A 240641-nucleotide genomic window follows, 5' to 3' on the forward strand; every position below is an offset into this window, starting at 1 on the left:
ATGGTACATTGGATGGGTTTGCTGCTTTTGTCGCTATTCTTAATCCATTTCATGTGGAATCCACTCACCAAATACCTTCTTTTTTTATTAGGTTGGGATCATCTTAAATTATTTTTCTTGGTACATTGAAACACACCTTTCTTGATCACACGTTCTTTTGATGTTGATCACACTTTTAATTTATTTTTTAAGGGATTGATCGATAGATAGACAAAATAGCAAAACTAAGTGAATGTGTCGGGGTTTGAAACGCTGGTAATAACGTTTGATCAATTTTTTAAATTCTTTTTATCAATTAAGTTAAGATTTGCGGACTAAATTGATCACACTTTTATAATCATAGTAATATCATACACATAACTATCAAATTGATTACATTTTGATTTGATATTTTTACCATCTTAGAAATAGCAACCATGGCAAATTTGTTTTTTCCTATAAAAAATCATTGTAAATGTGTATATATGGTTTCCATCAATAAAAGTTTGCTCACTTGGTAAGAAGTTGACTAATATTTAACAAGAACGTGAGTTCAATTACCACCACCTCACTTTGACAATGTGAGCCTTCGAAATTCAATTGAGTTAAACTTTTAGTTAGTTTAGCAAAGTATCTATCAATCGGTTGTTAATGAATGAGATAATTTTTTTATGGTGTTACAAAGTAACGAGACATAATGATGGATTAATTACAAGTGCATCAAATTGTAGCAATTAATAAAGTGGTAAGTTATCGTCTTCACACAGACTATCATTTAACTAAGCAATTAATAGAATTTGTTGATTGAAAAACAGTAAAGGATTTATTGATTGCAAGTTTTGAATTGTCTTCCACAATGAGAGATTAGGTATGGTTTATTCAGATAAGTAGCGACGATTAAAGTTTCCTTGAACCCCCTTTATCTTCTTTGTTGGAACCAACTCTGGTCATTATTAGTTATGACTTAGTCTTGATATAGTTTTGATATGACCCCGTGATGAATCGGTGAGAATTTCTAGTATTTGTATCTAGTCAAAGGTTATACTTTTGACTTCCATAAAGATGAATCCTAACCCCTAACATCATACTTTAATTCAATTATTAGATTAAAAGAAATATGAAATTTACTTTTTTGTTTTTGTCCAAACAAAGGAAAGATAGTCAGCTTTATACCTTAATCTAGAGATTAGAATCACTAGTTGAAGAGCATTATACCGTTTGAAATAGATATAAATTATATAAGACTACGATCATAAACTAAATAAAAACTTTTATTAATTGAATCCAACAAATAAATAGAGGTTCCTAGTGGACCTTTAATCTATAGAAGTTTAGTTACACATGGTAACATACCTCATCAAACAAGAAAAGAAAAACATACTCTAGAGAACTAGAGGAAGAAGAAACTCTGTCTTGAAGCTTCAGACACTTGACTCTGGCTTTGTGCGTGCAAGATTCTATATTTATAGGCATCTTTACTTCTATGTTAAGAGATGAGGGCTCGTTTTTTTTTATCCAACTTAGAAAACAAGTTGAAGGTGCATTTTACTGAAAGGCGCGTGGGCTCATGAGGCAGCCCCTCAAAGCTTATCTAACAACCTCTAAGGTGCGAATTCTGTAGCTTTTTTTTGTCATTTTTTTTAGCGTTCATCCTTCTTGAATGCGTTGGAACTTGGGATGAATTTTTTCAACTTGTATTGTCTTCAAAAACCTTCTTAGTACCACTTAATCTTTCATGAGGTGTCTTCTTTTTCGAATTACATGATTTTTCAATAAAAGATTCAAACCAACAATGAAGTTGTATGATTAGGGAAGAAACTGAATTGCAACGACTTGACTGAAAACAATACAAAATGTTGACGAACACATGGACAACTCCTATAAATGATCTCTTATTTGTCTTTAAATACAAAGAAAATAACTAAAAACATATCCTAATATATCAAGTGATGCTTCGTCACAGCATAACAAAAAGGGAAAAGAAAAACATAAATTAAGTTTCAAGCTTACCTTCTAGGATGAGTGACTCGGAGTCAGGCAAGGGCATTCACATTGAGCCATAAAATCCATTCATGCAAAGTATCTATAAAACGAAGGATGTTAATATCATAAGCTTAAACACGACCAGCAATAAATAGTTCAACGACTTTCAAGCAATCACTCTCATAAATAATGTAGTTACTACCTTTATTGTGACAAAAATAAAGACTCATGGATTTCACGCAACTCAAACAACAATGCATCACCTTTAGCTTGATGGTGCGAAAATCCATCTATTCAATCACCCTCGTGGTTGCAAATAACATTACCACACCCAAGCACCCATAGTTTTATAAGAAACTACCATCAACATTGAGTTTAATAGTACCTTCTGGAGGGGGTGGATCCACTGAACCAAGGTACACGATGAGTGTGAATCCATACCAAGATTTGGATAATAATAAAGTATTCATCATGCAAAGAGAAGATCTTCCGCACCACTTCATAAATACAACAACTAAGCATACCAAAATCATGTGACAAACAAAACTGAGGAGGCATCATATGTCATCTCATATAGTCAAAGTTTAACATCGATTTGGGAGATTTTTTTTTATCACGCTGCATAGTCAAGTGTAGTAAAAGATTTCTAAAGTCTGAGCAATCATGTAAGCAATGAAGAATATCCTCCATGGGTGTAGGTCAATGAGTGCATATTGGAGAAGTTGTCATGTTGCAATGAAGTTGACCGACATTAATATGAAGGAGATTATAAAAACAAAGTCAAAAAAAGTGTTGAAGTTTGTCGGTACTTTAAGATGACAGGACAAATTTAAATTACAATTAACATTCTAATTTCTATTTTGCTCAATAAACCAATAGTATCCCCTCAAGCAAGTATAGGCACATGCCTTGACATGCTTCCAAGTTCAAACATCTTGAAGTTGAAAATCCAAGTTATTTGAGTCGTAAAAACGCAGTTGAGGTGCAAAGTTTCTTCAATGTTGATCTCTTGAAGAAAAAAAAATCCTACATAAGGATATCAACCGAAACATTGGCTAAATTCTTGCTTCAGCAATAAGCATAATGTAAAAAGAGCATAAGTAGAAATGTCATTTTTCAAAAAACAATCGACGACGGCTATTACAAATTGTGACATAATATTACAAATAACATGCATTGCAAGAAATTGGAACGAAATTAATATTTTTGTCACAATATATCTTGAAACGACACTTAACAATTATGTCGCAAAATTGGGACGAAAATAAAGAGTTGTGTAAAAACAAATAATTACCTTCCATGATATCCGTAGCAAATTGCGACATCACGATTTGCGATGAAAGTAAATTGTTGCAAATTATGTTCCAAATTTTAGCAGGATGGAAGTTTACACTTTTAATGTTGAGTAGTTTAGTGTGCTTGGATTACTCTCATTATCGCGAAGACAATAACATATATTTTCTTTAGTCATGAATATAAGCAACATATACAGTTTTATTAGAAAATATATGTTATTATTTAACGTTATTATTTTTAAATTATCCTTCAACTAACTTAAGTTTTATTTTTAAATAATCTTTCTAATCTCGTGGACCAAAGTTATCGATAATTTGAAAGATACAACGACTTCTTTATCAATTGAAGAAAATAAATAAGATTCCCTTAAAAAAAAATTAAACCAAGTAAAACAAGTTTTTTCTACTTATATGTCATATAGAACGGAGTGGATGCAACGATAATATATTTATCTATTTATAAATTGAAAAATTATATGGTACACCTAAAAATTTGAGTGTATCGGTACACCAAATTGTTAAATTAATAATTAAATGAGTTTTTTTTTGTAGAAAAATAATTATTTTATCATTATAATAATTAAATCTTATTTATCAAAACCTTCGACGAAATAAACTTTACTTTTTTTGAATTTTTATTACTCATAATAAAGAATATTAATTATTTTTAATGAGAAAATGTTAAAATTTAATATAATTCATATAAACAATGAAATGATGTTTTTTTCTTATGAAATGTAGTTTTCTAAAATATAAATATTGTCAAATAGCTTTTTATTTTATAAAAAAGGTAGTTAATTTATAAATTTATGGAGCAAGAGTACTAGTACACCTCAAGTTCCTTTATAAATTAGAGTCGTTTAGATCAAATTCCAATTTTTTAATCGACCTTTATCCTTTCAAATCAAAACTATTCAGACGCATTTTTACTAAAATATCTATTATTTTAATTATTTTAAAAAGTTATATTATTTTTTATTTTTTAATTTATTTCTCTTTTATGCATGTGTCTAAATGACTTATGTTCTTGTGACAAAAAAAAAAAAGGCTAAAATATGGTTTTGGTCCCTGCAAATATGCCTCGTTTTGGTTTTAGTCCCTGTAAAAAAAAATTGTTGTTTTTGGTCCCTGCAAAATATTATTTTTTTGGAAATAGTCCCTGCGGGGACTATTTCCAAAAACAAAATATTTTGCAGGGACCTTTTACAAAATCAAAAGATTTTGCAAGGACTATTTCTCTAATAAAGGGTTCAGTCATCATGTGCCACGTGTGCAAATTATCACAAAAGTGGAGCCAGGGACCAAAACCAAAATGAGACATATTTGCAGGGACCAAAAACAACAAAAAAAATTTGCAGGGACTAAAACCAAAACGAGGCATATTTGCAGGGACCAAATCCATATTTTAGCCAAAAAAAAATATCTCCTGTGTAATCCTATTTTTACCCCTATTATAAGGTGTCTGTCACTCTCCCTTGTTGGAAAGTTAGGAACAGCAGCAAATGAAAGTATATGTCGTGATAACAACGGATATAAGAGCGGTCAAAATTGAGAGAGTAGGTTGGGAATTTGGCATGTGCATTGAGGGAAAACTACTAACAGTAGAAGTGACTTTTTCTAAATCCAACGGCTTTAATTTTCTTCAAACTTAATGAAATGTGACATCTAAGCACGATTACAACATCAACCTGATTCCAAAGATTAAGAACACGATAAACACAAACAAAGAGCACACAATGTCTGTTAACAAAATTCGACCAATTTCGTCTGCGTCTTCTTCTATTGTAGAGTAGCTGCAGTTCTCTGTATTATTAATGAAATACTAAGGTTGACAATGTACAATTTGTATTTTAATACTATGATCCATATTACAAAAAATGCCTCTATACCATACCATGACCGGTTTCACCCCCTCGTTCACCTCTATCCACTTGTCGGTACTTATGAGCAATATACAACACGCTCCTTATATATATCGAAAGTCTTCCTAACAATATGCTGGTCAGACGACATGTTTTGTTGATGTTATTCCAACCGCGATGCAAGTATATATCGTTTAAAAGACTTCTGCTATTTGAGATGGAACAAACACATAATTTAAGAATAAATGAACTCACACTTGATCTAATCGAGATGGTAGGTATGTCAAGTGTGAGTATGAGCTGCACATTAGATATAAAGATGGATATTTAACGAGATATAAGTGATGAGACTCTTATGCCTAATGTTTTAAGCCTTCGAGTTATGATCTGGTGTACAATCCACTTATTTGATTGTTCAAAGCACAATGAGACAATCCTCTATTACCCCTTATGGTTCAAAAATGAATAAGAGTTAATGTTTCAATCGACCCCTTGTGTTGTAAGTCTTTATCACAATGGTGGTCAGGTGGCGTATCAAGTGAATGTAGATTGAAAAAAGATTGTTGAGAGGGAATGATTGGACTCACAATAAAGAAAGGTATTGTTGGTGTGTCAAGTGAGTTAAAAATCTTATATTACATATAAAAGTAAATGTTAAACAACATATAAGTTCGAAGACTTATATATACTAATAATATTTTAAGGTGTTGAGTGAAGATGCTATTCAATTTATTATTGTGATTGCTCTGAGTATAATGCGATGATTTTTGGATTCTCTCATGACCCAATAGGTTGTTATTAAAATTTTAAATCATGTTTAAGCATCAATTAGTTGTAAATTATACTTTATACGAAACATTTTTCTCATCTTGACGTGGTATCTTCATATGTAATGGATGAGGCATGCATGCTTCTATGACATAGAAATAGAAAGAAATTAGGAGGCAGTCAAGGCGTGCGTGTTGATGAGAGTCATACATTGGGTAGGATTTTTTTGGCTAATTTGCTGCCAAACAAGCATGTTTTGTGGCAGATTACATGGGAATAGAATGGAAATAGGATTAGGATTAGGAAGGAATCAATCAATTGATGGACATGGACAGTAGGGCAGTCCCCACGACATGTGGTGTGTATGAGATGAAAAATTAAATAACACACCAATGTTTTCCACACAATTTTTTCATTTAATAAAAGAAAATACAAATAATAATCTAAACTATATATGAGAAAATTAAAAAAAAAAAAACATGTTTTAACTCAAAATACAAAAAAACTCTTTTGAGTTGATTTTTTTTCTCTTTTTATAATTATCATCAATTTTTACAAATAACATATATAATAAATAATTAAGAGTAAATTTAAATATTAAAATAAAAATATAAGAAACACGATATAATCATATATTAGTTTTACGACGAATTCACGCACCTTGGAATATTTCAGTTCAATTTTATTGGATGTTGCAGAAAAAACACACACCTTAAACCGACACATCAACACGCTAACTCAAAATAACGGTATTTATCAAACAAATCTTTTTCTTCTTGCAAATTATGAGCTACACCATAGTTTTAAAAATCGGGTCGGACCGGACGGTCGGACCGGTCCAACCGGGACTCGGTGGTATGTCCGGTTCGAGCGAGTAGTTGGATCAGGCATGTAATTGGCCCGTAGGAAACCGGTGTGAACCGGACAGTTTCCGGTCAAACCGGTCACTCGGTAGGTATACGAACCGGACCAGTTTTATGAGAGAGAGAGAGAGAGAGAGAGAGAGAGAGAGAGAGAGAGGGTGAGAGAGAGCGATACAGCCTACATCTTATAGAGAAAGAGCTTCACAACATTCAACTATGAAGAGAGAAGATAAAAACTCAAAGAGGAAGAAGCATGAAAGGATAAAACATTGAAACATTTGGTCAAGGGGTACCCTACTAATTTGGTTCTATAGTCTGGCGGGCGGATCACTTTTGATTCGAGATCGGGAATCAAATCTTAAAATTAAGTTGATTTTTGGGCTTTGTGTTGTGCTCTTTCGGTGGATTGGAGGTCGCGAGGTTTGTGATAGCTGCATGATCCTTCGGTTAGGTGCTCTTCGAAATGTGGCTCAGCTTAGGTGTTGGGGTTTGAGAGTTTTTTTTAAGGGTGTTCTTTGTGGGTTAGTAGTGACGATGAACAGTGGTGGATACCATGTTTACATTGCTTTTTTTTGGAGTTTGTTTTAGGCGGTGATGTGTTTTGGTGAGTTTATCTCCAGGGGTGTTTTTAGGTGGTTATGGTGTACCGTCTATATGCAGCACCATTTGTATCTTGTTTTGTTCATACCTTGCGTCTTGTGGGGATGGTGTTTAATAATATTTGCCGATTCAAAAATAAAAATGAAAAAATATGAACTGAAATCGGCAGCTGCTGCTGTAAGTACTACATCTATCAGGGTTTCAGGTTTGTAGAGAGTAGCTGGTGGTATAATGGGCCTCTTAATAAGCCCATATTTTATGTTCAATTTGTTTTACGTTTTCTGGGTATAGGCAGGGGTGAACATATACACATATCAAACATGTCACCTGAATCCATCCCATAGCATCTTCTTATCTTCTTATTCCTAAACAAAGCTTTGTTGCCCTAATTTTAACCTAATATTTTAACCTAATATTTTAGAAACTTTTCCCTCCTTCAAAACCTAACCATATTTCCTAATTCCCCTCCTCCAAACCCTAACCATGATTTCCTAACTTCACTCCTCCTAAAACCTATCTAATTGATTTTCATAAACCATATCTCCTAACTCCCCTCCTCCAAACCCTCACCAATATATTTTAGTCCTTTCTCCTAAACCGAAATCTCTTTTTAAAACCATACATTTCTCTTAAACCGAAATTTCTAGCTATCTAATTGATTTCCATAAACCATATTTCCTAACTCCCCTCCTCCAAACCCTCACCAATATATTTTAATCCTTTCTCCTAAACCGAAATATCTTTTTAAAACCATACCTTTCTCTTAAACCGAAATTTCTTAATCAACATAGCTTCCATACCTTTCAATCCCTTTCAATCTTTTGTAGGTCCGTTGGTGAAAAACCCTCTTTCCGATCTTGACAAAGCAATTAACAAGCTCAGACTGAAATACAGATCATATATCGTTGAATATGACATTGATGTTGTATGTGTTTTTTGCGAAATATACCTATTCTTAATTATTTGCATTCTATTTTATCAACGTTTGTGATGTTTTTGTTTGTTATTTTTTAGGGTGCAGTATGCTTGCCAAACATGTTTGGCGGTGATTTCGGAGATCAAATTGGGCGCTATGCAATATTGACTGATCCTAAGTCCAACAAGTTTGAAGTATTGGTCGACAGAGTAAACGGAGCATTTTTTCTCACAAAGGGATGGAAAGCGATTCGTGACTTTTACGGAATCAATCTTGGTGCCTGGATTACCTTGGTTTTTGTGGGTGACGGACAATTTGATATACAGTTGACTGATAGGTTTCACAAGAGTATCCCCTACCCGGTTTTTGATCCCCCTATGCATTTCCTTCTTGACAAGATGAATTTGCAAGCAACTTTCGATGACTATCTCCCCCCAATAACATCTCTTCTCGCTTATCATCACAATATCACTGACATGGTTCTTGAATTCAAAAAAAAATTAACTGAGTATGATGTTACTAAAGGTTGCATGGTATGATACACTTTTCGTATCCACCTTAACTTCTTTTATTCCTTTTCCGTTTAGTTGATATAAGTTACATGGATTTCTAATTTTGCAGATTCTACTTTACACCGGCAATGTTCCGCAGATGCTTGATACACTCTTAACAACTGTGAATATTATCGATGATTGCGGTAACAGATGGGTTTGTGAGCTAACTTTTGCAACTTTTCCTTATGAACACTTCAAGATAGGACGGCGTTGGAATAGGTTTGTGGAAGCTCGCAGGCTCCGTGAAGGTGTGAAGATCAGAGGGGGTGCTCCGATGGTTGGGTCACATGATACCATCTACCTTGATGTTATTTACAATTAGTCCATGTTTAGATAAATTGTGCAACACCTTTCCACTTTGAATTTTAAGTTTTAGTTTCTTAGAGTTTTAGAACCATCTATTTTTTTGTCTTTGAATTTAGCAAATGTCCCTTCAATTTCATAAATAATTTAGCCTTGCTTGCTTTGGTTTTTGATTTATATATTTGTGTTTGTGCTGCTCAAACAATTTAGTAACGTGAATTTTGATAACAAGGGAAACTTATATGTGTGTATGTTTTTGTGTTGCTGAATCAATTTAGTAGCATAGCTGTGTTACAGAAGCATTTTAGTAGCATAGCTTTTAGTAACATTATTAGTAACAATTACTACCTTTTGGTGACACTTTTAGTAACATTATTACTAACAATTACTAATCCTAATCTCTAAAATATATTTTGGATGGAAACAAACTAAAATCCTAATCCTAATTTCTCTCATTCAAGTAACTAAGAGATTTCATCAACATCTCTAAATTAACTTTTTGGTGCAAACAAATTAAAATCCTTATTTCTCTCATCCAAATAATTAGGGGATTTCATCCACATCTCTAAAATATGTTTTGGGTGGAAACAAACTAAAATCCTAATCCCTAATTTCTCTCATTCAAGTAACTAAGAGATTTCATCCACATCTCTAAAGTAACTTTTTGGTGCAAACAAACTAAAATCGTTGTTTCTCTCATTCAAATAATTAGGGGATTTCATCCACATCTCTAAAATATGTTTTGGGTGGAAACAAACTAAAAATCCTAATTCGTCTCATTCAAGTAACTACTAAAGATTTCATCCACATCTCTAAAATATGTTTTGGGTGGAAACAAACTAAAATCCTAATCCTAATTTCTCTCATTAAAGTAACTAAGAGATTTCATCCACATCTCTAAACTAACTTTTTGGTGGAAACAAACTAAAATCCTTATTTCTCTCATTCAAATAAGTAGGGGATTTCATCCACATCTCTAAAATATGTTTTGGGTAGAAAACAAACTAAAAATCCTAATTTTTCTCATTCAAGTAACTAAGAGATTTCATCCACGTACATCTCTAAAGTAACTTTTTGGTGTAAACAAACTAAAATTCTTATTTCTCTCATTCAAATAAGTAGGGGATTTCATCCCCATCTCTAAAATATGTTTTGGGTGGAAACAAATTAAAAATCCTAATTCCTCTCATTCAAGTAACTACTACACATTTCATCCACATCTCTAAAATATGTTTTGGCGAGTCAACTATGGTAATTCTTAAGTAAAAAAAAATGCCCCATCAAAAATATTAATTTCATTTTATTCATATTAATCTTTATCCAAAAATGTTGGGCATAATTTTATTCCACTTCAACTACATCCCTTTGTTCTGCGCCCCCTCCCTATTTACATGCCAATTCTTAAGTAAAACAAAGTGCCCCATCAACATTATTAATTTCATTTTATTCATATTAATCTTTATCCTAAAATGCTGGCCACTTCCTAATTTTGTTCCACTATTTTGTGCTTATTCTGATAACTAATACTCTTTATTGCTCAACCGACATATCCTACTAACACGTATTGCACCTTTTTCCTATAAATATATCATAAGCTATTAGCCAAACCATCTCAATCTAAATAAGCATCCTCTTTCTTGGAAAGGAAAAAACAAGCCAATGATGTCTTCCAAATACACTCCAATCTCAGCTATTTCTGGAGGAAGAAAGAATCTTAAGATGTGTGTGCGAGTTGCTCACATTTGGCGCCAAAGAATACCATCGTTGAACAGGTTAATGATTATGTGTTAGACTTGATTCATGGTGAAGAAAAAATCTATTTAAGTTACGATACACCTTATCATAAAAACATAGATGGTGACGCAGTAGATGACATCCACACTCCTGAATTCCTCAACACCATTGTGGTGTCTGGATTGCCAAATCATCGGTTGCGACTGAAAGTAGGAGCACGTGTCATGTTACTCAGGAACATGGATCAAAGTTTGGGCTTATGTAACGGTACGAGATTGATCATTACAAAGATGGGAACATTTGTGCTCGAAGGACGGATAATATATGGTTCAAATATCGGTGAGAAGGTGTTTATTTCAAGGTTATCGCTAACACCATCTGATAATATAATTCCTTTCAAATTTAAACGAAGGCAGTTTCCGATATCTGTCTCATTTGCAATGACTATTAACAAGAGTCAGGGTCAGTCGCTAGAACATGTTGGTGTCTACCTACCGTCTCCTATTTTTTCACATGGACAGTTGTACGTCGCAATATCACAGGTTACTTCGAGGGCTGGTTTAAAAATATTGATTAATGACGACGACAGCGATGATACCGATGTTGCATCAAATGTGGTCTATTGAGAAGTTTTCGGTAATGTGTAGGACTTTTTGTGTACTATTCATTTTCTTACTTATTGAAACTATTTGCATGTCAACGAACTTCAATTTCCCTTTCAAAATTATATGTTATTTTAAAGTAACAGGAACTACATACTAGAATTATGGAACAATAACAAAGTCTTTGGTATTGACATTTTGCTTTCATTCACGACAATTTTTAGATTCACGCGAACTACAGTGTCTTATTTTATAGTGAATATTATCTTTTTTAAATGACACGTGCGTTAGCACGGGTCAATGGTCTAGTCTTCTTATATATTAAAGTTAATCCGTAAGCCCTAATTTTAACCTAAACCATATTGCATAATTTTACTGTTTTAACCCTAATGCTCACACCTAATCTCCTATTTTCATGAACAACCCTAATGCTCACACCTAATCTTCTTATATATTAAAGTTAACCCGTAAGCTCTAATTTTAACATAAACCCTATTGCATAATTTTACTGTTTTAACCCTAATGCTCACGCCTAATCTTCTTATATATTAAAGTTAACCCGTAAGCCCTAATTTTAACCTAAACCCTATTGCATAGTTTTACTGTTTTAACCCAAATGCTCACACCTAATCTCCTATTTTCATGAACAACCCTAATGCTCACACCTAATCTCCTATTTTCACGAACAAAGCAAATCGGCATCGCTTTATTTCCCCTATTTCTTCAAAACAAATCGCCCTATTTCTTCAACAAAAAAAATCGCCCTATTGGAATAAAAGGGTTTTGAAAGATTATAGCAACATTTTTTTTGTTAATATTACACTTTTCATCCAAATTAGAACTGAACTCTCTTTGTTAAATATCTACCACAAAATGCACCAGAATTTTTCAATCTATATAAACAGGTGGAAGAAACATTTCAACAAACAGTTAAAGCGTATCATTTACGTTAAAGGCCAAATATTCGATAAAAGGAAAATTATTTAAATAAAACATTTTACATGTTGAGGTTAAGAATGAGCTATTTTTAGGTACATAATATAACATTAACATATAATTTTTACAAAAGAATGAAGTAACATTTTGTCAAAAAAAAAAAAAAAGATGAAGTAACATACCAATAATATAACATTGACATATAATTTTAACAAAAGAATAAAGTAACACACGATTGATAAAAATTAATATTTTTAAGGTGAATAAGTGTGGTGTCTGAGGTTCGAATTCCAACATCTGCATATATTTGGGACAACATATTTCATTCTCTTTGATATGCATTGAGATTTGTTTTTGTCTACTACATCTACAATGTATATAACCCGTGCGGCAGCACGGATGGAAAGTCTAATATTTTTTAATTAGTGTGTTATGAATTATTTGACAATAATTTTAGAGACGATACAAAGTTTATTGTCAACTAATTTAAATCATTTTTTTCTGGTATTCAACTAATTTAATTTAAAAATCATATTTGTGAAATTAAGTTAACTTATGTGTCATGGTTTTTTTAATTTTTTTTAATAACATGGTCATTTGGCTCAAGTAGGATAATATCTATACAATTATCTATTTTTATATAGATCTAGTTGTACATCCAAGTAATCCGATTCAATCTGATTTAGTCATGCAGTTCAACCAATAATTCAATGGTTCGACCATTGATCCAGGGACTCAGTACCTCTATTGAGTCGATGATCGAGCCGATTTTTAAAATTATAAGCTACACTTCCCCTAAAAAAAATGAGCAACACTTATAAAATCTTTTCCTTCCTATCTCGTACATGTTTTTAAAAATACTTAAAAATTGTGAAGATTAATTATGGTATCCTAAAGTCTTTTTAGATATAATCTATGAAGTCCGGGTACGTAGTACAAGTGTAGATGATACGATACGGATACGTGGATATGCGAAATTTTAAAATTCTGGATACAATACGGCTAATACACGTTAACACATTATTTATACTAAAATTAATATGCATGTAAAACACTTGAAAAAAAATAACCATTTAATACTCTTGAATACTATATAATCATAAAAGTCACAATTGTGAAAAAAAATATATATATGTGATCAAAATAAAAAATGTAAAGTTTTCGTATAAATCATATTTTATTTTCATTCATATGTTAAGATATCAGCAAATGCATCAATAAAAGAACTCAAAACAAAATTTGTTTAATGTTGATTGATTAAATCTATTATCTCTCTCTTGTCACCTTCATCCACCAAAAACATAAATTTTAATTGGTTAATCGAAAAACAATCATACTGATTCGTGTCTTAAATTGAATCATATACATTTCATTGAATTTTCACAATACGCTCTCACATTTTTACCCTTCATTTTTTTGCAGGATATGTCTATGTGACGTATCTTACAAGTATTTGTGTGTATCTGTAAAATATCTTATAAGTATATGATAAAATATATATTTTAAATTAAAATAATTAATTTCGAGTACGTATCCGAGAGTATCCATGAAATATTGGTATCTGATACGTATCTAATACGGGTACGTCTCCATTTTAAATCATCCGGGCTTCATAGGATATAATGCTCAATCTTAAATTATAGAATATTGTATAATTGTTTTAAAATAAATTCAAATTTTAAATTATTTTTGTCTTGAGGTATCGATCTCAATAAAGTTCAAGTACACACTCATTTTGAATTAATTTTGCAACGAAGTTACATTCATTTATTTTTGATTCTTGTTTTCTGAAAGAAAAAATCATGAAACAAAATGAATGCAACCTCAAAACAAAATGATTTTTTTTTTTTGTTTCGTGATATCAAGCAATGCATGCGAAATTACATAGTTTATTTATACCAATACTGAGTTCTAATTTATTATGATATTATAATATAAATTAATGTATATTATATTAGAAAAATGTTTGTAAATAGATTACTTTTCTACCTTCGTTTTCATGTTATAGATAAAGCTGAATGTTTGGGCACGAGAGACATCCAACTTGGTCCCATCATGCATATGACCCATAATTATGTTCAAGTGGAGGAATAATATTATTAATATATTCCAGTCTGAGATAAAGATATAGTTTATGAACAAGAATAACCACACACATGAAAAAGATAGAGATGGTATTCTGGATAGGATAGAATTTGCGGCTCGTGTAAATAAATAATATAGTAGGGAGATAAATCAACAAAATTCGAGAAGAAAAAAAGAAGAAGAAGTCATAGGCATGCACTTGCACTTCAAGTTTCGTATTTAGATTTTAGACTCGTAGACTAAACAAATTATTTATTACTAAGAGTGTTTATGTGAGATGAGTGAGTCTTTTCTATTTTAATTAAGATCCAGTTTAGAATATAGTTTTGAGCATACATCAACGTTGAAATTTTTAGAGAGAATTTATCGTCTATTTAGATCCTATAAAATTCAAGAGATCACTCTATTCAGTTGCACGCACAGATAATACTTGTTTCTTGACTATGTCAATATTCATATCAATTCCGTGTAGTTTTAGAATTCCACTCTTGCAAATGATAACGATAATTTTATGCAACTTGAGGATCAATATGTCTCTATCGCATGCTAGAAATGCGTCTTGTTTTCAATCATTTTCTTCCCCGTTGAGCAACATAGATGCAAGATTTTGGAGCATGATCAATTTTATCCTGAAAATGAATTTTTATATTTTTAAAAGTTGATTATACAAATTTTAAGATAATTTTAACAAAAGACACTTATTAACATTTTTATAAAAGGAAATACTACTTCTCCCAAAAAACATAATCACGTAAACATCACGACTGTACAAACTATAATATCATTATCCAGCCATCCATGTATTGTGCGTATGCCATATCTAATGGTTACAATCTGTTCTTGATGGATTCGTTATGTTTCCAATCGCAATCAATAGCACTGCTCTTTTATAAATCCTAATAGTATATTTCACATAAAACTCTTTTTCATGCGTATACTTTCTCCTCTCCTATTTACAAAATTCTTTTTTCCTTTAATAAAACACTTTTTACAATTAAAAAAAAAACTCAATTTTCACAAATTTTCACATGCATTTAATTTATTTATTTTTATAAAAAAGTTTCTATTTAATTTACCATTGAAAAACACAATCTCTCTCTTAAAACTAACACATTTAAGGTTATACAGTAAAAAAGTAAACAATTTAGATAAAGTTATTGCTCCAAAAAATTTCTTTAATACACATGATTTTTGCTATAGAAGTTTCTTTAATAAGGAACTTAAGGAGTAATTTTAGAGCGATAGTTAACTACCGTAGACCAGTGAACGTTATTGGTGGTTTTTTGTCAATTTAAGGTGTCTTAGAACAAATGATGGATGTCTAAAGAGCAATTTTATTATGATGATATGGGTTCTAGCGGTGGGCTTTACATTTGAAGGATGGGCCAACAAATCAAACTTTATCTAACAGGTGACAATTTTACTCCTTACCCCTGCAATTATACCTATACTTCTCCACCTAGGCATCTAGTAAAAAACATTACAAATCAGATATCCCCTTTTGGACTGTAAGATTCAGAAGAAGAAGAAAATGTACGTATAAAAAATCAATAAATTTTCCGAATTGAATATTCAAACCATTAGTTTAGGAAACAACACATCCATATATTGACATATTTGCTACTCATCTGTTTATAAATACATGTTGCAGTCAACCATTACAAATCATCAATACATAACTTTGACCATTAAAAACTTTAAAAATATGTTAACAACATAAATTAAATGTGAATAATTGAAATACCCCCCCCCCCCCCCCCCCCCCCCCCCCCAAAAAAAAAAAAAAACTCATCTAATACAATTTTTTTAGTTTCTCAAAATGAGATGGATTTTGTATTGTGTAGAAAAACTAATCCCATGAGTTCCTCCTCTCCCAATTTCCTCAATTTCTTCCATTTGCTCCTTAATTTTTTTTCCAATACCCTCATTTTGCTTCCTCTCTAAACTCACAGACAAATTTTAAACGTACATCCCTCCTAAACAAGTCTAACCACACTTGCATCGTTGAAAACTTTGTTTGTTAAATTGTGGGTATTGGGGGCTATCGTGCAACATGTGGTGCGTTTAGATTAGACGAGCATGTGAGTATCAAAAGATTCTTCACATTTTCTCGTAGATACCATAGAATTATCCTTTAGTACATATTATATTATTTTTTGTCAAGTAACCATATCGAAACTCACACTATAATTAAATAGAAGCGCAAAATTTGAAGGTTTGAACTCGAACCCATACATATCAATGTATATGGAACTAACAACATGTGATACATTATTTATATTACTTAAATTATTAAGGAATATCGATGTATCTTGTGTAGCAAGGCAATCTTTTTCTTTTTATCAAAATATTTGATCGGTAAACATAGCGAAAGTTTTGCTTCACTTCTAGATCTCCTAGAAGTGTTTTTCAAGTGTAAAAGGCAATTGTAAGTCCATAAAATAATGTTTCACATTTTTTCGAGAAATCAATTCTATTTGAAGCAACTATTTGTAGCTTTTGATTCTAGAATTGATTTAACACACAAATTTATAATTCAATCTATTTTATATTAATGTATCCAAATATAAAGCACTTTACTTACAACTCACTTTTAATTATAATCAACAAAATCAGTTCATTAAAAGTCAATTCTTGTCAAAGCAGTCAAACATAGACATAAACACATGCTATAGTTAGGCTGTTTGATTTTTGGTATTAGGCGAAAGCCTGAATTTAGTATTCTACTAGTAGTGGTATGGCTACAATCATTTTTCTAGAGGATTTTTCACCTAATCATGTGCATCTTTAAAGCTAACTAACATTAGGCCAAAGCCTAAACTCTACTCTACTGTGGAGGATGTTAGTTAGGGTGATGATAAAAAGGCATTAACTTAAGAGAAGAATTTACTCGAGTAAATAGCTAAATGACCTTGGTCTTTGAGGGTAGCTTGTGTGCCAGGTGCATTAGGGTATGTGTAGAATTACCAAACCAAAGTTAGACCATTTTGAGAAGATAGTATAATATTAAGTGTCAGTAAGGAGTACAAAGTAGGTTGACATATTGACGAGTAATGTTGTGGCATTGTCCGGTAAATACTGATTTTTTTAGAAATTGTGTTTTTGCAACTGCATTCCTTTATTTTGTTTTTCCTCTCTTTCACTTGCATTGATTTTGTTGTTTGTTAAATGGTGTTTTTAAAAATCACCAGTTTTTAGAATCATACATGATGTTGGACTTTCAATTCTTAATCGAATGATTCACCGTATTTGAGTTTTTACTTGATTGGTGTGACCATGACTATATTTTCTTCTCTGAATAGCATGTATGAAATTATAAAGATTATGTTTTTAGTGTACAACTACATTTTTAAATAGAGATTGAAATTGATGCATAAGAAGATTAACAAGCCGTAAGTAAGGTGATGAGTATCAAGCTATTAGTTCTTCCAAAATCAATTTTGGATTTTAAATCTCAAATATTTTCATTACATACAATATTTTACCCTCAGGTGCAATATTGGTTGTGTATAATTATTGTTTATGACTGCTACTACTATGATCGTATGGTACTGATAAGGTGTTATCTTAACTTGTTATGTTGTATGTATTTATGCATTAAATTTTATAATTTAAGTGTAGATAGGTAGTGATAGTTTCAATACTTGAGATTGTTGTTTATGGGTTTTTATTTTTTTTTGGTCTTGCTAACTAGTGCTCTAAGGGCAATGATTAAGGAATCTACAATAAATTGTCTTGGAAATATAAGAAGTTAATTTTAATCAAATAATGATTACACAATTTTTTCATAAAAACTTACTTGTTTTGGATGTTTAACCCATATTCCAAGGGCACTGGTTAGCATTCTCCTTTTTTTTTTTAAGCTTGCTAGTTGTATGTACGCAATCTTAGTAATCATGTTAATATCTTAGTAACCAATGTCCTCGGAGTACCGTTTAACATTTTTCTTTTCTTTTTGAAATAGTATCTTATAGATAGTCAAGTATCCGTAACTGTTATTGGTCAATAATATATCCACAAATAACAGCTATCTATATGCCATTTCTTAAAAATAAAAAATAAAAAATAATCTAGCCATTTCAAAGAAAAAAAAAATCTAAATCTATGCGATTCAATCTAAAAAACCATTTAAATATTATTATCTTAAATCTGGAATCATTAGATATTACCAACCAAATTTTTTTCTAACTCAAAACATCTCAAATGAGCACACATTGTGTAAAGCATTATACTATGCAAGTGTATAGAGTGAGTTATCTACCCAAAAATATAAAAAAGTAATCACATAGTATTGGATGATTGATACCATGACTTTCTCTAAGAATTGAAGTTCGATTTATAGAGCAATCTATTATAGATAAAGTCTAATTCCATAAAAAGTTAGAATTTCTCCAATTTATAATGTTATATTCCTCTTTAGATTTCTTAAAAAGTACTTTTAATACTTGTTAGCATTTTCCAAAAACAAATCCTATGGGATGCACAAACTCAAACATCAAATTGCTTTATGGCTAAACTTTCCATCAAAATATCATAATTAGGCAATGTTTTTTCTTTTTGATCAACTTCACCAAGCAACCTAACCATATTCATTCCTTCTCTTTCAGCCCTCATTTGGAAACTCATAACAATACTCTCAAGCCTACTTCTTTCCAATCTATGATTTTCAGCTTTATTTTTCAATTCCAAAATCTCCAACTTTGAATTCTTAAATAAAATCATCACTTCTGTCTTTTCCACCAATCTCCTCCTAATTGGAATCACATTGTATCCCATTCCCTGCAAATCTTCCATTGTCTTCCAAAGCTTTCTTGCATTAATCCAGAAATCCTTGGCCATCAAATCATGAACTTTCTCTGCCGTATCTTCAAATGCTTGATCCCACGCTGCTATCAATTTCTCTCGTGCTAACTCCGAGTAGTTTCTTAGCTGGAAGTAATGAGGACTCTGTGGTATACCCTTAAGAACTCGCGAAATTTTTATCAATGGCAAAGGCGAATTCGATGGTGCATCGGAATTTTCTTGGAGTTTTTTGTTTGTTTTCACCATGACAAGATGATCGGGATGTTCTTGGAGTTTTTCGTTTGTTTTCACCATGACAGGATAATCAGGAACAAGGGTAAAAACAGTGTGAAGAGATTGATATTCGGCAGTATTTTTCAAATCAACTAGTTTAGCTTGAACAGTTTTTTCTACATTGAAAATATCACATATATTATTGGTTATACGCATAAAATACACAAAGAAGGTATATAACGAGATTCAGATAATAACAAATACGCCATGCAACATAATAGACAAGCAAAAAAAAAAACGGCAACCCTAATTTAAAACCATGATTGGTTGAAGAGTGAATATTTTCCATTGTTCAATCAACAAGAATACTAGAAGGTACCTTTGAACTTCCTGGGGATTTTTCTTCTCGTTGAAGAGGAAAAGACAGATGAATTTGTAGAAAATGATGAGTTGAATACAAAGTTTTGTGAGTCTTGCATAGTTTCTGGCATTTGTTTGACGTCTAAAGAATGAGCATTTCTATTTATGGTCATTTTCATGCGTTACTTCTACCAATAACAATAAGTTCTGTGAATTACTTATGGAATGAAAATATTTTTTGAAAGGTCACACCAAGTGGTTTTGGGGAATGAGAACAAATTAACTTTGAGTTAGCGGCATCAGTGGGTAATGAATTATCATCAAAAATAAAAGAAAATGCTTTGAAAAATGTGACATCGGTGGTAATTTTAAAAGATCAAGTTTTTTTAGAGGAATTTTAAAGGATTAGTTGAAAAAACAGTTAAAGGAAATGCTAATTAAGATTATTTCAATGTTCTAAAAAGGATAATTTCACCCTCTAATGCCTTAGCTTAGAGGGATGTAAGTTTGAGCTCAGATGTCTTTCTTATCCTTCAAATGAGATTGGATGGATTTCCTACCATAGAATGAGGCTTTCACCTTGAAAAAAACATCATAATGAAAAAGGTTAAATATGTTTTTGATTATATAAATATTTCAACTTTTTGTTTTTTATTCCTTTTAAAAAAAAATTACGATTATTAGTCCCTCGAAAGTTTTCAATCAACACATTTGATCTTTGTATTTAAGTCAGGTCATGTATTCCCTTCAAATTTTTGAATGAGTTTTTGCTGAAACATTCAAAATAGTATAAGTATCTCTCCCAAAAAAATTAATTAAATATAAATTTTTAAGCGTTAAAAACATAAAATTCATATTTAATTTATGTTTAGTTAAAAAATTCTATTTTTTATGGACATATTCTTATAATATTCTCAATATGACTGTGAAAAAAATTCAAAATTTTGATCTATAAAGCCAGTTAAATTTCATTATAATAGGAACAATTTCACTAAATAAAAAAAAAATTAAGTTCAATTTTCTTTGATTTTAATATATTCCAAAATATTTATAACAAATATGAAAAAACATACAGTTATTAAACACAATGGAAAAACAGACATACTTGCCACTAATAATTATAAAATATATACATGAAAATGACAACATGACCTATAGCTTATTTTCTCGTGAAGATTGTGTATTATTTTATGAAAGTATCTTTCAAAAGAGTTGACATGCGTGACACACGTGAGTCAAATTCAAGCACTCATTCTCTCCTCGTTTTATTTTTTTAACATGAGCAAAAAGAGGCTAAATCAAAATAAAGAATTACTTCCTATAGAAAGAGATGCCTAAATATTCATCAACAATCTTCAACGTCAGCTCTATTATTGAAGATTGTATTAGCTTAAGTGTTTATTTTCGTAGTTTAAATTTTTTGCATGTTAGGCGTGAAGCTAATCAAGCTGCTTATTATTTAGCTAAACATGCTCTTCATAATTTAGATTGCATATAGATCGAAGAGTCTACACCTTGTGTTTCTGCAGTCTTCGCATTTGATTTATTAAACATGACCTCTCGTAAAATTTCGGCTAGCTTCACCACTGACTGTAACAAGAGAACATTTTAAACAGTTAAAACTCTTGTACTTCACGTTATTAAACAAATATAACGTTCACGAAAAAGAGAAGAAGTACGTACAAAATATAAAAGGGGACTAGCTCGGGGACTTTTTCAAAAAGTTATAAATAGATTAGTGTATCATTTTGAAGTTGCTAACTCTATTGTTATCAGTAGCATCTTTAAAAATACCCCCAACAGCTGCTTTGTCTAGATTCTTCACAGCTTCTCCATTTATGTTTACTTTGAACTAGCCCTAAATTGCAGGGGGCTAGATAACTTCCTTGATGTTCATCTTTGCTTCATTTATGATTGGTAGAAACTTTTGGACGATGGATATCAATTTGTAGACTTTCAAAATAATGAATTCATACTTGACACCCCAAATGTTTTTTTAGAAGAGAAATGTAATGTACACTTTCTTTTTAACATTCTCTTAAACACCCACTCTTTTATTGGATGAAATTCATATCAATACACACTTTTTAAATAGATCTCACATAAAGTGGTGAGATCCACATAGGTTTCATCGGAGAAGAGAGAGAGTGTTAGAAAGAAAATGTTTTTAACATTTCTCGTTTTAGAATTGTTACCATATAAGAAGACATTTGAAATGATTGTATTGATAGCAAATTTTTAGAGAATCAATTTGTTCTGAAATCTTGCTTGATTTCTTCTTTACCAAATTACATTAAAAAGGTTAATAATGCAAACTTTAATAACCACCTTACATTGATTACATTGAGGTGTCCAGTTCTATCACACAACAACCAGATCTCATGAATTGTTGTGAATTGGAGTTTAAAATTTTGGTCAAACAGGACCAAAGCTTGAGAGTTGAGAGCAAAAGCACATTCAAAAAATAAATAAAAAGTAGATTTTGTGCACCCTCTTATTATGATATTATCATCTGTTGGCAATTTATCTAGCCTAGCATTAATCTCCACACTAACAAAGATTTTGATGGAGGAATGCTAGAACTCCAAATTGTTTTGTCCCAAATTGGTATGATTCATATTGATTATTATACAAACGTTATGATGCAAGTGGAATCGGTTTGTGGTATACTATAATACTAGCATAAATTATTTTTGTAATTTTGCCATAAATTAGTTTGCTTGATGGCTACATCTGATGTGTTAAATAATTGATGGCTGATATGCTTGATACAGTCCATGATTTTGAACAAATTAGTTTGCTCATGGATGTAACGGATATGCAAAGTTGGCATAATTGATTTTGGTTATGATTTAGAGTTGGTATCAACTGAATAACCAGTATTTTTTGTTTGGATAATTGAATAACTTAGTATAAAGTTGGTATATATGTGAAAAATAAAAACAAGCTTCGATAAGGCCAAGCACAGGTTTGATACATTTCAAAGTGTGTCCGTCCATTCTCATTGTGTCACTGTCAAGTTTGGGATACCACAAAAGAGGCTAAAATCAGTAACCAATTGATGATCACATAAGATGTCCCTAACTAACATTGGTATGGTACCATATAACATTTAACATATACCAAAACAAGTAGCAAAGATTTTATCACAAAAAGAACTTTTTATCAAGTCTATTGGGTAAACTTCTTTTTTTTAAGGGAACCGCCAGAAGATTGACCTCTATCTCCTATCTCAAACCTCTTCTTGAAGAGGTTTTGAACCTCCTTCAACTCTCGGATTGGAATGCATCAGTTTTTTCATTGTTTTCGCAAAGTTATTGTTTTGCGGATTTCTTAACTTATCAAGGTCATAGTGGACCTTGAGGATTTCTTTGTAGTTTCTTTTATTTTATTTTATTTTTTGAAATTGTTTCTTTTAATTTTGTTAGTCCTCTATTTGACATTTTTTTGAAGAATGATTGTAATGGTTCTTTGTTTGTTTGCCTAGTGCGTTATTTATTGCTTTTTTATAATAAAAAAATAAAATAAAATTGTAGTTTAATTCCTTATTTATGTATCGCAATATCTCTATCAATTGAGTTATGATCATCGAGATTAGGGTTAGATTTTTTTTAATTAGAAAAGATCAAAGCTAGAACTTGAAGCATTGATTAGCAAAAAAAAACAGCTACCGAGGTATATATTGTTGTGTTACCTTTTTCGTGGCAGCAAGTTGGTTATTTGTTGGCTTTCCTTGATCAATTGCTTCCATTGGTTTCTTTGGATGCACGGTATGACTGATGAGATTGTAATGGTGACAGAACATCGGTAGTTTTTAATTTTGAACCTCAACATCAAATGCGTAACCATCTCTTTCCACGTAATCTCATAAAAGAGTCATTGTGATAGATCCATATCCACCAAAATACGTGCATAATGCCCAAAAACACGGTTCTTTGTTGAAGCGTCCAATGTTAACAGAGTGCCACCTCACTTGTTATGTCAAGCAAAGTTTTCTCTCGCCAATACTCCTGCGACAATTCCATAATTTTAACCCAAACTCGTGCATGAGTATGTTGTTGCATATACCAGTTAGAATTCTTTGTCCATTTTGAGAGACGAAGGACCCATGGTACCAGATTGACTGTCTCCTTAGCCCACACCATGCACATGTCATCATAATTATCAAAATGAAATGGAAAAAAAAAAACTCAAGGGACATCAATCTCCACCTACCTGACGTGTGCCATAACTTGGTTAATTTCATATTCAAATCTCTTGTTCTGTGTAGGGTTTATCCCTTTTGTTTAACACCAAACGACCCCGAAGGTTTCGCCGACAATCAGTGATACCCTTTTCATACTTCGCTTGTTCAATTTTGATGCATAGTCTATCACCCTTGATGGTTGGAACTGGTAGGTTTGCGTTGTCAATTTTGTTGGAACCACACAAAGCTTGTGCAAATTATTTGTTTTATGGATTGGCTTGCGGTGTTTGTTGCTGAGAGACCGCCACGCAGAGCCATGAACAAGAGAAAGGCATGCGGACAACGAAGACCTTGGACAAAAACACGCTGCAATTCTGATGAAAGAATTGGCACGGTGAAAATTAAAACAATTGGAACAATGGCTTGGCAACTGATAACACGTGAGTGTAATTGAAGTTACTGGATCCAAAATTAAAGTGAAACGTAAAACCAAATGGATTATAATTGAATAAATGGTGCTGAATTTGTGAATTGAAATGGTAAAATTTGGTTAGTGAACGGCGCACATGCTAGGAGCCCTAGCACAACGTTCAAAAAGGAAAAGAATTACACGTTACTAGTGCATGTCTTGATGATTTATGAATACAAGGAGACTAAAGTGTCTTAGCAACAATTTCTTATCAGACTTTACTTACCCCTCGATTGAACTTTAAACTATCAAGGTCGTCTTCCCTTAGAAATTGAATGGTTAACATTTAAAAAAAAAGACTAAATTGCATATTGAGATATGAGAATGGCCAATGGCCATAAGTGTTTATAAAATTTCTTGAAATCACTACTGCGTATGTAGCTGAATTATGGAAAATTTATGAGGGTCTTCGCATTAGGATGACGTCAAAGTATAACGAGAATTGAAATTGAGACGGGCTGTTTAGTTGTTGTTTAGAATTTAAGGCATGAAATTAATGGTAGTGTGATGAGCGTCAATCTTATAAAGAAAATAAGAGAGTTGCTCGAGTTAGACGGGAAGATTCAGATCATTCATATGTTTCGAAAAAGCCAACTTATGTACAAATGTACTAGCCAACATCGAATGTGAAAGTGATGCGTGTGTCGCATATTTTAAACACACTCCTTCAAAGAAGATTTCAGTTGTATTTAAATTTCGAAGGGTGTGTGTTTTTTCCCGATTAATTTCGTTGTAGTTTATTTTTTCTTATTTGGACTTAGACCCCTTACAATATAAAAAAAAAAAAAAAAAAAAAAAGAGTATATATAAAAAAAAAACTAAAAAGTCTTAATTTAGCCATTTAATAAATTTATTCAAAATTCATTGACTCTGGTCTACCCTATCCTATCACATGGATGCGTTAAATAAACAAATAGGGAAAATGAAGATATGGAAAATATTTTACTTTTATTTTTTTTTCTTTAAAACAAAAATCAAAATAAAAAAGGTAAAATAAAAAACATGTAATGTAATAAAAAAAGTGGCAAAAACAACGTATTTTATACTATTTTATCAACATGTAATACTTTACCGTAAAAAAATAATTCTCAAATGCAGACATCATCACCAAAAATGAAAAAAACAAGGTTCAAATGTAACAAAGACAGCTTTTAATGTTTTCTGGTACATTGAAACTTGACACCTTGTTGACACCTTGTAGTAAAACCACCGAACAGAGTTTTACCTATTTATTCTCTCATTCATTCATTTTGTAACATTGCATGAATAAATAACTTCACAAACCATAGAACAAGAAGAACAAGCTACAATGATGATGCTTTCTGCTACTCTTCCCATTTCCCCTGTTACTGCAAAATCATCCTCTTCAATGCAATCCCTGAGTTTTTCCCATCGTGTTATGGTTCCTTCCGGCAGCCGTGTTACTCCGGCGGTGTTCACTGGCGTTTCAAAGGGTGGCTGTAGCTCACTCTCACCTGTCAAAATGAAGGCCTCTTCAATGACAACTGCAGCCATTGGTAAGTTCATGTTTGTTTTAGTTTTTTGTTTTTTTGTCTTGTTTTTTATATTTTTAATGAATTATTGGTGGAATGGGAAAATGGGTATCTCTGTTGAGTTTAAAGTTTTAATTTTGTTCTGTTTTAAATAAACTTTTATTAGTATTTGAAAATGTTGAGTTGTTTTTTGATTTTTTTTTTTTTCAATGATGAGATGAATGTTGTAACTATGGATGCAAGATGATTCATCTGATTAATTTTGAACAAGTGGAGAACTCTCTGGAGAAATTTGAGATTTAAGGCTCTTGCTTTTGTGATTTTGTGCTTGTTTGGATTGACAGTGAGTTTGGCAGAATCACGGTGTATTTTTGGCATGAAATCACGGTGCCAACGTGATTTTGTTAAACCCATTGTGGTTCCCAACATGCATTTTCACTTTTCAATAATTTCAGAGTTTTCATTGAAAAATGAAAAAGAGGGAATTTTTTAACAAGGGTCTATTATTTTTGCAGCTGAAGAGGTTGATGAAAGAAAGAAGTTTATAGAGGCATCAAAGAATGGAAACTTGATTCCTATCTATCAGTGCATATTCTCTGATCAGCTTACTCCTGTACTTGCTTACCGGAGTTTGGTTAATGAAGATGACCGGGAAGCTCCAAGTTTTCTTTTTGAGTCTGCTGAGCCTAATTTTCAAGGTTCCAATGTGGTGAGTGTGCTTTGCTTTTGAAGTTTCATGGTTTTGAATTTAAAGGTTGTTTTTTTTTTTTTTTTGTATATATAAATCTGGTTTGAATGATTGCAGGGGCGCTACAGTGTTGTAGGAGCTCAGCCAATAATGGAAATTGTTGCAAAAGAAAATAAGGTTACAGTAATGAACCATGAATCTGGTCAGTTAACTGAGGAGATTGTTGATGATCCTATGGAGATTCCCAGAAAAATCTCACAGGATTGGAGACCATGTCTTAATGACGAACTTCCAGATGCATTCTGTGGTAAGAGTTCTATGATCATAGTAAATCATGTTTACCGAGATGGGCTCATGCCAAATTAAGATTCAATTAATAAATATTCAGACGGATATAACTGTATCAATTATTTATAAAGCATGGATGACGTGTTGATGACGTATGACACATGATTGTCGCAAGGATTAACAACTTTATGATAATGGAAAATTCTTACGGCTAGGATGTTTTCAGTTTGAGTAATGCAACTATAATTATTGAAAACCAAAAGAAAACATGATATTAATGTCTTTTTCGGGTTTTTCGGATGACTATATAATAAATGAAGTTGAAATCTTTAAAGGCTTAAGATTTTGTCATCCAAATGCTGACACTCTGCATTAGTACATTATTTGTCGTTATGCGACTTCTTGTGTGAGTATACGCGCGCGCGTGTGAGAGAGTAATGTTGATATATTGTTTGTCCGCATCTATCATATTAACTAATTTAAGTTGTTGTTCAAGGTGGCTGGGCAGGTTATTTCTCTTATGACACAGTTCGCTATGTGGAAAAGAAAAAGCTACCTTTTTCAGATTCCCCAAAGGATGACAGGCAGCTCGCGGACATCCATCTGGGTCTTTATGAGACTGTGATTGTGTTTGATCACGTGGAGAAGGTACTTGTTTTTTGTATGCAGAAATTCTGTATCTACTACTAGTACACTGCTTGTGATGTTGATGTGCAGTTCAGCATTTCTGATTTGTACTGCAGTTTATACTCTTGTCTTTCTTAAGAGAAACTCGATTTAGATGCTTTATGAACCAAACGATAATATTTTGAATTTATTACTTTTTTTTTACTTGATTTTTGTTCATTAAACAAGGAAAAGTGTTTCAAATTACGAGTTCTTGTAAATTCCTTTTCTTTACATCTTTGGACATATAATGATATAATCCAGTGTTGTCAAATATCGGCGATGGCGGCGCCATGGCGGATATCGGTGGCGGTTTTTGGGCTCACTGTAGTGGTGAATATTGGCCGATATTGCTGGTGTTTCCGCCATAATCCGCTATGACGGCGCCACAAAGCGGCCGGTATGGATGGATTTCGGCTCTCCACCATCGACCGCCATTGACAACAATGATGTAATCGTCATGTAATGGATAGATATCATGAAATGACTACAACAGAGATGAAATTTTTACTGAGCACTGATATGGAATCCATTGGATATTAAGTCAACATTTTTGTGTCTCAAAATTATCCGTTTATTATTTAGTTGCATTATTATTATTTTTATATGTGATAATGATGGCCTCATTCATTACTTCAATACTTCATTGATGATTCAATTTCTTATTTGTGCTCTGCCCAACAGAAAGCATACGTAATTCTTTGGGTGAGGACTGACCAGTACTCCTCGGTTGAGAGCGCTTACGTGGATGGAACGATAAGATTAAAAAAATTAGTGGCCAAATTACAAGATAACAAGCCGTAAGTTATCTGTTGAATGTTGCTCTATCTAACCGTGCAGTTTTTTTTTAATCAAAATTAATTTTAAGTGCCGTTTCATAGCCCGAGGTTGGCTCCTGGTGCTGTGGATTTACAAACTCGCCAATTCGGTCCGCCTTTAAAGGAATCAAACATGACAGCTGAAGCATATAAGGACGCAGTCCTTCAGGCAAAAGAACACATTAAAGCAGGAGATATTTTCCAGATTGTGTTGAGTCAGAGATTTGAAAGGAGAACCTTCGCTGATCCATTTGAAGTTTATAGAGCATTGAGAGTTGTGAATCCAAGTCCATATATGACTTATTTGCAGGTTTATTTCTATGAAACACGTAAAAATATTTCATGTGGGAAAGTCGTGGTTCATCTTTTTCATCCACTGATGATCATGTCTTTTTCTATACAGGCTAGGGGATGTATTTTGGTTGCTTCAAGTCCAGAGATTCTTGCACGTATAAAGAATGTATGTTTTTGTTCATAGTTAGACTTAATTTTTAAATTAATTGTTGTTACTTCATAATACTTGGTCACTTCAATGTTTATTACAAGTCTTAAATGGGAAAAATATCAGGTTTATTAAATTACTCTACCATTTATTCTAAAGTGAATAGTTATCACGGTCTTGTTATAAACAGAATAAGATTGTGAACCGTCCGTTGGCTGGGACTGCTAAAAGGGGCAACACACCAGAAGAGGATGAAAATTTATCAGCAAAGCTCTTGAAAGATGAAAAGCAATGTGCAGAGCATGTAATGCTGGTTGATTTGGGGCGCAATGATGTTGGAAAGGTTTGTTCTGTATTTTCACTTTAATGGATGTTCCTATTTGTTCAGCCTGTTACGTTATAATCTTATGCAATAGTTTGCGATATTATTTTGTGTATTTAAAGATGTTGCCAGTCTTGTTTCTTATATTATGTTTACTGTAATCTCTATTGGACTTGAAGTTTATGAAAATTCAAAGTTACGTAAATGAATATAAGCTAATAACTGGGTTCGATAGTGCTTTTATTAAAAAAAATATATATGATAAGCAGTGCTAATATTAGGTCCACTCCTTTTTATTTGTTAATTGTGGTTGTCAATCCATATCAACATGTTCAGTTGTTCCTTAAAGGCCAATTTGCCACTGGACTATTTGGTTGTGTTAGGAAAAGTAGGTACATATGTACGGATATGGTTCTTCAAAGTTATTGTTAACTGCTGTATCATGGATTTACAGTCGGAAAGTTTTATTCCTTTGTTTGTAACAACTATGACAATAATATTTATAACCTCAAATATCTCTTTATGCAGACAAAGCTGATTCAATGATTTTATTCTGACTTTTTTACAAGATAGTTTGTATTATGTACTTCAATCTGCTATGGTTAAGCTAACAAAAGTTCTGTTTGTAGGTTGCAAAAAGTGGTTCTGTTAAGGTTGAGAAGCTTATGAATGTTGAACGATATTCCCATGTGATGCACATCAGCTCAACGGTGAGAACATTTCCTTGTTACCTAGTGTTAATTGATGCTTTAAACTATTCTATTGTAGTCTGTTATGCAAAAGGCAACTATGCTGGTTACATCCTTCTAGAAAAACCAATTTTCATTTGATTTTCCCTTTGTCGGTTGAATTGATACACGTGATTCTTGGTAAAATCAGATGGTAACATTGCAGATGTCTGTGTTCCTTGAAAAAAATATGTATTTATATTTATCCATTGCACTATGAAATTGGCGGCTTTTTGTTGTATGTATTTTTCTCTTCTATGTTTTGACAGAAAATTTATTGTAAATAAGTTACCAGCACTAGGCACTATTACTATTATATTGAGGCTGCCAACATCTACCCCTCTCCCAAGAATTACTATTATATTGAGGCTGCCAACATCTACATTCTACCCCTCTCCCACGAATTACTATTATATTGAGGCTGCCAACATCTACCCCTCTCCCTAGAAAAATAGTTTATTTATTAAAATAATTTAGTTTCAACAAAAAATATTTATCATGTGATTCATTATTTATTATTATTTATTAAAAGGTTACGGGAGAGCTGCAAGACAATTTGACCTGCTGGGACGCCCTTCGCGCTGCATTGCCGGTTGGAACTGTCAGCGGAGCACCAAAGGTTCGTAATTTCCTTCACTCCTTTTAGTCCAAATACAATTCCCCACAAATTTGAAAAACCTGTTCATTATGTGGCACTAATGTTAAGCTTTTGCAGTTACCTTGATACATATTATCCTGTCAATTTCAATCTTCAGCTTCATTCTAACCTGATAACTGGTAAATGCAGGTGAGGGCAATGCAGTTAATCGATGAATTGGAGGTGTCAAGGCGAGGACCTTATAGCGGAGGATTTGGATATATATCTTTCTCTGGCGACATGGACATTGCTCTAGCTCTAAGGACAATAGTATTTCCAACTGGGACTAGGTACGACACAATGTACTCGTATAAAGACCTAAACAAACGCCAAGAGTGGATTGCTTACCTTCAAGCTGGTGCCGGTATTGTTGCCGACAGTGACCCTGCCGATGAGCACCAAGAATGTCAAAACAAAGCTGCTGGTCTTGCTCGCTCCATCGACTTGGCTGAGTCTGCTTTCATTCATAAATAAGATCTCTGATACCTCCAAATCGAATCATTGGATATACAATTAGTGGATTACCATTTACTATAACAATATAGTCCTATGCTGGGAAGCTCTTGATTGTGTGATATCTCTTTTGTTTGTTTGAACAAGTCAGAAATGTAGCTTCAAATAGTTATGTTTTAGTGACATTCAATAATTACAGTATCATGGTAATCTTTTATAGAAACATTCTTTCTTCAACGCTCACTTTAAATAAATTATCATGTAAAGTCGGGGCTCCTCTCCCGTCCCTTTCCTCCATCCATCGTTTACAGTAAAAGCTGTCTTTCATGTTCAAATCCCTAAATTCCATTTCCTCTAAAGAAGAAAAATAAACTCATATGCAAGGTTTCGATCCGATAATGAAAATCCAGCTTTGCTCGCATCTTTCTTCTTTGAGAAGTTTTTTTTTTCTCCTTTTGACAGATTCTTCTTTGAGCAGTTAAACTCAGAAGTTATCAAGGTTGGTGTTGCAGCTCAATGTCACAAATTCTGGTTTACAATGGATTATAAGCTGAATAACAAACCAAATTGTCAATTAAGAAAGAAAAAAAAATCCAAATTTGACAAAGAATCCAACTTGAAAATCGAATACACTGAACTAAAGTATGTGGAGCTTTAGTTCGTGCTGTAATTTTTTTTTTTTTATCGAAACAAAAGGTTATGATGAATTCATCATAATTATGTGCAGAGTACAAACTGAAATATTTTAATTTTCTCAGTTAATTTGTCGAATGAGTTTCTTTAACTCAAAGGAAACCGAAGAGCATGGTTAATTAGCCATGGTGCAGATTTCTCCTTACTTATTCTCCCTCAAAATATTTCACATTGCTTCAAAAATATATTAGTATAAGATGCAATATGAAATCAAAATTTATACCATCAAATTATATGACAAGGAATAACCATAAACAGGTCTCTTAAAAGACTTATTTTTTGTCTTTAATATTATTGACAATTAAAATGTTAAGAGCAACTTTTCTTACCCCATATTAACAACCACACATGGTTCCGGAAAGTATACTTCTTGAGGTATAATTTTGCCCAGAAATATAGTTTCTGATGACTAATTTTTTTTTTATACGTTTACATCCAAAGTCATTTTGGGGTGGAAAAGTTCATGCCTTCATAATGAGCACTTCTAATTGATAAATTTTATTCAGTTTAGGGAATTTTGCTAAGTACCTGCACTCATACATGATAAATATGGGTTATGGTTTCCAGATAAAGAGGATAAACCTCGCCGTGTTTCAAAAAATGAGCATGACCATTACACCATATAACCAAACTACCTAAAATCAGAAGACACTGTCGTACATGAGATTACATCAAGCTTTACATCAATACAAGCATGGTTAGCTCCATATGCAAATCCGCAATGGCTGAAATCCAGGATAAGAACATTGGTGCTAATCAAATATATATGCAGGGTTTGCCTAAGTGTGAAAAGTTTACCTCCCCCTAACACTGGCAGGAGATTGAACACATCTCTCACTGCCAACTTCATCATCTATCTCACTACTATCTAAACAAAGACCATTTTGGTTTACACTCATTTCAGAACTAGCATTACTGCTTGTTGCGTGAGGAGAGCCCGATACACTTATTGTTCGACCACGATGAGATCCAGACCTCACACTATACATAGAAGATGCCGGAATATTTGTCATCAATGGCCTTAAGTTACCTGGAATGGTTCTCCTTATATCCTGTTCAAAGAGAAACAAACAAAAATGATTAGAAAAGAACTATAAGTTAATCAGATCTTATCAGTTTAAGTTAACCAATTCCATAATTAAATAAAATTGTTTTCATAGTGTCATTTTAGAGTAAAATAATATGAGAAGACTAAAATTCTCTGCAGGTGAAAGGAGTAGCATTGAAATAGTCAAGTAGACTATTCAATGAAATGAAGATATTACTGGAAAATGTTGATAAATGTTATATAGGCATTCTAAAGTGCATAATTTGACACAAATGTTTCAAACATGACAATTACAATGAGATAGGAGAGAAATAGTTAAGGATCTAAATTTGGTCATTCTTGAGACATTGTGCATCTAAAAAGGTAATTAGCGAATATGGGATTCCATTCATTTTTATATAAAAACAGTGGTGATTTGTATGCAGGTTTGACATTATAAGATTTTCTTAATCTGACAGAAAAAAAATATACAGAATGTAGAAAATAGGTGTACCATATGCCGAATAGCCATATCCAAGGACTTCTTTGAGAGAGTTCTTCCAAACCCTGTGCTATCCGGAGATGAAGATGACTTGCCAGACAGATTACTACGAGGAGAGTTTTTGTTATCCATCATTGGTGGTGCTAGTTTTCGCATGTTTATAACCCTTTCAACCATTTTTGTGCCCATCATACCAGGACTAACATTGTCATTCACTTTAGAGCGCCCACGGCTAACTGCAGGCATTGAGTTTCCACTTATATGAGCAGTGCCATTGGAAGACCGTCCTCTTGAAGGAGAGCATGATTGTCGCTTAGGTCTTCCACTAAAAGAAGGCTCAACAGATGAAGACCGAGAAGTGGGAGCTCCAGGCCTGCCCCTAGTCGCTGACAGTGGCCTATCAGGTAATGTTGTCCTCAAATTAGGTGGAGCATCAAGTGAAAACCCTGGCATCTCAGACGGCTTCCATGTTCTTGACTTCACAGTTGGTGATGTGCCACATGATGGCACTTGCGGCTGTCTAGAGGTCACTGGAGTTTGCTGTCTTGTTTTCGTAGGAGTTGGCTGCCTTATTGTCGTAGGAGTTGGCTGCCTTGCTGTCACAGGAGTTGGCTGCCTTGCTTTCACAGGAGTTGGTTGCCTTGATGACACAGTAGTTGGCTTGGGGCTCGAAGAAATCTTAACTGAAGAAGAAGATATATTGAGCTCATTTGATGGTATAGATGGTCGCCGAGTTGGAGTAGATGCTCTTGATGTGGACCTGGAAGGCGGTAAAGTAGGTCTGCTAGTTGGTGTTGAAGATCTTGCAGTCGATCTTGACAACGGTGTAGAGGATCTTGATTGAGTTGCTGGTTTTGCAGCAGGGGCGGTGCTCCTCGTGGAAGAAGTTGAAGGCTTAGTGGTAGAAACCGTACTGATGGGCTTGGTTGTGGACATTGTGGTCTTTGATGTAGCAACCACGTTTCTAGTTGAAGGTATTGAATTCCGAGTAGGTGTTGAAGATCTTGATGGTTTTGAAGCTGTGGTCAATGAAGGGCGTCCGGTAGGAGTTGAAGGGCGTCCACTAGAAGATGCAGGTCGTGATCCGGGACCCCCTGATGATGAGGGCCTCCTAGTTCCACCGCTTGAAGAGCTCAACACAGGGGAGGAAGTTTGCTGTCTAGATGCCAAGCCAGTCCTCCCAGTAGGCTCCAGTTGATGATTTGACAACTATAACAACAAGAAAACAATTTGAAGAAAAATTAATTTCTGACAATAACAATAACCAAGTAAATTCTCACTAGGTGAGATCAGCTGCATGAATCAATCAATATCAATCGCTCTATCAAAAAAAATCAGTAAAGCACCAACAGGACACCAGTGAATCTTTACCCAATGATGATGAGAGGATCGTCATTTTTCTGACCACTAAAATTTAAAATCCAAGAATAACCTTTACTCAATGAAGCCTATGAATCTCAAATTCTTGATACATATTTAAAGTAACGTGATACTTTAAACAATGGTCTCTTAATAAATAAATAAACCAATTAAAATAGGTGATGGTAAATGAACCGTAAAACATGCAATATGATTAGAAGTTTTTTTTTTAAGAATCTAAATTAGCCCACCTAAATTAGCACCGGGGAGAATCGAACTTTAGACCGTATGGAGGAGCATACTCCCAAGTCCCAAGTCAATACCACCAGACCAACCTAAGTGGGTTAATATGATTAGAAGTTAACTTCAAGCAGTTCAAGGATAGTAGTATTGTTGTTGAGGACTTGAGGGGAAAACTATACCAATTCTAGTCAGGCATCAATGACAACAGAAAATATACAAAAATAACTGACTTATTCTATAGGTAACTCGATGTGCAGATCAATTATAAAGACCAAGTTCATGATGCACACTGCTTGATGACAATGTTATCTAACAAAAGAAGTTGTCAAAATCAGGAGAATTATAATTTCAGCAGTGATTTTAAACTAGACATACAGGCTTGCATCAGCCAATGACAACAAAATGATTGATATGACCGGAAAACTTGAAAGCTTCATAGAAAATGCTTACTCTGGATTTCAATGCTGTTGGACGTGCGGTTGGAGTACCAAGCTGACTCATGACAGTCTTCCGTGTTTCCATTTCCAAAGAAGGAAAAAGAGGAGTACCGGGAGGAGTTAGAAGCCTGAAAAACATTAATCATACTGAATATCAATTTGAACAACAATCATTCGTACTGGCTTTACATCACTTACAAGCATTAACAAAACGATGCCAGTCACGCAAATAGTGTAGGATGACAAAAAACTAAATTATCTGCAATAACTAAAACTAATGTGATGCAGGAACAGCAGAAAGGGAAATATTTGTTTGCCAGGTTATTCTTGTAATTTCAAGAAAAATATTAATGTTGGCATCTTCTGGCTAAATGTGATATTTTAATTTTAGGTATTCATATTACGAGTTCTTTGCATATAAATGAAACATCAAATATTTCCATTTTCTGGCTATCTTTAATAGTTTTATTTAAGGTAATTCATTTCACGGGTTCTTGGCTTATATATGAAACATCAGCTAGTTTAATATGGAAACAGAAGCGAGGGACATGAGGAATGATACGAGTCTGACCAATACGAAAATGGTGCGTGTGTATCAAGTTAGAAAATGAAACCTAGGGAGTTAAGAACCAGAACAAGAGAAAGGAATGCTTTATTCGTATGACAACTTCAATGTTCAATAACCATCTACTACCATCAACAGAAAAATGACTTCTACATGAAAAATTGTTCTAGGAACCGTAACCTATAAATCTACAATTGTTTATCCGGTCAAAAGAGCAAAACCTCCATTAGTCATTGCTCTAATAAACACACTGTTGAGATAAATATGATGAACAAAATATGTATTATGGCAATTGAAAGGTACGACATACCAGTCATAATCATTTTTATTATTTTCCGAATTGAGAAACTCATCAGCACCACTCTTCCGCACAGGAGCCGTTGGCATAGAAGATGAAATGTTAAATAAGGGAGAAGTGCCCGGATTTGACCCTGCAATCATGAAAGATACCACGTCACAAAGGGAAATCCCACCAAAATTAGGAAGACCCCATATTCATAAAAGTGCATTTTGTCAAAATAACACAATCATTTTGCAACTTTTCACCACTTCTTAAAATAAGACAAATTGATGCGATAATTAATCTTAGAGCTGTTTGGATTTGCTTATTTGATGTTATTATATACAGATATAAGCACTTGTGATGATTTTCGGAAGAGCTTATCGAAACAGCTTATGTGATGTATAATCTATAGGCTATTTTCATAAGCTACCCTCTAGAGCTTATGTAAATAAGCTGAAAAAAGACTAATGAACATATTATAAGCTGTTTCCACAAGTTCTCCCAAAGTGTCACAAGTGTTCATGCTAGTAGGTAAGCTCAAACAAGTCAATCCAAACAAGCTCAAAGTCAATTTGACTTATTACATCTTTTTGTCATAGAAATTGCTTATAGCTTAACTAATCTATTTACCCAAACAAGCATAAGTCAACAACTAAACACGAAAACACTGAAAAGAATAAAATCAACAAAAACCCAAGTACCCACACAACTCCAAAAATAGAAACTTTTTGAGAGCGAATTTATACCCAAAGCTGAATCAAACTCCTCCGAGGTATGAAGCAAAAGATCATTCCGTTCCTTCTCACGCTTCCTCATCTCAAGAAACAATGCAAGCTCCTCATCTTTCTCCGTCGTGCCGGAACCCATCAAACCCCCAAATTGCTGCTCCCTCTTGAAACCACCTTGCATTGAAGATTCCTGAGCTCTGAAGCTACGATTCATCCCCAAATTTCAAAATAACACGAACCCTAATTCCCTCAAAAGTCCTAAAAACCAAAACGCTAGCAGAACGAACAAAACGACATTGTAAGAAAGAAAGAAATGAAAGAAGATGTAGAAAATGAAAACGCGTGTGGAGCGTGAGTGTGAGAGGCGCGTGATGAGAGAGAAAGGGATCGGAAAACGGGAAATTTGAAGTGTGACGGTGGAGAGAGTGAGGGAGGAGTTAAGAAGACGGAGTGGTATGGATAGTAATAATTATGGTTATACAGGGTTAAAATGGAAAATTGTGAATGAAAAAGACAACTTTTAGCTCTTGTCGTTCCACTAGTTTGATGCCATGTTGCATGGTTTGATGGATAATCACGAAAATGACCTTTCCCATGTGCATTCCACTTTTTGAATTGTTGCAACGGTGGGCTTTGAAGCACCCAATTTGGAATATTGTATTAATATTAATAAGTGGTAGACTTATTTATTATTCACCTCAACTTTTTTTTACTAAAAATAATATGCTCGTTTAAATTGTTGAAGTGCATCGATGATGCAACATGAATTTAAAATCCTTCAAAAAAAAAGCTTGCAAATAAACTAATTCATGTCAAGTTAACGGTATAAAGTAGTAAAATGTATATAAATATGAAAATTTTAAAAATCTGAAATACCTATGCGTCTAAATATGTAATGTTAACGACATTAAAGGCATGAAGGAATCGAAGTTAATCCTTTTAGTTTGAATCAAACGAACATACAAAAAAAAGTGGTAAAAAAATATCGCATCAAGACGAAAAATTAAAATAAACAATATCGCACTGAAACGACAAAACATAATAAAATATGAAAGAAAAACTCCACGGAAATCACTAATTTAGACAAGAGGATGTATTATTCATCTCACCTAATATGATATAGTATAAACTTTTTTACAGAAAAATGATATTATTAATGGCTAAATTGCATTTTTGGTCCATTAACTATTTAGGTAGTATCGCTTTGATTCTTTAATTAAAATTTGATTTATTTTGGTCCTTTAACTTCTCTATGTTACACATTTTGGTCCTTCCAGTTAGTTTTAATTCAAAAATGTTAGGTTTTCTTCATCTTTTTCTCCTCTTTTTCATCTTCATATCATCTCCATCAACCTTCAACAACAAAAATCCCAGAAAAATTTCAAAAGAAAATGAAGAAAACCTAACGTTTTTGAATTAAAGCTAACGGAAAGACCAAACTGTGTAACGGAGAAAAGTTAAGGGACCAAAATAAATTGAATTTTAATTAAAGGACCAAAGCGATACTACCTAAATAGTTAAGGGACTAAAAATGCAATTTAGCCTATTATTAATTAATATGTGTATATCCTTTCATCCTAAATTTTATTTAAAAGTAAAAGCTTCGTCCTAATGATTTATAAAATAAAATAAAATCGATCTTACCAGTAATAAAAACATGTCTTAAATTTAGATATTTCGTATTTGAGACATATTAGTATCGTTTAAGAGATGTATATATAAATATAATTTTATTTATAAATGTTTTTAAATTTGAGAGTCTTCTCTAATTGAATTAACATCATCTCTCATCCTAAATTTTATTTTTTTGAAAAGACTAAATTATCCCGTATTAATTGATGTCAGGATATCAAAACTGAAATCTTTAAGAATGAATACACTCGTTTATCTCAATTCAATATCACCATACTAATTTAAGTTGTTCAAGATTTTATTGTTACCCTGTAGAATGATTAATGTCTTTTTGAGATATATCATGTGAAATGGTGTTTAGTTTTTTTTTTTTTGAAAGAGAATGGTGTTTAGTTTTTATATCCCGTGATTATTGTCCATTACATTACACAATGATACATACATGTAAAAAAATCAATGAGTAATTTTTTTTTTCCTCCGAGCACTAGTTATGATATGAAAAATAAAATTATATAGTAGTTAATGTATTAAAATTGTGTAATTAATTTATAATAAAATCAAAAACAATTTTTTTTATAGTAATAATTTCCTTTTATAGTATACTTAACCAGTACCCAGAAGTACCGGTTAACAGAACGTTTTTTATTATTCAATGAGTACATTTTTTAAGAGAAATTACAAAGTAGCAAGTCTAGCTAGCTTTCCCTCAAAAAGGTGGCTAGCTAATATGGTATGGCGCCTGCAAGAGGATGACACAGTTACCATTTTTTAGATAGAATTTTACCCTTTCAGACTTACAAGGTACAAAGTATTTATTTACTTCTATTTTTTCCTTTTTTTCTTTTTTTGTTTATTTTGGATGTTTTGGTCCCTCTGGTGCACCCAAAACGCAATGTTTTATTTAGTCTAATTTTTTATGGATAGCATGGATGTCTTAATTACGAAAAAACTTTTAATTAATTCGTTAATTATTTGGTTTGGAGAAGAAAGTTAAAGGAAAGAAAATTAAAGGATAGATAGTAGAAGGAAAGAAAGGTGGAAGAAAGTGAGATGATTTTTTGTTGTTGTTTGGTATAAAAGAAAGTGAATAGATTGTTAAAGGAAAAAAAGATATATATGTTTGCAAAATGAGAATTATAACCTTAAAAAGATTTAGTTAAATGTGTTTATTTTAAATTATCTATGTTATCTACACATTTAAATATATTTTACTAATAAATATTAATTTACATATAACAATTGTTAATTTTTTATTAATGTTTTTTTTTCTTCAAAACATCACGCAAAGAGAAAACATTGCCGAGCATGTTTCAAAATCCTAACTTATTTAGCAATGCTTTTGAACACATTATAGAGGGTATTTTTGACTTTTTCCAAAAAGTAAGGTGCTTCTTTGTGTTTTCCGTCCAAAATAGGGAGGAAAGGTTTTGAGCGTGGGTCCCACCTCAAACTTTCTTTCCTCTTCGTTTTTAAGGGCTGTCAAACTGTGGAAAAACAATCTTTCCACAAACTTTCTTTCCCTTTGCCTTTCTTTCCTTTATCTTTATCTGGATCCGAACGCAACTTTAGTGGTGGAAGTTTTTATGATTTTATAAATATGTATGCTAGCAAAATTATGGAACAAAATTAGACGCATAAGTATACGTTTATTAAACAAAATTGCAATTTTGTACATTTTGCTTGAAAAATTAAAATAAATTGAGTCGTTTTCGAAATTCTATGAAACTTTGCATATCCTTTCAAATACCCATATAAGTATATGATTATTAAACAAAATTGTAATTTTTTCTTGAAGGATGATGTCACTTACGAAAAAAGTATCCTTCGTAGGAAGCCTGTTATGTTATAAGTGTCAAGCTAACAAAGAAACCTTCACATGAACCTCCGTGTCAGAGTAACTATGAACTGTAAGTGTTGATTTGATGATTTGGCGAAGACAAAAAGCGATACACACCTCTAACAGAATAACCTGTGGTCATCAACGTTAACTTATAAAGTGACACTCTGAAGTAATACCATACACTTCACTAACAACTCCACCTCCCACACCAATAACCTACGCCATATCCATGCCTCACTTTCAGGGTCGGTCCTAACATTTAACGGAACTTAAGCATAGTATGAGAAAATGGCCTCGTACATAATACGTCATAATTTTTTTGTGTGATAAATGATGAACAAAACATGCATTAGTTACGACAGTCGACAATATATTATCCATTTTCGATCACTAATCTCATCATTGCGCATGAGAGATGCCTAAAATATCTGTCATTGAGAAAATTAAGATTCATTTTAATAATAGACCTATTTTCAACTAGAATATCTCTTGATTTGTTATCAAGATTCTCCGAATTTCTTGGATCATAAATATTAAAATGAGCAATTTTAATATCAGATGCATTTGGCACATCGTCATCAAGATTGGAGACGAAGAATTTGATACTCTTGATGTGTTTTTCCAATTTTGCATCTGCGTTTCTGTAGAGTTTTTGTTTCTGTTATGTTGTGTTTTAGTTTGTTAAAGTTACAAACCCCTATTTTGAATTGGTATGGGACATTTTGATAAAAAAAAAAAAAAAAAAGTTTAAAGGCTACTGGGCTGAAGCTTTGGTACCGTTGACATTAGGGGCCTTTTGGTGCAATTGCTATAAAGACCCCCTTAATAAGCACGTATTGATATATACATCCCTTATAAAAAACTTTTTTAGGCCCCCTCAGGCATGGACCATAAAGCCCGGGGTCTATGCCTTGGGTCGTCCACGCTCACCTTTCTTTCCCCATCTCAAAGAAAACATACCAACAGTCGTCACCCACCAATTCTCTGACAACTCAAACCACCTCGGGAACCTACACGCACAGGAATCCCCCAACCAAGGGTTCGTCCAAAAAAAATAAATCAACTCCATTACCAACCTCCTCCATAAATTATCCTCAAACCAACTCTCCACCTGTAACCAAACCTCGTTGCGAATCTGAACCAACTCCCTTCACCAAGCTGACTCATCCCTACCTCCCTCCTTCACAAGGCCTCCCTCCACACCATACCACACCGCACGACCTCTCTCCACCGAGCTGACGCATCCCTACCTCCCTCTTTATGGTATTACTTTTAATAAATATTTTGTAGTTTCTGTAATTTAAAAGAAAATATAAGCCCTGCCATATTTTCTCTACTCAAAATAGATGCTTCGAATGTAATTTCAACGTTGAATGCTTCATCAACAATCCTCTTCCTATATTGGCTCTATTATTAAGGACCGTATTAATTTTAATGTTTTTTTTCTCTTTATAATTTATGTTTTTTGTATGTCATGCGCAAAGTCAAATAAGTTACGTATTATTTAGCTAAATATGTTTTCTATAATTCGGATTGCACGAGATACGAAGAGATTTCATTTTATTTTATGAATTTTTTTTTTTGGTCAAGTATGCATTTTTTTTTAATTTACTTTTTGTTATCAAATTCATAGTCTAAATTGAAATTTCAGACCTACATCAATATTTAAGTCCGACAGATTTATTGTTTTTCAAGTTGACACATTCTTGAGTCAAAAAAATAAAATAAAAAAAATTGACAAATTGTTTGCCATATTCCAAAAACAAAAGAATTCAAACAAAAAACTGAACAATGAATTGAAATCGGTTCTGAATCCAATCAAAGATCAAACAATCCTTAAATCGAAGAATGTCGAGTACGAAGAGGAACGAAGCTAGCAGTAGCAGCAGCAAAACCCCAAAGGAAAGCGTCGTTGCTGATTGCGGAAAGCGTCGAAGCTCTTGTGGTTATTGTAGATCTCCCCGTCACAATAGCATCTCTCATGGTTCATTCCTTTTTCTTAAATTCCCCTAAAAAAGTTCTCAATTTCGTTGAATTTTTTCATGGATTATTGTTTTGATGCTTTTGCTGAAAACCCAATAAAAAAGTTTTGATTTTTTAACTGAAACGTGAATTGGGTTGTTGTAGTTGGTGGATTATACTTTGTCTTTATGAGTTTAATTTAAAAAAAAAAAAAAAGCTTATTGGGTTGTTTAGATTTTTGATTGTTATGTTTTTGGTACTTATGTTTATGTGATGAATAATTAGTTATTTGTTTATTTGTTTTTCTTGTTACAGGCATGGTGGCATATAGCCTCACAGTGTATGACTACCAAGGTTGGTGTTGTTTGATATTCTTTGTGCCTGGCACTCTTTTCTATTTGACATTGCTGACATTTATCATTAATTTTATAAAAAAAGTTATCTCTTGATGAAGTTTATAAAAAAAGTGAGTCGAGAGTCGAGAGAAGGTTGTGATAATTCAGTGGATATGTACATGATTCAATTGTAGATGACACTAGACTTGAATAAGTAGAGTTATCTCTTGATGAACCAGAATTAAAATTCTTGTTTTCTATACGGATGAATGGATGATGGTAATGAGAGAGGAGACTCACTCGGTCAACAATAACATTAGACAAAACTTGTTTTGAGTTCTTTTAGTGATGCTTTTGTTGATATTCTAACATAGGGATGAAGAATAGATTGTGGTTTATAACAAAACTCTACACTTTGTTTTTTGATCACAAGTATTATATTTTGTAAATTATGATATTTATAATTATATATTAATGAATGCATATTTCTTTCAAGTATTTTACATGCATTTAAGTTTTATTATAATTTTTTATTAATGTATCTTAACCGTATCGCATCCTATCCTAAATTTCAAAAACTTTTGCGTATCAGCGTATCCGGATCGTTTTACTTTCACACCCGCACCATGTATCCGGGCTTCATAGATTATAGGCCGAGTAGGATGGTTAACGACCGAGTCAGGCTTAATAACTAGATTAGTATGGCTGAGTAACCTCCCATGAACAATGAACTAGTACCTAACTTCCCCTCTACCAAGAAACTTTACTGAGAACCATTTCCCCCAACCTCTTTAAATAGAGAAGGCTTATCTCATCTAAAAAGGGGAACTGATTATTTACTGAATAGCCACTGAGACAAAAACCCTGTTGTGATCCTAGTTATTAACAGGGACAGTAACTTTTCTTGTTTAGCTGATAAGAAAGAGCTTTGATTTAATACTCCAAACTAAATTGATTTGCTGATATGACTGTTCGGATTAACTAATTTCATTTTATTATCTTCTGTTAGCTCTTCTTGACCGGGGCTGGAGAAGATCTGGAAGTTTTCTTTATAAACCGGAGATGGAAAAAACGTGTTGCCCTTCCTATACAATCCGCTTGAAAGCAAGTGACTTTGTTCCCTCTAAGGAACAACTTCGTGTATCTAGACGAATGCAAAGGTATGCTTATTTCATGTGATATTTCTTGAGAGACATACTTTTAATTTTTAAATTAATGGTATTGAAATTAGTAACTGTTGTTGCTTTTTATTTTCAAGTTCAAAAGCTTTGTTGGCATCATTATAGACATGATATGGGAGTATATATTATACAATTATCTCGAATAAAATAGAATCCTCACTCATTTGACTGATATAATTTACCGTCATTCTCTTTCTCACTGTGATACGTAATTTGAACAAATATTTTTTTTTAAGCTCTTATATTAATTACCTTCAGAGTTTCCTTTATATGTTACAATTTTCATTCTCTCGGAATCTTAGATGCTTATGCTTTCAAATTAGTTCCTATCGAATTCATATTTATCTCTAATAGTAAATTAGAGTATATTCTTTTGAGATTGACTTAATCTCATTGTCTGCTCTCCCTTAAATATATTATATCTTTTATATTTTATTGTATATATAAATGCATATCTTTTAAATAAATATTTATGCATACTTATTTTACACATTTTTCTCTTAAATGTTTCCTGTTTTAGTTTTCTTGAATTTGAAAATACTCGTGCAATGCATATGATACTTGCTAGTTATTATACACAAGGAACATTTTTATTTACAGTTAATTTTTATTCACTATCAATAAAAGAATAAACCTTTGGGACATGTGTCACTTCCTGGTGACTGGTGATTTGATTTTTTCAAGCAACACTTTCTTTTATACTAGTGTCTTTTTTATTATGAAAAAGTGTATGTGAGTTGAGACTTGACGGCTAACCAGAGTCAGGGAAAGTCATCAGGTTCATCAATGAAGTCCTCACATAGTCACATGGGCAGTGAGATTCAAATTCACATCCTTTTGGGATACGAGTTGAATACCTACCAACTGGACCAATTTTCGTAGGCTTTGCCACCATTTTTTTTTTTGTTTTGAAAAAGCTAAATTAGCCCACTCAAATTGACACTGGAGAGAATCAAACCTAAGACCTCGAGGAGGAGCACACTCCCAGATCCCAAGCCAATGCCACCAGGCCAACCCAAGTGGGTTTTTATTTTATTTTATAATTAAAAAACACTTTTTTCTATTTTCTCCTTTCCTTTATTTTAGCAAGAACTTTCAAGGAGGTTAAATAGACGGGATTTTTTTTTCCTTCTATTATATGCAATTCACTTCATTTGATATTTGTAGCCCGTAAACGTTCCACTTTTCACCGATGGTTCTTTCTTCCTAGGTTTTTAGATGGAACCTTGGATGTTAAAAGAGTTGATGCCATGGAGGAACCAAATACTTCAAACAATTCAGAAAGCCTTGTCCATAACAACCCATCATGCTCCATGTCAGAAGAATCTCCATCTGTTAGCAATAAAGAGGTGGATGAAGTTGAAAAATCTTTGCACTATTTATCCGATCAGATTGACAATGCAGTACACATGTTCACTGAGAACGGGGAATTTCCATCTGGTATTCAATTACCAAAAGCTTCAGTCAGAATGGTTTCACAGGGGAAAAAGAAGGTATTAGCCAATGGGTCCGAAGACCTCTTATATAGTAGCAATATAGCCTTTCAAGTTGCTGCATCTATAAACCGAGCAAAGTCAAGGGACAAGGATGGGAATGATTCTAAACCATCAAGAGATAGTGACAAGGAGAATGGATTTTCTCCTAAAATTATTGCAGAAAAGCTGGTAGCATCTTTAGATTCAACAGTGAACATTTCTGGTCTGTCTATCAGGGCTTGCAATGGTCATGTCAATTTTTATACTTCTAGTAAGCAAGTTTCCCAAAATGGAACTGTTCAAAAAGCTGCAATTCCAAAGAAGTCTGCAACGAATCGTAATATTGGAGGAAACCGAAAGCTTGAGATTCGTTTGAACAGATCCAGTTTTGATCCAGAAGAATATGCTTTATATAGAAAATATCAGAGAAAAGTACATAATGATAAACCAGAAAATTACACAGAAAGCTCATATCGCAGGTTTTTGGTTGATACTCCATTAATATATGTTTCACATACTGGTGATAACACAGTTCCTCCTTGTGGTTTTGGCTCTTTCCATCAACAGTATTTAGTGGATGGTAAATTAGTGGCAGTTGGGGTTATAGATATCCTTCCTAACTGTTTATCGAGTAAATATTTGTTCTGGGATCCAGACTTTGCCTTTCTATCACTAGGCAAGTACTCAGCTCTTCAAGAAATTGGTTGGGTGAAAGATAACCAGGCTTATTGTCCTAGTCTCCAGCACTATTATCTTGGCTACTATATTCACTCTTGCAACAAGATGAGATACAAAGCTGCATATCGCCCTTCAGAGCTACTATGTCCTCTTCGCTATCAGTAAGTTAATTATTCAGTTGAGAGTGCACATGAAACCACTTCACCATGCTTTTAGTTTATCCAAGAACTTGAAGTGCATTAACATAGTCTCTTGTTTTTTTTTATTTTTTATTTTTTTATTTTTCTATAACAATTATTAGTGCAATCTGTATTTATGAAATCGATAATGTTAACTGATTATCGCCTCTTCATAGTCTTCCACTATATCAGCATGCTGTATAGGTCGTTGCTTGATTTTTTTCTTCTGAATTCTGATAACTTTTTGCCCTCCTCCTATAATATGTGAACCAAGGCTAACATCAATGAATGATCTCCAGGTGGGTTTCATTTGACATTGCAAGGCCTTTGCTTGACAGAAAGCGTTATGTTGTCTTATCAGATGCTTCCATTTTACAAAATGGAGAGTCATCCCCATTTCAAGTTGCTGAAGATCAAGACACAATGTTAAGCCAGGTTGATGAGAGTGGTCAAGAAGATGCAAATGATGTTCCAATGCATGGAGATGAAGATGAAGATGAAGAAATGGTTGAATCTGAATTGGAAAGCTCTGATGATGAACCTGATATAGAAACTACTTCAAATGGTGAACCAGAAAATGGCGATTTCAGCAAAGTTTTGCTAGGGATAAAGGGATCTCGTGTGAGATACAAGGTATGATTAGTTCTCTGTGAATAAATACTCCAGTTACTTCCTGTGCTTTAAGCACCTGGCCATCCTTAGAAAATGTTAGTTGCGAAAAATTGTAGAAAATGTAGTTATCACTAAATAGCGAGTATGTTTCAAAATGGTGAATTTCAGACATGTCGTCGGTTTCTCTATCTCTGCCTTTTCATACTCCTGCCTCCCGAAAAGATATTACCAAGACAAAATTGTAATTTCTCCCTCCCCTACTTACCTGTATTTTATTTGGAGGTAACCGGATTGGGGATAGTGATAGAGGAAAGAGTTTGGATCCATTTGTTTAAGGAAAAACTAATATTCCAATGTAAAACTAGTCATGTTGCATGTTTAGGTAGACATGTATGTTTAACAATAGCAAACTCCTGCATGATTTATTTGTCCCATTCTGGTCTGACTTGTTTGTCTAATTTTACTTTGCATATACTGCGCTATTCATATCTGAAGGATCTGCAAAGTGTGTTTGGTCGTGAGCAGCAAAGATACTTGGAGTCACAGTTGCAGAAATACAGGAGGGTTGTCGGTCCAGTGTTATCTGAGCGAATGGTCTACTCTCTCGGTTAATTTATATCTCGGAACTTGAATCACATAACATGCTACTGCTATTCTCCCCAGCAAATAAGATCCTGTATCCAGCAGCTGGAGCTGAATTTGATCCCCATTTGTCTCTAGGAATGGCATCAGCTGTAACAATTATGTGAACTAAGTTTTTGGTTAATAGTTTGTTTTATTTAACATGTCTGGTTTGTTCATCAAATTTCTTGTGCATTTGCATATACGGAATTTAATTTAATGGTGTATCTATTTGCCAGCATTAGTTGCTGAATGTGGAATGAAATCAATAGATTTGCGGTCTTTAGTTGAAGCATCAAGTTGGAAATTTATGCAAGTTACCTCAATCAATTTTATGTTCTATGAAAGCTTAGGTATATGATGGTTAGATGATAAATCAATGTATATGATTTAATTTACCCTGTTGTTTAAGATCCTCTCCATTTATAAATTTCTCCATTTATTGCAATTTGGAGAGAGATAGACACAAAAAATAAGTGGTGGGTCCTATTACTAAGTGGGTCCCACCATCATTAATTATTTTTTACTTTTTATGTGTCTTTATCTCTCTAAATGGAACAAATGGAGAAATTTATAAATGGAGAGGATATTGACCCGGAAACAATGGATCCATGTTATATACTGGTTCCTGATGGGTTCTTTTTATGCCTCTACTCCTTACTGCTCATTAGATTTGGTAAAGAATCCAAAGGGAATGTCTGAAATATGAAAGGTGAACAGCGCTTATTGGATTGTTTTGCCGGCAAAATTAATTGTTATTTACCCCTATAAAATTTTGAAATTGTTTTTCGTTTCAATAAAAAAAAAAAAATCACAATTTTTAACCTTCAAAAGAGGAATGCTACTAGCAACACACATTTTTAACACATTTTCTTTGATTGGTTAAAATTTACATGGGTCGCACCAAATCAATCATGTGGGGACCATATAAATTTACACAGTTCCTGCTATTCGATACAATGTTGCTTGGTAGATTTGATACAATATTGCTTGGTAGATTTGATAGTGTTTAAAATGTGCCTATAAAAAATTATTTGAAAATTTAAGTCAACCTGACATGAGAGATTAAAACTATTTGCAAGTTAATTTTGCAGTGACTAAAAAAGTAAAAAAAAAAATACATAGACTAAAAACAAAACTTTATAGGGACTAAATATATTTAATCTTTAAAAATATCATATGAGGAGAGAATAAAACTACTTGCAAGATAATTTTGCAGTGACTAAAAACAGAGAAATTAACTTTATAGGAACAGAATTTTATAGGGATTAAATCCTTAAAAATATTATGAGGTTATTTTCAGCCTGAATTCAAGAACTTGAGGATAACCTTTTTGTCTTTTTGAAGAAACGTGAGTATAACCTAATTTGCTTGAATTCCTTCTAGATTGAATTTGGAGATTCGACATTGTTTGCCACCGGATTCTGGTATAAATTGTGTTTGGTGTGAGGTAGGGGTTGAATCAACCTCTCATATTTTCCTTCATTGTGACTTGGCAAGGAATATTTGGTTAAAGCTAATGGAGTGGCTAGATTTTAGCTTTGTAATGCCTCCAAATTTGTTTATCCATTGGGAGTGTTGGAGTGGTGGAACTTCGAATAAGAAAATTCGGAAGGGCTTGAGAATGATATGGCATGCGGCTATTTGGGTGTTGTGGAAAGCGCGTAACAATTGTATTTTTAACAACGAAGTCACTAGGTGGGTTGAGGTAGTGGACGAGATCAAGGTTTTGTCTTGGAGATGGTTGTTGGGTCGCTTTCAAGTTCCGACGTGTCAGCTTTACGAGTGGGAATGGAACCCTCGTGACTGTCTTATGCGCTGACAGGCTGCTGTGTGTGGACAGCAGGTTTGTGCTGCTGGTTGTGGAGGCTTGGATTGAGTTTTGTGTTTTTCTGCACATGCTGGCTGCGACTCTGCCTGCTGCGGGTGAACTGTGGTCTGTACAGCAACTTTGTTTTTGGGCAGCTGTGTTTCCCTTCGGAGCTTTGCGGGTTTGTGAGGTGTGCACTTTGGTTGGGGCAGTAGGTGTTGGCTGCTATGTGGCTGGTCTCGCTGGTATGGGTGCTGACGCGAGGGTATGCTTGTGGTATGTGCCATATGCATATGCCCGCGTCATTATTCTTTAGTTAATCTTTTGTTTTAGGGTGGTTTTTAAGGGGTTTTTGTTCGAGCCGTTGTTTGTGTGGCAACCGATTTCCCCTTGTTTGTTTTTTTTCCACCCAAGCTTATTAGTGCTTCTTGCACAGGCTTGTTGGTTAATAATATTTTGCCGATTCAAAAAAAAAAAAAAACCTAATTTGCTTAATTTGGATCAAATTATAATTGAAGTGAGCGTCTTAATAATTAAATTAAGTTTATGAATTTTTATGAAGAAATTATATGAGAAGTTATAAAAATAAAAACTAATTATAACTTCTTTTTTTTGAGGAACTAATTATAACCAATAAAAATATCTGTTTATAAACGTACGGCCTAGTTTAAGTGTTTATGTCCTGCATTAGACATGAATTCAAATCTTTGCATCTCAATCCTGTTTCAAGAAGAAACCAACATAAAATCAACCAACCAAGTTTTGGTTATAATAATACATAGTTTTCAGCAGTCTTTTATTCAATACATTACAATTACATTTACATTTACTTGACAGAGATACATCACATGACACTGGAAAGGCTTTCTTCATCCAACTATGGTGCTACAAATCGAAAAACACGACCAATTAGAAGTTCGAATATAAACTTAAACTATTTCTTAATAAAACAATAGATTCACCAATTAGATCTACTCAAATTGTGTTACTGATAGAGTATGGCAAATACTGATTTTACAAAATTTCCTGTATAAATCCACATTCATCCGACTAACTTTAGGGTTAAGGAATGTACAATTACGAATGGCGAGATGAATGACTATAAATCATCTGCATCGCTTCCGCCAACATGTGCTCCATTGTTGATCCGATAATTGCTACCATCAGGACCTGATACCTTGTACCTGCCCAATAACACAATTTATCTAATCTAAACCATTACATATTTGGATTTTGTTTGGGTAAACAACTTAATTAAGCACTTATAGTAGTATAAGCATTTATCATATAAGTGCTTATGTATACTATTTCTATATCAAAAGATAAAATAAAACCAATCTGTTTCTATATTACCTATAAGTTGTTTTTATAAACATGGTGGACTTATAGAAATAAACTGAAAACAATTTATGGAAATATCATAAGCTATTTCCATAAGTTCTCTCAAATGGTCTTACAAGTCCTTGTGCCAGTGGATAAATTCAAATAAACCAATTCTAAACAGACTATTGATGCTCAAGAGGACATCGCTTTGATCATATTAGCAATGTTATCTTACAACATTTCTACTGACCTTTCAAGTACAGACTTTCCTTCCTTGTACTTTTGGTCTTTTTCGTGGGCAATCTCCTGAAACAGCACCATTTCTGTAACTAAAAGCTACATAAAAGAAGGAAAAACAATTATATTCGAAGCACTGCCTCATAATCTTACATATTTCCAACCCACAATCGATCCACAACCCACACAGAAAATGTCAGCTACAGTATGTAACCCAGTCATCATCGGTCTCTCCTCTGTTTCGCCAAGAGAAACATTCACGCTGTCAAAGAATACAAAGTTTCAATTTTCAACTATATCCTTAAAAAGAGGCAACTGCAAAAATATATTGTAACAAGCGGCTACAAATTAAAAACTAACATTTTCGGTCAACACTTTGGTTGCACATGTTATAAGATCCACAATGATATGATTTCATATTTGACCATAAGTATCTCTAATTTAAAAGATGTTTTGTACTTGATAGATAAATTTTAGTGGTTAACTTTTTAGGAGGAGAGGGAATTTGTTAGCAGCAACGTCAAACCCTGAACCTCCTTCTTAATACTCTTGTAGTGTCCAAACTCATGCCACTACGATACACCTTCAGGGACTTGATCGACATATCTTATACTTATAGGCAATAATAAGATGATTCACAAGTGGGCATGTGGCATATAAAAACAAGTTCTTGAATAAATAAAATTCTACAGTTGTTTTTTATTTCTTCTTTTTCTCTTTCTTCTTTTTAAACCACACGCGAAGACATTACCATTATTGGGACGGTCTTGATACAACAAGTGAACGTCTTATTTCAATTTCTTAGGAATCACACGATGTCAGAGTAAGCATAACTTACACCTTATTGAAGAGATAAGCTTTCCCATGTCTGGAGTGGAAAGTCTAAAATAACAACATAGGGAAAAAAAATTAAAGTTAGATTAATTGTTCTTATGAAAAACTCAATTAAGAATTAGGGGCCCAACAATAAAATTACCATAAATTTCCAAAAGAAAACAAAAAGACTAAATTTTTCAGAATTGTAACACTAGCATTATTTTCCTTTGGAAGATAATATCCTCCATATCATCCACTAGTATTGAGGGAGAATTTGTTGAGAATCTATGCTGGTTACGATTTACAACTTGGTATCTTCAATTATTTAGCAGCAACAATATTTAATGACAAATCACAGTATCACATTAGACATACATCCCTGTGGTGTATCATTTGTGAAGTACATCTTTTATAAAACTACACAAAACATCAAAACACAAGTAAAAAAGACAACATGAATCGATAATATGTGGCAAGGAAACACTTGAAAATTAAAGTCAATTATGCCATGTAATTAATACTTGATCAATCAAAATAGGCTAAATACGTTATGTTAATTCTAGGTTTCAAGTTGGTCACCTACGTTTAAAAAGTTTCAAGTTGGTTCCTTACATTACTGATGTCAACATAAATTCATCATTTCCGTCAAATTTTGAGTTAACTGTGTCTAAATCATTCACATGGCACCCCGAAAGTTATTCATGCGTGTCTCTGTATCCACATAGACGTTTTAGATGGAAATTTGACAAAAAGGACCAACTTGAAACTTTTTAAACTAGGAAAGCAACTTGAAACTTAATCAGTAAATGTAAGAGATCAAACATCCAATTTAACCTATAATACTACTACTCAATGTGATCAATTTTCTCCAACCAAAGATAATAAACACAATGCAAAAAATTTCTAATAGTGAAGAACAACACTTCTAAATGAAAAGTAATAAACATTTCAATGCTTGTAAATGAACACAAAAATTCTAAAGCGAACACATTAAGCAACCACGTAGCAATCAAGAATAGAAGAACAAAAGAATTGGTAAAGTGATTGTTTCTACCTAACAGATGAATAAACAATGAATGGATTGACAATATATAAAAAACGCATAAACCCAGAAAAATAATTGCAAAAAAAAAAAAAAAAAACAGAGAGAGAAAAAGGAACCTTGGAAACGATGTCTTCATATAAAGCAAGATGGGTGCGACAGTATCTGCAGGAATAAATCTTACCTTCCAAATTGATCACAAACAATCTACCCATGAATCTGCGAAGAAGATGAAGAAGAGGATCAAAGACATTGATTGAGATAAAGAAGAAATGAATGGTTGAAGATTAACGTTACCGGTGTGTGTGTCTGTTGGTACGATGCAGTTGTTGTAAGAAACGTGGACTCACAAGTGAGATCATAAACACTTTCTATTTATTGCTCTTTCATTTTATTTTATTTTTGAATAAAATTGCTTTTTCAGATTAAGACATACTTACTTTTTTTTTTTTTTGGTCAAATAGCCTAGTGGCTAGAGCTCATACAATTTAATTGTGGAGAAGTGGAGTGTCCGGGGTTCGAACCCCGACTCCTGCATATAATATTCAATATCCCTACCAACTGAGCTAAGCTCACGGGGATTAAGACATACTTACTTTATTAGTAAACAAGAGTATTAGAAAAAGCAAATTTTATTATAAAAAATAATCATTGTTTTTCTTTCTTCTTTTTTATATAATAAAGATCATTGACTAAGATGTTTTGACAAAATCTTTTACATTATACTATTTCCTTATATTACAATTTATTTTTTTTGACACAAATTATACTACAATTTATTAAAGATACTCAAATTTATTTGAAGATTAAATAAAATTGTTTCATTATTGTTCTTATATTATACATATATAATCCCATAAATGATATCCAATAATTCATGTATGGAATTTACATTGAATTTGGATGTTTTAAAATTATAGAATAATTTTTAATAAATTAAGGGCTTAATTATTCAAAAACATATATTAACGGATACTGTTATTTCTTATAAGAAATGAAGAGGATCTCACCTCAACATCCAATCGAGTAAATTTATTTTTTTGAGGAAGTCGAGTAAATTTATGGAAAACCAAAAATAAATAAAATAAGGGAAGTGTCTCACTTGAAATTGATAATAACAAATTAGAATTTAGTATCTAGTTGGAGTTTCTTTCTTCTCTTTATTATTTTTATGGTTCTTATAGATTCTTTTATTAGAAAGTCACTTGTTCTTTAAACATTCCAATAGTCAGCTGTTATTAAAAAAAAAATAACAAATAGTCAGCTGGAGTTATTTGAGGGGAGTGAATCATGCCAAATAAATTTTATTTTGGAATCATGCCAGATAATTACACATAATTAAAATATTAGCAGATAATTACACATAATTAATATATGCTTGATAAACTTCGACCTTTTTTCTTCTTTTTCGAAAGCTTTAATCTTAAATTCATCACGAGTAGTGACCGATGATGCTACACATGTACTTGTATCATAGTCAACAACCAACAAAACATGTTATATGATCTTGAAGACTTTCGATACAAGAATGCTCACATGGATCCACCACTAACTTTATTATGTTTTCGTGTATCCGTTTGCGCGATCACCTGGTCGAACCAATGACTTTGAAGTTTGAGTTAGTCACCCCAACCTATTAATTCTGAAATCACTGTGGAGAATAACCCGCACACACTAAGGCTCAATCTAGGATGAGAGATCATGATAGGTTTCCTACTCTGAGCGAGTTAGAGCAAAATTTCTCATCCATTAGTTTATGAAAGTCTATGGACCTCAGTGTATGCTGTCAACATTTAATATTTCCTTTCATTTCATTACTACCACTCTCTCTCAACAACTCAGATCTGTATCAAACAACGAGGGAAGAAGAAAAATGCCCTCTTGAATTGTTAAAAGCATAGTCACCTGGTTCGCAATTCTCTTCGATACGTGATACAGTTGGGTACTCGGTACGCAACTTTCAAAGAATTAGATATGCGGGGATATACATAGTCGGTACACTGTTTCGGTTCGTGATTTCTTATAATATATTAATCGGTGTTCTGGACCGGCCAAAAGAATCTTTGACCCATTTACTTAGACCCAATACACTACAAAGTCCAAACAATATGAGATCATTTTTGCAATATATCTATACGTTTGAGTTAGGAATTTTCTATCTTAGATAATATTGATGAACACAATTTTGCAATATATCTATACTTTATGTTGTTTTAAATAATATTGATGAGAATGTGAAAAGTAAGAAAATAATAATGCATATATGAAAAACCCAGTTGTGTGACCGCACACACACATAATGTAACGCCCTATTTTATTTATTTATTTATTTTGTTAAGTTTAGAGTCTATTTGATAATTTAATTGATTAATTACGAAGTGTGATATTGTTGTGGTATGTGTTGGTAATTATTAGTATATTATTATATTACAACCACCACCACATTCACGACACCGGCAGTCACCTTCTAATCAGGTACGATCAATCGCTATGCTTTGAATAGAAATAAACATTTAGTTAAAATATAACAAAATAAATTACTCCCTCCGTCCCTATATCTAAGCACCCATTTGACTTTATTTTGTCCCTAAATGTAAACTCCTTTTCAAATTACTAGATGCATTTATTATTATTTTTCCTAAACATACCCCTAATTAATACTACTAACTTGTCTTGAAATTTGAAAAGTTAAATTTAATATACTCCCTCCGTCCCTATATATAAGACCCTTTTACCAAAATCACGGGAATTAAGATAGTGAATATTTGTATTAAAGTTGTTTGTAATCACTATTGTTTTTACAATTTTATCCTTTAAGAAAGAAGGTTAGTTTATGTTTTCAACATGTTATTTATTGTTGATTGAAGAAAAAGATGTATAATAAATAGGAGCATGTATGTAAAGAAATAATTAATGTAGTTGGAAATAACAAAAATGTCTTATAAAAAGGGACAATTTTTTTTTCCAAAAGGGTCTTATAATTAGGGACGGAGGGAGTACATACAAACAAAAGACAATTTGATAATATCAACACACAAAACAGACACATTAATTACACTGACAACTTTTCTTAAGAAATGTGAAAAAAGCAAAAAGGGGTTACATATAGGGACGGAAGGATTATCTTTCAACAATTTTTTTTTTTTAAGGATGCAACATGTTCTCTTTTCATTTAGTTAAAAATTTAAAATATACCTTTTTTTTTTTGAAGGAAAGTATTATACTATATATTATTATTAATATTTAATTATTAACTTCTTAATAAAAAATTATTGTTGATTCATTCTCTATATGTCAAAATAAATAAGAAACCGCATGCTTTCTTTTTATGAAGGGAAGCAGCATGTTCTTTACTAGCTAATAGTCCACATCGGAGGATTTGCTAGCATAGACGGGTAAGGTACATTATAAATAAACCTTCAACAAAATTTCAAGGCACAGCTAACCATTCTGCTTAGAATCGATGGATTCAGTGTCATTTCACTATTTCCAATGTGATTTGCACTTTTAAGTGTGATTTACACTTTTAATTTCCTGTTTTCTGCGAACTCTGAGTAAATTCAGAGGGAGCCGGTTCGCAAAAGAACTGCGAATTGGTTTGCACGAACCGGTTTGTGGTTCAGTGAGTTCTGAGCGAATTATGTTACTGTGGTTAAAAGACTTTCTTTTTTGTTGTAGTTTTTATGGGTTGTGTTCTTGGTTGCATATGTATCGTACCTCTTAGATGTAATCTTTTCTCTTCGATAAATATTAAAGTGTGAATTCTGTTCTGTTATTGATTTGTTCATAATTCTGTTTTGTCTAAAATCTCCTCTCATGGATATGAAAATTTGAACACCATTCTTTTTTATGCTCATGCCAAAGCTGGGCATTAATTTTTTGAAAAACACGTGGACAATTAGTTGAATGCAATATTAGATTGAACAAGAATGATGAAGGGAAAAATTAGTTTTTCATGAGTGATAAATATTCTGCCCAAAATTGTGTCGATGTAGTGAAAAATAAAAACAGAGATGGTTGTCTAATCTAACACAATAAGAATAATCAAGTGTATTTAGTTTATAATTTAGTTTGCTTGATCAATCTAACGTTTTAAAAAAATGATGTAACCTAACAAGGTCTCTCATCCTAGAGAGAGCCACACACACCAAAGATTAATCCACATATTTATGAATCTTTGATGAACACACACGAGGACAACACAAAGAGAACAAATGAACAAAGATTTACGTGGTTCGACACTTGTTACGGTACATCCACATATAACATCTCAATATAATGTATTTACTATCTCAAAAAGTATTGCAATGATTGTAACTCAATCTCGGATTGTGTATCAACCTACAATACTCTTACTCAAGAGTTAAAAATAATGATAACACTCATATCTCACACAAGTGATGATCACCCACACATCATCTCCCTAGGACCTTGTTAGGGATGCCTCAACTCTGCACATTATCACAAAAAATGGAGATATTTCACCTCCGCACAAGTATCTCTATTTATGAGAGAAGTAACCACCTTCATTCATTAATATTACAAAGTAGATATTTTTTGTTATATATACAAAGTTTCAACCACTATTTAACAATGATTTATTTTTGTTGGAGAATCTATTGAACATATAAGATGAATTATCTTCTTTCAATCGAATTGTTTCCATATGCAAGAACTGGTGATTAAATCTTTGATCATTTCCTTAAGAGGCTGAAACCCATTGCCTTTGAACTAATCCATTGTCGGTTTCTCGCCTCTCCTTTAATCATAATCATGGGATTTTTCAAGTCTCAACTTACATTCATGCACCTCATGAAAATATACCTCTTAAATTTTACCGTACCGTGACAATTTTTTGTGAATTTATTAGTTGAATTAAAACTAAGCTTTTGATACTTAAATATATTTAATTATTTTCTTATATTACTATGTCCCTAATTATAAGATCTTTTTGAGAATTTTTTTCCCTTTTTATAAGATCCAATTGCTATTTCTAACTATATTAATTATTTCTTTACATACATGTCTCTATTTATTATACATCTTTTTCTTCAATCTGCAATAAATAGCATATAGAAAACATAAACTAACTTTCTCTCCTAAGGATAAAATTGTAAAAATAATAGTGATATAAAAACAACTTTATTACCCATTTTCTTAATTTCCGTAGTTTTAGCAAAAGAGTCTTATAATTGACGGAGGTAGAAAGTAGCGAGATAAATGTGACGGAGGTAGTAAGTAGCGAGATAAATGTTTGTAGAACAGAAAAACATATATACCGTAAGTTGTTGCTATAAGCAGCATTACATAGAAGCATGCAACAGAGTACAAACATACATAAATGGTATACATAGCAGTTTTTAACTTCTGCAGAAGAAAAATAAATTAACTAAATTTAAAGATGGAGTAATTAGTGACACATAGTATTGAAGATTGAGATAAAAGGGCTTCACATGTTATGTCACTGGTTGAAGGTAGCAATGAAACCAATAGGTCCTTTTCCTGTAACAGCAGCTTGAATTGCAAAGATGAGGAAAACCACCATGGCCAAACGAGAATGCTTAATCTCTGCCAATTGAAGTCTTTCTTTCTCTTCAGGATCACTGGCCAAACCAAGAGGATCAAAGAACTTTCCACCTGGGTATAACCTTTTCTCTGGGTCAAGCTCTGCATTCCTTTGAAACTCAATGTAGCCAATTACTAATACTTCAATCCATATCAATGTGCTAATTGAGAATGGAAGAGAAAATCCAAAGTAGGATGATCCTTCCACCAGCTCTACCTGAAAATAGTAGATAGTAGTTATCAAAACAAAAAGAAAATGAAAATATTCTTTCAACTAACTAATTTATGTTTGTCCGTCTTTAATTTCGGCTCTGATTGGTAAAAAGCAACGAATAGCTTATAAACTAGCCTATAATAGATGGATCTATTGGAGATGACTTATAAGTTAGCTGATTAAATTTATAGTATTTGGTAAAATCATCGATTAAAATAATTTATAAAAATGAAATGACATAACAAAAAGTGCATTTAATTAATATTTATTTTTTTAATTAAGATTGTAAGAGTTTGCTCAGCGGTAAAAACTTGACTTTTAATTTTAAAGGACAAAGTTTAAGTTGATAAAAAAGAGGACAAAGTTCAAATCTCTTTAAGAAATAGTTTTAAAAAGTGTCATTAGTGTCATTGTTAATAACAATAATTCCTAACTCGAGATTAAAAGAAAATTATGTTTAGTTGCAAGAATTTGTTTTCAAGAACTTTGTCAAAACAAGTTGTGTGGCCTGTTGGAAAGGGAACAAAAGAAATAATCAAGACACAATCTCCTACAAATCAAATAATAATGTGAATTTTTGTCTTCATCGTTCTTGGTTCATAAGTCATCTTCAGCCATATTAACCACACTAATACAAAAAGCTTAACTAGGAATATTGGCGACAGAATCACATCCATGACCTAGGGACCATATTACATTGTCCGTAGCTAATACACATAAAATGTACAATTTCCTCTGTCTTGTCACATAGTTTCCCCTTCTAATTTCCACACACTCTAGTATCTCATCCCAATGATGTTAATGAAAGATCATTTGAACAAATGAAAGTGTAAAGCCCTATGAAACCGACACATCGCCATCACGGGAACATAGGCATCAATAATAAAGATTATAATCGGTTATATGTTGTGAACATAACTTAATTGATAGAGACAATGTATTATATATATAGGGATTGAGTTCGAATTTAGACACTTCACTTATTCGTCTTAAATGATATTTTTATTAGACCCGGACACATCACATTATTGTAATCCAAAATGTCAATACCATAACAAATTTGGATAAAAAATTAGATGGTTTATGCAGATTAAATATATGATTAATAGATAGTTAATAGTTTTGAGCGTCAAACCATGATTTTAAGTATGACTTGGAAATCATTGTTAATGGTGTTCAAAATTGTGGCTCGTGTTTAGGGAATGTTTTATGATTATCAATCATCTACACCAAAATTAATCCAATATTTGAATTGCATTATCCATATTAATTGGTATGTTTTTTATTTTTAAATCTATGAATTAAAATAATATATATAACTCTGCCAAGTATATTAGTCTAGTTGATAAAGAGTTAACTCATACTCCGAAATAACAAGAGTTGTTCAACTCTCGTTATTAACATTAAAACCTCGTTGGCGTTTGTAAATGCTCTTTCAATCTTAATGTTAGTCTTGACCATAATGAATCCGAAATTCAACTCATCTAAATTTTTTTATTATAAAAAAACAACAATAACATAGCTCTATTGAACAATGACTATAATTGAATAACAACAATGAAAAGGAGTAATAAAAAAGGTACCTTTCCAGCATCTTGCCATGCGACACCAGTGAAAGCTTCAACAGCCAAAGCACCAAGAGCACCAAGCATAGCCCATCTTCCATGAATAACCTCACACTCACGAAACCTCTGAATCCCAAAAACCTCCGTGTAAGGCTGAAACGGTGTAGGGTTAACATCTGTACTCTCAACCCTAGTCCCAATAATATCACCTGCAAGGTTCTTAGCCAAGTTCTGGTCAAGTGAGTCAAGATCAAACTGCAGATACTCAACAGGTTTGGCTAATCCCAATGGATCAAAACCACGGTCACCGATCATCGTCCCATCGAGCCATTCCGGTGGCTGAGCACCAGGAAACCACACTAGCCCATCACTTTCCTGTTTTCTCACTTTTTTCACTTCCTTTTTCTTAGGTGCTGGCTTTAACTTGGTACCTATGTTGAAGAAAGCACGAACTCTTCCCATGTTTGAGGTTGGTTTGCAGAGACTTGTGCCGAAAAAATGTGACATGGTGGCGGCGGTTGCGGTGGTTGCCATGGTGGCTGGCTTTGTTTGGATTTAGGAACAAGGTATGTCGGAGGGACAAAGTGGGAAATGAATTATATATGTGTTTTAGTGATCAAGAAGGGAGTGGTCTATCTTGCTTCTTATCTGCATGGTGTAATTGGATGGTTGGTTTATTGCTGCGTCATATTTATTTATTTTGTGGACCTTATGAAAAAGGAAAAAATATTTTCTTTGTTTTACATTTTCACTTTTTTCTTATATTTGTTATCCAAGCTCCAACCATTGTTTGGCTTATAATATTTTACAAATTTTAGAACTTTGAAACAAAATATTATTTACTTGAATCACACACTTATGTGATAAAAAAATAAAAACTTCATATATGTCGAACAAAGTTTTCTATAGGCAAAACAATGTTTTTTTTTTTTAAGTGCATCTATAGGTAAAACAAAGTATTTTTTTTCTTCTTAAGTTCGTCCAATTAATATTTAATGTTGTTTTGTCAAATGAAGAGAATATTTAATTCAGAATTTCGTCTAGAGGTAAATAAATTTGGATTAAAGAGAGTGAAATTTAGAAATATAAAAACAATAAATAAAACAAAACAAAAACCAATTAAAGATAGTGAAATTTAGAAACACTCTTAAAACGGGTGTCGTAACTACTTCATGTTTGTGCTTTGTTGAATCTTAGGTATATTTTGCTAGCGGAGCTCTCTCCAATCTATCATGGTTTATCTTTGGCTCGTGATCTGCATGTTGCGAAATTAGTGTGCTATACAAACTCTCTTCTCAGCATCGGTCTCATTATCGGTTCAACCATGAATTACTGCATTTATGCTGCTCTCATCCAAGACATAAAGGACATGATATGCCTAAGCATTGTTACTATCGTTCACTTTCGGCGGGAGGGCAACCAATGCGCCGATTTTTTTGGCTAAAATGGTAGCTTCGTCTTATCTTGAATTTACTTGGGAAACCTTCTTCCCTAGGGGCTAATTTTTGTTTGCCTGTTTAGGCTTTTTTATTTGTTCCTTGCCTCTGTTTTCTTTTCCTGGTTTATGTTCTTTTCCCTTTAAAAGCTTGTAAAAGTATTTAGTAAAGTCGGTTTCTTTATCTTTCTTTGATGCCTCCGTTGTACCCTTATCATGCAAGGGTACAAACCCTAGTGCATCACTTTCTTTTCTTCTCTTTTTTTTTTCTCTTTCTAATGATCCACTCTCCATATATTTAGGCAATTTGAAGAAGAAAAAAACCATACTAAAATATTTAACACGTAAACTATTTTAATTTTTTCTAAAGAAAAAAAAAAAGAAGATAAAACGAGTCCAATAGGCCAACTAAATAGGTCTAAAATGACCTGGTTGTTTCCAGCCTTAAAACAAGGAATCCAATATAGTCTCTTAAAATTATTCAATTTTTTTTTTCGTGGCTAGGCATGGAGGTTGCAAAGGCAGTAGTCATTAGACCGAAATGAAGAAAAACTAAGCTCTCCTCTTGAGCAACAATCTTCATTATGCCAGGGGTTTAAATTTTTTTTAAAACTCGATATCCGATCCAAGAATTGACTAATTCGAGGGGACCAATCTCACCGCCCACTTGCAGGGGCTCCGTTTAAAGCCAGAGTAAGCTCTGTATAGACTTAGCCCACCAAAATTGGCACCAGAGGGAATCAAACATGAGACCTCTGGAGGAGCAAACTCCAAGATCCTAAGCCAACCACTAGGCCAACCCCAAATGGGTTTAAATGAGATATAGAATTATATAGAAATGAGTTGTGAAGGCATTGACATCCTCTCCAAACGGATTTCTCATTTAGTATAATATGCTGTAAAAATGGATTTTTAGGATTTCTCATCAATTTCTCATAGTTTAAGATTTAAAATGACATCTTATTTTCTCCCTTCGAAGGAATTGAAATCAAAAACATATTTTCCTCGCTCTTCGATGACAATTTTCTTATTTAGTATGGACCAAATGATTTGGAACACCTTACAATGTCCACCACACATTTGTCACCAAAATACGATCAAGACAACTTTTCGCACTTCTATTGGATAGGATCAAGTAAATTGTCTCCCAAAGAGGGAAAAATCTACGAGTCCTAATAAGAAAAATAAATTTACCAAACTCATAGGTCTCACTCACCTTACGACGATGATGCTAAAAAAAAACACCCTTTTCTTTCAATATTTGAAAGCACCGAATTAAAATATCACAATACACACCACTCATCACCTCAAAAACACCCCTTATACCTAAAAAAATTACTCAACATCATCCTTTGAGTATAAGTTAACACCAAAACAATGCATTCTAAGAGCCCTCGACTCTAGATACACCACAAGAAAACCTGGATTGGAGAAAAAGAACACAAACTCTCCTTTTGATTTGAATTCCTAAAAGATATTAACTAAAGAGCAGCGTAAGTAGCATAATCATCCAAACACAAAGCTAAGTTAATACCATGGACATACCCCACCTCCTTCTTGACAAGGAAACATACAGAGAAATGTGAAGTTGACTTATTAGGACCTGAGAGATGAGCATTGGATAGTAATCATAATACCATTGGTCGATCCCTAATTGCCCCCATTATTGATATAGCTTAGGATCCACCCACCAAGATGGATTAAGGAGATTTTGATAGTATTAATGGTTGCTAGGAGATGCTAACGAAAAGCATCTTCCCACAAGGCGGTGAAACAATTCAACTCCTAAGAATAGACGTGACCCACAAATTGGAAGAAATGGTTGACGAGATAGTGGACAATACAAAACGATCACTAGTACAAACACGGACCCCTAAGCATTGAATAAATTCCAATTCATTGTTATTTCTTCCTTGATTATTGACGTAGAATGCAATTTGAATAAAGAACAATTAGAGAATAGACAAGAGTGGGAAAAGAGAAGTTCTCATTAGTGTTGAATTACATCTCATTACAAGCTTTTTATAAGCTTCGAATCATTAATGCCTCTCAAAATCGGAGGTTACATCCCGTTATAAGTAGATAACATAATAACTACCTAACTAACTTTACAACGCAACAACCATAAAACCTAAGCAAATATTATCAGTCATAGCATTGTGTTTGTCATAAATCATATGCACGGTCACAAAATTCATTGTGATTTTTATGTCTGCAATCTATCTTAATCCCTTCTCCGACCCTGTTTTTTTGATTTCATCTCAAATTCCATAGTACATTCGTTGTCTTTTTATTTTTATATATGTTTTTTGAATTCATCTGACATTCTTGCACTTTATTGCACAAGAAGACAAGTAACTGAAACTGAAAAGTCTATTTTTTTGATAATTTAGATGAACTCTAAAATGTTCTGCACATCACTTTATGCACAATGTTCTATATTTATGGTGATTTGTGAGTGGATTTGAGCCAAGTTATATTCGTATATATGCTCTTTTATATGAGACATTTATACTTGAATAAAATTTGATTACTTTTGAAGTCTAAGCAATTATCTTGATGGTTTTATACTTGAACCTTGGTTTTGAGGATGCTTATTCAAAAGGTTATAAAGGCTATTGTTTTTTCTCACCCTACCATCTTATTTGGCATCCTCTTTTTTTTTTTTTCCCACCTGGGAATTTTAGTCTATACATTGATTTTTTTTTTTTTTGACAAGTAGTCTATATATTGATGTAATTATATATAATGAAGTTTTGTTAACTCTACAAAGACATTGAATCTTTTCATGCAATTTGCTGAATTTTGGGAGTTTTTAGAATCGTAAAAAGATTATATATATAATCTGAACAAATGATATTTTCAAGAAGGAAAAAAAAGAGGGTGCATGAAAAGAGAATAGGGTGGAAAAATTAATAGTAGAAAAGTTTCTTGGATTGGGTCCATGAAGCCCAGTTTTCAAACAAGACTTGTATGGATAAGAATTGGGGATTTCTTTTTAGACCCCCTTGGTATCCCTTTGTGCTGAAAACGGTCATTTGGGAGTTTCCACCGAATGAGTTAAAACTAAAAAAATGTCCTTCGAAAATTATCTCTCGAATTTTTCCAGAAGCTTGGGAGACATTGAGGGGGTCTAAAATGAACTGCTCTAAAAATTTGTGCAACACTAGTGTAGGCCTATCAGCCAGAGCAAATAGAAATTTAACTCGATTTATTATTTATTTACCGTTACGAATAGTGATTGTTAAGGAGAATATAAAGTATGTTAGTTTTATTTAGTTAATTAGTTAATGCACTTGATCTCGACCATTAAATTCATAATTCATATTTCATGAGTATGATCTGTGACCCAATCATCCCATCCCATGTTTTTTCAAATTGTAGCATAACATATCTAAGATATGTTGGATAAAATTCTACCGGGCTATGATAATTGGAGCACTAAGGTTAAACTCTATATGTTCAGCCGTGTGCATGAGCGGGTTTGTTAAGAGTCCTGTATTGGATGACATATGATCACATTATGTGTTTATAATTAAGGATAATTCTCACTTTACAAGCTAATTTTATAAGGTTGATATAAACCTAACCAAAAAGTTTAAAAAGGATTCTCAATATCTACAAATAGGATCATGGTGTAATGATCCTATTGATAGAGATAATTCATAGATGATTTCTAAGTTACTAACCAAAACTAACATAATTCATATCCTTCCAATTATCACATATACAAATTGAGAGGATCCTAACACACACACACACACACACCCCTCCCCCCCCCCCCACAAAAAAAATACTATCTCCGTCCCTAATTATAAGATCATTTTAAAAAAATAATTTGTCCCTTTTTATAAGACCCCTTTGGTGTTTCCAAGTACATTAATTATATCTTTACCAACATACCCTTATTTTGCATTTTTTCTTCAATCAACAATAAATATTATATTGAAAACATAAATTTACTCTTTCTCTTAAGGATAAAATTGTAAAAACAATAGTAATTATATACAAATTTAATACTACAACCAACTTTCTTAATCTCCACAATTTTGGCAAAAGGCTCCTGTATTTAGGGACGGAGGTAGTATACAATATACATACTTTATACTATATAGATATAGATAGATGTCACCAATGGACCAAGGGCAAAGGGAAATGTCAAGCTTAAGCAGGAATTTGATACTATATCATGGCATATACGCCTATTAGACTTTACTTTTGACACACCATGTCATGCACTTATAAAGCTGATGATGGTGGTACCTTAGCTCCCATATTTCCCATGCATTCTTATATATCTAGCACAGTGATAAAAATTCATGTAAATTGTAATTTTTTTTGAAGGAATGTAAATTGCAATTGTAATATGAATAGAGGTGGATCATGGACCAATATATATATAAAAAAAGATGATCTTAAATTAATTATTAACGAGGTTGAACCCCTTTTCAAGCCACTGTTCCCATTAGCATTATTGTTAACACTTAACAGAGTATACCATCAACTATTATAGGCTGTAAAGAGAGAACAACAATATAATGCGATCAAAGATCACTTAATTTGATTGCTTTTCCCATCAAATTTTTCATGAAAAATCTAAGAGAGAAAAACCATCATTCACACGTGTTGATGTCGGATAATGTTACTAGAAAGTCAAGAATGTTTTTTTTTTTTGAAGGAAGAAAGTCAAGAATGTTGATGACTACAAGGTTGTAAGGGACATATGCCTAAGTGGACTACATAAGACATCATAATCAACCAAACAAAAAAGATAAAGTAAATAGGAAAAATTCTCCCACAATGCCTACACATTTCACCTGCTCTTAATTTCTAGGTGTGTTTCTACGCTTCTTCTAATAATCATACTCATGATTTTTTTACCTATAATTTAGTCTTGTCTCAAATCCTATATTCCCCGACATTAATTATTCCTAATGTCACTTCTAAACTTTTACTAATCCTCCCTTTGGGGTTTTGTCGTTCTGATTTGCACGTGTGTTGCTTAGTTCACACTGAGGTAATTAGTCTCAAATGCTATCATCATCCTAAATACTTAAATCTCCTATCTAATTCACACGGAGATTATTTTTTTTTTCTTCTTTTCAAGTCATCATTAAATATATTTGATTTTTATTGTTTAAATTTTCTTAATGAAAAGGAGGAGAAAGCATGCGCAACGGTAAAGTTGTTGTCATATGATTGAAAGGTCACGAATTCAAATCCTAAAAAAAATTTGTGTAAAAAAAAAAGGTAAAGTTGTGTATAATACACCAAATGGTCTTCACCATATATACTGGATATCAACATAGTCGTTTATGTAAAAGCATATAGAGAAAGAGATATGGACATGCCGAGTTGCCTATTTGGTACATTGGACCTCGATACCTTAACCTAAGTGAGTTTTAGGGAACTACATCACTTTGAAGTCACTCATTTTTTTTTACTCTAATGGTGCAAAACTTAAAAACCTTAAAACCACAATTTACTCAATATTGCTAAGGATTAGTTGCTTCAACAAACTATCGTCTTTCTCCTTCAATGGTAAAACTCATTAAAGACACTTTTGAAACTTAAAAACGCTCTATCGTGTATATCGTCTTATAAATTTGTTTTCTTCTAATTTGTTTTCCACTCTTTTACATTTACTCTTTTATTTATCTATTATCAACGACTTTAGTCGAGGTAGATTTACATGACAGAGGATCCAAAAATAACCGATTGATAAAATTTTATAGATTAAATTCATGATTTTTATCTCCAGATTTTATTTTAGATATTTCAACACCGTGTTTAGTAGAGAAGAAATATAGAAGAGAGAGTTAGTATGTTTGTTTCAATGGAAAGAAAGTGACGAGGAAAGAAATGTGAGGGGGAAAAAACACTTTTCATTGTTTGGAAACCCTCTAAAAAGGTGATGGAAAGAAAGAATCTGGTGGGACCCATGTCAAAATCTTTTCCCCTCACATATGGACGGAAAGGTTTAGGCACATGAATATTTTGATTGAAAAGTCAACAATACCCTTACTTTTATTTTTTCTATTTTTTTTCTACTAGTTAAGTGTGTTTTTATCTTTTTCTAATTAACTGCTTTGTTATTTTGTTACGTAGCACTTGACTTACAATTGCACTATACTCACATCTAAGCATACATTTTTTTCCATTGAATTATGTGTACACGTGTTTATATTTTATATGATAATATATGTATGCATTACTATATCTCTACAGGGGTATTTCTGTCAATTAAAAAATACAGATCTTTCTTTCCTTTCACTTTCTAACCCACTTTCTCTTATACCAAACAACCATAACAATCCCTTTATTTTCTACTTACTTTCTTTCCTTACACAATCTTTCCTATCTCTATCTTTTCTTTCACTTTCATTCCCAAACCAAACAAAGCCTTAAGGAGGAGAAAGTTGGGAAGAGGGTTACTTCTCTTGTTTGGTACACAAGATAAATAGCAGAGAGGTTAAATAAAAGCCTATATGTGGGACCCACCTAAAAACCTTTCTCTCTTGACATGCGAAGAAATGTAGGGAGAGATTGAATAACTTTTCTTATTCCTGTGATACCCTCTATCAAAAAGATGACTGGTAAAAAGTTAATCACATTTGAGTTTAACCTTGTGAGATTTCAATACGTTTTTTAACAAGAAGGGTATTGAAATAGTAAAAATTGATGTCTTGTTGGATTGATTCAGGATTAAGAATAATGTGAATGAAAATAAAAAGGATTAACAATAATGTAAAGTCGATTAAAGTTATGATTATTATGTAAGAAGAAAGTTTCAATGCTCATAAGGTTGGATAAGGATTTGACACAAAATGAACAGCAGCACCAATTTTGAGCTGGGGGTTATGTCCAATTAAACATGACATTAATAAGCAATCACATCCTAATTAGCCCGCAATTAAAGTTAATCAAGATAATTGAGTTACCATTAGTTTAGTTTCAAGTATCCCAACATATAATTATTGATGTTTAGGAACATATTTTTCCATTATTTTTGTCTAATCAGAATCCATTGAATGTTTTTACTTGGTTAAAAACACAAATAAAAAATATTATTTGGACACACATAGATAACAAAAATTAAACGATAAAAAAAAGTAATAAAAAAATAAACAGTTATGATAAGTAAACACAAAAAGCCAGACAAATATACGACACCATCGTATAATACTACTTTTTATTTTCTATTTTCTATTTTTTTTCTTTCTTTCTTTTCTTTTCTTCTTTTCTTGTTGTTGCAGCTCTCACCACCATGACCCATCTCTCTCCGTCGAGATCTCGCCGGCGACGACCACCAACGTCATTTTCAGTCACTCTAACTGTGTTTTCTCTCACGTCAAAGGTATCTCCGCTGAGATCTCACCCACCGAATTTCACCGACGACGACAGCTGCCGACATTGTTCTCAATCACTCTCACACCTGACTTCCCACCGGAGACCAGCACCGACATCGGCATCGTCTCCGTTGTTCTCTCTCAGCCAATATACACAAGTCGTTATATTCCACCTACATCGCCGTCACCTGAACTCTCTATGCGACCTTCATTTTTTCGAGACGCCTTGACCTGAACTATGTCGCGCTGCGATATGCGTTTCCCTGGCCACTGTCACTCATCTCAATCACTCTCACACCTGACTTCCCACCGGAGACCAGCACCGACATCGACATCGTCTTTGTTGTTCTCTCTCAGCCAATATACACACGTCGTTATATTCCACCTACACCGCCGTCACCTGAACTCTCTCTGCGACCTTCATTTTTTCGAGACGCCTTGACCTGAACTATGTCGCGCTGCGATATGCGTTTTCCTGGCCACTGTCACTCATCTTCTACAAGACAAGGTTGTGGGTGAAAGAGAGAGTTCTGAGGAAGGATGAAGGGAGATGAAAGGTGCGTGAGATCCAGACTAAAGTGAGAGAGAAAATGTATTCGAAATTACTCCTTTGCCCTTGCTTACATGTGAAAATTATAGAAATACCCTTATAGAGATATGGTGTCTGTATTGTGTCTCATTTTTTGTGTTTGTTTATCATTTCTCATAAAAAAAATGATGTAACTAATTTACTTTTCTTTTAAATTTTTCTATTAATAAGTGTGTGTCTAATTTGTTTGTCTTTGTGACTAAGTAAAATTAGCCGTATGTCAAAAGGTGTTTTTCATTCACTCTTTTCATTAGAATAAAGATTGGTAGACACCTTTAATGTGTATATCCCTTTGTACTACTCTCGAAAATTTCAGTTAATCAAATATGTCACAAGGTGTTTTTCATTCACTCTTTTCATTAGAATAAAGATTGGTGGACACCTTTAATGTGTATTGTACTACTCTCGAAAATTTCAGTTAACCAAATATATCACATTTTTTCAGTTGAGTAACCACTATTTAGAAGCTGAAAAATGTGGTCACACAACTAAAATGTGCATGACCACTATTTTTCTACTTAGTTAACAAAATAAATTCTGGAAAAATAGTGGTCACACAACTAAAAAAATGTGGTCACATAGACCATATATTAGGTTACCTGAAATTTTTCAGAGTGATACAAAAAGATGTACATATTAAAATTGTCTACCTATAATTGATCTTTCATTAATGTTTTGAAAACAATGAAGCGACATGTTTTTCATTCACTCTTGTCATTAATGTTTTGAAAGCATGGAAGTGACAAATAGAACTAAACAGAGATTGGTAATAATGGATGTATAGAGAAAGAAACAACGGAGCGAAAACTTCAAATGTAATAGTAATACAGATGGGCTCTTATAGCTAGTAATCACAAGGCTGCATGTGGAGGAGTTTTTAGAGATGAATCAAGTGCGTGCCTAGATGATTTTGGCCGGAATTTGGGGTATTGTTCGGTGCTCATGTCGGAATTTTGGGGAATACACTCTGCTCTTGAACTTGCTTGGGATAAAGGATATCGAACATTTTTTTCTTGAACCTGACTCGGCTATTGCAGTATCTTTGGTTAATAAGGGGTGTCCCTCGACTCATTCTTGCTTTTCTATTGTCTTCCTCATTAATTGCCTTATGATGAAGGATTGGTAGGTTATAGTTTCTCATATTTATAAACAGACAAACCAGCTGACCGGCTTGCGGATTATGCACTTTCAATACCTATGGGTACTTACTATTTTGATCATCCACCGCCGGGTTGTATTAACCTTTTATGGTAGAATGTAGCCAATGTCTATTTTAATCGTCGTGTTTGTCTGTAGTTTGGTCTAACGGCTTCCCTTGTATAAAAAAAAAACTTCAAAAGACTAACGAAGAATTAATGATGGAAACATTCCCGGATTTCATAAGCTAATTCATGTCAATTTGCTTTCAGCTTCAGTGACAAACATGTCAATTTGCATGTCATATGGAAACATTCCCATATGCACGGGTCGCCCGTTGTTGGTTACCATGTTAAATTGGACTTTTGCAATAACAAGTGTCTCACCCATGTTTCAAATAAAAACTCCTTATGTTAGCTTTAGTGACAAACATTTATTCTACGTGGGTATAATCAATTATAAGCTTACACTTATATCTGGAATATAGTAAAAAATCATTTTTTTTAACAAGCAAAAATGGAATATATATTAGAAACCAAAAGAGGAATTTCAAGCACAAGGTGTGCTAGAAATAACTCAAAAGTAAACAATTACAAGGACAAAATGTAGCCAACAGAACAAGGACAAAAAATAGCCAAAAAACAAGCTAGCCAATACCCAAACAAACAAAAGGGCTTAACCACCACATATGAAAATTATTACGGATAGAAAAATTAGTAGTCTTCATCCACCAAAAAGACTGTAATTTGATTTTCTCTACCAATTGGTGAACGGTATGGTCCTTATTTTTGAAGACCCTGCTGTTTCTTTCACTCCACATAACCCCCACAGAGCACAACCAAATAAGTTGCAAGAAAGAGCAAATAGTACGGGAAGCACTTGCGGAATACACAAACTGATAAAAGTGATCTGACACACAAAGAGGCTCAGCTGTAGCTATCCCTAACCAAGGCCGAATTTGACCCCACAAGGCAGCATAAAACGGGCAAGAGCGAAACAGATGTTGAGCAGTCTCAAGATCACCACAACCTACCACACAAAGCTGGTTGTCATGAGAAAGAACACCACACACACACAAATTATCCTTCGTCGGTAATCTATTTCGTAGGAGTCTCCATGCAAGAATAGAGACCTTCAGAGGAACCTGTTTATGCATAATTAAATCCACTAAAACTTCGGATGTCTGGACCGGTTGACTGGTAAGCATCTGGTAAACACCGCTAACTGAGTAACCGCTCGACGGATCAAGTCTCCACACCCAGTGATCTGTAATATTAAGTTGCAAGGAAACGTCAGACAATAAAATCATACACTCCCCTAACAACTCCTCCTCCCATGCCCACAACCGCCTACGCCACTGCCACGCCTCCCCCCCTTCGGCCCAACCTGACACGTACATATCTGCCACCGAAAAAGATTTATCGACAGCTAAGTCGAACAAACACCCAAAACGAACACACAAAGGCACATCTCCCACCCACAGGTCCAGCCAAAACAGCGTGTCTGCCCCATCTCCATCCTTACGCTCAACATTGTCCCTAAACCACCCTTCACCTACATCACCTAACCCATCTCGAATACCCGCCACCTCCTTCCACCACGAAGAAACACTCCGGCCCCCCAACCACCAACCTCCCATCCTCCTCACCATAACGCGCTACCAACACCCTATAGCCATACCACATACCACCCTTATCAACTAATAACCTCCAACACCATTTTCCTAACAGAGAAACATTAAACTCCCTCATCCTCCTCACCCCCAAGCAAAACATTGATGATAATATATATTTCATACGTCCAAATACATAAATAGAGAGATATATAGATAATAAAAAGTTTAGATGAGTTGGGTTTAAAGGTCTAACAAGAGTTATGGTAGACCTCAATGCTTAGAGAACATTATCTAATGTAATTACATGCCACCCACAAAAAAGATCCTAAATTTGGCAGCTGAAGTTGAATCCACGATCTTTTGTCTGAGTCAACTATTCACTAACCGAGTCAACTATTATATGCTTGTCGTATCTTTAAGTTTTGAGAGATCGCCGTATTATCACCAAGTGTAAAATCATGACATGTTTCATAAAATCTAGCACAATCGGGGAAGTTCCTAAGGCTTATCCTTTAATTGTTTTTATCTCTTAATAAAATTATCATAAAAATATACATGTTTGTCATCATAAAAAATGAGAGATTGTTGAATCAAAATGTTTTGAAAAACAATAACCCATAATTTCAGTTGATGACAGTTCGTCATTTCACATTTTTAGAGTCTTTTTATGATATTTTTGAGTTCACAACCAAGCTTAAGCAGTAAGAAAAGCAAGAAAAATTGAAGAAACTGAAAAAAGGAAATCTTGTCACTATTACTGAAAAACGTGTTACGATTTGGAGCTCTCAAGAAACATGCATTCGACATTGGTGAAAACGTGTCACGATGGCAAAAACGTGACACGATTATGGAAACCCTAATTTTGGTGGTTTGTTACACAAGGCAGAAACGTGTCACGATTTACTTAAATCGTGCCATGATTTTAGGAGCAGCTGTTGTCTATTTAAGCTGAAGACTATTCTCAGAAAACAAGAGTTACGAATTGGACAGAGCAAAGTGCGATTTTGAGACCTAAAGACGGCTAGGAGGGCGAATTCTTCAACCTTTTATCAGTTAATGTATGTTTTGATTCAATTATTGATTATGCTATTTGTAAACTCGATTATAAGTAGTTAAATCTCTTAGAGATTAGGTCTGAGATGATTCTTTGTAACCCTAATTGAACCATGTTGCTATGAAACTCTATTTATTGTGAATGACTACTGACCATAGCTTTCAACTTAGACCTAATTGAATTGTTCTAATAAACATGGTTAGTCTAGAAATGGATAATCGTTTATTAGTGATAATAGGTTAACATTCATAAAACCTTCAAAGATTATTAGACCACCTAAGAAATTAGGGTCTGTAGTTTTAGAAGAGGGTCCTAAGTCAAGGGATTGATTATGACTATTTTGTTAACTATCGTGGAACTAGAAAATTATTCATAAGAATAGGTGCAGTATACCAATTAGGGAAACTTAGATGATTCAAAAGACCTGATCTTATCTCTCTTCATATTTTCTAACAAAATTTATATTTTCTAACCGGATCTTTATTTTATGTTATTTACTTTTATGCAATCAAATCAAATCTACTGCCTAGGGTAAACAAAATAATTTATACATCCTAAATATTTACTTTATTGCTAAATTGAGATTAACACAGTCATCGTGGATACGAACTTATTTTATTACTTCGATAGTTTTTGGTACACTTGCCAATTGTCTATCATCAGTGATTGATGATAACAAAGGATAAGAGAATAACTTACACTCTAATACTTGTTTCATGCGTAGAAGATTTGTTGAAAGGACCTATATTTTGTTTACACTTGAAGAAACCTGAAAAATGTGTGACATATGACTATTGATCAACCTCTATGCGAGACTAAATCGTATTCACAAACATAAACTATGTATTTTACCATTGTCTTTACTCCTCAGACGACGAAGTTGTACGTAGCCATACTTTATGAAGGTAGAGAGACTCGGTTGAGTCGAATCTTTGTAGGTTGATATCTAAGGTATTGTAGGGTAGACAAGGGTATACCTTAACGTTTGTAATCAGTTTTGGTTATAGTGGATTAAGTCATCAAAGGTATTAAGGAAAAATCTATCTAAAAGGGGGCTGGAGGTAGCTGTCAAATTTGGAGTGAGCATGTAATCACTTGTGTTATTCTTCATTTTTTATTTTCTGTCTTAGCGTGGTGTTTATTTGATTTAGGTTGAAAGATTTGAACAAGTGCATATTCAATCAATGACTTTGTCGTCGTCAACTTTGCACATCCGGAGACTTGTGTAATCCAGAGACTTGAATATAGTTATATTTGCAGGCATATGTATGATGTCGTTTTATGCTATTAACATGGATGTGAGTTTGTTCGCAGATTCATCCTATTTGTTTTTAGCGACCTTGAATTTGTACCGTATCAATGTACTCTACTAATTTAAATGAATGAATATCGTTTATTTTTGTAAAAAAAAGAACTAAATTTTAGAGCTCTCATGATTATTTATATGAAATCATTTTGACTTTATTTTTTATTTAATTTGTTATAAAAAAATTATTTATTTTTTCAAGTTTTTATTTATTTTACTGGTTTTATATGTTGTGATAATTTTTTTTACCTATTTTATATTTGTTATAGAAAATTTAATTTATATTATAGATATGTCTAGTAAACTTTTTTTTACTGATTTTATTATTTCTTATATAAATTTGTTTGACTGGTTTTATGTCCTTTTATAGAAAGATATGTCTCTATAACTTTTTTGATTTGCTTTGTGTTGTGTCTCTTAAATTTATTTATAGAAATATTTTTTTGACAGATTTTATGTTTTGTTATAGAAAAAATCATTTATATTGATATGCCTATTGAAATGTAGATTTCCTCTTCTTTTTTATATATATACTTTTTTGACTGATTTTGACAACAAAAAAAAAATATTTTTGATTGATATATATTTTTTTGTATATAACTTTTTGACTGATTTTATGTTTTGTTATAGTAACTTTATTTTTTAGAGGTTATAGAATTTTTTTATTGATTTATTTGATGCTTTTACCATAGAAACATAATTATTTATAAAGCTATGATTGTTTCTTTGATTTTTTTTTTCTTCTATAAATGAAATGACAAAGATCATCAAAACAGTCACTTGGACTAGATCTTATAAACTTTTGACTGGTTATATTACAGTATACATGCTTATAATCAATATGTTTTTCCAGATATAGATATGTATCTTAAAAACAAAAAAGACTTTTTTCATAAAACAAAGAAGGAGGAGAAAAATAAAAACTTTCACATACCTTCCCTTACAAATCTTATATAAAAAGACACAATGATAAAAGAAAAAGTATTCTAGAGATAGAGTGAAAAAAAAAGAGTGACAGATTCCAAAATATCCCAACATTTATTTCTTCCCACACATCCTTTTCTTCATCTAGGCCATAGGGTACCCCCACCCACTCGTGTGCATCTTCTCCCTCCATTAATGCTCCTTCCTTCACAATTCACACTTAAAAAAAATCTCTTTTTTTTTTCTCACCCTCTATATATTTACCATTTTCAATATTCAATATACTATCAAATACATACATAAATTAATATTAATATACCTATACTTTTTTTAGAAGTATATTTCAATGGCTTATTTCCTCTTCTTCATCATCTTCATCTTCTTCCTCTTCCTCCTCCTCCTCAGAAAACTCCGTTACGCGAGACTCCAGCTACCACCGGGGAGTCTCGGTTTACCGTTCATCGGAGAAACTTTACAAATGATATCAGCATACAAGAGTGACAATCCAGAGCCATTCATCGACCAGCGAGTGAACCGGTACGGTTCAATCTTTACTAGTCATGTTTTTGGTGAACCGACAGTTTTCTCTGCTGACCCGGAAACAAACCGATTTATTATTATGAATGAAGGGAAGCTTTTTGAATGTAGCTACCCCGGTTCAATATCAAACCTTCTTGGAAAACATTCATTGCTTCTTATGAAGGGTTCTCTTCACAAGAAAATGCATTCTCTCACTATGAGTTTTGCTAATTCGTCTATTATTAAGGATCATCTTCTCTTTGATATAGACCGGCTCATCCGGCTCAACTTGGATTCTTGGTCCGACCGGGTTCTTCTCATGGAGGAGGCTAAGAAGGTTAGTTAAATTATTCCATTCAATTTCTTTTCTTAAAAGTAAAATATTATATTTTTTTTGTGAAAACATTTTTCTTAGGAGTTTTTTTGGTGAATATTTATGTACCAATCCTCTAATAATTTAATATTATGATATATTTCTATATTAATTTATTTAAAATAAATAAATGAAATTTTGTTAACTTTCTTGACATTGAAATACTAAAATTAAATAAAATTTTGTTAACTTTCTTAAATTGTCAAAGTATTAAATAGTGTCATCATATGTAGTGAGTTTACTCAGCCAAGAATTAGCTCAGTTTATCACTTGCCATCATTATGTCATATGGGTTGTGTGGGGTGGGCAGGTTGTGGACCAGTGACCAGCTTTCTATGTAATTTATTCATTTTTTATCATCTGGATCTTTAATTTTAACTTTTTAGTTATATAACTTAATTGTATGTATACTTTTGTCCAAGTGTCTAACTAGATTTGAATGTTCAAACGATTTAATTAGTATGACAAACTTTTTTATCATAATAAAATGAGTGTAAACCTTTTGGTTTATAAAATGTAGTTTAATGAAAAAAGCTTGAATTTATAATCTAAATGATTGAGTTTAAATTTCATATGAGACGATCTTACAATTGTTTTTTTTTTTTTTTATAAGAGATGATCTTACAATTGTTGTTATTCTATTTGTAGAGATATTTATAAATAATATTGAAAATTAACATTATTATAGTGTAGTTTGATTAAATAAATATGTAAAAAAAAGTTTTATATTTTTTCTCCGTATCAATGGAAATTAGAAAATTACATTCTTACCTAATTAACCTCAAGATTAAAAGTCTCTTTTAATTTGGGTATTTTTTTTTTCTTTTTACAATATTTAATTTAATTTAATTGAGTTGATTAGTGCAAGTTTTAATTAATTATTAATGTATTGATATGTGTTGGCATGTGATTGTGATGTTGATGTAAATGATGACTCAGATTCCATGGTTCAGTACAATGTGTCCAATTCCCTTGCACATAATCCTTGCATCACGTTAACATAACTGAAAAGGTTTTCCTGCTACAAGGGAGAATAATCATTCTGAATATAAAACTTTAGATCATCATCATAGAGGTGTATGGCATGCATATGTATGAATATATGAAAAGACATGTTTAAAAAAGAAGGGGCTTCTTTTGTTTCCTTCTTTAATAATACTGCTCCTATATTTTTTTGTATTCCCTTAATTGCTAAAAATGTTTAGGAATATGAGTTCTCTATACTTTTTATATTTTATTTTTTTAGGGAATGAGTTCTCTATACCTAAAACCCATAGATAAAGACAGTGATATGATAAATATAATAGTTAAATGATATGATAGGAATAAAGATATAAAAAGAAAATGAGTTGTTAAATGAGTGTACGAGAATTGTGGGTGTCTAACTATATATGTGGGTTGAAATGTTTATGTATTGATTGCGATGATGACGATGATGATGGATATTTGTTTTGTTGCAGATAACATTTGAGTTGACAGTTAAACAGCTGATGAGTTTTGATCCAGATGAATGGACTGAGAGTTTAAGGAAAGAGTACATGCTTGTAATTGAAGGGTTTTTCACTCTCCCATTTCCTCTTTTCTCTACCACCTACCGTAGAGCCATCAAGGTGCATGCACCTTTATTTTATTTTTTCCTTTATGAGTTTAATAGATATGTATCATCGTACCAAATTTATCAATATCATATTTGTTCGAGTGGAACTATATTCAAATCTTTAAACGGGTCAAAGTTTCATACCTTGTGTTAATGTGATTGGAAGGAACGACTCATCAAAAAATAGTGTAAAAAATTTTATGCATATATTCAATCACATTTTAACATAGATATGAAATGAAATATTTTAAGAATTTATAGAAATTAAATTATTTAATTATTAGACAAGTAAATTAGTATATGTGTGTAATTTGATATTTTTAGGCAAGAACAAAGGTGGCAGAGGCACTGACACTAGTAGTGAGGCAGAGGAGAAAAGAGAATGAAATAGGCATAGAGAAAAAGAATGACATGCTTGGAGCATTGTTGGCATCTGGTGAACAGTTCTCAAACGAGGAAATAGTTGATTTTATGTTGGCTTTGCTCGTTGCTGGTTATGAAACTACTTCTACAATTATGACTCTTGCCATCAAATTTCTCACTGAAACTCCTTTAGCCTTGGCACAACTCAAGGTACGTAATTAATTACCACAATATAAGTAGAGTGTTCGGGATTCACGGAGACTCCTTTGATTCCATTTTGTTTGTGTTAATAGAATATTTTGTGTTATAAACTCTAACCAAAGACTATTTTAATTGAGGACAAATTAGGGTGATCCTATTCAAGTTCCTTAAGGAACTTAATACCCTACATGGACACTTATAGCTACGATACAAAATTACACGTGCATCTTGTTTACTTTTTTCATGTGGAAGAACAAACATTTTTTTTTTGTCTTTTTTTGGTTGATACATAGTATGATATTTCCATGAAATGGGGTTTAGATTAGTAAGACCGTATGGTTGTGAGTTATAGAAACCCCACCACACATGTCCATATATATCCATGATCCACATTATTCCACTCTTCACCTTGTGTTGTGGTGATTCTTTCCTTGAAACCTCGTTTTCGTTATCTGATCCTCTCCACTCTATGCTCTGCACCTCAACCTCGGATAGACTTTTCTGCTTATGTTCCATGTTTAATATATTTTTTTTTTAAAAATTAATACTAATTCACTACTAGAAAAAGTAAAATTATTTATTTTTTAGTTTATAGGTAATTATCTAAATATTTCTTGTAGTGCTACATCTCTATATGTAAAACCCTATTCACTGATTCACACAAAAAAAGTTTATTAGTTATAGCCATTAAAATTATGGAAAATATTATGAAGGTACTTGTTAAGAAGATTAAAAAAGAAATTTATATTGGAATTAACACATAAACATTTTGAAACTTTAGAAATTGACTTTTTCACGTGAAACTTACTTGTATCGTTTATTTTATTTTTTAACAAATGTCTTAAGATTATTTATTTTCTAAGAGCTATCGTATGATCCTAAAATTATTAATTTGTAGGAACTGTTTAAATTTTTTCAAAAGTGTTTTTTTTTTCAATTTACTTTACAAAATAGTAGAGAAAGAGTATAAGTAAAAAGGCTCCCCCAGAATTGTCGAGTAGAAGATTCGTTTCAAAACTTGTGGTTGAAGCATGTCCACTTAAAATTTTCACTGCAGTTAATTAATACGTTGAAAATTAAATTTGAAACTCATGCATTGGCTTGACTTAGGGGCAGCAGCAGAAGAAGGGGAGGGGTAGATATTAGGTGGTCAGGTTGAGTTGTTTGAGATGGTGATCTTCATCATTTCAATAGTGACTAAACGTTTTTAATTCTTCTAATTCACTATTCTTGCTCAGAGCCACACTCAATTTTTCTTGTCATCATTTTATAACACAACCAATTCCCTTCACTGCATCTGACACATGAAATCATGTATCTGTCGGTGTCAGACACCGAAACACATCCAATCTAAAGAGTGTATGTGCTTTATAGGCAAAGACCTATCGTAAATTTTGACTTTCTTTGTAACTTAAATTGAGCGCAATTTTATTTTTTCTTTGACAATGAAACCATGTATAATTACCAGTACATTAAACGTATATTGTATTTACATATTTTTTGACAAAATGAATATTGACACTTTTTCAGACTGCAAATGAAACATTAATTGTATCTGCATGTGGAAACATGGTGGAAAAGTACACATGCATAAAAATTATAGAGACAGTGGTCGAAGAAAGTGTTGAAATTATTACTTCCATAGCGCACGCTTCATGTTCGGTCTTTTTGACCAGTTCGTTTGTCTGTGTAATGAAAAGACGAAAGTACCCTTGCCACCATGCACTTTGATTGTCCAAAATTTATTCTCTTTGGACCCCTTCCATCAAATCGGTCGTATGACTTAGGGAATCGTGGGGCTCTAATTTCGATGACTATTTTGGATCGCACGGTCATAATTAAAATGAAGGTCAAGGCTATCATGCACCACCTTCATAGCCCATAGATCATTTTGAACCTTTCAATATTATGGTGTACTCTATGTTTTTGGTGCCATTTAATTTGGAAAAGGAGAGTTCTTTCCCACCATGGGAAAGTTGATCATGTTCATTAGATTAAATGATGAACATATTCCTATCATACTCTCTCAACCACTAGTTTATTTTTTTATATTATCTTTCACATGGGTGTGTGGGGATATGAAAGATAGTATAAAAAAATAATATAGTGGTTGAGAGAGTATGATAGGAATATGTTCCTCATTTAATCTAATGGACATGATCAACTTTCCCATGATGGGAAAGAACTCTCCTTTCCCAAATTAAATGGCACCATGTTAAAAAGTCTAACATTGGTTGGAACACGACCTGAACAAGTGTTTATAAATGGGGACATTCATCACTTTTTAAGTCGGTTTTGTGATATTATGTCAAGTCCAAACACAATTTCTAATATAGTATGAGAGCCTCCTCCAATATCTTATGGGTCGACTGCTATCAGGCTTTCGCTAATGAGTCACCCATCGTTTATATCCACATATCAAATCCAATGGTATTGGACGTGAGAGCCTGTGTTAAGGAGTCTCACATCGAATAAGAGATATAGTTGTTTATAAGTGGAGGCAATGTTGACCTCACATGTCGGTTTTGTGAGTTGTGTGAGACCCTACTACGATTTCTAAAACTCTAGGTCATATTAGTTCTCTACAATTACATTATCCAAAACTCAATCATATTTTACAAAAAGTTTGATTTTTTTTTTATACACAATCCTTGTAAAAAGTTTTACAATGTCAACAATTCTCTATCATTCATTTGTGTGATTTTAGAGACTTGAGATTTGAATTGTGTTATTTCATATTTGACAGGAAGAGCATGAGCAGATAAGAGCAAGGAGTGAGCCAGAGGCAGCACTGGAATGGACAGATTACAAGTCAATGACATTTACTCAATGTGTAAGCATATAACACAGACTTAATTTATATGCAGTGACACCACACTTTTAATCAATCATAACCGATTGGGCTATGCAGGTTGTGAATGAGACCTTAAGGGTTGCAAACATAATTGGTGCCATATTTAGGAGAACAACCACAGACATCGACATAAAAGGTACTATAAGAAAATAAAACTGTATTGACTATATAGTCAATAATATTATATCATATAATAGACAAAGCACATGTCAATTTACAATGCCCCACTTTGTAATAATAGGTTACACAATTCCTAAGGGAATGAAGGTGATTGCATCATTTCGTGCTGTGCATTTGAATCCTGAACATTTCAAAGATGCTCGCACCTTCAATCCATGGAGATGGCAGGTACATGATTAGTTTTTTATTATTGCTGATCTAATTAATGTTATGTTGAGTTACACTACACTCTTCAGTTGCTTATAACTTGTGATCAAAATTTATCAGAATAATAACTCAGAAGCTGTAGCAAGCCCTGGGAGCATATTTACACCATTTGGAGGAGGGCCAAGGTTGTGCCCAGGCTATGAGCTTGCCAGAGTTGTTCTTTCCGTCTTCCTTCACCGCATGGTTACTCGCATCAGGTAAAAGCATTTTGCATGTTAAGGTGCACATTTTAGAGTTATATCATCAATATGATCAAACAATAAAGAAGTGTTTCGTTTCTTAAGTCACTAATGTTTGGATTTCAATTCAATGGCAGTTGGGTTCCTGCTGAAGAAGATAAGTTGGTGTTTTTTCCAACCACTAGGACGCAGAAGAGGTATCCTATTTTAGTGAAGCGCAGAGAAGAATCTACAAGATCATGCATTGGATTTGGATACACAACAGACACGGGAAGGAAAAAAGAGAGCTGAGTGTGTAGATCAGTTTAAGCAGTTCAAATTGATTCTATATATAAATAAAATAAACAATAATAATCAATAAAAATTTATCTACCAGTTTAGAAATTTGTAGATGATCAATAAGTTGTCATGGTAAATATTTCACAACCGGTAATGCTTACAAGAATTTTGACATAATTAAAATACATCCAAGGCAGGGTTAACTATTTGATGAAATAGTAAAGATATTCAGTATAATTCTTGTCAACTGTTACAAGTATTTATTTAACGTCTTACATTACAACAATCAAATCCCAAACGAATATGAATCCAACAGTATCTGCAGAGACACGAATTGGAAACAACTCTGTCATAATTTACAATTACCCGTCTGTTTTACTCAAACAGTCTCGAAAGAATAGTCCAATCGGATAGCATAAATTGAGCAAAATAGATTAATTTTCCGGCTCGGCTACTGCTAATAATAATGATTTTGATGTTGCGCTTATTCTCAACTTATAATGTATAGTGAAAAATTGGAAGAAATTGTTCACAACTGTAGAGAAACGTTAGCAGCACATACACGTCAAACGAGCTTATAAGCTATAAGCTCAAAGCTCATTTAGTGGGCTTACCAAACAGACCCTAAACAAATCCAGGTACATTGTTTTGGCAGTTGTAGCCTTCAAGAAGCCAATTGATAAGCATGTGTGAAATGTGCATGTTCCATTTCAAAAAAATAAAAAATAATAATAATTGCCAAGGCATCTTGGAATTTCTTCTCTGATGTTGACAATTGAAAAGGAATTTAACTACAGATACAATACAACATACAAACTTTGCAACCTCTTTTCCTTTTGACATTGACATGAAACTATTTCTAATGTAAATAATTATGTTAACTGTAGTTCCAACTCCTCTTTTCGTGAAACACTCCAACTTCAACGAGGTACATTAGGGTAACAAAAATGGTAAGACTACAAACAAAAGGAGATTAATTCAGAACCACACCGGTGCTACAGATCATAAATACTAACAGTTCTTAAGCCTAGGGAGACTTGATTCTCCGCTGATTTTTTCTGTGTTATTCAATGAGGACTCAACAATCTTAACTTTCTTTGAATTTTCAATATTTACAATTGAAAGTTTTTCAAGCGCAGATTTGAGTATGGATATCTGATCATCCCCAGCACTAATTTTCTTCCCTGATATTTTCTTTTGTTGCTGACTAGCTTTCGAAGTATGCATGTGCCTTCTCAGCCTTGCACTTACCGCCTCAACAGAAGAATGCAAAGCATCCAACTCAACTTCCTTGAAGTGGTCTGGAAAAAATAAGGGTGTGATTAAGTACTTCTAAAAAACTTTCCAGATAGAAATTTCAATGTGATAATGCAGAGAGCCAGAGACGGTAATGGATAATAGGCTAGAAAAAAGAGAGACCGGACTTATCAAGGTCCGGAAGGAGTTCATGTGAAAAGCATATGAGTAGGTGCAAATCATTAAATGATAAAAGTGTTTAAAAAAAATCAAAATTTTATAACAGTCGGGCAGATACTAAAGTAAGGGATCAAGCAACCATTACCAAGTTCAGACTTAAACTGTCGCTCTGCTTTGGACAGTGGTTTTTTGTGAGCACCAGGTAAGTTCCTTAAATGCTGTAAGCGCTCTTCCAAAGAATTGTGCATTTGAATTGCACGATCAACTCTTTTCTGTAATATATGCTCTTTCTCCTCAACTTTCAAAAGTTTCTGATGTGCATCACCTAATCGAGTATGTTGGTCATTAATGATTTTCTTCAATTGTGGTGCATGATGCTTGAGTTCCAGGTGCACCTAGTAGGAAAGAATATGCAATGAAAAGCCAACTGTTATTTTCAAAAGGCGGAACTTTATTCAAATTATGCTTGTATAACACCATTTAGATATAGAACTAATGGATTAAATTTTAATGAATTACGTAATTCACATAATTTGTCAATAATAGAGCGCCTCTAATATGTTCTAAATATATATGTCCTCATCAAAAGATATTGCACAAGTGATGATCAGTAATGTTTTTTTTTCATCAAGAACAAAGTTTTTTCCCACTAGGTGTGATAGACTACTTAATCAATCAATGCTATAAATTTCTATCACATATTGAGTCTAAAGATAGCCTATTTACCTCTAGATCTCTGGTTGTTTGGTCTGTAGTTCTTCTTGGTTTCCCTCTAACTGTTTGACTATACTCCATCTAGTCAACCCCCCTTACAGTGCTTCTACAAGTCTTCACACATGCCCAAACCCTCCAAACCCATATACTCTACCATCATATGTACATTTGGAACTACCCCAATTTTCTCTCCAAATCTTGTATTTCTAATTTTATCTTGTAATGTGTACCCGTTCGTCCACTCTAATGTTCTCATCTCTGCACAACAATATTTAGTCTCTTCTCTCATCAATAAACTTTACCTCATTTGAAAGAAATTATGGCCAATAATGTAAAAACTACAATAAGCCTTCTGTACAGACCATACAATAATTACTCTTTGACCTAAAGATTATTACTTCAAATTAGGCCAAATCATATTAGAGAAAAAATAATATTGAAATGTCAAAAATATAACTAGGAGTATATTCATGCAAAAGCAAATCAAATAAAATGGTGACTTTCATGAGGCCCAGTTTTGGAAAATATAAATATAGATATGCCAGGTCAGAATGAGAAAACAGAACTCAACCAACAGAAAAAGCTGGGATGATATTGTAGTCCTACCTTATGTGCATATTCCACGTAAGTTTCATGAAATAGCTTGAAATACTGATGCAATGTTGACCGGCCTTCAATTGAATCAGCTGCAACTGCACGTAAACTTTGAGAGGCCCAAGGCACAAGTACCTCCTTGGGCCCACTAAGCAGTTCTTTGCTAATTATTGGTTGTATATCTCTCTCATTTGATTGCCCAACTGATTGAATGTTTTTCTTTTCCATATCAATGCTTAATGGAAGCAAGAGGTCCCAAGTTTTCATCTCAAGCACAACACATTCTTGAGAAAGTGTAACAGCTACAATCCAGGAATATCCAAATGAATCTGACAATGACACAAAACCACAAATTGAAGGCTCTGAAGCGGATCCATTCTGGCAAGTATTTAGAACAGGATGCACAGAAGGTGTCCTCATTGTATCATCCTTTCCATTTGTCTGACTTGTAAATGGAAGAAAATGCAACACTATCGAGTCAATCCCTCCATCGTGAAGGGAATATATTCTCTCTGGCATAAGGGTGTCAATGAACAATGAAATATTATAACCGCTTTCTGCTCTTCGTGGCAGAGCCAAATCAACAATAGCCAGTCTCAGCAGAGGAGGCGGATTACCCAACCAGGCGTTATGGTCAAGCTTTTCCATACGGCTGCAGGCAATTGACTCACATATCATAGCAAGGCCAAGAATATCGTCGCGGGAATCAAGACGAAGACGAGGTGGACTGCCAACACTCCAGACAGGTTGGATCTCATCAGCTAGAGCATCTATCTGTAATTGTCCACCACTCCAGGCAGTCACCAAGATAGAGTCTTTGCTGACTGAATTGTAGAGAAAACTAACTGCGCGACCCTCACATTCAGCACTACGACCAACTGAATCTTCATTTCCACTCTGACCTACTCTTCGCAGAGGTCCCTAGAAAACAAAACCATAAAGAAGTATAGTCATATTACTTAGACATGGCAACTACATACTGTCAAAGGGATTTACTTTTTCCATCTATTTATGATGCAGCTAACAAGAGTCTAACTTAGAATATAAGTATACCTGCAAGACCAGAGATGCGTCAAATACAGCATAAGCACGGGCTCTTGAGAAAGATAAGCTGTCTCCTTCAATCTCTTGGTTCTGTAACTCAGGAAATGTTGCTTCTAGCCAGGAGATTGCATACGTTGCATTACTAGTTGCCACAGAGTTGGTTGACATTAGCCCGAATGTATGTGCGTCATTGTATATTTCTAATAAAGATTCACATTGGAAGAGGCTGTCGATAAGCAGAGAAAATAGTCACAAATAGAAGTATCAATAAATGGGTAGCATATGATCAATTGGAAGAAAATAACTGCATGTAACATAAACCCAGTGAGCACTACAAATGGCCGAGACGTCATTGCAGTAAAGCAATCATTCATCAAATAATTGATTCCATGTTATTAATATCAAAGAAGAATGCAGATAGATGAAATAAGATCAGTAAAATACCTTCCAAATGGAACAACAGGGCAAATTACATAGATAGACCCATCACTGAATGCAACAAAAACCTGTTCAATAGCACAAAAAGAAAAATATTAAAACTTAAAATTTAAGCAGCCAGAGACTAAAATGTAATATAAGAATACAATGAAGTTTTTAAACATGAAGATTATTTATTACAACATAAGTCTTTTTCCACTAGGTGGTAGTCAATTATACACAGATCCAATGAGGCTACAGCATGCCATTGTCTCCATGATCAGATCTCTCAAAAGCTTTAGACTGTTAACTGAATGCTCTTAAATGGTTCATAATCAAATTTTGAAATAACTTCAAAAGCATGATACCCGCGTGATCAAAGGTAACAACGCAGCAATCTCTCGGACCAAAAAAAAGAAAACACGAAAATGTATAACAAATGAAAGGACTGGATAAAACTAGATAGATCATAAATGTGCATTTCAAAGGGGAAAATGATAAAATGAAAATATGAAAAATTAAGTTAAACAGAATATCCACAAAACTTACACTAAACCTGTCCCACAAGTGGTCTCCCCCAAACGAAAAACCGACTGGACACATTGAGGAGGCATTTCTGGATCTACCAGGCCCTGCAGGCTGTAAATAATATTCTTGCTCTGGTTCCAAAAGATCCACAGCCAGATTGAAAAGCCTGCAGAGACGAGTTTGAAATTAGAGAGAAACGTGAAAACGTAAGTCTCAATCAAATATCTTCCTATCCAATCAAGAGATGTAAACAAAACAAAAGACATCTGTCTATGGAATGTTGGGGACTTGGGGTTTAAACATTATTTTTGTTAATGGACATTTTATGCATGAGAAAAATCCAATCAAAAGCCAAAAAAATATTATGTTAATATGTCATGATAAAATTTAACTAGTAGATATAAGCATAAAGAATCTTTAGCAGTCAGACATACTGGCTAACTTTTGGGTAGAATATTTTTCAGAATATATTCATATTCATATAATTAGAGAGCATGTCAGGTAGTCTTGTTATCCTCTTATACTAACACATTAAAAGACTTCAAATACATGTGTAGGACAGTAATTTGAATATTTTGTCACATATGAAGTATTACATGAAACTGATCTTTCCTTCCTCGTATGTGTGGTGTCTCAGGTATTAAATTCAGGCATATCTTAACTCCCTATTCGGACCGTCATATTTTTACCAGGGCCCTATTTGGACCGTCATATTTTTACCATGAGTTCAACCAGCTTTATGATATCATCTCGGCCCATGTAGGAGATTAACTCAGCCCACAGATGAGATTATCTCGGCAGTTTTCCCATGAACCCTACCATCTCGGCCACATGCCCTATTAACTAGGCAAATGCATTCCAGAGCTCGGTCTGGGCATCCACTGGGTAGAAGAAGCGGTTTCCTACCTAGAGGCTCCCTACATATTATTAATAGGAGAAGAGGTTACGTTCTTGCCTATATAAATAAGTTCAACTATTCCCCAAGGGGAAGAAGTCTCTCCTTCCAATATACCACCTCGGATCTGAGTCTTGGCACACTGCCAGACTAGGTCACTCAGTTCTTTGCAAGAACATTTGGCTCCCACCGTGGGGTCCGGTAAAACTGACCTAGGCCTCAAGACTCGGTCAGCAACATCATTGGAAGAAAGAAACAGGTGTTTGAGTTCCGCTATTTTCATTCGTTTTTTGGTTATCATGATTTAGTTTTAATTGCTTTTTGGATATGTAGAAATTTGGGGGCTAACTCAACCTTACAAAACCGGCTTCTAAGGTGAGGAGTGCCTCCTCTTTATAAACTCTGATCAAGCTTCCTATCTAACTGATGTGGGACTAAATCCACCCCCTCAAAGACAAGCCAACATAAGGCAACTAGGGGCAGATCGCAATTAAGGTGGAATTACCAACACACCTCCTATCGCAATTAAGGTGGGATTTCCAACACACCCCCTCATGCTCAGACCCAATGGACATGTAGCGTGGCAATGCGGAATCCCGACAACGGTAGATCTTGGATAGGCTCTGATACCATGTAGAAATTTGGGGCCTAACTCAACTTTACAAAACCGGCTTGTAAGGTGAGGAGTGCCTCCTCTTTATAAACTCTGATCAAGCTTCCTATCTAACTGATGTGGGACTAAATCCACCCCCTCAAAGACAAGCCAACATAAGGCAACTAGGGGCAGATCGCAATTAAGGTGGAATTACCAACACACCTCCTATCGCAATTAAGGTGAGATTTCCAACAGGATATATGTGTACAACATTGCGATTTCATTTTCCAATGTTGGTTAAAAGCTCATGGATGATTTATAAGCGGGTGATTGTGTTCTTTTATTCTATTCCTATCATTATATTTAGTATCGCTACTTAATATCAAGCATGCTTTACATGAAATGCCGATCACCTAGATTGCTTTTAATTCATAGGGAAGAGCGAAACCAAATGATGTTATGTAAATGATGTTATACTGATCTACATGCATATAACCCAAAGGAGAATGGCTAAACCTTATGAAACAATTTAGAAACGAAATAACATGTCCAGTTTTAAAAAATATATAATTAAAATCAAGGAACGGTTATTGCAGAAATTGGATCAATGGGATATGCACAAAAATTATTTTATAAATGTGTCCCTTAGCAGAGTATCTACAGCCATCATGTGTTCCTTGTTTTTAAATCTGACGTAGTGTGTTACTTCGATGTATTTTTGAGACTTTTTTGGGAAAACAGTTGTCGAAATTTCATCCATAAACCAGTCAGAGTTATAAGTGTACAAAATGGTTCCATAATTATAGGGGAAGTTACATTAGAATTGAGAATTACCTAACATTCTTAAGTATCAACGAGCAATAGGTCACGCGATCTGACCACTAATTACCAGAGTTCTCATGGTAATTTCTTTTTGAATTATTCCTAGAAAACTCGTATTAGTTTAAGATTCTCGGTTGAGCAGGTTAGTTGAGATTTGAGTGGAATATTTTATTGGCGATAGTAATGCATTATTGCACTAGTGTCACTAAAGCATTAGTTTTTATGGCACTAATACATTAGTTTTTCTCTCATTATTATCAATGTATGTTACCCGGTAAAAAATCATGAAGCTATCTAGTTATTTCTATTTTTATACTTTTTCTTTAGAGTTCAACTTATTGTAGTTTGTTTACAATTATGGAACTTCTAATTCGGTACTTACATAGTTTCACATGTGTTGAGTGATCAGCTTTAAGGACATAGAAGTTTCGTATCTTGTACAAGCAAATTGAATGAATGATTGGCGATGCCTGGTGCCTCCATGAACAAGTATCAGCGTAAGCCTCACCGTGAAGTTTGCTAGTTACAGTGTTGCTCGTTGTTTCCATACATCAATTAAGTAAGAGATATAATTATCATACATGTTCTTATAACTTCGCTGATATTCTACTTTATATACAACTTCTATCTAGCTTTTGAAAACAAGGAGTACTAAGCCTTATTCGTGTGAGACTTAAGTATGGCTACATAGGGCATGGAAGCACAAAGGAAGTCCAATATTGCATTCGTTTAAATATATACCGACTTATTACTCGATGCTTTTATAACTAACCAGAGCATCAAGTTGATCATAGTGCAGGAACTACAAACAGATGACAAGTCAGAATGATCAAATACAACCAAGTTACAACACGAAGAGCCGAGAGCTAATGAATCATCAATAAAAGACAAAATATCAAACCTACACCGACTTGACAACTCGGCAACAATGTGCCTTGAGGAATTAAAGCTACACTCTACACTGACGATGGTCATAATATTGTGATAATATGAAATTTTCTATATACCTTACCCCACTTACTACAAGTTTGTCCTCTCGGGTCTCTACTTTTTCAGGAAAATGCGCGACAGATACAACAACAATAAACTCCCCTAAATTGGGTTGACTGTCTTTTGAGAATGCCCTTGTGCTTGAATAGGTTCCGCCCCTAAACAAGTGTTCCGATGGGTTTCGCCCCCAAAGGAGTGTTCTGCAATCCAATGGACTCCGCCCCTGGAGGAATGCATGTATATAAAACAAAATTGCTCGAATAGGTTCCACCCCTAAACAAGTGTTCCGATGGGTTTTGCCCCCAAAGGAGTGTTCTGCAATCGAATGGGTTCCGCCCTCAAAAGAGTGCATGTATATAAATAAATCGTCAAAATGAGGTTATCTCGCCAGAATACAACAACAACCAAGCCTTATCCCACTAAGTGGGGTCGGCTACATGGATCAAATGACACCATAGTGTTCTATCAAAAACCATACTAATTCGTATTTGGTCCATGTCATAGAGATTCTACAAAGTTCTACGTTGGCTGTCGAGGCCTAACACAACCCTCTCCTTTTACCCGGGCTTGGGACCGGCTTTGGCAGGATTAGGTTATCCCGCCAGAATAAATTGCCAAAACAAGATCAATTCAACATTGATCGTATTAAACCCATCTGAGTCTCAAGAGACTAAATCACTTTGCTACAAGCCATCCAGGAAAATTAACTCGGTATCTTAATTTATGGGGCTATAGGCTACAACATGACTTCTCAAATTGTATGTTTCGAATACAATAGGCGAAAATTCTTCTAGCACAATTGTCTCTTTTTAAGCAACTATGAACAAAGGCAACATAGAGAAACATCAAAATAAAGTTCATTAATGTGGGTTATTATCTCAGCTTATTGTCTTGAGCCCTTGTCCCTTACAGGCCTCGTACTTGAGCAGTTTAGGGGTCATTTGGAGTAGGCCGTTGATTCTACCATATACATCTCAGTTCTTGGTATCGGCATACCGTCGGGAAAGGTATACCTGTTCTAGCAAGAACACTCACAAAAAGGTTTTTGAAAAGTTTTTGAAAAATTTTAAGCACAAAAGGATTTTGAAAAGGCCTCGATATTACTAAAACAGGTCGAAGTAAAACAAACTATAAGTAATTATTTAATGATTTAAGACAAGATCGAATATCACATCGATGCTAAACATACATCATAGTGGTGAAACCAACACAATAATGCAACCATCAGGAAAAGTAGGCAACAAAAGCTCATAAGCCATTACTCTTAAGCATTTCACCCTTACAGGTTTCATGCTTGTGGGGTTGTGAACAGGTTTCATGCTTGTGGGGTTGTGAACTGTCATATTTCTACCGTGAGTTTAGCCCGGTTTATGAGATCATCTCAGCCCATGTAGGAGATTAACTCGGCCCGCAGATGAGATAATCTCGGCCACAGATGAGGTCAACTCGGCCACGTTTCCCATGAACTCTACCATCTCGGGCACGTGCCCTATTAACTCAGCAAATGCATTCCAGAACTCGGTCTGGGCATTGACTGGGTAGGGGAAGCGGTTTCCTAGCTACAGGCTCCCCACATAATAGAAGAAGAGGTTACATGCTTGCCTATACAAGTAAGTTCAACTATTCCCTAAGGGGACGAAGTCTCTCCTTCCACTATACCATCTCGGATCTGAGTCTTGGCACAATGCCAGACTAGGTCACCCAAAGTTCTTAGCAAGAAAACTATTGCTTCTAAACCTATTCCAATATAATTCCTAGTCAAACCCTAACCAACAAGACCCATTGAACAACCAGCATCCATGCTTCACACGTCACGCCATAGGCACACAGTAAATAAACAATATCACGCACCAACATTTGCATAGATAAAAGAATTTAAATATAAAAAACTTACCTAAAAACTGAGTCAGAAGAAAGGATTCCCAAATGGGTATCACTGTAAGGGTGCCACGAGGCTTCTAATACACGAATATCATTGTTTCCAAGCGAATGTGTTTGAGAACCAACACTAATAGTCCTGCAAAAACAAACCCCCAAATAAATGTAAATGCAACTCTCTAAAATGGTAATGGAAAGTTCATAATTCCAGCATCAAAATAATTACACTCACGACAGCCATTTCATTTCTACTAATACAATATTACAATGCACCTCAAAACTAAACTAGAACAATGTGATAATAATAATAATAATAATTTATTCATTTTTAATAAAAAAAAAGACTGAAATCACACACACAACGGTCAGTTCCCAGGTTCGAACCAGGGTGAAGGTGTCTAGACTAGCAATATCGGCATTGCTAGATGTGCTAGGGCTTACAAATAGATATAAACGAATTACTGAAACATAATTAACTGGAGCAAATTCATAAGAAGCTTAGCAGAACAATGATCTTAGAGAAAACATGAGTGATTTAAACTCTATGTAACATAGTTTAAGTTTTTACCTGCAAATCAAGTTAACATCATCCTTCTTGGAAGTACGTCCATAGAGATACATAACACAGAGTCTTTCATTCCCAAAAAGAAGCATCGCAGTTCCATTCCTATTGATAGAGATTCTATTCACCTCAAAATCAAGCACAATATCCGTTTGTAAAACCTATTCAAATCCATCACAAAAATTAATCACATTCACTTCCATTTCTAATATCCCTTACAAAACCCTAATTTCAAAGCGAAGAATCAGAGAAAGAGAGAAGAACCTTAGAAGGGGAAGCAGCGAGAACGGAAGTAGGATCAGGATCACCAAGGCGAAGAGAAAGACGATGGAGGTGGTTGTTTTTGGAGTCCCATAAATAGAGACGGTTGGCACCGTCGTAAGCGAGTAGGTTTCGTGAAACGGAGTTACCGGAGGCGGTGTGTGTGGTGGTGGTGGTAGTGAAGAGAGGGTGTTTTGGTAATTGATGCCATTCGAGTTCTTCTTTAGGAGTTGTTGAACTTGGAGAGTAGCTTGGTTCTACTGTCATCCTCATTGTGAAGTGAATGAAGGTGGTGAAGTTGAACCCTTGCTATGGTGGTGGTTAGTGTTTTCTTCCGGTGGGGTGGGAGTCCAATTTTGAGAGCGGCTATTTGTACTTAAATGAAAATTTGAGAATTGCTCTATGGGGTCCCCTAATTACTTGCGGGCCTCCCAAAATCTCGAAAATACTCATGATTGCGAGTTAGGTTTTGTAACTTCCCATCACTGTTTTGAAGCTTTTTCGTGTAGATCGGAAGTTACAAAGTTCAAAATTTATTCCTATGGATCGGAATTTACCTCCTAATAGTATTTTTTTTTTTTGTTACTGGTCAATGGAAGTTGCAAATTGATTCGATTAGAAACCAAGTTTAGATTCAATCATACGTCAGATTTAAAATGTTTTGAGAATACAAAACATACAAGTTATAAAAAACGGTATAAAATAGTGAAATAGAGTGATTATTTATAGGCAAAAATTATCCCTATTAGACAGACGATGTGACGTACAATGTTTAGCCTCTACTCTTCTGATTTTATAAGTAGCGTGTTAGTTTCCCTTGTTGAGGGGATCATGGTGTCCCACATTCGACTCTCAACTTCCTCCTTTGTAACATGGTTCATTGACATGTTCCTTGGTGCACATCTCCCCATGATTGTGTTTTCTCTCTCATAGCCTTTCATGGTTAGTGGCATTATAAACATGGAGTGTGGGTTTTAAGAATCATTAACTAGCTCTATTAAGCTTTTACTAAGTTTGAGACCTTCAGTCTCGTGTTTTTAGTCAGTAGAGTTGTGAAAAACCAGTTCTCCCTTACTCAACTATCTTAGCCCTCGCCTAACCTTCCCTCGGCTAAGGGGTTTTCTCGCCTAAACCTTGATCACATAATTGTCGATGTCAGTTAAAATGATAATTATTTTTAGGTGTTATCAAAACTGTAAAAAGAAAACTAGAGTTTTTGTGTTTTAGATCTGAAACAAATACATATATCGACCACAACAAAAAGTCGGTGAAATAGTTACCACAAGAAATGTTGATACACTACGAACCGCAAAAAGCATTGTTGCACTATAAAATTATATTATATACATGTCAAATCATATATAGTGACATTAGTTCTTCGTCTTCACGAAACACTTTTCTTAAAATTTTACTTTCTATCCATCGATTTATATCTCATACTCCCACAATTCGCAAATCCCCTTAATTCCTAAGTTTGCTCATGAAATTTAAAAAAAAAAAAAAAAAAAAAAAAAAGTTGTGGTGAATAATAATCACATGTCATAGATACCCAATATAAAGATATTTGATATTACAAATATTAAGTATCAAGTGAGTAGACATGTATCAAAAATTAAGAGTAATATGTATACTAGATTGATCTATTATTCAAATGTTGCATAAGAGTTACGTTAGTGATTTATGTCATAAGTTATTTACGTGGTATTCAAGGGGATACATTGGCTTTAATAGGTAAGACCAATTAAATATTGGGGAAGATGTATCTTTAAGTTGAAAATTAAGAAGTTTTCCATTTCTATCTTCAAAAATGAGTTTTCTTTTTCGTATCAAGTTCTTTGATTTGAAGGTCGCGCCTCTATCCCTCTTGGATGACGGAGTGGACCATCTTGCATGTAATATTTATATGTGAGAGCAAAGTTCTTTTATCAAGAGAAAAATCTCAGAAGTTTATTTAAGATGTGTTTAAAAATAAAAGATCATATTTTATTCGCTCTTGTAAAAATCACACTTAAGAGAATCAATTTATCTCAAAGGGTAAACACAAATACTATGTGACTCTTGCAACATTTAACTTGAACATAGTTTTTAATCTAATTTTTTTTGAAATTATATATGATCTTTAACTTGACTCCCAAAAGGTGCTTATTTAGCTTCAATGTAGATTATACGTCCAAAAAAAAATGCTAAGTGTAGCTATATATTAGTCAATTCATATTTAAGTAGGCCTTTGACCATAACCAACAATCCATTCATTTTTATATATACACAATAAGATATAAGATATACACCAATCAAAGGGAAAATAAAAATAAAAATTGAGACATAAAAAAAAATACATATATACCTATACCTATAAAGCTATAACACCAATCAACAATTTTGTGTCTCATGGTAGCGGTGAAGTGTAAACTAGACTATAATCAGTGTTAGGTGTCAAAGAATACGAGCATTCCTTAGGAAACCTGAAACAAGATTAAAAAGAGTAGCAATTAGATTTTGGTTTCACAAAATCACTATTTCAATTTACAACATAAACAATTCATCTCTCAAAAGATAATTACCGTGGCATTCCTTGACGAACATGAGGACTTAATTAATATATGAATAGCTGATGAAGCTGTTAGATGCAAAATCTATACTTTTTGTTTTATATATTCTTCTAATCTAATATGTTAATCCCACAGTGAGTCACTGATCATTTGATTCTCTCTTCTTGTAGAATCTTAGGATACCTCGGATACCCATTTGTGCAAGCTGAAATCTGCAAAATATCAAAAGTATAACATGGTTAATTTCTTAGTCATTTTCAATATTTTTAGATAAAGATATAAATATGGCATGAAAAGAACATGGGAATAATTTGTTAAGATCTTTATAATTATTAAGTGGGATAAGCCTATTATTAATTGTTGCTAGTGGGTAGCCTCCAACTTGCAGGGTCCCAATTGCGTTGGCAATATTGGCCATTATCTTAAGGCAAAAAAATAAAATACTAAGTCTATACAAGATTTAACATTAACACCATATCTTCGCATGTGGCATAAGATCAGTGTACCTAGATGTTTGTAAATTATATTATGTATAGTCAAAATTTGGTCACCAATTTTGGACGTGTTCCCACCTGCACATATTCTTTGAACAAAAAGTCTTGAATAACAAAGAAAAGATTTACATGTAAGAGTGAGACCAAGTCTTGATTTTATCAAAATCAGGTGTTTCTAGACAAGAATAGTACTTTATCAAAATTACAAATTTGGATTAAAAATTGGAGGGTTGAGTTGAGACTATTTGGAAGAGTAAATTCAATGGGAAAAGTTTACTTTTAGACTAGTATATGAATATGATGTGGAGTCCAATATCCCCTTATGGCCATGTATTTTATTTATACCCTACCCAACTATACAACCACCTCAGATATGCTGTATTCAAAAGTCAACAAATTAATATGTTGCCAAAGCTGAAAAAATTAAATAGCAAATTTGAAATTTGCTTTCAAGCATACAAGTGGAATTGTCATCAAAGTATTGTCAATACCTTCCAGAACACAAAGGAAATTCAACCCCTATTTTGTTCTAATATCAATATGGAAGGAACTTAATGAAGTTTCCTTGATTTTAAATGGTACTTACGATAGGTGGGACCTTATTACCTCACAAAAATTCCCATTAGTTCCTATCGTGAAAGCCACCATACTCCAAGTCATTAAAGCAAACTAGAAACTACTTGGATTTTTCATTAAAAGATTCTTACATTTTAAAAGATGAAATTATCATTTAGATTCTTATTTTTTTTAATGCATTTAGATTCTTACATTGTTTTTTTAGGGGAGATTCTAATATTGTTATTGATTAATTCCTTCAAAAATATTGTTATTAATTAATTAAAATTGAAATGATATTTATAATTATAAATAATTAACGAAACTTCGATTTTACAAATATTTAAATAAGTTCTCACTTATCAATAATTATTAACCTTTATCAAATTCCATAAAAATTTATCTATAGTTTCAGAATAATTATAGCAACTTACTAAATTATAATATATTTCTTAAATATTCTAGTATACTATTTGTAGTTCAAATAAATTATTTTAATATTTGAAAAAAAATACTAGTAAATTTTAATAATTATATAAAAATAACTTATTTATGAAGTTTTTAAAACACAAACATTTTTGTTTTTATCTATTAAGACATACCATAATGTTTATTTTTGACTAAGACACATACCATAATGTTGAAAATATCAATGCTTTTAATATTATTATAGTATCAATTAAAGGGTTCACGCGGTAAAGTAGTGTCCACATTTGCACACAAATTTACGTTTCATTTCAAACAGATAGTATATTGATCAAAGCTAAAAAGAAAACAGTAAATATTGAATGAAATATAAGGCATTTTTTTTTATCAATTGCAAACATCAATAATTGAAAAAATTATCATCATCCACTCCACCAAAGCACAATAAATAATTCAAAAAAAATTATGTAAGAAGACAAGTGGTTGGTAAATGGATTGAAGGGAACACTTACAGATTCAATGTCAATCTTGTAAACCAAAAGCTTTCTTCTCTCTCTACAACTTGTTCTATAGGCCACGACAACATGTCCCACAGCCAACGCACAAGAACACACAAACAAAGCAATTTCTGATCCTCCAACATAGCCACTTCCATTTCCAAACACATAAACAGCTTTAAACGAAACAAATAACAAAGACAAAACAGAACACATCGTTGTTATACACAAATAAGGTCCTCTTGACCGTGAAAGTCTTGGTCCATCACATAAACTGTAAACACCTACATCAAAAAAAAAAAAAACATACCCTTTAATTAATATCCAAAAGGGTCATTGAAAATAAATAAAAAATTGTAAATTTTTGTTTGTACTTACAGAAAATGATGAAGGATCTTATTATTGAAACGAGGGGTATATCAATGAGAGAGTAACGAAAATCGTAGTTGTGGAAATGAGAAGAGAGTGTTGTTAAGGAAAGAGAAACAGGTGAAAGTGTTGAGAGAAGAGCTGAAGGAAGAAGAGCATCAGCAATAACCAATAGAACCGGGGCAGAAAATAGAAGAAGTGAAAGAATCATAGTGATTAAGAAAAACAAAGTTTTCACCACTCTTAATATTCTTTTAGATTTCTCTTCTTTAGATGAAAAACCCATTTCAGCTCCTTTGAATAATAATTTGCTTCCAATTCTCATGATGATGATTTATTATAAGAAAATAAAAAATGAAAGGAAAAACAGCTATATATTGTTGTTGTGTGATTGCTTACAAGGGTTAAGAGGGAGAAGAAAAAGAGAAAGAGAGAAAGGAAGGTGCAGGCCAAGGTGCAACAAAATTGACTAGAATTGTCTACTCTTTTGAGTGATGACAAATGTTTGAGACTTTATGTTTAGAAGTTTGTATGGGTCATATAGAGGTTGGTTGCCTCCAACTTGGTTGATATATACATTCTCTTTCTAATCCAACGGCAATACCTAAAAGCTTAAAAAGACAATTAACTACTATGTTAGTTTTTTAAAAATATTTATTTTATTTGGTGAGGATTATTCTCTATGAAGGTAACATCAACATTGACTTCTAGATCTTTGACACGTATTGTATGCGTTGTTTAATTAATGCTTTATAAGATTATGCACGTCATTTTTTTTTTAAAATAATAGAAAAGGGCTAACCCCAACAAAAACAACTAAAAACTGCTGGGGGAATATATCGTTGAAGCATTAGACACATCATTAGAAATGAATGTTGGGAATGATAAAAATTAGGCAAAATTATATTTTTAATCCCTTAACTTAATTTTAGGTAACAGTTTGGTCCTTTATCTTTTTTTCATTTTAATTTGGTTATTTTTTTTCCATTTTCATTTTGAATTTTTAAGCTTAAAATTCATGATTTTATTTTCTTATGGTCTTTCAGTCTTCAAATCTATGATCAGCGTCTATGTTTGCATAAAAATATTAGATTTGAAACTTGAAAATGTATATGAAAATGGACAAAAATGGCCAAATTGAAATGAAAAAAAGATAAAGGACCAAATTGTTACCTGAAATTAAGTTAAGGGACTAAAAGTGTAATTTTGCCTAAAAATTAAGAGTAGTTTAAATGTGCTTTTGCGACTTTACGGGAACTCTTTTGCTTGGAAAATCAGACTTTTACCACTCATCAACCACAATCTTGGAGGGCGAGTCTCTAGGTTTACTTGATACTATTAAAAGTGGCTATTTCAAATGGGATGCATGTTGTACTATTTGAAATAGATTCTAAAATTCTGTTTGATGCCATCAACTCTAATTTTACTCCAACAATGCATTTGGTGATTTTGTAATCCAATGTAGAAGTCTCTTACTCGATAGATCCGACTTTGCAGTGTCGTATATTAGGAGGCAAGTAAATGGTGTTGCTCGTAGTATTGCTAGGGCATCACTATCTAATCCTAGCCGCCATATTTTTCATCATGTAATGCCTACTTAGTATTCCTTAATTTTGAATGAAATGAAGTAACTTTGCTTTTGCTATAAAAAAATTAAGAGTAGTAACACTTTGACTATCTAACGAGACACCATTTTAGAGCATCTACAATCTGATTTAGTACTATAAAAAAGGTGGACACCGATTAACATTTCCCATTAGATAATTAGGCCTTTAGGTTAATGAAGAGCGTAATAATAACTTTCTCTAAGGATCCTCTCAGGAAAAATATCTCCAAGGGTGTGTATGGTAGCGGAGAAGAAGTGAAAAGAGGTAAATAATTAAAAAAATGTGAGATTTGAAGAAAGATAGGAGAAATAAAGGAGATTTGATATAAGAATACCTCTGAAAAATAGTACTCAATAGTAAGCAATTGACGACACCTGATTAACAAATTACAAAAAAAAAAAAAAATACATATGTCTTCCATGTTTTGAAGAGATTGCAAAAACTAGTGTCTCGCTTCTTTCTCTCCTATATCTCTTTTCTATTATTTATTTCTCCTCAATTTACCCCTTATCTAAATCTCTCTTCCGTATTCCTTTTAAACCAATCACACGACTAACTAGAAGTAGGGACGAGTTTCATTAGATCTTTAGTTTGAAAATCGAGCCATTACTTGTGAGGCTGATTCCACTTGAATTCTAGAAAATCATACTACGACTCAACTTAAAACTTAGGAGTATCGTAATGTCTTAGAATTCCTTATATGATCAGTTAATGAGATCACAATTTCATAAGTCTTTTCCGTATTTTCACCATCACTACACACTTTCTAAACTTTTCTCCATAAGATCACGTGTCACACAAGTGTTACAAATCAAGCTCACTCAACTATAAAATTGGTATGCTTTAGGCTGCCAAAAAGAGTATGCATCTTGTCAAAAGAGTGATGCTAAGTAATTCGTTAAAATCATCCTCGATTAAGTTGTTATAGGCATGCATAGTCTCCAACTAACACCCAAGGTTAAAGTTAGGTTTTAGTTGATAAACAATCTTGACATGCACACGAGATGAACAACTTAACACGAGGTGAAACTTGTAATTTCTAAATAAGACTCCAACACCTAACAACATGAAGTTCGCTTGTGTCAATTAAATGAGTCATAATTAACTCTATATACAATCTTTGTTAAATAAGATCCCACAACCTCAAGATACTAAGCAATCATATCTCTTTTAATTGAGAAAAATATCAGAGTATTGATAATAGAATAATCCATAGGGTTAGAGAGCATATATCTTGGATCATCGGCTCATTCCAAGCTTGAAATGGTTATGCAAAAAGTCTTTGACACGAAGATTTGATCATGCTATTTATAAACATTTTGTCGTGGTATGTTATTAACTTGGATGTCGTGGTTTAATTTGTTCGTAAATTCATCATTTACGTTTTTAGTGATATTGAATATATGGTAATTCAATATACTCTCTCAATTTGAATGAATGAATGAATATTATTTATGTTTTTGCCAAAAATATTCAATTCCGTCTTAAATGTAAATTTTATAAAAATAAAAAAAAAACATTTAATAAGATAAAATGTTTGGCCATCGTGAGCATAGCTCAGTTGGTAGGAACAATGCATTGTTATATGCAGGGGTTGGGGCTCGAACTCCAGACACCCTTTTAAAGTGAATTCTAACCACTAGAATACTTGACAAAAAAAATTGAAAGCAACCTTTTGTGGCTTTGCCTAAAATACCTACCATGAGCCACACTTTTTTTTGTTGCGCCTCATGCACCCTGGGATCAAATTACCTGCATGTATTCTTTAGGGGGTAGAACCGTAGGAGCATTATTATAGTATAATACTATAATGTATTGATTTCAATCAATATGTTTCATTGAGAGGGTCAGAGAGTAGGTGATTACAATATTTCTGCCAATCAACTAATCAAGCGGGTATGGTGGAACCGAAAGGTCGTTAGCATGTGATCACATGCTGTATTTTTGTCTTTTGAGCAATGCATTTTTTTTATATGAAAATGTATATGTATTATACCATTAATCATGAATTCTGTTTTATTCTGTGTATGGTAAGGTATATAAAATATTATATACTAGAAACTAAACTATTTCTCACTGTATAAGGCGACGATGATACTGCTATTTGATATTATTTTCTTGGACGTAATAGTATGGTACTGTTATTTGATTCTTGCAGCCTACTATTAACTAATTGTATCTTCACCAACATATATATTTTTGGAGCTTCCAATTAATCAATTTAGCATGTATTGAGGATCTTATTGGTTAACATTGGATTCTCTTTTACAATACCCACGCAAATTAGTTTAATTTCATTTTATCGTTGCAACTAGTCATTGTTTTTTCCTTTAATTAGGTGAAATCGGATTTAGTACTCAGGGGTTTACGCATCAACCATGATTGGTTAAAAAAAAGTGTTTTTAACCCTTGGAATTCATGAGAAGAGGATGTTCTAATAGTGTGCATTAATTTTAGGTTTAATTGCACTTTTGACCCCTATCTTTTTAAAAATTGCGGTTATGGACCCCTAACTAATTTAAATACAAAACAACCCCCTATGTTTTGATTCTTTGGCAGTTTTGAACCCCCAGTCCAGTGTTGACTCGGTCAACGCTGACGTGGCACCCTAAGTGAGGTGCCACGTGTCAAATTTTTTATTTTTATTTTGCCTTGCGGGGCCAAAACGGCCAAAGAATCAAAACATAGGGGGCTGTTTTGTATTTAAATTAGTTAGAGGTCCATAACCACAACTTTTAAAAAGATAGGGGTCCAAAAGTGCAATTAAGTCTTAGTTTTAACAGTGTGCATTGATAATCAATCATATATATATATATATTTCCGTGAAGATGCAACAATTGTTCTAAATATATATTTTAAGTTTCATAAACCTATGAAATGGTTCCTTAAGTTTTCACCACTGAAGTAATATAGTGACATGTTTGATTATAAAAATCCAACTGTATGTTTGGTTCATTTTAGATGCAAAAATTGATTCTAGGAATGTATAATTGATTTTGGCTTATGTCCATTAGCCAATGAAAATTGATTTTATTAATTTTAATTTGAAGTTAGAATTTGTAACTTTTGACTCTAATTGTGAGTTTTATACTCAAATTTAGTATCCTACTTACTTTTAAATCACTTAAAAAAACTAAAATTAATTTTAAAAATCAATTCTTGTCGCTACACAACCAAACACACTTAACCAAGTGCGTCAAATAAGGATCTATATAATATATAACTAAAAGCTAAAACAGTAATTTGTTTATAAATAAGGAACCATGGCATATATACCTAAAAATCAAATTGTTGTAAATAAGAAACATACATAAAAAATCATTTTGTTTTGGCATAGTAGGGGGTATTGAATTGAAAGTATCTTAAAAATTAAGTGCAATTAAAAAATAAAAGTGGACCGCTTAGAAATTCAATAACATTGCTTTTCTCACTCAAGAAGCTGTCTAAAAACATATGTGAAGCGAGTAGTAGTTAATTACTGTTAAAGTTTTTTTTTTGTCATTTGCATGTGTTTTCAAGCAACTTCTTACATAGAAAAAGCAAACTTCAAATTAAATGTCATGAGCAAAACTAAAAGTGGACCCCTTGCGTGGAAATCACCAAATTAGTTCATGTCTTTATAAACCCCTCTAAAAGTAGCTTATTAATATTTTAAAATAGTCTCTGTTTTTATGAAATGTTTTTCATTTATGTTCTTATCTTTATGTTTTTGTCACACAATGAGAGAGTTAATTGAGAAATTTTTAACAAAGATAAAGACTAGTTTAAAATATTAATAGAGAGATGGATTGATTTGAAAATGACTTGTAAAGTCAAAGATCAATTTGACGGTTTACTTGTACTCCCTCCGATCCTAAATATAAGTAAATTTGATTTTTTAGGTTCATTTAATTAATTATTTCTTTGGACCGGAGGGAGTATTATTTTGCTTATGGCATGACATTTAATAGCGTTGAGCAACCACGATATAATGAACAGATTTTAGGGATGAAAGTGTAACGCTTGTGAAACTTCAAAATCCAAACCAAAAATAATTTTTACTTCAACAATATTTGGAACTAATTCGTCACTGCTTATGACATTTCGTATAAAATATTTTGGATTAAGAAATAGGTGCAGAGCATGTGAAACTGATTGAGAAAGGATACACTTCAGCCCCAAAATAAGACACAAGCAAAGCAATTTGCTCGTGGACTTACTGTGCAGTGAGCAGCCCTGCTTTACATATGCCAAATTCTAAGTCAAATTAGGGAAAATGAATATTAAATCATAAGTTTATCTTGTTTACGGAAACATATATCATTGTTTGTTATTATTGTCTTATTTGTAGTTGATATTCAGGTTGTTTTTGTTGATATGATCAATCTGTCTAATGTTGCAAGATTTTATCGATTCGATGAATTAGTCTCTGCATTTACGCGCATGAATATCCAATTTACACAATAAACTAATGTAAGAATGTGATATCACTGGTGAGAGCTTGCGGTCAAGCATGCCAAATATTGCTGACTCTGGCCGCCACACTACACGGACAATTCATGAATCTTGCATACATACTGTGATGCATAGATTGAAGCGTGCTTCAGGAGAGAGCACATTTTTTTAATTAACTTCTTTTTTCAAGGCAATACATTATACATGTATGTCTTTTTTTCTTTGTTAGCATGTTAAGAACTAAATATTGAATTTCATGTATTTAATTTTTAATAGGTTACAAAAAATTCAACATACAATTTCTGTTTTTATATTTTTAACATGTGCCTAAAAAAATGTTAGGAAGATCCTTTTTTATGATTTCTTTTTTACATCAAAATTTTGATGTTAAATACAACGTACTTTAATTTGTGTCAGCTTTTAAAAGATGTGTAAATTATAAAAGATAAAACCATAAATTTTTTTTTGAGGGAAAGATGAAAACTTGGATATAATCTTCTATAGTGTTTATATTTTGATGTTTAAATAAACGCAACTCATTTTTTTATACCATCACCTTGGCAACCTTCATTTATTGTTGTTTGACCCGATATAGCGAAGTTTATTACTCTTATTAATGTTTGACTTTCACGTAGCAGACTTAATTTGGTATAGTATAGTATTAATAAAGTACTAGAGGATTAGACCTATATAGTTGGTTTTGCAAATATCGTGGGACTTTATATGAAAAGCAATATGATATTCTGTCGATATCAAAATAAACGTTTGTTGATCGAAATTCAATGCTACTTCTAGGTTCGGCTCAAACAAGAACTTAATGTCTCAAAATTTTGGGTAAAAAAAATCCTTTAGACCTTTTAATATATTGTGCCAATCACTAATTACTTTTAGGAAAATGTTAACAAGTGTCCTTAAGGTATTGTATTGTTTAAGGCTTTAAGCATATAAAAGTAGCAATTTTTACATTGACTTATATTTTCAAAACATAATTTTTTTTTGTGGGTTCTTTAAACAATACCCTTAAGACACTTGTTAACAAGACCCTTACTTCTATCACACACAAAAAATAACCAATGTTTTATAAAACTTTATTTTCTAATACATCTTTTTTCTTCTTCTCATAATAATGCGACAACGCTGGAAAGGACAATATACGATAGAGAAAACAAAATGCTGAAACATCATTTCTGCTGGCACAAAACCTAACTTCCTTTTGTATCAAAAGTACTTTAGCTTTATTAAAGTTTTTTAATCCATACCAAACAAATCATCATTTCTCTAATCCTTATCCAAGAGTCGTTGTGTGTTATAAACTTTGTGTTTCCTTGATATTTCTTCGATCGACATGGAGTTATCAACTTTACACCAAATTAACGCATATAAAATCTATGTATAAACACTTTGCTGACATGGGCTTAAGACTCTCTATTTGTCTTACAATCTTTAATTTTGTGAAAAACACAAAGCTTTTAGCTAGCTAGGAAGAAAAAGGATTGTGTGACATCATATATGGAGACAAGGTTGAGGCATTCTTTTTTACGGTGACAAGGTTGAAACCTTAGTGTAAAGGAAATAATCGGGATATCCTCCACTTCCTAAGACATTCTTTTTTATGATTTTTTTTCGTATCTTTTCTATGTTAGTTTGATTTATTTTTGGAGAAGACACGATTGATTTTAGAGATATAGAATTAATTCTGACATGTTTAGATGTTCTTAGGTATGATTGATTTTGCCTCCCGTCTCCCGAGTTAAGCCTAACACAAAATTATAATTTATATCTTTTACGTTTTAAATTGATTTTTAGTGTTGTATTTAATTTTCAACCCAATTTTATATGAAATCCGGTTTACTCAATTAAATCTATATAAAAAATTAGGTATAACATTAAGATCTAAAGAAAATATTTCACCTTTTTCATTCTAATTAATTTTAGGGAAATGATAACGATGCTCCGTGACACTTGTTAAGAGTTTTAAATAGTAACTTCTTTTTTTTTTAATCAAAAATATGTGTATTTAATGCTTTGAAAATTAAATTATTTACCTTTTTAAAGAATCATTTCTTAATTTAGAATAATTTAAAGAGTTTCCACGACATTCGTTAACAAAACCCTTAATTTTAACCGTCTTTTCATGATGAAGCTCAAGTGGTTAAGCTAATAAACTAAGAGCCTTCTTAAAAGGAGATCCAAGATTTATTTTGTGACGACTAAGATAGCTTACTAACCATTATTTTTGTTTATAAAATAAATCCATTTTTGCATAAACTTTGAAGCTCCATATGGTATCTAGCGGGAATACTACTGCTGTAGTACAAAGAAAAGCAACGATAAAACTTAGTAATTTCGTGCCAAGTACAAGGATATGATTGATCCTTATAATTTAAGCTAATAATAATGAACATTGAAGTATAATGAAACTAATCTTTCCGGGAAAATATCCATTGGATTTGAATGCAACAGCTAGTGACGTAACTTTGATAACAATAATTAATGTCTAGACACATAAAGAAAGATCACAAAAAAATACAAAATGTACATTAACCTCCTAAGAATTGAACCTTTGTGGGTTGCGTGGTTGTCGTATTATTAAGGGATAGATATGACCCTTAACACGGATACTACGCGGAGAAGTTAGAGAATTATTGGGACAGACGTAATTGCTTCATATGCTAAAAATATGAATAATGCAATTTTCTAGAAATGTATGTGTAAGATTTATGACATAGACATAAATAACATGAGACTTGGGCCATGTTTTATATTTAAGGTGAACTATATTTTTATTAAAAGTTTGAATAATTTAAAAATATAAAACGATTAATAATATTTGTGATGGCTTTTACATGTCTACTACTATTTAAAAATAATAATACTTCAATAATGCATGAATATGTGTACGTGTATGTGTGTAGTTTAAGTAATATTACAACTTTTTCTCCTAAAATAAAATATTGCAACATTTTATATAAAAGATGTTTTACACTTGTACGCATGTTCAGCATGTTATATTTACATTTGGATTATTCCAGTTCAAACATCTTTCAATCTCTCTCAATTTTTCCTATATGTCTATTTTAATCTTATTTATTTCAGTTTTCGTTGTTTTTTGAGATTAAAAATGCAATGATTGAAAGAAAAAGAATGATTATTTTACCAAATAATCCTTATTAGCTATTGATTAGTTTTAAAAGGAGTAAATAGTCAATTTCCCCTCTGAAATTGTAAGTTTCATCAATTATCCCCCCTGAAGTTAACAAAACTTCAATTACCCCCCGAAATTTCACAACGTTAGTCAATTTACCCCCTCCGTCAAATTTTTCTATTAGTGAACATGACGTTTTGCAAATACCCCCCTGAAGTTTTGCACTTATATGCAAAATGCCCCCCAAACTTAAAAATTTATATTATTTTTTTAAAAAAAACAAACAATTAATAGTTAAATATTAAAACTAACTATTAATTTTAGAATTTGGGAAAACTACATGCATATATACATCAAAATAGGCTCCAAAATGGGGAAAAATATGTATTTTTTAAAGTGACAATAATGGGATGATTTGTGGATTAATATTGGGGGTTGTGTAGTTTAAATGGTTTGAGCAAATTGTTGAAGGAGTTGGAGGAGTTAAAAGACTAAGATGGTGAAGGAGAAAATATAAATTTAAATCTGATTATTAATTTGTTTATAAACCTCTAAAAATAATAATTTGTCTATTAGAAATAATCATTATTGTCATTTTAAAAATACACATTTTTCCCTATTTTGATGTATATATGTATGTAGTTTTTCCAAACTTCAAAATTAATAGTTAGCTTTAATATTTAACTATTAATTGTTTGTTTTTAAGAAAAAAATAATATAAATTTTTAAGTTTGGGGGGCATTTTGTACATAAGTGTAAAACTTCAGGGGGGGTATTTGCAAAACGTCATGTTCACTAACAGAAAAATTTGACGGAGGGGGTAAATTGAGTAACGTTGTGAAATTTCAGGGGGGTAATTGAGGTTTTGTTAATTTCAGACGGGTAATTGATGAAACTTACAATTTCAGGGGGGAAATTGACTATTTACTCGTTTTAAAAGTAATACTTTGGAAGTAGTGTGCAGAGTATTAATTGGAAGGTACAATTGAAAAGAAAAGATTATTATTGCACTGGAAACTGAAAGTGACATTAATTTTAAAACAATTTTTTTTTACTAAAACGACACTCATTTTAAAACGGAATGAGTAGCATAAAAGAAATGCGAGAAAAGAAATGCATAATTTGTTATAAAATAGTCAAGATGTGGTCGCAGTTGATACAAAAGGATATGACACTAGCAACATTTCATATTCCATGTGAAATTGCTAATGCATATTAGCCAAACTCTTATATTCAATAAGACATTACTAAGGACACACTTAGCCTAAATACTACAAGTTAAAGTAATGTAATAACGACTTGATATCGATAATTCACTAGTCAACAATTCCAAAGACATTAACATAAACCTTTTCTTTTTCTTCGGCTATGTTATAAAATCCGAACTAGATACTAAATCAACAAAAACCACAAACCAAATTGCACGGTTGAATGAAAAAGTGATATGAACACATCCAAACCAAACACAATTTTTTACGGTTTTTTGTTTGGACTGGTTCAATATTTTTAGTCTTTAAATTAATATGAAAGTGACATAATAGACATAGAAGTATTGTTTACATATCACGCAAGAATATATCTAAACAATACTTCTATTTATATCTTATCATGCAAGAATATATGTACGTGTATGTGTGTAATTTAAGTAATATTGTAACTTTTTCTCGGAAAAAAATATTGCAAATTTTAAATAGATAACACTTGTACGCATGTTCCATTATCGCCAGCCCAAACATTCAAACTATTTAACATTTGGATCATCCCAATTCGAACATCCTTCATTTTCAATCCCTCAATTTTCCCTATATGTCTCTTTTAATCTTAGTTCTTTCAGTTTTCATTATTTTTTAATTATCTTCTCTCTTTATCAAGAGATATAAAAAGGATTGAAAAGGATTGAAGGATGTTTGAATCAAGAGGGTCCAAATCCGTCGTGCCAAGTAGCAATTGCGCTAGTTTCATCATATTTTTCATAAGGCAAAATATATTAAAAAAAAACTCTTAAGCCAAACATGAAGTAAGCAGGAAAACAAAACAAAGTTACAATGATACAAACTTAAGTCCAAAACTAATACACCCCATCACAACAAAATCAGAGACAGTCTTGTAGTTTCATCATATTGTTAATGATTCATTTATGAGTAAATAGACAATTATCCTCATAAAATTGTAAGTTTCGTCAATTATCTTCTTGAAATTAACAAAACTTCAATTACCCCCCTGAAATTGCACAACGTTAATCAATTTACCCCATCCGTCAAATTTTTCTGTTAGTCAACATGACGTTTTGCAAATACCTCCCCTGAAATTTTGCACTTATGTGCAAAATGCCCCCTGAGCTTGAAAATTTATATTTTTTTTTTCTTATCCTTAAAAGTGACTGCATTGTCACTGATTGTGAAGCATATTAGCTAAGTTTTGTCGGTATACAACCATTCTTTTGTTAAGTTCACTTTTAACTATTAAATTAACACATTTGATTACATTTTTAACGCTTTGCACAAGACCCTTTTGATCCTTTTTTGTTCAGCTTTCACCATTCTATAGTCACTTAGGTTGTTGGATAATATATCAATTTTCATTGGCCAATTACTAAGTCCAAATTTGCATGTTTTGGATAAAAAATAAAAAAATAAATTTTAGGATAAAAAAAAAAAGAATTTTCAAGTTTAGGGGGCATTTTGCACATAACTGCAAAACTGGGGGGATATTTGCAAAACGTCATGTTGACTAACAGAAAAATTTGACGGAGGGGGTAAATTGATTAACGTTGTGCAATTTTAGAGGGGTAATTGACGAAACTTACAATTTCAAGGGGGTAATTGCCTATTTACTCAAAAATTCATACTAGTATGTTATTATATTTTTTTGTCACTATAGTTATTTTCTGTGAAATTTATGTAATCTTGCATAATAGACTTTTTTTTTACTCAAATATATCTAGCCTTACACACATAACTTTCAAATTGTAATGGCACAATCCTTAACTAGAATACATAGCATTGAAAAATAAAGTCAAATTTTTTTATGCAATTTACACAAGAACCTTAACTAGAACATCAATTTATGAGTGTTTGTTGCAATTTCACTCAATTTTTTTACTTATTGTATGCAGTGTTGTTTGCACACTCTCAATCACTACCAACGATTCACTGCTCGTGATATTATCTTGAATTTCTCCTCCTTCCTTTCCATTCTTGTTGTTTCTTATAATTTTGGATGGATATTAACTTTAGATATATCACATAATTTCTTAAATTTCTTGTGTAAATTATATATACGAGTAAATAGAATTTCCCCCCTGAAATTGTAAGTTTCATCAATTATCCTCTTAAAATTAATAAAACTTCAATTACCCCCCTGAAATTTCACAACGTTAGTCAATTTACCCCCTCCGTCAAATTTTTCTGTTAGTGAACATGACGTTTTGCAAATATCCCCCCTGAAGTTTTGCACTTATGTGCAAAATGCCCCCCAAACTTAAAAATTTATATTATTTTTTTTTTCTTAAAAACAAACAATTAATAGTTAAATATTAAAGCTAACTATTAATTTTGGAGTTTGGAAAAACTACATACATATATACATCAAAATAGGGAAAAATGTGTATTTTTAAAATGACAATAATGATTATTTCTAATAGACAAATTATTATTTTTAGAGGTTTATAAACAAATTAATAATCAGATTTAAATTTATATTTTCTCCTTCACCATTTTAGTCTTTTAACTCATCCAACTCCTTCAACAATTTGCTCAAACCATTTAAACTACACAACCCCCAATATTAATCCACAAATCATCCCATTATTGTCACTTTAAAAAATACATATTTTTCCCCATTTTGGAGCATATTTTGATGTATATATGCATGTAGTTTTCCCAAATTCCAAAATTAATAGTTAGTTTTAATATTTAACTATCAATTGTTTGTTTTTAAGAAAAAAATAATATAAATTTTTAAGTTTGGGGGGCATTTTGCACATAAGTGCAAAACTTTAGGGGGGTATTTGCAAAACGTCATGTTCACTAACAGAAAAATTTGACGGAGGGGGTAAATTGACTAACGTTGTGAAATTTCAGGGGGGTAATTGTAGTTTTGTTAATTTCAGGGGAGTAATTGATGAAACTTACAATTTCAAGGGGGAAATTGACTATTTACTCATTCATTTATGTAGTCATGAATATTTTGCATTCATTAAAATGGTTTTGAATTGATCTATAAAATTTATGATTTCGGTCTCTCTAATATCAACCCACTTGGGTTGGTATGCTAGCGCTGGTTTGAGATATTGAAGTGTATTCGTATTCAAAATTTCAAGTTTAATTTTTTCTAATATCAATTTGGGTGAGTTAATTTAACTTCTTAAAAAAAATATCAATTGCATATGAATTAAAAAACATCCCCATGAGCTTAGCTCAGTTGGTAGGGATATTGCATATTATATGCAGGGGTCGGAGTTCGAATCCCGGACACCCCACTTCTCCACAATTAAATTGTGTGAGCTCTAGCCAATACTTGACCAAAAAAAAAAATGACTATGAACAAATTTTGCAAGATTAAAAGAAAACAAGGTTCATACCAAAATGTTATATACTTACAAAAAATAAAATTAAAACGAAATTTTATAGAGACTAAATGTAAAAATAGATAAATTTAAAGCAAATGATTGGTCATCGCGATGATAACTCAATTAATATTGACATCACATATGATATATAAAATTCAAGTTATAGATTGTAAAAAAAGCAAAAGGATTGAATTCAAGTGTTACATTGACTATATGGTGCTTGGACAAGTTAAGGAAATTTTTTATCGTCCCCATACCTCCGTTCAAAAATTTGAAAATGCCCCACAAGGCCACAATATTTTTTATTCCAGAATTTGAATTGAGTTTTTTTATTTGGATTCTATGAAAGGGGAAAATGCCCCATACCTCTTTTCTTCTTCTTCTCCTCCTTCCTGCTCCTCTTCCAGATTTAAACTCATTCATATTCTAGAATCCGAATAAGAGGAGTTCAAAGTATGTCAAATGATGTTCAAATTCTAAAATCTTAATTAATTGTTATGTCCTAGTTATAGAATCTGAATGGATAAATTTTTTGAAAAAACCAATTAGCCATATTTTAAGTGTATTTAGTTTTTAAATCCACCATGGTTGCATGATGATGTTGGCTTGATATCTTGTACTATGCTCCTCCTTAAGGTCTAAGGTTCGATTCTCCGCGATGCCAATTTGGATGAGCTAATTTAGATTCTTAAAAAAAAGTGTGTTTGATTTTTTCACTTTGTTATCGAAGGAAATCATAAGAAAAATCCAATTCAGATTCTAAAATCCAAAATTAAAAGAAAATAAAATTTGAGTTTTCAGAGGTCACGAGAGATATCGGGGAATACAAAATTCCTAGTAGTTAATTAAATGTTGGGCCTTTAGCCTCTTTGGGCTCTTTCCCTTATAGCTCAACAAGAAGGGAATTTCACTTCATACCCCCATTTATTGCCTATGGCCCAAAAATAACAGCGAAACTAGCCAAATTTTTAAGAGGTGGTCAAATATAACAAAATAAAATAAAAGATATTTGTAACCTATAAAAAAACTCAAGTGGCATCATAATTTGGGATAAATTTTTCTTGTGACATCATAATATGTGTGGCTTTAAATTAAAATCCAAAGTTTGTTTTGGTATGTCTAAACGATGGTTGCTTCGATTTGCACTTTAAGGAATTAGGTTTCATTGACGGCAAAATCAAAGTAGATAAGGAAGAGAGAATCGTGTGTGCCGTGTTATTGATTTGTTTTTAAATTAAATTGTGAGTGGGGTCGAAAATGAGTCGAGCTGAGTCAAACTTAGCTGAACTCGGCTTGATTCGATAAAAAATAGATTGGATCGAAACTTGACTCGAGTTCGTTTAAATTGATAGCTCAAGTCAAATGAACCAATAGATAAAAAAAATAACTATTAAAGCTCCAAAACCTCTTTATAATTTTTCTCAAAATCACATAAATAAATGGATAATCGATATGAAATTAGATGCAATGCCACACTATTGGTTACAACTTAATAAACCCATTCCCATTGCATGTTTGCATGCTTCGCTCCACTGTTTTATAGATCATCTCGCTTCCCATTTTACACTAAATTTTCGATTGGGGACTCATTTTACTTGTTTGTTTGCAAGCTTGTATGTTGAATGATATTAACCATTCCAATGAGGGATTACTCTTGTTCTATCCTTTCTATCATGGCAAAATATATTATATATATAAAAACACGGTAACCAAACCACAAGTACAAAAGATTTTATGAATGCCAAATAAGAACCCAGCACCATAAGTACAAAGGATACAAGAAGAGGCACACAAAGAAAACACGAGAAAAATGGGAAAAAAGAACCAAGGCTAACACAAAAAAGATACCACACAAATCAGCCCCCACAAAAACAAACCCCAACCCATCCAGCAAGGAAGACAAGCTGCCAGGCATACGCCGAGCAGGGGCCACCAGCCAAAAACTCCCCACACAACCACCGCCCTACACCCACAACACCTCAAACCCTACCAATATCAGCACAGGACAGGTTGCACCTCCCACTCATATAAGGAGCAGAAACACGTAGAGCTCTTAGATTGGAACCATTTCCAAGAGGCAAGCTTCACCCGATCCACAATCAACTCGAAGTAGGAGCCCTCCAGCAAAGATAATATCGTTGCGAGAAAGATAATATCGTTGCGAGAGCTTCCTATCATGAACATTACATACTCAAAATTAGCACTTGTTGTATTCTTTTTTTATTTCTTTCTCACTATCATATGCAGGTAAAGACTGTGTTTAATTTATCGAATGTATTTAAAAACGTTTATGAGCTTCGCTTATCTAAACAAGCTTTTTATATTGAAAAATATAGCAACAGTAACTCTTTAAATAAGCCTAATTGATTTAGCAATGGTAAAAAAAACTTCAAATTCAGTCCTTTTGTTAATTATATTTTTTTAAGTTTGAAATTTTATCGTAATGGTTTAGTATAACTTTTTTATATCGAGCTTACTCTTGAATCAAATGATCCGAACTCCACATAGCTCAAGTTCAACCCGTTTATTTAACAAACTTAATTTTCAACTCAAGTTTGACTTATTTGGTTTATGAACCAAGTCCAATGAATTGATTACCGAATCAAATTTTGAATTATTTTGGAGTTGGTTCGGTCGTTGTCAGTCCTAATTGTGAGGCATTCGATTGATTAGATCTAATGGTTAAGAGTTGGTGTAAGTTATAAGAGTTGTACATAGTGTCAACGGATCCCGACTCACAACCATTATAGAAATACATCAATTTATTCTTTAAGAGAAATACATTATTTGTTTTTTTGGAAGAAATGAAATATATTTTTTGTTGACATCCTAAAGAATTTTTAAGAGAAATACTATATTTTTTGTTGACAACCTAGATAAAAATCGCACACACTCATAAAATAGCACTCCTTAACCGTAAACTTTGGCTTAACTACTTTTCACCGATTTTCAATAGCATATGGCATCGTTATGGCGCGCAGGGACCAAGCTATCTCTACTAGCAACCGCCATCGGCGGCGGCAGTGCAGCGGCGCTCATTGCCACCTCTGACGATCCTGCAACCGCGCTCAAGCTCTCCACAACCATCCCCCGTCGCCTCTTCGACGACGCCGTCACTGCCGCCAACATCGTTTTCGGTACTGTAGATCTCACAGAATCTTCGTTGTTTCCTAAGTTCATATGAAATTCAACAATTTCCATTAATTCGAATTGTTAAACGCTCCATTGAAGCATTAGAATGAGTATCTAGACCTGATTAAGGGTTTAAGTTGATGAAACTTGATGCGGATTGTGTATAATTTTAGTTAGAGTGTTGAATATGTGCTTGATCATTGTTTTGATTGTGGATTACTATGATTTTTGTGTATTCAGTTATGTGCTACTGCTATGTAGCACTGACACTTCTGATTGAAGGTGTGTAAGGTGTGTCAGCTTAAAAAGAAAAAGGTGTCTGACACGTAGACATGATGCTGAAACATGTGATTAAGTTCAATTAATTTATTTTTAAATTTTTTTACTGGTGTCAACTTGTCCGTGTCATTGTGTGCATGTCTGTGTTAGAGCTTCATAGGTTATTTGAAAATGAATGTTGGATTGATTTTGCTAGTTTTGTTTCTTGTGTTGTGGTTAGATTATGAATATTCACTACATGGAATTCCGGAAGGGAGTATTGAGAGGGAGAAAGTTAAGCATGAAGTTCACCTCCGTTCCGCGGAAAGACTTCGAGACCTGTGTTTTAAGAATGGAGGGATTTATATAAAGCTTGGACAGCATCTTGGGCAATTGGTATATTTCGGTTCAAACTGTGCAGTCAAATTATTATGTACTCAACACGATAGGCAATGCTTAGTTGTTTGTTTGTTTATTGTCAATGACAGGAATACTTAGTTCCTCAAGAGTATGTTCAGACCATGAGGGAGTCCATGCTAAATAGATGTCCGGTTTCTTCGTATGAACAAATATGTGATGTATTCAAGAAAGAGTTTGGAGCAACACCAGATAAAGTATTTACTATCTGTTTCATTCCTCTTAATAATGTCTCATCTTCGCCTAATTAGTTTTGTTATTCATGATTGCGGTTTTTCTTGAAAAATGTTATTGTCGTGGTGGGTGAATTTTTGCTTCTAATATGTAGGTATTTGCCGAGTTTGATCCAGTTCCAATAGCAAGTGCTTCCCTTGCACAAGTTCATGTAGCTCACACACATGATGGCCAAAAAGTTGCTGTTAAGGTTCCAGTTGTTGCTAAATTTTATTGGCTACTTATTAATAAAAACAATTGGATATTTTTCTTCTGCTTGGTTTGAATACGAGCATGTACTTTGTAAGCAACATTTATTGTTCATTCATATGGTATCTGTCAATATACAGGTCCAACATTCTCACATGACTGAAACTGCGGCTGCTGATCAAGCCACTGTGGAGTTGATTGTGAACACTCTGCATAATTTTTTTCCCAGTTTCGATTATAGGTACTGCTATGATGCTATTGGCTGTTAGAAATTCATCAGAAAATTTAGAAGCCATCTATATCAGCAACATACTAACCAGTAACCACAACTAATAAATGTTTTTTCATAACGGAATGATCTTTTTTTTTTATCATTTCATTTTCTGTATGATGTAGTAAGAGCTATTTATTTTCTGTATCCCCCCCAGTTTCTTTGCATGGATGATCTATTCATATCCTGTTTACTTCTGTCTGCAGGTGGTTGATTGATGAGATTAAAGAGAGTTTACCCCAGGTTAGTTGCTATTTACTATATTTATGCCTAAAAATATGTCAATGTTTATTTTTAGGTTCTTGCCTACTGTACTAGACTGATGGTTTATACTTTATATGGCTGGGTTAATGTTATTTTCATTTTGTTAGCTTTCAAAATTGACTTCATTTCAATGTATACTTTAGTATGATTTTCTGATTATTTAATTTTTGGAGCAAAGAAGTTGGCATTTAGTGAAAATTGTATGACCAAATTTTGACGGGAAACTCGAGTCCTCGATTACATGTTAAGTTAAGATACATTTTATTCTGAGTCAATAGTTTAGAAACAAACCTAAATTTGAAAAAGTGTAACTTTTTATGCCTGCCATTTCTCCCCGCTAAATCATGAAAGTTTTAAGAATTACCTATCTGGTTGTATTGAGAAATTTTACTGCGCATTTATGCGGCAATCCTCAAATATATTTCATATCATATATAAAATATTTTTTCTGTTGTGGTAAGGTTTTCATGTCAAGATGGTAGTTTATCTTCATTTTCAATTTCTGCTTGTTTCCATTAACTTCCAATTTGTCTTTTGAGGATTGGAGGTGGGGACTTGATTAGAATTATTTGACTCCGTTATATTCTTGATTAAAACCTTGAACTGTTTTTATGTGAGTGTCATTCTAAAGTTTTGCACAGTAAACTTGTTAACCTTATTGTTTTACGGGCAGGATTACTTTGTTGGTTCTTGATCTTAATTTCCAAATCTAGTCTTTAATGTTTGAAAACGTTAACAATATTGGCCTAATAATCATATTGTTTGGCTTTCTACACCAGCTTTTTGGTTCTGATTTGTGGTGCAATTAATGCAGTGGATTGTACCTGTGGCACACTTGCATCTCCCATTTTCGATGGACCAAAATAGTTTGTCTCGAAATTAACGTTTTAGGACATGCATGACGATATTGAACCGGAAAATGATGAATTAGTAACTTAAAATTAGAATTAAGATAAAGGATCAATGGAGTAATTTTTTTTGTATATTTGAATAATAGAGTACGGGTTCAAGTCCTGGAAACAGCCTCTTGTGTAAAACAGGGTAAGGCTGCGTACAATACACCAAATGGTGGGACTCCTTCCCGGACCCTGCATATGCGGGAGCTCTAGTGCACCGGGTTGCCCTTTGCCCTTTTGAATAATAGAGTAATTTTTCCTGTTGTATATTTGAATGTTTGCAAATCATATATGATATTTACAATTTGGAGTTACATAAGAATGTTTCACTAAGTATATATAGAAGCACCTTCTTTGATTTATGTTGGATTCGGTAATTTTGTGTTTCTCATTCATCATTCTTGGGTTCTGTTTTATTTTCTCTTCATGTTTTTGCCTTCTGCTAGATGATTAGTGATTTGGTTTGTTCATATTATGACTGCCAGGAATTGGACTTCTTAACCGAGGCAAAGAACAGTGAGAGGTGTTTGGAGAACTTCCGCAACTTGTCTCCTCATATTGCAAAATATGTATATGCACCAAAAGTATACTGGGGTCTGAGTTCCTCAAAGTTGCTTACAATGGAATACGTAGATGGTGCTTATGTAAATGATTTGAAGACCATTAAGAAACTAGGGATCCGTCCACACGAGCTTTCAATATTGGTTAGTTCATGCTTATTGTTTCATTGTAGATGCAGTACAATGATCAGTGGTGGTGTTGTAGCGTATAGCCTTTTTTTTTTTTTGAAACAAGCGTATAGCCTTTTTATAACATGTTGCTTGTGTTACGATACCTCTGATGAATTTGATCGCATATATCAAAGAAGTTGCGCAAGTTAATGAGTGTTTTGATTCCCTCATGCAATTGGTACCCTATATAGTTTATCAAAAAAATAAATAGGTAGTTTATTACTATAAAATTCCGCATCCATCGCTATGCGTGTAATCCATAGAAGGTCAGAATCAGACCCACTATGTGGGTCAATAGTAGACAGTCTTGCCTTATATTTTCGGGAGTTTGATTCCATGACTCAAACTGGGAATATGACCTCTTGGTTACATGGCAGCAACTCCAATTATTTAAGTAAGTTGCCCTTTCAGCTGGCCGACAAAATAATTTACTAAATGTGATCATTATTTTGCAGGTTAGTCAAACTTTTGCTGAAATGATGTTCAAGCACGGGTTTGTACACTGCGATCCACATGCTGCTAATATGTTGGTTCGCCCATTGCCTTCCAGCAAAGCTAGCATTCTGGGTAAGGATTCCTTTGCTTGCAAACTTGAACTTTTTCTATAACTCTTTACAATCTAGATATAGCCTTAAAGCCTTTGCTTTGCGTTTTTTAATTTCTCTTGCATTTTTTGTTTGCTAATTCTGCTCTTAAGTAGGAGGGTCTCTCCCCCTATGTAATTGGACGTGAATTGCAAATGGGAGGGGGGAATTTAATTTGGAGGCTTAAGGGAAAATGATGGCAAGTTGGTAACGGTTATCATTAATAAATGCCATGATATGGAACACGAACACATTCAACTAGTATCCGAAAGAAATTGAAAGAGAAAACAATAAAAGATATAAAAATGAAGTTAAATGCTCTGAAATAATATTGGAGTATCCTGTTGGTCTTGATACCTGAGCCGAGGCACTACTTGACTAGGGAAATTCAAATGTCCCTAAGCTCTCCCTTTTAACTGACAAGTCACTCCAGAAATCACTAACCAACTTATACTCCCCTCCCCTGTCCATATAACCACCGTGCAATGACTGACATCTTTTATAGCTAGTTAGTTAGTTATAGTGGAACTTAAACTATTCCCTACTGTTTAACCTATCTCTTCACATAGATCCTCTTTATGAGTGGTCTTCTACTGATACTCATCCAATCCTCTGCAATGCTTTCAGTTTCACCTTGTCCTTTAGGTGATATTGTGGTAAACCGTGTGGCATCTTGGATATTGATTCCCAAGAGTCTTCAAACTCTATTAAGTGTGCTATTTTGAACTAGTTAAAGCGGGATCGATGGTTCAACCTGGGTGGTAATGGCGGGTTCTTCCTCCTCCTTTTGCTGTTTTAGTGTTACAATCCTCCCTCGATATACCCCTTTGACCCGTAGCCTCCAGCACTGTAAGTGACTCCTTGGCTGGCTACTAGTTGCATGAATCCTCCACCCCTTTTATCGAGGATGGTATTTTTTGTCACCATCAACCCAGCTCAGCTAAAGTCTGTACCTCATGGAGACTTGATTTGTGCTTAACCTTATCTGTAAGACACAAATATATATATATATATATATATATATATATATATATATATATATAGAGGGCATATCAAGTGAGAGGAGTTTTTAAATGAGAGGGTGAGAGGAGTAATTAACAACCAACGGTTAAGATGCTTCAGCTTTAAAACCCACTAAAACCATGTGATTAATTTCCCCTTCTTCTCAAGCATCGCTTCCCTTTTTTCTCTGGTTCCAACACAAAAACTGCACTTTCCTTCTTCCAGTGTCAAACGTAAAGAAGATAAACAGATACATTGAGATGTTGCTTTTCTTATTCCCAAATAGTTGTGTATTTCATTTTTGTACCATTTGTGAAGCAATAGAATCGCAGATACAAGAATCATTGTTGTCAATTTCTTCCCAAACAAATATCGAATTAAAGACATAAACTTTTCTTAAAAAATCAACAAAAAAGCTTAGATATTCAACCATGGGTTCTTGCTAGTTCTCTTCTTTGAAATTAAATTAAATTCTCTTCTTTCATAATTTTTTTTTCTTTCGAATTTCATAAATTAATTTAATTCCTTAAAAATTAGGTTGAAAAATTAGAATCCAAAGGTGTAAGCAAAAAGTTTTTTCAAAACTGGAAATTTGAAGAAGAGGAAATTTGTGGGTATCGAAGCAATGGGGTTTGAGGAAATTCATAGGAACTAGGCAAAAGAAATCCAAACGGTACAGAGAAGAAGATGAAAATTAATCACATGGTTTTAGTGGGTTTTAAAGCTGAAGCATCTTAACCGTTGGTTTTAATCAGATGGTTGTTAATTACTCCTCTCACCCTCTCATTTAAAAACTCCTCTCACTTGATATGCCCTCTATATATATATATATATATATATATATATATATATATATATATATATATATATATCTTGCTTGGAATTTTAAAGGGCCCCACATAAACCTCCAATACTCCCCTACACCCTCTTGCTTCAAGCTCAACAGCACCTTGTAGTTTGTATGGGTTCTGCGCCATGTCTCCTAAATATCAGTGATCCTGTTCCATTGAAGTTTTTGGCTTTTTTGCTCACCTACAGTCTTGCTTTCATAATTACTGAAGCATTGATATCCTATTTTTACAATTTTTTATTTGTTAATTTCCCATATTTATTTATGGGAATTGCTAACAAGGGCACTTGATAAGAAGTTTAAAGTGGCAATTTTACCTTGGGAATTGTGTATTCAACACATTGAATTTTGAAACATTAAAAAGTAATTTTTTCAACATAAAATTTATCAATTGTTTCTTATTTTAAATCCTTAACAAAATGACTCTCAATTCTTAACTTTTTCACATGAACAGGCTGGAGAAAACCACAGCTGATTCTTTTAGACCATGGACTCTATAAAGAGCTTGACTTCAATACAAGAAATAATTATGCTGCACTATGGAAGGCATTGATATTTTCTGATGCTAATGCAATCAAGGAATACAGTAAAAAGTTGGGTGCTGGGGAGGATTTATATGCAATTTTTGCTGGAGCTCTAACAATGAGACCTTGGAATAAAGTTGTCGACCCATCCATGGATCATTTAGTTATACAGGGAAGTGAGAGTGACCGTTCAGAACTGCAGGTAAGATCATGATTTTGTACTAGATATTGATCTTCAGTCATAGGTGCATGTTCATTTAGATTAACTTATGGGACCAAAATGGTAACGTTAATAACTTATGGGACCAAAATGTAACCAACAAATAACTTAAGGGACCAAATCATTAATTAAGCCTTTAGATTATAATGCTTGCAGTTTACTTTTTTGCCTTTTAACATGTTGAATTATTTAAATACCACATGTTGATGCTGGATATAGCAAGTAATTGTTCAATTAGAACATGGTTTGCTCTTTGCTAAATATAGATGTCAATACGTTTTAACAAGATATAACGATGTTCTACATTGCTGAATTTACGAGCATGGCATGTTGAGCCTGATGAAAAAGAAGCTTGAAATGACTCTCCTAACTGTTTTGCAGATGTATGCTTCTGAATATTTCCATGAAATCTCCGAGCTTCTAAGGAGATTACCTCGAGTGATTCTTCTAATGATGAAGACAAATGACTGTTTAAGAGCAGTTAATAATACCCTGGTATGTACAATATCATGTTTTTCATCCACTGCCATTACTAAACTTGTTGTCAAATGATTAATACTCTTCAAACGGAAGTAGCTTGTGTCTAACTTTAAAAATTAAAATAGCCGGTCTGTTACATGTAAGTAAAATATTTATCATTTCCAAGTTGCTGTTTCCGTTTATAGTGATTTTTTTTTTTGGACATCATCAGACACAGGGATCATTACTGGAGACATCTCTGAAAACATCTTGTATCATTGGAAAGGTTTCTTCCGAGGCTGTCATTGACGCAAGAAGGTCACAAAGCAAGTCAGTTTTAACTTGGTTTAGCATTAAATGGGACAAGATTTTGCTGGAAATACAGCTTTGGAAAATGCAGATGTTCCTGTGGCTTTTACAAGTGAGAAAGGCATTGCCTTGGTCTCACCGAGCATCATAAAGACATAATCTTCCTAATTTACTTTTTGGTGCATTTTATTCTACTTCTTTACAAAATATGCTCTTGTATTCTTTGTCTCCGTGGTCAGAAATTCCTTCCCAATTTGTGGCTTTGTGTGAGCACGGATTAACAAATTGATTTTTAGTGCGTGGATTTTATGTTTGGAGCCCCAAAATTATGTTTGGACAAAAGATACAAGATTTGGAGGCTATCCAAACCGAGATGAAACATGCACTTTATAGGTTAAACTTAAAAGATACATGTATTCATTGATTCAAAATGCTGTAAATCCCAGTTAAAATGGGAAAAGTGCACTGAAAAGAATATGATTATATCTAACATAAATATAGTACTCTGGTTACAGGTCTAACTATTTGACGATTCAGATTCAGATGCATTCTGATAAAGGTTACTACTACACGTGTCAAAGATATTTAGATTGCTGTATTATTTTTTCAGGACCTTGTATTGAGAAGCTGATTTTGAATTAACTTGCCTAGATTTGATTCCATTGTAAACAGAGGATTGAAGCATTTCCGGCGGTGGGGTTTAGCATGGGAAAGAAAAGTTGTTTCCCACTGTAGGAAAGTTTTTTTGGACGGTTCCACACTATTCATCTTTCCTCTCAATCTTAGTTTTCAACACACAGAAGAACACAAATTCACTACTGAGCTGTGCTTTAGAAAACATCACCACCAAAATTACCAGCAAACTTATAGACATTTGTACCAATAATATAGATGAATCTCTCCCACGGTTGTCTGCCATGGCTCTCCAGCGAAGGTTGTTTAAGGAAACTTTTTCAAATCTGAGTGTTTTTTTTGTTACAAACAGACAGAGATGGAAAGGGAGGAGAGAGAGCAAAGGGTGGGGATGGTGGTTCCTTGATCTACTTATTTATTTGAAGAAAAAATTGCAGATCTTTTTTTTAACTGAATGTTAATAAATAAGTAAGTAATTATTTTGAATAAGTCTTATTTTAGGAACAATTGGGAGAGGAAAAATACTTGGTGTCAATTTGTGTTGTTTCTATGACTGTGAGCAATGAAGAAAATGGGATTCATCCTTCCGTGATAGTGGATGTGGGTGAAATTCAATCTCATGAGGTTGAAGACAGTGTAAAAGATATGGTATGTGTGGTCTATGATTAAATCAGTGTTCCTCTTTAATCTAACTGTTCAAAAAAACTTTCCCATGGTGGGAAACAACTTTTCTTTTCCATGCTAAACTTCACCATTTCCGGCTGTTGATAATTTACCATATCAAAGAGGAAAACTGTTAATGATATAGATACAAATTTGCACAAAAAAAGCAAAACTATTAACTAATTCAAGGCAATCTATTTATCCAAATGGTTAAACCTCTTTCTATTAACCAGCAATTCCTTATAGTCCTCGACAGTTAAAAAAGCTCATAAAAAAAAAGCCAAGAGAGAATGACTTTTTCTTATGCATATACTGTCTGGCAGTGTAGGCTTTTAATTTGACAAACAGTTAATGATCCAAGAATTCACTGAATAATTTGTATCCCAGTGTGAATTTTTGTACGTTTTTAATCCTTGAATGATCCAAGATTCTGTAAACTTTCGCATCATCGTTTGGTTTCATCAAGGAATTTCTACCTGTTCCTTGTCCTAGAATGTAAAAAACATATCCAATTTTGTCCAACTCATTCAACACACGGGGAATATCATCACTAGTATGAACTTCTTTTTCTGAATAACTTATAGAATCTCCATTGTTCACGGCTTTAAGTCTAAAAGTGCTCACATATTCATCATCAAGCTCTCTTTGCTTTTCACATGCTCTATGTGGTGTTTTATCAACTTTTGCAGCTTCTCCTAACAAATGAACTCTCATAACACCTTCTACATTTGATTGTTTGTGAAAAAGAAAGGAGAATCGATGTTGCTTGTTTTTCCTGTGCTACATTGTGTATGTCTAAATGAATGGTTGAATAGGGTTGAAACTGCAGCAAGTGTTTCAACATTAGTGTTTTCATTTTGTTCTTCACAGTCTTTGAAAGTGTGTGTTATGTTTTCCAAGTCTTGTACTGATTTTGTGAGGGCTTGTGAACCACTTAGTGTGTTGATGTGTGCTGCTAAAAGGGATGTCGTTGTTCCTCTTATTTCGGCCAGTTGAAGGAAGAATATGCGTAAAGGAGAGACTAATTTGGCACGCCCAAGGATGTTGATAATTCCCTAGGTGTGACAAAGGTTGTGGACACAAGCTAAAACTCACAGCCTAATTTAGTCTTTGACGAAAATAAAATCTAAATAATCTTTGGTATTTTCATACCGAAAATAAATCAAAGAGACTAATTCATCCCCAATATGAAAATGTTACGCACTAAATTGAGTTTTATTTTGGTGGAACTAAATGAAGGGTAAAAATTAAAGAAAAGATACATTAAAAAGGTGTACCCCCTACATATTTGAGTGTATACAATAAAATATGTATAATTGTAGAATTTTTCTTTTAGTGTGTAAAATATAAGAGAGGTAAGACCACGTGTGTAATGTCTATATTCTATTAGAAGAAAAAAAATAAAATATTATTGCCATGTGACAAAACAGATTCATAATAAGGATAACGGTTTTTTCAACAAAAAAAAAAACAGAAATAAAAAATAATAATTCAGATTCATAAGATTCGTGAAGACAAAGTATTTATATCTTTAACACGCATTGGTTCACATTAAAGTGTAGTATAGTGGTAAGTTTCACGCGGGTGACCCGGGTTCAATCCTCGGCAATGGCGAATTTTGTCTTCTTTTTTACATCCTGGTGCAGAATGATAGATACTCGTGTGTGCGTGTAATTTACCAGTATTGGAGTGATTTATTTTACCAGTATTTTCCAAATGCAATTTAATTTTGTATTATCTCCTTTTATAATTTTCTTTCATATACCACTCATGTCGCGGACATTTTAATATGGTTGTACGCGTGCTATTACAACAAATTTATAACAAACAGCAGAATATAATACTTTCAGGAGAAAGTAAAAGTCCTGAATAAAAATGGTTTTTTCATTAAAACTTGTGCTGATGAGTACATGACTTTACTTCTGGAAGTGTATTCCAAACTCCTCAACCTGTGATAGAAATTCCTACGAGCAAATTTCCAGGTACAGTGTACTTTGCAAAGAAAACCGAGAAAACAGATTTTTCGGTGCAGCCTATAGGAAGGTCTTGGAAATTCACAAGAGGCCACCTGGGGGCATATTTTTCTGTCACTGAACAAAAGGTAGTAGAAGGCTTGCATAGGAAGCTACGCAAAGGGTGAACTGGAATTCAATGATGATGATGATCACGAGGATTCTGAGAACAAGAGTGATATTTTGGATGCATTGGGAAAGGAAGGAAGTATTGTTTCTTTGAAGGATGCTTTTGAAAAATTGTCTGGGCAAGCTCCATTAAATTCCTCAAATGAGATGACGACATTTTCTGTGAATACAGAAGAGGGTTTAGACAAATCAAAAGTTTGCAGTGAGAAGATAGCTAGAGAAAGTCACAGTCCTTCTCCAGGTGCACTCTTCGTTCTAGAGCTTTACGCTGTGCTGCCTGCTGCAGCTCAACTTCGTCTATTTGAAGGAGTTAAGGAGGGAAAGAGGCTTGTTGTTGTTGCTACAAATGTTGTAGAAACATCTTTAACAATTCCAAGTATGTGGTTGATACTGCAAGGGAAAAGGCGGAGAATTATGACTCCTCTAATGGCATGGAGACATATGAAGTGCAATGGATAAGTAAGCCAGTAAGGCATCTGTTTCTCAACATGCAGGCAGAACTGAAGCCTGATACTGTCATCGTCTCCATTCTTCCAGAATTTAATAACGAGTTTCCCGAGTACTCTCCTGCTGAAGTTAAGAAAGTGTCGGCTCTTGGTGCTGTCCCCTTGAAATCCATGCATATTAAGAAGGTAGGTTTGATATTTTCATTTTACTTCTGACTTTTTATTCCATCTACTTGCTTATATTGGGTGCTATCGTTAGCTGGAAAGAAAGGAAGCAGGTCTTCTGCTATATGTAATTAAAAAATTGGTTCAAGGAATTATATGCTACTTATATTCTTAAATTTGCTCCTGAACTTTGAACTTTTTTCTTTACCACATGATTTATTGAGCCTTTCTATTGTCTGGTAACTAGATTTACTCATTTCCTGGTCAAATTGGATTTTTATTTCTAAGATCTTTATGTTGTTATCAGTATCACTGCTCATCCAGGTTGCCATTTCCTACTTCTCTTAAAGTTACTTCTCTGCTTGAAGCTGAGAATTGCTTGAAAGCTCTTGAAGCACTTGATTGCAGAGATGAACTTATAATTTTGGTAAAGGCCATGACTCATTACACTTTGAGTCCTTGTCATTATAGAATGATCCTCACTGTCATTAAAAATACAAGGCATGATCATAAATGTAATCCACGTCTGCCTTTGGCATATGCTATTTCAGCTGCTGCTGCATTGAGTTTGTCAAATCATTTTGTAACGTAAAACGAAGGAAATGGTAAGCAATAGATATTCAGAGATGTGAGAAATATAGCATGGGAGACAATGATGAGGACATTGGTAAAAAAGAAAAAACAACGAGCAACTTCTAAAGTTGCACGAGAAAAATTGAGTTCTCACTAGTGATGCCTTAGCAATAGCATATGTTTTGCCGTGTTTTGGACAAGCACAAAAGTCTGGAATTTTGCGAGGACAGTACGTTAAGTTTGAAAATCATGGATGATATGTCCAAACTAAGACTACGAAACTGGTCTTTTATCAGAGTGAAGGTGGTTTTAAACAAGAATACTCATGGATTTCACAAAACTCTAGATGACGTGGAAAATGCTCAGCAGAATTCTTCTGCGCATTATCGTCTCTCTCCGGTCAAGGAAAGACTCATTTGTCAAGAAATATGTGCTGGTTTGGGAAGATAGGATTGCTAAACGTATTACAACTTCTAGAGCCACTGATGGAGAGATGAATTGTCGTACGTATCCATCATGCATGGTCGAAGAAAGTATTTTCGTTCATCGTTGGTCATCACTTTCTACTGTACACCCTGAGTTTTTGATTTACAATGAAAAATATCCATGTCTAAGAGAGACCATATCTGCATGGAGTAACTAGTATGTCCATGTCTGAAATCTGTTCAAAAATACATGTCATCCCCTCCTGAAAGTATTATGAGGAGAGAAGATTTCGATAAAAAAAGGATTGAAAATCTTATCAGCAAGTTATGATGTACGCTCCACCACTTGGGTAGTAGTTCAAGAGCTAGTTGATCGGTAGCTCTCCGATGTTATGTTCAGAAATTTTGGATTGGTTTCAGCAGGGTTTTCACTAGCACTTTGAAGAAAGAGCTATGGTTACAGATGCTTGGCGAAGTGATTCCGGAGAAACAAGAACACCGTCTGTGTAAAAGTTTTAAAAGAAAGTTGAAAGAAAAGTCCAAATCACTGCATTGATCACTCAACAGTAAAGGTAAAATTGCATATCAAACTCCTACATTTGGTGTTTTCATAGTTTTAAGCCATGTTTAGATTAGTTTCTAGAGCTTCTCATTCCAAACAAGTTTATGATTCTTCAAAGTCGTTATGAAGTTGTAGAAGTTAAATCTTCTAATAAAATTGAGATACTGCACAGACATTATTATTTGATGTTCTAACTCTAACCAAAACAGCTCACTGATAGTTTGAAAAACTAAATCCCAATTCAACTTTAACATAGCCGCATTATTAACGGTTTTGAGGAACAAAGTCCAAGACCACCTTCAGAGAAAGGAGTATAAATTGTGTCCCAAGCAACAGTAGATCAGTCTGGAGTGGACATCTCCCGACCAAACAAAGTTTCGCAGATAATGATCTAGCAATTCAATCAAAGAAATTGACCTCACATTTATTTCAAAACTACAAATAAGCATACCATGAATGACAGACTTGACTAACTGAATCCTTCCCATTATGGATAAATGATAGAGTACCAGCAGTGAATTCCCAGTGTATTCGAGAATAAGATTTTGATTTGTCAAAGCTAATCAATTTGCCAGAGCATTCGCCATGCCCTCCTATAATGGTTCACGGGCTATATCAAACCTCGTTTACCTTTGCAAAAAATCATGATATCGTATACATATTAGACGTGAGTAGGGGTTTGGAGTCCCCTACGACTACCATGCGATGCAGCATACCTTTGAAACCAACTGAGAAATACCTATGCTTAGCACATCCTTAGATATGATTATGGTGTAATATTATTGATCCTAACTTGATGCAAAAGAGTGAGCATCAATATTATTGGAAATTCTGCCCCTAGTCGCCTAATTGCGATATTTGGGTTACCTTTATTGCAGCCTCCAAAACCTTCATTGTGTTACCTTTGAGGGGGCGGATTTAGTCTCGTATCACTTAGAGATATGACATGTGTAGTGTTTCTAAATCATGGCATCGCTCACCTCACAAGCCAGTTTTGTAAGCATGAGTTAGACCCAATATAAAATCTAAGACTATATTTCATAGATAATACTTGTTGATACTAATACAAAACTCTAAATTCTTAATAATTAGGGAATTCATCATAAATCAAAGCGAACTTACTAGTATGTGATAAACTATGAGATAATAATGAAAAATGTTTTCCTATCTTCTAAAGTCACAGCAAATCCAGGGTTCTCCTGCAGTTGGAATTTGTAAGCAATAATAGAAAATCAAGGCTACATTTGGGTTATAAATTCTGTTCTACAACGCAACGTTAAGTTGAGTTTTATTATTGTGGATCTAAACTGAGTCGCGAGAAAATTATGATGGATTAAAATGAGTCTTCGGTTAAAGTTAAAAAAAATTCTATGGTAGATTATTATTTAGTTTAAAATCCACCATTTAAGCTAAAAATTGTTTGGTTTAACCTTTTTTTTTTTCTTCATAAAAACTATTGTGATATTAAAATTCATTATAAAGTAATGATATATCATGAAAAAAGTAAATTGTTTTGAAAAAAGCAGCAAAAAAACATTTCTAAAAAGAGAGTTTTATATTTTATGAGAAACAAAATGTTTTTTCCTTCAAAATAAGTATTATTACTGATCACGCCTATCAGCTGATAACAAAGTCGTTGTAGTATAGTGGTAAGTATTCCCGCCTGTCACGCGGGTGACCCGGGTTCGATCCCCGGCAGCGGCGTTTTTTTGTTTATTTTTTTCCATTATCTTCCGCAGAGTTAAATAACTGCTTGTGAAGCTGCTCGTCCATGGCTCTTTTACCCTTTGAATCGTTGATGTGGAAAATGCTCAGCAGGGTTCTTCTGCATACTATCGTCTCTCTCTGGTTAAGGAAAGACTCATTTGTCAAGCAATACGTGCTGGTTTGGGCAGATAGGATTGCTAAACGTATTACAACTTCTTCTAGGGCCCCTGATGGAGAGATGAATTCTCATACCAATCATGCATGGTCGAAGAAAGTATTTTCCTTCATCGTTGGCCATCAGTTTCTATTCTACACCATGAGTTTTTGATTTACAATGAACTATTAGAGACAAAAAGATCAAACAAAGAAGGGGTGATGAGTGCTAAGAGAACATATCTGCATGGAGTAATGAGTGTGTCCATGTTCAAAATCTGTTCGAAAATACATGTCATCCCCTCCTTAACGTATTTTAAGGAGAGAAGCTTTTGGTCGAAAAGGGGTTGAAAAACTTATCAGCAAGATAAAGATCAAGTTGATTAATAGCTTTGCCATGTTAAGAATGGTGTGGAAGGTGAATCCAAGAGAATTATGTTCAGAAATTTTGGATTGGTTTCACCAGGGTTTTCACAAGCACTTTGAAAAGATATGGTTACAAATGCTTGGCTAAGTGCTTCAGGAGACGCAACTGTCTGTGTAAAAGTTTTAAAAGAAGGTTGAAAGAAAAATCTAAATCGCTGCATTGATCGCTCAACAGTAAAGGTAAAACTGCATATCAAACTCATACATTTGGTGTTTTCATAGTTTTAAGCCATGTTTAGATTAGTTTCTAAAGCTTCTCATTCAAAACAAAATTATGATTCTTCAAAGTCCTTATGAAGTTGTTGAAGTTAAATCTTCTAATAAAATTGTGATACTGCAGAAACATTATTATTGGCTGTCCTAACTCTAACCAAAGCAGCTCACTGATAGTTTGAAAAACTAACTCCCAATTCAACTTTAACGTAGCCACATTATCAACGGTTTTGAGGAACAAAGTCCAAGACCACCTTCAGAGAAAGGAGTATAAATTGTGTCCCAAGCAACAGTGACATCAATCTGGAATTGACATCTCCTGACCAAAATAGGTTTTGCAGGTAATGAACCAGCAATTCAATCAAAGAAATTGGGAAATTGGCTACACATTTATTTTAAAACTACAAATAAGCATACCATGAAGACAGACTTGACTAATCGAGTCCTTCCAGTTATGGATAAATGATAGGGAGAGTACCGGCAGTAAATTCCCAGTGTATTGAAAATGATAGTCAATTTGTTCGAGGGAATGGCTGAAGAATAAGATTTTGATTTGTCAAAGCTAATCAATTAGCCAGAGCATTCACCATGCCTCCTAAAATGGTTCATAAGTAGAGGTTTGGACCCCTACGACTACCATGGGTTGCAGCATACTGCATACCTTTGAAACCAACTGAGAAATACTTCTGCTTAGCACATCCTTAGATATGATTATGGTGTAATATTATTGATCCTAATTTGATACAAAAGATTGAGTATCAACACTTGTTGATGCTTTATGTTGGAAATTCCGCCTTTATTGTGCTCATCCCCTAGTTGCCTAATTGTGGCATTTGGTAACACCTTCATTGTGTTGCCTTTGAGGGGTTAGATTTAGTCTCAAGTCGCTTAGAGATATAGCATGTGTAGTGTTTCTAAATCATGGGCATCCCTCACCTTACAAGCTGGTTTTGTTAGGATGAGTTAGACCAACATAAAATCTAAGACTTTCTTTCATAGATAATACTTGTTGATACTAATACAAAACTCTAAATTCTTAATAATTAGAGAAATCATAAATCAAAGCATAATACTGGTAATATCTACTAGTATGTGATAAAAAAGGTAATACTATGTGATAAACTAAGATACTATGAGATAATGAAAAATGTTTTCCTATCTTCTAAAGTCACAACAAATCCAGGGTTCTCCTGCAGTTGGAATTTGTAAGCAATAATAATAGAAAATCAAGGCTACATTTGGATTATAAATTATGTCCTACAAAAATTTGAAAACAGTTTTTTTACTGTAAGATATCCTTTTCTTTCTCATATCTATCCTTAAGTTTTAACTTTAGTAGTCTAGATAGCATACTTCCAAATTACAATGTCATGCAATCTTTACTGAGTGCCAATTCCTTCCAGTATCAACCATATTCTTTATCCATTGATTTATTATTCATAATGTGCCTTTTTCTTTTCAGCTCCCAACAACAAGAGTAACTCACCTTCAAGTTCCATCATGACAATGACATTCATCCTATTATTTATGTTCTGCACATGGTTTATATATCCACTTAAATTTTGGAAATTTTAGAACTACCAGTATATAATAGCCAAGATCAATTACACATGCACATTTTTGGGACATTGTGATTAGGATTTATCCCCAACCTTTTTGATTTGTCATTAAAGGTAGAGGAGGGTATAATGTTGTTGGTATACTAGAAGAAGCAGCACATGATAGCAAAAATATTATTCCATATGCTGTTATAATATTGTGTGAGACAAGAACTAGGTACCAATTAATTTGTGTTAGGGGACATATTTTGAAAGAGGGACCTCATAAAATTCCGTATAGGTAACATGAAAAATGCATATCACATGTTAAGCGTATGTGATGTGATATTGTTCTGCAAGAGTTCCCTTGACTGCTACATCTACTGAAATTACTACTACTGACAATCTAGCAAAATAATCAAATTTGTCCAACCAACATGATATTGTTCAACCAACGTGATATTGTTCAACTAACATGATACAGTATATAGTTGGTGAACATCGGCTATCGGTTAAAGAAACTTGAGTTCTACACCAAAAAATATATATTAAATCTTTCCAAATGAAAATAGATGAAGTAAAAGAACCGTCCCTGAAGGAATAATTCAGTGGTCTGGGTTGGGATGGATGAGTATTAACAACCAACATTTGTCTAGGATTTTAAAAATGGTGATGCTAACTTATGTCTTTAGGGCACATGTTAAGTAACTCAAAAGTAGAATTTTTTTTTTAAAATTTTGTGCATTCAATTAATAAAAAGTAACAAAGCTAAAATTTTTTAATTTAATCTTAAACTCAATTTAAGCAGGTCATGTAAATTTAATTTAAGTAGATCGTATAAACTGAATTTAAATCTACATACTAAAATCTAAATTTTACTGTAACCTTTTCTACCTTGTTTAATGATTTTACGTAATCTTATCTTATTTTAAATATGTACATGTAAACTTAGTTTAAGTGGGTTATGTAAACTAAGTTTACATGTACCTACCTAAACTGAATTTAAGTTAACCTTAACATTGTTAATTAACGTTAATGTGTGTGTGCTGCACCATCAAATAATTGTATCAACGTTGAACAACAAGAAAAAATAGAAACTCTAGCATCATTGGAAAAGAAGAAGAAATTCACTTACTTATATGCAATAAAGTATGGATGAAAGATGCTTTGATTTATTCTTTAATCTTCTATAGAGATTGATTGAACATCCATGATTGTTCCTGGGTGAAAGATAGTGAAATTTTAGAGCGATAATGAATGAAATCAAGGTTTTAAGAATATTTATACAGCAATTTTGGTATTATTATAAAATTTTAAGTAAATTTGATGTAATGAGAAATACATGTGGTGTGAATAGAAAAACTCTTTAATTAATGTTAATGGCAATTTTTTTTTTTGAAGAAGCTAAATTAGCCCCAGAGAGAATCAAATCTGAGACCTCGAGGAGGAGCACACTCCCAGATCTCAAGCCAACTAGGCCAATCCAAGTGGGTTGTTAATGGCAAAATTATTTACACTTCTATGTCCAATTAAACATATCTCAACAAATAGATAATTGCCAAGAACTCCTAATATATCAATACAACATAAAATAAAATAAAAACAAATAGATTAAAAAATAGGTCGGACTAGGCTGACCCATGATCCACATGCATCGGGTTGAGAACATTAATATGTTTCCCGATAATAAATGTGTCAGATATGTTTGACCCATTTAGGTAGTTGTGCTTCTCAAGCCGGATTGGACTGGGTCGGACCAATCTATTTGACATCTCTACATTTGTTTATGAAAAAAGTAAGCAAATAAACCATCCTTATGTGTTATCAAGCGATTAATTATTTTTCTTTCAACTTCAACATATATATCAACAACAACAATTCATTCTAATTGTGTAAGTTGTAATTCTAATCATGAAGATCTTACGCATGTTGTGTTTGATTGTTCTTTTACTATCCAAGCGTGGCAAATGGCAGAGTTGTGGGATGATGTTAATCATGATGTTCTCACCTCCGATTTGGCTGTTAATGCCATCTTTTCTTTATTGCAAACTCTGACACATGAATATGTCCAACGGATGACTGCCATATTTTGGAGTTTATGGAAGCACCGAAACCTTATGATATGGAAGGATGAAAATGAGATGTGCGCTAATGTTGTTGATAGAGCACGCCATCTAGTAGATGATTGCAGGCCGCAAATCGCGCCTCAAAGGACGATCTACCAACAACAAGAAATGCAAGGCAATGCAACTTGTGTTCAACATATGGAGAAAATAATGTTGTCATCTTCTTCTGGTACGACAGCTCAACCCCGATGGTAGAGACCACAACGTGGTAAGGTTAAGTGTAATATTGACGCCTCATTCTCGACTCAGTGGAACCGTACAAGTATCAATATGTGTTTGCATGATGACGAAAGAGCTTTTGTTTTTGCGAAACCTATGAGCTTTTCAGATGTGTGCCCTGTGGATGTTGGTGAAGTGTTTGGCTTGTTTCACGCTTTGCAATGGTTTAACAACATGCAGTTTGATAATGTCGATTTTGTTGTGGATTAAAAAACAATCAATGATATTTTTCATTCTAAGTGGGATGATGTTACATAATTTGGTCATATTATTACACTTGCATAAGTCTCTTTACTTCTCCGTTTAAAAACTCTCGGGTCAAGAGAGGCCGCATAACAACTAGTCCTAAGACTTTCCTTAAAAAAATTAACAATTCCTTCAAAGAAAATAACAACATCAAATAAAATAATGGGTTAGACTTAGTTGACCCACGATCCACGTGGATCGGATCAGGATATTAATACATTTTCCAATAATAAACGGGTCAAATTGATTTGACCAACTTATATAGTTGTGCTTCTCGGATTGGATTGGACAGGATCGAATCAACTCATTTGACAGCTCCACATTTATCTATTAAAAAAGTAAGCAAATGAAGCATCTTTAAATTTTATCAAGCGATTAATTATTACTACTCCGTTCTTTTATAATTGTCACTTTTTGATATTTTACATAAATCAAGACAATCAATAAATGTTATTACTTCCTTAAAAAAAATGTTACTACTTTTAATACAATTATTTATCATTTTTCAATAATAGCCTCATTTATTTAATATATTGTTTCATATATTTCTCTCTCTATAATAAATAACCATGAGTATATTGGTAAAATAACATTTAATATTGTATTAAACTTTGAAAATGACACTTAAATAGAAAGAAAAAAAAACTGTTTTTATAAAAGAGACACTTAAGAAGAAACAAATGGAGTTTTTTTTTTTTTTTAAGTAATCAAATGATTAATTATGAAAACAATTCCTTAAAAAAAATAACAACATCAAATAAAATAAAATAAATAATCAGTTGCAAGTTGCCACCGCTTGATAACATTTTTCACGTTAGATATGATTTCTAAATCTTAAATCTTAAATGTCAGCAATGTTTGGTGAAGTCCCCGCAAAACCTGTTGAAACTATGTATTGTCATTATGGTAGTGATAAATTTGATAACCTACTCCTATCTGTTTCATTTCTTACATGGATATGTTCATTCATTTATTTCTCTTCCCCACACCTACTATCATTTCTTAGAAAAGTGGTTCTACATGATCTATTCATTTCTCTTCATTGAATATGGTTATGTACTCATAAGGTTGTTGATCAACACTACTGCATTTATGAAGCTTTTTAATATATAGCAGTAATAATCTATAAGTACATGACATTTTATTTTTCTTCTACCTACGTGGTTTCCTAATATCTACATGTTGATCGATGATCCCGATTTGTTTTTGGCTCTATTGCACATAGTGTTGGACAAATTCTGATTCTTCTTTTTTTCCTTTTCACTCTTCTTAATTTGGTTATTTATGACATCATATCAATGTAGGAAAAAATATAATTGTTGATTCCCGGGAATAAAATGATTGGAATGTATATGTCTATGTTTGTTACAAGTTTACTAAATTTTATTCCCGGGTATAAAATGTTCCTGGGAATAGAAAAAATTTCCCATGAAAAAGGGTGGGAATAAAGTTCCTATGGAGATGGGAATAAATTCATAAATAGTTTACCTATTATAATCCCTATTTTTATGGTTCCTAGGAATATTATAAAGCTAACCAAACATATTTTTTCTAAATTCCTTGGAATAAAATTCCCATCTTTATATTCCAAGGAATGTTATTCATAAGAATAAATTTGGTAAACTTGAAACAAACACATCCAAAAGGATGTCATTTGGTTATAAGAGGAAGCGACATTGATATTAATGTATATGGATTCAAAGGAAACGCAAAAAAAAAAAGTAAACACAAATCAAACATTATTCATTTGTTTTCTCCCCGATTATATGCACAAATAATGCAAATGATATATCCAATGCTTACGAATATGTTCAATAAGTACCTTCAACAATAATTAACTACCATTTGAAAAGACTTTTTAAACGGTTAGAGATATAAAAAGTGTCGTTCGCCGCTGAAGTAGCCAACGACACTTAAAAACCGCTCGACAAAGAGAAAAGAGAAATGGTTGAAGCATGAATCACAACTCTATAAAATATTTAAAAGATGAATGAATTTTTTTCCTCTACTTGTCCTTCTTGGTCAAACTAAAATTACTCTTGTCCCTCACAACTCAACCATAAACCGTAAGGGGCCTAACCTAATAATCTCATTTACAAGGCATTACTTGAACATTGACACTCATGGACCAAGATGGTCCGACCAAGAGGAGAAAATTGTCCTTACAACTCTTAAATTTACTTTTGACCCCGCAAATTATTTTGAATTACTTAAATTACCCTTCACCTTAATAAATAAAAATTATAATTTTTGTATACCTGAAAAATTAAAGTTTGAGTTTTTGGATATACATTTGTGGCGAATTAAATATATATTTTACTCAAAATTTTCGTATTTAATATATGGTTGCTAGCTTAGACCAACCTGAAAATATTAAGGTCTAAGTTAACAAGTGTGCCATTTATCGTTTCGACAAAAACACCCACTTGTTACTATTCAAACAAATTTTAAGCAAAAGGTTGTTTTTGTAAATTTAGGAAACAATTTGTGTAAAAATTGAGTGTAATTCACTAAATTGTCCTTTATTTTAAATTGGTTTGAATATGGACAAGTGAATTTTTTTGTCCAAATAAAAAGGTACACATTTGCTAACTTAGACCTTAATGTTTTTAGGTTGGTTTTAATACATTAGGGTTTAAATTAGCAAGTGGACACATTTTCATCTGGACAAAAATACTCATTTGATCACCAACACACTCTCTATCTTATTATATTTGTTTTGCATTTGGTTTATAAATCATTTTTGTTTTTTTAATCGGACATGTTTTACGCACAACTGCAAAGACTAATTTTTTGAATCGCATAAGATCGTAATGGATGACATAACTCTCTCTCAAGAGATTTAACCCTTAGCAAAGACCCAATTACAAGGTAAGGATCAACAAGGAACCAAACCTAACATTCTCCCTTATGCCTATAAAAAGGGGACTCCGCTACAATTTCAAGTAAGTTTATCCTTTCCCTCAAACCTTTCAAACTCCTTGTTTCCCACCTGCCTTGGGTCTCGGAGCGCATGTGTAGGTACAACCCCCTATGTCTCACCTGCAACGAGGCACTTACGTGGATTCCAACGAGATCTTCTACAACAGAACACGCTATAGAAGCATATTCTAAAGTTCTAAGTCAATACAACCAGGGCAACCCAAGTGGATTCTTCTACAAATGTATTTACTTTTAATATTCTCTCTCATAATGAATAAGGACACAGATGAAAAAAAAATTAGAAAAAAAAAAGGACACAGATGAAACTTAACATCTACTAGAGTTGAAAATTGGTCAATGTTTCTTAAAAAAGTTAGAAGAGAGTAAAAGAAGTGTTGAAAAGAACAAACTAACAAGCTCAAGTGATTAACGAATTTTATCAAAAACATTATTATGGAGAATTTGATCATTGAGTAGAAAAATTATTGGTCAGATTTTCTTATTTTTTCAATTGAACTCTGAATTATTATAGATCATTTCTTCTAAAATCCGGATAGTTAAAATTAAAAAAAAAAAAAAAAAAAAAAAAAAAAAAAAGATATACCCTTGAAAAGAGTGCGTGTTCATTTTAAGCGTCAACAAACATTTTGGCAAGCATTAAGGTAAGTTGTGTGATGTCAATGTCATCATTCCTAACAAACCAACCATAATGTTTGATTTGGTATTTCTAATAATTAGCTTAATGCACATAGATTTCGTTGACCCTCCACAAGCTTAGGAAGCGGTTTGGCGCTGCCTGCTTTGGTCTTTTCCTTCTTCTGCCTCTTTGTCTTACGTATCCTTCTTCTTTCTTTTTAACCCTTTAAAACTCTCATTATAGATTTAGAAAACACCACCAGAAACAAAAACATGGTTGCACCTGCAAGACCTCAATTTGTTCTCTTTGGATCTTCCATTGTTCAGCTCAGTTACAGCCATAGCGGCTGGGGTTCTTTTCTTTCTGACATCTATTCTCGTAAGGTAAATTTTCAATGTAAGATTCATTCATATTTGTTTTCATCTCTAACTTATCTATATACCAATTCTTCATTTTGGAATTTTATGTGGTTTCATGTTTTGAGATTCAATGTCACAAAAATACTAGATTAATGTTTTGGGAAATTACTTCATTACATTGTATCTTCTGTCTTTTTAAAATATACAATTATTTTGGGATATGTTTAAGAAAATGGGAAAGAAAAAAAAAAAAGCAAATTTTTATGTAAATTAATACAATTTTGAAAACTTTTGGGGAAAGTAGTGACAGATAGTAAGGTCCCCTCAAGCTACAATAGGCACTTCCCAAGGAAAGAATTGATGTTGGGTGAATTTGAATTTCCAGTAGTGAGTTTCAATGTTGTTCACAACTGACCTTATCTTTTTTGAGTGGGACCAAAAGAGTAATGAACTTGTTCTTTTTTTAAATCTTAGCTTCAGTTTTTGTCTAGTTACTTGTATAAAGTTTTCAAAATACACCATGATTGATTTTCTCAGAGTATTTCTGTTATTGGATATTGATATTCTAGTGTTTAGACGGACATTTGTCTGCTCTTTTTTGTTTTGTTATTCTATTATTTTAAAAAACAAAAAGATGGAATGCTTTTAGTCCTTCTCAAATTGCTAAATATAAGGTTGGTTTTAGTCTTTTTTGTTTGAGATTTAAGGATTGGAGTGATAAGAAAACGACGGTTCGATCCCCACCCCCATTGTGATTTTGTTTTTGTTTTTGTTTGTGGTTTCGCTCTCCGAGTGTGATGCTAACGGTTACTAACAATATTTTTTTTTTGAACAAACCAAAATGGAATATATAGATCACACAAGGTGTTCATCTCGCACAAGACGTGCAAAAGAGAACCACCCACCAAAATACAAAGTTCAAAGTATTAAGCCAATACAAAAACCACAACAGAAGAATGGTAGAAGAAAATTACAAAGTAACACCCATGCAAAGTAAAGGGTGCCGCCAACTAACAATATTAACATTGACCGTTTAAAAAGAACAATTTTTTTTTCTTGTTAACCTCGTTATTGCAACATGTCTTGGTCCATTTCTTCGATTTTATATTATATCCTTCCTCGTATTCTCCTAAGAGATGCTCATAGTGATTGCAGAGTAGGTAGCCTGTACAAATACTCCATTAATAATTTAATACTCTTACATTGGTATGGCAAATATGTGTGTGAAGTGGAATTTAAGTGTATCCTTATCATGATTTTTTTTTCCTTTCTTGCTTCTCGTCATCAAAGTTAATATTATGGAGGATTGTCATCCTTTATGCTTTGCTGATGTAAAATTACTCATTTTAGGCAGACATATTGTTACGAGGCTACTATGGATGGAACTCAAGACGTGCTCTCCAAGTCCTCCATCAAGTTTTCCCAAAGGTACCGTAGCTAATTTGGCAGATATCTGCATCATCATATCTCAGATGAAATGATTTCTTTGAATTAGCTTGTATTCAACATGATTTATGGTGGATGCACGGTCTCTAAATAAACGTAAATGAAAGTCCGCTTAATTTCTAAAGACACAATTTTAAGTAACTTTTCTATAACCAATCAAGTTTTTCTATGCATAGTGGCCGGACAAAAACCCATAATGAACAATTGTCTAATCTTCCTCTAGTAGAGTATATACTATCCTAATAATGTTCAGAAATGTACCATCATATATGATTTTTATTTTAAATATGCATAGGATTACCAGCTCTACATTGGCACCTGTTTTTATAAGTTCGTGCAGGCTAATGTTAGCTCCATGAAAAATGAAATGTTTCTGGTACTGTACAACCCATATATTTTACTTACTATCTCTCTTAGGGTATGTTTGGATTGACTTATTTGAGTTTATCTACGGACATTAATACTTTGTTGAAATAATCTATGGAAATGGCTTATGACATGTCCACAAACTGTTTTCAGCTTATGTAAAAATGTTTGATTTTATTTTATCTTTTGTTATATGAATAGCTTATAGTATTATACATATGCACTTATACGATAAGCGTTTGTTGCACAAATGTAGTTACAAACGGTTAATTAAGCTGTTTATCAAAACAGGGTCTTAGTTTTTCATGTGACTGCATTTGAACAATATCCTGCCTGCACCATACAATAATTTTGTCCCACTTAACAGGATGCTGCTACACAGCCTTCTCTTGTCATAGTTTATTTTGGAGGCAATGATTCCATGGGTCCTCACTCATCTGGTCTAGGCCCTCACGTGCCACTTCAAGAATATATCGCAAATATGAGAAAGATTCTCGTTCATATTCAGGTACTTCTGCTATGTCGATCACATTGTGTCTTTCTCCAATAGTGTCCTCCAAGTATTGGAGATAGATAGATATCTTCTCTTTCAAACGCATCTGACACTACAATGACAAATATTATGTAAATCATTTGATGTTAAACCTTCCAATGTAATGGCATATATCTTGTCTTACATGGGTTCTCCAAAGTTATTTTGTTGCGCACAATACAATTGTGTACTCAGTAGTGAAATATGGTTTTGCTTGAGTTCATTATTTTCATTTATAGTTTATAGTTCTATTAGAAACAAAGCATCCAAAAAAAGTTAATTCATAAAATGAAGACTAAGTTTGAGTAAAATATGTGCATAATAGTTGCTTAATAAGAAACAGTGAAAAATGACATGTTGTAGGATGAATGGCAGCATATTGTAATTCCTTAATAATGATGAAAAGTATATATTAAACATGATGATATTTTGCTTACAATTATGATTGTGTTTTCATTTGAAATGTAAAACTACCATTCATAGTTTAATGAGAATATTGAATGCCAGAGCCTCTCTGAAAAGACACGTATCATTGTTCTCAGCTGTCCTCCTGTCCATGAGGAAAAAGTGCGTGGAAACACCAGGTAGCCTAAAACATATTTTTCTCTTTCATTTTCATCTCTGTACTTGTATTTAGATAACACAATGAAATTCTAATCACATGATTTTCGTTTTCCTTTCTTAATCAGTGCAATTTTTAGTGAGTTGGTAAGAACAAATGAATTATGTCGAAGCTATTCGGACGCTTGTATAAAGCTATGCAAGGAACTTGGTGTGAAAGTTGTTGATCTTTTTAATGCACTACAAAGTATAGATGATTGGGAGAATGCATGTTTTACGTAAGCTTCTTAACCTCTTTCTTAATCAATTTTATTTTTCCAAATACCAAGAAATATCAAGTGACATACTGCAATGTAATTGTTGAATATCCAAATCCTTCACTAGCTTTTCTCAAATATCTTCTTGTTCTTTCTCGATGCTTTCTTTGCTAGATGGTCTAAAGAAATCCATATAAATTTATTTCTTCAAATATAGTGTTGTTTATCTATATAACCAACCCCTTCTGGTGGGAAAACCTTTAGTCTAAGTTATTGTTTGTTCTTAAGTGATAGAAAAATGATATCAATTTTGTCTCTCAAGGTTCAGTTTTACAGTTTGTACCCGGAAAGACGATTTTAAGGTTACTTCAATTATGTTAGGATAATAAATTGATGTCACAGATCTCTTAATATTGTAGCCTTTTCTGTTTTCTTGTGAAATATATTAAAGGACAGCCCTTTTAGTGTCCTATAACCTGACATAACTTGTAAAAAAGAATATGAGAAATGATAAATCCACTAAAGTATCTTTAATTTTGTTCTAAATTTCAATGAATTATGCAGTGATGGTATCCATTTAGCAGCCGAGGGAAGCAAAATTGTGGTGAAAGAGATATTGAAAGTACTTAAGGAGGCTGATTGGAAGCCATGCCTCCACTGGAAGTCTATGCACACTGAATTTTCAGAAGATTCACAATATGATCTTGTTGCTGCTGATGGGAAAAGAACATTGAATCCTTCTGAGTGGACTTTTCACAGAGAGGTTCAGTGGGATTAGGATGTTGGGTCATCAACCTTATATTTTAGCAGTTTCCTCCTTGTTTAAGTTTTGTTTTAAAAATATTGATTTGTTATATGGTGACAAAATAGTCATTCATAAAGTTTATAATTTTGTGATTTCACTAAAAAATAGCTGATATAGTAGAGTGTCAATGTAGTTTTATACTTCCGTAGCTATATGCAAAATTCATCATGTATTTGTTATTCAGGGAGTTTTAAAACCAGTGTAAGTTATATGATGTACGAGACATAAGTCCTTTATAATAACTTAGTTATTGAGATGAATTCAATCTCATAACATTTTCTCCTCCACACTCTCCCCTCATTTACTTCTATGAACATCCTCCCCTTTCTTTTATGATATTCCATTTTCTGTTTTTGTCTTTGGTTGATTCATTTTCTCACTTTCTTTTTAATGAAAGTAAGCATAATATAATCTACTTTTGTTGAATGAATAAAATTACAGCTAGACACCAACGAGAAAGTTTGCATAATATGGATCATCAACATGCATGACAAGTTTATCTACCCGCTGTTATCGAACGGTTACTATTAGGGCTGGACAAGGACCCGTGGCCCGGCCCAACTCGAAAAAAAACCGGAAAAAAAAAAAGAAGAAGAGCTGAATGGGTTAAAGCGGGTCCGCGGGCCAAACGGGTTGTAAATACGGTTACACAAGGGTATAAATGGGCAGAGAGGGGTGAAGGAGCTTCACCCGCGGGTACCCGAACCCGCCCGTATGGGGTTATTGTGAAACGTTGCCGTTTTAGTATCAGAGAGGGAGTACACTACCCTAGATCTCACTCACTCATTCAGTGTGTGTTTGGTATGACGGTGGGAAGAATTGATTTTGATAGAATTGAGTTTGAATGTGTAATGACTAAACTATCCTTTAATTGTATTTCAAACTCATTCTCATTAAAAAATTATTTCAACTTATCATACATGAATTTTATTGGTTCCGAAATTAATTTTAAAATCGTATTAATTTATAAAAGTTATTTTTAATAATTTTTTTTATCAATTAGGTGATTTTAATAAAAAAAATAAATAATGGGCCAGCGAGTTAAACCTAACAAAGAGCCCAATAACATCTTCTTCAACCTATCGTCAGTTTGCACAACAAAAGTAAAGCGGCAGATCTTGAAAAATCAGAAAGCAAGTTACAGAAAGGCAAGGGTGATATAGGTAGATAAACATGTCGCACATCTTTAAAATTCAAAATCGATTCAATCCCACCGTAAAAGCTCCATATTGTAGCTTCAACTGAAACCACGTTTTGGGAGTAAAATCAATTTTCACTCAACCAACCCAAACATCTTAGTGTGTGTTGAGTTTGAGAGAATTGATTTTGCTTTGAATACTCTCACTTAGAAGTGAATTGATTTATGTTTGGATACTCTCACTTAGAAGTGATTCTTATGAGTTGATGTTGTTTGGATAGTTTGAATCAAAATTAATTTTGAATGTATAATGATCAACTTATCCTTTTTTTTTTTTTTTAAGGAACTTATCCTTTTTGTTGTATTTAAAACTAGACCCCTTTCACATTTTAGATAATCATTTATATTTATGTTGAATTATTACAAAAAAAAATATGCAACCGAATTTTTAAATTGCAATATATTTTTATAAAATCCATAAATAAAATATTCAGAGAAATGCATATTATACATTAACTTAAATTTATTTGGTTCAAAAATTCACTTTAAAAATATTAATTTACAAGAGTTGTTTTTAAATACAGTAAACTATAAGCACCGTAAAATATAAGCATGATAATGAAAAGAAAAACCACCATCATCCACCACCACCTCCCCGTCAATTCCTCCTCTTCAACCACTACTTTCCAACTTGAATCCCCACAAATAGAGCACGATCTATAACAAAAACCTTTGTCTCACCTTGTGTTACGCCTTTCTCTGTCAAGACAACGCTAGAGGTTCGTTCTCCTCCTCCTCCTTCACTTGACTCACGACTTTCTTAGTCAAAGGCAAGTTAACATAGCTTTGTTTTTCATTTTCAGTTTACACCATTTCTTCTTCTTCTTCCTGTCGTCACCTCCTGATCTCAGTGCCGTTGGTAGCAACTATTTTCCAAGCATTACCGATTTCCGAAAATTCAAGTCAAATATCAACGATTATACTTCACAGCTTCAAATCCTAGTGAATTAGACCATATTGAGTACAAAGGAAGAGAAAGATCTTTTATTTCGTCACTGTTTGAGGTAAATGACTCTAAACCCACAAACCCGTTTGCTTAATGTTTCATTTTTCCTATTTCCTTCAATCCCATTACTGGAAACATTGAAATTGCTCCGTTGTACCTATTGTTGTGTTAGTAATTGAAGTAAAATTGTGATAACCTGTTAAAAAATTTCATGAAAAAGGGGGCGTAAAAGTAAAAATGGGGGTTTCGTTTGATAGAGTACTAACTGAAGATGATTAGGTCGTGGGTATTTGGTTGTCAGAATTATGTGATTCTCTGATTTCATTTTGTAGAGGCTTATGGAGGTATGCTAACAAGGTGTCTGTGAAAATATTTCTATGTGGATAATTCCTGGGTTGGAAATTTGATGTTAAATTTTTTATTTAGAACTAAATATAATTGTATCTATTTTGCATCGAGTTCATTTTTTAAGTTTTATCATTAATGATATATTGTTAAAAAATTGGGTTCAAATTTGCACTACTCGTTCGCGGAGATTTCTGATCTGTTACATGGTCTAGGTGTTTTATGGGTTTCATTTGGTTTTTCTATTTCAAAATGTAATGGAGTAGTTTTTTTTTTTTTTTTTCTGTTCAAACCGTAGTCACCTGATTTGCAATTCGCTTTGGTATGTGGTACGCAACTCTTGAAGTATTCAGTACGTTGAGGGGTATACATAGTCGGTACGTTTGCGATACGCTGTAATATTTTAACTGGTATGCTATTGATAATTTTATATCTAATCTACCTAAAAACAAAAAATTACATGTTAAAAATATACGATTAACTTAAGAAACTAAGCAATCAATAATAATAATAATAATAGTATAATAAAAATAAATTAGAAATGAACCAATTCAAAATTAGAAACTAAGCAATCAATAGTCTAATCTACCGTGAATTGGTACTTCGAATTGGGAACGCAGTTCTCTACATGGTAGAGCGAATTATGTTACTATGGTTCAAACATGATATGTCATAGTGTTGGTGTGTGTATATCAACTATGTTTGGTGACGGCAATTTCAATTGCAATTTGTTGTGTTATTCTGGAGGTCATTAGGGTTATTGATGTATCTTGATTGATTGGTTGGTTTACAACATTTATTCTTGTATCTGCAGCCGAATTCCATTGGATTTTTTTTGTGCTTAGGCTGACTATGCATCCTGGATTTACCTCATACGGTGAATCTTTAGTGTTCCTTTTAATATAGCACATCTTTCTTTGGTTTATAAAATGAATTTTAGTGTTTCATAATTTATATGTAGAAGAGTACACTTCATTATGTCTTCTTTTTTCCTAACATCATATGTCTGACCTACACAGAAATGCGATACTGTATGTAACCTTGAGGAACAGGCTAGGTAGAAAATAAGGAATTTAGTGTTATTAAGAGCCAGTGAGCCACCAACAAAGAATCAGAATGGGAAATAATAAGATTCTTCAGCTGAATAGTCATATAACACAATAAACATCTTTATTACCTTCAACTAATCAGTTATCATCTTTATGAGCAGTCTTGGAAAATAAATTTTAAGCTATTACAATCCATTGTGATATTACTATCAGAAACCTAGTCATTTTATCTTGCCTATTATAATATGGGTCATGCTAAAAAGTGCCCAAGGATTCAAAGTAGGAAATAATATATAGGTTTTATGTAGAGATAGTTCATTTTTAGTGTTGAATATACAATTCCCAACATAAAGTTTCTTCTTTGGACTTCTTAACAAGTGCCCTTAGGGCACTTGTTGCCATTTCCCCTATAATATATCAATGATAAGTTAGCACGATTCTCCTGAACATCATCCAAATTTTCCAAAAAAATATTAAACAGTTATAGCAAAGAGCATTAAGATAGCAACTGCCAAGTGCCAACGGTAGCCAATCATATGTTCTATATCTTTTTTCAAATGGAATGAAGAACACGCGTTTGCTTATGCTATGTTCCAGTACAACACAGAAAGGTGTAGTATGAAAAAGACTAAAAGAGAGCATCGCATGAGAGGGGGCAATAGGGGTCCTACTTCACAATTGCTTCTAGTAGCCTTTGGACTGACTCTAAGAATTAACAAACCTAAATTTCCTACACTTGCAGGTACCAACTTATGGCTTGAAGGCCCTGAACAAGTAAAATAAACGTAATATCTTGGCGTTCGTTAAAAACACATGTTTCGTAACTCCAGATTTGCAGCAATACCAATATACAAGCAAGTAGGTCAAAAGGACATCTAAATACAAAATATCTGCAGTTATCTTTGGGCTTAGCTGAACAAAATCTAACAAAAAGTGTTCTGAAAATTAAAAACCAAAAATAGAGTGTAGCTAAGCAATGGTGCATATGGCTCAGGAGTTGTTTTGCTGGAATTGTTTGATTATATAGTCGTTTTAGAATATGCGTAGAAACCAATCCTCCCGTGCGAATGCACGGCTACCTTCCTAGTTCTTTCTATATGTTGTAGATTTGTGATTATAAATTCCATCGCAATGGAACTGCTAACAATAGATATAGTGACTGAAGGTTAGATAAAATATTAAGGACAGCGAATGGAGTTCTCTGTGTAGAACAGACTCAAATTTTCTATGCTGATTAATTTTAGGTGTCTTTATTGTTTAATGAAGATTTTTTTTATTTTCAAGTTTATCAATTTAAGCTCGAACTTTCTTTATCTGCATAGTTCCCTTTCAATGAGTTAAAAGAAAGCATAAGAGCAGCAAACTAGAGGATAGGATGGCAAATTACTATGATATGGATGACATTTTGGTGGAGGAAGAGGTAAGCTTCAGACTCTTTAATTTGTTTAACAGTTTGCTTCTAGTTGATAGATGTCATATTTAATGAGGGGTTGTAGGTTAGGAATAGTTGATTTTTGCAACGGAATTTATTTTGCCTTAAGATGATATATCGTTGTTGGTGTTTTCGGCTTTTGCTAGTTTATATCAGAATCGGTTTGCTGTGTCAATCAATAATGACAATATGGAATGCAAAATGAATTTCTTGTCCTAATTGCTAATGTTACTTTTGTCATGATCTTGTCATAGATTGTGTCGGTTATATTTCAGAAGGCAGCATCTGGAGTGGGAATAATAGATCCCAGTTCCGAGACAGACTTTGTAAGAGCCATTCACTCTGTATTTTATGTATTTTAGAGAGGGGGAAATGGCTGGTGGTGCACCAGATCCCTGCATGGTGGAAGTGGAACTTAACGATTTCACCTGACATTTAGAATGTTTGATTTTCAGATTGAAGCGGGTTCAAAAGTTGAACTACCTTTTTGGCTTGCTCATGAGTTACAGTTGAGACAAGCAGTATCAGTCAATGTTCCTCCTTGTTTCAATCAAAAGTAATGACCATTTTATGTGGGTTTTCAACTTATTAAGTTATTAGTTCAATGCACTATATAATATAATTGATCATGTCATAACATTAACAATGGGCAAGGATTTAGTAAGCACTCCTAAGAACACTTTTACTTCTTTTAAAATTTAATGCTTTTGCAGACCAATCTTGTTAAGTGTTAACTCCTGTTTTTTAGGGCCTTAGCTGGAATTGGAGCCATTTTTTCTGTGACCTTATCCTTTCATGTAGATTTAAATTAATTTGTCTCTAAGTGCATGATGTCATATGGAACTGAGGATAGAAAATAGTTATTCAATTATCAATTTACACGGCTTTCATGAAAGTTATAAAACTAAAAATGTGAACCTTCATCAGCACTCACATCCAGATGTACAAGTGGAATGTTGATAGCTTGAGGGTGTTTAGATTGCTTTGATATTTAAGTTTAAAATTCTAATTTAATTATCTTACTGCTGATGATTCTTATTTTCAGAACAAGACTAGAGATCCAAGCTGATTGTGCATGTGTGGATCTGAGGTCGAGATGTCCATACTTTTATGAATTTGGTTGCAAGATAGCACCAATGTAAGTCTATCTGAAATAGTGGTCTGTTCCTGTTTGGCATATATTGGTTTTTTCTTGGAACATAGTACATGGCTGTCATCTCATTCAAACCCTTATTTCCACAAATTCTGGAGTTAACAAAATAAAAGATGTTATACAACAAAATGCTGAAAAAAATTCCAACCTGTGCTTTAGATTAGTCTTTCTTTAAAAGTTTGGCAATCTGTTCAGTTACTCAGTCTCTCCCCCCTCCCAAACCAATGTTCTTCCCAACCTTTATAGTTTACAGCGCTAGCATATATAAAAAAATGAAAAATTTCTGTCAACAAGATTAATATAGACCAGCCTTCCTTAGTTGGCACATCAGCTGAGTTTATTGTATGTTGACTTTGATGAGCAACTCCATAAACTACTTTTGTCATGTATATACTCTGCAAACGCCAATATTATAAATAGCAAAGTGCATATTTGTTTTTACCCCTTTCAATTAGATAAATTTGAAGTCTTCGATTTTATGTTTTATATCATTTTAGTTACAGCACAATTAAAATAAATATTTATGTAGCATGATTAATTTGTCCTCCTTTGACAATTAATTTCTCATTTACGGCAGAGTTGGCGATAGGACCATTGGGTTTCTGTTGTTGTCTGCATTTAAGAATCGGTATAAGGAGGTCCTTACGAAGGCACACACTGCAGCAATTGCAGCTGGTTCCAAATTTTGGACTATTCTAACAAACGAGGAGATCAATTGTGAGACTTGTTAACATGCCTTTTTTCTTCATTTATCTGGTAGCATCTTTTTCCCTCTCCTGTAGGCTGTTCAATTTAACTTGTTTATTCTTTTTGTAGTGTATGAGACAGCTCAATCCGCAATGGCATCCTTCAAGAAGTGGCGTATGGGGGGCCCCAGATTTCAGATAGCTTCTATTCTTGGAAGGAAGAGAAAACCAACTGAATAGTTGGTTTCTAACCTTATTAGAAATCTGTTTATGTCAATGTTGTATTATTTACACCTGAAAATTGCATGATGTTAAGAATAGACAAAAAAATATTAAGTTGCAATCTCATAATTGTTGTAAGGTTATGAGTTCGAGGAATTTGACCTCTGGAAAAAATTACAAACTAACATTGCAAGTTGCAATGGATTTAAAATTTGTTTTTATGAATTGTGCCTTGCCAACTTGCTTATTCTGTCACTTGAGGTATTATATTACATTTATTTTCTTTTGGCTGGATTAATGTATTGCTTTTGAATTGACACAGTATGGTATTTATTTCTCACTCCATAAAATCAAGTTTTTAAACAACAAGCAACCTGAGGTTTTTTTTTTTTGGATAAAGTTCTACCTGGAAATTGTTTTCACTTCGAGTCATTTTGGATTTTTTTTCACCAAAGCAAACTTACCAACCATATTTGTTGTCAAAACATTCCAAAACAAAAATATAATTGTATTTTTTTATACAAAAAAGAATATTTAATAAAATAAACTTTCCCAAACAAAATTTTATTTATAAAAAAGAAAATTTTATCAAAAGATTTCTACCAAAAAACATAAGGAATGAATTAGTAACACGACTTTCAATGCTCGTCAGAAATAGAGTCAATCAACGGTCATTATGGGAAATTACGTTATGGGGAAATGTTAACGAGTGCTCCCGGAGCACTCTTTAAGAGCTTAGAATGATAATTTTTTATGAAAACTTGTGTATTTAATACATTTGACATAGAACAGTTTGACTTTTTTAAAGAATAACTTCCTAATTCTTAAAGAGTGTCCCAGGGGCACTCGTTAACAAGACATTTTTTCTTTAGAAGTTAAAATGAAATTTATTCAAAACGCAAAGAATCATAGCGAGCACAAGGAATACTAGACTAGGAGTTTTAATATAGCAACATACAAAGGAAAAGTGTGTCGTATATATGTGGAACACCCAAACAAACACCCAAACATCAAATACAAACTTCTACCAACAAACCAAAAACACCCTAAAAAAACTAAAGTCTAAACACCCGCACAGTAGCAGAAACAAATCTTGTGCCAAATCATTGCAAAACCTACCAAAAACCCATGTAACCGCACCTTACTTCTCTTTTGCGGTTGAGGCAGTTAAGCACATGTAAACACCCAAAAAAATCACCACTAAAAAACACATACCCCACAAAACCACAATGAACTGATAGCCTAATTCTTGAAACAAGCATTGTCTAACATGTATAATAATTGATCATTACCGTATTTTCCTTATCGAATTGTCATTGCTGCATGCGCCCATAATCGCTAAGATGTTTATGTAATTTATTCCTTGACTCAAACTCCTCCTCACATGTCTCGCAAAAATGGCCAACCTTTCTCTGCTCATTCTCTTTACCACCACCATTATCCTCATTTTCCTTGAAATATTGGGAACTAGACTCTTGTACATAAGAATCGTCATTTCCATTACTGTTTGTATCCTTCTCATATTTGCCATTAGTAGGCAGCACATTAGATTCATCTCCATTTTTCCCAACCTTCTCTTTCTTGGCTCTACGTTTCTTTTTTGTGGGCTTTTGGTTGTTATATTCCATAGCACCAACCCCATCATTCTCATTCTTGCTCTCAATTTGAGTTAGAGTTACCATCAACATCATCATTCTCATCAAATCATGAAATTCACAGATGAAGTTTTTTACACTAACGATTTACATATGTATTTACTCAAATCATGTTAAATAAATATTTTTTGAGATATCTTCCCTAAAAAAAAATATTTTTTGAGATATCTAAAAAAGTTTGTTTCGATTAGATACATTTATAAAAAATAAAAAATAAAACTTTATACCATCCGTATATACTACAAATTAAAACACATAATTTTTTTTTGTTGAGTGAAAACTCTTAAATCCTTAAATATGATTTTTTTTTTTTTTTTTATCTTAAAGTGGGTTCTTGCTCAAAAAATAAAATCTTAAAGTGGATTCAAAATGAATGAGAAATACAGCTAATATTTTGGTTATGTCACGTGATTCTTAGAGATATTTTGGTAGAGCATAAAGAATCCACGAAGGCAAGAGTACGGGTTCTTTTTGTCTTCGTGGCAATGCACTTTTCACTTTTAGCATCTAAATCCCCTTAGATATTTTCCGCTCAATTGTCTATACTACCCTCACCTTCTCTGCATTATTTTCTTTTCCCTACCCAAAGGATATCAATTATCCTCCACAAGAATAAAAAAAAAAAACAATCAAAAACAAAAATAAATCATACATCAATGCTATTCTTTTTTAAATCAATAAATCATGTTCTTTAAATTGAATACTTTCTACGCACAATCGTAGAGACTACTATCTCAAGATAATAGTAAGATCATAAAATTTTCCTCAAAAAATTCAACTCATTATTGCATGTCATCTTGTCTAATCTAACAATTTTGATATTTTTATCGATTAAATTATAACTTTTGGATCATATGATCTCATCCATTCTATTTTTTGTTGGTCAAGCTCATCCATTTTATTTATAGTAAAATAGAAAAAAAATAAAAAATCATGAAAAATAATCAGATTTTTTTCAAAAAGATTTAAAAATATAAAAAAATAAGATTTTTTTCTAAAATAAAAAATAGAATCAGAAAAAAACATTAAGATTTTTTTTTCGAAATTTAAAAAATTAGTTTTTTTACGAAATTATGTCGATTTTTAAAATTTGTGGAATTTAATAGGTTTTTTTTCTTCTGAAAAAACAATTATTACCAAATTTTTTTGTATTTAGATTTTTTTTCAAATTTAAAAGATTATAAAAAAATCTGAAAATATAATCAAATTTTTTTCGAAATTAAAATATTCTGGAATTTAATTTTAAAAATATAATCGGATTTTTTTTCGAAATTTTTTTCGACAAAAAAATAAAATTATTTTTTTAAAATATGGATACAAATTTAAAAAAATATTCAATTTTTTTTTCTTCTAATTTTTACAATTTTCAAAAATTATTATTTTAAATAATTTTTTTATTTTTAAATTAATATAAATGAATTTATATTATTTTTTGGATTTTTAAAAATTTAATTTTACATATTTTAATAATAAAATCTGATGTGGCCAATTAAAAAAAAACAAGTCAGCGCCACATAAGCGAATCTGCTGAGTTGGATGGGTGAAGGGTGTTTTCCGGAAGAAAAAAAATTACGAGGAAGGAGATTGAACCGAAAATTTTATAGGGATGAAAACCGAAAATAACGTATATTACAAGGGTGAAAAACACTATTAACCTTATTTAGAAATGTCTAGAGGGGCTAAACTCCTCTTCTTACAAATTGCATTGCAGCAAGCGAAGGACTTTTCTGTTAATGCATCTGTTTGTTTAAAACATTAAAAACATGATTTTACATAGAAAAGTGAAACTCTAAGAAGGTTAATTCAACAACCATTCATATTTAATTCATTTTTTTAAAAAACATTCTAATTTTTTTTAGAGAATTTTATAATAATATAATCATTTCTGCACCATTTTATTAAAAAATACATGAGATGATTTAAAAATAGGAACTAAAAGTGATGATTAAAAATATTATAGGGACTAAAAGACAAAGGAAAGTTTTAGCGGGATTAAAATGAAAATTTGATATAATCATAAGGACCAAAAACATATTTAATCATATATATATATATATATATATATATATATATATATATATATATATATATGTATGTATAATTTTTTTTGGTAAAGCTTGTAATTTGTTTGACCTATAATTTTTTTTACAAACACGCTACATAAAATTCAGGGATTAATTTTTATGCATCGATAATTTACACATACATTCAATCAAATCATGACCAATAAATATTTTTTGAGGTATCTGATCAAAAAAGGTGGTATCATAAAATGATTTGATTGAGTGCGTATAGAAAAACTTTATGCCATCAGGATATACAAATGAATCTTTTTGTTATAACACTTTTGACAAGATAAACAATATTCATTTATTCAAACTGATAATGTAGATCATACAATACAAATTCGTTAAATACAATAAGGATAAATTTGTGAACAAACTCAACACCATTATGTTAATAGCATAAGACGACATGATACATTAGCCTACAAATATGACTATATTCAAGTATTTGAAATACTCATGTTTCTGGATCTACAACGTTGACGACACAAAAACCATTGATTGGATCTGCATGGGTCGAAACGAATTTGACAATCTTCACCGACCAAAAAAAGACAAGAAAGTTAAACAAAGTCGTACAAAGACGACGATCAAAACACAACACAATGTCGCGCTAAGAAGATGAAATCACAAAAGAAAAAACTAAATAAATGTTAAAATCACTTATTTAATAAAAAGGAAGAAGAAAAATGATTAAGAGAAGTGATTTGGGTTTAAAATTTGTTCGTAAACTATCTCTCATCCCTCTTTAGAAGATGAAGGAGAAGAAACTAGAATTTTAAGCAACTGTTAACATTGATAAAAAGATCAATTTTTTACAATATGATACTCTTTTTGTTAAATAAAACTCTTTGATCTTTGCATATAATAATTTTTTTTAGAGGTGTTATTTAAAGAATCATTTGTGTGACAACTTATTAAACAACCATAAACTTCTAAAAAAAAGTAAGTATTAATATGAAAACTAAAACAATAAAGAGAAAAAATTAAAACATAATTTGGTTATGGGTGAATTTTAAGGTGAGTGTTCAATTAAGTTCCTCACCAGTGGATCATGAACAAAATACCATTGAATTTAATTAATGATTTAAATTTGTTGAACCATCACCCTAAAATCTACCGGTGAGGGACTTGGTTGAACCATCATCCTAGAATCAACCTTGAATATGAAAGTAAAATTTATCATAAACATTGTTATAAAATGATGTATCATTTCTCTAATTTTTATTTATCTCAAAGTGGATTCAAAATGAATGAGAAACAGCTAATATCTTGGTAAAGCTGAGTTGCGACTTATCTTACGTCACGGGATGCTTTGAGATATTTTCGTATAGTATAAGAATCCACGAAGGCAATAATACGGGCTCTTTTTGTCCTCGTGGCATTGCACTTTTCACTTTTAGCATCTAAACCCCCTTAGATATTTTCTGCTCAATTGTCTATATTACCCCCACCTTCTCTACATTATTTTCTTTTCCATACCAAAAGGATATCAATTATCCTTCACACAAAATCTATAAAAAACAAATAAAAATAAAAATAAATCATACTTTAATGCTATTCTTTTTTAATAAATAAAACATTTTCTTTAAATTGGATACCTTGCTAACAATAACTATTGTCTCAAGTTAATAGTAGGTTTATGGAATAAAAAAAAATTTCAAAAAATTTAACCTTAAATGTCTTATTCACGGTGTATTCACAGTATCTACCTAACAATTTTAATATTTTTATAAATTAAATTAAAAAATTTACATCCGATCTCCTCTGTTCTATTCTTTTTTATTTTGTTGGTCAAGCTCATCCATTTTATTCTATGGTATAAAGAATTTATAGCAAAAATATCTTATAAAAATTCGATTATCATCGTAAAATGATTTCTATAAATAGCCCCATCTAGACACATCTTAAAACACACAACAACAAAAAAAAAAAAAAAATCAATGTCAGAACCAAACAACAAGACATGATTTATTTTTGTTGACTATAACAAAACTTGTTTTTCCTTTTCTTGTTCTTCATATGTCCACACTTTATTCACCTTCCTCTGCCATGGAAGACACCAATCACCGTTCCAAGAAGAATCAACGCCGCCGTCGTCCCTCCGCCACACCAACAAACAACGACTACTCCGACGTGGAGGATGCTGAAGACGGAGATCCCGAAGCATGGCAGACCCTTAACAAGAGTTTTAGGCAGGTTCAGTCGGTGCTTGACAGGAACAGAGCAATAATTCAGCAGGTGAATGAGAATCAACAATCTAGAATGCCTGATAACATGGTGAAGAACGTGGGTTTGATTCAAGAGCTTAATGGGAATATTTCAAAGGTTGCTTCTCTTTATTCTGATCTCAATTCTGATTTTACTAATATTTGTCACCAGCAACAACGTTCTTCTCATAACCGTGGCAAATGAAGAAAAAAACAGTGTTGTTGTTGTGTTGAAGTTGAACAATTGTTGTGATGGTAGTTTTGAGGTTTGTTTTGTCATCATTCTGTCATAATAAGGACGATGAAGATGAAACATTGTATCGTCTCTCTTGAACTTCTACTTCTAAGTAACAGTGTCTAAGGTGTTTTTCTTTTTAGTATTGATGGTCTCTTGTGTTGTGTCCTTGTAATTCTTGTTGTTATTGGTGTACTTGAGAATCAATAAAATTAATATTTGGAAATGCTTTTGTGAACTTTGTGCTATTATGATTGCAGAAATTTTAACAATCTTGTTGAGTTGTGAAACGGTTTCCCTGCTGCAGCAGTTGTTGTCACAGACGCCGTTTGATTGATTTCAACCAATAACAAAGATCGTTTAAAACTAGTTTTGTTATTATGTAATTTGAATCGATCAATCTCAAATGAATGGTTTGAGATTGTTTACTACATGTAAATGTGTGCTTTTCTTGCAGCGGGGAATGTCGGTCTGTTACATACCTGTTTTTTGAGACATGTTAGGACTTATGAGTGACTTAGCTAGCAATCGAGTGCAAGGTCACTTACAAAAAACTATTTAACTAAACGTTTCTGAAAAGTTAAATTGATTTTTTTAAGTTCATAAGGACTTGATTGCATAACCATAAAATTTTAGAAACTATTCTACTTCTAATCTGGTCTAAAAGGTGCATAATGCAACACTCTGCAATGCAATATCATATTGTGCACAATCTGGATAATTATGGTCACTTGTTTTTTCACGTGACAGAGAGAAAGAGAATAACCTTTACTACAGTATGCTCTATTTGTACCTGGAGGATTCAAAATGATTAACAGAGGACATGATATGATGCACTTGAATACTATATTCTGGTAACCATTATGAAAGATAAAAAAAAAATAGTCTTCAAATTCAGAGGATAGCATTGTTCACTCTGATTTCTATTGTTAATGATTACAATCTCAAGCAATCCCTCCCCCTTTAGCAAGACCAATTTAGAAAAGAAAAACAATAAATAAAATACAGCTTTAAATTACACGAACACGAGCTTGTAATCCGCAAATTTTGTTCATTTGCTTAATGGTAAAGTATACACAAGGAATTTGTGAATCATAGACTACTGACTACTTACCATAGTAGAATCAGTCTCAACTTATATTAAACCATATATATCATGAAGTTAATTCCCCACTGTCTAATATGACAACCGTACGTTTGGGAGAGCCACTTTCACTTCCTTCTGCTTCAATCTTGTGCAAAACATCCATACCAGAAAGTACCTTGCCGAATACAACATGGCGTCCATCCAGCCTTCCAGGAAACATATGGATGCATGTAAGGTTGTGAGATTAAAGAAAGGCATTGCCGATAAATGATTAAAAATTGAGAACTCGAGATTTTCTTTGGTTAAAAAATGTGTATGTTAATGAAGTATACGTAAAGTTCAGCCTTCACTCATCTGCATTTAAGGTTAAGTTCATTGTTTATAATACTTGAGAGGAAAATGAACCTTTCCAACTATGATTCACCATGTCTGGAATATATCTCAAGTAAACATCTGATCTGTATACAAAACAAGCAGCACAAGTAAATAATAGTTACCAGCTAGTTTTTACTGTTGTTATGAAAAACTGTGAGCCATTGGTATCTTGCCCAGAATTTGCCATTGATAAGTATCCTGGCAATCATTCAAAGGTGAAAGGATGAAAAATGTAAACATACAATACAAACATTATCTTGTTTATGGATGGATACACATGCATGGAATGATATCAGGGACAATAGCACATAATCTCACCTGGACCAGTATGCTTCAGCTTGAAGTTTTCATCGGCAAACTTATCACCATAGATTGATTCTCCACCTCTTCCATCACCACTGGTGAAATCACCACCCTGAACCATGAAGCTTGGTATTATCCTATGGAATGCGCTCCCTTTATAATGAAGAGGATTCCCACTTTTTCCTACCCCTTTCTCTCCTGAAATGTGATTCTGTTCAATTTGTAGTATGTACAACCTAGAAATTTCAAGATTGATCCTAAATTATAGCTGGTTGCTCCAATTCAAAGCAAAGCTACCTGTACAAAGCGCACGGAAGTTTTCTGCACAAAAGGGTTGTTAAGATTAGTAACCAAACTTTCTCATGAAACCAAAACGTGTATAAATAAATATTTTTACTATATATTCATATACTATAGCATGGCATACCTGCAGTTTTCGGTACTGTGGTCCCAAAAAGGCCCATGACTATGCGACCTGGAGCAAGAAGCATCATTTTTTAGTGTTTTGAGTAGCCAGTATCGGAATCATAATACAATGGCATCATAATGTAATGAAATTATATGCACTATTTTCTCAACTTGCTATGAAGTATGAAGAAAGAATGTAGTGGAAATCATGTGACTATGTGAGAGATGCAGCCAAGCTGGCAGGCAAATTTCTCTTTAAAAGGTCATTTTAGTGCCTACACAACCCTAAAAATATTATTTCTACATAACAATTGAGGGTCTGTTTGGGAGGGGATTTATAAGGGTATTGGAGGGCTAGGTCCATATTTTAATATACATTTGAGATTTTTTTTTTTTTTTGAAAGAATAAAATGATATATGATCATATAACAATTCAATCACACCTCATTCATTTTATAAATGTTTTATAGCTTTTTAACAACGGAAAAGAAAAACAAATCCTCCCCTCCAAAATCTCCCTCCCAGACACAAGGGTTTGTTTTGGAGAATCTTTTAGAAAGGAAATGATTATTATAGATCGGTCTATTGTTGGGAGTATTTTATAACAAAATAATGAGTTTGAGGTTCTCCTTTCCCCCCACCCACATTCAAATGGTAGTCTATCATCGATTCTTTCCCTCCCCCTATTGCAAAACAAAGTTTAAAAGAAACATATTAAGATCATGTGCCAGTGCTAGATAAATCATTCTCCAGGGAGATGGCAGCTTGGCTTGACTTAGTGTATGTTCGGATTTGATGGGCGATCACCCATTATCGCTTTGTGATGCATGTGTGCCATGATTTTGTTGGAATTTCAAAGTGTAGCTTTTGCCCTACTGTGATTCTGTCAAAACCATTGTGATTTTGCACTACAATTTGGCCAAAAAGGAATGCAAGGTACACTCTTTTGTCAAATCCACCGCTAATCCAAACATACACTTATGTCGTAAAGGTTTACATTGGTCATTGGAATGCTTTGAAATAGGCACTACTTTAGGAATCTATTTACTACTTCCTACAATCTAGGTTGAAAAATGCTATATTATACACAAATGTCAAAAAAGCACTTACTCAGTCTCAAAATGACACAAATCCATTTGCCACATTTTCAAACCCATTTCAGATTTAAATAACCCTTATTTCCCTTCTATCCAAACTCAAAGTGTAGTTTTTGCGCTACCCTGGTTTTGCACCATGATTTTGCCAAATTCATCAATAATCCAAACATACACCAAGGTTGTAAAAGTTTGCATTAGTCATTAGACTGCTTCAAAATAGGCACCATGCAGGAATATATATATTATCTATATCCCATGATGAAGGTTGGAAAATGCTATCTATTGTTAATACACAAATTGCAAAAAGCACTCACTGAGTCTTAAAATGACACAAATCCCATTGCCATCATGTTCAATTCCATTTCAGAATAACCCTTCTATCAATCTTCATACACTCAAAGAACAAGGATTGCATCATTCCCAAAGGAGTACCTCATGGAACAAATAAACTTCTAAAATCAGTGTGTATGACACCGATGCATCAAGCTAATGCATCTAAAATCCCTTCTTTACACCTTAATTTGAAATCACATTCCAAATCACCATCCAAAAACTAATTCCCAAAACCCAACATAATCAAATCAAAACTTTGTTATAAGAAATGAAAGGAAAAGTGTAATACCCACTGATTTTCCATCAATCTCTACATCAAAATACACCTTGTTGGTCACACCCTCCAAATCATCTTCCAAAAGGGTATCCTTAAAAACATAGAAAAAAGTGGAAAAAACAGAACTTTGTTAAATAATATCTATCAATGATGATTTAGGAAGAAAACCCAGAAATGAATGAATCAATCAATCAACTTACTGAGTGATGATGGTTTTGAATTTTGTCATGAGAAGAAGCTTGATGGGTTCCGTTTTCAACCAATTTGAGCTGAAAGAAAGCAATGGTTGCACAGAGGAAGAAAATCCAAATGAGAGTCGCTAAAATCAGTGTTCCACTTGTTCTGAAAGCCATTTTCTTCTTTGCGATGTTGCAAAAAATCAAAGAACACACTCAACAGTTGTTAAACATGTTCTTCATATGTGTTTTGTTTTAGATCGGATTAATAATTAACTTTGATTGGTCGGTTGGAGGAACAAAAGACACAATTTAGGTTCTTTTTTCGTCACATCGCCAAAAATGAAACCTTTACCTAACAAATATTGAAACTAGACTTCTTCAAATAAAAAATAAATGAAACCTATACTTATTTAACGATAATTGTATTTATAAAAAAAGTTAACAAAAATTTGCTTAATGAGAATAAAAGAGTAACCAAATTTTTGTTAATTTTTTTTAACTATAACCTAACACCTCCTTTAAACAGCACAAAAAACTCTAGTCTAACGAAAAATCCCTTTTTAGTCAATAAACCTAGAAAAATAATTGAAATTCAATTATTATAGAGCTTGTAAAGAAAATTTAATGAATTAATACAAAAGTCCATTTTTCTTAGAAATTGGAGGGTTAACGAAAAAAAATCTCACTTAAAAAAAAATGTTTTGTATAGATGAATTAAAATCTAATATAGTGTTAGATAAAATTGATTAGGTTATCCATCATTTATATTCACTAACAAGTCAACTCAAAAGTGTTTATATAACTACTAACTGAACTCGTTATTGCGCCAACATTTGTAATTTATGAATGGTTCGAGGCGGCTCTGCATGACGACACTATAACTCATGCTCATCAATTTTGTGGCCTTGGAGGACTTTCCAAAAACTCTAGGTGTGCGTTTACAACTATTTGGACTTCTGTACTTTTTGTTATTTGGAAAGATCGCAACAGAAGGATTTTCCACAACAAGTCTGATCATCTTGAGACTCTTGCTGAAAAGATTAAACTTCAAACGTATTGGTGGTTGAAATCGTACTACATTTTGTTTAATTTTGATTACTCTGTTTGGAGGCATAATCCTCTTTGTTGTCTTAAAACGATTGTGTTGTTGCTAGTTTTTGCCTTTTTGGCTCTTTGCGGTTGAACTTTTTGTAACTGTTACTTTGCAGCTACCTTAAGCACTCCTTGTGCTTGCTTTAGGAGTAGTATGTTGCTTTAATATAATTTTTCTTAGTTTCTTCAAAGAAAACAATCAAAAGAAAAATCATGTTTATCTATTTCAATGACACCAACAATAACATAGCAATATAAATTTTTATCTTTTCTTAACAAACACACATTATTAAAAGAAAATTTGTTTAAAAATATAATTGTAATAATGAAAAAGTCATCTCAAAATCTCTATTCCCTTTATATATCACCGGTGTTTAAAAAGAGACTACATGCTCAATTTCATGTTTTTTTATTGTGCTAATTCATGTAAATTATTAACAATTTTTTTAATGAAATTTTGCTTTTGATAAAAGTTATATGTATGAATTTTTGTGATTTTCAAATGGGTTAATAGGCCTTTACTGAATTATTAACAGTTTTTTTTAATGAATTTTTGCTTTTTGTTATAGGTCACTTTTGGTTTTTCCCCTGTAAAATTTTTTTGTCAGATTTCACCGTTGTAATTTTTTTTTGTTTTAGAATACCCCTAGGCATGTTGTTAATATTTTTCAAAAGGTGACATAACTATGGTGAACCATATTTAAAATATTTAACAAATTGAAAAATTTGTCATGAAGAAATATTTAACTATGGTGACATAACTATGGTGAACCATAACTATGGTGAACCATATTCATGTTGCATACAGGAATATTGTTAATAATGATATTGTCATGCTGCAACATAGAGTACCTGGGCATTGGAATTCTATTTGGAATCTTAAACTCCCACCAAAGGTTAAGAACTTCATATGGCGGGTTTGTAGAAATTGTCTTCCAACTCGGATGCGTCTCATTACAAAAGGGGTGAACTGTCCTACCTCCTGTGCTATCTGCGATATTTGCGATGAAGATGCTAAACATCTGTTCTTCGAGTGCTGCAAGAGTGTTGTGTGCTGGCAACAGGTTGGTCTTTGGCATACAATCCAACAGGTACGGTTACCCACATCTTCCTGCGCTGACATGATTTTTACTTTGCTCAAGCATCTTGATATTCCCCAACAACAGTTGTTCGCGGTTATTCTCTGGAGTCTATGGAAACATAGAAATAACAAAGTTTGGAATAACGTCACGGAACGGCTCGACAAATAGGTGAACGCGCCGAGAATTTTTTGAGCAGTTGGAAGAATGCTCAAGACGTGAGGAATCGGAACACCAACAGAAACACACATGGTGTGATTGACACTTGGGAAAAACCGAGTCCAGGGAGGTTCAAGTGTAATGTTGACGCATCCTTTTCCACTACCCTCAACAAAGTTGGATTTGGAGCTTGTATTCGTGATGCCGAAGGAAATTTTGTGATAGCAAGAACTGCTTGGACTACCCCTCTACTTGATGTCGATATGGGGGAGGCTATGGGTCTTTTAGCTGCATTGAAGTGGGTAAAAGAGTTAAACATGGTGCATATGGACTTCGAAACAGACTCAAAAGTTGTGGCTGATAGCATATATGGCAAGGAGGGTGTCTCTGATTTCATGGCAATAATCAATGATTGTAGACACTTGTTGAGTACCGATTTAGTGAACTCTGATGTGAAGTTCATTAGGAGACAAGTCAATGGTGTTGCTCATAGTTTAGCTAAGGAAGCACTACACCACGCTAGTCTCCACATTCATCTTAACATTCCACATTGTATTTCTTCTTTGATCAATAATGAAAAGCTATAAGCTTCTTTCCGTCAAAAAAAAAAAAAAATTGAAAAATTTCCACCTTTTAAATATTTCCAGAATACCCCTAGGCATGCTGTTAATACTTTTCAAATTATGTTTATATTTTTCAATTACTTCAACAATATTGCAAATTATAACATAAATTTCTAATTTTCTAATTTCCCCTAAAAAATGTGATTCTAATTTTATTTTAGTGTAAAATTCTTATCTTTTTCAAAGACACCAATATGGGTATAATTGAAATAACGTAAAAGTCAATCTAAATTCCTCTGTTATCTTTTTATAGTATAGACCATTCAGATAGAACTTGAGATATAGAGTGAGAGGCCAATTCACTCCAAACCTATTTATAGGCTTAATACATCGTTTGGTCCCTTAACTTAATTCTTTTTTTCAAAATGGTCCCCTCACTAAAAAAAACGTCTCAAATTGGTTCCTTATGTCTTCTTATGTTACCTCTTTTGATCCTCTCCGCTAGTTTTTAACATCAAATATATCTAAGGTGAACCATATTTAAAGGTGGTCTACCATACGCCTTACTAAATTTTTTAATTTTACTTTGATTTTTTCTTTAAAAGAAGACAGTTGAATCATGTAGGACCTATTGTGTGAACCACTAACACCTAATAAAATCCATTCATCTTCTTCTTCCTCCTCATCTCTTTATGATCTTCAACAACAATAACTTCATCAATAAAATCCTGAAAATCCCAAAAAATAAACCACGCAACCATCATTGTCTTCTTCATCTATCATCATCAACACCCTTCTTCCTAAATATTATTCTTCATCTTCATATCACTTTTCATTATCTTTATATCACTTTACATTAATCACATACAAGCAATCCAATGGTTAAAAGCATATCAAAAAAATTATATCTTAAGAAACTAACGGAAAGAACCAAAATAGATAACAGAAAAAGACATAAGGATCAATTTGAGACGTTCTTTAATCAGGAGACTAAAATGAGAATAGAAAACTAACCAAATGATGTAATAAGCCCTTATTTATACTCCATATATTTATTGTTTCTCTCATTCTCTATCCCCCACTTCGCATCCATCGAAACCCTAACCGAGACAAACCTGGGATGGGATTTGCTTTTGTAGCAAAATCCCCAAGTTTCACACTGTTATATAAAACTACGTCGTTTTAACTTTTTAAAATAATCTTTTTAAAAAAAGTATTATAAAGTGACTCCAGCTGAGCCAACATGTTGTCTTCTAGTACAGAACAGAGGAAATGCATATTGGGGGTGAAATTTTGGCGCCAATGGGTGCATAGACACACAAGAAAAATTGCTCGATTCCATTCTCAAATCGGTACCTCTTTCCTTTATTCTCTTCACTTTCTATCCTCTTTGCCATTGTTTTGTTGTAATTTCTTGTATTATTTACTTTTATGAAATTTGTACAAAAACCCTTAAAAACCTTTTTTTTTTGACAAATAAACCATTTTTCTTTGTTAAGTTGTTTGTGCTTTAAGAAATTAATATTGATATTCCATTTTGTGTAAATGATTGAGAGTTCTTTTTTTTTCTTAACAGAATGATTGAGAGTTCTTATTTAACATGTATATAGCATCTTTCATGGCATATTTGTTATTTGTAGCTTTGATATGTTTGTAACTTTGATTTACGTTTATATTGTACCTGGTAGATTTGGAAAACAATGGCACTTAATGCGAAACCGAGTGTTGGTTTGGAGTTTGATAGCGTAGATACGACTTGGCAATTTTGGGTTGAATATGGTAAGAAATGTGGTTTGGGAGTTAGAAATGATTACTTGAACAAACGAAAGGTAGATGGCTTGATTACATCCGGCATATTTGTTTGTTCCAAGGAGGGCAGTAGGTTGAAAGACAAAAGATCCTCTTTGGTTAAAAAGCCTAGGGCTGATACAAGATCAAGGTGTCCAGTAAGAATTTCATTCAGTCTAAGAGATGGGAAGTATGTAATACAAGAGTTTGAGGAAACCCACAACCATCTTTTACAACACACAGAAACAACACGCATGCTAGCATCATATCGTAAAATATCAGAAGTTCAAGCCTATGAGATCGAAATGGCAGAGGACTCTGGACTAATGCAAAAGTCTTCATTTTAACTTATGAGCACACAGGCAGGAGGTAGAGCTAATCTCGGATTTACACGATTGGATGTCAAAAACAATCTTAAAGCAAGAAGACAACGTAGCATGGTGTATGGAAAAGTTGGTAGTCTTATGCAGTATTTTCAACACCAGATGTTGGACAATCCATCATTTTACCACGCATATCAAATGGATTGTGATGAACAAATCACAAACATATTTTGGGCTGATGCAAGAATGATATTGGATTATGGATATTTCGGTGATGTAGTTTCTTTGGATACAACATATTGCACCAACCGTGCTAATCGACCACTTGCATTATTTTCAGGCTTTAACCATTATAGAGGCACAATCCTTTTTGGGGCTGCACTACTATATGATGAAACCGCTGACTCATTCAAATGGTTATTTGAAACATTTCTTGAAGCGCATGGAAATAAAAAGCCTCAAACCTTGTTCACTGACCAAGCCCAAGCAATGGCTAAAGCACTAGGTGAGGTGATACCAGAGACTCGACATGGGTTATGTACATGGCATTTGATGCAAAATGGGATCAAACACCTAGGTAGCTTGATGAAAGGGGGAAGTGATTTCCTAACTGACTTTAAGAAGTGCATGTATGAATACGATTCAGAGGTGAAGTTTGAAGCAGCTTGGAGCAAGTTGGTTGCAAAATTTGATCTATTTGGTAACAATTGGGTGAAATCAATGTGTGGTATCAAGCAAAAATGGGCATCATGTCACATGAACAAAGTTATCACTCTTGGAATGCGAAGCACTCAACTTAGTGAGAGTTTAAATTCCAGTTTTAAGGCTTGTATGAGCCCTGGTATCAGTGTCATTCAATTCTTCCAACACTTTGAGAAAGTTGTTGAGGAGAAACGATACAACGAGTTAGTATGTGAGTATGAGTCTCGACATAAACTACCAAGGATGAGATATCAACATTCACCAATTCTAATGCAACTCGCACAAGTGTACACACATAAAATCTTTGATACGTTCAATGATGAGTTTTCCTTATTCTTAGCTGCTAGCAAAAAAACAGAGAATCTGTCTCAACTTCCATTTGAATATGTTATCACCATGTTTAAAGTGGAAGGAGAGTGGACAGTACTATTTGATCCAATAACTTTCTCTATATCATGTACTTGTAAAAAATTTGAGACTTTTGGCATACTCTGTTGTCATGCATTAAAAGTCATTGAGGCAAATGATGTTAAACTGATCCCCAATCAATACATCTTAAAAAGATGGACAAGAGATGCTCGTGATGGTGTTATTTTTGATATTAGAGGAAATGAGGTTGTTGATGATCCTAAACTGTTTAGAACACATCGATATAAGAGATTATGCGCCACTATAATTAGATTGGCAGCCGACGTGTCAACATCTGAATATCTACATAAGCTTGTAGAAAAGGGTTTGTATGACTTGTGTAAGCTGGTGATGGAGGCTCGATTACGAGAAATAGAGAATGCCAATGATGAAGGTGATGTCCCAACAGTAACAAAAGAATATGAGACACAAGCAAAGGGGTTTAAGATTAAGCCTGGATTACAAAATCGTAGACGCCTAAAGAGTTGTGTCGAGCTTATATCTAAGAAAAAAAAGCAAAGCAACAACTGTAAAACCTACACCACCTCAAAGATCAAAGGTGTAGATCCTAATCAATCGCATCTACTTAAACTTTTGCTTACTTCAATTTCATTAACTAGGAGTTAATTTTTCATATTTTTTGAAGGATAAGGATTCTCTAAGTCAAATGGAATCTGGGACATCAACTTTAGCACAATCAGCATGTGAGCTTTCTCAGACAAGTGAGGACAACTTTAGTTTCACTAGATTATTAATGGTGAGATATTTGTGTCTCTTTATTGTAGTTTCACTACCTTAATTTCTTTATTGCAGTTTGTATTCACAATGTATCTTTTACTTGAATAATGTAGGAGCCACTTAATGATGGATGAAAATATTCAACATTGCAGACCTTCCAAGCATAAATGCCTTTTTTTTAGTTGTTTGAAAAATTGGAAGATGTATCTATTTTGAAATTTCTTTTGCAATTCAGTGTTCACACTGATTTACTTCTGTTAAATTAGTTGTTATTTTGTGTAGCTATCATGTAATTATAAGAAGTTGTAATGAATGAAAAAAACTGAGTGTTCATTGAACTAGCTGGTGTAGCAAAATGCAGATATACCTATCATGTTATTTGAAGAATTGAAAGATGTAGTATTTTGCAACTCAATGATCATTTTGATTTAATATTTAGTTAGTTGTTATTTTGTGAAGGCTATTATGTAATTAGATGCAGCTGTAATCCCATCCCGACAAACCTTGCTTTCTCTCTTTTTTCAACGTGATAAAAACAGAACTTCTCATTTGCGGTTGCATTTTTAAGCTTTCATACTGCTATGGTCTAATTGTGGATAAATGTGTCCTTGATGCCTTGATGGTTAGGTTAGATGTAATTTGTTAGTTAATACAACTTAAATAATACAAAGAAAAAGTAATGATATTGTGATTTGTGATGGTAATTGAGATTTGTTTTGCCATCACTCTGTCTCAATAAGGACTACTTCTAATTAACATATAAGTCTCTTTTTATTGATGGTCTTGTGTTGTACGAATAAGTTTTCCTTATTCTATAAGAAGACAAATGCATATATGGTAACATTCATAACTTCCCTTTTCATGTCAAGGACCTCTTGAACAGACAACTAAATCTTAGTGGCAAATGTGCATTAAGGTATCAACGAACTCACAGAAAAACCACTTACTTGATTCTTCATCGGAAAGGTATTAAGGTATTTGAGATCACAATGTGCATATGAAAATAATAAGATGTTCCATACATGTACGTCGCCAAAACAAATTTTGAAGCCAGACATCAAATTTTATAAAAAACAATAAAAACGAGAAAAAAAATATTTCCTAAATAAATTCAGTCCCTAAGATGTTCATTACCTAAAGTTCCTGTAATCCTATAAAACATCACTTAAACAGAAAAACAAGATCACATGGCATAATAATTATAATATTATGCAATAAACAATGAAAGGGCCTCAGAGATCTTGGTGGATAATAAATCATCAAGTGGGTGTTTTTCCCATCAAGAGTAGCAAATATTTTACTGCATCATAGACCCAAAATTTACCAATAAACAATAACAAGTAAAAATTTACAATAAAAAGCATAAATAAAACGAAAACTAAAAATTAAATATGATGTTGTCAGAAGTAGCTGGTTGTAATCTCATCTATGAAAATATCAATGGGAATCCGATTGATTTGTTTCATCATTCAACATCACATAAATAAGTAAAACAGAGTATTTCAAAATTTGAAGTATATAGTGATGAAAGAATGAAAAACAAGTTGAAATAACAATAACAAAAATGAAGAATCAAAATTATTTGTAACATAAAATGAAAAGTTCTAAGCAGTAGAGAAAGAAAGAGAAGAATCGGCTGCTGGAAATATTTAGGGTTTGAGATTGCTGCAGAGCTTAGTGAAACAAATTTATAGGCATGGATTTGCTTAGTGGGCTTTACTTATTTTTGGGTAACGGGCTTAGTGAAACATAATTATACCCATTTTTTCTGATACATTTGCTTTTACCACCCTACTAACGTCTTACGCGCCTCCTAAAATTTTCAAAATACACTCAATCTGATTTTTATGCTAATTTCTTGTAAATATTTGTATCTATTCGTAGTGACTCATTGATAATGGATTAAAGAGATACTATTTCTCCAGGATGGCGGTCATTGTTGGACCAAAATGAGTAAACAAATTTATGGTGTGTTTTTACTCGATCATCTGGTGTTTTGTCTTTGTTTGTTGGTTTGATTGTGATTGTGATTGTGATTATGAATTCCCAACATAAGCTTAATATGAAATTGTTAAAACCTTGTTTATATTGTTTGGAAAATGCATATTATAATAGATGGGAAAAAAAACTCTAAAGACATTTTATATATCGGAACTCAAGTTCAAGTTTGCAATTTTGTATTTTTCTATGTTTAGTATGAGTTTCACGGCTTAGTTAACATCTAGCTCATATGTTTTCGATAAAATAATCTAAGCTTATATATTTTTTTTTAACAAATTAAAATGGATTAAATGCTCAAAAGCAAAATGATTCATCTCGCATAAGGTGTGTTAAAAGTGACAAATCACTCAATGTCAGTTACAAGTCACAAGCACCTAAAGAAGATGCCACCAACAACAAAAATAAAATTACATGACACACATACAAACGAGTGGGTGTCGCCACCAATCATGAAAACCAAACGTTATAGGAACAAAATTCGAAGAAAGCCATAAAAAAGAGTTCAACTTCACTTTTTCAACAATCCTCAAAGGATCAATAACCATGCTTTTGAAGATAAAAATGAGAAGACGCGGTAAACCTACCATGTGAATAAACTGAAAGTAGTGATCCGTTACCGAGCCTTGAAAAACACAAGGGATACGAATCCATATCATATTATATTATACTATGCCTAATAATATTTTTATTTTTTTTGAACAAGCCAAAATGAGATATATTAACAAAGAGTTTTGTTTCCTAGCACAAGGAGCGCCAAAGGAGACAAAACAAGGTTACAAAATAGTTCCAATCAAACCACAAAAGACATGAACGAAAAATACATCAGCTAATCCCTAAACAAACAAGGGGACGCTGCCACCACAAATGATAACCAAAAGGAAAACACACATTTTTTACTTTCAACCATTTGAGAGATGTAATCTTAACCTTCTCAAGAAGTTGCTATGTTGTTTTAGCTGTGTTGACAAACAGTCTTTTATTTCTTTCATTCCAAAGAACCCGAATACCACAAAGCCAAATCAAATGAAGAAAAGACCTTCTTGGAGCATAACCACCTGAAGAATAAACAAACTGATAATAATGGTCCAAAACTTGATGAGGATCCACAGAAAACACGCCAATCCAAGTTTTAATTTGTTGCCAGAGATCACCAAAAATAGGACGATACTCCCTTCGTCTCATACCAAAAACATTGAATCACATATTTGTTTGGTGATTTTTGTGTTGACGATACTCCCTCCATTTCATATTAAGTGAATCGTGTACTCATTTCAAACACATTAAAAAAAAGGCTAAAGTGCACTCCCTCCTTTCAAAAACTTACAATTTTGGCCCCCTAAGTGCAAAAACTACAATTTTAACCTCCTAAGATTTAGCCCATTTGCATCTTTGGTCCTTTTGACCAATTTTGACCGGTCAACGTCTATGTGTCATGTCACGTGTGTTATTATTTAATTAAAAAACTCATATAATCATTTTTTAAATTAAATAAATGAAAAATAAAATTAAAAAATAAATAAATGATTAAAAAAAATAAAAAATAAAACCCAAATATAAACAAAGTAAAGGAAATCAAGATGGAATGACATCTTTTTCCTTCCTTTCTCTAAACAATATGGAATTACATCTTCTTTCTTCCTTCCTCATCATCTAAACAATATGGAAATCTTAAGGGGGTGTATTGGATTAAGATTTTAAAAGACAATTTTAATAAAAAAAGTCTTTAAGATTTTAAAAGACTGTGTGAGATTGTATTGATTCTGTGAGATTTTAAAAGACTTTTTATGTAAAAGACTTTATACACTCAAGATTTTAAAGGATTTATCACACTGACTTTTAAAGATTTCAAAGGATTTTATGTGATTTTAAAATTTCAAAGGATTCAATGAATTTTAGGGAAAAAAGAACAAACTTACAAGCGTGAATGATAAAAATAATGAACAAATAAATTATAGCGTTTGAATAAAGAAAAATAAAATCAATAAAAAATTCTTTTACTATTGATTTTCAAATTTTAAGAATTTTATGGATTTTATAAGATTTTAAGGTTCTAAAAAACACTCTAACACATTATTCTCAATACACATTTTTTATTTGTTAAAAATGTTATTCCCACAAAATTCAATTGTACATATTTAAAATTATGCCAGCACTTACAAATCTTTCAAAAAAAAAAAATATTGTGTCAGCCATTACAAATCGGTCGAGTTACACGAGTTTACCGAGTGTTAACTCAGTCAAACTCTTTAAACCTTCCAATTTTACCAGAAACCGATTTTACCTCAGAGTTAACACGATTTTTGTACCTAAAAACGTAAGCTCGGTAATCTCGGAGAGTTAACACTCGATTTGCGAAACATTGATTACGACATACTCTCTATCATAATATTCTCAGTACAATTTTTTATTTTTTTTATGAGATAGAGAGAGGGAGAGGGGGGGGGGATGAGAGAGAGAGAGAGAGAGAGAGAGAGAGAGAGAGAGAGAGAATGGAGAGATAGAGAAACGAAGAGAGAAAGGAGGGAATAGGGAGCGGGAGGGAATAGGGAGCGGGAGGGATGAGAAGAAAGAGGTAGTAACTTTTAAAAGAATAACAATCTCAAGAAATCTCATTTTCATGAAAGACTTTTTCTTGTTAAAATTACACTACAAAATCCCACAAAATCCATCAAAATCCAATTCATTAAACAATCTTTCGAAATTTGAATGATTTTGAATACCACAAGATTTTTTTTAAATGATGAAAAGTCTTGATTGAATACGTCAAGACTTTTTTAAAATAACAAAGAGTCTTGATTGAATACCATAAGACTTTTTTTAAGTTGCAAAAAGTCTTGATTGAATACCACAAGACTTTTTCATAATTAAAAAGTCTTTTAAAATCCCATAGAATCCTAATTCAATACATCCCCCTTATTCTTTTAACAACATCATCGTCAACAACAATAACAACTTGAAACAAACACAATCTCTCTCACTACCTTCAACCATCACCGTATTTCTGTACCGCTGCCGCAAATCTGATTACGTCACCGTCGGTATTCGTGAAAGACTTGTAACCTGAATTCTAACTCCAGGTCGTTGAAGAAGCGTTTGAGCAAGTTTTGGAAATTCTCGAATTTGTATAGGACTAGATCGGAGAAATTGGAATTGTGAAATATTATTTTTTTGAATGGCTAAATATTATTAAGGCTCCCAACCTCATAAGAAGAGAGGAAGGGGCGAAAAGAACCAACTAAAAACAACAGGGCATCGCCACAACAGGAAATAAACTCCCTAACAGCAAGCAGCCAAAAAACAGCACCTGATACAGAAGCAACAACAACTACATACATAAAATAACACAAGGGAAAAAAAAACCAGCAACAAACTAAACCAACTGAAGGCTAAACCAATGATTGTTTCAATTTATGATGAATTTGTGCTCGTACCTTTCTTTGCATCACATGTTGTTAATTTTTTGGTTGGATTGGGATTGGAATTTGTGCTCCTACCCTTCTCTAAACAATTTTTTTACGAAGGACTCAGTTATATTAGGACGGAGCGAGTAATATTTTTATGGGTCTTGCTAACCATTGTCTCAGAGCAATGGTTAAGGAAGCCAAAAGTAGCATGTTTGCATTGATTTCAATAACATTTTGACTTTTAAAAAGTTAAATTTATCATTTTTCAATGCTATATTTATATTTTTATCCCCTTATTCAATGTCCGAAGGACAATGGTTAGCATTCTTCTATTTTGTTTGCTAATTTTTTTATTGAATTTGTTTGGTGAATTTAATCACGTAATTGTGACTTAGTAGCATTTGTTTGCCTAGATTTTACTACTAAATAACAACAAAATTTAAAGGAGGGTCATTAAAATGACAATTAACATACTGAAATTACGATTGCAATTCATTGAAATTCCTAGAGAAATGTTTCCAAAATCACTCATTCAGTCCAAATGTCCAGACATAAATTATAAGTAAATCTTTTACTGTATAAAACTATTTGTTTGGCAATGCTATTATTATACAAACTCAACAGTTTCCTCCTAAACCTTTGATGCTTTTTTTTTTGGTCAAAAACCTTTGATGCTTTAACTATTATTTTACAAACTCAACAGTTTCCTCCTAAACCTTTGATGCTTTACCACGACCAATGACTTGCTCCTTTCATTATTTATTTATTTATTTTCAAGATTCCATCCCAACATCATCACATGATACATTGTGAATGTGAAAACAATAAATCCACACTACCAGAAGTTACCTGGCACTATAGTACGTATATATTTTATCAATGAAAATGCTAATCGATGCTCTAAAACACTAGTTAAAAGATTAAATATGTAGCATTAGAAGTTGTGCAGCCAATTCTTTAAAAGTTTTAAAAATGTTTTTTCAACTTAAAATTCTTTTTTTAAGTCTCTTAATGAGTGTCTCGAAAACATTAGTTAAGATGATAGTATTTTTTAATTCATATTGTTATTCTCAAGAAATTTAGTGTACCTAACATTTTTTGTTTGGCCGGACATAAAATGCATGCAGCTTGTATTAAAATAATTTTTCTAATAATTGTCAACTGTACATTAGTAGTACATTTTATATTTAGGTCTTCATGACTACATTTTTTTCCAATCACCTAACCCCTAAAAAAGAAAAAAAAAACATTTGTTGTGTGAACTAAGATTACTTTGACCTCGATCTCATGCATAAATATGAGTCTTAAGTATTACTCAATCAAGATCTACCACATAGAACAACACTTTCATAGGTGTTAGCCATTGAAAATCAAAATCATTTTCTTACTCATTTCTTTTCAATTTTCTGTCTATTCAAAACAGAGGAAAACAGAGGATCTCTGTTCTAAGCAAAATTGAGAATGAAAAAAAAGTTCATCAAGTTGTTAAGTTTTTTGACCAACAAGGGTAAAGTGAATAAGGAAGAACCACCTTTAGATCTTAAGGAAGCTTTTTCCAAGTTTGCAAATGGTGAGAATCACATGTCAAAGGAACAACTACTTAGATTCATGGTGGAGTATCAAGGAGAACAAAATTGCACCTTATTGGATTTGGAGCCAATCATTGAAAAGGTTTTGAAAATGGAAAGTTCTAACACTGAAACTAGCAGTATTGCAGGACTCAATTTGGATGACTTCTTAGATTTTCTGCTTCTAGATGATTTCAATGGTCCTTTAAAAGATGAGGTATGCGCTTTCTAGTTAGTATATATTTTATGCTAATGTAGTTCTTGATGATTTTCTGTTTCTTGTGAATTTGAGGCAGAAAAGTTATGCTAATGTGTTATATTATTGTTGATTATAGCTTCTAATTTTGTTTTTATTGATAATTTTTTTAGTTTTTATGTTGAGTTTATTATTAAAAAACCATTTGAGCAAATGTGCCCTGCACTTTCTGGTTAGTATATATTTTTATTTGCCAAATCTGATTGTGTTACACTAGAAAGCAAGTTGAGAAACTCAACATTCATTGGTAGCCAAACATTTGATTACTTGGAACAATGATTAATTAAGTATACAGCACATCTTGCACTTTATTTCATTTTTTTTCTTTCTATAACAACTTCCATGTACCCCACCAAAGTGTGAGAATTGTGATTGGTCAATTGGTAGTTCATGAACCTATTTTCCAAACCATTTTCCATGTACCCCACCAATTTCCCAAATCAATTTGCATGTACCGCGCATGCCCCACGGTTTCTCTGACGTAAATTAGTCTTTAGTTAGTCGCGGGGAAACTTTTTACCAGTGTGACGGTAAGTCGGTAACCAAAAGAAAAATATACTCCCTCAGTTCATATATCTTAGTATCTTTTTGTTTAAAATTTTGTCTTTAAATATGAAATTCCGGAACACCAGCTTCGTAATGTTTTATACGATGTTTCAACATCAGACATAAACAAAATGTTGAGTAAGATGTTTCAACATCGAGCTAGCAGAAAACAAACAGATAAAAAAAGGACAGAAAAGTAAAAAGACACATGAGAATTGTTAATCCAGTTCGGTGACAAACACACCTACTCTGGGTCTACCAAGCCAGGAAGGAAATCCACTCGTGTAGTCCTTATTCTAGTTCTCAGCAAACTCCTCGTTTACAACTCTAGACCTAGGACCTACCCGTCTTGACTTCAACCTAGAAAATCCTATATCTGAGATCCCATCTCACTTCCCTCAATCAATCACAACCCCTGCGATTATCAGATTACAACTCAATATGGTGAAATTACCTTCAAAGACAAACTACCTCCGTGCTTCAAAGCTTAGGAGTAGCAACCGCTTACAACTCAATAAAACAGTCCTATGCTTGCATCAAGGTGATACAAGAAATGCTCACAATTAACAAACACTAAAACTCAGTCCTTATCATATATCAAAGCGATACAAGAAAATGCTCACAAATAATAAAGACTCAAAACCTTAAAAACTCTATTCTTGATATGACGGCTTGAATAATCAATTAAGTCTTGAATATATACTGAAGCAACACGGGCTAATAAGTCTTGTTGGACTTCAGAACAAAACAGATCCAAGCGGTGACCCGCTACAGAAGTTAGTAACAAATATAGCAACTTCTAAAAAGTAAGAACATCTTTAGGAACTACCAAAAACACATCAAGAAATCCTAAAATATTGTCTATACTTTAGGAACAAATCACCCAGCTGATTCTTGACAAAAACATGTTACTTGGTGAACAAGAAATTTGGCGTAGTTTCCTTAAAAAGATAAAACTCGCGAAAACCAAGCCACACAAACAGGGCACACTGAACGGTGCCAAGATGTTGGAACGTCGTATCCAACATCATACAAGAGTATTTGTTTTTGCAACAATGAAGCCAATACTCAAATACCCAACAAAATATAAACTTCTTTTCAAATTAATAGATACATTTATTTTTTTTTTCCTTAAATATAGCTCTAATTAATACTACTAACTTATCTTAAGATATGAAAAGTCAAATTTCATTTTTTTTGAGAGAAAAAAGTCAAAAATATACATACAAATAAATGACAATTTGGTAATATTACCACATAAAATAGACACATTAATTGCATTAACAATTTTTTTTAATAAATGTGAAAAATGCAAAGGGTGCTTACATATAAGGACGAAGAGAGTACTCCATCCGTCCTAAAATAACTTTACCATTTACAAAAAAAAATTGTCCTAAAATAATTTATCGATTTCACTTTTCAATGCAATATTAATGACTTTTTTCTAATTATAACTTTAATTAACTTTTATCACTTTCAATTTAATATATTCTAATTTGTATTTATGATAATGAAAAATGCACAAATACTTGACAAGACACTTAAAATCATTTTTCTCATTCTTAATAAATGTGAAATGAGAAAAAAACCTCGATCATTATGCGACGGAGGAAGGGAGTATTTTAACGTTTCCCTTTTGTAAAAGATAAATTTGATATCATGAAAGAGCCGAAATAATTCTTTTTCATAGCAAAAAACAAGAGTTTTATTGAAATAAAGTCTACTTTTCTTATTTTATATGTCTTATATATTTTACTGTTTCGTAATATTTTGTTTTGTCCTCTAATGAAAATTCTAAGGTTTTGTTTGGGAATTTGAAGGGGAGGAGGAGGGGAGGTTTTGGGGGTTGAAAATATAGGAAAAAATGATAAAACCTTTTAGATTTTTTGAAAGAGTAATTTTTTAGAGAATGTTAAATTAATGCTTATGATTAATATATTTTTAATTTTAAGAATATCATAGCTACATATATTAAATGTGAAGAATTCATTTTAACCCTTCAAAACCCCCTAAAATTCTCATCCAATACAATTTTTAAGTTTTCCAAAATGAGGAGGATTTTGTATTATGAAGAAAAGTAAACTCCAAAAAGCTTTCCATCTCAACGTCTTTTATTTCTTTCACTTACTCATTTTTTTTTTTTTTCCATACCTCTCCCCTCCCGTCCCCTTTGAACTCACAATCAAAGCCTACATGTGTGCATATGTTAAATCAGAGATTCTTCTTAATACAAAATGAGATAATTTTTATTCAGTAAGTTCTCAATGGAGGTTGAAACCTTTGATTAGATTAAATAATACATATTCTAATGAAACAACAAAAAAATTATTAAAACGATGAAGAGGAGAATGTAAAATTTTATTAAAAATTCTAAAACACATTTTTTTTCTTGACAAAAAATCTAACAGCTTAACTTTTAGTCCTAACTAATAATATGAAAAACAATTATGTATCTCATTGCAGGTACATCATGATATGAAAGCTCCTTTGTCACATTATTTCATGTATACAGGACACAATTCCTACCTTACTGGAAATCAATTTACCAGTGAGAGCAGTGATAAACCAATTATAGAGGCATTGAAACAAGGTGTACGAGTAATTGAACTTGATTTATGGCCATCTTCAACTAAAGATGGTGGCATTAAAGTAGTTCATGGAAAGTATGTACTATTAGACCGCTAGAAAAATATAATGCACCATAAAGTTGGATGATTGTTTTCTTGTATCTTATGGTCTTACTTCTTGAAATCAATGCAGGACTCTCACCACTCCAGTTGCACTAACCAAATGTTTGGAAGCCATAAAAGAATATGCTTTTGTCAAATCTGATTTTCCAGTGATTCTAACTTTAGAAGATCACCTAACACCAAAGCTTCAGGATAACTTTGCAAAAGTAAGCATTTTTTTTTGTCAACAATCACTCTCAACCTATAAGCATTGATACATGACACAGACACCTGACACAACACTGTCACATAGTCACCGATAATAATTTAAGAAAATAGAAGTGATTGAATGTAATATACTTTTCGTTGTCAGACACCATCACGTGTCGGACAATATGCATGTTTTCAATCTAAAGCGTCAGTTCTACAAAGCTTAACCATCTCCTATCTCGTTAGATAAGCATTGGTACACCGTATGACTATTTTTCTATTGCATATTCATCATGATTTTTTCTATTCATGCAGATGGCAAATCAAATATTTGGAGAAATGCTTTATTGTCCTACGACAGATTGTATAACAGAATTTCCCTCACCAGCATCACTAAAAAATATGGTACTTATATCAACTAAACCACCAAAGGAGTTTCCTCAAACTGATTGTGCTAACAATCATGTGTCAAACGGAAGTGAATCGTCTGAAGATGAAACATGGGGACAGGAACAACAAGATTCTATGGCTATACAGAAAAATGAGGACATGGTAAGGAATAGGAAATCATATATCCATCATTTCACTTTTCAGAAAAGAAAAAGAAATCTGAATCATCTGTTCTATGGCAGAAAGTAAATGGTGAAGAGATGGAAGATATTAGTACAAGTTATTACAAATCAAACCAGCAAGGTGCGCGCGAATACAGACATTTGATTACAATCCATGGTGGAAAATCAGAAGGTACTATGAAGGATAGACTAAAAGTTGATGGCGGTAAAGTTAAAAGGCTAAGTTTGAGTGAGAAGAAACTCAAATCTGCTTCTGAGTCTCATGGAGCCGAGCTAATTAGGTACCTATCAAACTTTCACGAACATTAGCATTTCTACAGATGCTGAATTAAACCTACCATATGGCTTGACATGGATTGTTATGTTTTTCAGGTTCACGCAAAAAAATATCCTTAGAATTTATCCTAAAGGAGAACGTGTTCAATCCACAAATTTTAGGCCACATTTAGGGTGGATGTATGGAGCTCAGATGGTTGCATTCAATATGCAGGTTAGAATTGTGTTTTTGGTATTTGAGAAATGATATTTTGACACATTTTGACAGCAAATTTCGACAACATAACACAATTCAAATACATGGTTAATTACGTTCATTAATTAGATGGTTAATAACATGAAATGGTGTTTCAACGTATTAACCATCCTCCAAACCTAATTAACCATGATTTTCAAGCATTGGCATATTGCATGGTCTCTTGTTTCAGCCTATTAGAGAACCTTTTAAAACAATTGTGATATTAAGCATCGTCATAATGCAGTTTCGAAGACATAAGAAACCATAATGTCGTAGCCATAGTGACCCTATACATTTTTTTAAACCTTGTTGTCATATTAGGAATTAAACACTTTTTGTTTGACAGGGGCATGGCAAATCACTCCGGTTGATGCAAGGGATGTTCAAAGCGAATGGAGGGTGTGGTTATGTGAAAAAACCTGAATTTCTAATTCAAGAAATTGTACATAATGAGGCTTTTGATCCTAAAAGAAGGTTGCCAGTGAAGCAGATATTAAAAGTGAGTGTACCTTTAATCACTTTACAAAAGGAAATAAGTTCTTTCATGACATCTCAATATTTTTACATGTTAAAAAACAGGTCAAAGTATACAAAGGAGTTGGCTGGAGGTCAGATTTCAGTCCAACGCACTTCGATCGATTCTCTCCACCAGATTTTTACACAAAGGTTAGTACTCAATTGTATAGTTCTTCTCCACACATTCTGTAAATTCATTTGGCTGATCAATTTGATTGTTTGACAGGTTTGTATTGCTGGAGTGGGAGCTGATAGTGTGAAGATGAAAACAAGTGTAAAGATGGACAATTGGTATCCTGTTTGGGACGAAGAGTTCGAATTCCAATTGACTGTTCCAGAGCTTGCATTGCTCCGGATCGAAGTGAAAGATAAAGATAAGGGATCAGACGATTTTGCTGGACAAACTTGTTTGCCTGTATCAGAGCTAAGACATGGATTTCGGTCTGTTGCTTTGTGTGACAGAAAGGGAAAGAAATATAACTCTGTCAAGCTTTTACTTGGATTCCACCTTGAAACTTTAAATATATTGTAGACGTCGTTCATCCAAATATGGGAATCGGATTCACGCATTAAATACGTGAGACATTCATTTATTTTGGTAGTCTTATGATAATTTGCTGAAGGTATAATGTTAGTCATCAAGGTCATTGTAATGATATTTATCTTTTGGGAAATTCTACGGTGAAGTCATTCAATTAACTTTTTCGGTGAAGTTATCCTACGATCCAATAATAATGTGCCAAGTATTTAAATGATGCCATATCATGTTGATGGTATACAATTTGTTCAATATGTTCCACCATAGACTAGCTTTATTAAAAAAAAAAAATTAACCATCAGATTAAGCACCTCACTAGTGTTATTATGTTGCCCTTCACATTATATTTATTTCTTTCTTCTCCTTTTTTAAACAACAAATTTATTCTAATTTATTTATTTGTTTATTGTTTTGCATGATAATTCTTGGGAAATTTTACCCTATACCCTTGCATCTACACCTTCCCCCTATATATTACATATAATTCCAATTTTACCCTTTTATTATTAATTTTTTACACTTCATTTTTGACTGGTGCTAGTCACACCAAAAAAAAAACAAGTTACACCCAAATTTATTTAAAATTTAACAATAATACCAAAATTGCCCTCTTCATGTAAATTTCTAAAAACCCATCTTTTATGATCATTCTGAACCCTTACCTCATTTCATCCACAAATCACCATAGATGTGCAACCAAGATCTGAATCAACATCTTTGTTATTGATATGTACTATATTCATAAAGGTTAGTGAATTTCATGAATTTCATTTTCGATGAGTTTCTATGTTTATTGTTTGTTTTGGTATGAGATATGCTTGTCAATTTGATTTTAAGTGAGAGGTTAGTGTAAATTAAGTTTACGTGTATGTATATAAAAGGGGTTAGTGTACTTTACGTATGTAGGTTAATGTAAATTCAAATTTACGTATGTTCAATTTAGGTTAGTGTAAATTCAGTTTACTTACGTTGTAAATTAAGTTTACTTATGTTCAATTTAGGTTAATGTAAATTAAGTTTACTTATGTTCAATTTAGGTTAATGTAAATTTAGTTTACGTGTATATATAGTATGTATATAAGAGGTTAATGTAAATTCAGTTTACTTACGTTCAGTCTAGGTTAATGTAAATTAAGTTTACTTAATTTAGGTTATTTAGTTTACGTATGTATATAGTATGTATATAAGAGGTTAGTGTAAATTCAGTTTACTTACGTTCAATCTAGGTTAATGTAAATTAAGTTTACTTATGTTCAATTTATGGGTATATTAGTCATTCTGGGGTGTAACTTGTTTTTTTTGGGGTGTGACTAGCACCGGTCTTCATTTTTTACCTTCACTTACAACATCATGAATACACCCCTAACATTTCTTATTCAAATTTTATTTCTGGAAAACTTTAAAATTTAATTCCGGTTTGTTTTAAATTTCCAGAAAGAAAATTGAAAGCAAACTAAAAAATTAAAGGGGGTTGGGGGGTTAAACGATATATTTATAAAATAACTAATTATATGATTGATTCACATTTGGATCTCAACTATAGTTGCACTGTTTTGATCTCATTGGAAAATAAAAAGGATGATCGATTCAAATGTCATATATTGAATTTAATGGAGTCTTCTAGTGCCTGTTATATGAATCAGCATGCAGATCCAACCTAATAATACTTATAACGACAGCAAACTGGAAAACATCATATACGTTTTTCGATGCCTGCTATGAATCGGCAACCTTTGCAATGCGTTTTTCGGTAGACCAGATCTGAACTGGAAATGGTGGTATGTGACAAATGAAAATAATGAGGTTTGTAGGTTTATAGACAAGGGTAAAATAGGTAATATCTGTAAAATGTAAGGGTGAAGGTATAGATGTAAGGGTATAAGGTTAAAAAATTCCTAATTTCATACTATTCTTTAATGAACTGTTCATACCCCACCACCATCATGATGGCCGCCACCACCACCTCCATAATCATCGTTTTCAACGTTTAAATTGGTCTAAATCGTCGGGTTTAATTTCGGATTTCGCGGGTCTGTAGCGGATTAAATTGATCCGGCTGAAGGTTGAAGATGATGTCATTTTTTAATCGTATGTGTTCTTATAAATATGAAAGAACGAAAATAAAATTAATTGATTTAATGCGTCGTATCGATTTAATTTATTTTAAAATGGTTTAAAGTCGTGAGTTCGAACCTGTCGTTGTTTTTATTTTTGTTTTGCTTTAATAAAAAATACGTTGATTAAAATAAATTTACATGTGAGTTTTTCTGTACATAAGGATTGAACCTAGAACCTCAAGGTACAACCAAATCATTATTAGCAATGAACTACAAAACCATTGATTAAAAAAAAATATGGAATAAATAATTAAATATTAAGTTTTAAAGTACATTAAGCAATTTGAAAATTAAATTACAGTGATCAACTACAAAACCACTGATCACGTATATTTATTATTTTTAAATAAGGATTAAATATGTAAATCGTCCCTGTAATTTGGCATGTTTTTGGTTTTCGTCCTTGTATTTTTTTTTTGTTCTAAAACAATCCCTGTAAGTTAATAACTTTTTGCTTTTCGTCCCTCCCGTCAAACTCTGTTACAAAAACGCCTTGCTGGCTAACAGTGAGTGACTTGGCAGGTGCTGACTTGGTCAAACATGCTTATGTGGACTGAAACCAAAAATGAAAAGGTACAGAGGGACAAAATTAAAAACACCTAAATAACAAAATATGAAATGTAGGTGGCCTTCCAGAAGATCCCTGACTATATTACAGGGACCAAAACCAAAAACGAAAAGTTACAGAAGGACGAAATTAAAAGTCACGAAGTTAAAAATTTGAAATTAAAAACCCTTGTTATTTCCATCTTCTTCCTCTCTCTTTGCCATATTCTTCTTCTTCTTCTTCTTCTTCTTTTGTGCTTCTGAAATCAGATGCCTGGCAACAATGTCTTCATCATCCATTATATTTTTTTCTTCAATTGAATTTCACGGCTTATTCATCGTATGGAACAAAATTAAAAATCACGAAGTTAAAAATCTCTGCCATCTTCTTCATCTTCTCTCTGTTGTATGGATTCCATTCCAACTTGTATTGATTTTGTTACGATAATATGGAACAAAGATGGATGTACCAATTCATATACCAAATTCCTTCCTTGGTTACCCCACAAGAAAATTAATAATAATAATAATAATGTCAAGCACAAGAATGATGTTTCCATTGTTCTTCTTATCCTTACAATTGTAATCTCACCCTTCTCATTTCTCATGTGCTTCAAACTTTGTCAAAATTCCACTAACAAGAAAGCATACACAACGGCAACAAAGAATGAGAATTTGTTTGACATATGGAATTATGATGGAAAAATAACATATGATGACGTTATTAAAGCAACACTTTGACATTAGATATTGCATCGTGACATAAGCACATGGAAGTGTATACAAGACTCAATTATCATGTGGCAAATTTGTCACCTTAAAGAAACTTCACAACTACGAAATAGATGTGTCATCTTTTGATGCGAATTTCAGAATTGAAGTGAGAATATTATCAAAAATAAAGCAGATAAATATTGTTAAGCTTTATGGATTTTGCTTGCACAAAAGAATCATGTTTTTAATCTATCAATACATGAAAAAAGAAAGTTTGTTCTCGGTTTTATATGAGGATTTAGAAGCTGTAGAATTTAATTGCAGAAAAAGACTTAATTGATGATGAAGACATTGTTAGCAGGGCATGCAATTTCAATGGTGCAGAATAAGAAGAATATGGCAGAGAGAGACGAAGAAGATGGAAACAACAAGGGATTTTAATTTCAAATTTTGTAACTTCATGATTTTCAATTTCGTCCTTCTGTAACTTTTCGTTTTTGGTTTTGGTCCCTATTATATAGTCATGGATCTTCTATAAGGCCACCTAAATTTTATATTTATGTGTTTTTAACATTGTTTGATTCACCGCTAGAAAATTGTAGCAATAAATATTTCTATAAACATTTTTCAACGTCACAGTTTAATTGTTGAGAAAATAATTGAAATTAAAATTAAAACAAACAAAAATATAAAAATAAATAAAGGAGGAATTGAAATTGGAAGTGTTTTTATAGAAATGTATTTAGCTGTAATGTTTTTTGTTATTATGTAATTTCATTTTTTTTTTTTTTTTGATTTTTTTTCTCTCTCATGAAGATGATGAATTAGTTGATGGAGATATAATGAAAAAAGATGAAAAACATATGAAGATGTTGATTTAATACTAAAAATCTGGAAGAGAGAAAATATGGATAAATAAAGAAAGGGAAATAAAGAGGAGAGAGAATTGATATTAGAAGAAAAATCATGTGTAGATGGTGTACCACAATAACATAGAGACCAAGTAAATCTAACCGTTAAGATCATAAAAGAAACTTGTCTATGGTGGGACTTATGGAGCAAGTGATCCATATTAGAATTTATCCTACATGTGATGTGTCATCTCTTGAAATCTGATTGGTTGAATTAAACGACTGCACCGAAGAAGTCAATTGTTCAACTTTTTCATAGAAGCTCTTATCTTTTATCTTCATCTCCATCAAAATTAACAGCATTATGGGCTACTACGTTAATGTTATGCTTTTATCTCCATCAAGATTAATAGAAAACCAGAATTAATTAAAAACTTCCAATATATTTAACAAGGGCCTTTTAGATTTAACAATGACTAATAGAATACCAGTTTTAAGGTGTACATTGATGCCTAGACCTGAGACCAGGAAACTATGATATATACTATATAGGTTTGGAAAATGTGATGCATCCCACTTAAGCCTTGCTTCCCAGCTTCCACTTTTGCTTAGCTCATTGTTACCTTTACAGACTACCAGAAATAGTAGGGTAGGGTCCAACGTTATCCTTAAACAACATACTTAATTGACTTAGTCGGTTACTCCGTCATTAAAATAGTCATCTTTTTTTTTACGTTAAAAAAAAAAAAGTAACCTTTTTATATCAACAAGATTATCATTTTGTGTTCTTAAGCAATACCATTTTTTTATTTAATCTTTTAATAAATTAATATTATATACATTACTCTTAATAACTTATTATTTTTTAAAATATAGACCATTTTATAAAATTACTATCTCATATAATAATTAATTTTAACATGTATCAAAAATATTTAGATGGCCGTAATTTAAAAACGGGACCGGGGGTAGTTTTTAAAAGTCAATGTAAAAATATTATGAATTAATTTCGTATGAACTTTTTTCCTCAAGAGTTTCATTTCGGTCTCTATATAAGCATAGGACATCCTCTTGTGTTTACCACATTACAACATTACAAGAGCATTGCATTCATATTTAATTTGATTTCTAAATTCATATTTAATTTGATTTCTAAAAGCATTGCATTCCACTAGTTACACTTCTATTTCTATAATTTCCACATCCCATTCCTTGTCATCATTGGATGCCAATTCCACAGAATTATAATTTTATAACCTCATTTCTTCTACTGTTTTTCAGCTTAAAAAAGGGCCGCATGGGTAGGCCATCAATGCCATTTATATACTCAACAATTTCATTCCAAAATTTATAAATATATCAACTTATGACTAACTTGTTTTTTTATGATGATGCATGCATTGCAGGGATTACACAGTGTCCCTCAAAATTGGCTGGCAATTCCGTACAGCCCTTTAACCTTTTTATTGACACGGGTACTGATTTCACTTGGGTTCAGTGTTTTTATGAAAAATGCCAAAGATGCACTATGGTAATAATTAATCATGTTTGACATAATTACATTAATCTAATAATTAATTAGTACTATATGTTGATCTTTGTTGGTTAATTTTGCAGCCTAGGGATAAACTTTATTATAAACCTAGCAAACTAGTGAAATATGGGAGTGCCTTGTGTATCATGAAGGATAAAAGACAGACAGTATTCCCATAGAAAGCTCTGATCGCACTTTAAATTAATATGGCAGGTGTTTAAGTTATTTGAAGGCTTCTTAATTATGAAAAAGAAATGATCCCATAAGGCACGGTGAGGCCAACATATTGTCCCAGCTTAAATCTAAAGGAGGAGGAGGTTATTTATACTTTGGAGATAACTTCATTCCCAAACCTCCTACCCAGATTAGTTGGACACCTATGCAGAGTCCCGCAAAGTAAGTAAATGGTTTAATAGATGGTGTCACTCATACATACATATACTATACATAACCTTAATCAATTTAATTTGTAATTTGTTTATGTAGAAAAACAAAGGTTATCGTAGAAGGACGCTATTTCTCAGGATAAAAAATCTACTTCTATTAGGGGTCTTCAATTTATGTTTGATTGCGGGACTACCCACCCATTCATTCTTCAATTCTAAAGATTATAAAGTTTTTTTTTTCAATCTGGTGAGAAAAATCACAGAAATTACTTAACTAAAAGAAACCTTATTATATATATCAATTTGGTCGTCTTTTTTTTTTTTAGGGAAACGTGCTTAGAGTATTTCATTAATCATTAAAGATTCAATACAATTGGGTATATCATAATAAACGGCGGGACTAGATAAAAAAGTGACCTCTCGTGCAAGAGCATGAGCAACCGCGTTGGCTTGTCGCCTAACAAACTCCACCCTAGAGTTAGAAAATAAATTACGAAACAAAGAACGACAAGAAGTCATAATAGAGCCAAATTCAGACAACTCGTTCCATGTAGCAAGGAAGGCATCAACTGTTAATTTAGAGTCTGTTTCGAAGTCCACATTATCAAACTGCATATCACTCATCCATTGCAAAGCAGAGTGCAGCCCTAAAGCTTCTCCAACATCCACCGAAACAATACAAGGATATGTGATAGACTTAGCCAGAACAAAACTATCTTCCGAATCGCGAACACAAATGCCAATACCCGTGCGATTATGATGAGAAGATAAGGCCGCATCGATATTACACTTGTATCTACCTGATGTAGGGGGCTGCCACAAAACTTTGTTGTGTTGGTGCGAGGAAGACGCCCCCATGTTCGTCGCCAATACCTGCTGAGGAGGCAAAGTGGATGCGAGAACAGCCGGAATATTCGCCAACTGCCAATCTGTAACCATATTCTTAGCACGCTCTACAACCACAACACTTGTTTCAGTGGCATCGTCCCAAACTCGAAGATTGCGGTGTTTCCATAAGCTCCACATGACAGTTGACAGACGTTGGGCTAACTCAGAAGACAAATTCTCCAAAAGAGAGAAAATAACATCCGTAACTGAAGTAGTATGACTGAGTGCATGTTGCACCGAGCTCCAAAGGCCGGTCCTGTTCCACACCTGTATAGCAAAAGGACAGTCGAAAAAAACATGCAAAAGATCCTCATGAGAAGAGTCACAGCTAGCACAGTTAGTGGTACAAACTACACCTTTATCTAACAAACAGACATGGGTCGGTAAACATCCTCGACACATGCGCCAAATTAAATTCTTAACTTTCGGTGGAAGTTTAAGGTTCCAAATACCAGACCAATACCCCAGACGCCATAAATAGGAAGAATCAATTAATTCTGTGACACACAACCTGTAAGCACTACGTACAGAGTAGCGTCCGTGCCTTTCTGCTTTCCAAATAATTATGTCTGCCTCAACCTGAGAGATAAGTGGCGTATGAAGTATTTTATCTGCAATATCCACGCTAAATACCTGTCGAACCACCTGCTCATTCCAGCTTTTGTCATGTAAATTCATCAAGTTATTAATAGTAAAATTATGAACAAAATGAGCACCTAGAATATCACTACGGATGAACTCCCCATTTGACAACCAAGGTTCGTTGAGAATGGGGATGGTAGCACCTGAGCCTATGCTCCACCGTGCTCCCCCACGCACTATAAATCTAGCGTGCATGATACTACACCAAACATAGCTCGGATTGTGTCCTAAAGTAGCCGTAAGATAAGAGCCAGACGGGAAATATCGAGCTTTAAAAATTCGAGCAACAAGAGAATCCGGTTCTGTAATGAATTTCCATCCTTGTTTCCCCAACATAGCTAAATTAAAAGCGGAGAGATCCTTGAAACCCATACCTCCATGAATTTTTGGTGCCGACAGTTTCTCCCAATTCATCCAATGTATCCTTCGTTGCGACGTTTTGCCATGTCCCCACCAGAAGGAATTCATCATTTAAGTGGGAATAGACTGCAAAACAGATTTAATCATTACCTCACGACCCGCTTTCGAAAGACACTTTCCACTCCAGGAATTAATTTTCTGCCAAACGCGATCCTTAATATACGCAAATGTAGCTTTACGGTCTCGGCCTATCATAGAAGGGAGGCCCAGATATTTACCTGTACCCAAAACAACTTGAACGCCAAGAATTTCAGTAATAACAATTTTAAGATCGTTAGGGACATTGCGGCTGCAATAGATCTCTGATTTTGGCATACTGATCGCTTGACCCGAGGCTAACTCGTAAGTGGATAAAATATTTTTCATCACATGTGCATGCTCCTCGGTAGCTTTAAAAAATAGAAAACAGTCATCAGCGAACAAAAGATGGGAAATAGAAGGTGCTTGGCGACAAACCTTGGTTCCCGTAAGAATACCTCTTCTCTCGGCGTCGCTGATGAGTGCTGATAAACCCTCTGCACATATAATAAACAAATAGGGGGAAAGAGGATCCCCTAGTAGGAGACCACGCCCTGGAATAATAGGGCGAACCTGCTCACCATTAACAAGCACTGAATAATCGACGGACTCTACACACATACGTATCCAGTGAATCCAACGATGATGAAAGCCCATCTTATTTAGGACAACCATTAAATAATTCCAGTCCATACGATCATATGCTTTGCTAATGTCAAGTTTGAGAGCAACATACGTATCTTCCCCGCATGTCTTGGCTTTCATGAAATGTAGGACTTCAATTGCTACCATGACATTATCAAGAATGGAGCGACCGGGAACAAACGCGGACTGGTTGTCAGATATACACTGAGGCAATACATTCTTCAACCTGTTTGCTAACACTTTGGATATAATTTTATATAACACATTGCATAGTGCTATTGGCCGCCAATCTTTCATGCTAACCTGCGTAGAACCTTTAGGAATAAGTGCAATGTTAGTAATATTTAACTCAGGTGGAAATTGTCGTGTATCTAGCCAACCACAACATTCCTTGAAGATGTCATCACTACATAAATTCCAAAAATGTTGATAGAAACCCGGACTATATCCATCGAGGCCGGAGCATTTGATTGTCCGGATGCATAGAGAAAATGGCAGCTCGAAACTCGGCCAATTTTAACATTCCTTCAAAATTTTTTTTTTAAATTTTAACATAAAATAAATATTATGCATGAGTCTCACCATTTTTTTTCTATGAATTAATATCGTCTACCTAATTCTTTTGTACCAAAAAAAAAATATCGTCTACCTAATCTAAAATACGTGCAATATAGTGTTTTGAAGCGTTTCTAAACTTTCGACCAAAAAAAAAAAAAAGCGTTTCTAAACAAAGGTTCGACGATCGCTGTTCTCTGCTCTACGACACGGTGCATTTGCTCGTTACTATTGGATTTGGATTTCTGTAACTTACGATTCGCAAACGAAGGATAGATAGAATGCAATTTCTGTGAGATTGAAACACGTTTTACAATCCAATTCTTTATTTTGTTCTCAATCCCAAGACGTGTCCGCTGCCTCCATGAGAGTATCTGGGTAAGGACGTTACCTTTTTCCGGCAAGCATCGCACACCATCGCCCCAAAAGAGGTACTAATAATAACCCTTTTTACTTTTCTTTCAAAGAAGTTTATTATTAGTAGGAATTGGAGTAGAAATTATATATTATCTAGGGATGATTCGGGATATAGATTCTTCAAGAAAGATAGAAAAATTTAACTGAACCTCTTCCATTTTAATCCTAAGCTGTGTTTGGATTGAGGGTTTAAGAGGGGAAGGGAGGGATTTCTTTTAATATATTTGCTGAATTTTTTGGGGGATTTCTTATTTTTGTTTCCCCTTTTTTTATTTGTTGATTGTCTTATGGTCTCTGTTTTCATTAATTCAATTTTTAACTTCTCTCTTTTGGGTTTTCATTTGTTCAAATGAATATTGTAGCTGACAAATCATGTTTCCATATTCTCTTGTATTTTTTTTGAAGAGTAATGATATTTGAACATCCATTTTTTAACAACTTTGTGACAATTTTCTCTCTCATACTCTTATTGTACTTTTATTCTCTCTCTTTTTTTATTCTCCAATGAAAAGAGAGGAAAAAGGTTATCACTAAAAGTTGTTGGAAATTGGTTGTCAAAATATCATTACTCTTTTTTGAATCACGAATGAAGGTGTTATTATGTGAAAACTTGTTGAATTTTTTATTTACTTACCCATATCGTTCGCCCGTGCGATGCACTAGTGGATCGTATTTGAGTAGAATAACATTTGTTCCTTTTTTGTATGGGAAAAAATTATTGAGGCTAACTTTGTCTTATTTTGTTTATTTTATTTTATTTTTAAATTGTAGGATAATCATATTTAGTTTTTTTACAAAAAATAAATAACCATTTTTTTTAATTAATTGATGGAAATATAGAAATTACATGTCATGCCTTGAAAAGATTGTCGAATTTTTCCGTTGTTTTTTGGTCTGGTACGGTAGTGAATATTGCACTAACACCGATCTTGTCTCCTTTTCTTACTTTCCTTAGTGATTATTGGGTTTCTCTTCAATCATTGACTGTGAGCTAATTGTTGCATTGAATGTTTCTTCTATTTTTTGTTTTGTTTTTAAATATTTATCACATTGTCAGGTTTGAACCGTTCCTTCACTAAATGGCTGAAATACTTGGGTCATTCCTCTCTTCCTTGTTAGCATCAAAGGTGGATAGGATATCCGTTCAAGACTTTAAAGATTTCTTTAAGGGCAACGGTATTGATGAGAGGCATCTCCAAGACTTAAGACTGCTTTTATTATCCGTCGCTACTGTGCTCAATGATGCGGAGGAGAAGCAATTTATTGAACCATGGGTGAAAGAGTGGACTGATAAAGTTAAGGATGTTGCATATGATGCCGATGACTTAATGGATGAGCTAGTCACCAAGGAAATGTATTCAAGGGATTTTGCTTCGTCTCTCAATCCATTTGCTGAACGACCACAATCTAGAGTTCTAGAGATTCTTGAGAGGTTAAGATCCTTAGTAGAGCTCAAAGACATTCTCATTATTAAGGAAGGTAGTGCAAGTAAATTACCCTCATTTACTTCAGAAACAACTTCTTTGGTAGATGAACGTCGAGTGTACGGTAGAAATGTTGATAAGGAGAAAATTATCGAGTTTTTGTTATCCAACAACTCCCAAGATGTGGAAGTGCCTGTAGTTGCTATTGTTGGGATGGCAGGAGTTGGCAAGACCACTCTTGCTCAGATATTATACAATGATTCACGAGTTATGGACCATTTTCAGTCAAGATCGTGGGCATCCGTTTCAGGAAATTCGAAAATGCAGGAAATAACTAAACAAGTTCTTGATTCATTCACTTTGTGTCAATCTGATGTCGTGGACTTCAATGGTCTCCAAATTCGGCTAAAAAAAGAATTAACAGGGAAAAGGTTTTTACTTGTTTTGGATGGGTTCGAGAATGAGAATTATCTTGATTGGGATATCCTTCAAATGCCTTTTGTTTCAGAAAATAATGGAAGTAGAATAATTGTTACCACACGTAATAAAAGGGTTGCCACAGCAATCCGTGCTAATCTAACTCATTTCCCCCCGTTCCTATCTCAAGAGGCTTCATGGGAGTTATTCTCAAGTCATGCATTCAAGTCTCAAAACTCAAATGAACGAAGTCGTGTTTTGACAGAAATTGGTAAAAAAATCGTTCAAAGGTGTGGTGGTCTCCCCCTAGCCACAATTACACTAGGGAGTCTCTTAAATTCAAAAGAGGACAGTGAGGAGTGGGAAAATGTTTGTACCAGTAAATTATGGGATTTATCAAGAGGGGGGAACAACATATTTTCTGCATTAATTTCAAGCTACATACGCCTGCCTCCATATCTCAAGCGGTGCTTTTCATTTTGTGCCATCTTTCCGAAAGGCCATAAAATAGAAAAAGGGAACTTGATATATTTATGGATGGCTGAAGGTCTTTTGCCACGATCAACAATGGGAAAGAGAGCAGAAGATATAGGAGAAGAATGTTTTGAGGAGTTGGTGACGAAGACGTTCTTTCACCACACATCGAATGATTTTTTAATGCATAACATTATGCATGAGTTAGCAGAATGTGTTGCAGGTAAATTTTGTTACAAGTTGACGGATAGTGATCCAAGCACAATTGGAGTGAGTAGAGTGCGCCGTATCTCATATTTTCAAGGAATATACGATGACCCTGAACATTTTGCTATGTACGCTGGTTTCGAGAAGTTGAGGACCTTCATGCCTTTTAAATTCTACCCCGTTGTTCCTTCGTTGGGTGAAATTTCCACTTCAGTTTCAATTCTATTAAAAAAACCAAAGCCTCTGCGTGTCTTCTCTTTGTCTGAATATCCGATTACCTTATTGCCTAGTTCAATTGGTCATTTATTGCATTTGCGGTATTTGGATCTTTCTTGGACTCCAATTACTTCTCTACCTGATTCTATCTGCAATCTGTATAACTTAGAAGCATTATTGCTGGTGGGTTGTGCTGATCTTACTTTGTTACCAACAAAAACATCCAAGCTTATCAACCTACGACAATTGGATATTAGTGGCAGTGGTATAAAAAAGATGCCTACAAATCTTGGCAAGTTAAAGTCTCTTCAATCGTTGCCTCGTTTTGTCGTTAACAATGATGGGGGATCAAATGTTGGTGAATTGGGGGAGATGTTGGAACTTCGTGGCTCACTTTCCATTGTGAACTTGGAAAATGTTCTGCTTAAAGAAGAAGCATCCAATGCTGGGTTGAAGCGTAAAAAATATCTTCATGAGGTCGAATTCAAGTGGACAACTCCAACACACAGTCAAGAGAGCGAAAATATTATATTTGACATGCTAGAGCCGCATCGAAACTTGAAAAGACTTAAAATAAATAATTTTGGTGGTGAGAAGTTTCCAAATTGGCTAGGGAGCAATTCAAGTTCTACTATGATGTCTCTATAACTTCTGTTACAAGGTTGCAAAAGGTGGGTCCGGAATTTTATGGGAATGGATTTGAGGCATTTAGTTCCTTAAGAATCATCAAGTTTAAGGACATGCTCAATTGGGAAGAATGGTCAGTCAATAATCAAAGTGGAAGTGAGGGGTTCACTTTGCTTCAAGAGCTTTACATAGAAAATTGTCCTAAACTGATTGGTAAGTTACCCGGCAACCTTCCTTCCTTGGATAAGTTAGTGATCACTTCATGCCAAACTTTAAGTGATACCATGCCATGTGTCCCAAGATTAAGAGAATTGAAGATCAGCGGTTGTGAAGCATTTGTTTCCTTATCCGAGCAAATGATGAAATGCAATGATTGTCTTCAAACAATGGCCATCAGTAACTGCCCATCTTTGGTCAGCATCCCTATGGATTGCGTCTCAGGGACGCTTAAATCTCTTAAAGTATCTGATTGTCAGAAATTACAACTAGAAGAGTCTCACTCCTATCCTGTCCTTGAGAGTTTAATCTTAAGAAGTTGCGATTCTCTCGTATCTTTTCAATTGGCTTTATTTCCAAAGCTTGAAGATCTTTGCATAGAAGATTGTAGCAGTCTCCAGACCATTTTATCTACTGCAAACAATCTTCCATTTCTTCAAAACTTGAACTTGAAAAATTGCTCAAAACTGGCTCCGTTTTCTGAGGGAGAGTTTTCTACAATGACATCACTTAATTCTCTTCATCTTGAGAGTCTTCCTACACTCACTTCACTAAAGGGCATCGGAATCGAACACTTAACCTCTCTTAAAAAGCTGGAGATAGAGGATTGTGGTAACCTTGCCTCTCTACCAATAGTCGACTCCCTTTTCCATCTAACTGTCAAAGGATGCCCGTTATTGAAATCGCATTTTGAAAGGGTCACCGGAGAATACTCGGACATGGTGTCTTCCATACCCTCTACTATTATTGAACCTTAGATCGCTCATTTTAACCATATACATCAGGTAATCTGCTCATTATTTAAGTGTATATTTTCATAGTAATACTATAATTGTATAGTTCATTGGTTGATTGAAAGTAGTGTGCTTGCATATCATGTTTGTCTAATATGAAAATTTCCTGTTGATCTGGCAGTATTTGGATATTCCTAGGTGCGTTTAGAGCAACAAAAAAAATATATAATGTAATTGATCGTAAGGTTGAAATGCTATTGTTCTCTGTTAGTGGTTTACTTTGGTTTTTATGCTATTGGTCTCTGACAAATGCTTGCACATGTCGAACACTAGACACGTCTTCAATGTGAAGTGTCGGTGTTACATAGATTAGGAAATGTGTGGGTATTGTTTTGGTGTCTGACATGTGCCGGACACTAGACAAGCCTGCAATGTGAAGTGTCTGTGCTTCATAGATTAAGAGTTCTTTATGGTCTGGATTATATTCTATTTGAGAGAGGAAAATTACTGGTTGGGAATGGTTGTGAGGACTGAGGACTGATTCGTTTGTGGTTGAGCGGATGGATTTGTTCGTGGTAGGATATGATATGAGGTGGTTCAAGAGATTGGGGAAAATTTGTGTTGGTTGGTAGGGAGGGAACTAGAATGTTTCCGTTACTAGTGTTGGAAGAAAGTGCTGAGAAAGGGAAATTTTGTCTCATGAACGTTGACGTGTCTTGAGAGAAAAATCTCTCTGGTTTTCAAATCAAACAACTAGTAACCTTTTGAGCCATTTAATATTTTCTAGCCCTAGGTTTGAACTTTGTTCTGTCAGAGGTGATGGTAGATGCATAACACAATGAGCCAAAACCCATGAGGGAGGCGATGTCTGATTTTGTATTAAATAGTATGTAATATCTGGTGTCCGTGTCAGTTCTTCATAGGTCACAAACTTTTGATACAATGAGAGGTATAGTACAGCTATGTTTATGCAAAATAGAATCGCACCAATTTGTGGATGTCTGATTTTGTATTAAATAGTATGTAATATCTGGTGTCCGTGTCAGTTCTTCATAGGTCACAAACTTTTGATACAATGAGAGGTATAGTACAACTATGTTTATGCAAAGTAGAATCGCACCAATTTGTGGGATGGCCTATTCTAGGGGGGGAAATTTCATGGGGAGTGCACCACTTATGGGTGTGGATACAATGAGGATTTTTGGTAGAGGAATATGAAATTGAACGTTAGGAATTATCAATATATAATACAGCATTTTTTTAGCATTGCCAATCATCTTCATGGATGGTATTTCCTAAAACATACAAATTATTAGTAAAAGGTGAATTGACATGAAAGGGATTTGGTTAGCTTTGTAACATAAAACATGTTAATGGAGAAATTTGGATGTATAAAGTGTCAAAAAGGATTGAACTATTGAAGATTCAGTCATGTAGATAGCAGTACCACTTTATGTGGCTGGCTGTAGCCACTTGACTGTTTGGCGAAGAGACGGCAATTGGTTTTATCATTTTATAAGAAGATAAAAAATTGAGGGATAAAGTGATATGATCTGTGGCACAGAATCTAGGATCCAGCGTGGTGAGGAATTACATGATGAGAGGTAGAGGTGTTAAATGAACTGATCAATTTGGAAGTAGCAGTTGGTGAGGTGTTTGGCAGTAAAGCAAGGAGGCTCTGAAATTGCTCGTGTTAAACTGGAAAGTGTTGAATCTTACTGGATGTTAGCATCTTGAAAACAAGTATATGAGATGCTGTGGGCAGCTTTCTTGGATTTAAAACTTGGTGGATATCCATGTTTTAGAAAACAAGTATTTGGGGTATGATTAGTGGCAGTGCGACCGCAGTGAGTGCATTGCCTTGCATTTCCTGGTTAGGAGGCACAGGACATGTTCGATTTCTCTTTGTTTTGGTTGCTGTTAGGTGCAGTTTGGACGACAAGAACAGATGTTTCTTCAAGGGTGGTGTCATGAATGTGCCTTTCTTGTGTACAACCATGGAGAATAAGTTGGTGATTGATGGCAGGGCTTCTTTAACAAGATCTGGGATTGGACTATGGACAACAGCAAGATTCTCATTCAGCCCTTGCAGGAACTACAACACTCAATCATTACTCGGAATTTTTGAATGGTGTTGGACACATTGCAAAGTCTAGAGGCTGATGAAGGGAAAGAAGGGACAGCTCTAAAGTTACATAGTTCATCCCAAAGGATTCTCATGTTATTACTGTAATTGGTTGAAACGAACATATCTGCTTGCTTAACTAACCATATCATTCTGAGCTTTATAAAATTCATTATAGAGTCGCTTTGGGACCCGAGAAATGGGATGCCGCTGCAGTTTCAAACAGGCACTACCTAGGGAAAAATGCTCCTTAAGGTCTTGCCAGGCCAAATAACGCTTATTGTTATATACGGTGAGATTGAGTGGCTTATCCAAGAAATTAGAAAAGTATTGCATCTTTTCCATTTCTTGTAGGCAGGATCATTCTCCGCAGGTGCAACAATGGTACCATTTGTGAACTCAAACTGGTTCTTCATGGTGAGACCAAAACTAGAGAAGGACTTTTGTTTGGATGAATGTTATAGGGGATTGATGAATCTTAAGAAAGGGAGCTTGTGGCAGCCACAGTGGTGCCGAGGAGGGGGGGAGTATTTCAGTTTCATGATATGCAGAAAAAGAATTTTACTTCTAACTAGCCAACACAAAATAACAAACACTTACTATTGAAATTAATCATGTAACAATTGAAGATGGAATGAGTGAACATTTTATGACAACAAGCTATTTCAAGGAGCTTGTATAACAAGCTGAAAACAGTTTATAGACATATCTAAACCTGTTGCAAACACATGCACAAATTCTTATGTCATAAGATAGGTCTAAATAAGCTCTTCCATATTGTCCAATTAAACTTATTCCATTCGTTACTTAGTAAGCATCATATCTGCATTCCTAGGTGCAGCTAGATCTTAGTACGGTTGCTGTGACTGTGACAATAGAGATGGTTTACTTTCTGAGAATATCTATTTTCAAGTGAATAATTGTTTGCTGTTTTCTGAAACAATAAAAATGCCAAAAGAATTATTTTCATTATTTCCATAAATGCATCATTCATACGACAGCATTTCACTTTTAGAGTCTCATTTTCATTCTTATTAGCAAGTTAAAATGAACATATATTTTAGAAAATGTTTTCACAAAGCAAACGAACCCTAGGATTGCCTGTTAGTTTACTTTTCAGTTTTCTCATTCAGTGGTATGGTTTTGTGTTTAGTATGGCTATTTTTAACTGTCTTCAATGACATGCTTCTGTTTATGAATAGGGCCTTTTAATTAAAACAGTTTTAATTAATTTGTATTTTATGTGTCCCTTCTTCCAGCCGAGAAAAGCAGAGGTAGAGAAGCAATAGGTAAAAAAATGCTGAGCGTATTAACTGCTGGGAATTGTCCTGTTTCTTTTTGGCCGGAGAATGCGGCATCTGATCACTTCTGTTGTCCGTCTTGCTGTATTCTGGGACTAAATTATTAAGTTCATACTGCATATGATTTGCATAATAATTGATATCTTTGAATTGCAGAATTTTGAAATTGTAAACTTGTCATGTATAAATTTATCTGGTCAAGTTGATGCTCATAAAGTTCTGTGAACGTTGTAGCTTTTTAATGTCATAATTTCTTGCTCAAAGCTGTCAAATGATATCAGATTATTAGTTCAGAAGTACAACTCACGAGTGACCAATTTATAATCGTAGCATAAGCACAAGTAAAACTGGAAGTCCATAACCGCTGGATTGGAGAAAATTACGTCATCTCTCAGGATGCAACTATTTTTCTATTTTGAAAAGATGATCCGCAAATTTATTGTGTATTCTTATTGGTTGTAGCATCGAAGAGAATCGAACATTAGATCTTGATAGTTTTGGCTCTTTGGTTTCTTAGGTTGCTCAAACACACAAGACATATAGCGTCAAAATAATGGAGTATCAATCGAAATGGTACAAGAAGACGATAGTGGATAATTTATTGCCACATCATTAAAATCACATATTAGTCAAAGTTTTTAAAATAGAGGCCAAAATTGTGCAATTAAAAAAAATTAAAGTTGTTTTGTCAAAATAGAGGATCAAAATTGTTTTAAGTTTAAAAAAACAAAGATCAAAGTTTTTATTTTTTATATTTAAAATTGTACTACTGTCCTGGAAACAGCCTATTATGTAAAAAACAAGGCAAGAGTGCGTACAATACACCAAATGGTGGGACTCTCTTCCCATATCTTACGTGTGCGGGAGCTTTAGTGCACCAGGCTGTCCTTAATATTTAAACAGGTCTTGCTAACCAATGCCTTCAAGACATTGGTTAAAGATTCTACGGATAGAAATTTTGTCTTAGAAATATAAGATTTTTTTTTTTTTTTTTTACAAAGAATTACTATAAGATTACTTTTGATCAAGTAATGATTGCATAATTTTATTTTTATTGTTTCGGATGTTTAACCATGGCCCCACTAATAATTCAAAGTGTATTCAACTTTTTTTTGAAAAGTGTAGTGAATTTGAGAAAACGTTTCTTATATTTATTAAAAGTTGTTTGAATTTAATATCCAGGCAGAGCCAGTCACTTGGTGAACTGGAGGCAGAGTCACTATGGAATTTTTTTTTATCAAGTAGCCTAGTAGCTAGAGCTCACGCAATTTAATTGTGGAGAAGTGGAGTGTTGGGATTCGAACCCCGGCTCCTGCATATAATATGCAATATCCTTACCAACTGAGACAAGCTCACATGATGTCACTATGGAATTTCAATGTCTTGAAAATGTGGAAATAAGAACAAGACAAGTGAATTCACAATCCAAAACCGACAACAATTAATGTTTCACTTCTCGTGATCTTTGTCACTTGAAACTCAATCTTTATGTTCTTCTTCTTCTCTTCCTCATAAGAAAAAAAAAATGGGTTCTGTTTCTTTGAAAATTGGTGATGGAACAGCAAGATTCAAAAACTCAACACTTTGTTCTTCAGTTGTTAACATTCTCATGATCTTCATCCTTTTCCAACTTCACTTTGGAAACCTGTTAGCAACAAAACTGTTAATTGGAGTGGTTTTAGTTGTAAGAATTTTGAGTGTTTGAATGGTAAGAAATTGAATAGGGGTTGCATGCATTGCTTTGATTTGGTTAATGGTTATGAGAATCAAAGGTTTGTTAAGTCTAGAAGTAAGAATGATTTTCTTGTTGCTGATGTTTTGGCATTAGGAAATGGTGGAATTAGAATAGGATTTGATATTGGAATTGGTTCTGGATCTTTTGCTGCTGTAATGGCTGAAAGGAATGTTACAATTGTTACTAGTACTCTTAATATTGATGCTCCTTTCAATGAATTTATAGCTGCAGGAGGACTTTTTCCTCTTTTCTTAAGCTTGGATCATAGGTTTCCTTTTTATGATAATGTGTTTGATTTGGTTCGTGCTACAAATACCTTGGATGATGATGTTGGTAAGAAACAAGAGAAGTTGGAGTTTTTAATGTTTGACGTCGATCGAATTTTTAATGTGCTGAAACAGATAGAGATGCTCACAAAATAGAATTCACATATTGCTACGAGGTAGTATTGATCTAAACTTTTATATGATCATTTGTAGATCTAATTGTCCTTGGACCCTGAACAAATATGATAGATTAATTGATACTTAACAAGTTAAATTACCATTGCTTTTGTACCTTGTTATTTTGCTATTAAAATGGATATCGTAAGTTTGTTTATTTGTTCTTAGCAAATTTGTATTGTATTAACAACATATTCTATCAAATGAATGAAATATCATTTAGTAATTTTTTTTAGCGATCATTTTTTTTTTTTTTTTGAAGAAACAAAAATGATATATTATTAACAAAGGCGGTGAATTCTCCTAAGTACAAGATGTACTAAGCAGTCACCCCTGAAAGAGTCAAACAAATGTAGTAATTACAATAAACCGGGTGCGTCGATACCCAAACAAAGCATAGAGTCCGACCACCACCTCTGATAACCGTACACAAATTTGGCTTTACTAGCTTTTAGCCACCATAAACAATGTAATTTTACTTTTTCTGATAAACCTTCAATTGATGTTTGGATATTATTAAAAAGTCTGTTGTTGCGTTCATTCCAAACCATCCACACACATAGTAACCAAATGAGCTGAAGAAAGGATCTACGCGCCTTCGTGTGACCTGTGCAATTAATAAACTGAATAAAATGGTCACTAAGATCATGAGGGTCAGCTCCAGACACACCAATCCACGCACGGATATGCTGCCAAACTGCGCCAAAAGTAGTACAATGAAGAAACAAGTGATTTGCGGTTTCTGCAATACCGCATCCATCTGCACACCCAGCTGCTTCGACATCCAGACACCCACGCCGCACAAGATTGACCTTAGTTGGAAGCCTATCCCGTAGCAAACACCAAGCCATAATGGAAACCTTCAAAGGAACCTGCTTATGCCAGACAAGGTCTCCGACACCAACAATTGGAGGGTCGTCCATAGTAGTTAAGATTTGATAGGCCCCACGCACTGTGTAAACATCATCATTGTTGGACTCCCAAAGCCACCTGTCAGAAATATCAGACTGCAAAACCACACCATTAAGTAATTTCCTACACTCCTCTACCAACTCCTCCTCCCACACCCACAAAGGTCTCCTCCAGTTCCACGCCCCCTCCTCCATTCTCCCACCCAAGATCAAACAAATCTGCCACCATACTCAGTTTGTTATTCACTAAGTCAAATAAACGACTAAACCTTGTCCGAAGAGGGACATCACCAAGCCACCTATCATACCAAAAGTAAGTAGACGCGCCATTACCTACCTTCCTCGAAACCCGCTCCTCAAACCAACTCCCCTCATCTACACCCATCCCGTCCCTAATCTTCACTACTTCCTTCCACCAAGATGAAGTACTCCGGCCCCCTACCTCCAACCTCCCTGCCTCCTCACCATATCTCACCACCAGCACCCTATACCAAAAACCACCTCTATCCACCAACATTCGCCAACACCATTTACCTAACAAAGCATGGTTAAACTCCCTCAACTGTCTCACCCCTAACCCTCCATACTCCTTTCGTAAACAAACAGAGTTTCAAGCGACCCAGGAGATTTTCCTGTTATCCTCACTCCCTCCCAAAAAAAAAATATTAAAAATAGATTCAATGACAGAGATTATACCTGACGGAGCTTTGAAGAAGGAAAGGGCATAGACAGGCAATGAGGTCAGGACAGACTTGAGTAGAACCAACCGACCCCCAAAAGAGAGAAAGCGATTTTGCCACCCCGATAATCTAGACTTAATGGTCTTCAACACAGGCTCCCAAAATGCTAACCTCTTCGGATCACCACCAATAGAAAGACCCAGATACAAAAATGGAGCTTTACCAACTTTGCAATTCAAAATAGAGACGGCCTCATTCAACCAAGAATCCGAGATATTAATTCCAACCAACATACTCTTATGAAAATTCACTCGCAAGCCAGACATCCCCTCAAACAAATACAAAACGGCCCTCAAAGCTCGGACATTAGCCCAACTTTTATCTCCAAGTAACAAAGTGTCATCAGCAAATTGAAGGTGAGAAACTACTACTGACATGTCATTACCAACTGCGTACCCTTTAAACAAATTGGTCCGCACCGCCGCACTCATCATAACATTAAGACCTTCAACGACTATCAAGAACAAGAACGGAGATAGGGGATCCCCTTCACGCAGGCCCCTCTGTAAAGGAAATTCATCTGTAGGGCTCCCATTAACTAAAATAGACGTCGTAGCTGTTGTCACACACTCCTTTATCCATTTCCTCCATAACACAGGGAATGCCATTTTTTTCATTACAGCATCCAAGTATCCCCGATTGACCGAATCATAAGCCTTTTCGAAATCCACCTTAAACAATATCAGTTCCTTTTTCTCCTTGCGAGCCTCATCGACAACCTCATTAGCAATCAAAATTCCATCTAGAATTTGCCTATTTTTCACGAAGGCAGTCTGCGAATCCGAAATAACCTTTCCCAAAACCGTTTTCAATCTATTCGCTAGAACCTTCGATAGAATTTTGTAAATAAATCCAACCAAAGAAATAGGTCGAAAGTCATTAAGACGTTGAGGGCTATCAATTTTTGGAATGAGAGCTATGAAAGTGTTATTGATACCTCTAGTCAATTTACCATTGCTGTGAAACTCATTAATGAAGCGCACAATATCATCCTTCAACTCTTCCCAGAAATCTTTCAGGAAACCAAAGTTCACCCCATCCGGTCCAGGACTCTTAAAATTATCACAGTCCCACACCGCTGTTTTAATCTCTGTTACTGAAAACGGCTTTATTAAACTGCTTCCTTCTGCATAAGATAACTGATTGAACTGAAGGTTTTCAACCCCTGGCCTCTGCATATCATGAGCTGCAAAATGATCCCAAAAATGCGTAAACACTGCATTCCTAATAGGTTGAACCCTTTCCACAAGACAACCATTCACCATCAAGGAAACAATGGAGTTACGTCGCCGTCGACTAGAAAGAACCGAATGAAAATATCTAGAATTAGAATCTTCATCCTGTAACTAGAGAAGCCGAGACTGTTGCCAAGTAATACTAGTATTCACACGAGATAATTCATGCATATTCTGAGAAATATCTCGCATTTCCTCTATCTCATCGGTTGACAACCCACCATTCTAACCTTTATCATCCAATTCCGACACACGTATTTTTAAAGAATCAATTTTAGCAGTAATGTTTTTTGCGTGATCCTCATGCCACTCCTTCAGAGCCAATTTAATTAATTTCAGCTTCTCTCTAAGCACAAAACCGCCCCAGCCCACCATCTGAAAGGACTCCAATTTATCTTTCACAAACTGTTTGTAACCCGGCATGTCTTGCCAACATTTCAGCATTCTAGTTGGACGCGGTCCCCAGTTTTCCTCATCAACCGACAACTGAAGCGGACAATGATCAGATAGACCCCTGAGAAGGGCAACCTGAATACTATTCGGCCACTGCGCACACCAATCTTCAGATAGCAAAAACCGGTCTATCCTACTCATAGAAGTACCATCTCCTTTAAACCAAGTAAAACGACGGCCACAAAGCGGTAAATCAAACAACCCATTGTCCTCAATAAACGTATTAAACTGCTGAAAATCAGTTACACCACCGCCCCCCCTTGATAACTTTCTTTCCTCCGCATACCGGACCGCATTAAAGTCCTCGCACACACACAATTTCGCACCCCCTACCAACTGCAATCTCACAGACAAGGCTGTCCATAACTCTTGTTTTGCCCGGACATCACAAGGAGCATAAATATTAAAAAGATAGAACTGCTTATTAGTTCGAATAAATCGACCATGAATCATGAGCATATGGTCCTGACTAGCCGATGACCACACCTCCACCTCCGCAGTATCCCACAACGTTAACATCCCCCCAGATGCTCTCATCGACGGACGAAACGAAAAATCATGACTCGAATCGCCTCACAAAGAATTACAGAGCAAAGCATCACACACCGCTAATTTTGTTTCTTGCAGACATAAAATAAACGGACTTTTCTCCCCAACTAGCTTCCTCACTTCCCTCCTCTTCTCCAACCCCCCTAAACCACGCACATTCCATGATAACAACTTCATTGCAACGCCCTCCCCGCGTTGCCCCCTCCGCACACCACGCTTCCTAAACCCCCCTAACCTCCACATCTCCGTCATCCCTCACCGGTTCCAACACAGGACCAAGCGCCTTGTTCTTAGGTCGAGATAAAATACTGAATTTGTTATTATTCATCCCTGTAAAAGAAACACCCATAATCCTTCCTACATCCTCTATGTCCTCCGCCCTTGACTCCTCATTCCCTTTTAAGGCCACCCAATTCATCCAGTCATTATTCACCGAAGCTGACGAGTCATTATTTAAGCATCGTTTCACCTCTTCTAAAGATCTCGTGATTCTCTCCCTTTGACGTCGTCTGTTGCTAATTTTCTGTTTCAGAGATTTCAAAACTTTTGAATTTCTTAGCACTTGCATCACCTCTTCTCTATCTTTACTAGGAAGCCTTGCCACTTTTTTCAATGTAAGAACAGGATGTCGAAGAACACCACCGGCTTTCTTCTTACCAGCGGTAACCTTACTTCCACCGTCACAACCAGCAATACCTTTCATAACCTTCTTCACACGCTTTTTATTATTAGAAATAAGCCCAATATCACCTTGTTGAACATTTCGTAACCAATCCACACTCCACGAACCTGAATGAAGAGACCGTGCATCGTCAATGGAACACGTTGTCGAATTAATTCTTTTTCTTCTTGGCGCCCCTTTGATGTCATCATTATTAGATACCACATGAGCATTGCCATCCGTTTCTAACTCCACCAAGCCACTATTAAAGTTCACAGTAGCTTGTTTCTCACAATATGTGGTAGTGCCTGCATTTTCTAACTCCAGTGAGCCACTTGTGAAGGTCACAGTAGCTTTCTTGTCACAATTGTTGGCTAATGGGCTTCCTTCAACATTGCATAATTCATGCTCATGCATTTGTACTATATTACCATGGTGTGGACCATTCAAAGGACTGTCCATGCCATCCTCAACGTGGACAGCAGCCACGTCCATATTCTTCACTCCCAAATTCTCCACCTGTGACTGCACTTTAATATTGACATTACTATTACTCCGCTCTTCCGCGTCTACTATATCTTCAATAATTTTCTACGCCAGAATATCAACATTGTTATTTATTTCCAACTCATCAAGTATGTCTACATGGTCTTGAATAGAAGCCTCAGACTTAACATCTTCCTCGTACAAACAGGCGTCGTCGCCGAGATATCAAACCTAGCAAGCACATCACGGACACAATATTGACCAAAACAGACATTGTTCAGAGCTTTCAATAATTTATCAACGTCTCGAACCTTAGCAAACTTAACAAACCCATAAACATCATCGTTCCTATTCCTATTGTTTGGCACAAAAACCTTTTCAACAATACCACAAACTTCGAACCCCTTTCGCAAGAAAAAGATCGATGCTTGTGGAGGAAAATTTGTAATGTAAAAAGTGACAAACCGTTTCAATTTCGACTCTGCCTTAGTGCCATTTCCTTCTTCCTTGTTCACATTGCTCACACGCACTGGCTGCTGATTAGAAACCACTGTGTTTCTCTCTGAGTTGCGCAATTTTGTCCTTCGCGATGATAAAGAGTAACCATCAATCAACTTTGAGACATCAGTGCCGTAGTCACACTCCTCATCCCATTCACAATCACCCCACCGCACCATTCTTCTGTCTAAACGTTCCGAACTTGTATCATAGTCCCCGTAGTAGCGATCCTCTCGTGAAGCAAACCTAACCCTAGACTTGCGAGGCTTGTTGTCGTCCTCCCTATTCCGAAGCCAACCACCTTCTTGAAGCCTGTCCTGACCTTGAGTATTCTGTCGCCGCGCTTTCCTCCGTCTCGGTCTCACGTCGACTCAATCCCCCTCAACACCCCCCCCCCTGTGGCACCCTGCCTGGACCCCAAACCCCCCGGTGTTCCTCACTGCCGGTGAATCAGACCGGCGCGACTGCCTGTGGGTGTACCACTGCCCGTCGCGATCCTCTCTCTTAAACCCTCTCGGTCGCTCGGTTCCCATTTTTCAACCGCAATAATTCCAAGAAGGAAAAGTTAAGGTAACGACAACAGCTAAATAAAGATGAGTGAGGTTAATTAGTACAACACTGATAAATATATAGTTTCACACAACTTTTTTTGTTGTTTAAGAATTGATCGATAAACGTTACGCATATGGTGCGTTCTGTTATTAGCAGCTAGCGCTCTATTCGAATATAAGTCGGTGCAACATGTCGATTTATATGTAAATTATATTATTATCGTGATGAAATTAAAGTTTCTGTATGTATAGTTTAGCGATCAGTTTTTTTGATGAGTAGTCCTAAGGACAATCGAAACAATTTAATTTATGACTATGTACTTTAACTAACAATAAAGTGGTTTTTGCTATAAAAAAAAACAATAAAGTGGTTTTTTCCCTCAAAAATATAAAGTTTTTTTAAGTGTCTTACCATGCTTCTTTTCTTATTTGTCGTTTCTTTTGCTTTGTGGGATTGCATATAAACATATGAGTTACTCGAATAAAAGTACTTTAATTTTTTTGTCCCGTGAGCATAGCTCAGTTTGTAGGGACATGCATTGTTATACGTAGAGGTTGGGGTTTGAACTTCGGACACCCCACTTATTCACCTTAAAAAGGTGAATTTTAGCCACTAGACTATTTGACAAAAAAAGAAAAAAGAGAACAATAATCCAACGTAATTATCCTTAAAAAAAAATATAATCCACTGTAATTTGATCATGATTTGTCATTATGAAAAAGTTGAATTGGAAAAAAAATTAAAGCGACTAATTATTCTCTTTTTTTTTCTTTTTCTTCAAGGAGCACTAATTCATTATGAAAGAGAGTTGAATCGGAAAAAATTAAAAAGCTAATTATTCTCAAAGTTTAGTAAAAAAAAGTAGGATTTTGTTAACGAGTACTTTCGAGACACTCTTTAAACATTATAAAATAAGTAATTATTGTTTAAAAAGCCATATATTTTGATTTCTAATACATTGATTACATGCATTTTCATAAATACTTATTATTTTTTGTCCTTAAAAAATACACCAGAGTAGGGGTGTTCGCGGATTGAATTGATTTGGTTTTGGGAGGAAAAACCATCCGATCCAATTACTTGGGTTTTGTTATTTGTTCATCCAATTGGTTTGGTTTTAAAATCAAATCTAATTCAATCTGATCCACAAAATTTTTCAGTTCGGATTGGATTGGTTTTCAGTTTTCATTGCTTTATAATTTTTCATTTTCTCTTAAAAAAATATATTATTTTATGACATTTCATATAAATATAAGGTTACAAAAAAGATGAAATAAGTAGAAAATAAAATAGTAGGTTAAGTAAAATAGTTACAAAATCATAATTTAATAATATTTCTTAAAAGAAAGAAAAAAAAATCAACATTATTAAAGATTGTAAATTAAGGAAACATTTATAAAAATTTCATATAATAATATACATACAAAGGGAACCGAAAATCAATCCAATTTATTTAAAATTACGGTTATTTTTTTCGATTTTTGGTTTTTCGATTCGGTTTTTGTGATTTGCATTAGATTGGATTGGACATGAACACCCCTACTCCAGAGCACTCGTTAACATTTTCCAAAAAATTATGGTAACGAACGAATGCTCTAAAGACACTATTTAAAATGTTGAAATACTTAGAATGACATTTTAAGATAAGATATTTGAAGTTTTTCTTGAAAATTTCTTTGTTAAAAAAATTATAACAAAAACATATTACACTACCAAAATCTATTTTTTTTAAAAATATAACAAACGGGCCCTAAATATTTTCATGAAAGCCAAAATAGATCAAATTAAAGGTTAAATAACCAGATACTGAAGGAAGCTTAAGTAGAAGACCAATAATTTTCTAGTTAGAGTTACTAACTACCAAAAGATTAGAACAAATTACACATCTACTCGTTATTTTCTATTACTTCTGCCTTTGCAGACCGCTAGTGCTAACAAAGTACATAATGAACACATAACATCATATGTATGACACACAAGCAATCTTATCATGGAATATGCAGAAAATGTTAGATACATGGTCAATGCTTGTGATATAGTAGTAAGTGATAAATTTAAACCATTGGTCTCTTTTGTGCTATGGAAATGCACAAAAATAGTAGAGCTATAGTTAAAAAGTGAAACGAATATTAATCTGCAAAGTTGGGTAGAGTACAGAAGTAACATGATTATTTTGCCTAGTTTTGGTGTTTTAGTCCACAGACCCAAACACTTTTTGGTCATCAATATCTATACCAAGGTTGCCCAACTTTCTTGTCATCAATTTCTATATGAGGAATATGAGCCACCTTGCACCAGTACTTTCCTGTCTCGGGTTTAAGTCTTGGAGTCAACACTGGGCAATCCCTGATATTGAGCTGATTTAGGGAGGAAGGAAGCCCCTGTTCAGGCAAGTACTGCAGAACGTCGCAACGATCAATTTTAAGTGTGCAAAGAGCATTAAGTTGTTGAAAGCCCTTGTCGTCCAGCTTCTTGAGACTCTTTAAATTGCTGATGTGTAGAGAGATAATGTTTCTGGGAAGAAGATTTTCCTCTGGAAATGACTCCAGACCTATACATCCACCTTCAATATTAAATGTAGTCAGAGATTTTAGATTTTCCAATCCCCATTCCTTTTGTGATGTAAGCTTGTTACAATATGCAATAGAGATTAGAATTAAGCTTGAAGGAAAACCACCATGTGGAAAACATTCAATATGTGGACATCTAAGTACAAATAATGTGAGGAGAGATGTGAGAGAGGCAATAAAATTGGGGAATTTTTTAAGATTCTTGCAATTGGAAAGGGTGAAGGCACGTAGGTTTGGTGTATGAAATCCTTCATCTGGGAAAGACGTCAATCCAGGGCAATCTCTTATTTCAAAACATTCCAATGGAAAATCACCCTTATGCACCCCTGTAACATCAAAAGATACTAGATTGGGACAGTTCCATATAAAAAGAATCTTGAGTTTAGGGAACAAATCTAAGGTCAAGGTAGTGAGAGAATCACAACTATTCCCAATGAACAATCTGTGAATAAAGGAAAGATTCTCTCTTGATTTTGACGATCGGAGTAATTCAAAATTTCTACACTTGCTTATGTAAAGTTCAGTCAGGGATGGAGGGTAAGGGATGGACCTTAGATCAGAACAATTCATCAATTTCAATTCTTTAAGACTGGTTGATCCATCTAGCAAATCATCTGGGAGGACATCCAATGATTCGCAGTCCTTAATTCTTAGGCTCTGCAACTTGGGTGCCAAAACCGATAATTGTGATGCATTAGAAACAGTGCAAGTTTCATACAATATCTCTTGATCATCAAAATCTTGAGGTAAACTGTTTCGTGTGAATGCACTTCCTATCCTTTCTTGAGAACGTTTTGCAATATTATTTGCACCCTAATCACAATATTACAAGGTCAAAGTTAACTAGAAAAAAGGTAATGAGTTTTCATTAGAGAACAAAATCAAATAAGCTTTCATTAGAACAAAATCAAATAAGGAAAGATAAAAAAAAAACCTTTTGGTCTGAATTGGCAGAACCAGCATCCAGTCTTGCCTCCACTGACAACGCATCGACCCTTCCCTGTGTCTCATTGCCTCTGTTTAGAGTCGATATATAAAACGATGGCATTTTTAGGAATTGTGAAACATAAGCAGATGTGGACACTTGCAAGTAAGATAATACATAACAAGTACACCGACACAACCGATAAACAAACCACTTAAGATATTACTTCGTGTACAAACTATAAAAAGGGGAGTGTTTAATACTATAAGATAATGCAGAACAAGTACTGATAAACAAACCACTTAAGATATTATTTCGTGCACAAACTATAAAAAGGGAAGTGTTTAATACTATAGGATACTACAGAACAAGTACATTTGGTATAACGAATAAAAAAACTTTTTTTTAATAAATGAATAAAAAACTTTAAAACCACAACATGCATAATTTTTGCCACCAATATAAACAAAGCCACAACATGCATGTAGAAATTACAAAAACTTTCTCTAGAATTCATGCCAAAAATATATATCTGCATGAATCCATAGCATGTCAACAAATAATTAATCATAATCATTAATTAATATTAGATTCAAGGGTCACAATTTGGATTAACTCTTTCTAAATCACGGGCTGCATAACATAACATGTTTTTCTAAAATAAATTAAGTGTGATTGAATTAATAGAAGGTAATTTGTAAGCACAATCATTTCTCTCCATATGTATGAGAAATCTTGAATTGTATGTATAAAGGAATGTCCTATTTAGCCAACTATTGACAAGAAAAAGAAAATAAAATACTCACGCTACTTCTCCATGCGATCCAGCATCATCATCATCAACGTGTGTAGTTGGTGGTGTTGCCATTGCCTGGAGAGAGGATATACAGAAAAACAGACCAAGCAAAGGGCAAAAACGAGAAACTTCAAAATACAAACAAAAATAAAATCTGAAACTTCGGAGATTAAGGCAAACTCACCCTCTTCTTCTTGGAGATCACAATATCACCGCGTGCTTCGTGTTTGGTTACCGCGTTCAGAAATTTCCACCCCGATTCAGTGCTATCCTTCAAACTGAAATTTATGGATTTTAGCCCCACAAAGCTTCCATCCTTGAATTTTCGTTCCCTTCTTTACCCTCGTCTCTAGGTTAGGGACAGACAGCATAGAAGGACAGCATAGAAGGGGTTGGGCTTTTTGATTAAAAATCTGATTTTTCAAAGAAGGGCCCAATTACTTGATAAAATTTTAAGGATTCTTGCTTTTCTCACACGTCATATCTTTTTCTTCTAAAAATACATTTTATTTGGGTTATCTAATCTAATCTAATCTAACTTATCTATCTAACTTATTCCTAATCATACTTATATCTAATCTTTATTAACATTGCTAATGACTTTGCAAACCCTAAACCTAAATGGTTTTGGCTCCAAAATAAGGGAGGCCGTTGAATCTCATCATTTGGCTAAGCATGCATCTCATCCTTTGATCTAATCTGAGTCAAACTTTCAAATTTGATGTATATTTCCTATGCACTTATTCAAGTTTTGACTCATTAATTATCCTCCAATTCTCAAATTGACTCCACACTTATCGATGTCCACCTCTTTCTCCTTCATTTTTAAGTTCTTTTCTCTCCTCTTCCATTATTCCTTCTTTATGTGTTGGAATTCAAATTGCTTTTACTCAAAAAAAATCTCTTCGCCCTTTGAGTTGTTCATCTTCCACCTCACTCTCAGACATTCAAACAAAATTATATGCCGTTGCCGCAGCTCTCTCCTGTCGTCGCCCTTCACCAATGATATCGATTCCGACATCACCTTCGCCGTTGTCGTCTGCGGCATCGTATCAGCCAGTGTGTTATAATAATAGTTTTATACCAACTTACTAACTCTCACATCATTATAAGTTTCAAAACATAGTAAACATGATTGTGCCTATTTATGAGCCGCTGGAACTCTTTTTATTGAAGCTTGCTTGATTGAGAAATAAAAATAAATTGTCGGTAGTTCAACATATTTATATAATGCAGTACTATTAGTGGGGAGGTTTATTTTTTCCGGTTCAAGTTATAAATTCTTATAGCTTGCAAACGTTGATATTTGTTTAAAAGATGCTGAAAGTGTATTAAAATTATTTGACAGGTAACACTTTTCTATGGAGAGTGATGTCATCTGCATTGCGCTCAATAGGGGAAATTGTGTTGACCGTTGCTTCAAGCGGTATAGTGGCATTGCTTATCCCTGGAGTAAGATATCTTCCACAGTCGGTCTTCTCCCATGGTCAACTATATGTTGCAATCTCAAGAGTTACATCAAGAAGTGGGCTTGAAATTTTGATGACCGACGAAAATGGTGATTGCATTAATATGACTGTATTATTGAGGTTTCATTTTCTAACTAATTTCAATTGTGTTCTGATTGTTCTTACACACAATTCGATATCTGAAGCTGTATGCCTCTTTCTTATTTTTTTTAGGTTCATTAGAAGGCAATTATGTATACATTATATATGTTGGCAAGGATTATATTAAGAAGCTGCTCTATTTAATTCTTACTGCATTTCATTTGTATGTAGCAATATAGAATGATGATAACTACTATTGCTTACTCCATCTTCAATTTTTGTTCAACGTTTTTGTGTCTAATATGTAGCAATCGAGAATGCTAATTGCTGTTAACTACTATTGCTTACTCCATCTTCAATTTTTTGTTCAATGTTTTTGTGGCTGATATTGTTCCATTACGTATATGTCCTTAGCCTATAAGGGATTAGACTTAATTCATTCATAGAGTAGACAATTTCATTTACGTATATTATATATATCTATTCATTTTTGTTTGTTATCATTGCTTGATTAGTTATCCAATTGAATGTTGGGCTGTTGTCATGGTTATATTACTTAGATTTGAAACCGGAATGATGGCAGTGTGTTTTTTTATATTTCACTTCTTATCTTAGTGAATAATGAAAGTTCTTTTACCATTATATTTATAAGTGACATATATGTTTCAAAACTGACTCTAAATATGAATTTAAAATGGTCTAATTACCAAGACTTTGCCCATATATAATTTTTTTTTATGTTATGTTCTGGTGTCCTTTTTGTTTCTTGGCATATATTTATTTATAGTGCAATAGGCTAGCAACCACGCTTGAAATGGATGTATCCTCTCATGTTCATTATGTGTCCCATTTTCCCTCTTTGGTTGCCTCTATGAAGAGGCATCGTTGATCCTTTTTATGGTGTTGCAGATAAAATTTTAACCACTTCTATTTAAGGAAAAGAAACTATCATGAAACATTTTCCTCTTTGGTTGCCTCTATGAAGAGGCATCGTTGATCCTTTTTATGGTGTTGCAGATAGAATTTTAACCACTTCTATTTAAGGAAAAGAAACTATCATGAAACAAAGTGAGAAATGACATATTTGAGTTAATAACTATGTTCTGTCTCTCATTCCCGGCGAAGAAAGGACATATTTGAGTTGTGATTCTCTAATAGCAGATACCGCATCAGTCAATAGGCCAGATGATATCCACACACCAGAATTCTTGAACACAATCAATTCATCGGGTCTTCCTATTACTTTGAAAGTTGGAGTTCCTATTATGTTGTTGAGAAATTTGGACATAATAGCTGGTTTGTGTAATGGTACTCGACTAATGGTCACTAAGATGGGAAGATATGTTATTGAAGGGAGGGTAATATCAGGAAGCAATGTTGGAGAGAAGGTCTACATACCGAGATTGTCATTGACACCATCTGATACCAGAATTCCTTTCAAATTTCAACGCAGACAGTTTTCTATAGCTTTGTGTTTTGCAATCACTATAAACAAAAGTCAGGGACGATCACTTAAGCAAGTTGACATCTATCTTCCACAATCAGTCTTCTCACATGGGCAGCTATATGTTGCAATATCACGTGTTACATCAAGGGATGGTCTGAAGATTATTATTAACATATGACAATGGGGATTGTATCAGCACCACTTCAAATGTAGTTTATAAGGAAATATTCGAAAATGTGTGACCCAATATTTTGTATGGCCTTAAATACTTTTTATGTTTATTTATTTTATTTTTTATGTAATGAATAATATCGGAACTTTTTTTGCTTCTTCATTTTTAATGTCCCGGGCGTTAGCACGGGTAAAAGTCCTAGTCCTAGTTAACACTCCAACTTACACTCCAAACCCTAATTCTACTTTTTTAGGCGCCAAACAATCCTAGCCCTTGGATCTACACCTTTGGGCGCCACTTATTTATCAGCCATAGATCTGATCTTGCTGCTGGCTAGCACAAATCACAATTCAAATTCAAGTTTACGGTGCATTGTAAATGACAAATAATTAATGTTATCGGTTTCCAATAAAGTGTTGCATATCCATCTTATTGGAAACAATGGCTCTGACCTAACCCTTCTTTCTCTACATTCCTCATCTTCTTCAAAAACACACAAAATCCCTTTTCTTCTTCTGCCTTCATTTCGACCCTCTAAAGTAAATGCATCATCGTTGACCACCGCGTCAGAATATGCTCTTAACCGCGTCGGAGTTGCACCACCCTTGTTAATCACCGCGTCAGATTCGCTCTTCATCGCGCCAGTGTCGCTGTTAGAAGCTTCTCCACCGTTCAATTTTTAATTCCGCAACTTCACCCGAAATCGCTGTGATAAAGATTGAGAGCGAAAAAAGAATCCTGTATCAAACAAAGTTAAGGTAATGATTAATGATTCGTTATACTTTGCTTGCTATAGATACATAGATGAATAAATTTGGTGGCTTGCCTTCATTTGATTTTGCTTGCTGTTGAAATTGGGTTTTCAAGGTACTGTAGTTTTGAACCAATCAATTTGCTCGATTCATCATTTGTTAATTTTTGTTTTTAATTTTTTTTAGCTTTAGTTCAAAATAGTTGAAGAACTTAATGGGGTTGTGAGTTTTTATTTTATATAATTTCTAATATGCGATTATGTCTTTTTTGCATGTTTGTTCATGATGTTTAACTCTATTTCCCTTTTTTTGTTACTTATGTAGGTTGTTTTGGTTTTTGTTCTAATCATGGAAAATGTAACGCCCTAGTCGTTAATTTATTTATTTTGGATTTATTTAGAGTCTTTATATGATTTTAAATAATATTGGTGATTTATGTGGTGTGTTATATTTTATTATATAGTTTATTTTAATAATAATTAGAATAAGTGAGAAATAGGGTTATTTTGGAGTGTGGAGAGTTAATTATTAATTAATAGAATTAAGGGGAGTTTAATGAAAGAAAGAGAAGTTACTTTTTGGGAGTTAAGAAAAGAGAAAAGTCAGAAAACATATCAGATATCAGAAAGGGTTGGAACAGTGGCATATAGAGTTGGTTTGACACCACATCTTTCGAACTTGCATGATGTGTTTCATGTGTCGCAACTTCGGAAGTATGTAGCGGATCCTTCGCATGTTATTCCGAGAGATGATGTGCAAGTAAGAGACAACCTTACGGTAGAGACTTTACCGGTGAGGATTGATGATCGGAAAGTGAAGACGTTGAGAGGCAAGGAGATACCCCCTGTGAGAGTCGTTTGGGACGGAGCGACTGGTGAAAGTTTGACTTGGGAGCTGGAGAGTAGGATGCGGGAGTCGTATCCAGAGTTGTTTGTTTGAGGTAAGATTTCGAGGACGAAATTCTCTAAGTTGGGGAGAGTTGTAACGCCCTAGTCGTTAATTTATTTATTTTGGATTTATTTAGAGTCTTTATATGATTTTAAATAATATTGGTGATTTATGTGGTGTGTTATATTTTATTATATAGTTTATTTTAATAATAATTAGAATAAGTGAGAAATAGGGTTATTTTGGAGTGTGGGGAGTTAATTATTAATTAATAGAATTAAGGGAAGTTTAATGAAAGAAAGAGAAGTTACTTTTTGGGAGTTAAGAAAAGAGAAAAGTCAGAAAACGTTTTTTTTTTACGTGAAATAAGTTTTGGGAGAGAAAACCAAGAACAAGGGAGAGAAGAGCAAGTAGAGCCAAGAACCGATTTTTTTGCTGTGCAATTCTTTCTGCAAATCTAGGGTAAGGGTGAGGTTTACTTTCAATAGTATAGATTTAATTCTGATTCTGATTCTAACGAAGAGGGTTTTGGTGAATTGGGGAAAATGGGTTTTGATTTCGATTTCTTGAATTGAAAATGTATAGGAACCATGTTAATTGAACTTAGATTGTGTTCAGGCCGATTTTAGGATTGCATAACATTACTGTAACCTGTTTTGGGGTTTGAATTGGAAAAATTGGGGTTTTTGGTGAAAAACTGCAAATTCACGATTCTGGAACTGTCACGACTCGCCCTGGCGAAACCATTTTCGCCTGGCGAAATTTCGCCATTTCCCTCGCCATTGGTCCGCCCTGGCGAAAGTGTCCATAAAGTTTCCCGAGAACACTGACTTAGTTCGCCATCCCTTCGCCTTTTGCTCGCCCTGGCGAAAGTGCCTAGTAGCTTTTTGCCTTTTGTTCGCCATTGGCTCGCCATGGCGAGAAGCCAATTTTCGTTGATTTCGCCTGGCGAGAGTGCCCAGGATTGAATAGTGTTTTGGAGTTTTGTATACTCAGTCGTACGCATTGTTTGGTTGATTCTTTTGGATGTGCTTATGATTATATATGACTATATTATTTACCAAGAGCATGATTAATTGTTGAGTGATGATTTATGTATAATTACACTTAAATAAATTATATAAATTGTTGGATTGATTATAATGATTTGTTGTTGACTGAGATGTATGCTTTATTTAATTAAGTCATACATGTTGTTGCATTGTGGTGTTGTGAGTCATATATACATATATGTATGGTTGAGTTGTATGTAGATATACACAAGTGGGTCAGTTGCATAAACATAAAAGCGGGAGGGCTTCGGCTCTGGAACGCCTTGTCGTTCAAAGCGGTGGAACACTTTGTTGTTTAAAGCGGTGTTTAGCGGTGAGGACTCATGTCCTGAAAAAGAATGCTTTAACCATTCGATTAGCGGTGAGGGCTTCGGCCCTGAATATGGTACCACATGCATATTTGCATTTATTGAGGAGTCTAGGGTATTGTCTTAGCTGTGTTGTCATGTCATTTGCATGAGTCGGTGTTGTTGGATGTAATTGCCATATTGATGATGATGATGTTGTTTGATGAAGTATATATTTATACATATATGATGATGATGATATATATATACGCTGGTGAATTAATATTATGATAGGGTGTTAGATTCAAATTGATGAATTTATTATCTATATTTATTGTTGTGAATCTCACCCCTTCTGCTTGAAAATGTTGTCCTTCCTATGGGTAACTTGCAGGTGATCCTGAGTAGTAGGTGGTGGCTCAAAGTGTCTAGGGCTCTAATACGTACGGGATGGGATTTATTTATTGTTTTCATTCCTTATGTATCAATTTTTGGAACTTGATGATGTAGCCCTTCGGTTGTTTGTTGAATTTATGTCGTTGAGGCTTTCATGCCACGATTTAACTATTGGAGAATTAATATGTTGGATGATGCTGTTATTTAAATTGATAAATATTCCGCTGCAAGATTTTGATGAAACAATTAAAGTTGGTTGTTTATTAAATAGTTTTATATGCTATTTAAGAAATTTTGAAAGTGTAGTGTGACATGCCCGTTTGGGAATTACTCTGATGCATGATTTATTTACTGTTTAATTGATTTTGGGTAACGGGGTGTTACAATTGGTATCAGAGCAGGTTGGTCCGTCCGGCCAAGTAGTAGAGTCGTGTTGAGCCACCTAGGATAGAGTGTCAACTCTAATGTTGTCTTTGTTGTTGTTCTGAATTGTTGTTTCTTATGTAGAACTTTGAAATGGCTAGTCGTAATGATGCTGCTATTGCTGCTGCACTTGAGGCTGTAGCTCAAGCTGTACAACAGCAACCGAACGCTGCTGCTGGTAATGGTGAAGTGAGGATGCTGGAGACCTTTTTGAGGAATCATCCACCAGCATTCAAGGGAAGGTATGATCCTGACGGTGCCCAGAAGTGGCTTAAGGAAGTTGAAAGGATTTTCAGGGTCATGCAATGTTCAGAGGTGCAAAAGGTGTGGTTCAGGATGCACATGTTAGCTGAGGAGGCTGATGACTGGTGAGTAAGTTTGTTACCTGTGCTGGAGCATGATGGAGCTGCGGTAACTTGGGCTGTATTCAGGAGAGAATTTCTGAATAGGTACTTCCTGAAAGATGTCCGAGGAAAGAAGGAAATTGAATTTCTGGAGCTGAAGCAGGGTGACATGTTTGTCACAGAGTATGCTGCTAAGTTCGTGGAACTTGCAAAGTTCTACCCTCATTATACTACGAAGACAGCTGAATTCTCCAAATGTATAAAGTTTGAGAATGGCTTGAGAGCTGACATCAAGAGAGCCATTGGGTATCAGAAGATCAGAAACTTCTCTGAATTGGTAAGTAGCTGCAGAATCTATGAGGAGGACACGAAAGCTCATTATAAGGTGATGAGTGATCGAAGGAGCAAAGGACAGCAGAGTCGTCCGAAGCCGTATAGTGCTCCTGCTGACAAAGGGAAGCAGAAGTTGAATGATGAGAGGAGGCCCAATAGGAGAAATGCTTCTGCTGAGATCGTTTGTTACAAGTGTGGTGAGAAAGGCCACAAGAGTAATGTTTGTACCAAAGATGAGAAGAAGTGTTTCAGGTGTGGTTAGAAGGGACACACTCTAGCTGACTGCAAGAGTGGTGATGTTGTTTGTTATAACTGCAATGAGGAGGGCCATATCAGTTCACAGTGTACGCAGCCGAAGAAGGTTAGGACTGGTGGTAAGGTGTTTGCTCTGACTGGTACGCAAACCACTAGTGAGGATCGACTTATCAGAGGTACTTGTTTCTTTAATAGTACTCCTTTAATTGCTATTATAGATATTGGTGCTACTCATTGTTTCATTGCTATTGAATGTGCTTATAAGTCGGGTCTGGTTGTATCTGATATGAAAGGAGAAATGGTTGTTGAAACTTCAGCTAAGGGTTCAGTAACTACTTCTCTTGTGTGTCTAAGGTGTCCGTTGTCTATGTTTGGTAGAGACTTTGAAGTCGACTTAGTGTGTTTACCGTTGACGGGAATGGATGTTATTTTTGGGATGAACTGATTAGAGTATAACCGAGTTCATATCAATTGTTTTAGCAAGACGGTGCATTTTTCTTCTGCGGAAGAAGAGAGTGTTGCAGAATTCCTAACTACTAAACAGTTGAAGCAATTGGAGCGCGATGGAATTCTTATGTTTTCTTTGATGGCATCTTTGTCGTTAGAAAATCAAGTTGTGATTGACAGGTTACCGGTGGTGAATGAGTTTCCTGAAGTTTTTCCGGATGAGATTCTAGATGTGCCACCAGAAAGGGAGGTTGAACTTTCAATTGACCTTGTTCCGGGAACGAAGCCGGTGTCGATGGCACCTTATCGCATGTCAGCTTCTGAGTTAGCTGAATTGACGAAACAGTTGGAAGACTTGCTTGATAAGAAGTTTGTAAGACCCAGTGTTTCACCGTGGGGAGCGCCGATATAGTTGGTAAAGAAGAAGGACGGTAGCATGAGGCTGTGCATTGACTATCGTCAGTTGAACAAAGTTACGATAAAGAACAGGTATCCACTTCCGAGGGTTGACGACTTGATGGACCAGTTAGTGGGTGCAAAGGTTTTCAGTAAGATTGACTTGAGGTCAGGTTACCATCAAATCAAGGTGAAGGATGAGGATATGCAGAAGACGGCTTTTAGGACACGATATGGACATTATGAATACAAGGTGATGCCTTTCGGTGTTACTAATGCGCCTGGTGTGTTTATGGAGTATATGAACTGAATTTTCCATGCTTATCTGGATAAATTCGTGGTTGTATTTATTGATGACATACTGATTTATTTAAAGACTGAAGAAGAGCATGCAGAACATCTGAAGATTGTATTGCAAGTTTTGAAAGAAAAGAAGTTGTATGCTAAGTTGTCAAAATGTGAGTTCTGGTTAAGTGAAGTAAGTTTTCTTGGCCACATTATTTATGGTAGTGGTATTGCAGTTGATCCATCAAAATTTGATGCAGTATCACAATGGGAGACTCCGAAGTCAGTGACTGAAATCAGAAGCTTATTGGGTTTGGCTGGTTACTACCGCAGGTTTATTGAGGAATTTTCGAAGTTAGCACTTCCGTTGACTCAGTTGACCTGTAAGGGTAAGTCGTTTGTGTGGGATTCTCAGTGTGAGAGTAGTTTCAATGAGTTGAAGCGAAGATTGACGACTGCTCCTATTTTGATTCTACCGAAGCCGGAAGAACCGTTTGTTGTGTATTGTGATGCGTCCAAGTTGGGCTTGGGGTGGTGTTTTGATGCAAGATGGTAAGGTGGTAGCGTATGCATCTAGATAGTTGAGGATTCATGAAAAGAATTATCCTACGCATGATCTGGAGTTGGCTGCGGTGGTTTTTATTTTGAAGATTTGGAGGCATTATTTGTATGGTTCCAGATTTGAAGTATTCAGTGATCACAAGAGTCTAAAATATTTATTTGATCAGAAGGAATTGAACATGAGGCAGAGGAGGTGGTTGGAGCTGTTGAAGGATTATGACTTTGGTTTGAATTAACATCCTGGTAAAGCCAATGTAGTTGCAGATGCTTTGAGTAGGAAAACGCTGCATATGTCTGCTTTGATGGTGAAAGAATTTGATTTGCTAGAACAGTTTAGAGACTTGAACCTTGTCTGTGAATTGACACCTCAGAGTGTTCAGTTGGGGATGCTGAAGATTAATAGTGATTTCTTGAATAGTATTCGAGAAGCACAGCAAGTGGATGTGAAGTTTGTTGACTTAATGGTTGCTGGTAATGGCACTGAGGATAGTGACTTCAAGGTTGATGATCAGGGTGTGTTGAGATTCAGAGGAAGAATTTGCATTCCTGATGATGACGAATTGAAAAAGTTGATTTTAGAGGAAAGTCACAAGAGTAGCTTGAGTATTCATCCGGGAGCTACAAAGATGTATTATGATCTGAAGAAGTTGTTTTGGTGGTCCGGTTTGAAACGTGACGTCGCTCATTTTGTGTATGCATGTTTGACTTGTCAAAAGTCTAAGGTTGAACATCAGAAGCCTGCAGGGTTGTTGACACCGTTAAATGTGCCGGAGTGGAAGTGGGACAGTATCAATTATGGTATAGTCCGTGATCACTATTTCTCTTTCTAGCCATGCATATTCTATGATGCATCGTCTTTGCCACATCACATATACTAAGTTATATTTAATTTTACTAAATTGTTGTTTCATATATTTCTTAATACTGTCTCAAAATAAATATAGTTCTAAAAACGGTTCTTTCTTCTTCACTCGGTAAGCGCTTTCAGAAGGTGGATACTATGAAAAGCAAAGCGCATTAAGCTTAGGCGGTAAAGGATATATATATATATATATATATATATATATATATATCATCGTTAATTAATGCATAGAACCTCTAAAATTTCTCTATAAACTTGCACAAGGATAATTTTTTTTTTCTTTCTACACAACAATGATAATATTTGATGCGTGTCAATTGCTTAATGTGAGTGTAACTCTCACATGATATTTAGTCATTGTTTGTTAGTTTTTAATCTTTCAATGATATTTATTAGATTTTGTTTATCAAGTAAAAATGAGACATATATTACGACCAAAAGAGGATCCTCAATAGACCGGAAAAAGACCTCAAAACTATACAATCAAAAAATCACTAAGTAAGTGAACAAAAGCAAACTAGTCGATGTCGAAACAAACAAATGGACAACATAAATTTAATGCATTTTTTTTTAACTATTTCATGTGTTTCAATCATAATCGACTATTTTCATTTCTAATTGTTAATTTTTAGTATATTATATATAGATTATAGTTTACAACAAACAAATGATTTTATAGTGTCTTTTATGATATAAATTTTAATAGATCTTTTGAAAAAATTGTTATTTGGATATCAAACAATCAATCCAAACTAAACTGCATAAATTGAATCAATTTTTTTTTTTTAGAAGTTAAACTGATCCACAAACATTTAAATTTTTGGATTTGATAATTTTTTGTTTCATAATTGATCCAAATTGTACCAGAAACATATTCCATACTTAATTTAGGGTAATAATCTTTATTTTGATATTAAAGTTTTGTAGCATATGCAAAGATCAATCCGAATATTGAACCAAGTTGAGTCAAGTTGTTGACAATCAAAGTGCCGGGTAAGACACTATGACATCGAAGTCATTGACTATAGTTGCAAAAAATACTACAGACTATTCGGTAATATTAAACTATGTATTTCTTCATCTAATAATTGTATGAAAAAGAATGTATAAATGAACCTCATTTAACAAAAGATTATTTTGGAAATTCAATTTTCCTAGTAGTTACGAAGTTTTAGGGAATCAAAAGAAATCAAAAGATGTTGGGGAATTCTCAGCGAAAATTAAAAACACCCAAAACATATCACATGGTTGAATTTAGTACCTCTATATTATATATACTACGGTGGACATTCATAATCCAAGCTTTAAGAAATCAACTATATATAATTATCACGAATTACGAATTACTTGGCACAATAAAAACATTCACCAATAACAATCACCAAATGCATAGTATGTCCAATATGAACAGCTAGAAGAACTTCTTAAATGATGTAACGAACGAGCACATGTGCAGCTTAGCATAGCATAATAGAAGATAAAATAAAAGACAAGAGGATTGGATTGCACGAGATCCAAAACCTAATCTATGAGCTCGCTGAGAGTGCCATCATACCTGAACAAAACAAGCAATCAAAAGACCCATAATTATGTAAACAAGAACCAAATGGGAATATACGGTAAATCATATAGAAGGCCTAATTGACAACCTACAAAAAAATGAGGCTAAACATATTGCAGGGGGGTTGGAAACCATTGCTATGTAAGTAATTTCAGATGCAGAGAAACATATTGGAAAAATGACAAACAATCTAGAGATTACCAAGTATTGCAAAATGACAAACCATTGCTATGTAAGTAAAATAAATTGCAAAATAAGAAAGAAAAAAAGAATTACCAAGTATTGCTCCCTTTCATTCTGAATTCCACAACCTCTCTCATCAATCTATTAGCAAACAATGTGGCTTGAAAAGTTTGACATTCCTTCTCAGCATTCCTGGCTCTAAAGGTAATATGGTAAAAGACTCCATTAACCAGTTGCCAAACAGCCATCTCAAAATCGACAAATCGGTAGTTTGTCTTCATCTTTAAATTGTAATCATCTATTGCCAACTTTGCACATTTGGTTAGCATATCAACCAAGGGACGATCCGTTTTGAAATCCAAAACGGGCACACCGGGCATAGGTCTGCCATTTTTAGTATCGGCCAAATATTTGGCATCGAAAATCTGTTCAAGGTTACGAAAAAGAAGAAAAAAAAGTTTACGATTATAACATGAACATCATAAAAGGAAATAAAGGAAACAGGAAATAGCTAGTTGAGGCATATGAAATTTGAATACGTCTACAATGGTACCCAGCTCGGAAATACTTCTGTGTCCACGATCCTCCACTAAAGTAGGACACTCTTCATCTTCAATATCATCAAAATAAACAAACTTGTCCTCAATGGCCTTAAGTTTTTTCTCCTCTTTGGTAAGAACCCTATCACAGCTAAAGTCTTTCACCATAACAATTTCATCTTTGAATGTACTCGTATTTGTATCTAATAGACAAGTAGAGAAACAATCCTTAGTATAATTAAATTTGTACAAGAATATATAATAATATTATTGAACATATGTTAAACTGCATAAATAAATAGTAATAATAAGGATCACCAGCGACAGTATCAGCAGTGACAGCAGGTGCTGGTGCTGGACGAACTCCGGCTTCCGAGGAAGTAGGAAGAGAATGTTGCATTTTTTGACGTCTGAGAATAACAAGAACCAAATTCAATTCCAAAGTGCAGGACGAGTGAAGAAAGAACGAGGGAGAATGGGGATAGAAAACGAAGAAGAAAATCAACTCTGAGAACAAAACGCTATGAGCGAGTGTAACGATAATGAATAAGTCGGTCAATTTGGATTTAGTTATCTAGTTTTAGGGTATGTCATTTTACCCTTTTAGCCTTGAGATTGTATTTCAATTTCGTCTCATCTTGACATCAATCAAACAATTTAATAAATATTTATTTCTCTTTAAAACTTTTACTTTCAAATATTCATCCACAATTTTTTCACTGTATTAGATTATATTATATTATAACTGCTTTCATCAAAGAAAAAATAAATCTATTATAACTTATAAAAATCCCTACTAGTGAGAATTGGATTTTGGGTTGGAAAAATATAGAGATTTATTTGAGAGATTCTTTTAAAAAATCTAAAACTTTTTGTGTTTGTCGACTATCCAAAAAAAAAAGAGCCTTTAAAAAATTGTTAGAAAAAATCTAAAGATTTAAAAAAAAAAAATTGAAACCATTTGTGTTTGTGGCTGGAGAAATTCTCTTGAGTCTATTGTTTGATTAATTTGGTATATGACATAGGGAAGAATTTGGCTCTAGAATTTGGTATACTAGAAACACTAGGTAACAAGAAACATAATGATTCGAGTTCATATATTACAGGAGAAACCACGTCGTTGCACACAATTTTTTATTTTTCTTTTTATCTATCTCAATCACATGTTTAATTTGAACATATTTTGAATATGTAAATGACACATTTTATTTCAGACAAGAAGTTTTACATCAATATAGCGGTAGAATGATCACCATATTGTCCCGTGAGTATAACTCAGTCGGTAGGATAACTTAGTCGGTAGGATAATGCATTATTATATGCAGGAGCCGGGGTTCGAACCTCGAACACCCCACTTATTCATCTTATAAGGTGAATTCTAGCCACTAGACTATCTGACAAAAAAAGAAGATCAATTCTTCATTCAATCAACGATAGTATCACACCGATACTCTTCAATATTTGTCTAATAAACACATATAACACTAATATGTGTCATTTTAGATGTCACATGATCTTCTGTTATTTACCGTGCTAGAGTTATTTGAGAAGCAGATATAAACTTCTGTTATTTTATATGTGGAACACCCAAATAAACACTCATACATCAAATACAAACTTCTACAAACAAACCAAAAACACCCTTCACTAAGGACCCCCCAAATCAATAAAAACAATATGCCATAACCAAAAAGTAATCTCCAAAAACCAAAGTCTAAATGCCTAAGCAATAACATAAACAAGTCTTGTGTCAAACTGTTGCAAAACCCATCCAAAATAACCATGAATCCTACCAAAAACCCGTGTAACCGCACTCTGCTTCTCTTCTGCAGTTGAGCGCAGTTAAAGCGTAGTTAAGCACAGGTAAAATCACCACCTAAGTATTTGAAAACCCCATTAACAACAAACTCATAGAAGAAAACCCACAAAAAACATAACCACCACAAAAACCAGCAGCACCACCACCACACAAAACTACCATTAACCACCACAAAAACCACCATTAATCCTCACCAAAAATCAGCACCAGCCACCACGAGCATCACTACGAAAACCAACACCAGCCACCACGAGCACCACCACAAAAGACCCAATACCAACACCACCATGGAAACCACCACAAGGCATCACAAACGGAAAAACAAAAAAAATCGCCAAAAACAAAACCAACTCACAAGCTTCTAATCATCAACACCAAAATATCACCACCATACAAAAAAGACACCATTTACGTTCCAACTCCCAACCCAACAACAAAAACCTTACGTAGCCAACACCTATAAGCACCCACATCATCGTTACCTCAAAAAACCAACAATCGTCACCTTATGTTACTAACACAAACCACCACTTGCATCAGCGTTAACTCAAGATGAGTCGGACGAGACAAAACAAACAAACAAAACACTCCATGAATACGCAGTAGGGGGGAGGGTTACTCGTGTTTGATTGTACAACCCAAAAGAGAGAAAATGCAGGTGACGACATGACGGAAAAGATGGCGACTACCGAAAAAAAGGATGTTAACGGTTACTTCGATGTGGTGGAACGGTGTTGCGGAGGGATGACCTCATCGCCCCACCACTAGCAGTAGCTACATCGCTGTGAAAACGTTTGGATTGATCATTTGGTTTCCCACGACCATTGACTTGCTACTTACATTGTTTATTTATTTTCACGATCCCATCCCCACCCTTTCCACATGATACATTCTCAATGTGAAAATAAATAATTCACACTACTAGAAGTTACCTGGCAGCAATGTGTATTGTATTTTATTTTATTTTATTAATATCGTTGTTCTCAAGAAATTTAACATAACTAACATTTTTTGTTTGGCCAGTCATATAAAATGCATGAGGCTTGTGTTAAAATAACAATTTTCCCAGTAATTGTCAACTATACATTAGTACATTTTATATTGAGGTCTTCATGACTACATTTTTTTTTCTTCAATTCCCTAACCACTAGAAAAGAAGAAAAAAAAAACATTTGTTGTGTGTGAACTAAGATTTTACTTTGTTTTCTTTGGCCTTGATCTCATGTATAAATATGTGTGTTAAGTATTATTCAATCAAGAACTAGCACATAGAACAACACTTTATTAGGTGTTAGCCATTGAAAACCAAGATCATTTTTCACTCATTTCTATTATCAAAACAGACGAAAGGTGAGAATGAAAACAAAGATCTTCAAGATAGTAGTAAAATTTTTGACCAAAAAAGGTAAAGTTGATAAGGAAGAGCCGCTTTTTGATCTTAAGGAAGCTTTTTCCAAGTTTGCAAATGGTGAGAATCACATGTCAAAGGAACAACTACTTAGATTCATGGTGGAGTATCAAGGAGAGCAAAATTGCACCTTATTGGATTTGGAGCCAATCATTGAAAAGGTTTTGAAAATGGAAAGTTCTAACACTGAAACTAGCAGTATTGTTGGACTCAGTTTGGATGACTTCATAAATTTTCTGCTTGTTGATGATTTCAATGGTCCCTTAAAAGATGAGGTATGCACTTCCTATGTCTGTTTATTGAAAGTTTGAGGCAGAAAAATTATGCTAATGTGTTTTATTGTTGTTCATTGTAGTTTCTACTTTTGCTTTTTTGATAAAAAATTTAGTCTTTAGGTTGAGTTTATAAATAAAAAACCATTTGAGCAATGTGGCCTGCACTTTCTGGTTAGTATATATTTTTATTTGCCAAATCTGATGATCGTGGAGGAAATCTTGTAAATCTTGTATGGTCACAACTATTAATTTGGTCACACTATTTAAACACATTTACATAATTGTAAAAAGATGAAAAAAGAAAAGAATTAATTTTTTCCTTGACCATACAAGTAAAAAACAAGCTGAGAAACTCAACATTCATTGGTAGCCAAACAGTTGATGACTTGGAACAATGATTAAATACAGCACTTCTTTATTTTATATATTTTTGGGTACACATCTTTCTTTCTATATCTATTGATTAATCAAATTTTAGTATACTTTTTTTCCTACTTGACTTAAAAGATATATTTTTCCCTACTAAAATTAATTTTCTTTTCCTGGTTTTGACTATATGTTATTCAATTTTTTTGTGATCTTCTTTTAATCTATTTTTATATTTTGTTGACTTTTCATGTTTTGACTGTTTTGTTTTTCAAAGAAGTAAATATATTTATTTTTAAAATTTCAAAAACAAATAGAAAACTATAAATCGAGGTGCATAAGAAAATATAAATATTAGAAAGTGCCCAAATTTATTTTATTCTTTATATTTCTCTCACGTAAATATTAATGTAATCCTACATTTATTGTGTAGTATTTTGTAGGTTTTCCAATAGCACCTCTTAAAAGTCTTTCACTTATTTCTTAAAAAAAAAAGTCTTTCACTTACTGTGAATCTGTGTTCAAAACAGTAAGTAGCTTGTGTATAAATTTTTTAAAATATAATTTAAGAAAAATTAAATAAGAGAGACAAGTTAGACTAATATTTTTTTATATTTAAAAAAACATAAGGATTACAATTTTTAAAATTTAAACATAATTATATATGCTTCAAGAGAGAAATTGTTGAAAATTTTAGTATTAATATAGTAAAAGATAAATTTAGTATCACGAAAGAGCCAAGAGTTTTTTATTTTGTTTTTATAACAAACAACTAAGACTTTTTCTTATTTTAAATGTCTTATATATTTTACTATAATTTCGTAATATTTTGTTTTGTCCTCCAATGAAAACTCTTGGCGTGTAGATATTCTTCTTAATACAAAACTAGATTATTTTTATTGAGTATGTAAATTCTCAATGGAGGTTAAAAATTGTTAAAATGATGAGGAGGAGAATGTCAAATTTTATTAAAAATCTAACAGCTTAACTTTTAGTCCTGACTAATAATATGAAAAACAATTTATGTATCTCATTGCAGGTACATCATGATATGGAAGCTCCTTTGTCACATTATTTCATGTATACAGGACACAATTCCTACCTTACTGGAAATCAATTTACTAGTGAGAGCAGTGATAAACCAATTATAGAGGCTTTGAAACAAGGTGTACGAGTAATTGAACTTGATTTATGGCCATCTTCAACTAAAGATGGTGGTATTAAAGTAGTTCATGGAAAGTATGTACTATTAGACCGCTAGAAAAATATAATGCACCATAAAGTTGGATGATTGTTTTCTTGTATCTTATGGTCTTAATTCTTGAAATCAATGCAGGACTCTCACCACTCCAGTTGCACTAACCAAATGTTTGGAAGCCATAAAAGAATATGCTTTTGTTAAATCTGATTTTCCAGTGATTCTAACTTTAGAAGACCACCTAACACCAAAGCTTCAGTATAACTTTGCAAAAGTAAGCATTTTTATTTTTGTCAACAATCACTTTCAAGTTTCAACCGATAAAGCACAGATACATGACACAAACTCTTGACACAACACTGATATATAGACACCAATAATAATTTAAGAAAATAGTAGTGATTGAATGTAATATATGTGTCGTTGTTAGACATCATCACGTGTCGAACAACATACATGTCTTCAATCTAAAACGTCAACTCTACGAATCTAAAGGGTGATCATGATTTTTTCTATGCAGATAGCAATTCAAATATTTGGAAATATGCTTTATCGTCCTGGGACAGATTGTTTAACAGAATTTCCCTCGCCAGCATCACTCAAAAATATGGTACTTATATCAACTAAATCACCAAAAGAATATAATCAATCTGATAGTGTCAGCAATCAGGTGTTAAATGGATGTGAATCATCTGAAGACGAATCATGGGAATTGCAAGATTCTATGGTTAAACTGAAAACTGAAGAAAAGGTGAGGGAATCATATATTCCATCTTTTCATTCTTCAAAAAAGGAAAACAAAATGTGAATTATTTTGCGTTATGGCATGGTTATCATATTAGCAATGTGATGTGACTCATATTAGCAATGCATTTTACCATTAATAATAAGATTCAGTTTGCAATTTAGAAAATAAGTTTTTCAGATTCACAATATGAATCTCGATTTGATAACCGTGTATTTAAATATTTCTCATTTTATGGATGGCAGAGTGTAAATGATGAAGACAAGGAAGATATAAATACAAATGCTTTCAAATCAAACCAGCAAGTTGCACTTCAATACAAACATTTGATTGCAATTCATGGTGGAAAATCAGAAGGTAACATGAAGGATATACTAAAAGTTGATGGTGGTAAAGTCAGAAGGCTAAGTTTGAGTGAGAAGAAACTCAAAACTGCTTCTAAATCTCATGGGCCTGACCTAATTAGGTGCCTATCAAACTTACTTGACAATTAGCATTTCTACCGTATGACAACACCTACGACATGCTGAATAAAACCTACCATCTTAATTCACATGTATATGCTTTTCAGGTTCACACAGAAAAATATCCTCAGAATTTATCCTAAAGGAGAACGTGTCCGATCCTCAAATTTTAGGCCACTTTTAGGGTGGATGTATGGAGCTCAGATGGTTGCATGCAATATGCAGGTTGGAATTGTGTTTTTTGTATATTTGGTATTTGATTAGTGATATGTTAACCCAAATTTTGATAGCAAGTTTCGATTACAATTTACATGGTTAATACAGTTCAAATACTTGGTTAACCATCCACCAAACCTATTTAACCATGATTTTTGGACATCGACATATTGCATGGTCTGTCTTACTCTAAGGGACTGATTTTTTTATTTCTATGACAGGGGCATGGCAAACCACTCCGGTTGATGCAAGGGATGTTCAAAGCGAATGGAGGGTGTGGTTATGTGAAAAAACCTGAATTTCTAATTCAAGAAGTTGCAAATAATGAGGCTTTTGATCCTAAAAGAAAGTTGCCAGCGAAGCAGATATTAAAAGTGAGTGTACCTTTAAGCACTTTACTAAAAGAAAATAATTCGTTTCATTACATATGAATATTTTTCATGTTCAACAACAGGTAAAAGTATATAAAGGAGTTGGTTGGAGTTCAGATTTTAGTCCAACGCACTTCGATCGATTCTCTCCACCAGACTTTTACACAAAGGTAATAAAAAAACTACTCAAACTCAATTACAAAGAGAGATAAATCAAACTAGAATTTGACATGGACTCATTATACCACATTAAGATTAAAATTCACCAATTTGATAGCAGACTACATGAATCTTTAACCCCTTAATATACCATAATCATGAAAGAGATTTAATATGTGACACATTGAAAAGTTACAGTACTGTAAATTCATTTGGAAGATCATGTGTGCTTATGTTACTGTCTGATCATATACAAAACTATGTGACAGGTTTCTATTGCTGGAGTGAGAGCTGATTGTGCCAAGAAGAAAACAAGTGTAAAGATGGACAATTGGAATCCCATTTGGGACGAAGAGTTTGAGTTCCGTTTGACAGTTCCGGAGCTCGCGTTGCTCCGGATCGAAGTAAAGGATAAAGATCAGACAAAAGATGATTTTGCTGGACAGACTTGTTTGCCAGTATCAGAGCTAAGACATGGATTTCGGTCTGTTGCTTTGTGTGACAGAAAGGGAAAGAAATATAACTCTGTCAAGCTTTTACTTGGATTCCAACTAGAAACTTTGAAAATGTTGTAATATGGTTAATCTAAGTATCTATATTATAAGATCTTTTTGTTTAGGAGCATAATGATATTTATCTTTATATGTTGAGCTGCTTGAAAATAGTATTTGTGGGCTTTCATTACTGTGTTAATGTTATCATTTCTGCTCAATCTATATCTATATATTAATAACAAAAGTACAAAACAACTTTAATTAAGAACTACCAATTTTGTCCATAAAACCCAACTCAATTAACAAATACCGATATTGTTAGGCTGAACTCTTTTATCGGAATTCAAACATAATAGATTTCAGATGGTAACAAATGGTAATTGTCAATTCGTCTCCAGGCAAAAAAAACAAAGTACCAAGATTTTAAAATGATTATGGCTTAAATATGCCTTTAGTCCTTGCACTTTCATCAGATTTTGACATTGATCCATACACTTTTTTTTGTTTGGAATTGGTCCCTGCACTTTGTAAAAATATTGGTATTGGTCCCTGCACTTTGTAAAAATATTGATATTGGTGCCACGTGGTGTGAAATGATTGGGCCACGTGGTACTCCGTTAGTTTTGTGTTTTTTTTTTAACAGAAAGTTAACAGAGAGACCAATACCAATACCAATATTTTTATAAAGTACAGGAACCAATGTCAAAATCTGATGAAAGTGCAGGGACCAATGACACATTTAAACCAATAATTATTAGCATACAAGTTTTTTAATAAGGTGCTCATTGATGCTAGACCTGAGACCAGAAAGCCATTATATATAGGTTCGAATGTGATGCCATACCCTCTAAATAAGGAAAGGAAACTGGTGCATGGATGTCGGTGGGTCCAACATTGTCGTTGAGCATAATATTTCATACTTAATTTAGTACAATAATTTTCATATGAAAAGATTAATACAACAAAAATGTTAAATGGTACTGGTATAGTACTTTTTTTTTCCTTTAGTTTTATTATTTTTGTTCGATACACTATCACCATCGGTGCTAAATATAGTCATTTCTCTCGGTATATATTCAAATATTGATTTATCACGTTGTATGAGTGAAATCCTTTTTGTTAGACCAAAATTCGTTGATGAATAGTACTTTTTTGACTATCATTTAAATTATACATGTTCTAAATCATGATGAGTTTGACGAAATCATGATCACGTGTAATTTTGTTGAAACATACACTATACAAATTTACTTTGGTTCATGATGATTTGTTCAAATTCATATAAAATCCAACCATGCTTAGTGTATGTTTAGTTTTCCTTTTAGATGTCCCAAAATTAATTCAAAAGGTGTATAACTGATTCTAATATGTTTGAATGCTTTCGAGTAAAATTGATTTTGCCGCAAAAATCAATAATATTTAAAATTAGATTTTGTAGCTTTTAATTCTTGAATTAATTTTCATATATAAATTTAAAATTCAACTCATGTTTAATCAGAATTATTTTAATCACAAATAATATTACAAAATCAATTTTTGTCAACCCAAAATTAATTATATACTTAAATCAATTCCATTTGATGCGGCCACGTACAAAAGCAGCAATCATACATATTAACGGAGGATTTGGAAGCACGTTTTGTAGCATACACATGGTCATGGATATAGGACAATACAATAAGTACCTAATTAGTGTATTAATCTTTGCCATTAAAAATGAGGCTTCAACGGTGCAGTCAAAAAACTGACTTTTTTGAAAAAGTTATTTTGTTTAATCAATAGTATAATTTTTGATGTCATGTTAACTAGTGTCCTGTTGATGGACCACTCTAAGACTAAACTTTACAATTCGATCACAAATATAAGCAAAAATTCATATTTTAGATTCATTCAATATATGATGTATGTTGTCTACAATAAAGACCACATACATCGTTTATTGAATAAATCTAAAACAAGATTTTTTGCTTATATTTGTAACCGGAGGATATATCTTATTATAAATCAATCCACATACAAAATATTAAAGGGAGTTTCAATCGTAGTGCACAAATGAGAATCTATGATTGAATGTTGAAAGCGAAAAGCAATATGGAGGAGGATGTGATGATTTTTTTAGAAATTTCATTATTCAATTTGTTTTTCAAGGAAAATTAGTTTAAAAAAGGGGGGTTTTGATCCGTTTAACGTCACCAGAAAATCATTCTTATGATTTTATGATAGAGTTTTCCTTAAAAAATATCTAGTTCTATTCTAGATCCAATCCAAACAAAAACAACTCATGACATGACATGTTACTTCATTCAATCCACGGGTGCCACAACATTTTCATTGAATTATAAAATATAGGTCGCAACGTTGGACCCAACCTGGTCCCAACAACATTATTTCTTCAGAATTTTCTTGTACTTACCTGTCTCTTTTTCTTACTTTCATTGATTGTTTGCCAACAAAACAAGAAACGTATCCATTCCATTCCCCTTCATATCCGATTAATTAACAAAAATAAAAAGATTATCCTCTAAACACAGAACTCACACGTACTCACCAAAACACGATTACACGAACACCACGCGCTTATTGGTAGTTAGTTAATCAGTTATTCTTATCTTATATCTTAAAAACACAACACAGAGAAAGTAGTGTTTCTGTGAGAAACAAAAAAATGTCTTCTAAACCGAAAAAACAAACATACAGCGTATGTTTCTGCTGCCGGCGCCGGTTTAAACTCGGCGTATCAGAGGCACCGCCGGAAATAAAAGAGCTTTACCATCGTTACTCCGATGAAGGCGGGATCATGACAGCATCCCACCTGAGAAGCTTTCTGATTGAGGTGCAGAAAGAAGAGAAGATCACAGAAGAAGAAACACAAGCAATCATTGATGGTCATAAACATTTGAGTATCTTTCATCGTAAAGGTCTTAATCTTGAAAGTTTCTTCAAGTTTCTCTTCGGTGATACTAATCCTCCTCTTTTACCTTCCACTGGGGTAATCCTTTTTTTCTTTTACTTTTTTTTTTATTGTGTTTTTTTGGTTAATTTTAGTTGAATTTATAGTTGTTCAGTTTCTTTTTGGTGTTATTGATTTGCTTTCAATCATTTAAGTTATTAATTAACCTTGTTGGCTATTAAATTAAATTTATAAATGGTAGATTGTGTTACTCATGATAATATTGGGTTATCATCATGAACTTCTATAACTGGAAATAACTTCATTAGTCTATGTTTGGTTTTATGTTTGGAGCAGACAAAATTGATTTTTAGACGTATAAAAGTGATTTTGACGTGTTTGGTTTCTCTTTGGTATAATTGATTTTGACTTTAGAAATGATTCTAACTTGAAGCTAGGAAAGTTGTTGTTCAACTCACTTTAGTGTATGTTTGGTTCTGCTTTGACAAGAATTGATTTTGTAAAATTGATTAGGACTAAAAGTGAGTTGCTGATAAAGTGGTTTGTGTTTGGATACATTCATGTAAAAGTGAGTTGAATTATAAATTTGTGTGTTAGAATCAATTCTAGAATCAAAAGCTACAAATAGTAGCTTCGAGTATAATTGCTTTTAGTCCTCGAAATTGATTTATCAAAAAATGCCAAACATAATTTATAGTTAGAGTTGCTTTTGGCACTTGAAAAGCACTTATTAGGCATCTAAAAGTGAAACAAAACACTAAAATCAATTTTTGTCACCACAGATCCAAACATGCACATAGGTGTTGAATTATTGATATTATATTGTATGTAATTTTTATGAACTATGTTGGTGTGACAATGGTGTTTGTTTACTTAATGCTGTTTCTTTGTGAGATTTCAGGTGCACCAAGATATGAGTTTACCATTGTCACATTATTACATATTCACTGGTCATAATTCATATCTAACTGGAAATCAGCTTAGTAGTGACTGCAGTGATGCCCCCATCATCAAAGCACTTCAGAGAGGTGTTAGGGTGATTGAATTGGATATATGGCCTAATGACTCCAAGGATGATGTTGATGTCCTTCATGGAATGTAAGTTTACCGTTTGAATTATATCTCCAACAATTTGACGAAGATTCATCCATGTATTTTACTAATGGCAACAAAATGATGCAATCTTACAGGACATTGACGACTCCTGTGGCACTTATCAAATGTTTGATGTCTATTAAGGAGTATGCCTTCGTTGCGTCTGAATATCCGGTTGTAATAACCTTAGAAGACCATCTTACTCCTGATCTTCAGGCCAAAGTGGCTCAGGTTAGTTACTTGGAATTTATACTATGATTTATTGTTGAACGTTGTTTTTGTTCAATAATTGAACACAACAAATTATATTAGCTGACAGTTGATAGTCCTGTTCAATTTTTAGATGGTTACTCAAACATTTGGAGACATACTGTTTTGTCCTACCTCAGAAACCTTGAAGGAATTTCCTTCACCTGATTCACTTAAAAAAAGGATTATCATATCAACCAAGCCACCTAAGGAGTACCTTGAAGCTAAAGAAGAAAAGGAAAAGGAGGAATCACAGAAGGGAAAGCCTTTAGGTGATGAAGAAGCTTGGGGCAAAGAAGTCCCAAGTTTAAGAGGCGGTACTATAGCTGATTACAAGGTCTGATACTTGCTCAATGTTGTATATAAATTTCAAGGACATTTAATTTTGTATGTGAGATTGGTTGGTTCATTTTTATTGCTTTCTATCTTCAGCAAAACAGTGGTATCGATGAAGATGATCTTAAGGAGGAGGAAGATTCCGATGAAGCGTCACGGCAAAATACATCAGATGACTACAGACGCTTAATTGCTATACATGCTGGGAAGCCTAAAGGTGGAATAGTGGAATGTCTCAAAGTGGAGCCTGATAAAGTGAGACGTCTAAGTTTAAGTGAGTCACAGCTTGAAAAGGCTGCTGAAACATACGGAAAAGAAATTGTCAGGTATTAGTATGATATTGAACTTTCTATCAGTCTTTGTAATGAAAATATAGTATAATTTTACCTGTTGCATTGGCTCTTGATTCGATCCTTTTATTGTTACTGGATTAAAGAAATATGAGATAAATATTGGTCCTTGACAACGGTTTCACCGACTGTCTTCTCAGTACACTGTTTTTTAGATGGCATATCGAATGGTTTTTTCATTCGTTTAAAATTGAAACACATATTGAACATTTATATTCAATTAGTTTTGGAACAAACACATTGCAGGATGTGTTCTTTATTTCCAAATGAAATGTGAGTTATTGACCTCTGATTGTTGACAGGTTCACTCAGCAGAATATATTGCGAGTGTATCCGAAAGGTACACGCATTACCTCATCAAATTATAATCCATTAATTGGGTGGATGCATGGAGCTCAGATGGTTGCATTTAACATGCAGGTACTGTTTTTTTAGCAAGCTTCAATATATAACAAGAAACCTGTGAGGTCTAGCACGGCTACTGATTGAAAATTTGGGGCAATAATTTTTAAGGATGATTTATAATCATTGTTTATTTCGTGCTTTTGTCTTGACTTTCACTGTGGTGAGGATGTGAGAATTGATTAATACTTCCTTTCAGCTGTATCAAGACATTGTTAAGACATCTATTATTTACTTATGATATTGAGATCATGAAAGATTTCCATTAATTTTTTTTTTGTCGTGGGTGGTTCTTTGGCAGGGTTATGGGAGATCTCTTTGGTTGATGCAAGGAATGTTTAAAGCCAATGGAGGATGCGGTTTTGTTAAAAAACCAGATTTTCTATTAAAAACTGGTCCCAATAATGAGATTTTCGATCCTAAAGCTAATTTGCCATCGAAAACTACTTTGAAGGTGAGGCCTTTACGGCTTTTAGATTTGAGTAGTGACTTTTACAAGGGATATGTGACATGTCCATTATTCAAGTGTCTTTAGACTTGATTCTTACAAAGGTCATGCTTTTCTTACTCTTAATTAGGTGACTGTATACATGGGAGAAGGATGGTATTATGATTTCAAGCATACACATTTTGATCAGTTCTCACCTCCAGACTTCTATGCAAGGGTATGCTAAGACTTAAGATAATTTATGGGCCTGTATAAATTAGTTTATTTGAACTTATCTACCGACATAAGAACTTGTGAGTCTGTTTGTGAAAGCTTATAAAAACAACTTATGACATGCCCATGAGCTGTTTTCAGCTTAATTCCAAAAGCTCTCTAAGATAGGTTAAGAAAACAGCTTATAAGCAAAGAATTTTACTTTGTTTTATCCTTTGTTATTGAAATAATCTATACAGAAGCACATATATGTTAAATGCTTATGTTATAAGTACTTAATTAATGCTTATGTTATAAATTAGTTTATTTGAACTTATCTACCGACATAAGAACTTGTGAGTCTGTTTGTGAAAGCTTATAAAAACAACTTATGACATGCCCATGAGCTGTTTTCAGCTTAATTCCAAAAGCTCTCTAAGATAGGTTAAGAAAACAGCTTATAAGCAAAGAATTTTACTTTGTTTTATCCTTTGTTATTGAAATAATCTATACAGAAGCACATATATGTTAAATGCTTATGTTATAAGTACTTAATTAAGCTTTATCCAAACAGTTATGTTCCAGTTATAGCATCCATATATTTTTCTAATGCTTCCTTGCAGTCTAATAGATATGAATATAATAAGTGATAACTTCCCTTCAGTGCTTCTATCATTTCTACTCTATTTGATAAACTCTTATGCAGGTTGGAATCGCTGGAGTCCCTTTTGACACTGTTATGAAAAAAACAAAGTCAATAGAGGATAGTTGGTTGCCTTCTTGGAATGAGGTATTTGAATTCCCGCTTTCCGTTCCGGAGCTGGCACTGCTTCGCATAGAAGTTCATGAGTATGACATGTCTGAGAAGGATGATTTTGGTGGACAAACATGCTTGCCTGTGTGGGAACTAAGAAGCGGAATTCGAGCAATTCCATTACATTCCCGCAAAGGAGATAAATACAACAATGTAAAGCTTCTCATGCGCTTTGAGTTCATCTGAATTTTGTGTATCCTCTGCTATATATTTTGTACAGTCATTACATTATAACGCAAGAGTTTGTATGTAGTAGTGCCATATACTGTTTATTTTATTGATTTTTTTTGTTTGCATTATGGTATTTACACGAATATCTAAGGGTGATAATAATTATTGGTGGATGAATATGTTGTTTGTACCAAAAGTGTGTTTTGTTTGATTATGAAATGTTGCTCTAAGAAATAAGATGTGTCTCATTGTGTTTTGGATTTTGACATTAGTTGCAAAGGTTAGTCCCACACCGTTCAATAGTGTAGTAAGTATCCAAGAGATCTATTATAAAGGTTAAACTCCTTCAGCAGTGGATAACATGTCTTCCTGTTGTATTGGGTTTTCAAAAACGGCTTTGAGTTCATCTAATCCCAATATTTTGGTGTTTGGTCTTCCCTTGAGTTTAATTGGGTTGCCTTGATCTCTTAGATTTTTTTTGCCAACCCTAATTTATAATTAATATTGATTTCTATGTTATAGATTTCAAAAAACATGAATTACTGGAATTTATAAATGAATTTCGAAGAAATAAACATAAAATCATCAAATTTAATTTTCCTTTTTTTTTTAAAACACCAAAATAAAATATATTAATCTAGCAAAGTGTCAAAACCAACGCAAGGTGAGTACTTCGAAACGACTCTAAAAAGTATCAAAGTACAATTATCTTGAAAGTCGAGCAGAAAACAAAAAAGTTCACGATGATTAACAAAACTCATACAAACAATTGGGCTATGCCACCATAGTTGAAGATCAAAAGACAAAACTGTGATTTTCACTTTCAACCATGAAGAGGTTAATATCTTTGCTTTATCGACAAATTGTTGAATTGAAATTTGTTTAAGTTGGAAACTTTAAGAGTTTCTCTCCTTTCAAATAATCCACACCGTAGGTTAGATGAAAAGTATACTAGAATTTCTTCAAAAACCTTCGTAAGTTACCAAGTTGACTAACATGCTCAACAATACTGTAAGGACAAACATAATTCATTTTTAATCATTGAAGTGCCAAAGACCACCGAAGGACGAGCAAGTAAGAAAAAAATGATTGACATTCCCCTTAATGTCACACCCACCAGAACAAAGAATATTATTTTACGCTAATACTCATCGCCACAACAAGTCATCTCTAATAGGAATGTTGTTTCATAATAATCGCAACCAAACATCGTCACCTTTAAAGGAGATTCCCTTTGCCATAACATGTTTATGAATTTAGACCAAGAAGACTTATCAACATATTGTATACCCCACAAGTTGTATAGCCTTTGTCGGGGTCTAGCTGTCAATCTCAAGTGTTTTTGTTTTGACTTCGGTTGTGGTGAGGATGTGAGATTTGATTTACACTTCCTGTTAGCTGCATCAGGGCATTGTTAATACACAAATGCAACTCCCTTGAATTTATTATTCAATTATAATATTGAAATCATGACATATATTCACTAATCTGTTTTCTCTATGGGAGATCTCTTTGGTTGATGCAAGGAGGATTTAAAGCCTGTGGCATATGCGATTTTGTTAAAAAGAAGAAAAAAAAAATTAGATTTTCATTAAAAACTGATCACAACTTGATGCTTTGAAAGTGAGGCCTTTACTGCCTTGTGATTTCAGTAGCGATTTTTACAATTTGCTGCTTTTCTTATTCTCAAGCCCTCTGAATTCATCTGATTGTGTTTTTGCATTGACTTTCATTGTGGTTCAGATATGAGATTCGATTTACACTTCCTTTCAGTTGTATCAAATAATTGTTGTTAATACATACATTCAAGTTCAACATCATTGAACCTATTATTTACTTATGATTTGGCCAAATTCAGATCATGCATGAAAGACTTTCACTAATCTGTTTTTGCTGTGGCAGGAGAACAAAAAATGGAGTGAAGATGGTTATGGGAGTCTCTTTGGTTGAGGCTAGGAATATTTAAAGCCAATAGAAGATGTGGTTTTGTATCCTAAAGCTCATCACCGCCTGGAGATTTGAGGCCTTTGTCAAGGGCTATGTCCATCATCTGTCACTTTTTCAATTTGATTTTTGTGGACAAACTTGCTTACATGTGGGAACTAAGAAGTGGTATTGGAGCATTAGATGGTGAAAATAACAGAGGCCTCAAGATAATATGCAAGGCTTGCAATAATCAATATGAACTGTGTTTTGTATCTGAGTTATTTCCAAAACAAAAGATAAATAAAGTCAAACTGTTTTGATACAAGTTATAAGTTGTTTTAATAAGTTAAATTTGAATATTGCTTTAAGAAATATGGTGTGAATCGCTGTATTCGATATTGTAACCACAATTTAAGAAATATTGACTCACTATTTTTCTCACAATGTTCATTGGTTAATAGCTAACCGATTAGTTATAAGATAACTTGAGCTAGTCTATTAATACTTGTGATATGTAACCTTCCCATTTAATAACTCTCTCATTCTTAGAGTGCAAGCAACACCTTTGCACTAACAATCCAAACATACATAAGTTATTGTTTACATTGAATGCACTTTTACCTAATATCAATATGATATTGAGCTGTCTATAGCACTTTGTAATGAAAATATAGTAAATCATTACGATTGGGACCTTGAAGTGTGCTCCTCTCAAGGTCTCAAGTTCGATTCTCATCAGTGTCAATTTCGGTGGGTTAATTTGACTTCTTAGAAAAAAATATGCTGCACCATCATATATACACCTGCTGTCAAGTGGTCTCCTCCAATCATTCCGTCATCAAGCCCTGCATTTTAAGAATCGTATACATAATTCTAATCCTAATAATTCAACATTCATTATGATTGTATATTATCACCTAATATAATTCCAAACACACACACACACATAGACTCCATAAACCATTATGATTGAACATTCAAATTCGGAACAATGTAAAGCCTTGTCCTCATTTCCATAGTTATTTAATTATGACTGTTACACACCATATGTTTTGCTATCCAAAGTTCAATGTTCTCAACATACTGCTAGATAAATAAAAGCCAGAACTGAAGCCGGATTATGCAGCACCAAGCATAGCTACCCCTTATGTTAGAGATAAAGTTACACTTATATCTTAAAGGTATTCTATTTCATTATTCATATTTCAGATTCAGAAATAGCATTAATCTTCCCCATCAAACACCTGCAAAAAGATAAATATCAAAATAAAGTAAGGCAAAAAAATGATTAAAAATACAAATACTCTTAATCAAGCAAGAAATGTGAAGAGTCTTATTATCAATTACAAAAGCACTTAGACTTTGAAATCCAATGGGCAGACGTTGTTGTTGAAAGGCGGTACAAACATGTGTGCGAAAGATGGCTTTGGTGGACAAACATGTTTACTTACATTCCTCCAAAGGAGTTAAATAAAACAATGTAGAGCTTCTCATGAAATCATCAGATTTTCTTCATCCTTTGCTCTATGTTTTGTACAGCCATTACGATATTTACACTATTAGTATTATCTATCTAAGGATGTGAGAATAAAGATTGTGTTTCGTTTGTTTTGATTGTTGCTTTAAGTTTAAATTTAAGAAATAAAATGTTGTATCACTGTGCTGTAATGCTTGTTATCTAATAGTAATACTACACAACTCATTATGAAGTCCCACACCGTCCAAAAGTATGACAAATCACCAAAACATCTATTATAAAAATTGAATTCCTTCATACTTTAAAGCATATACCGTTGTTGGCTTTTGACAACGTTGTGGCAAACTATGTTGAACACCTTGACCCGCACATTTAGCCTGTTATTTTACCTTCATTGTTGAAGTTTTGAATTCTGCTCAAAACTAGCTCGCTAAATGTGTTGGAATTAAGGTTTTTTGATGGTTTGCATCCCCAATTTTAAAACTAATCTTTTTATTTTGAATTTTAATTTAAAGCAATAAAATAATATAATTTTGATTTATGTTTCAAAATTATGAGTTAATCAAAACTATTATTTTATAAATATAAAATTATATTTCAAATATAAACTAATTATTTTCCAATAGAGAAATAGACCATAAATAAATGTATGGAAAATAAAGAAGGTTTGGATATTGTTTGGTCTATACTATAGAAAAGAAGAGAGAAGTCTTGATTATTTTTAGTTACAATAATATTTTTTTTTTTTTTTTTTGAGAGAAGTTACAATAATATTCATAAAAAATATTATGTATTTTAAGAAAAAAGATACAAAATAACGGTGGGCCCCAGCCATTTCTTTCTTCTTTATTCTATTCTAAACAATCAAGAGAAATTTTGATATAAATAATTAGAGATAATTCTATATGTATGTTTGAAAAAGCATAAACTATTTTGTATTTGTTTAACATAAACTATATGAGTATAAGAAAAAATTTAGTTTCTTTCTATCAAAATTAATTTTTTTAAGAAAAATAATTTATATTTATTTTTGTAATAAACTGAAATTGCCAAAAAGCTAAGGAATAAGACAAAAGATACTAGACCTAATTATATCAAAATACATAAGAAAACGCAATTGGGCGACGTCATCTAAAAT

The 240641-nt window shown here is 33.4% G+C and overlaps 26 protein-coding genes and 3 non-coding genes across 34 annotated transcripts; 17 read left to right on the forward strand and 12 right to left on the reverse strand.

Moving 5' to 3' along the window:
• The first annotated feature begins 8417 nt into the window (after positions 1-8417).
• Positions 8418-9173, forward strand: LOC11415847 (uncharacterized). Its single transcript, XM_024777770.2, has 2 exons — positions 8418-8799; positions 8888-9173. The coding sequence occupies exons 1-2, from the start codon at positions 8644-8646 to the stop codon at positions 9140-9142; spliced, it is 411 nt and encodes a 136-aa protein (XP_024633538.2). The 5' UTR covers positions 8418-8643; the 3' UTR covers positions 9143-9173.
• Positions 9174-25637: 16464 nt separating this feature from the next.
• On the forward strand, positions 25638-31343 carry LOC11422605 (anthranilate synthase alpha subunit 1, chloroplastic). 2 transcript variants are annotated; one of them, XM_003600823.4, is made up of 11 exons: positions 25642-26028; positions 26520-26713; positions 26810-26999; positions 27477-27628; positions 28331-28446; positions 28528-28774; positions 28868-28924; positions 29097-29249; positions 29858-29938; positions 30489-30575; positions 30744-31283. In XM_003600823.4, exons 1-11 carry the CDS (start codon positions 25821-25823, stop codon positions 31065-31067), a joined length of 1809 nt encoding a protein of 602 aa, XP_003600871.1. In that variant the 5' UTR covers positions 25642-25820; the 3' UTR covers positions 31068-31283. The 2 variants fall into 2 exon arrangements, with proteins under 2 accessions (XP_024633876.1, XP_003600871.1); XM_024778108.2 differs by having other exon boundaries at positions 25638-26028; positions 28528-28924; positions 30744-31343.
• An 871-nt stretch (positions 31344-32214) lies between these two features.
• LOC25489366 (zonadhesin) lies at positions 32215-37516 on the reverse strand. Its single transcript, XM_013605295.3, has 5 exons — positions 36902-37516; positions 36183-36303; positions 35321-35435; positions 33281-34477; positions 32215-32791 (listed from the first exon to the last, which is right to left on the reverse strand). Exons 1-5 carry the CDS (start codon positions 37095-37097, stop codon positions 32534-32536), a joined length of 1887 nt encoding a protein of 628 aa, XP_013460749.1. The 5' UTR covers positions 37098-37516; the 3' UTR covers positions 32215-32533.
• A 4514-nt stretch (positions 37517-42030) lies between these two features.
• On the forward strand, positions 42031-47697 carry LOC11409743 (arginyl-tRNA--protein transferase 2). Of its 2 annotated transcripts, none has more exons than XR_005645180.1 (6): positions 42031-42339; positions 42633-42671; positions 43662-43812; positions 45044-46147; positions 46465-46879; positions 46916-47236. XR_005645180.1 is itself a non-coding variant. In XM_003600824.4 (6 exons), exons 1-6 carry the CDS (start codon positions 42204-42206, stop codon positions 47387-47389), a joined length of 1881 nt encoding a protein of 626 aa, XP_003600872.1. In that variant the 5' UTR covers positions 42035-42203; the 3' UTR covers positions 47390-47697. The 2 variants fall into 2 exon arrangements, 1 of the variants encoding a protein (XP_003600872.1); XM_003600824.4 differs by lacking the exon at positions 46916-47236 and adding an exon at positions 47273-47697 and having other exon boundaries at positions 42035-42339; positions 46465-46798.
• A 2174-nt stretch (positions 47698-49871) lies between these two features.
• LOC11406673 (protein yippee-like) lies at positions 49872-53010 on the reverse strand. The gene is made up of 7 exons (XM_003600826.4): positions 52924-53010; positions 52746-52845; positions 51607-51650; positions 50922-51030; positions 50782-50837; positions 50284-50392; positions 49872-50093 (listed from the first exon to the last, which is right to left on the reverse strand). The coding sequence occupies exons 1-6, from the start codon at positions 52986-52988 to the stop codon at positions 50308-50310; spliced, it is 459 nt and encodes a 152-aa protein (XP_003600874.1). The 5' UTR covers positions 52989-53010; the 3' UTR covers positions 49872-50093; positions 50284-50307.
• A 4869-nt stretch (positions 53011-57879) lies between these two features.
• On the reverse strand, positions 57880-60626 carry LOC11406674 (chlorophyll a-b binding protein CP29.3, chloroplastic). The gene is made up of 2 exons (XM_003600828.4): positions 59989-60626; positions 57880-58408 (listed from the first exon to the last, which is right to left on the reverse strand). Exons 1-2 carry the CDS (start codon positions 60502-60504, stop codon positions 58088-58090), a joined length of 837 nt encoding a protein of 278 aa, XP_003600876.3. The 5' UTR covers positions 60505-60626; the 3' UTR covers positions 57880-58087.
• Positions 60627-75488: 14862 nt separating this feature from the next.
• Positions 75489-82251, forward strand: LOC11405199 (cytochrome P450 90A1). Its single transcript, XM_003600830.4, has 8 exons — positions 75489-76235; positions 77732-77881; positions 78193-78441; positions 81179-81265; positions 81344-81422; positions 81528-81634; positions 81734-81870; positions 81990-82251. The coding sequence occupies exons 1-8, from the start codon at positions 75726-75728 to the stop codon at positions 82141-82143; spliced, it is 1473 nt and encodes a 490-aa protein (XP_003600878.1). The 5' UTR covers positions 75489-75725; the 3' UTR covers positions 82144-82251.
• Positions 82252-82857: 606 nt separating this feature from the next.
• Positions 82858-93366, reverse strand: LOC11422606 (nuclear pore complex protein NUP88). Its single transcript, XM_003600831.4, has 9 exons — positions 92851-93366; positions 92593-92747; positions 92041-92163; positions 86866-87010; positions 86344-86405; positions 85909-86125; positions 84868-85776; positions 83693-83942; positions 82858-83432 (listed from the first exon to the last, which is right to left on the reverse strand). Exons 1-9 carry the CDS (start codon positions 93118-93120, stop codon positions 83143-83145), a joined length of 2421 nt encoding a protein of 806 aa, XP_003600879.2. The 5' UTR covers positions 93121-93366; the 3' UTR covers positions 82858-83142.
• Positions 93367-95055: 1689 nt separating this feature from the next.
• Positions 95056-98307, reverse strand: LOC11409749 (uncharacterized). The gene is made up of 4 exons (XM_003600832.4): positions 97747-98307; positions 97384-97652; positions 95409-95608; positions 95056-95309 (listed from the first exon to the last, which is right to left on the reverse strand). Exons 1-3 carry the CDS (start codon positions 98060-98062, stop codon positions 95543-95545), a joined length of 651 nt encoding a protein of 216 aa, XP_003600880.1. The 5' UTR covers positions 98063-98307; the 3' UTR covers positions 95056-95309; positions 95409-95542.
• Positions 98308-114393: 16086 nt separating this feature from the next.
• On the forward strand, positions 114394-122369 carry LOC11408312 (putative ABC1 protein At2g40090). Its single transcript, XM_024777786.2, has 11 exons — positions 114394-114630; positions 115125-115279; positions 115372-115497; positions 115629-115724; positions 115864-115964; positions 116201-116237; positions 117640-117858; positions 118341-118452; positions 120776-121047; positions 121447-121560; positions 121757-122369. The coding sequence occupies exons 1-11, from the start codon at positions 114453-114455 to the stop codon at positions 121982-121984; spliced, it is 1638 nt and encodes a 545-aa protein (XP_024633554.1). The 5' UTR covers positions 114394-114452; the 3' UTR covers positions 121985-122369.
• Positions 122370-129073: 6704 nt separating this feature from the next.
• TRNAD-GUC (transfer RNA aspartic acid (anticodon GUC)) lies at positions 129074-129145 on the forward strand. The gene has a single exon. It is a non-coding gene; the product is annotated as a tRNA-Asp (tRNA).
• An 8513-nt stretch (positions 129146-137658) lies between these two features.
• On the forward strand, positions 137659-142241 carry LOC11410348 (GDSL esterase/lipase CPRD49). The gene is made up of 6 exons (XM_003600838.4): positions 137659-138011; positions 139338-139415; positions 140167-140307; positions 140839-140915; positions 141021-141170; positions 141714-142241. The coding sequence occupies exons 1-6, from the start codon at positions 137901-137903 to the stop codon at positions 141925-141927; spliced, it is 771 nt and encodes a 256-aa protein (XP_003600886.1). The 5' UTR covers positions 137659-137900; the 3' UTR covers positions 141928-142241.
• Positions 142242-143688: 1447 nt separating this feature from the next.
• LOC11406761 (DNA replication complex GINS protein PSF3) lies at positions 143689-149232 on the forward strand. 3 transcript variants are annotated; one of them, XM_024777674.2, is made up of 9 exons: positions 143689-143871; positions 143956-144156; positions 145258-145320; positions 146815-146912; positions 147179-147250; positions 147380-147480; positions 147970-148062; positions 148655-148794; positions 148894-149232. In XM_024777674.2, exons 4-9 carry the CDS (start codon positions 146868-146870, stop codon positions 149001-149003), a joined length of 561 nt encoding a protein of 186 aa, XP_024633442.1. In that variant the 5' UTR covers positions 143689-143871; positions 143956-144156; positions 145258-145320; positions 146815-146867; the 3' UTR covers positions 149004-149232. The 3 variants fall into 3 exon arrangements, with proteins under 3 accessions (XP_024633442.1, XP_024633441.1, XP_003600887.1); XM_024777673.2 differs by lacking the exon at positions 145258-145320 and adding an exon at positions 146235-146350; XM_003600839.4 differs by lacking the exon at positions 145258-145320 and having other exon boundaries at positions 143690-143871; positions 148894-149224.
• A 708-nt stretch (positions 149233-149940) lies between these two features.
• LOC120579290 (DNAJ protein JJJ1 homolog) lies at positions 149941-150676 on the reverse strand. Its single transcript, XM_039831171.1, has one exon. It carries the CDS (start codon positions 150674-150676, stop codon positions 150299-150301), a length of 378 nt encoding a protein of 125 aa, XP_039687105.1. The 3' UTR covers positions 149941-150298.
• Positions 150677-154614: 3938 nt separating this feature from the next.
• LOC11419032 (protein EARLY FLOWERING 4) lies at positions 154615-155377 on the forward strand. Its single transcript, XM_003600841.4, has one exon. The coding sequence runs from the start codon at positions 154729-154731 to the stop codon at positions 155119-155121; it is 393 nt and encodes a 130-aa protein (XP_003600889.2). The 5' UTR covers positions 154615-154728; the 3' UTR covers positions 155122-155377.
• A 603-nt stretch (positions 155378-155980) lies between these two features.
• Positions 155981-159579, reverse strand: LOC11411266 (peptidyl-prolyl cis-trans isomerase CYP19-4). The gene is made up of 7 exons (XM_003600842.4): positions 159232-159579; positions 159044-159122; positions 157344-157391; positions 157214-157237; positions 156932-157114; positions 156736-156811; positions 155981-156444 (listed from the first exon to the last, which is right to left on the reverse strand). The coding sequence occupies exons 1-7, from the start codon at positions 159382-159384 to the stop codon at positions 156306-156308; spliced, it is 702 nt and encodes a 233-aa protein (XP_003600890.1). The 5' UTR covers positions 159385-159579; the 3' UTR covers positions 155981-156305.
• Positions 159580-161081: 1502 nt separating this feature from the next.
• LOC112420212 (uncharacterized) lies at positions 161082-162127 on the forward strand. Its single transcript, XM_024778934.1, has 2 exons — positions 161082-161470; positions 161581-162127. Exons 1-2 carry the CDS (start codon positions 161082-161084, stop codon positions 162125-162127), a joined length of 936 nt encoding a protein of 311 aa, XP_024634702.1.
• Positions 162128-163803: 1676 nt separating this feature from the next.
• Positions 163804-165830, forward strand: LOC112420213 (protein FAR-RED IMPAIRED RESPONSE 1-like). Its single transcript, XM_039832063.1, has 3 exons — positions 163804-164049; positions 164254-165732; positions 165798-165830. Exons 1-3 carry the CDS (start codon positions 163804-163806, stop codon positions 165828-165830), a joined length of 1758 nt encoding a protein of 585 aa, XP_039687997.1.
• A 1460-nt stretch (positions 165831-167290) lies between these two features.
• LOC112420606 (small nucleolar RNA SNORD24) lies at positions 167291-167376 on the reverse strand. The gene has a single exon (XR_003010779.1). It is a non-coding gene; the product is annotated as a small nucleolar RNA SNORD24 (small nucleolar RNA).
• An 81-nt stretch (positions 167377-167457) lies between these two features.
• On the reverse strand, positions 167458-167537 carry LOC112420539 (small nucleolar RNA R12). Its single transcript, XR_003010719.1, has one exon. It is a non-coding gene; the product is annotated as a small nucleolar RNA R12 (small nucleolar RNA).
• Positions 167538-172682: 5145 nt separating this feature from the next.
• On the forward strand, positions 172683-179073 carry LOC11406677 (phosphoinositide phospholipase C 6). Its single transcript, XM_003600846.4, has 9 exons — positions 172683-173252; positions 176301-176500; positions 176598-176733; positions 177032-177268; positions 177349-177569; positions 177661-177778; positions 178149-178301; positions 178382-178468; positions 178545-179073. Exons 1-9 carry the CDS (start codon positions 172929-172931, stop codon positions 178848-178850), a joined length of 1782 nt encoding a protein of 593 aa, XP_003600894.1. The 5' UTR covers positions 172683-172928; the 3' UTR covers positions 178851-179073.
• Positions 179074-188266: 9193 nt separating this feature from the next.
• LOC112416077 (putative disease resistance RPP13-like protein 1) lies at positions 188267-196580 on the forward strand. The gene is made up of 3 exons (XM_024779569.2): positions 188267-188603; positions 189647-192955; positions 196289-196580. Exon 2 carries the CDS (start codon positions 189669-189671, stop codon positions 191973-191975), a length of 2307 nt encoding a protein of 768 aa, XP_024635337.1. The 5' UTR covers positions 188267-188603; positions 189647-189668; the 3' UTR covers positions 191976-192955; positions 196289-196580.
• On the forward strand, positions 192068-192928 carry LOC11419034 (putative disease resistance protein At3g14460). Its single transcript, XM_024778936.2, has one exon. It carries the CDS (start codon positions 192068-192070, stop codon positions 192926-192928), a length of 861 nt encoding a protein of 286 aa, XP_024634704.2.
• Positions 196581-197932: 1352 nt separating the features above from the next.
• Positions 197933-198674, forward strand: LOC11411267 (uncharacterized; the record flags this gene model as incomplete). The annotated part of the gene is made up of 1 exon (XM_024778937.2): positions 197933-198674. A coding segment is annotated over one exon (555 nt), but the record flags the coding sequence as incomplete, so codon positions are not given.
• A 153-nt stretch (positions 198675-198827) lies between these two features.
• Positions 198828-202384, reverse strand: LOC112420214 (uncharacterized). The gene is made up of 5 exons (XM_024778939.1): positions 201625-202384; positions 200150-201345; positions 199757-200008; positions 199116-199638; positions 198828-198841 (listed from the first exon to the last, which is right to left on the reverse strand). The coding sequence occupies exons 1-5, from the start codon at positions 202382-202384 to the stop codon at positions 198828-198830; spliced, it is 2745 nt and encodes a 914-aa protein (XP_024634707.1).
• A 4064-nt stretch (positions 202385-206448) lies between these two features.
• LOC11411268 (putative disease resistance protein At3g14460) lies at positions 206449-209177 on the reverse strand. The gene is made up of 4 exons (XM_039831430.1): positions 209069-209177; positions 208895-208959; positions 208098-208179; positions 206449-207976 (listed from the first exon to the last, which is right to left on the reverse strand). The coding sequence occupies exons 2-4, from the start codon at positions 208954-208956 to the stop codon at positions 206816-206818; spliced, it is 1305 nt and encodes a 434-aa protein (XP_039687364.1). The 5' UTR covers positions 208957-208959; positions 209069-209177; the 3' UTR covers positions 206449-206815.
• Positions 209178-220810: 11633 nt separating this feature from the next.
• Positions 220811-221924, reverse strand: LOC112419870 (uncharacterized). The gene is made up of 3 exons (XM_024777919.2): positions 221618-221924; positions 221172-221503; positions 220811-220889 (listed from the first exon to the last, which is right to left on the reverse strand). Exons 1-3 carry the CDS (start codon positions 221783-221785, stop codon positions 220856-220858), a joined length of 534 nt encoding a protein of 177 aa, XP_024633687.2. The 5' UTR covers positions 221786-221924; the 3' UTR covers positions 220811-220855.
• Positions 221925-224579: 2655 nt separating this feature from the next.
• Positions 224580-229323, forward strand: LOC11410352 (phosphoinositide phospholipase C 6). Its single transcript, XM_003600855.4, has 9 exons — positions 224580-225119; positions 226525-226724; positions 226822-226957; positions 227204-227434; positions 227674-227894; positions 228000-228117; positions 228330-228482; positions 228563-228649; positions 228908-229323. The coding sequence occupies exons 1-9, from the start codon at positions 224793-224795 to the stop codon at positions 229211-229213; spliced, it is 1779 nt and encodes a 592-aa protein (XP_003600903.1). The 5' UTR covers positions 224580-224792; the 3' UTR covers positions 229214-229323.
• Positions 229324-231608: 2285 nt separating this feature from the next.
• On the forward strand, positions 231609-236360 carry LOC11411269 (phosphoinositide phospholipase C 2). 2 transcript variants are annotated; one of them, XM_024779229.2, is made up of 9 exons: positions 231609-232121; positions 232945-233141; positions 233234-233369; positions 233482-233724; positions 233820-234049; positions 234376-234493; positions 234777-234929; positions 235054-235178; positions 235434-235768. In XM_024779229.2, the coding sequence occupies exons 1-8, from the start codon at positions 231798-231800 to the stop codon at positions 235147-235149; spliced, it is 1497 nt and encodes a 498-aa protein (XP_024634997.1). In that variant the 5' UTR covers positions 231609-231797; the 3' UTR covers positions 235150-235178; positions 235434-235768. The 2 variants fall into 2 exon arrangements, with proteins under 2 accessions (XP_024634997.1, XP_003600904.1); XM_003600856.4 differs by lacking the exon at positions 235434-235768 and adding an exon at positions 235822-236360 and having other exon boundaries at positions 231610-232121; positions 235054-235140.
• The last annotated feature ends 4281 nt before the right edge of the window (positions 236361-240641 follow it).

The sequence above is a fragment of the Medicago truncatula genome, chromosome 3 (genome assembly GCF_003473485.1).
Source record: "Medicago truncatula cultivar Jemalong A17 chromosome 3, MtrunA17r5.0-ANR, whole genome shotgun sequence".
Taxonomy (NCBI): Eukaryota; Viridiplantae; Streptophyta; class Magnoliopsida; order Fabales; family Fabaceae; genus Medicago; species Medicago truncatula.

What these genes read in the sequence shown, in the direction of transcription:
- LOC11415847 (XM_024777770.2), top strand. Translation starts at nt 8,644, where the DNA reads ATGCATTTCCTTCTTGACAAGATGAATTTGCAAGCAACTTTCGATGAC. An exon ending in ATGTTACTAAAGGTTGCATG is followed by an intron (nt 8,800 to 8,887) that starts GTATGATACACT and finishes CTAATTTTGCAG; the next exon opens with ATTCTACTTTACACCGGCAA.
- LOC11422605 (XM_024778108.2), top strand. Translation starts at nt 25,821, where the DNA reads ATGATGATGCTTTCTGCTACTCTTCCCATTTCCCCTGTTACTGCAAAA. An exon ending in ATTTTCAAGGTTCCAATGTG is followed by an intron (nt 26,714 to 26,809) that starts GTGAGTGTGCTT and finishes GAATGATTGCAG; the next exon opens with GGGCGCTACAGTGTTGTAGG. An exon ending in AAATTACAAGATAACAAGCC is followed by an intron (nt 28,447 to 28,527) that starts GTAAGTTATCTG and finishes GCCGTTTCATAG; the next exon opens with CCCGAGGTTGGCTCCTGGTG.
- LOC25489366 (XM_013605295.3), bottom strand. Translation starts at nt 37,097, where the DNA reads ATGAATCGTAGCTTCAGAGCTCAGGAATCTTCAATGCAAGGTGGTTTC. An exon ending in AATAAAAATGATTATGACTG is followed by an intron (nt 35,436 to 36,182) that starts GTATGTCGTACC and finishes AATGTTTTTCAG; the next exon opens with GCTTCTAACTCCTCCCGGTA. An exon ending in ATATGGCTATTCGGCATATG is followed by an intron (nt 32,792 to 33,280) that starts GTACACCTATTT and finishes CTCTTTGAACAG; the next exon opens with GATATAAGGAGAACCATTCC.
- LOC11409743 (XM_003600824.4), top strand. Translation starts at nt 42,204, where the DNA reads ATGTCGAGTACGAAGAGGAACGAAGCTAGCAGTAGCAGCAGCAAAACC. An exon ending in CACAGTGTATGACTACCAAG is followed by an intron (nt 42,672 to 43,661) that starts GTTGGTGTTGTT and finishes ATCTTCTGTTAG; the next exon opens with CTCTTCTTGACCGGGGCTGG. An exon ending in GTATCTAGACGAATGCAAAG is followed by an intron (nt 43,813 to 45,043) that starts GTATGCTTATTT and finishes CTTTCTTCCTAG; the next exon opens with GTTTTTAGATGGAACCTTGG.
- LOC11406673 (XM_003600826.4), bottom strand. Translation starts at nt 52,988, where the DNA reads ATGATCTCACTTGTGAGTCCACGTTTCTTACAACAACTGCATCGTACC. An exon ending in ATGAAGACATCGTTTCCAAG is followed by an intron (nt 51,651 to 52,745) that starts GTTCCTTTTTCT and finishes TTGTTATTTTAG; the next exon opens with ACTTTCCACTCCAGACATGG. An exon ending in CGATTGTGGGTTGGAAATAT is followed by an intron (nt 50,838 to 50,921) that starts GTAAGATTATGA and finishes GTGCTGTTTCAG; the next exon opens with GAGATTGCCCACGAAAAAGA.
- LOC11406674 (XM_003600828.4), bottom strand. Translation starts at nt 60,504, where the DNA reads ATGGCAACCACCGCAACCGCCGCCACCATGTCACATTTTTTCGGCACA. An exon ending in CATGGCAAGATGCTGGAAAG is followed by an intron (nt 58,409 to 59,988) that starts GTACCTTTTTTA and finishes TACTATTTTCAG; the next exon opens with GTAGAGCTGGTGGAAGGATC.
- LOC11405199 (XM_003600830.4), top strand. Translation starts at nt 75,726, where the DNA reads ATGGCTTATTTCCTCTTCTTCATCATCTTCATCTTCTTCCTCTTCCTC. An exon ending in CCTACCGTAGAGCCATCAAG is followed by an intron (nt 77,882 to 78,192) that starts GTGCATGCACCT and finishes TGATATTTTTAG; the next exon opens with GCAAGAACAAAGGTGGCAGA. An exon ending in CAATGACATTTACTCAATGT is followed by an intron (nt 81,266 to 81,343) that starts GTAAGCATATAA and finishes TGGGCTATGCAG; the next exon opens with GTTGTGAATGAGACCTTAAG.
- LOC11422606 (XM_003600831.4), bottom strand. Translation starts at nt 93,120, where the DNA reads ATGAGGATGACAGTAGAACCAAGCTACTCTCCAAGTTCAACAACTCCT. An exon ending in ACTTGTGGGACAGGTTTAGT is followed by an intron (nt 86,406 to 86,865) that starts GTAAGTTTTGTG and finishes GCTATTGAACAG; the next exon opens with GTTTTTGTTGCATTCAGTGA. An exon ending in CCTGTTGTTCCATTTGGAAG is followed by an intron (nt 86,126 to 86,343) that starts GTATTTTACTGA and finishes GCTTATCGACAG; the next exon opens with CCTCTTCCAATGTGAATCTT.
- LOC11409749 (XM_003600832.4), bottom strand. Translation starts at nt 98,062, where the DNA reads ATGAGAATTGGAAGCAAATTATTATTCAAAGGAGCTGAAATGGGTTTT. An exon ending in AAGATCCTTCATCATTTTCT is followed by an intron (nt 97,653 to 97,746) that starts GTAAGTACAAAC and finishes TTTTTGATGTAG; the next exon opens with GTGTTTACAGTTTATGTGAT. An exon ending in ACAAGATTGACATTGAATCT is followed by an intron (nt 95,609 to 97,383) that starts GTAAGTGTTCCC and finishes GATATTTTGCAG; the next exon opens with ATTTCAGCTTGCACAAATGG.
- LOC11408312 (XM_024777786.2), top strand. Translation starts at nt 114,453, where the DNA reads ATGGCATCGTTATGGCGCGCAGGGACCAAGCTATCTCTACTAGCAACC. An exon ending in TGCCGCCAACATCGTTTTCG is followed by an intron (nt 114,631 to 115,124) that starts GTACTGTAGATC and finishes TGTTGTGGTTAG; the next exon opens with ATTATGAATATTCACTACAT. An exon ending in GTGACCGTTCAGAACTGCAG is followed by an intron (nt 121,048 to 121,446) that starts GTAAGATCATGA and finishes ACTGTTTTGCAG; the next exon opens with ATGTATGCTTCTGAATATTT.
- LOC11410348 (XM_003600838.4), top strand. Translation starts at nt 137,901, where the DNA reads ATGGTTGCACCTGCAAGACCTCAATTTGTTCTCTTTGGATCTTCCATT. An exon ending in AGATTCTCGTTCATATTCAG is followed by an intron (nt 140,308 to 140,838) that starts GTACTTCTGCTA and finishes ATTGAATGCCAG; the next exon opens with AGCCTCTCTGAAAAGACACG. An exon ending in AAAGTGCGTGGAAACACCAG is followed by an intron (nt 140,916 to 141,020) that starts GTAGCCTAAAAC and finishes TTTCTTAATCAG; the next exon opens with TGCAATTTTTAGTGAGTTGG.
- LOC11406761 (XM_024777674.2), top strand. Translation starts at nt 146,868, where the DNA reads ATGGCAAATTACTATGATATGGATGACATTTTGGTGGAGGAAGAG. An exon ending in CCTCCTTGTTTCAATCAAAA is followed by an intron (nt 147,481 to 147,969) that starts GTAATGACCATT and finishes TCTTATTTTCAG; the next exon opens with AACAAGACTAGAGATCCAAG. An exon ending in AACAAACGAGGAGATCAATT is followed by an intron (nt 148,795 to 148,893) that starts GTGAGACTTGTT and finishes TTCTTTTTGTAG; the next exon opens with TGTATGAGACAGCTCAATCC.
- LOC120579290 (XM_039831171.1), bottom strand. Translation starts at nt 150,676, where the DNA reads ATGATGTTGATGGTAACTCTAACTCAAATTGAGAGCAAGAATGAGAAT.
- LOC11419032 (XM_003600841.4), top strand. Translation starts at nt 154,729, where the DNA reads ATGTCCACACTTTATTCACCTTCCTCTGCCATGGAAGACACCAATCAC.
- LOC11411266 (XM_003600842.4), bottom strand. Translation starts at nt 159,384, where the DNA reads ATGGCTTTCAGAACAAGTGGAACACTGATTTTAGCGACTCTCATTTGG. An exon ending in GATTGATGGAAAATCAGTGG is followed by an intron (nt 157,392 to 159,043) that starts GTATTACACTTT and finishes TTCTTGCTCCAG; the next exon opens with GTCGCATAGTCATGGGCCTT. An exon ending in ACAACAGTAAAAACTAGCTG is followed by an intron (nt 156,445 to 156,735) that starts GTAACTATTATT and finishes GTTTCCTGGAAG; the next exon opens with GCTGGATGGACGCCATGTTG.
- LOC112420212 (XM_024778934.1), top strand. Translation starts at nt 161,082, where the DNA reads ATGGTGAACCATATTCATGTTGCATACAGGAATATTGTTAATAATGAT. An exon ending in GATATTCCCCAACAACAGTT is followed by an intron (nt 161,471 to 161,580) that starts GTTCGCGGTTAT and finishes TTTTTTGAGCAG; the next exon opens with TTGGAAGAATGCTCAAGACG.
- LOC112420213 (XM_039832063.1), top strand. Translation starts at nt 163,804, where the DNA reads ATGGCACTTAATGCGAAACCGAGTGTTGGTTTGGAGTTTGATAGCGTA. An exon ending in ATACAAGATCAAGGTGTCCA is followed by an intron (nt 164,050 to 164,253) that starts GTAAGAATTTCA and finishes ATGAGCACACAG; the next exon opens with GCAGGAGGTAGAGCTAATCT. An exon ending in ATGAAGGTGATGTCCCAACA is followed by an intron (nt 165,733 to 165,797) that starts GTAACAAAAGAA and finishes ACAAAATCGTAG; the next exon opens with ACGCCTAAAGAGTTGTGTCG.
- LOC11406677 (XM_003600846.4), top strand. Translation starts at nt 172,929, where the DNA reads ATGAAAAAAAAGTTCATCAAGTTGTTAAGTTTTTTGACCAACAAGGGT. An exon ending in TGGTTGCATTCAATATGCAG is followed by an intron (nt 177,779 to 178,148) that starts GTTAGAATTGTG and finishes TTTGTTTGACAG; the next exon opens with GGGCATGGCAAATCACTCCG. An exon ending in CACCAGATTTTTACACAAAG is followed by an intron (nt 178,469 to 178,544) that starts GTTAGTACTCAA and finishes ATTGTTTGACAG; the next exon opens with GTTTGTATTGCTGGAGTGGG.
- LOC112416077 (XM_024779569.2), top strand. Translation starts at nt 189,669, where the DNA reads ATGGCTGAAATACTTGGGTCATTCCTCTCTTCCTTGTTAGCATCAAAG.
- LOC11419034 (XM_024778936.2), top strand. Translation starts at nt 192,068, where the DNA reads ATGCTCAATTGGGAAGAATGGTCAGTCAATAATCAAAGTGGAAGTGAG.
- LOC112420214 (XM_024778939.1), bottom strand. Translation starts at nt 202,384, where the DNA reads ATGAGAGCATCTGGGGGGATGTTAACGTTGTGGGATACTGCGGAGGTG. An exon ending in CTGTCCTGACCTCATTGCCT is followed by an intron (nt 200,009 to 200,149) that starts GTCTATGCCCTT and finishes TGTTTACGAAAG; the next exon opens with GAGTATGGAGGGTTAGGGGT. An exon ending in AGGAGCGGGTTTCGAGGAAG is followed by an intron (nt 199,639 to 199,756) that starts GTAGGTAATGGC and finishes GTATGGTGGCAG; the next exon opens with ATTTGTTTGATCTTGGGTGG.
- LOC11411268 (XM_039831430.1), bottom strand. Translation starts at nt 208,956, where the DNA reads ATGGCAACACCACCAACTACACACGTTGATGATGATGATGCTGGATCG. An exon ending in GGATCGCATGGAGAAGTAGC is followed by an intron (nt 208,180 to 208,894) that starts GTGAGTATTTTA and finishes GACTCTAAACAG; the next exon opens with AGGCAATGAGACACAGGGAA. An exon ending in CTGCCAATTCAGACCAAAAG is followed by an intron (nt 207,977 to 208,097) that starts GTTTTTTTTTTA and finishes TATTGTGATTAG; the next exon opens with GGTGCAAATAATATTGCAAA.
- LOC112419870 (XM_024777919.2), bottom strand. Translation starts at nt 221,785, where the DNA reads ATGGTGAAAGACTTTAGCTGTGATAGGGTTCTTACCAAAGAGGAGAAA. An exon ending in AGCTGGGTACCATTGTAGAC is followed by an intron (nt 221,504 to 221,617) that starts GTATTCAAATTT and finishes AACCTTGAACAG; the next exon opens with ATTTTCGATGCCAAATATTT. An exon ending in ATGAAAGGGAGCAATACTTG is followed by an intron (nt 220,890 to 221,171) that starts GTAATTCTTTTT and finishes TGTTTTGTTCAG; the next exon opens with GTATGATGGCACTCTCAGCG.
- LOC11410352 (XM_003600855.4), top strand. Translation starts at nt 224,793, where the DNA reads ATGAAAACAAAGATCTTCAAGATAGTAGTAAAATTTTTGACCAAAAAA. An exon ending in ATGGTCCCTTAAAAGATGAG is followed by an intron (nt 225,120 to 226,524) that starts GTATGCACTTCC and finishes ATCTCATTGCAG; the next exon opens with GTACATCATGATATGGAAGC. An exon ending in ATTAAAGTAGTTCATGGAAA is followed by an intron (nt 226,725 to 226,821) that starts GTATGTACTATT and finishes AAATCAATGCAG; the next exon opens with GACTCTCACCACTCCAGTTG.
- LOC11411269 (XM_003600856.4), top strand. Translation starts at nt 231,798, where the DNA reads ATGTCTTCTAAACCGAAAAAACAAACATACAGCGTATGTTTCTGCTGC. An exon ending in GTACTATAGCTGATTACAAG is followed by an intron (nt 233,725 to 233,819) that starts GTCTGATACTTG and finishes TTCTATCTTCAG; the next exon opens with CAAAACAGTGGTATCGATGA. An exon ending in CTCCAGACTTCTATGCAAGG is followed by an intron (nt 235,141 to 235,821) that starts GTATGCTAAGAC and finishes ACTCTTATGCAG; the next exon opens with GTTGGAATCGCTGGAGTCCC.